The 288,358-nt window shown below is 42.9% G+C and overlaps 3 protein-coding genes across 3 annotated transcripts; all 3 read right to left on the bottom strand.

Annotated features, from left to right (window-relative positions):
- Window positions 1–2,842: 2,842 nt before the first annotated feature.
- On the bottom strand, window positions 2,843–56,149 carry LOC117356547 (cytochrome P450 2K6-like). The gene is made up of 9 exons (XM_033935896.1): window positions 55,868–56,149; window positions 49,698–49,860; window positions 42,709–42,858; window positions 32,391–32,551; window positions 24,365–24,538; window positions 20,098–20,239; window positions 17,284–17,468; window positions 10,297–10,438; window positions 2,843–4,932 (listed from the first exon to the last, which is right to left on the bottom strand). Exons 1-9 carry the CDS (start codon window positions 56,042–56,044, stop codon window positions 4,751–4,753), a joined length of 1,476 nt encoding a protein of 491 aa, XP_033791787.1. The 5' UTR covers window positions 56,045–56,149; the 3' UTR covers window positions 2,843–4,750.
- A 40,852-nt stretch (window positions 56,150–97,001) lies between these two features.
- On the bottom strand, window positions 97,002–172,885 carry LOC117356544 (cytochrome P450 2K6-like). The gene is made up of 9 exons (XM_033935893.1): window positions 172,582–172,885; window positions 157,947–158,109; window positions 143,906–144,055; window positions 138,852–139,012; window positions 134,944–135,117; window positions 128,434–128,575; window positions 113,021–113,205; window positions 105,139–105,280; window positions 97,002–98,193 (listed from the first exon to the last, which is right to left on the bottom strand). Exons 1-9 carry the CDS (start codon window positions 172,870–172,872, stop codon window positions 98,012–98,014), a joined length of 1,590 nt encoding a protein of 529 aa, XP_033791784.1. The 5' UTR covers window positions 172,873–172,885; the 3' UTR covers window positions 97,002–98,011.
- A 13,253-nt stretch (window positions 172,886–186,138) lies between these two features.
- Window positions 186,139–284,340, bottom strand: LOC117356545 (cytochrome P450 2K1-like). Its single transcript, XM_033935895.1, has 9 exons — window positions 284,072–284,340; window positions 259,901–260,063; window positions 226,990–227,139; window positions 219,838–219,998; window positions 214,720–214,893; window positions 207,151–207,292; window positions 206,039–206,223; window positions 197,947–198,088; window positions 186,139–187,101 (listed from the first exon to the last, which is right to left on the bottom strand). The coding sequence occupies exons 1-9, from the start codon at window positions 284,255–284,257 to the stop codon at window positions 186,920–186,922; spliced, it is 1,485 nt and encodes a 494-aa protein (XP_033791786.1). The 5' UTR covers window positions 284,258–284,340; the 3' UTR covers window positions 186,139–186,919.
- Between the last annotated feature and the right edge of the window lie 4,018 nt (window positions 284,341–288,358).

The following is a 288,358-nucleotide window of genomic DNA, read 5'->3' on the forward strand; positions in this document are numbered from 1 at the left end:
CTGTTTGTCTGTCCATATTAAATTGTAAACTCTTCTGAGAAGGGACTGTCTATTAGTTTCAAGTTTTATTGTTATTTGATATAAAACATTTTATAAATAATATCAACGCAATGTTAAATGTACATTGCTGTGTATGCCTTTCAGTGCTATAGAAATGACAACTAGTAGTAGTAGTAGTTGCAATGTTTGGGATCTTGAAGGAGAGGGAAAATTGATCCCATGATTTTTTTTTTTTTACTGCCCTCCCAAAAGGGATTTTCAATTATCAAGGTCACTCAGATATTAACTCTAAGGTATAATGTTGGGATGATCAAATTTTGTCTTTGAGATGGTTTAGTAATCATCTGAAGTCATTTCCATAGTATAATTTTGACCTTATTTCTACAGGTTTTTATTTCCCTTTCTCCTTCCAATACTGACATTTCCCAATCTCTTTCTACATCTCAAACCACAGAGACTGTGTCTGAATGTGGGATAGGCACATGGGATATCTTGGAGAGAGAGACATAATGGTTACTGCGGATGGGCAGACTAGATGGGCCATTTGGCCTTTATCTGCCATCATGTTTCTATGTTTCAAACATGAGGATGTTACTGGCCAGAATTTATTGGAGATATCCTGCAAACAGGATGGTTGGATAGGCTGGAATGAGCTTGGATAGCAACTTCAGCATCTGGAACTCGGACAATACCAGGTGGACATTACAATCTATGACCCAGAAATATCAAAGAAGAGACAAGTTATTTTAATCTTGTATTTTTAATTGATATAACTAATGGGCAGACTGGGTGGACCATTTAAGTCTTTATTTGCCATCATTTACTATGTTACTATATTACTTTGCGAGCCTGGAAGATTGGGCATCCAAAGGGCAGATGATGTTTTATGTTTAAGTATATTTTATTGTTGATAATTAAAATAGCATATACTCCTACAAGTAACAACAGCTTGTATATATCACGTGAAAGGCTTTTAACTGAGTTGTGATATTAATTATGAGTATTTTAGATGAGCTTGTTTTGCTTCATACTAGTTTACAGTATAGCTCTAAGATACATTTAATGTTATTCTCATTCAATAGAATTTTTGTGCTGCAGTCATTTCCTGCTATGGTGTGTGAGAGGCATTGTGTGCAATGTAGTATTGTGGATGCAGCAGCCACTCGTGCTTAACTGTCAGTGGTCTTTTAACTTAACACCTTCTTTTTCCTCTCATCTATGATTGAGTCCTTTGTTTCACTGCTGTACTTCCTGGTCACCTCTACTACCTTTACTCTGATGAATCTGCAAGGTATGACCCCTCTCTGCTACCTGTTGCCAAGCTCTGTCCCTATTTTCTCTCCCCTAGCCTTAAGTATTCACTGAGAGCCCCAGCACTGGTCGCCGTAAATGAAGAAGGACACAGTACTATCGAAAGGGTCCAGAGAAGAGCGACTAAAATGGTTACAGCGAGAGATTAGAAAAACTGGGCCTCTTCTCCCTTGAAAAGAGGAGACAGAGGGGACAAGATAATGAAGGAAATAGACTTAGTAGATAAAGACAGGTTGTTCACCCTCTCCAAGGTAGAGAGAACGAGAGGGCACTCTAAAGTTAAAAGGGGATAGATTCTGTACAAACGTAAGGAAGTTCTTTTTCACCCAGAGAGTGGTGGAAAACTGGAACGCTCTGCCGGAGGCTGTCGTAGGGGCAAACACCCTTCAGGGATTCAAGACAAAGTTAGACAAGTTCCTGCTAGACCAGAACATACGCAGGTAAGGCTAGACTCAGGGCTCGGGTCCTTGACCTAGGGGCTGCCGCGGGAGCAGACTGCTGGGCACAATGGACCACTAGTCTGACCCAGCAGTGGCAATTCTTATGTCTCAGGGGGTCAGTCACATTTCTGCTTCCATCTTATTTTATCCCCTACAAGTAAAGGAGCAGCCTTTTCACTTGAAGTTATCTGACCACACACATGAATAATTCAGCATTTCATCTCTGGAACTTGGAATACTTTACTGTCTAATTATTCTGTAACCTTTGCCACAAAGCTTCTGTTCTTCAACTCTTTACCTCCAGCTGCAATATTAAAAAATCTACCAACTGTGAGTGCATCTATTATATTTATTCAATAAAGCATATTTCAAAAAATTATAAGGACTCCCTCCATGTGCATTGGTGTCTGCAGTGGTGCCTCGGCACTCTGAGGTTGTGGGTTCAAACCCACGCTGCTCTTTGTGATCCTAGACAAGTTACTTAATCCTCCCATTGCCCCAGGTACATTTGATAGATTGTGAGTCCACTGGGATAGAGAGGTAAAAATGCTTGAGTACCTGAATAAATTCATGTAAACCATTCTGAGCTTCCCTGGGAGAATGGTATAGAAAACTGAATAAATAAAAATTAAATAAAAAATAAAAGTACAGCATAGCCTTTGTCTGCTTAGAGAGTCCTGGACTGTGGCAGCACACTATATATCCAGAATATGCATCCCTTGCTGAAACAATTAGTTAAGATTCAAAGAATTAAAAAATTTTTTGAGTGAATACTCATAGGCACTGTATTAAGAAAAGGAAGTCAATAGATGCTGGCATTGTAAGGTAGAAATTGGGACATTAGATCATTTAATCTATTTTTGTCCCTGTATAAATGCCTTTTGGAAAACAATTTGGCCCCAAATTAATATATTATTAGAAAATCATGTTGGACTTACATATGACACAATTTTATTTGGAACAGCAATGAGAACACAGAGTCCAATATCAGCAAACAATAATAAACTTTTATTGATATTAACAGGGGTCGCCATACAACAAATTACTCAAAACTGGAAAGATCATACAAAATTAAATTTCACTTTTTGGTGGAATTCTATTTGCCATATATATAAGATGGAAAAAGCAATAGCGTTACAACATGGTTATATTAAAAAATTTAATAAAATCTGGGGACCATTGGCTCTTTTTTCTAAAGATCAGATATCATAGCACAAGGATAGATCATATAATAGGGGTTAGGGTGGGTACAATATTATAATAACAGATGATTTATAATTTATTGCAAAAGGGGTCTTTATATATGTTTGTATTAAAATATATATTGATGGATATTCAAGTGTATATTGAAAATTATATGTATTATATATTTATCACTTGATGTAAGAAATTTAAAATGAATAAAGAACTTTAAAAAAAAAAAAAAAAGAAAAGGAAGTCAAGTTTATGTTTAAATCATTTTTATTGAGCAAACAACAAAGCAACAAAGAAGCAGACACAAATAGTAGAACAGATTCAAAGGAACAAACAAAGTAAACAAGGTAAGTGCATACTGTATGCTCAAAATTTTCAATAGAATCCAAACATCAAATCCACCCACCCAACCAACCCACATCCCAAGTCCGGGGATGGGGGGGGGGGAAGGGGTTGAAGTCAAGTTTATAAGAACTGTTTGCACATTTTTCAGCCTCTGCTGTTAATCTTTCCATACATAAGAGCGTGTGCATCTGGTTTCGCCACTGAAGGGTTGGAGGTGATGAAGATATCAACTGTAGCAGAATATAATGCTTTGCAATTAAGCAGGGTAGGCCAGATATCTGTGTACCCTCCATTATATCATTACAAAGAACAGTGTGGTGAGTCCTCCCAATGTTGAGAATAAATCATATTCAAGTGAGAACACAAGGTTTGTCAAAAGATAAAATAGTGGACATTCCCAAGCACAGTGATTAAAACTTGTTTCTCAGTCAAAAATAAAGAAAAGGGCAAAAAACTCATCCTAAGTAAAATGTTGAGTGACTAAAAGCAATATGCCAACTATCAGTGAATAGTCACTCTATATACCTTAACTGCAGAAATTGTTGACAAATCTTCTTTTACTGTTATTGAAACTTATGCTCAGAGACACGAAGGCGAATATGCCGCCTCACCACCCAATCATGCATTGTTCAATACAGTGTCAGAATGATAGCAATAGTCACTATTGAATTTGTAATAGCCGAACAGGCTGTAAGCTTATCATCTTGTGCAAATCACTTAAAGTGATAACACTTAGCTTCAGAATTCACTAGTTCTGATGTGCCACGTTTCGGTACTGCTTCAGGGAACCGATGTTACTCTGCTACACCCCTCAAACTTTGGGTAATGCAGTCTCATGTAACATCAAAAATTGCCTTATGACCATTAAGTAGTACTTCCTCCTGAAATTCCATGTGATAACTGCAGGGGACATCCTGGGCATGTCCCCTAAATTACCATGCAGCCTTTTCACTTACTGCATATTAATTTTTGCTGTTAAGCATGCTAAGTGCAAAACCGTAACATACTTTGATAATAGACCCATTTTATTTTTAAAGTTTGTAATCTTTATAATTGCTGAACCATATTCAAAAAGGCATTTACTCTTCTGGCTTGGCTTGTTTATGCTTATTTAAAAATTTGATATACCGATCTACCCGAAGTTCTTTCATCTCCAGTGTTTGTCCACTGCATTAAATCCCCAGAATGGATGAGGATATAAATTCTGATAAATTGGAAATTATAGACAGTTATGCAGATAAACATAACATGAATTTTCAAAGAAAAATAGAGGATCACCAATAAACCTCACATCAAAGGACTAAACATTTAATCATATCTTTAAAAATCTTGCTAGCACAATTGCTGCACTGTCTCGTGCATAGAAGCAGAAGGTATTCCAAAGAAAATACTATGCGATTGGCATCTGATATTATTTCAGTATAAACCACCTAAATATCTATATATGTAAATATGGCTGTTCAGGAACGTGGTAGGGCACAGGCTAGATATGGCATTGGAGCGACTGCAACACCAAATAAAGGGGTAAGGTCCAAGTGGGTTACACCGGGAGCAGGACGAAAAGTGAACCTTTGCAGAAGACTGGTAAAGTAAAGGAAAAGCTCCATTTTGGCAAGTGTCTCACCAGCACAGATTCTCCGACCTGCAATACAAAGCAAAACTGATTTCATACTTTTATAATTTGGACTTTAAATTGATGTCATGCGCCAGCTCACCAGAAAACAAGTCTTTACATCAAGCATAGCTACATTCAACAAAGAAAACTAATATCCCAATATATCCCTTAAATTCCATGATGAGAGAGCCCAAATTAAAAAACCCTGAAACCTAAATGGAAAAAAGAAAATTAGAATGTGAGGCAGTGAAGAATCTTATCTGTTTGGTATTCAGCTGGTAGCTGTAAGCATTTTTCAAATGCTGACTACCCTGGGCATAATAAACCTGGCTCTTCAATGCGGGCCGTATCCAAGGCCAGGCCGGGATACACTGAACACCAAATCTTAGGCTGGCCTCAGCCAAAATTCAGCCATGTAAGACATTTAGGTAATACCTACTGCAGATTGATTGGGAACCGCATAAGGGAAGCAAGTGCCCTTACCACCTACAAGTCAGTCCCCTTCCTTCACCCATGATCCTAATCACCCCTCACACCTATCCCCAGACAGAAAGACCCTGAATACTGTGAGCCTTGCTGCTACAGGTTGCAGTGGCCATTTTTGGGCAGATTCTGTAAAGGAAATCTAATTTTAGGCGTCCACAATGTGGACATCCACCAACTTAGGCGTCCAAATAAGGTGGATAATAAGCCCAATTAACGACTTTAACAAGCAATAATTGGAAGTTAGAGGTCCAAAAGTTGGACACGATTCACAAAATAGGTGTCCACAATTTCATGGACACTCATCGGAAAAAGCTGCGCCTAATGGGATAGGCATGGGTGTGGCTTCGAAATAGACATCCATTTACAGAATCTCATGTCACTCAGCATCCTAATGCATCTATCTAACGCCTAAAATGTAGCCATTGCAAAAGCAGGTCTACATTTGAGCGTGAGTTGGGTGCTAGGTAGGCATGAGTTAGGTGGACACAACATAGGCATCACTTAGGCATGCTGGAGGCGTCAGCATATAGCTGAACGGGGCTTTATTTTTTTGGGTATAGAGGACTCCTGTTTGATATTAAGGTTAAAAGAACATGTGTATATATCAAACAGGAGTCCTCTATACCCCGTTCAGCTATATGCAATATATATATATATATATTTCATATTAAACCTTCTAATTTTTTGGGGAGGGGTAAAGAGGTCTCTGATAATAATAGAAAAAGATGTTTAACAATGCATTACTCAAGCAAAGCACATGAAATATATATAGCATACTAACCTCATTCCCAAAAGGCTAAGAAAATATGAAGAGAATCCCTACTCACAACGGCTGTGGTTCAGAACAAGTGGACATGTCTGATGCACAAAATTGACATCATAGTGACATCATCAATATGCACCTAGATGGCAGATTGTCATTAAAAAATAATCGGAAGCCCTGCCTAAACAAAAACTCTGAGCGTCGTGAGCAGCGTGAAGCATTCAGCGTGGCTCCCTGCTCTAATAACCGCTATTGCCGTATAGTAAAAGGGAAGTTAGCATTCAATATATATATTTTTTTTTTTTTCATGTGCTTTGATTGAGGAACACAGAGACCAAAAGAGTTTTTGTGTAGAAAACAGCAGACGAACTGGACAAATATTGAAGGTACATGTTTGATATTTATCCTAGAGAAATGACTAATTGTGAATCAAGAGAATATAAGCTTGGCTTTGGAAATGACGTGGTTTAATGGCTGAGTGTGTGGCGCGATGGTTAGAGCTAAAGCCTTAGCACCCTGAGGTTGTTGGTTCAAATCCCTTACTGCTTCTTGTTACCCTAGTCAATCTGAAAAGAAGATAAATATAATATAGAAGCCAAATTTAAATACCACATAGGATATAAATGGTGCATAAATAATTAAGAGATAAATAAAATATAATAGTTGTGCCAGCATTTTACTGCATATAATTTTAATGTAAAAAACAGCATAAAATCGCCATTCTAATGACATCATAATGCTAACACACGATAACGTTATAGACGTTACTAGGACATCTGTGAAACACCTAAAAGACGATTCTGCAAAGGACATCTAACAATATAGATGCACTTAGATTCGCTCAGCACCACTGAGCACAATTCTCAATAGTGCATCTATGCATTATAGAATCACGCTCAGCATTGTGCTCCTGGATGTCTAAACGTCTAGCTTTTAGACGTCCTTTACAGAATCTGGCCCTTTGAGACCAAAGCTGAGACACACAGGAATAACCAAGAAAGGCCTAGAGGGTGGACTAAGGGGGTGGGAAGGATAGGGATGAAAAGCAACAGGAACCCTGATATCATTTACTGAAAATTAATCGAACACTAGCCAATATTCATACTGGTATATTGTTAGCTCAGCAACTAAACTAAAGATAAACCCTTTTGCTGCCCTTACTTTTGCCACTTAATTAACTGGTTATCAGTCTGAATATCGCTGCTAATCGGTTAAGTACCAGCTCCACCCAGGCTCTGCCTGAGTGACACCCATGGACCACCATTGATTCATTTGTGTTGGAAGGCTTGATTTTCTGTTTGTGTGCATTTTAGCACAATTATTCTATTACAAGAGCACATTTGGACTTGCTTACTGAAGTGGTTCTTTTATTTATGCATTCAAGATCATTCAAGCTATATTGAAGGGAGCCATATGTTTTTGTATGTTGCTCATTTCCGAAGATCACTTATACATGCACATGCTCTTTGATGAGAGACTCCTGATGCAGGCCTGCTGGCAGAAACCCGGGTTTGTTGAGTCTGAAGTTCTTCAATAAAGCTATTACTTCATCCAGACGTGCTATTGTCCTTTCTCTCCTCTTGAGTGACAGTCAAAAACAAGCCTTTCAATACAAATAAATGCCATTCATTTATGTTGGAAGGCTTGATTTTCCATTTGTGTTCATTTTAGCGCATTTATCCTATTAAAAGATTGTGGTTCTTTCAAGATCATTCAAGCCATATTGAAGGGAGCCATATGTTTTTGTATATTGCTCATTTCAGAAGATCATTTATATATGCATAGAAGTCAACTTTTTTAAATGATTGGGGGTGCTCAAAATCTTTGCCCCAGACCCCACTCAAGTTCTGCCCCAGACCCCACTCAAGCTCCACCCCAGATCGCGCCCCCACAATAAAATCCAGAATCGCTTGCAAAATTGTATGCATGCCATCTAATCACCTCCAAACTTGCTAGGAATCTGTTCAATTACAAACCATTTGAGATCCTCAAAATTGTGGTTGTTCTTCAAACAGTGAGGCACTATGGGGGCAGAGGCATTAGCCAAATGTCTACTTTTATGTTCTGTCAGTCTCATTTTTACCTGGCAAGAAGTCCGTCCTACAAATAATATGTTGCAAGGACAGATGATGACATATAGCACCCACTGGAATTTTCTAGAGGCCCTCAAATGGTTTGTAATTGAACAGATCCCTGCCAAGTTTGGAGGAAATTAGATGGCATGTATACAATTGCTTGAGCATTTTTGAATTTTTGAATTGGATTCTGTTAAACCCAGGGTTTGAATGATTTTATAGAGTGGAATTCCATTATTTAGTCTTCTTCCTTTTCTTCTTTCTGGAATTCTTTTAATGATTTTCTTTTTTAGTTTTTATTGAGCCTGTGTCTAGGCTCCTTATTGTTTGTCCCTTATGTATTTTTTTGACATGCTGGTTTTCAGTAGTATTGAGCCATCCTCGTCACTCTTTAATATTTATGATAAATATATGAATACAAGAACACAATAGCAAGTGGGAGTTATCTCTGGTACATAAACTGATTTCATATGCGTAGCACAACGGGATATCAGATATGACCTACGAGTAGTAGCACTCTTCGGTTTGTGTTTATGTCATTTCCTCATTCATCCCTGCGTAATGCATTTTTTTATGTTTTATATATAATGCTATTTTTTGGTGATTTTCTTATTCTTTTATATATATTTCCTCATTCATCCCTGCGTAATGCATTTTTTTTACGCAGGGATGAATGAGGAAATGACATAAACACAAACCGAAGAGTGCTACTACTCGTAGGTCATATCTGATATCCCGTTGCGCTACGCATATGAAATCAGTTTATGTACCAGAGATAACTCCCACTTGCTATTGTGGTTTTCAGTAGTAGACACTTGGAGGCTTTTTATTTCAGTGTACACATGCTACTATTTTCCTATTTCGGAGGAAATCTTGTCTGCAGTGATTACTTTTAAAACTGACTCAAGGTGAATGTCTGTAATTGTGGATCTGATAGGAAACTTATTTCCTTTCATAAGTGTAAATAACTGCTCTCACCAATAAGTACTTCCAAACATAGAAATAATTTCATATGCAAATTTTTTAATATTTTTAAACCTGGCTGGCAAATATTTGTAAAATTCAAGCAAGCCAACTTCACTGTATCAGAATCGCACTGGATCTCAATTAGGGGTCCTTTAATTAAGTGTGCTAACCGATTTAGACATCCATTATACTCCTATGGGCATATTAGCATTCAATGTGCACTAATCTTTAGTGCGCATTAAATTGTTTAGCGTTTTAATAAAAGGACCCCTTCATTTGCATATGATTAGGTACTGATTCTATATTTATTGAGAAAATCAAAGAAAACAAAGAAAACTTGTCTTCCAAAGATTTAAAATCTGCAAATCTTGTTTCAAACTCAGTTCTAAGGCTTAAAATTTTTTCTGCATATTTTTGATAAGATGCAATTTCACCTAATCTTGATTTGTTTATTTTGTATGTCGGAAAAGCGTTAAATCTTCATTTTTCAACTGCTTTTCCCAAAGAACTAGCTTATATTGGAATGCTTTAACTTGATCACACACGTTTGTAATGATCTGATCTTTTCCTTGCAGTTTTAAATTTAAATCATTTAAGTGTTTTGTTATATCAACCATGAAGGAAAAAAATATATACACTGCTGAAACCTAAGCGGTTCACGTAATATGTACATAATCTGAATCACAATAAAGAAATAAATAACATTCACCTACCTAAAAAAAAAAAAATCTTCAAATAAATATAAAATACAAAAGATTTCATTAAAAAGCTTCTGTAAATAAAGTTTTTTTTAACATTCTCTTAAATTTTTTAATATCGGAAAGTACTCTAAGCGGTCCTATCAAATTATTCCCAAAATGTACTCCTGCCTATAACATTTTAAATAGTCCAGATAAGGAAATATCTATAGAGGACATAATCGTTGGCCAAAAATGATTGCATGTGTATACATAAACAGATATCTACTGATATTCTGGTTATTTACAAATGTTTTTGGTGCCTTCTTATAGAAGTTTGCCACTAAATGGCCATAGTGTGCATGTTACACTTTAGTGTATAAGCCCAGAATATGGAAATGGCAAATACAAAAGGTCAGATTACCTGCTGAAAATGGCATGAATGCATCCTTCTTTACAAAATTTCCAGCCGAATCAAGAAAATGTTGAGGATTGAACTGTTCAGGTTTTTCAAACTGAGTCTGGTCTTTCAGGACTGAAGTCAATAATGGGACAATATAGGTTCCCTAAAACAATATTCACAATTAAATATGCAAAGTTAAACATAAATAATGTAATGTCTTGTTGCACAAGGCTGTAAACTAAAGTTTACATATGGGAAGAAGGAGCTATCCATTGTTGGGTTAAGAGATGTATCTTTAAAAACAGAAAGATACACCAATAGAAGAAGACAGTCCTTTACATGAAAAACATTATGGGGTAATTCTACATAGGTAGAAATTAGGTTCCCAGCTATAGGTGCATAAAAAGGATATAATGGTAGTGAGCGCCAAACAAGGGTAACCACACTTAAGCCCTGTTCTTTAACCTGGGTACTTAAGTGTTCTTGCATGTAACTGCAAGGAGGGTATTCCCATGGCAGTGGCAAGGGCCGGTCCTGGACCTTCCCACTCTTTTACTGCACACTTTCTGCAGCATTTAGGCACACCCATTTACAGCAGCCATAGACATGATATAAGTGGTTGTGTCTAAAGCTGGGTACCTAAATGCCAACTTACACTAGGACCAGCAAGATGGACGCTGTTAAATTTCCTGCCCCGGTGGTGTTCGCGGAAATCTTCTGTTCCTCCCAGCCTCGGGCGATCAAGACAGGCTGCTGACGTCGGGCATTCCCTCTGTGAGTCTCGCCTATGCGGAAACAGGAAGTTGAAACAAAATAGGCGGGACTCAGAGAGGGAATGCCCGACGTCGGCAGCCTGTCTTGATCGCTGCCTCTGCCAAGTCGCCGAAGAGGGTCCCGGGGTAGGTGCAGGTAGAAGGGAGATGGTCAGCATGCGCGGGTGTGTCAGCGTGTGGATTGGGGCCATCAGCAGCGTCTGTGCTGAGAGTCTGCCCACATGCAGGATACGGCGGGTAGGGGCCTCCGGTTCATCTTGGGCGGCAGGGCCTGCGGTGCAAAGCTGTTTTTGCCAGCTTGGGGGGGGGGGTCACGAATGTGCAGGGCACAGCAGGAGTAAGATCATGGGGAGCCTTCAACAGTGGCTGTCTCCTTTCCTAGCAGCTCTGTACTTACCAGGGCAGTGATTCACTTTGGCAACTTCCCCTTTCCTCAGGCTGCAACGGACCCAAGGCTCCCTAAGGAAATCACTGCTGCAGGCAAGTACTGAGAGCTGCTGGAAGGAGAGGAAGCTACTGTTGGAGGCTGGGAAGCTGCTGGATAAAGGGAGAGCTGCTACTGCACCTGGAATGAGGTAGAAAGAGAGATGCTGCTGGGAGGGGAAGAGGGAAAGGGATGGGAAGAGAGCTACTGTTGGATAGGGGGAAGGAGGAAAGGGAGAAGGAAAAAAGGAAGGAAACAGCTGGCAGGGAGATTAGAGAAGGGAAAGGGGAGAGACAGGAATGAGAAAGTAGAGAGAGATTGATGCTGGAAAGGGGGTCAGCAGAGAAATGAGAGAGGGATAAAGATGCTAGATCTGGTGTAGGAGAGATAAAAATGAAGAAAGCAGTGAAGCTGGAATGAATGATGTAAAAAGGAGAGGAGACACAGGCTGGATGGAAAGTGGAGAGGGGCATAGAAAGAAGTCAGATACATATGGAAGGGGGAGAGGCCAGACAGTGGATGGAAAGGGCAGACGCTGGAAGGAAGAGTGGAAAGAAGATGAAAGCAGAGACCACAAAAGGTAGAAAAAATCATTTTATTTCTATTTTGTCATTACAATATATCAGATTTGAAATATATATCCTGCTAGAGACATAACTGGGGACTGCAAAGCCCAACACTATTCCTATCATGTGTGACTGCAGTATTCTGTTAGCATGATATTTCTGTGTAGCATTCTGTAATAATTTGGCTTGTTCTGTTTTCTTGATAGTAGAGGGGATATATGTGAAGGGGAGGGAAGACAGGGGTTTTGTTGGTCCTTGCTCTGAATATTTATATTTATAAAATGACAATTGTACAGAATAATGTTTTTTTATACTTTAATAAAATACGTTCAATATAAAATCATAACTGAGGCTTGTGCAGATGGGATCAGATTGTTTGTGGGGACCGAGCTTGCGGAGACGGGGTGAAAATGTGTTTTTTAAATTTCGGTCTTAGTAGTTTGCCGGTCCACAAAATAATTCTTTTATTTCTGCCGGTCCACGGGTGTAAAAAGGTTGAAGAACACTGCTATAACCAATTAGGTGTAGTAATGTGCCATTATAAAATACTAACTGAGGACCGGATTCTGCAACAAATCTCGCGAGGCTGTTGCATGAAGTTTTGACAACCATGTTGAAAACTTTTCGGCAGCAGTGGCTATATTGGTAGCAGGGGCAGGAAATAATAGGGTTCTTTCCTGTCCCTGAAGAAGCCATTAGACCACCAGATCTATTAAGGTAGGGCACAGAGAGAGATTCATACTTCAGGGGAGGGTCAGGGTCTTACTATGGGGGGGGCTATATGGTAGAGCAGGAATGGAGGGATGGAACAACATGGAGGCAGGGATGGAAAGAGGGAAGTATAGATGGCAGAGAAGGGAGAGAGGGATGGATGGCAGAGCAGGGATGAAGGGAGGGAGGGGGAATGAGTGAGTGAGGGAGGGAGGGCAGAGCAGGGATGCCAGCCTGATTGCCAGTCAGTCAAATCAGAGCATGGAGGGGGAGAGGTGTCAGAGCATGGAGGGGGAGAGGAGAGAGATTCCAGGGATGAGGGAAGGGAGGGGGACAGATGACAGTGGTGGAGGGGGGGAAGGACATAGAGAGAAAGTAAAGAAGAGATTGATGCTAGAGTAAGAACATAAAATAATTTTAATACACTTTTAACTAACTTTCGGAGACCAAAACTCCCTTCCTCAGGTCAGGTCAGGACAGGATACCATAACAGCAGTATACTGTACTGACCTGATCTGAGGAAGGAGGTCTTGACCTCTGAAAGTTTATTGAAAAATATAATTAGTACAATAAAATGGCATTACCTTGTTTTCCAATTTTTGTTTTATTTCTATTTGTTAATTTGTAAAGTGGTGATTATTTGTCAGCTTTTCTACATTTAAATCTGCTATCTTTATATTTTGCACAGTATTAGGGAACATGTATCATTGTTTCTATTTCTGTGTTGTTGCATTGTATGAAGAGCTTGACTTCTTGGTGGTTCAGTTTAATTTTTGTCTACATATTTCTGTTTTTTAGTTTCTAGATACTTATTCCAGGCGTCCTATACAGAATTGCATCTGTCCTCATGGACAGACGCCTAAGCATGTCTAACATCACGATTCTCTAATTGACATCTATGTCACAGATGCTGATTAGAGAATTGGGTTGCCACTGAGCTGATCGCAGCAAGGGAATCTCCCTGCCGTGATAAGTTTATTGGCAGGGAACCCGTCCCCCATGAGAAGACTACTGGCAGGAGGGATGCCCAGTCCCTCCTGCCAAAAACCCCCGAAACCGTCCCCCCATTCCTGAATGTCCGTGGCAGGAAGAGTGCCCAATTCCTCCTGCCACCATCACAAAACATCCCCTCCTTCCAGAACCCCCCAAGACATCAAGCCCTCCCTACCCCAATGCAACCCCGACAAGAGGGATGCCCTGTATCTTATTGACTTAGCTGACTGGAGGGATGTTTATTCCTTCCAGCCTGCAGGCCCACCTCTACATAATGACAGGCCTTCCCCTTCCCGGTGCATTATGGGATAAACCGGGGAGGGTCCTAAGGTCCTGATTGGCCTAGTTGCTTAAGGTACCTACCCTGCTGGGAGATGTCACGGGGGAGGGGTTTCCGCCAGGAGTGACTGAGCATCCCTTCTGGGCATGGGGGAGTTTCCAGCAAGAAGGACTGAGCATCCCTCCTGCTAGGGGATATCTCGGGGAAGATGGGGGGTTTCCAGCAGGAGGGACAAGGCATCCCTCCTGCCGGGTGATGTCTTGGGATGGTGGTGGTAGGAGGAATTAGGCACTCCTCCTGCTGTGGACATTCGGGGGTGGAGGACTGGGCATTCCTCCTTCCAGTAGTCTTTGCGGGGAGGGGAGGGGGGCATGGGTTCCCTGCCAGGGTGATTCCCTGCTGCAATCAGATCAGCTGAAGCGTCTATCTGAAATGTAGATCAGCATTTTGCTGGCCTACTTTTCAGGTGCCTATCGCGGACCTAGGGAGACACCTAGGGATGCCTAAGCTCACCTAAGGCCACTTTCAGGAGAACCCACGTCCATGTCTAGCTTTAGGCGAGCTTAAGTAGCCCTACGCGCCTCCCCAGGCTCGTGAAAATGCCTACAAAGTAGACAACCCTCCTCAGGGCTTTTTTTTTTTTTTTAAATAAAAAAAAACATGTGTCCAGATTGGCAGGCTAGATAGCACTAGGACCTCTACCTCTACCTACAATCAGGATGCTGTTTATAGAATTTGCCCCTTACTGCCTAGTTAATAGGTAGCGGTAAGGGCTCACATGCTAAGGGCCATGTGCCAATTTGGAAATTAGCATGTTGCCATTAATTCAGAAAATGGAAAATGTGACCATTATACACTGCTCTAAAATTTACCTTAGCGGGAGGAAACCCTCATGCTAATACAGCAGGGGTGCCCATACTTTTTGGGCTTACGAGCTACTTTAAAAATGACCAAGTCAAAATGATCTACCAACAATAAAATTTTAAAAAAACACAACGCACACTGTACGCATAGAATTGTTAATTATCATTCCTATTCCAGGGTTTTTTCAAAGAGGTCAAAGCAGATGACTCTATGCACTGTCACCTCAGTAACAACCATACAAAAATAGACAAATACCCACCCCCCTCCCTTTTTACTAAACCACGATAGCAGTTTTTAGCGCAGGGAGCTGCGCTGAATGCCCAGCGCTGCTCTCGACGCTCATAGGCTCCTTGCGCTGAAAACCTCTATTGCGGTTTAGTAAAAGGGGACCATATTGTAAAATATAGAGAGCAGATATAAATTCAGACACATTTTGATCACTAAATTTAAAATAAAATCATTTTTCCTACCTTGTCTGGTGATTTCATGAGTCTCTGGTTGCACTTTCTTCTTCTGACTGTGCATCCAATCTTTCTTCCCTTCTTTTAGCCTGTATGCTTCCTCTCCTCCTGACCTCATTCCCCCCCCAACGTTTTCTTCTTCTCTTTCTTTCTCTCTTCATGTCCCCTTTCTTTTTTTCTGTTTCTCTTCTTTCCTTCTGTCTCCCTGCCTGCCCTCTTTCTCCCTCCCTGCCCTCCCCCAAGCCACTGCTACTGCCGCTGCCATCGGATAACAGGCCCCCAAAGCCGCCCGCCTCCGGCCAAGCTCTCCTTGCTTCGGGCCCACCAGCATTCCTCTCCCCAACGTCAATTTTGCTGTCGGAGAGGAAGTTCCGCTGGCCAGAACTTCCTCTCCGACGGCAGAATTGACGTCGGGGAGAGGAAGGCTGATCGGCCCAAGATCGACCTATTGGGAGAAATGCTGCCGGGTCCTGCCTTTGAGGAAACAAGAAAGTAGGCAGGACCTGGCAGCAAGAAGAGCAAATCGCAAGCTTCACTGATCTGTCTCCCGCTTTAACCCGCGAATGGGGCTCTAACATGTGCGTGCCGGCTTCCCTTCTCTCCCCCCCGGACATAACTTCCGGTTTCAGAGGGAAGAGAAGGGAAGCCGGTATAAGCACACATTAGCCCCCGGAGCATAAATTCTCCAAGCCATTTTTTTTTTTTTTAAATGTTGAGCAGCAGAGGCAGCAGCAGAATTCAGGAGCAGGCCAGTCAGGAGGGGAAAAAAGAGAAGGGAACCCGCTCTGTGATCGACTGGGGTCGCCTGAGCGAGCGACCTGTCGATCGCGATCGACGTGTTGGGCACCCCTGGTGTAAAATATAGACAGCAGATATAAATTCAGACACATTTTGATCACTAAATTTAAAATAAAATCATTTTTCCTATCTTTGTTGTCTGGTGATTTCATGAGTCTCTGGTTGCACTTTCTTCTTCTGACTGTGCATCTAATCTTTCTTCCCTTCTTTCAGCCTGTATGCTTCCTCTCCTCCAGACCTCATTCCCTTCCCCAACTTTTTCTTCCTCTCTTCCTGCCTCCCTTTCTTTTTTTTCTCTCTTCATGCCCCCTTTCTTTTTTTCTTCTTTCCTTCTGTCTCCCTGCCTGCTCTCTTTCTTTCTTTCTCCCTGCCCTCCCTCAAGCCACTGCCGCTGCCATCGGGGAACAGGCCCCTCCCTATGCTGCTGCCGCCGCCATCCAATAACAGACCCCAAAACCGCTACCGCCACCGCCCCAAGCTCTCCCTGCTTCCGTGCGTCGGTCCGACCAGCATTCCTCTCCCCGACATCAATTCTGCCATCGGAGAGGAAGTTCCGGCCCAGCCAGGCAGTGATTGGCTGGCCAGAACTTCCTTTTTGACGGCAGAATTGACTTCGGGGAGAGGAAGGCTGATCGGCCCGGTAGATTGCCAAGACAAAGTGAGTCTATCACAGAGCCTGGGATGGGCTCCGCGATAGACTCACTTTGCCTTGGCGATCTACCGGTCGATCGCGATCGACCTATTGGGCACCCTTGTAATACAGTAATATCACAGTTAATGCTGCTTAGTAAAAGGATCTTTATATGAATAATCTGATAGATCCTAGCTATTTCCAATCTATTATGATTTGCTAAAACTATCTTGAAATTTCCTATCCAAGTACTAAAAAGAAAGTTTATAAATTTGTTCTTTCAGAAACATTTCAATACCAGGCAGCTAAATGCTGGAACTTGCTATCTACATTTCAGAAAAATTTCTATTTAGAAAATATGTAGGTTTTAAAATCAATTACAGCTCTAACATCACTGACCATCAAGAGAAAAGGTAGGATTACATGAAAGTAGTAAGTTCCCAATTCTCAAAATATAAGAAACTGTTAACCTCATAAAAAAGAACAAATCAAAATGTTTAAACTTACTTTTGGTAGAAAATATCCTTTAAAATTGACATCTTTGGTAGTTTCATGAGGTATATTCATTGGCACAATATCAGCAAACCTTTGAATTTCATGGATGACTGCATCAGTGTATGGCATGTGTCTTCGATGATCAATTTGAGGTTTGGATGACCCCATCACTCTTTCTATTTCCTTTTGGACTTTTTCTATTAATTCATAAACCCAAGGAATAAGTACGAAGATCAAAATGACATGTACATCTGCTTGAAAAGTTGCATTTTCGGTTATACAATGGGGATTTTACTTTCCCCTAAAAAATAAATCTGAAAAGATATTTGACAGTTTGAACCCTAGCAGTAGTATTGTGAGACTGTTTTTGAAGGGGTTACATTGGCTGCCTATAAATGAATTTAAGGTTCTGTGTTTTATTTTTAAAGTATTGTTTGGTAAGTGTCCATCTTACATGATGTAATTGCAAATTTGGTTTTTCATCTAAATAGAAAATTCATCTAAATGGAGTGGAGGAGTGACGTTGTAATTAGAGCATCTGCTTCACCACACTGACGTTGCGAGTTCAGTTTCCACTGCAGCTCCTTGTAATTTGGGGCAAGTCACTTAACACCTCGTTACCCCAGGTACAAAATAAGTCCCTATCTAAAATTTGTAAACCACTTTGATTGTGTAAACCACACAGAAAAAAGCAGTATACAAATCCCTACCCCTTTACCTTTATTAATAAAACAAGTTTGAACTTCCATCTGTTTCTATTACTAGACTTGTTTCTACTCAAAATAATTATTTAGTTCTGCTTTTCTAGTTATGTGGAATTCTTTGCCAATAGACTTGAGATGCAAACAGAATTATTTCAGATGTAGGAAATTACATTACATTAGAGATTTCTATTCTGTCATTGCCTTGCGGTTCAAGGCAGATGACAAAAGAATTACAAAAAAAACAAACGTATTCCGAGAGGAAGATGTCTGGTAATTTCTAGAGGAGATAAAGAGTAGATGAGGTTGTTTTGGGGAATCGGGAAGGTATTGGGAAGTGGGAAGGAGCTAGTAATATTAAGTCGTTTACAGGAATTTCTTGAAAAGTAGCGTCTTTTCTTCTTTTCTGAATATTTTGTAGTCTGGGGTGATAAGTAGTAGATTGGAGATTTGGTTGTCGAGTTTTGCTGCTTGTATGGCTAGGAGGCCATCATATAGTTTTTTTCCATTTGACTTCTTTGATTAGAGGGTGCATGAATGGAGTATGGGTTTTCCTGTGTCTAGTTGATGTAGTTTGGATGAGGCGGTTGTTCAGGTAGGTTGGGCTGTCGCCGTTTATTGTTTTAAATAGTAGACTTTAAAACCACGGGCATGCACTGTAGGGAACGGCAGCAGAGAGCAGGAGAATTCGGTGAACAGGCAAGAGAGATCGGGGCAGAGGAGGGCAGGCAAGAGAGATTGGGGCCTGAGAGGTGGGGGGGGGGGGGTGTCGGGCAGGGCCAGTGTGTCAGGCCTGTGGGTGGGGCTAGTGCAGGCTCTCCTGCCTGCCCTGCTCTGCCCTGATCTCTCTTGCTTGCTTGCTGAACTTTTCTGCCGCCGTTGCAGCGCAAGCCCGTGATTTTAAAGCGGGCCTACACTGCGGAAACGGAGGAGCCTGAGACGCCTCAGCCAATCAGTGCCTTAGGCCCCTCCTCGTGCATCAGATGATGCGCCGGGGCGGGGCAAAAGGCTGGTATTGGGTGGTGGCCAGAGGAGCAGGAGCGGGAGAACTTTCTTCCTGCTCCCGAGGATTGGCCTAGGAGCAGGAGGGCACCCCTCCTGCTTCTGAAGATGGAGGGAGCCTTGTCCCAAGGAGCAGATGGGACAGTGCACCCCTCCTGCTCCCATTTTAAAGGTACAGGGAGGGAGGTGGGTGCAGACAGGCCGGCCCGACCAGGGGTGGGCCGGATGGGATGGGTCGGGGGTGGGAGGTCTAGGAGCTGGAGGGACTGAGCATCCCTCCTGTTCCCAACTTTTTGGTGCCGGGGTGTGTGGGCTGTGCCGGGAGGGGTTGAAGGCCATGCCAGGAGGAGGGGTGAGAGTCGTACCGTGCCGGTCGTGGGGATGGAGGGTGAGGGCCGTGCCGGTAGGGGATGAGGGGCGGCCGTGCTGCAGCATCATCAATGTAGCTTTTTTTAGGGTTTTTTTTTTTTAAGTGCTTATGGCAGGAGGGAGTTGGCATCCCTCCTGCTTGGGGGGTGCATTTTCTTCAGGGAGGGGCACGTTTGTGTATGTGAGGGTACTTTTTTTTGACAGGCCTGCCTGTCTTTTATTAATTTTTTTTTTAAATGGGGCAGATATTTTGCGTGTATAACACGCATAGAATATCTGTGCCATGGAAAAAAATGAATAAAAAAGACAGGCAGGCCTATCAAAAAACCTGCAGATAGGTCTGCAGCAGTCGGGTTTGCTAATAGTAAAACCCGATTCAAAATAGCCAAGCAATTGTTAGTGAATCAATCGCTTGGCTATTTTGTATGGAGTTTTGCTAATTTGCATGGGAGGGTTGGGATAGGATTGTTACAGGCGTTAGTGAATTGGGTTGGAGGGAAATTTGGTCGTAAAGGGCTTGCAAACCGATCGGTATAAGATCGGTTTGCTTAGTGAATCTAGCCCTTAGGCACCATTAGAATCAGGTCCTAAATGCTAAGAAGCTCATTTTATACTCATGAGCTTCTTAGTGTTTAGTGTGTGCTAATTTCATTAGCACATGCTAAGCTTAAGAGAGTCCCTAACTTTGTAACTTATGGTATCACTTGGCTGACATATAGTCATTAATATTATTAAACTATAATATTTTTCTTACCCTGAATTTCTGGGTACTTCATCATTAGTAGTAGACCCCAGCGGAGAGTAGAGGAAGTTGTCTCCATCCCAGCAGCAAACAGGTTTCTCACTACACATATTAAATTTTTCTCATGGAAATATGAATTTGTGTTAGCTTTTTCCTATAAATTTAAGAAAATTGAAATGTAACTTGTGACAGTAAAATTTTAAAGTAAACTTAAGGAATATTTTATATTTCCATTTCCACTTCTCTTATGAATTTTAGAGAAGCTGTCCAAAAAATCTTACAATTTAAATTATGCAATATATATCTCCACTATAACAAATCATTTCAGAATGAAAAAAAATACATTTCATTCATAAATTTTTTTAATGTCTAGTGTTAACAATATAATAAAAACAAAACTGTATACTGCAGTTGCCAGTGAAGTCTCATTTTCACTGTTCTGCATCCATTTTACATGGGTGCAGATTAGGTTGTTTATATTCTGATCCAGTTCCTGTAAATTGTAGTTCTGTTCCTGTAAATTGTAGTTCAGTTTCCTCTGAGGATATGATCCCTTTTTCAACCATCAGATAGGTATTTTCTGGTACACTTTCTGGACTCGGCATACTGGGTAATTAGGCTTTCCTCCTATTATGTAACCAGTCTGCTCTTTACTCATTGCCAACCTCTAAGGCTGCATTGTTTTTCACCAGTGCCATTTAACAATTCAGCAGCAGGCCCTCCAGTCTGAAAGTACTGGATTAAAATACAGAGTTGTTCATCTACATCAGTGTTTCTCAACACACAGTATGCATACCCTTGGGGATTTGTGGCTTGGCCACTGCAGAGAATATTCCCTGCCTACCCGTCCATCAAAGCCACGCTGCCTCCACCGGGGATTCTTCCTTGCTACCCACCCCACCCACTGTAGTCACTGCCGGGGATCCCTGCCTGCCTCCCCACTTCCTTCCCTCCCAAAGCAGACCTATAGGGTATGCCTCCGATGTCAGAGCTCAAATCAAAAGAAAGCCTTCCGGGTCAGTGGGATTGGGGGGGGGGGGGGGGCGCGCAGGTTCCCAGTTACCTCCTTGCCACACTCGCGCCTTCTGCCTTCAGCAACTTTTTGGAGGGACACGCAGCCGGAAGTTCACACGCTGCACATAGCTGACCTGGAAACCTTCTCTCTAATGTCACAGCTGACGTCAGATGGAAGGCTTGTGGGTCAGCCACATGCAGTGTGTGAATCGCTGCCTGCGCATTCCCCCAACAAGCCACTGAAGGTAAGAACATAAGCAGTGCCTCTGCTGGGTCATATCAAGGGTCCATCATGCCCAGCAGTCCGCTCATGCGCCGGCCCATCAGGTCCAGGACCTGTATCGTAATCCTCTATCTATACCCTTCTATCCCCTTTTCCTTCAGGAAATTATCTAATCCCTTCTTGAACCCCAAACCCTTACTCTGTCCTATCACACCCTCTGGGAGTGCATTCTAGATGTTCACCACCCTTTGGGTGAAGAAGAACTTCCATGTGTGGTGGACACCTGGAATGCGCTTCCAGAGGACGTAATAGGGCAGAGTACGGTATTGGGGTTTAAGAAAGGATTGGACAATTTCCTGCTGGAAAGGGGGATAGAAGGGTATAAATAGAGGATCACTGCATAGGTCCTGGATCTGTTGGGGCCGCCGCGTGAGCGGGCTGCTGGGCACAATGGACCTCAGGTCTGACTCAGCAGAGGCATTGCTTATGTTATTATGGCATTGGTTCTGAATCTGTCCCCTCTTAATTTTTCCAAATGCCCTCTCGTTCTTGTAGTTTTTGAATGTTTGAAGAATCTGTCCCTCTCCACTTTCTCCATGCCCTTCATGATCTTGTAGTTTCTATCATGTCCCCTCTAAAGTCTCCGCTTTTCTAGGGAAAAGAGCCTCAGTTTCTCTAATCTTTCAGCATATGTAAGGTTTTCCATACCTTTTATCAATTGTGTCGCTCTTTTCTGAACCCTCTTGAGTATCGCCATATCCTTCTTAAGGTACGGCAACCAGTATTGGATGCAGTACTTCAGATGCGGGCGCACCATCGCCCGATACAACAGCAGGATAACTTATTTTGTTCTGGTTGTAATACCTTTCTTGATAGTACCCAGCATTCTATTCTCCTTCTTAGAGGCTGCTGCGCACTGTGCCGATGGCTTCATTGTGTTGTCCACTATTATCTCCAAGTCCTTTTCTTGGGTACTTTCACCCATTACCAGCCCTCCCATTGTATAGCTGTACTGAGGGTTTCTGTTTCCTACATGCAAGACTTTACATTTCTTTACATTAAATTTCATCTGCCATCTCGTTGCCCACTCTCCTAGTTTGTTCAGGTCCTGTTGTAAATCCTCGCAGTTTTCTTTAGTCCTAACTCCACTAAATAGTTTGGTGTCGTCTGCGAATTTTATTACTTCACATTTCGTCTGTGTTTCTAGATCATTTATAAATACATTGAACAGCAGTTGTCCAAGTATCGACCCCTCGTGACCCTCCTCCAATCCGAGTAGTGGCCCTTCAGTCCTACCCTTTGCTTTTTACCCACCAACCAATTTTTGATCCATCTATGTACGTCTCCTTCCACCCCATGGTTCTTCAGTTTCCATAGTAGGCATTCATGGAGTACCTTATCAAAGGCGTTTTGTAGATGGAGCAAGTGTAGCTTGAACAAGTAAGGGGGGCATGATCTTTCAGGGACAAAGGGAGAAAGGAGAGGGGGAAGCAGCGTGTTGGGGCATTGGAGGGGCATGATTCTGGGACAGCGGCAGGAAGGTTAGGAGGGGGCACAAACTCAACTCAGAAGGTAGGGAGGTGGCATGGACATGGGACACAGAAGGGAGGGAGGAAGGGGGCACTAACTTGGGACATACGAAGGAGGGAATAGAAAGGGAGAATTGTTGGGGATGAGTGTGTGAGTGTGAGAGAAAGAGATTGTGGCACATGGGGGAAGGAAGAAAGAGGAAAATTAGGTATAGAGAGAGAGGAGAGAGGTAGAGATGCATGGGGAAGAGAAGGATGAGATGGAGAAATGTTGGATATGGTGGTGATGACAGAGGGACAGATTGAAGGGGATGCAAGGGGGAGGAATATTGGACATAGTGATGGAGGGAGAGATGTGGCATGGTGCTAGAGAGGGGTGATAGAAGGAGAAATGGTCCTAGGGCTGGTGGGCAGTGGTGAAAAATGCTGCACATGATTCTGGGGATGAGAGAGGGAGAAATGTTGGACTCGTGGAGGGACAAAGAGAGAGATGTTGGTTGGGGAAGGGAATGAGGCCATAGGAGAGGAAGCATGCAGGAGGCAGAAAGAAAGAAAGATTGGATGCACAGTCAGAAGGAAGTGCAACCAGAGACTCATTAAATATCCAGCAAACAAAGGTAGGAAAAATGATTTTATTTTCAATTTAGTGATCCAAATGTGTCCGTTTTGAGAATTTATATCTGGTGTCTGTTTTTCTCTAGTGGTTCCTGAAAAGACATTGTTTATTTTAAAGTCATCTGCCTTGACTTGTTTGAAAAAAATCCCCGAATATTAATGATAATTAACATTTTCTCTGCATATGGTGTACTTTGTTGTTTTTTAATTTTGTGGTTACCATTATGTATTAATAAGATTATACTGTGTGTTTATTAAAAATGGATGGAAGAAATTGCATTACAATTAGTACTATTATTATGGGGGTGGAGTCAGGGGGCAGAGCCTGGGTGAGTCTGGGACAGAGCTTGGGCAGGGGTACTCAGTTGATATTTGTTAGATTTAGGAGGTACTTGGCTTGAAGAAGTTGAGAAACACTGCTATAGAACATGGGCAGTCTGAGAGGAAGGGAATGAGAAAGTTGTTGGAGACCTGGGGGGTAGGGGTGGGGGGTGGAATGTGCAACAATACAAGCAGGGGGCGGGAGAAGGAAAGAAGAGATGCTGAAATGAAAGGGAGGAAAAGAAGTGCTGGAAACAATGGAGGAGGGAGAGAGATGCTGAAGACCATGAAGAGTTGAGTGGGAGGGAAGGAAAGAAATGTTAGACACCGTGGTGGGAGTGGGGTGGGGGGGGGGAGGAGGTTGAGAAGGAGAGAAGGAAGGCGAGATATGCCAGATGTCATAGGAGAGGACTAGGATGAGATGGGCTGGGGTGAAGCTTGGGCAACCCCTAAATACCAAAGTGTTCCACTGCCCTTGTTACATGGTCAAAGAAAGGGCTGGGGTGGGGGTGGGGCAGAGAAAGAGGAGAAAAGGAAAATAAAACAGAAATTTGTACAGATCTATCACATTATTTACCTCCTGCTGTCTGACGAGGAATACATCGATGTAGCTTCTTTGGTCATTTGCATCCAGCTTTTCAAGATGTTTTAAGAATGTTTCTTTTATAAAACTATGTAACTCATATGTATTTTTCCTTACTGTTGTGTAGCTTCCAGGAAACTTCCGAAGTATAGGGTACATGTTGTATAACTAGGAATAGAAAAACAAGAGATAAAAATGTAATGATCTACTTTATGTTAAGTTCAACTAAATCAGTAATAAAATACCTAGTTAATGCATTATCCATGATTTAAACGTGATTAGAAACATAGAAACATAGAAACATAGAAAGATGACGGCAGAAAAGGGCTACAGCCCACCAAGTCTGCCCACTCTTCTGTCCCACCCCATCGAGTCCGAGTACTAATGACCCAGTTCCTTAGCTCGACCCCCGTAGGGATCCTACGTGGATGTCCCATTTATTTTTAAAGTCGAGTACACTGGTGGCTTCGACCACTTGCACCGGAAGTTTGTTCCAGTGATCTACTACCCTTTCTGTAAAGAAATACTTCCTGGTGTCACCATTAAATTTCCCTCCTCTGAGTTTGAACGGGTGTCCCCTTGTGATCGAGGATCCCTTGGGGCAGAAAATATCGCTTTCCGCCTCGACACGACCTGTGATGTACTTAAACGTCTCAATCATGTCTCCCCTTTCTCTACGCTCCTCAAGAGTATAGAGCTGCAGTTTGTTCAGTCTTTCCTCGTATGGGAGACTCCTGAGTCCGGAGACCATTCTAGTGGCCATTCGCTGGACCGACTCAGCTCGAAGCACGTCTTTTTGGTAGTGTGGTCTCCAAAATTGCACACAGTATTCCAGGTGAGGTCTCACCATGGTTCTGTAGAGCGGCATTATGACTTCAGGTTGACGGCTGATAAAGCCTCTATTGATACATCCCAATTTGGAGTTAAGGGGCTAATTTTGAAAGACATTCTGTTTGGTAAATAGTTTTTTTATGCACAGAAATGAGTTCATAAAATTGCTCAACCTACTGCACATAGTTATTTGTCTAAGTGTTGTGTCACTGTTTGTGGTAAACATTTTCTTCTTTTTTTTTTTTTTTAATCCAAACAATTGTTAGACTTTATTGTGGCTAAAGAAGGTGGTGGAGTTATAATTGTACTTATAGCCTTTCCAATAGAGTAAAGTGAACTGGCTGATGGATTTTTGCCTCTTTGCCATCCCTATTTGATGATATTTTCTTTGATTTCTTTTACTTTTTCTTTGGCTCTAATTGATTGTGGACTAAATAATTGTTATTTTGTCTCCTGTTCAAGTATTTGTTTATGCTAATTATCAATGCTAAAAATTTATAAATAAATATATATATATATATAGATAAAAATTGCTCAAACTTCCGCATAAAAAGGAACTTGCCTAAAATCTGCAATGTATGTTTATTTGATATGAGCAAAGTATTCCCCAGGGGTAGGGAAGGGGGTTAGTGTTTTCATGAATACATATAAGATAAGAAATGTATGCCTGTTATTTCTGAATAGTAATGTTTGAAGAAGTATGCACATACATTCCTTTAGAAAAGTTTTGTAACTAGGTATATAACAGTACCTGCTATTCAAGTTAAGTGGCCTCTTGTAAAAAAAAAAAAATTCAACACACACCCTCACCACGTCAGAACTACAGATAATTGTAGTTCCTTTCTGTTTTTATTGTTTTATAAATTTTGTCCACCATTTTGATTCTTGTTTTGAAAGGTGGTATATGTCCTAATAAATACAGTACTCCCCCAAAATTCACAGGGGTTCCATTCCAGGAGCACCCGCAAATTTTGAAAAACTGCAAATGCGGTTTAGGAGCGGATCAGAGGCGTGAGAGGGCTGCAGGGGCGGGTGCGGTTGCTAAAAAACAATATTTAGGCTGGCAGGGAATTTGGCTGTGCAGAAGGCTGACTGGGGGGAGAGGAGGAGGAATCGACGGCTGTGCAGAAGGCTGATTGGCAGGTCAGTCATTCCCTATATTTTCTGATCGGAAGAGACGGTCAGAAAATACCATGCATGACTGAGTCCATGAATTGCAAACCGCGAATTCGCGGGGGTCTACTGTATAAACAAACTCCTGCACAAGCTTCCTTACTTCAGTCCTCCAACCCCCACCTTCACCCCCTTCACCCTATTACAAGAGCTCTCCTCCACAAGCTTTCCTCTCTTTCCCAAAGATCTTCCACCTATCCCCTGAAAGCTTGGTCCAGTATAAGGGTAGGAGTGATTTCTATTTTCACCTGCCCATGCTGTCTCTGGGTTCAAAATGGCTGCCATAACCTCTAGCAGCTCTGCAGGATGACGACCCCTCAATATACTATCTGGTGGAGTACAACAACTGTCATCCTGAAGAGCTGCTTTCATCTTTCATTCAATTCCAAATCAACTTGGACTTCACCTGCCTTACAAAGATCAGATAAGTGCCTTTCTTTCATATATATAAATGTTTAAGAAAGGGACAAAATAGTGCAATGATGATCCCTGAGTGATTTTCATGTGGCTCATTTGCAGGAGACGCGGGAACTGAGCACTTTCACATATAATTTTTTAAATATATTTATTCAGACTGAGTGTTAATCAGATATCCTGTATGTTAATTTTGAACTGTATTATTTTATAGCACACAACACCTTTAGGTATCAAGATATGATGCCAAAGATGTCATGGGTCCACAGAGCAGGCAGGGTCAGGACTGGCTGTGAATAACAGCTGTTAAAAGAAAGAGAACCAAGCCTCAGGGGTTACTGCAAGGATCTCCCATGCCTCTTAATAGAAAGAAAGCTAATCAATGGGTCTAAGAAGAGAAGCACCCATTCTAAGAAGCGTAATATATTCTTAAAAGCACCATGGCTTTTGTACACCATGTCTCTGAAGAATGTGTTAAATAGGAACTAGACCTGTTTGAATTAGTCCCAACCCAAACCAGTATCGAAAAAAGCATTTATGTGGAAATACCGCCATTGTCAGCTTTGTTGGAAACAGCCCCTTTGGACTTCTACATAGCTGGTCATAGTGAAGAATACATTGATTTAAATAGCACTCTTATACCTGACCTGTAAAACTGTGGAAGAAGACGGTTCAGATATTGATGCAGCAGCCAAAGTAGCACTGATGAACTATTTATTTATTTATTTAATTTTCTATACTATTTTCCCTAGGGATCTCAGAACAGTTTACATGAATTTATTCAGGTACTCAAGCATTTATCCCTGTCTGTCCCAGTGGGCTCACATTCTATCTAATATACTTGGGGCAATGTACCTGACCTGTAAAAATGTTGAAGAAGACATTGATATTGATGCAGCAGCCAAAGTAGCACTGGTAAACTACCCGATTGCATCTATTTTTAGGCAATTGGCTGTCACCCTGGGAGACCAACTGATTAGCTAGAGCAATAACAGCTACCCCTACTCAACAGCTACCCCTACCCCTACCTCATAGAGCTGCTCCTCAGTTATGGTGAAGAAGCCCTCAAATCACTGTTTATAAGTGGTCTGTTTTATAAAGATACAGCCATACATCATGAGGTGAGAGATATAGAAGCTCGCAAAATCGGATTTACTGAAAGGGCCCACTTTACAACATCTAGTCACAAGGTGGAGCTGTTGGAGCATGGAGGATTTACACAGTGATCTATATTTTCAAGATAAACTGCTAATCAACAGCGTGGATCTCAAAATTAAATTGAGCAGCTCTGCCAACCAAAATTATAAACTCCTTTTCCTAAATGCAGCCCTCTTTGTAAAGAGAGTTAAAGTGTTCCCTGGAGTGCGCTTGGGATATGCTGAAGCTCTACTGAAAGCTATCGCCAAGTATGCGACGGACCATGTAGGGCTGAAGGTGTTTAGCATACCAACTGGTGCACATGTGACTAACCAGGAAAATCTCTTTTTGGGACAGTTACCAAAGCTCATCGTTCTGGGGTTTATGGAACAATGCTTTCAGTGGTAATTATAAAAACCCATTCAGTTTTAAACATTATAATATTAATTTTGCTGCTTTGTATGGGGATGGTGAACAAGTACCCGGGAAACCTCTTCAATTCGACTTTGAAAATGGAAATTGTGTGAGAAAATATATGCAACTGGGTGCAAGCAAGAGGTAAACATCTGAAAGACAATGTGTTGCTTATTGATTGTCAGGAGTTTCCCAAAGGTTATATGTTGCTGGCCTTTGAACTATTGCCTGACGAGGATGGTGCAGTAGTGCTGTACAATTCTTGATTCGAATCAATTCATTGATTCATTTGCTGAAATTGAATCGATCCATTAAAAAAAAGGACTTACTGATTCAGGCTGCTCTGCCAGTGTGGTCAGGGCCAGCATCATCTTCCTTCCGCACCACTCTCCCACTTTCTGCCACTGCTGTGGGACGTTCCCGTATGTGCCCACAACTGTCATCCCACCCTCTCCGTCGATTTTTCTTGTGGGGCAGAGTTGGTATCCATGGATATGTATGGGAATGTCCTGTAGTTAGTCTGTTTGAGTTTTTCGCTGCTACTGCTTCTTTAGGAAAGTAGCAACAGCAGTGGTGGTAATAGTGGGTAGTCCACTGGTGGATATGAGGTGGGGGAAAGAGAGGGGCAGACACTGGATGGAGGTGGGGCAGATGATGGAGGAAGATGGGTGGAGGATGAGAGGGGGTAGATATTGGAAGTGGGGTAGGAGGAGAGAGAGAAAGAGAGGAAATAGTTTGGGTGGGAGAGAAAGAGAGGGCAGATTCTGTATAGAAGTGGGAAGATGCGGAACTGACGAAAAATATGAAAATTCTTTGACAGAGAGCAATTCCATCTCCTGGTCCAGTCCCTAGTCCTGAGACTATGGTATGTCCTTTACTTACCATGCCCTGAAGCCACGATAAAACAATTACAGACCATACAAAACATGGCCCTCAGACTGATCTACTCACTAAGCAAATATGATCACACCACTACAGCATACCTAGACACACACATCCAATGCAAGTATAAATTTTATTCAAATTCTACTGTCTTATTATTCAGAGCCCTGAATGGCGCTACCCCTACCTACCTGAATGATCACCTTATCCGAAATAACTCAACCAGGCCAAGGAGAACTCAGACTCCATTCACATCCCCTTAATCAAAGGCACACAACGCAAGAAGATATATGATGGACTACTAGCAAATCAGGCAGCAGAAATATATCACCATCTCACCAACATGGTCATTTTGGGCACCTTTTTGATCCTTATTCATTTTTAAAACAAGACTAACCCAAAACATCCAAATTGTGATCTGGACGTTATGTAAAACTGCAAAAGTCAATGCACTAAGCCCGCCCTAATCCCACCCATAATAACAGGCCTCCAACATGCTCCCTTGCGATTTAGATGCATTGCAGATCAAAAGTCTAGTAAAATGTCTAGAAAGTTGGTTTTGAAAATGGTGCTTTGGACGATTTGGTGAGAAAAAGTCCAAGTGCCACTTTATGCCATTTTTTGGATATCTTTGTGTTTTGAAAATTAGCCCCTTAGTTCCCAAGACACTACAAGAAAATTTTCTTAAAAAGCTCCCCTTGAAATTTCCCCTTAAAACTATAGAGGCTAAATGGTACTACAGTGATTCCTTAGCCTGCATATTTTGTAATTGCAAAGTGTGTAAGATAGAGATAAGGTGACCATATGTCCCGTTTTGAACGGGACCGACCCTTTTTCAGATCCCCTGTCCCGTTGTCCCCACGCACAGCCTCGGGACACCGAAATGTCCCGTTTTCAGAGACGGCGTCCCGAAGCTGTGTGTGGGGACAACATGATAGGTGATCGCGGAGAATGGGCTCCCTACTTCCCTGCCCGCCGCCGCAACCCAACCGCGGGGGGGGGGGAGGGGGGGGAGGCTGCCGACTCGTTCTGTGCATGCGGTTTTCTCCTGCGGCCGGGCTACAGAGAGACAGAAATGTCAACGTAGCTGGCCATTCGCTGCCGCTCCTGCTTGAGGGGGGAGGGTCAGTTGGAAAGGCCTGCATGTTCCTACAGCTTCCCCACTCTTACCTTAAGCTAATACAGCAGCCTGCAGGATCGCCAGTGCTGTAGTGATCCTCTAAACTTCTCTCTCTAAGTCCTTCTACTTTTCATTGTAGTTCCTTTCTATACCAACTCCTGTAAACCGTGTCGAGCTCTACTTCTGTGGAGATGATGCGGTATACAAACTTAAGGTTTAGTTTAGTTTAGTTTAGAAATGTGTATCCTTCCAGAGCTGGTGTTAGACTGTGAACGAGAGCTAGGATTTAACAGAGAGAGGAAAAGTATTTTTTGTTTGTTTATTTTGTTTACACTACATGACCAGTGTGGGTAGGAGAGGGCAAAGGTGGTGAAGAGGCTATAAAATAAACCCACCAGGATGTTTGAAAAAAAAAAAAAAAAGACCCAATTGGGCAGGAAAATTGAATCGGGCAGCACTAGTAGCCAGTCTGTGCTCCCACTAACACCCACTTGATTGGTGGGCTGTTTAAACTGCGGATGTGATATCGCTGTTAAGGTCAGTAGGCAGGAATGGGCTCTCTCCCTGCTTCCCCGTCCACTGCCGCAACCCAACTGCAGGAAAGGCATGTCCAGGCACCAGCCCAGAAGCCTTCTCCCTGACATCAATTATGATATCGGAGAAGAAGTTCCGGGCCCGGAATTTCCTCTCTGGGTAGGGGGAGCAGAGGAATCGGCAGTAGGCCATGCTTTGGAGGGAGGGAGGCAGACAGACAGGCAGGCTGACTTTGGTGTGGCAGGGAGGGAGGGAGGTAGGCTGGCTGGCTGGCTTAGGGGGAGGGGGTGGGAGAAAGGCTGGAAGGCAGTGAGGGGGACATAGGAAGGAGGAAGGAGGAAGGAAGGAGAGAAAGTAGCAGTGTTCACGTTGGAGAGAGGCTTATGGGTAAGCCACGTGCAGCATTTCGAAGCTGCTTGGGCCGGGCCGTCCAGGATTGCTGTGCCATGCAGGAGTGCTGGAGCAAGGAGCAAGGTCGGAGCAGTTCAAAGAGTCCACAAGAAGAGAGGGGATGCAAGGTGGGGGATTGGACAAGTGCTGGAGGCAAGGAGAGGGAGAAGGCTGAGATGAGTTTTCATATGGTGATGGAGAGGGAACAGAGGGGATGCAGTGTGGGGGGGATATTGGACATAGTGATGCAGGGAGTGCTTCTGGGGACATAGAATCAGTTCAACAAGGGGGACAAATGCTGGAAGGCAGTGAGGGGAAGGGGGCACAAACTCGGAATATAGAAAAGATGGAGCGAAGGAGGAAGGGAATAGAATGGGACAATTGTTGGGCCTGAATGAAAAAAGAAAGAAAGAAATATTGGATGCACAGTCAGAAGGAAGTGCAACCAGAAACTCATGAAATCACCAGACAAAGGTAGGAAAAATGATTTTATTTTCAATTTAGTGATCAAAATGTGCCAAAATGAGAATTTATATCTGTTGTCTATATTTTGTACTACAGTATATTTGTCTATTTTTCTATAGTTGTAACTGAGGTGACATTGCATATTTTAAAGTCATCTGTCTTGACCTCTTTGAAAAATAAAACAAATATAAATGATAATTAACATTTTCTCTTCATACAGTGTGCTTTCGTTTTTTAAAAAAAATTTTATGGTTACCATTATGAATTAATAAGATATTGTGTGTACATGAAAAATGAATGGAAGAAATTGGGGGAGGGGTTAGGGTGGGATTGAGGGCGGGGTTAGGATGGGCTTGGGGGTGGAGGCGGGGCTGAAAATTAGTAGATGTCCCCTTTTGAAGAAAGAAAGAAATGTACACATTAGGTAGAGACCATGTTGAAATTTCAAGATGAAATTCCAGCATTTAACAGCTGAATTTCTCAGTTTTGTCTCCAGCACTGCAATGTGTGTACTATCAGAAGTGGGCATACTTTTCACCTAAAACAGCTTATTGGTAATTTTTAAAGGGACCTTCTCTGACTGAAAAACAATAAGACCTTTTCAAATTGGCCTATAATATCTACAACAATATCTACAATAAAACTTGTACATTAAATTACCCCAACCATCAGCGGTCCTGTGAGTTTATTATTTTCATTGATGAGTCTCAAAAGTTTCAGGAACGTTGGATCCTGGTAGTCATAACGGTGTCCAAGTAAAATGGATACAATAATATTTGCAATAGAAGCATTCATGATCATTATGTTTTCAAATGGATTTCCTGAAAAAAATTAAACATCAAGAGTGGATATAGAGCAACACAAAGTGGCAGATTGTGCAGTCCACACCTATTCTCCACCCATTTCTCACCGCTTACAGATAGCACTGTACTGGCTATCATGGCCATGTACTAACAGTATGTGCTAATTTATGCATGAACTGTTTTACACACATTCGTAAAAGGAGCTCTGTATATGAATTAGGAAGATAAGGGGATGCCTTATTTTATATCATTATGCTGCTCAGTTGAATGGCAGACACAAAGATCTACAGTACGAGTTCAATCTGAACAAAACTTTATGAAAGAAAGAAGCTCATTTACATCTGAATATCAGATAGGCAGAATATAGCAAATGATGACTAATAAATCTATTATCCACACCATAAATATTTGGAACTCATTAAGCCATTGGTTATTAGATAGGAAAAAATACTTAACACACACCCCAATTCAATTATTAAAGATTTTACTCTGGGAATATTAGTGCTAGGTTCGAGAAGAAGGGCAAATAACATATTTAAGGGCATGCTTACTGAAGTGTGTTTAGTTGTTACTGTGGGTGCTAATGCAAAGCAACTCTTAGCATGGGCCCATGCTAACAATTGCCATGTGGTAAAAATGCTGCAGTAAGTATTTATTGAAGGATAGGGGTAGGATCTTTCCTATGACACAAATGGAGTTACTCTCTGTATATTGATTTTATTATTAGCCTGTGAACTGCTTAGTTCTGCTAGTCGGTTGTTGTGGTATATCAAATTGTGACAAAATACGTAATTGCATTGGTTGATGAGCAAAATCACTTACTGTGGTAGTTCAATACTGTACAGTACATAACTGCAGTGGTGAAGTGAGTGACCAGGAAGTGACTTCAAAGGGAGATCCAAGGCTGGCATCTTCAGAGGGAGATGCTGCTTGCACTGACAAAGAGTTAGAGGTATGGGGGGCTAGGGGAGGCACACGCATGGCCGGGGAACATAAGAATTGCTACTGCTGGGTCAGACCAGTGGTCCATCATGCCCAGCAGTCTGCTCACGCGGCGGCCCTTAAGTCAAAGACCAGTGTCCTAACTGAGTTTAGCCTTACCTGCATGCGTTCTGGTTCTGCAGGAACTTGTCTAACTTTGTCTTGAATTCCTGGAGGGTGTTTTCCCCTATACCAGCCTCTGGAAGAGCGTTCCAGATTTCTGCCACTCTCTGGGTGAAGAAGAACTTCCTTATGTTTGTACGGAATCTATCCCCATTTAACTTTAGAGAGTGCCCTCTCATTCTCTCTACCTTGGAGAGGGTGAACAATCTGTCTCTCTATTAAGTCTATTCCCTTCAATATCTTGAATGTTTCGATCATGTCCCCTCTCAGTCTCCTCTTTTCAAGAGAGGAGGCTGTTTCTCTAGCCTTACAATGTATGGCAACTCCTCCAGTCCCTTAACCATTTTTGTCGCTCTTCTCTGGACCCTTTCGAGTAGTACCGTGTCCTTTTTCATGTACGGTGACCAGTGTTGGACGCAGTAGTCCAGGTAGAAGCGCACCATGGCCCGATATAGAGGCATGATAACCTTCTACGATCTGTTTGTGATCCCCTTCTTAATCATTCCTAGCATTCTGTTTGCCCTTTTCGCCGCCACCGCGCATTGTGTGGACGGCTTCATTGACTTGTCTACAAGTACTCCCAAGTCTCTTTCCTGGGGGCTCTCTCTGAGTACAGCACCAGACATCCAGTATTCATGCATATGATTTTTGTTACCGACATGCATCACCTTGCACTTATCCATGTTGACCCTCTAAACTGCACCATTCCCTTATGTTTTTGCAGTCCAAATATATATACAACCCAACCTTTCTTAGCATTATATGTTAGCTGCCAAATTCTGGAAACATAGAAGAAACACAGAAACATGATGGCAGATAAAGGCCAAATGGACCATCCAGTCTGCCCATCCACAGCATCCTCTACCAAGCTTACATGAATTTAGACACAGACTATTCCAGACACAGACCATTCTTCAAATCTTGCTAGTTACCTCCTCACATTATCCACTCCTTCAGAGGTGTCTCACCTAGTAAAGATTTTGGTATTGCCCACAAAAATCAAACCTCATTAGACAGCTGTTTGTTAATATTATTTACAACAGTGGTTTCCAACACTGTCCTGGAGGACCACCAGCCAGTTGGGTTTTCAGGATAGTCTTAATGAATATGCATGAAAGAGATTTGCATGTAATGAAGATGATAGGAGTACAGATCTGCCCCATGCATATTCATTAGGGCTATCCCAAAAACCCGACTGGCTGGTGGTCTTCCAGGACAGGGTTGGGGATCATTGATTTACAAGAATGCTAAAAGGAACCAGCCAAATAACCAAACTTTGTGGCACACCACTGGTAAGATTGTTTTCCTCTGAGTTCTACTTACCACTAGCCTCTAAAACCTCCACTCCAATCAGTTTCTAACTCAGTCATTATAGGACCTATACCAAGGGCAGTCAGTTTATTTATAGCTTATTTATGTGGAACTGTGTCAAAGGCTTTGTTAAAATCTCTCTCAATCCGATTTCTTAGTTACCCAGTCACAGAAATTAATAAGGTTTAAGAACATAAGAATTGCCGCTGCTGGGTCAGACCAGTGGTCCATCATGCCCAGCAGTCCGCTCTCGTGGCGGCCCTTAGATCAAAGACCAATGCCCTGAAACCAGCCCTACCTCCGTACGTTCCAGTTCAGCAGGAACTTGTCTAACTTTGTCTTGAATCCCTGGAGGGTGTTTTCCCCTATAACTGCCTCAGGAAGAGCATTCCAGTTTTCCACCACTCTCTGGGTGAAGAAGAACTTCCTTACATTTGTAAGGAATCTATCCATTTTTAACTTTAGAGAGTGCCCTTTTGTTCTCTCTACCTTGGAGAGGGTGAACAACCTGTCTTTATCTACTAAGTCTATTCCCTTCATTATTTTGAATGTTTCGATCATGTCCCCTCTCAGTCTCCTCTTTTCAAAGGAGAAGAGGCCTAGTTTCTCTAACCTCTCACAGTACGGCAACTTCTCCAACCCCTTAACCATTTTAGTCGCTCTTCTCTGACCCCTTTCGAGTAGTACCATGTCCTTCTTCATGTACGGCGACCAGTATTCCAGGTGGGGGCGTACCATGGGTTGGTACATCAACATGATAACCTTCTCCGATCTGTTCATGATCCCCTTCTTAATCATTTCTAGCATTCTGTTTGCCCTTTTCGCCACCTCCACGCATTGCTCGGGCGGCTTCATCGACTTGTTGACCAGTACTCCCAAGTCTCTTTCCTGGGGAGTCTCTCCAAGTACTGCACCGGACATCCTGTATTCGTGTATAAGATTTTTGTTACCGACATGTGTCACCTTACACTTATCCACGTTAAACCTCATTTGCCATGTCGCAGCCCATTTCTCGAGCGTGTTTGTCACGTTGCAGGTCTTCGCAATCCTCCTGCGTCTTCACTACTATGAATAACTTCGTATCATCTGCAAATTTGAAAAGACCTGCCTTTATTGAAACCATGCTGCTTTGGGTCCTTCAATCTATTAGATTCTAGAAGCTTCACTATTGATTTAAGTCATGTTTCCATTAATTTATTTACCACAGTGATCAGATTAGCTGGCATGTAGTTCCCAACTGCCTCCATACTTCCACTTTTGTGGAGAGGGACCATGTACATCCTTCTCCAGTATGATTCTAGAGAAGCATTGAAAAGATTTTACAGTGGAGCTGCCAGAATCTCCTTAAGTTCCTTCAGTATTTTAGGTATTTATATACCGCCTATCAAAGTTATCTAAGTGGTTTAGAATCAAGTATTCAAGCATTTTCCCTATTTGTCCTGGTGGACTCACAATCTATCTAATGGAGGGGTCTCCAAAGTCCCTCTCGAGGGCCGAATCCAGTCAGGTTTTCGGGATTTCCCCAATGAATATGCATTGAAAGCAGTACATGCACATAGATCTCATGCATATTCATTGGGGAAACCCCGAAAACCTACTGGATTCAGGCCTCGAGGAAGGACTTTGGAGACCCCTAATCTAATGTATCTGGGGCAATGGAGGATTGAGTGTCTTGCCCTGGGTCACAAGAAGCAGCATGGGAATTAAATATATAACCTCAAGTTGCTGTAGCTGTAACCCTCGGATGAATGTCATTCGGTCCCATTGCTTTGACCAATTTTGGTGTAGCTAGTTCCTCATGAACACAGTCCTCTGAAAATTGTTCAGAATCTGATAGGATTTGTATGCATAAGGTCTGTCTAACTGAGGCCTATGAAACAAACTAATTGCAACATGACCATCTTGTCATACATTCCTTTATGCCCTGCAACATGGACACCAACATCATCCAAATATAAATTGATTGTGAGAAAGAAGTGTTTGCAGTTTTATCCACCTGTGAAAGTTTTGGGAAGACAGTTTTATAGAGTTACAGAGCTGAGGTAATCCTTTTTAGCCACCTCACTGCTGTATCAATTAGACAGCAATTATGATCTGGCAAGCTCAGTGGTTCTTATTAGCCAAGACCTAATGCAAGCAAGATATTATGGGGCAAATTCTATAAACGACATCCCGATTGTAGGCAGTGGTAGGTATCATACCACTGTCTAACCAGCCAATTGAGATGTATGTTTAAAAAAAAACCAAACACCCTGAGGCAGGCTGGCTACATTGTAGGTATTTTCGTGGCCTAGGGAGTCGCATAGGTCCGCTTAAGCTCGCCCAAGGCTAGGTATGGGCATAGGCATGGTTTTGCACAGAGGTGAGCTTAGACAGCCCTAGGCATCTCCCTAGGGCTGCGATAGGCACCTGAAATGTAGGCCAGCAAAATGCTGGTCTACATTTCAAATAGACCCATAGGAGGGGCCTTAGACTCCAACTGGAGTCCTAGGCCTCCTTCCCAGTGCATCCTGATATGGGGGCATTTTGAGGGGGGATTGGGGGCAAGGGGATCTTGGGTATTGGGGAGCATTTAGGGAGTGTCAGGGGGGATCTTGGGGTATCGAGGAGTGTAAGTGGTGGAGTCAGGGAGTGTTGGGGTGGAGTCGGGAAGTGTTTGGGGGGCTTCTGGGGATGTTGGAGCCAGCAGCAGTAGGGAGTAGGTATCCCTCCTGTCAGGGGATGTCTCAGGATGTTGGGGCCAGTGGCAGGAGGGAGTGGGCATCCCTCCTACCGGGTGACGGCAGGAGTTTCGGCAGGGGTGGTGGCGGGAGGAATTGGGCACTCCTCCTGCCATGGACATTTGAGGGGGGACTTTGAGGGTTCGGGCAGGAGGGAGTGGGCATCCATCCTGACAGCCAACTTCTTAGGGAGGACAGGTTCCCTGCCATGACCACGGCCGCTAAACTGATTGCCGCAGGGAGATTCCCTTGTGGCAATTAGTTAAGCGGCAGCACAACTCTCTAACTGATGGTTTCTGATTAAAGAATCAGGGTGGTTAGGTGGGGTTAGGTATTTGTCCATCAGGATTGTCCATCAGATGCCCGTGTGTGATTCTCAAAAGCCACTTAGGTGGATGCTGAGACTGGGCATCCTGTACAGAATCCAGCCCTGTGTGTTCAGCCCATGCAATCATAGAACTGTTCTACATGTGATGTGATGTCCACCATATCATGGACTCTTGCTGAGATCTAAAGTCGAAGAAACAGTGTGACGAGGCGGTAGCTGTTGCCAGAAGGATACTAGGCTGTATAGAGAGAGGCGTGACCAGTAGAAGAAAGAAGGTGTTGATGCCCCTTTTACAGGTCAATGGTGAGGCCCCACTTGGAGTATTATGTTCAATTATGGAGACCGTATCTAGTAAAGGACATAAAAAGACTTGAAGCAGTCCATAGGTAGGCGAAGAAAATGGTAGGAGATTTGCACCAGAAGATGTATTAGGATAGACTGGAAGTCCTGAATATGTATACCCTAGAGGAAAGGAGGGACTTTGGAGATATGATTTAGACGTTCAAATACTTGAAAGGTATTAATGTAGAACAAAATCTATTCCAGAGGGCACAATTTGAGGACATAATTTGAGGTTGAGGGGTGGTAGACTCTTCTTTATGAAGAGGGTGGTTCATGCGTTAAATGTGCTCCCGAGGGAGGTAGTGGAGAAGAAAATGGTGACAGAGTTCAAGAGAGCGTGGGATGAACACAGAGGATCTCTAATCAGAAAATAATGGGTATACATTGAAGGAACTAAGGCCAGTACTGTGAAGGTTTGCATGGTCTATGTCCCATGGGCTGGAGAAAGCTTTGAAGGAGACTCCAGTATATAGAACCTAAGAACACTACTGGGTAGGGATCTGGGTTTCTGTCCCAAAAATATCTAAGGACCATTTTAATTAAATGTATGGAGCATATATGGCTGGGCAGACTGGATGGACCTTTATCTGCCGTTATTTACTATATTACTTTGTTTTACATGCCAGAACCTGGGCATCCATTTCTCAGTATTTAAGATCAGGCTACATGCCAGCAGATCCTGTTCAAAAATACATGAGATAAGGAGTCCATATCTGATGTATAGACTTGGATGTCCATCATGGATCTCAAAATTTTGGACCGAGTGTTTGCTAATAAAGGACTCCTTATTCCTCCTGGAACATTTATCTGATCATTCCCACATTTGTTTGGGGTTTTTTTTTGTGGGAGTATTTGTTTTCTCTCTTTTTATGGTTTTAAGGTGGCCTAACGGGTAGAAAAAGTGACAGCAAAAGCCAGAAGGAAGAGAAGTGGCCAGTAAGCAAAAGGTGGTGATCCCTCTTTCTTAGTCTCTAGTTTGACTTTATTCAGATATAAACAGTCCACAGGGTGGCTACTAAAATGGACAGGATATGGGAACAAACTTAAAGATCTCAATAGATATATTTTGGAAGAAAGACAGGAGAGAGGAGATCCCTGGTACCATTGCTCTGCTGAAAGGATGATTTAGGATGAAAGGTGTAAAGAGCACAGAGGAGCTATGAGGGAGAAGAAGGAAAAAGAGAGAAATAGTATGGCTAGACAATACAGCTGAAGACCAGTGGCTCAGAGAGCGAGATCGGAGAATGAACAGTTTGAAGAGTGGAGAGTATAGTGCCTGAGATTTGGGAGGCTCAGAGATGATTCGAAGAGACTGCTCCCACTCAGCGTTGGCACTGCATAATGTAGTATTTGTTGATGAGAAACTGATTTACTTTTTGCTAGATCCTGCAAAATAGAAAAACAATTCAACTGACTACTAGAATTCTGTGAAAATCAAGTAAGAATAGTATGGATGGACAGACTGGATAGGCCCTATGGTATTTTATCTACTGTCAGTTTCTCTGGCTGTGTTTTTAAGTGAAAAAAAAATCTGGGACTGTGTCTGCCAAGACAACTAGCCTGTACTACAGTCTACTCTCTAATGTTCTACATCTGTTGAGGTAGTCTGAGGCTTGCACGAGGTTGCAGCTACTGCAATTAGGGCTGTAATCGGTTGTTTGCAAGGAAGATAACGCTTTTGGCTCTTATTCAGGTGCTGCTCAAGCCTAAAGATTCAGAATTTTTACTGGACCAAACACAGACTACGCAGGAGGACCGACTCAGTACAACTTTTAACTCTTCCTAAACCTGTAACAGAGTGTATTCAAGTGCTATTCAACAAAGGAAAAAAATCAGTTTGGCTCTAGAAATCAGCCCCTTTTGTGCACTCCAACTTTACCTGCCTTTCTCCACTATTCAGGATCTTGCGTGTACACTTTCCATGTCTAAATATGCAGTAGTCTGCAAATACTAGACGTTTTTCATGGCTCCATTACATCTTGCACCTGGGACAAGGTTGGGTATAAATGAGAAATAGCATTCGGCTCCTAAGGAAAGCTATTCTACAATGCTAAACTTACTCTTGCTTGTATTGCTCACAGTTCTCCCAGTGCATTACCTCGCATGGATTTCCTGCCCTGTAGTGAAGACTGTCTGAGGAGCTGGAGAGGCCTGCCTTAGCAACTGGGCTGTAAAGGAGTATTGCCAGTACTGTCTGGTTTTTCAGGGTCTATTATTTAAATCCATAAATGGTGATAGCCCAGCCTACTTGAACAACCGCCTAATCCAAACTACCACAACCAGACACAGGAGAACCCAGACACCATTCACATACCCTCCAATCAGAGACATCAAACAGAAAAAACTGTATGATGGCCTTCTAGCCACACAGGCAGCAAAACTAGACCACCAACTCTCCAATCTACTAATCGTGACCCCAGACTACAAATCTTTCAGAAAAGAAATAAAAACCCTGCTATTCAAGAAATCCATGAAGACTAACTAACACTGAATGAAACATTTCAATCCTCTGAAGCAACCCGCTCTACTCTGTAACACCTCTAGACATGTCCAGAAATCCTCTTCTGTAATCCGCCTTGAACCGCAAGTTAATAGCGGAATAAAAATCACTAATGTAATGTAATATTCTGAGTTGAATGTCCTGTCTAAAATTCTGCTCTATATGTTACAAGCTGTGTATTGTGTATTTGTGCATATTATTTATTTATTAAATTAATTCATTTTCTATCCCATCCTCCATAAAGAGCTCAGGATGGGTTACAAGTTAACATACTTAGGGGCTCATAATAAAAAACCCCACATACGTCTAAAAACCTACCTAAATCGATACTTGGATGATCTAACAGACATGTTGTCCAAGTGCTGATAATTGAAACAGGTTTTAGACATATCTAAAAACAGCTTAGGCTTTTTCAGTTCTGCTGTATGCCTAGAGCTGAAAGGGGTGTTTTAGGCGGAGTGTTGAGGGTGGGACGTGGGCCAACCTAGACTTAGACATACTGCAAGTATAACTGAAAGTTTAACGAGACTGCCTAGACGGAGTGACATAGGTGATCTAAAAACAGGTCTAACTCCCCCACGCCACCATAAAAATCAGAAGAAAAACGTACATACCTGCCTTCAGGCCATCAGCACCTGGCATAAGAAAGCCTAGTAGAACTGCACAGTGCTAACTTTAGTCTGGGGGGTGGGCTAGTGAACCAAAGAGAGGAAGATCCAGAACCATAAGCCATGCTAACCACTGCATTCATGCTAAAACATGTACACCCCCCAAAACCCTATTGTACTGCCATATAGGTGGTACCTGAAGCCATAAGGGTTATTGGGGTGGTAGACAGGTGGGTCTAATAGGTTTTGGGGGGTCACCAAGACCTATAAGGTAGTTGTGAGATATTTATGTGGTACTCTTTTTGTGAAATTCACAGCAGTGCCTTGTAAGGTGCCCCACTAATAATAGTAGAATAGGAAGAACATGATTATATAGCAATGGATCCAATGAGAATTGAGGCCCAATCATGTTAAGCTACGCGGTTGGCAGTCTGAAGACCCTAAAAATCAGCTATATTGATATATTGCTACATGATTCTAATTGGTGCTGTTGAAGTTTATATAGTATTTGGATACTGAGTATTTATTGTCCAGCAAGTGTGGACTATTCTGTTGCCATGTCTAGGTGGCCAGCCCATCACTTTGCCCATGTCCAAAAGGTCTTATTCTAGGCGTTTTTGACTTGGACAATTTTTGGGATGAAAATTGTGTATAAAGATAGATGGCTTAATAGTCTGGATGATCAAACAGCTGGACATACAAGTAGATTCTCGAAAAAAACATTTTGGGGACGTATTTTTCGAGAATGGACTTTAAATGCGGCTGACTTTGGGCAACTAGCAACTTAGGCCCAAGACAGATGTTGTTGTTTTTTTTTATTATACCCTCATAATATACAGTTAGGTTAAAATTTGTTAAAATGTTAAAAACTAAAACAAATATTATAAGATAGACTCACTATTTCTGAGTTACATGATTATTTGATATATTGGTTTTATCTATTTTTGTTTATTTCATTTATGCTTTGGAAATGTATGTTACTATTTATAACTATGTGATAGCTCTCAATGTCTTAACTCACTTTGAAATATAGATGAGAAGTAATGAGCTAAACTAAGCTTTGCCTCAGTGTTATAAGAGGGGTTAGCTAGGGTGGATCAGTGACCCATTTATTCTTATAAATTATGAGCGTCCAACTTCTGTTTTTATACTTTTAATGTTAAATAAATTATTGATTCATCAGAGATTTATTGTAATCTTCTATATCATCACTGATTATAACAGTATAGCTATGTAACTAATTATTAAGATACAGTACTTGCCATTGAATGATTCAAAATGATGGATTAGGAAACCACATTCCTCTAGAATTTTATCTTCTATGGTTCTTTTTCCCATTCCAAAATCTCGTAAGGTTGTTAAAGTAAACCTTCTCATCACTTTCCAGTTTTCTCCATGTGCAAAAGCAACACCTAAAATATATGAAGAAATTATATATACATCATAGAAAACCAAGGTTACAGTTTATAAGCATTGCAAGTGAAACTATGCTAAAGAAACTTTTATTTTACAAAAGTATGATTAAAGTGTGTTGTCTGCAACAAAGAATGGGAAGACAAAATAGAAGCTAGTCTTTACAATTAATGCCAGGTAAGAAAACACGAGGTCAATAGGTGAGCTAGCCATAAGAAACTGGCGGTGTGGCATTAAACTGCATTTCCATTCCTTCCAGATGTTCCCACCCAGACAACACTTCCTTGAAATAAACCCCCATCCGAATGAAGTTAGTTTTTTAAAAGTCTAGAACCTACCATGCAGTGATCATTGGATGCCAAATGATCACCCACTGTAACATGAGAAACACTTTCCCCGTTGTAAGCACTAAGTCCAATATGACCCCATCCCGTGTGGGTTCCATTACCAACTGCTGGAACAGTTCTCCTTGTAGAGAATCCAGGATCTCCCTACTTCTAGAAGCCCCCGCAATAGGGATACCCCAATCAACATCCGGCATGTTAAAATCACCTATTAGCAAGACTTCCCCTTTTTTTAGATATATTCTGAATGTCTACTATTAATTCTCTATCTACTTCTTTCGTCTGTGAAGGAGGCCTGTATATCACACCAATTTAAATATATTCACCATTCCCTCTTTCCAAATTGATCCACAGTGCCTCTTCCTAGCCCTGCAGATCCTGCAATTGTGTGGCTTTGATATGATCTTTAACATATTACGCTACTCCCCCTCTTTTTTCTTCCTACCCTGTAATAGAAACATAGAAAGATGATGGCATAAAAGGGCCATAGCCCTTCAAGTCTGCCCACTCGATTAACCCTCCCCAAACTATCTTCCAAGGAGTCACTCACAGGTGGCAACACCTCTACACTACCCTCGTAGAGATCCGACGTGGACATCCCATTTTTTCTTAAAATCTTGTATGCTGCTGGCCACGATCACCTGCTTCGGGAGTTCGTTCCAATGGTCTACCACTCTTTCTGTGAAGAAGTACTTCCTGGTATCCCCACGAAATTTCCCGTCCCTGATTTTTCAGCGGATGTCCTCTTGTGGCCGAGGGACCTTTGAGAAAGAAAATGTTGTCTTCCACCTCTATGCGACCAGTGATGTACTTAAATGTCTCCCTACGCTCTTCGAGAGAGTATAGCCGTAATTTGTGCAGCCTGTCCTCGTATGAGAAATCTTTGAGCCCCGAGATAATCCTGGTGGCCATGTGCTGAACCGACTCATCTCTCAGCACATCTTTACGGTAGTGTGGCCTTCATAATTACACACAGTACTCCAGATGAGGTCTCACCATGGTTCTGTATAATGGCATTATGACCTCCGGCTTCCGGCTAACAAAGCTTCTACGGATACAACCCAGCATTTGTCTAGCCTTGGATGAAGCCTTTTCCACTTGAATGGCTGTTTTCATGTCTCCACTAATGATCACCCCTAAATCCCGCTCTGCTGCAGTCCTAGCCAAGGTCTCGCCATTCAGTGTATATGTTCTGCATGGATTATTGTTGCCAAGGTGCATGATCTTGCATTATTTCGCATTGAAGCCCAGCTGCCAGATCGTGGACCAATGTTCCAGTAAAAGCAGGTCTTGCTTCATGCTGTCGGACAAATCATTTTTACTTACAGTGTTACATAATTTGTCATCGTCGGCGAATAATGCTATTTTACCTTGAAGCCCCTGGGTCAGGTCTCCTATGAATATGTTGAAAAGGATCGGACCCAGAGGGTGATGGACACCTGGAATGTGCTTCCGGAGGTTGTGATAGGACAGAGTACACTACGGGGGTTCAAAGGAGGATTGGATAAATTCCTAAACGACAGGGGGATTGAGGGATACAGATAGAGGTAGAGATAGGTTATAGAGTATAGATAGAAGGATAAAAGGGATCAAAGGGTTTAGAAAAGGATCACATTACAGGTCATGGGCCTGATGGGCCGCCGCGGGTGCGGATTGATGGGCGCGATGGACCTCTGGTCTGACCCAGCGGAGGCAACTTCTTATGTTCTTATGAAATATAAAGAAAGTAAGGCTTCCTGATCCTGAAGAAAACCAAAGGAGATTACTAAAGTTCATCTGTGAAAAACTTCCTCCTGAGAAGTCTCCGGTACTTCTGTAAGATCTAAATTGACAGGCAAAGTTTCTTGAATAGCTGGCACTGGGTCAGATGGAGGTGGGGGTTTGCACAGATGGAAGGTAATAAAGTTTCTCTAATGGCAGCAAACTGGAATCTGGATATTGAAAAATTTCCTTTCAAACTTATTGAATGTTTCTTGAGGAGTCTGACATTTTAAAACAATAAAATTCAAAACTCATAGGTTCATCAAAATTTTCAAGTTTACGAACCAAAATCCACTTTTCTTCTTTAATGTACTGCATACAGGGGTCCTTTTACTAAGATGTGCTAGCCGTTTTAGCGCACACTAAATATTAGCTAAATGCTAACGTGTCCATTATATTCTATGGTCACGTTAGCATTTAGCACACGCTAATAGTTAGCGTGCGCTAAAACTGCTAGCGTACCATAGTAAGAGGGGGATAATGCATATTTGTACTGTGGACACTGCAAATCTATGTTAGCAAATGTACTGTATACTGAGGGCTCCTTTTATGAAGGTGCGCTAGGGTTTTTAGCGCTTGCAGGAAATTACCGCACGCTATAGTGCACAGTAGCCGAAAATCTACCGCCTGCTGAAAAGGAGGCAGTGGCGGCTAGCGCGCTCGGCAATTTAACGTGCGCTATTGCACGTGTTAAGGCCCTAGTGCACCCAGGGCCAGATTAATCAATAGGCCCAATAGGCACATGCCTAGGGCCTGAAACTGTGAGGGGGCCCGCTGAAGGAGGGCAAAGAGAGAGCCCCTTTTTTTCTGTTTTCAAACAGCGATTATCGGCAACGGACCCCCCCCCGGCACTCAAGATCGGCAACGGGATATCAAACAAAGGGGGGGGGGGCAGAGCAAACCTAAGATGGCGTCTTGAAGCTGCCATGAAGACGCCGTCGCCAGGAAAAACTTTTTCTTCAATTTTACCTGATGGTAAAAAGGAAATCTAAGATCCGAGTGTTTCCGGAGGTGCCTGTTTCTCTTACCAGGCCGATGGACGCCTTCGTGGAGCACAGCTTCCGAGTTGAACAACCGGAGCGATCTTCGGCTGGAGGTGGCTCGCGTGCTGAAGCGAACGGATCCTCTTTTGAAGGCACCGGCTTACCTCCGGAAGAGCAGAGCCCACCAAGTCCCCCAGGAGCTACGGAGGAGATTTCGGAGGTTAGACTGGCCCTGGGTGTTTCCTCTCTGCCTCAGCAGATCGGGTCTCCTGACCCTGTGCAGGGGCAGGAAGATGGTTCAACAAGTCGGGTGGAGGAAATGGAACAAACCCATGAAGAGGAATTGATTCGTGTTTCTTCGATTGCTGTAGCTCAAGATACTTTGCCTATCATGGGTCCTAGAATGGAGAGTGCCCCCTTCCAAAGACCTAAGGTCATCAATATGGAGATGATTTGAGAGGCAATTTCCAGCCTACAACTTTCCCTGGGTAATCAAATTCAACAGTTATCTACTTCTTGCATGACGATGCTCTCTGAGCACACAGAAATTAAGAACAAATTATCTACTTTGGAGAACAAAACGGCAAACTGTGAGACTAGATTGAAAAATCTGGAATTGCAAGCTTCAATTTGGGTTAAAGATAGTGGGAATTTGCACTTTAAGAATGAAATGTTGGAGAATGTAACTAAAAGATGTAATCTTAGGATTATAAATTTCCCAAAAGTTTTTCCTATTTCAGCACAAGATATGTTTAAGTGATATTTGAATGAGATTTTGAAAGTACCAGAGGCTTCATATCCACCCCTCTCTAAAATTTACTACTTACCTGGGAGAATAAAATCCCAAGTTACTAATCAGCAGAATGTGTCTGCGGATAGCCTTGACTTAACTAATTTCCTAGAGAAGTCTGATAGTGAAGCCCAAGCTCCGGCTACTCTTTTGGTACAGTTTGCCATTGATTCCGATAGGGAATGGTTACTTAAACTGTTCTTTAAATATAGAGACGTTTCTTTTATGTCATATAAAGTAAGAATGCATCCTGATGTATCTAAACCTACCCAGAAAAGAAGAAAGCAATTTCTTCTTTTGAGACCCAAGGTATTGCGGTTAGGAGCAACCTTCGTTTTACGATATCCATGTAAATGTGCAATGGTATATAAAGGTAATAGATATGTATTTTATAAGCTGCAGCAATTATCTAAATTTATTTCCACACAGTCTATACCTGCTTCACGAGTGTTGTACTCCAGTTAATCTGTTCAATTGGAATCACTCGGGGACTATCATGTGCCATCTTTATTTTCCTAATGTTATTTTTGATAGTAAAGTTTAGTCAGTCATGTTATAGGTCCGTCCCTCTTATTGTGGACTAACTAACTTTGGAATGTATCATTTTACCTGTAATTATTATGCAGGAATGTTTTCATTTTTGCTAATTAGCTATATTTCTGTTTCCATGGTAATTTTCCTTTTGACTTGTTTTATTATTATATGATGAAAAAACAATAAAGAATTAAAGATTAAAAAAAGAGATCGGCAACCCCCCACCCCCGCGATGATGCTCAAGATTGGCAATGGGCCCCCCGCCATCATCAACAGCACTTCAAATCAGCAACGCGATGCTCAGCCCAAAACTCCCTCTAACACAGCTTCCTGTTTCCGCCCAGGCAGTTCCAGTCAGAGGGAAGCTTTGGACTGAGCATCGTGTTGCTGATTTGAAGTGCTGTTGATGCTGGCGGGGGCCCGTTGCCGATCTTGAGCGTTATTGCGGGGGGGGGGAGGGTGTTGCCGATCTTGAGTGTCATCATGGGGGGGGGGCGTTGCCAATCTTGTTGCCAAAATCAGAAAGCAAGGTGAGAGGAAGGGAGAGAGATGGGCCTGTGGTGGATGGAGAGAAGGGGGCAGATGATAGATGTGGGGAAAAGGGAGAGAGAGAAGAGGGCAGAAGATGGAATTGGGGGGAAAGAGAGAGAAGGGGCAGATGATGGAAGTGGGGAGAAGGGGGAGAGATAAGGGGGCAGATGATGGAAATGGGGAGAAGGAAGAGCAAATGCTGAATGGAAGTAGAGAAAGAGAACACATACTGGATGGAAGGAGGGATAAAGAAAAAGGACATATGCTGGATGGGGGAAGAAGATAGACTTAGTGAGATAGTGGAGGGGTGAAGGAAAGGGGTAGCATGCTGTGGATAGACATAGAGGAAAGACGGAAACTGAGGACTGCATAATAAGAAAGAATTTAATTTAGACGAAGGAAGACCAGAGAACAAAAGGAAAGGGAAGAGAGAGGAGAGATATGCTAGAGAACGGGGACGGAGACAGATATCTGATCTGAGCGGAGAGCAGGAAATGAGAAGAGAGAGAGATGCTAAAAACCATAGTGGGGGAGGGAAAGAGAGAAGCCAGACCTTGAGGGAACAGAGGGAAGATGATGGATGCCAGACCAAATAGGTAGGGTTCAAGAGGAGAGATGGCAGGGAGACACAGACAGTTTCTGGAAGGGGCGGACAGTGGATGGAAGAAAGAGAATGACAAGAAGATGAGGAAAGCAGAAACCACATGACAAAGATAGAAAAAAATTCTATCTTTTTGCTTTAGGATAAAGCGGTATTGTAGCTGTGTTGATAAATGTTTAGAAATTAAAAATGGAAATACGGTGATCATTTTATTGGACTAATTTTAATACATTTTTGACTAACTTTCAGAGACCAAATTCTCCTTCCTCAGGTCAGGACAGGATACTGTAACAGTAGTATACTTTACTGACCTAAGGAAAGAGGGTTTGACCTCTGAAAGATAATTAAAAAATGTATTAAAATGGTATTATCTTATTTTCCATTTTTTGTTTCATTTTTAGTTGTTAATTTGTAAAGCAATTTGTTATTTCTCTTTTTTTTCAAATTTACATCTGCTATCTTTATATATTTTGTTCAGTATTGGGGAATATGCACCATTGTTTCTTCACCCCTCTAAACTGTACCGTTCCTTCGGTTTGTAACACATGCCAGCATGCTGAATGCTCTGCATTGCTCCGATAATTGTCAGAACAGTGCAGAACATTCAGCCTGCCAGCCAGTGCTAAAAACCTCTTCCATGCTTTTGTAAAAAAAAAAAAAAAAAAATGGGGAGGGGGGGGGGGGTTGTTTGTGATTACTTATTCCATACTGTGTGAGGGTGGTTCTGTGTGTATGAAAGACATGGTTTTCTGTTAGCATTGACCTGCCTTGTTTGGCGAAATGCATCAGGCATGGTTCCTAGGAGCACCTTGAATAAACCTGATTTGAATCTCCTTATTGTCTGCCGATCTTCTTTTGTTCCACGTTGGATTCTTTGGTGGACCGCTTGCCTTGTTGTTTTGTTACAAATTAACATACATGTGGAACACACCAGAGGAGATACAGATTTGGTTTTTTATACATACATATGGTTAAAGTTGGATGACATAAAGTGAGGCAGTTGAGAGGAGTTGCAAACTTGGTTATTAATATAGACTTATGCATTTGAACACTTTTATATACGTATGAAAAGGGTTCAGAGTTAAAGTCCTGAGCAAGTAGGTGAGAAGGGAAGGAAGGGGGGTTTTGTTCAGAGATGATTGGGGCTTGCATAGAACTAAAACTGTACACTGGCACTGGTATGGTAATCTTTGTTGTTTGTTTTGAATTTTATAATAAAAGAAAAAAGAAATACAAGTGCTCTGAATAATAAAAGGAGCCCTGAATAATAACAGAAAAGAGAACATTTAGTTACCGTTTCCTTCATTCAGCTCCTCAAAGATTGCCATTCTAGCCCTTCCTGAAAACTCATCAGCATAGTTCACTAGTGCTTCCTTCACAGTGTTGTATCCTGTCAGTACAACTATCTTCTCCATTCCCAGCTGAATACTGAACACCGGTCCATATATTTTGGCCAGCTTAAAATGTAAAACAGAAAAGATATTGAAGTAAAAATGATACTTCTTCAGTTTTGGATTTCATCCTTAGTTCAAAGGCTCCTAATCTTGGTGATTGTGCAGTGGTTTAGAAGCAATACATAAGATAGGTTGGAGACAGAATAGGCAAATTTATCTCATGGATATTAATTGTGGATTATTATTAACTGGGAAAGACTTATGGATAACTTATATGTTGTAATGCTTTATATGGATATTATTTCTTTTGGAACATGACTATTTCTATAGCAAGTAGTTTTACTTGTAAAATATATTAAATTCATTAAAATAAAATAAAATATTTGATAAACATTGAAATTACATAAAGATATTCAGTGCAGTTATTCAGATAGAGATCAAGATTTCAAGATTCAAGATTTATTTAAAATTTGATTAATCGCTTAATCATACTTCAAAGTGATGAACATAATTAAAAAACTTTACAACTTTCAGGGGGAACAAACATATAAACAGTACTCAACGAACAAGACATACATTACAAAAAGGGAAAAAGGGTAAGAAATACAATATTTAAAATAAAAGAAACAAATGGATTAAACATCAGGAGGGGATAAATAAAAAGAACAGTAAATAAAAACAACCGATTTAGTGCATGCTAATGATTAGTGCGCACTAAATGATAAGATGCTCATTATGGGCTCCTTTTATCAAGCCGCAGTTGCGGTTTAATGCTCGTAATAGCGTGCATTAAACCGCCAGCCGCGGTAGCCGCTAACACCTGCCTTGAGCAGGCGGTAGTTTTTTGGCCAGCACGGGGGTTAGCACGTGATGAAATGTCACGTGCGTTAACCCCGCTAGCGCGGCTTGATAAAAGGAGCCCTATATTTCTATGGGTGTTCTAGCATTTATGGGCAAATTCTATAAATGGCGTCCCAATTGTAGGTTGCCGTAGGTGTCCTACCAATTGGGATGCACATTTTCTAAAAAAAAAACCAAACAAACCAGAAGACCACCTACACTGTAGGCGTCTCAAGGATGCAGGGAGGTGCCAAGGGATGCTTAAGCTCACCTAAGGCTGGGCGTGGGCTCGGTTTCACCTAGAAGTGGCCTTAGGCAAGCTTAATTGGCCATAGACATCTCCCTAGAGCTGAGTTAGGCACCTGAAATGTAGGCCAGCAAAATACTGGCCTACATTTCAAATAGATGCAACTGCTAAACTGATCACAGCAAGGAAATCTTCCTGCTCTAGACACCATTAAGATTATATTACCTGTCATTAATTATACACTCAGTATGTTGCTGGTTCTGTTGGACAGTTAGCTAAGTTATGATCTTGTCAGGTATTTTCACCATCACTTGGCTAGGATCACTTAGCTCTCATGGTAGGAACCCCCACAAATGAAAGGAAGCGGCTGTGGCTCACCAGGTAAAAGCCCTGTGCTCATCTTCCAGAGATCATGGGTTCAAATTTCAGCACATATTTTAATTGTGGCATTCTACCTTGCAGGTGCACCTTGATGATCTCACAATGAGGTCAGCATTGTGCAGCTGCACACCTCCATTTGCAATGAAGTAGAAGCCATGCTAAGTTCTACCGGAATATAATTTTTTTAGGAAGGACAAAGATGGTCAAAAAGGTAGAGGAGTAGCTCTCTATGTGAAGATTGATATCCAAGTGACTGAAATGCAAGGGACCTGGGGAGAGAAAGAAGCGATCACTCTGAAAAGAGAAGATGGAAATTCTATCTACATGGGTGTAGTCTACAGACCTCTGACTCAATCGCAGCAAATTGATAAAGATCTGATTGTGGATCTCCAAAAGTTTGGAAAGAAGGAGGAGGTGCTGCTGTCGGGAGACTTCAACCTGCTGGATGTGGACTGGAAAGTTTCGTCTGTGGAAACGAAAAGAAGTAGAGAGATTGTGGATGCATTTCAAGAAGCTCTGCTCAGACAAATGGTGATGGAAACCACGAGGTCAAAAGCGATATTGAATCTGGTCCTCACAAATGGGAAGAGTATCTCTAATGTTCGAGTGGGTGCTCACATGGGAAGTAGCGCTCATCAAACAGTTTGGTTTGATATAATGGCTAAAGGGGAGGGTGGCCACACAATACTTAAAGTCCTAGATTTCAAACGTACGGACTTTAATAAAATGGGAGAGTACCTGAAGAAAGAGCTGTTAGGAAGGGAGGACATAAGAGAAGTGGAAAGACTGTGGTCTAAGCTGAAAGGAGCGATAAAAATAGCTACAGACCTTTATGTGAAGAAAATAAATAAAAGCAAGAGGAAAAGGAAACCGATATGGTTCTCCAAACTAGTGGAGGAGAAAATAAAGGCAAAAGAGTTGGCATTCCTGAAATATTAAAAAAAAAACCCAAGAAGAGGAGTATAGAAAGGACTACCGGGTGAAACTGAAAGAAGCCAAGAGAGAGATCCGTCTGGCGAAAGCGCAGATGGAAGAGCATATGGCACAAAATGTAAAAAAGGGAGCCAAAAATTTTTTCAGATATATTAGTAAAAAGAGGAAGATGAAAAATGGAATTGCTAAACTAAAAGATGCTAGGAACCGATATATGGAGATTGATGAGGAAAAAGCAAATGTGCTAAACCAATACTTATATTCTGTGTTCAAGGAAGAAAATCCTGAAGAAGGACCGAGATTGCCTGGTAAGGTTACATAAGAAAATAGAGTAGATTCTGCGCCGTTCACGGAGGAACGTGGAACTTGAAAAACTGAAGGTGGACAAAGCGATGGGACCGGACAGGATACTGAAGGAGCTCAGAGAGGTTCTGGCAGGTCCTATTAAATACTTGTTCAACAAATCTCTGGAGATGGGAGTGGTTCCTGGAGATTGGAGAAGAGCAGATGTGGTCCCTATTCATAAAAGTGGTCACAGAGATGAAGCGGGAAACTACAGGCTGATAAGCCTCACTTCGGTTGTTGGAAAAATAATGGAAGTGTTGCTGAAAGAAAGGATAGTGAACTTCCTAGAATCTAATGGATTACAGGACCCGAGGTAACATGACTTTACTAAAGATAAATTGTGCCAAATGAACCTGATTGAATTTTTTGATTGGGTGACCGGAGAACTGGATCAAGGACATATGCTAGATGTCATTTACTTAGATTTCAGCAAAGCCTTTGACACAGTTCCTCCATAGGAGGCTCTTGAACAAACTTAAAGGGCTGAAGTTAGGACCCAAAGTGGTGAACTGGATTAGAAACTGGTTGTCGGACAGACGCCAGAGGGTGGTGTTTAATGGAAGTCACTTGGAGGAAGGAAAAGTGAGTAGTGGAGTACCTCAGGGTTCGGTGCTAGGGCTGATCCTGTTCAATATATTTGTGAGTGACATTGCTAAAGGGATAGAAGATAAGGTTTGCCTTTTTTGCAGATGATACCAAGATTTGTAACAGAGTAGACACCATGGAGGGAGTGGAAAACATGAAAAAGGATCTGCAAAAGTTAGAGGAATGGTCTAATATCTGGCAACTAAAATTCAATGCAAAGAAATGCAGAGTAATGCATTTGGGGATTAATAATCTGAAGGAACCGAACATGCTGAGAGGTGAGAGGCTGATATGCATGGAGGGTGAGAGGGACCTTGGGGTGATAGTGTCCAAAGATCTAAAGGTGAAAAAACAGTGCGACAAGGCAGTGGCTGCTGCCAGAAGGATGCTGGGTTGTATAAAGAGAGGCGTAACCAGTAGAAGAAAGAAGATGTTGATGCCCCCACACAGATTGTTGGTGAGGCCCCACTTGGAGTATTGTGTTGAGTTTTGGAGACCATATCTGATGAAAGACATAAGAAGACTTGAAGCGGGGCAAAGGAGGGCAATGAAAATGACTGGAGGTATGCACCAAAAGACTTTTGAGGAGAGACTGGAAGCCCTGAATATGTATACCCTAGAGGAAAGGAGGGACAGGGGAGATATGATTCAGATGTTTAAGAACAAAATCTTTTCAAGAGAAAGGAAAATGGTAAAACCAGAGGGCATAATTTGAGGCTGAGGGGTAGGAGACTCAAGAGCAAGGTAAGGAAATATTTATTTATGGAGAGGGTGGTGGATGCCTGGAATGAGCTCTCAAGAGAGGTGGTGGAGAGGAAAACGGTGACGGAGTTCAAAAAAGCATGGGATGAACACAGAGGATCTAGAATTAAAAAATAATAGTAAATATTGAAGAACTAAGGTCAGTACTGGGCAGATTTGCAGGTCTGTGTCTGTATATGGCCGTTTGATGGAGGATGGGCTGGGGAGGGCTTCAATGGCTGGGAGGGTGTAGATGGGCTGGAGTGAGCTTTGACGGAGACTTTAGTAGTTGGAACCTAAGCACAGTATCGGGCAGAGCTTTAGATTCTTGCCCAGAAATAGCTAAGAAGAAGAAAAAAAGTTAAATTGAATTGAATCTGGTTGGGCAGACTGGATGGACCATTCGGGTCTTTATCTGTCGTCATCTACTATGTTACTATGTCTATATCTGTTTTTATCTGTTTTTAAGCTTTTGCAAATGAAGTTATGTATGCAATCTACTCCTCCCTCTGAATTCGCGGTTTCAGCAATTGCAGTTTTGATTATTCGTGGTTTTTAGCTTGCTGGCTCCTCCTCCCAAATTACATCACCTTGCATAGAGAAATCACTTATTCCAAGCGTTTATAGAGAAAATTGCTGATTCCCAGCACTTTCTTCACCGTGTTTTGCCTCTCCTTCAGGAACAGGCCTGGCTTCCCACCATGTTATTCGCGGTTTCACCATATTCACGATGGTTTTTAATAGAAAACAGCAAATAACATATGAAAAAGTTATTCGCCGGTCTGTTAATCCCCTATCACAGCGAATACGGAGGGAGAAGTGTATATATTTTTTTAATGTGCTTTCTTTGCTTTCAAGAATGAGCTGATTGGAGCACTGTTTAGTCAGAAAAAAGGGTAGCTTTTTAGCAAGAAACCTATGTTTTTCATATGCTCTGCTTCAGTTAATGGATGTTTTCCTCTAATTAGCAAATAACATTGCTGTTTGTCCACAAACATAGAAGGTTTTGCATGCAGATTATCTGTTTTGATGTGCCCTGTTTATGTGGTGCATTATTAAATGTATTTTGAGCCTAATAAAGCAAAAATAAAAACCCAGAGCTATTTAGCAGATCGCAGGAAGGACGTCCAAATTGTGCCTAAGTTCCGTCCATGGAACTCAGGTCTATCTGAAGCCCAAACTATGCTGAAAAGTATATAATGCCTTTATAATGCCTATAGGACCTAGTTTTACAATTGCTATGCAACTTGCTAGCTCACTGTGTAGCACACTGGTTAAACCTACAGCCTTCTGCCCTAATCTTGCTGGTTTGAATCCCAGTCACGCTCTCTGATGAAAAATAAATAAAAGCATTAAACAGTTCCAATTCCCAGTCTCACAATTATAATGAAAACCACCATAAAACCACCATTCTAATAACATCATAGTAATAAAATATTATAACATTAAGGACATTGTTTGAATGTCTAACTCTCACCTAAAACCCGATTCTCTAAAGGACGCCTAAAAATTTAGACGTTGAAATAGCACTGAGTGCGATTCTACAAAGGACGCCTATGTTAGACGTCCAATCTGTGCCTAACTTTAGGCATGCTTCGCAGAATCAGGGCCAGAAAGTCTTTGCTGCAGGTGATGAATATTGTATCATCTGCATAGTGCAAGTTGTTTATATTTCGGCACCATGTTGGTGGCCGAACATATTGATTACTCTACCTAATATGACAATCAGCCCCTTTTCTGAAGTACATCTAAGACAAATTCACTGAAATTCATAGCTAAAAACAATTTTTAGTGTTAAAGGACTCTCTGTTTTAGTTAATCATCTAAAATTCATTTCCTGCTATCCATTAAAGTGAATTTTTAAATAACCGATAAATATCATAAAACAGGCTAAACTCAGTATTATTGGAGAAGAATGAAAAATAAAATAACTTTTATAAACTACAATAACTTAAAATAACTTTTGTAAACTACAATATACAAAAAGGACATTTTTACCTCCATAAAGGTTTTATGTGGTCTTTTCAGGTTCATAATGTGCAAACTTCCAATGATTGGCAGTGGTCTAGGTCCGGGAGGAAAGTTCTGAGGAGATTTTCTCTCTCTAGCATATTTACTTAAAATAAAAATCAGAAAAAACATTAAAAGCAATGCTATAAGGCCCAGGGAAATCATTGCCTTTGATCTTGTAATAACTTTGGGTAAGCTTAAAAACTGTAAACAAAAATGTGGTTAGCTAAAAGTGAGAACTGCTTCAGGAAAGTTGTACTAATGTCTCAGAATTTCTTCAAATATGTTATTCTCATCTTTTAGGATTTTATATCTCTATATTGGCTCATCCTTAATTCCTTCCCTGCCAAAAATAGTTGTATAAATTAACAGATACAATTATATAATGGTGTACAAAAGTAAAAGGCTTGTTAAATAATAACCAAATTGTATTTTGTAAGAGGGGATATAGTCTTTGGAGCCATGGCCTTTCCATTTTGGAATTGGGCCCAACCAGTCAGCAGAAGAGCTAAAGGGTCAGCTATATTAGTACCCATCTCCCCCCTCACACACATGCACACACAGAAAAAAAGGTCAATCCAGGCTACACTGATGCTTTGTTAGGCAGCAAGCAGAAATTCACTGAGATGAACACAGTTAAAGAGTAGCTAGCATCCACCACACAGTTCTTTGATCTTATTTTTATTCAATGACTAAGCATTTAGGATTCCATTTGTCCTTTTCAATTTGATCTTTAATAGTTTGATATGCAATCCTTCACAATAACATGACAAAGAGGTTTATAAAAATGAAAATATAAATAAAAGAAATACTGCTATGAACAATTAGCATACACTGTACTCTGTATTAAAAAAAACTATAACAGCTTGTTTTCTGCATAACTGTCAAAACTTGACCAATTTCAATAAAATGTGATTATTTATTTTAAAAATTTATACACCGCCTAAGCCTAGGTGGTTTCCAAATTACCATGGATTGTTTATTTATTTTAGTGTTTATTTTAGTACATAATCAAAATGGAAATACAGTGTTCCCCCAGTCGTTTGCGGTCGGCGGTTCGCAGTCCCGGTCATTTGTGGTATTTTCCGACCGCGAACCGCCGACAAGGAGAGGGCAGCGGGAGAGGCAGGAGAGAGCAGCCGGAGCACCAGCGAGTGCAGGAAATCACTTGCTGTATGCTCCGACCGTCTCTTCCTGCACTAAGTCGGGCCTTATCCAATCAGGAGCTGCTTTGACACGCAGCTCCTGATTGGTAAGGCCCGACATAGTGCAGGAAGAGGCGGTTGGAGCATACAGCAAGTGATTTCCTGCACTCGCTGGCGCTCCGGCTGCTCTCTCCTGCCTCTCCCGCTGCCCTCTCCAGTCTCCCCATGAAAAAAACCATATATGCGTTTTTTCAAGATTCGCGGGGGTTCCTGGAACGGAACCCCGTGAATATCGGGGGAATAATATATATCTAAAAATCTGCCTAAATCAGTACTTTGGCGACCTAAAAGACAGGTCATCCAAGTGCCGATAATTGAAATGGGTTTTAGACGTATCTAAAAACAGCTTAGGCCTTTTCAGTGCTGATGTACGCCAAGAGTGAAAAGGGGCATTTTTGAAGGAGTGATTAGGGTGGGAGAACATAAGAACATAAGAACATAAGCAGTGCCTCCGCCGGGTCAGACCATAGGTCCATCCTGCCCAGCAGTCCGCTCCCGCGGCGGCCCAAACAGGTCACGACCTGTCCAAATCACCAGAAGGGGCCCCCATGCCACCTTGGTTTCCTATTGAGTCCTATCTTCCCATCAAAGTCCTAGCCCTCCGGTCTTGCACATGCACGACCTGGTCGGGTTTCTATACTTATTTTCTGGTTAGCTTTCTCAGTATCCCACGATCCCTTTATCCCTCAGGAATCCGTCCAGTCTCTGTTTGAATCCTTGTATCGTACTCTGCCCAATCACGTCCTCCGGTAGCGCATTCCAAGTGTCCACGACCCTTTGGGTGAAAAAAAACTTCCTTGCATTCGTTTTGAACCTATCTCCCTTCAGTTTCTCCGAATGCCCCCTCGTACCTGTTGTCCCCTTCAGCCTGAAGAATCTGTCCCTATCCACCCTCTCTATGCCCCTCATGATCTTGAAGGTCTCTATCATATCACCCCTGAGCCTCCTTTTTTCCAGAGAGAAGAGCCCCAGCCTATCCAACCTCTCGGCATATGGGCAGTGTTCCAGCCCTCTTACCAGTTTCGTTGCTCTCCTTTGGACTCTCTCGAGTACCGCCATGTCCTTCTTGAGGTACGGCGACCAATATTGAACGCAATATTCCAGATGCGGACGCACCATCGCTCGATACAGTGGCAAGATGACTTCCCTCGTCCTGGTTGTTATGCCCCTTTTTATGATGCCCAGCATCCTGTTTGCTTTTTTTGAGGCCGCTGCGCACTGTGCAGATGGCTTCAGTGATGCATCCACCAGCACTCCCAAGTCTCTCTCAAGACTGCTTTCTCCCAACAATGCCCCCCCCAATTTGTAGTTGAACAACGGGTTTTTTTTCCCTATATGCATGACCTTGCATTTTTCCACGTTAAAGCGCATTTGCCATTTGTTCGCCCAGTCTTCCAGCTTGTCTAGGTCCCTTTGCAGGTCCTCACACTCCTCCCTGGAGCTAACTCTGCCGCACAGTTTGGTATCATCTGCAAATTTTATAACCTCGCACTTTGCCTCCTTTTCCAGGTCATTGATAAATATGTTGAAGAGTAACGGCCCCAGCACCGATCCCTGCGGCACACCGCTCGTGACTCCCCGCCAGTCAGAATATTGGCCCTTTACTCCGACCCTCTGCAGTCTACCCGACAACCAGTGCTCTATCCATCGGTGCACATCCCCTCCCACCCCGTGGTTCCACAGCTTCCTAAGCAGCCTTTCATGTGGCACCTTGTCGAAAGCCTTTTGAAAATCGAGGTAAATGATATCGATGGGTTCCCCATTGTCCACCCGACTGCTTATTCCCTCAAAGAAGTACAGAAGGTTCGTTAAGCATGACCTTCCCTTACAGAATCCGTGCTGGCTTGTTCTCAGTAGGCCATTTCTCTCAATGTGCTCGCAAATGCCGTCCTTTATTATAGCTTCCACCATCTTCCCTATAATTGAAGTCAGGCTCACCGGCCTGTAGTTCCCGGGGTCACCCCTCGATCCCTTTTTGAAGATAGGTGTGACATTCGCCAATTTCCAGTCCTCTGGTACCTCTCCAGTTCTCAAGGATAGGTTACAAACATGCTGGATTGTGCCCGCTATTTCTTGTCTTAGCTCCTTCAGAACCCTCGGGTGGATCCCGTCCGGACCCGGTGATTTGCCGCATTTTAACCTGTCTATCTGTTTGAGGACATCCTCCTTACTTACCTCTATGTGCTCCAATTTCTCAGCCTGTTCCCCACTCATGAGCTCCTCTGAGTCCGGTATATTAGATGTGTCTTCTCTCGTGAAAACCGACGAGAAGAACGTGTTCAGCCTCTCAGCTACCTCTTTATCCTCTTTAATCACTCCCCTCCTATCCCCATCGTCCAGCGGCCCCACCTCCTCTCTCGCTGGTCGTTTCCCCTTTACGTAACTGAAGAATGCCTTGAAGTTTTTCGCCTCCCTGGCCAGCCCCTCTTCGTATTTCCCTTTTGCTTTTCTAACCTCTCGGTGGCATTCTTTTTGGCATTTCCTGTGCGCCTGGTGATTTTCCTCCGTTGGATCCTTTTTCCATCTCCGGAAGGATACTTTTTTGTCGTTTATTGCCCTCTTTACTTCTGCTGAGATCCAAATCGGGTCCTTTGACCGCTTGTTCTTGCAGCCTTTCCTGAAACTGGGGACGTACATTTTTTTGTGCTTCCTGTAGGGTGTCCCTGAATAGGGTCCAGGCGCTTTCCACAGTCTCCATCCTAAAGATGTTTCTGAGCTTCCTCCCCACCATTTCCCTCATAGCAACATAGTTCCCCTTCTTGAAGTTGAGCGCAGTTGTTGCGGTCCTCCTTACTATGGGTGTCCCCCTTTCTAAAGTGAATCTGATCGCATTGTGGTCACTGTTGCCTAGTGGTCCTCCCACTTCTACCCCTCTTGCAGGCCCTCCTAATCCGTTCAGGATGAGGTCAAGAGTAGCACTCCCCCGCGTCGGTTCCCTGATCAGTTGCTCCATAAAGCAGTCCCTCACAGCTTCTACAAATCCTGTTTCCCTAGTGCAGTTGGAGTGACCCGTACTCCAGTCTATCCCCGGGTAGTTGAAGTCCCCCATCACTGTTACACTTCCAGTCCTGCACTCCTGTCTCAGTTCAGCTTCCAAGTCGTGTCCGACTCCTTCCGGCGCACCAGGTGGGCGATAATACAGCCCCAGTTTTATGTCTGCACCCTTGTTTCCCGGCAATTTGACCCATAGCGATTCCAGCCCTTCTGCCTTCGTTGCCATATCCATCCCGACCGAGTAGATAGAGTCTTTTATATATAGTGCTATGCCTCCCCCTTTCTTGTGGGTCCTGTCTCTCCTGTAGAGCTTGTACCCCGGTAGCGCCACATCCCATTGATTCTGCTCTGTCCACCATGTTTCTGTAATTCCAATTATATCTAGGTCTTCCCCCTTGGCCACGACCTCTAGTTCACCCATCTTGGCCATGAGGCTTCTTGCATTTGCGTATAAGCACCGCAGGTCCCGTTGTTTTTTCTCCACCTCTGCATTCACCTGGGCCGCCTCTCCTGTTCCCTGTACTTCTGCTTTGCCCTCAGCCTTTACCCTCGTTGCTTTCAGCTTCCCCACATTTCCGCCACCCCACTTCCCCGCTTTTCCTCTGGGTTTTCTTGCCCCCTCCTGGGCCCCTGCCTCTGTTCGATCCCCCTCACCTTGTGTAGCCCCTATGATACCCTCAGTTTTCGCCCTCGCGCCACCCAGTCCCCCTGTGTCTCCATGCCCTTTAGTCTCTTCCCAGCAAGCTCCCTTTACCTGTTGTTTCCCTCGCTGTCTGATCATAAGATCCACTGGTCTCTCTACTTCCTCCGTGCAGTCAGCCCGTTCAGCATCTGTTCTGGATACTGTTGTCCGAAGCGTCAACATCAGATCAGCTGTCGGCTTTCCCCCTCTCCTCAGTTTAAAGCCCTCTCGATCTCCTTCTTCACATTGGCAGCCAGTAGTCTAGTTCCCTCTGTGCTCAGGTGCAGGCCGTCCCGCCGGTAGAGCTTACTCTTTCCCCAGAAGGACGTCCAGTTCCTCACAAAGTGGAAGCCCTCCTCCTGGCACCATCTCCTCAACCATGCATTCACAGCCTGGATGTCTGCCTGCCTCTTTGCATCTGCTCTCGGTACAGGCAGGATCTCTGAGAACGCTATCCTCCGGGTACTCCGCTTCAGTTTTCGTCCCAGGACCCTGAACTGGTCAGTCAGCGTGGCCATGCTGAAGTTCCTCCGGCTCACATCATTTGTCCCAACGTGGATTATCACCACAGTCTCCTCTGCCTCTGCTCCGTCCAGGATCCTCTCGATCCTATCAGTGACGTCTCGTGTCTTGGCCCCTGGGAGACAAGTCACTAGCCGGTCCTCCCTTCCTCCAGCTATGTGACTATCTACCTCTCTCAAGATCGAGTCTCCCACCACAATAGCAGACTTCCCTTTCCTCAGCAACCTCTTCTGTCTCAGGTCCGTGTCTTCGGTGTAGTGTGGTGTCTCACCCTCGGGGTCTCGGTGAGTCACGGTCTCCTCCTCTTGCGTGGTTCCTCCGCTAGGTCCTTCCTCGGTGTCGCCTTGTGGATCCTGGGTCTCATCTGCCGACATCCGTCTGTGCAGCTGCTGGTCCTGTCCTCCCGCCTTCCTATAGGCCTCCTCGATGAATCTCTCAAGGTCCCTCACCTGGTCCACAATGAGGCCAGCTCCGTCTGTGTCCTTGGTTGACCAGCTCGTCTCCTCTGTGTCGCGCAGTCCCTCCAGACCCTCCAGTTCCTGGACCTTGACCCTCAATCTGCCGACCTCCATCCTCAGGCTTTCCAGTTCCTGACACCGACCGCATATGTATGCCCGCCTCCCGGAGGGGAGGTAGTCATACATATGACACTCGACGCAGTAAACCGGGTAGCTCTGCTGGGTTCCTGTAGCCTCCATATCCTTCTCTTTGCTCCTGCGGTCCCTCGGTGGTTGAGAGTGGCTTTCGGCGTGCAGCTAGTTGAAAGAGTAGAGAGAGAGAGAAGAGTGAGAAGCTGAAAGGGTAGAGAAGAAGAAAGTGGAGAGAAGAAAATTTTTTTTTTTTTTTTTTTTTTTTTAAATTAGGTTAAAGTTAGGTTGCTGCTGGGCTGCCTGGGCTCCTTCTCAAGGCTCCCTCGCAAAGGCGCTCTCGCTAAGGCGAGCGCCTTTGCCGCTCGCCTTCGCCGTGCGCCGAACGGCTGGGCGCCGTTGGCTCCCTTCCTCTTAAGGGGGAGCCCGGGCCGATGCGACCTGTGACGCGCGGGGGTGGGCGGAGCTAACTCTCGCCGCGACCCCGATCTGCCTGCCTCCTTAGTCCTTCCTTCAGCGTCCCCGGCTCACCTCTCCTCCCTGCCTGAAACTAAAAGAAAAGAGAAACAACAAAAAAACAATCCAGGAAGCGCCTCTGCAGCTCGCCTCGTGTCCTGGCTCCCTTCCTCTTAAGGGGGAGCCCGGGCCGATGCGACCTGTGACGCGCGGGGGTGGGCGGAGCTAACTCTCGCCGCGACCCCGATCTGCCTGCCTCCTTAGTCCTTCCTTCAGCGTCCCCGGCTCACCTCTCCTCCCTGCCTGAAACTAAAAGAAAAGAGAAACAACAAAAAAACAATCCAGGAAGCGCCTCTGCAGCTCGCCTCGTGTCCTGGCTCCCTTCCTCTTAAGGGGGAGCCCGGGCCGATGCGACCTGTGACGCGTGGGGGTGGGCGGAGCTAACTCTCGCCGCGACCCCGATCTGCCTGCCTCCTTAGTCCTTCCTTCAGCGTCCCCGGCTCACCTCTCCTCCCTGCCTGAAACTAAAAGAAAAGAGAAACAACAAAAAAACAATCCAGGAAGCGCCTCTGCAGCTCGCCTCGTGTCCTGGCTCCCTTCCTCTTAAGGGGGAGCCCGGGCCGATGCGACCTGTGACGCGCGGGGGTGGGCGGAGCTAACTCTCGCCGCGACCCCGATCTGCCTGCCTCCTTAGTCCTTCCTTCAGCGTCCCCGGCTCACCTCTCCTCCCTGCCTGAAACTAAAAGAAAAGAGAAACGGAGGTAGGCGGGATGTGGGTCGACCTAGACTTAATTGTCCTGCAGCGATAATCGAAAGTTCAACAAGACTTCCTAGACGGAACTCATACATTGTGACTTAGGTGATTTATAAACTGTTCTAAGTGCCCAGAAGGTATCAAAAATGACCAGATAACAATTGCAGGGACAAAGTAAAGCCCCTCCCTCACAGTGATAACTGACCCCCCCACCCCAACCACCCCCATAAATATCAGCTTAAAAAAGTACATACCTGCCTCCAGAACATCAGCACCTGGCATAGGAAAGCCTAGTAGAGTTGCACAGAGATGGCTTAAGTAGTCTAGGGGGTGGGCTAGTGAATCATAGAAGGACCCAGGCCCATAAGCTACTTTAACCACTGCATTCATGGTGAAACGTGTGCACCCACCAAAACCCCCCCAACCCTACTGTACTGCCATATATAGGTGGCATCTGCAACCATAAGGGCTATTGGGGTGGTAGACAGATGGATATAGTAGGTTTTGGGGTGTTTTAGGGGGCTCACATGACCTATAAGGGAGTTGTGGTGAGATGTTTATGTGGCACCCTTTTTGTGAAGTTCACAGCAGTGCCCTTTATGGTGCCCCACTACTGTGTTGCCATGTCTAGGTGCCTAGTCCAGCACTATGCTGGTCCCTCCCACATCCAAAAGGTCTTGTTCTAGGTGTTTTTGACTTGGACAATTTTTTGGATGAGAATGGGATAAAAAGATAGACGACTTAAACTAAAACTAAACTAAAACTTAATTTTATAGTCCGGGTCTTCAACCAAAAAGGTGCTCTATTCGGTTTACAATAATGTAAGTATAGTATGTAAATTTAGAAGAAGAATGTAATCTAGAATGGCTTAGTTTCCAAAGTGTTTAGTAAACAAGAAAGTTTTTAGAGCTATCAGAAATAAAATGAAGGGGCCTAGGCTTCTAAGTGAAAATGGTAACTCATTCCCGAGCTCAGTTAGTTTGAAAATAAGAGTGGCTGAATCTCTTGAAAGTTCTTTTTTTTACCCCTAAGGGAAGGAAATGTAAATTTTAACTTATTTGAACTCCTAGCGAGATGAGATCTGTATAAATTCCAATCTAAAGGAACCAAAGTAATAAAAATGCCAAAGAGAATTTTAAATGCAATGCAAACACACTTAAATTGAATTCTAAGATACACTGGAAGCCAATGTAATTCCTTGAGCAATGGGGTTATGTGATCAAATTTACTCTTACCAAAAATGAATTTGGCAGCGGTACTCTGTATCAACTGAAGTCTCTACAGACTGACCTTTGGGAGTTGCAATAATCCAGCCTTGACAAAATAATAGACTGAACCAATATAGAGAAGTTTTGGTGATGATAGAGCGCTCTCACGCTTCTCAGGATACGGAGGCTAAAGAAACACTTTTTAACAAGAAAATTTAGCTGATCCTTAAAATAAGAGATTAATCAATAACAATATCCAATATTAGCGAGAAAAACTCAATTTCAGAGATTCTCCTGAGTCTAAGGTCACAGCTGAGGGAAGATAATCTACCTTTGGACTGATCCATAAGAGTTTGGTTTTAGCAGCATTGAATTTCATCTGGACCATCATCGCCCAGAACCGAGGCTTAGCAATGCAATGGATAATATTGGGTGTTAGATTAACAAGATCTGGGTCAACCTCAAGTAATATGAAGATGACATCAGCGTATGTTAATAGAGTTTCCTGAGTATTGAAGTCATAGTATTTCAAAGTACTCATGTAGATGTTAAATAAGATTGCAAAGACAATGGAAAGCCCTGGGGAACACCACAAAGGGCTCTCCAAGATTTTGAATTAGATCCTTCCATATTAACTGAGTAAGAACGGGAGGAAAATCAAATGTTTGGATGTACAAGTAGAGGCTGTGGGTTCAAATCCCTCACTGCTCCTTCTGATCCTGGGCAAGTCACTTAATCCCTTCATTGCCCCAGGTACACTAGATAGAGTTTGATCCCACTGGGACAGATAGGAAAATATGATAAAGTATCTGAATGTAAACCACTTAGAATATAAGTGGTATATAAATAAATAAATAAAATAGACGATTCTTGTAAAAAAATATTTTGCATATATTTTTCAAGAATGGACTTTGGATGGTTCCAACTTTAGGCAACTCGCACCTTAGGCTTAAAACAGACTTAGATGTTTTTTTTAATTATTATGCCGCTCCACGTGGTTAACATTCAGATAGTCAAGTATTTCTCCCTATCTGTCCCAGTGGGCTCACAATATGACTAATGTACCTGTGGCAGTAGAGTATTAAATAACTTGCCCAGGGTCACAAGAAGCAGGATGAATCATAACATTGAACAAAACACACAAAAATTATCTCTGCAATATCCTCGTAAACAATTAAACATCATTCCATCTGCAGACTAAGGAATAGATACTACAAATAGTGTCATATGTTAGATGGTGGTAATTGCCCTACTGCTGCCTATCTTAATTGGTTTAATTGGCATACTAATTGATTGCACCGATTAAAAAAAATTAAAATGTCATTGCAAAATATAGGTGCCCACAAACAAGCTGCCATAATCACATCTATAAAGGTGCCTAGTGGCGCCTTAAGATCAAAGGCATGGTTTGGGCTGAAAATGACCTTAGGCATAGTTAGGTGTGATTCTATGTTAAAGGTAGGGGCTGGTAACGTAAACCCTGACCTACATTACCAACACCTTCCTTTAACGGGAGCTGTGATTCTGCAAATGGCACCGTAACATGATCGGCGGCATTTTCATTGGTGGCCATCCACTATGCTGCTATTTGCAGAATCTAGCTCTAAGTGAGCTAACAAAAATGCAATTGCAAAAAGTTAGGTCTTAATTTTTTACAATTCAATCAATTAGCACACAGACATAAGAGACCTAGATGACCATTCCACAATTTCACTCCCGCAATAGCAAAAGTGGAAGCTCTAGTATCAGCATAACGAATAAATACATTTTCAATAAGCCTACACTCATGCTGGCCACCTGACCTAAATGTTGTCACCACCACCTAGCATTTAACATCATGATACTCATAGATTCCATTTAGCTTTAAACTTAAACAGTTACCATTATTTTCATTAGAAGGATGTGATCCTGAGAAAGGTTATGGTTCTTATAAACTGGTGCAAGTGTTTTCAGAAAAGAGGTAGGAAAGAGTAAGCATAGAATATGTTTTGAAGAAATTGTGAGAAACCGACTCAATTGACTGCCAGTCAGGAAGCAGCAGGGCCCAATCAGTAAGCAGTAAACAGTTGACGAAGCAGATAGTGAATTGATGTCATTTAGGTGAGGTGGCCATGGTGAGTGTAGGTTTATTGCAAATTTATTCAGGATGATGTATTCCAAATTAAAATTAGTCAAGTTTTCACAGAGATATGCAAGCTTTGAACAGTTTTTTTTTTCCTGAAGCATGGTGTTTAAAAGCACTAGCCCTACACACCATACTGACATTTGTCCCCCAACCAATCCAAAAGCCTATTTATATTCAGCCGTTTTCCATCAATGGATAATGCTTCTGAATGTTTTTGTTTTTAACTCATGCCTGTTCAGTAGTAGTTACAAGCAAATTGGACATTAGATATTTTTTTTGCTCCAGAGATCTAAAAATCTAAAATTTTTCCTAAGGTAATGGAAGGTTAAGTAACTTTCCCAAGATAACAAGGAGTGTCTGTGAAATTTGAAGCCTGGCTTGACTAGTTCTAAATCTGCGGCTTTTGTCACTAGGCTTAGGGTTACCAGATTTCTTCATTAAAATAAAGAGGACATATGGCCCACCCAGTTCCGCCCCCAGCCCTGCCCCACACAAACCTTGCCTCTTCTTCCTCAAGTCTGAGCTGTGTCTGGAGGGCCTCTGAGCATGTGTGGATATGATGTGATGATGTCACAAGCATGTGCACATCATCATGTTACATACATGCATGCTTGGAGGTCCTCCAGATGCAGCCACGACAACCTAGACAAACTGCAATGTTTTAGAAATTCATCCAGGCACCTGGACAGTCCATTAAGAGGACATAGCCAGGTTTTACTGGACACTTGGTAACCCTAACTAAGCTACTCTTCTATTTCTTAATTTTAAATGGTGATCATCATGACTATAAATGAGGCCTATGGATAAAGCAGTCCAGTGATTTAAATATAGAAACAAAAGGCATGCTCTGGGAATGAGTTGTTGAGAAGAAGACTCAGAAATGAAAAAAGCAGAAAAGGAATCCCATAAAGAAGTCCAATGGCCATACTTTGAGCAAGCTGATAATGATTAATTGACAGCCATCTTAACCCTGATATTAATGAATTACAATATTCTAAGAAATGAATAACTTCCGTGTTTCCCCGATGATAAGGCAGGGCCATCAAATAAGACAGCCCCCCCTTTTTAGAAAAAAATGTAAAATAAGGCACCCCCCCGCAAATAAGCCACCCACCGATACCTGCGCTTACCCGAATCGGGTGGTACGGTGGGTGACTCCGTGTGGTCCCTCCGTCTACCGTATTTGCCTCCATGGCTGCGTGCCGCGCCTCGTCATGAAGTGAAGAGGAGGAAGTGACAGGACTGCAGCGCGCGCACGTGACTCCGCGCAAGGAAACACAGGCAGCTTCCCTCATCCCTCCCTAACGGAGACTGCAGGAGTTTGTTCACGGCCAGAACATCCAATACAGGTAATAAAATTCTGTTTTTTTTCAACAATAACTGTGTACTGTAGTCTTCTTCATGGGTAAATAAGGCATCCCTCCGAAAATAAGCCCTAGAGCATATTTTGGCCTTCCAAAAAAAATAAGACAGTGTCTTACCATCGGGGAAACACGGTATTGCATAATCAAGATCTGTAAATCCTTGATCTCTAAAAAGCCTTTCTAAAGGAAAAAATAAAAAACAGGACAATTTGTATTACAACTGAAACTTAGAACCATAAACAATGATGGCCAATAAAAATCACACAGCTTATCTAGTCCGCTCATCCATACCAACAACTAATCTCTACAATCCCTTCCTCAGCCTTAGAGATCCTCTGTGCTTGTCTCATGCTTCCTTAAATTCAAATAGTTATTTTCTCTAGCACCTCCATTTGGAAGCTGTTCCATGCATCTATCTTTCCATAAATATTTCCTTAGATCAAGCTTCCAAGCCCAGTTTTAGGGACACCCCCAGCAAGTCAAGCTTTTATGATATCCAAAATAAATATGGATGAGATAGATTTGCATACCAAGGAATCAGTGCATGAAAATATATCTCCATTATATTCATTGTGGATATCCTGAAATCCTGACTGGTTGCGTGTGCCCCAGGGACTGGGTTGAGAAGCACTGTCCGAGTCATCCTCTATCACTTTGATCTCATGCCTCTTGATTCTTGAACTTCTTTTTAATTGAAAGAGGCCTGCTTTCTGTACATTTATGCAATAGAGGTATTTACATCTCTATCATGTCTCCCTTCTCTTTTATTCTAAACCAGTGATTCCAAAAACCTGTCCTGGGGGAACCCCAGCCAATCAGGTTTTTAGGATTTCCACAATAAATATGCATGCGATAGAATTGAATGCCGAGGAGGCAGTATATCCAAATCAATTTCATAAATATTCATTGTAGTTATCCTGAAAACCTGACTGGCTGGCATTCCCCTGGGACAGGTTTGGGAATCACTATTCCAAACTATACATACTGTGATGGGCAGACATGGACTTGCTCACAAGCAGAGCCAGCAGAGCATGGTGAGCAGTGCCTGAAGCCCTTAGTGAAAACCACCTCAGACCTAGGAAAACTTCTGGGGAGCTTGTTGGTTTATCTTAGTTATCAGGGAAAACTATGGTATGAATACTTTGAGATTAGATTTATGGATGGCAATAGAAGGGTGAACTCATTAACTTCAGTGAGCCAAAGCAAAGGGAGGGGGAGAGAGGATTTACTCATATGAATGAGAAACAGACCTATAGAGGCAGCCAAAAAGGGAGAGAAAGAACTCCATCAACCACATCTAAAGGGACTACACAGGCAACTAGTTTGGTAGAGCAATGGAAAAGCAAGCTATGAGAAATCTACCTTTGTGATTAGGAAGAGAAGATGGAGTACACTGGAGAGTACAAGTTTGGGAACATTAGAGTGTTTTGTTTTACTCTTGATATGTTGAGTTCTATGGGAGCAATCCTACAAAAAGAGATTTCCATGTAGGTACCTCAAAGATGTGAGGTCAAAGCCTATTCTAAAATGGTACAAGGGTGCCTAGAATATGTTCTAAAATACTAGTGTAATTCGGTATCATTACTCCTAACATTTAGGCAGGTTTGGGGGCTTATACAGTATATTGCAGTGGTGCATATTAGAGAATGACATGGGGACAAATTTTTCCCCATCCCTGCAGGAACTCAATTTTCCTGTCCCTGTGAGTTTTGTCACTGTTCCTGCTCCTGCCCCATTCCTTAACCACACAAGCCTCAAACACTTATGATTTTAAAGTGTTTGAGGCTTGTGCAGATGAGGGCAGAGCTTTCCGGAATGAGGCAGAGAGAGGAAAAGAACTCGCAGGGATGGAACGGGGAAAATGAGTGCCTGGGGGATGGGAATATATTTGTCCCCGTGTCATTCTCTAGTGCATATACTGTAACATTTTTATACAGTTTCAGAGAGTTGCTTCCTAAGGGAGAGAGGGAAAGTCTTGGGTGTAAAGTTACTCCTTCCCAGTAAGGATATAGTGAAATCAGTTTTATGCCTTTTGTCCTCCACTGTCTTCTCAGCCCTAAAGCTTCAACACTTTCTCCCTCTCATCCAGCCATTCCCACTCTCACTGTGTGCATCTCGATCATGGTGTGGTCTCCCCATGCTTCTCCCACACTCACCCATATTCTCTTACTCTCTGCCAAGGATTTCAGTCCTAATCCTGGTCCTCCCAATCAACTCTCACCCTATTCATGCAGATCACACCGTAATGACATCCACAAACAATGCAATTCTATGTTCTTGACCCCCAAATCCGGGTGACTGCTAATATATTCAGCTAAGGATTCAATTGAAATTGTGAATAATAAAGGGGATAAGGGGCAACCCTGACGTGTCCCTCTTTCTATTTCAAAAAATTCTATAAAGAACCCTCTCAAAGTATATTTTATTGTCGATATTCAAAATAGCATATACTTCTAGAAGTAACAACAACTTGTACAGATCATGTGAAGACTTTTAACTGAGTTGTGATATTAATTATAAGTATTTTAAATGAGCTTGTTTTGCCTATCTGTATGTCTTGCTTGATATGATGATTATATTTGTATTTTGTAAACCACTTAGGTTTAAGTGGGTTAGACATTTTTTAATAAATAAATATTATTACCTCCTCCCCCTCCACACATGAACAGCAAACAATAGAACCATAATATCCATATGAGAAACTGGAAGAAACAACTTTCCATCCCAATTATCCATTAGATACATTGTTCTGCCTCCAGCAGCTTCTTGCTAGTTAATAGTATAGCTCTAAGATACATTTAGGACTCCTTTTACAAAGCCGCGCTAGGGCTTTAACACGCGGAATAGCGCGTGCTAAATTGTCACGTGCGCTAGCCGCTACTGCCTCCTTTTGAGCAGGTGGTAGATTTTCAGCTAGAGCACTATGCGTGCGCTAATCCAGTGCTTGTGTTAAAAACACTAGTGCACCTTTGTAAAAGGCAGTAGTGTACCTGGGGGGGGGGGAGGTCCGCCCTGGGTGCATGCCCCAAGGGGGTGCACAGAAGACAGATGAACGGGGACGACAGGGGACCCGCGAGATTAAATACAACTGGAGCCGCGAGGCTCGTCTTGTGTTCCTACCTGCCCTGCCGCGCACACATAGCCGCGCACACATAGCTGATCCTATTCAACATCTTTATAAGTGACTTAGCAGAAGGGCTGTGAGGTAAAATGACATTATTTGCCGATGACGCCAAACTGGGCAATGTTGTGGGCATAAACACAACGGACGAAGATTCAATGCCTGCCAACATGATGCACGACCTGCTCCTCCTGGAGCGCTGGTCTAGGAACTGGCAACTCAACTTCAATGCCAAAAAATGCAAAGTTATGCACCTGGGCGGCCATAACCCATGTAAGACTTACACCCTTAATGGCAAGATCCTAACAAGAACGGTAGCAGGACGAGACTTAGGGGTGAACGTCAGTGAGGACATGAAAGCTGCCAATCAAGTGGAGCAAGCTTCATCCAAGGCAAGACAAATCATAGGTTGCATACGGAGGGGTTTCGTCAGCCGTAAGCCGGAAGTCATTATGCCATTGTATAGATCAATGGTGAGGCCCCACCTGGAATACTGTGTGCAATTCTGGAGGCCGCATTATCGTAAGGATGTGCTGAGACTGGAATCGGTGCAGAGAATGACCACCTGGATGGTCTCGGGACTCAAGGATCTCCCGTACAAAGAACGGCTGGATAAATTATAGCTATACTCGCTCGAGGAGCGCAGAGAGGGGTGACATGATCGAGACATTCAAGTATCTCACGGGCTGCATCAAGATGGAAGCAGATATTTTCTTCTTCAAGGGTCCAGTGGCAACAAGGGACATCCATGGAAAATTAGGGGCGGAAAACTGCATGGGTACACCAGGAAATTCTTTTTCACTGAAAGGGTGGTTGATCGCTGGAATAGTCTTCCACTTCAGGTTATTGAGGCCAGCAGCGTGCTTGATTTTAAGGCCAAATGGGACAGACACGTGGGATCTATTCACAAAGAAAGGTAGGGGAGGGTCTTTGGGGTGGGCAGACTGGATGGGCCGTGGCCCTTATCTGCAGTCTATTTCTATGTTTCTATGACCGGAAGTCTTCCTGATGTCAGCGCTGACGTCGGAGGGAGGGAGGGCTTTGCTTAAGCCCTCCCTCCGACATCAGCGCTGACATCGGGGAAGGCTTCCGGTTGGCTATGTGTGCGCGGCAGGGCAGGTAGGAACACAAGACGAGCCTTGCGGCTCCAGTTGTATTTGGCTGAGAAAGTTGCTAAGATGAGGGCTAGGAGACAAACGCGGAACACAAAAGGGGAGAGGGAGTGCATTTTTGGACACAGAAGGCATGGGAGAGAGGAAGGGAGGGAAAAAGATGCTGAGGTGGGGGAGGGAATGCGTTTTTGCTGAGGTGGGGGAGGGAATGCGTTTTTGGACACAGAAGGCATGGACTTGGGAGAGAGGAAGGAAGGGAAAGAGATGGTTGTGTACACGGGGAATGGAAGAAAGGAGAATTTTTGGTCATAGGGAGGGAGTGAGGTACAGATAGTGGCATACCGGGGTGGGAGTCGCTGCCTGGCTGGCCCAGAACGTCCTCTCCGACGTTAGAATTGACGTCGGGCAGTGAGAGTTGGTCGGCCCCGCGGGGAAGAGAAGCAGGGTGAACTCGGTGCTGGCCTGTTCCCGATGGTGGCAGTGGCAACCTATTCCCCAGTGGCAGTGGCACCATTTTCCCAATGGTGGTTACATGGGGGAGGGGAGGGCAGGGTGAAAGAAAGAAAGGGGGGACAGGGAGTCAGAAAGAAAGAAAGGGGGCAGGGTGAAACAAAGAAAAATGGGGCACGGAGAGAGAGAGAGAGAGAAAGACAGACATACAGAACGAAAGAGGGCATGGAGAGAGAAAGAAGAGGGCAGGGTGAAACAAAGGAAGAAATAGGGCACGGAGAGAGAGAGAAAGATAGACATACAGAAATAAAGGAGGTATGGAGAGAGAGAAAAAGAAAGAAGGGGGCAGGGTGAAACAAAGAAAAATTTGGGGGAGGGAATGAGGTCTGGAGGAGAGGAAGCATACAGGAGGCTGAAAGAAGGGAAGAAATATTGGATGCACAGTCAGAAATATAAAGTGCAACCAGAGACTGATGAAATTACCAAAGGTAGGAAAAATGATTTTATTTTCAATTTAGTGATCAAAATGTGTCCGTTTTGAGAATTTATATATGCTGTCTATATTTTGCACTATGGCCCTCTTTTACTAAACCGCAATAGCGTTTTTTAGCGCAGGGAGCCTATGAGCATCGAGAGCAGGGCATTCAGTGCAGCTCCCTGCGCTAAAAAACACTATCGCGGTTTAGTAAAAAGGGAGGGGGTATATTTGCCTATTTTTGTATAGTTGCTACTGAGGTGACATTGCATAAAGTCATCTGCCTTGACCTCTTTGAAAACCCACGGAATATAAATGATAATTAACATTTTCTCTGCGTACAGTGTGCTTTGTGTTTTTAAAATTTTATTGTTGGTAGATCATTTTCACTTGGCCACAAAGATAAGGGTGGGAGGAGGGGAGCTGCTGAAAGATATCTAGTAATCCTTGCAGGCTTGACTGTGCAGGGAATTATTTTGTAAAATCATGTTTTGTTATGTGACTGGCATTATTTAGACTTTAATTTCTATGAATGAATAGAATGAAAATGATATAAAATTACTTGCTTGTTTTTATGTGCATGCGCTGAAGGAAAGTGGAGAGAGAGTGGACTGAGGACGCTGAAGGGAAATGGGGAAGAGAGTGTGGGGAGAAGACGCTGATTTATAAATTGGCAATTGTACAGAATATTGTTTCTTTTTATACTTTAATATAATAGGTTCAAAATAAAACAATTCAAGGCTTGTGTGGATGAAATCAGGTGGTTTGCGGGGATGGGGACCGAGCTTACGGGGATTAGTCCAATAAAATGGTATTTTTTTATTTCTCATTATTTGTTTTATTTTTATTTGTTAATTTGTAAAGTGGTGATAGTTATATATCAGTTTTTTCAAATTTACATCTACTGTCTTTATATTTTGCACTGTATTAGAGGACATGTGTTACTGTTTTTGTGGTGTTGCATTCAGTGGCGTACCAAGGGGGGGGCGGGGGGCAGTCCGCCCTGGTGCGAGTCCTGAGGGGGTGCTCCTGCGTCCGTCCCCCCCCCCGACGTCTGGTTCTTCCTCTCTGGCCTCCCCGCACCATTAAGAGTACCGAAGCAGCCTGCTGCAAGATCGCGATGTCAGCTATCTTGCGCTGCTTCATGCTGTCCTCCGCCGCGGTCCCGCCTCCTCCACTGACGTCAGAGGAGGGGGGCGGGTCCGCGGTGGAGGACAGCACAAGCAGCTCAAGATCACTGATATTGCGATCTTGCTGCAGGCTGCTTCTACTCTAAATGGTGCGGGGAGGCCAGAGGGGAAGAACCGGACGTCTGGATGGGGGGTGGGAGGGGGGGTCGAGCGGTCCTTTGGGGTGAGGCGGGCAGGCAGGCCTTCAGGGGGAGATGCAGGCCTTAAAGGTGGGGGTCAAGCCTTCATGGGGGGAGACAGGCTTTTCGGGGGGACAGGCAGGCAGGCCTTCAAGAGGGGGACAGGCAGGCAGGCCTTTAAGGGGAGGACAGGGGGGGGGGACAGGCATTCAAGGAGGTGCAGACCTTCTGGGGGGGTGCAGCCTTTGGGGGGGTGCAGGCCTTCAAGGGGAGGGACAAGCCTTCAGGGGGAGATGCAGGCTTTAAAGGGGGGACAAGCCTTCATGGGGGAGACAGGCTTTCAGGGGGGGACAGGCAGGCAGGCCTTTAAAGGGGGGGACAGGGGGGTGGGACAGGCCTTCAAGGAGGGGACAGGCCTTCAAGGGGGTGCAGGCCTTCGGGGGGGGGGGGTGCAGGCCTTCTGGGGGGGTGCAGGCCTTCTGGGGGGTGCAGCCTTTGGGGGGGTGCAGGCCTTTAAGGGGGGGACAAGCCTTCAGGGGGAGATGCAGGCCTTAAAGGGGGGGGACATGCCTTCATGGGGGGAGACAGGCTTTCAGGGGGGGACAGGCAGGCAGGCAGGCCTTTAAGGGGGGACAGGCCTACAAGGGGGTGGGACAGGCCTTCAAGGGGGTGGGACAGGCCTTCAAGGGTGGGGGACAGGCCTTCAAGGGGGTGCAGCCTTTGGGGTTGCAGGCCTTCAAGGGGGGTGCAGGCCTTCAGGGGGAGATGCAGGCCTTAAAGGGGGGGACATGCCTTCATGGGGGGAGACAGGCTTTCGGGGGGGACAGGCAGGCAGGCCTTCAAGGGGGACAGGCAGGCAGGCCTTTAAGGGGTGGGACAGGCCTACAAGGGGGTGGGACAGGCCTTCAAGGGGGGGGGGACAGGCCTTTAAGGGGGTGCAGGCCTTCGGGGGGGTGCAGGCCTTCAATGGGGGGGGGGGACTGGCCTTTGGGGGGGATCCTGGTGTAGAAGTACACAGAGGAAAGGGGGGTGTTCAAAGAGATGTGCATATGCCAGACTTTGGGGGGGAAGAAATAATGGGTCTGAAAATAGAGGAGAGGGAGAGAGATGATGGACCATGGGATTTAGGGAGGGAAGGAACAGAAAGGGAGAGAAATTGGACACAAGGGATGGTTTGGAAGAGGGATAGAGATACTGGATAGGAGGGTAATTGGGAAAAGAAAGGGAGAGATGGTGGGCCCTGGGGTGGTGGGGAAGGAGAGGGAGAGATGCCGGATGAAAGGGTAGTTAAGAAAAGGTGGATCTGTGGAGGGAGATGAAAAAAAGGAAAGATACCAGACTTCCTAGGGAGGGAAGGGAAATGGAAAGGGAGGACAGAGATGGCAGATAGATGGTTAGCATGAAGAAAGAAGGAGACCCTGGCAAGCAAGTTATCAGAAGACAATCAGAGCCTGGGACCAACAAGATTTGAAAAATAACCAGACAACAAAAGATAGAAAAATTAATTTTATTTTCTGTTTTGTGATTACAATATGTCAGATTTGAAATGTGTATCCTGCCAGAGCTGGTGTTACATAGAAACATAGAAACATAGAAATAGATGGCAGATAAGGGCCACGGCCCATCTAGTCTGCCCAACGCAATGACCCTTCCCCACCTAACTCAGTGAATAGATCCCACGTGTCTATCCCATTTGGCCTTAAAATCAGGCACGCTGGTGGCCTCAGTGACCTGAAGTGGAAGATTGTTCCAGCGGTCAACCACTCTTTCAGTGAAAAAGAATTTCCTGGTGTCACTGTGCAGTTTCCCTCCCCTGATTTTCCACGGGTGCCCTCTGGTTGCCGTGGGACCCTTGAGAAGGAAGATATCTTCTTCCACTTCGATGCGACCCATGAGATACTTGAACGTCTCGATCATGTCTCCCCTCTCTCTGCGTTCCTCGAGTGAGTAGAGCTGTAACTTATCCAGCCTTTCCTCGTACGGGAGATCCATGAGACCCGCGATCATCCGGGTGGCCATTTTCTGGACCGACTCTAGTCTCAGCACATCTTTTCGGTAATGCGGCCTCCAAAATTGCACACAGTACTCCAGGTGTGGTCTCACCATGGATCTATACAATGGCATAATGACTTCAGGCTTACGGCTGACGAAACTCCTGCGTATGCAACCTATGATTTGCCTTGCTTTGGAGGAAGCTTGCTCCACTTGATTGGCAGCTTTCATGTCCTCACTGACGATCACCCCTAAGTCACGTTCTGCTTCAGTTCTTGTTAGGATCTCGCCATTTAGAGTGTAAGTCTTGCATGGATTTTGGCTGCCCAGGTGCATGACTTTGCATTTTTTGGCATTGAAGCTGAGTTGCCAGGACCTAGACCAGCGCTCCAGTAGTAGTAGGTCGTGCATCATGTTGTCGGGCATTGAATTTTTGTCTGTTGTACTCTTGGCCACTACATTGCTTAGTTTGGCGTCATCAGCGAATAATGTTATTTTACCTCGGAGCCCTTCTGCCAAGTCTGTTATGTAGATTTTGAACAGGATCGGGCCCAGGACAGAGCCCTGTGGCACTCCACTGATCACCTCCTTCGTTTCGGAGGGGGTGCCATTCACCACTACCCTCTGAAGCCTACCCTCAAGCCAGTTCCCAATCCATTTCGTCAACGTGTCGCCCAATCCTATAGAACTCATCTTGCTCAGCAACCTGCGATGTGGTACGCTATCGAATGCTTTGCTGAAGTCCAGGTATATGATGTCCAGGGACTCCCAACATCCAGCTTTCTCGTCACCCAGTCAAAGAAGCCAATCAGGTTGGATTGGCAGGATCTCCCCTTAGTAAATCCATGTTGACGGGGATCCCGTAGATTCTCCTCGTTCATGATCGTATCCAATTGGCATTTGATTAGAGTTTCCATTAGTTTGCTCACTATTGATGTGAGACTCACCGGTCTGTAGTTTGCTGTCTCCATCTTGGAGCCTTTCTTATGAAGTGGAATGACGTTAGCCATTTTCCAGTCCAACGGGACGTTACCTGTACTAAGGGAGAGATTGAAGAGTGCGGATAGCGGTTCCGCCAAGACATCACACAACTCCCTGAGCACCCTGGGGTGTAGGTTGTCAGGCCCCATTACTACTCTTTGGGTTTTGACCAGTGTCCTGGATCGGCTACCATGAGAATGGGCTACTGGGCATGATGGACCATTGGTCTGACCCAGTTAGGCTATTCTTATGTTATGTTCTCATCTGTAGGGGCCTTTGTTTTCACTTCTTATTTTAATGTATTTTTTTTCTGGGAACTTATCAGTGTTTTTTATAATGGGAACAAAAATGGAAGAGAATTAATGTGTGTGGAATGGGGGGGTAACTAATTTCTTCAGCTAAATAATTAAATCCACCTCAACCAGACATAGGAGAAATCGCACACCATTCACACAACTTTCCACCAAAAACGTCAAAAGAAAAAAACTGTTCGACAACCTCCTCACACTCGACCCCCAACTCTACAACCTATTGACCTCAACCACAGACTACAAAACCTTCAAAAAAGAAAAAAAAAACCCTTCTATTCAAAAAACACATAAAACTGAACTAACACAATCAGAACTGTCCCAAGCATCTCCTGCAACTACTCCATACGTACTTCTGATGTCATGACAATTCAGACATAATTTATGTTATGTTATGTTTGGAATAATGGTTATGTTATGTTATTTATTTCTTATATACCGCTACATCCGTTAGGTTCTAAGCGGTTTACAGAAAATATACATTAAGATTAGAAATAAGAAAGGTACTTGAAAAATTCCCTTACTGTCCCGAAGGTTACATATATGAGGTTCAATAAAAGAATATTTTCACTCCCTGTTTCTATTCTGACAATTTATACCGTTTCATGGTTATTACAAAAAATATTTTTTACATGGAGGGTGGGTGGGGGGGGTGTCAAAAAATGATGGGCCCCGGGTGCCACATACCCTAGGTACGCCACTGGTTGCATTGTATCCAGGGTCTGGTTTCTTGGCGGTTCAGTTTAACTTTAGTCTACATATTTCTATTTTTAGTTTGAGATTATTCCATATTGGGCAAGGGTGTAACTCTGTTCTGTGTGTATGAAAAAAACATAGTTTTCAGGTGGCATTGACTGCAGGATCAATTGACTGTGCGGGATCTGGCTTGTTTAGTTTTGCAATATATGTGTTGGTGTTCTATTGCTCACTGCAGTGTTTAAGATGCTGCCTTTTCCTAGGTACACTCTTGTGCGTTATATGGATTGTTACTAAAAATCATATGTTTCATATAGATAGGGGGGATTCATAGTCAAAAGCGTGCGATGACAAAGGCGCGCCGACAACCCAGCGCAGACAACTGAGCGCAAGGCGGAAGCGCATCGAAGAAAAACAGTATTTTAAGGGGCTTCGATGGGGGGGTGTTGGTGGGGAAGCCCCCCACTTTACTTAATAGAGAACGCGCCGGCGTTGTGGGGGGTTTGGGGGGTTGTAACCCCCTCATTTACTGGAAACTTAACTTTTTCCCTCTTTTTTAGGGAAAAAGTGAAGTTTTCAGTATAATGTCGGAGCCCTTTAAAATACTGTTTTTCTTCGGCGCGCTTCTGCCTTGCGCTCAGTTGTCTGCGCTGGGTTGTGGTGCACCTTTGTCGTCACGCGCTTTTGACCTGTCACCGGGGGGGGGGTGTCAAAAAATGATGGGCCCCGGGTGTCACATATGCTAGGTACGCCACTAGTAAAAGGAGCCCTTAATGTTATTTTCATTCCATAGAACTTTAATGCTGTAGTCATTTCCTTCTAGGGTGTGTGAGCAAGTATTTTGTGCAATGTAGTCTTGTGGATGCTGCAGCCACTCTTGCTTACCTGTCTAAGCTTCACTGCCAGCGGTCTTTTCTCCTAAGACCTCCTTCCTTTTCCTCTCATTTATGATAGAGTCTTTTGTTTCACTGCTGTACTTCCTGGTCACCTCTGCTCTGATGAGTCTGCAAAGTATGACCCCTCTCTGCTACCTGTTGCCAAGCTCTGTCCCTACTGGTCTCTTCTCTTCTCTCCCCTTGCCTCCCGGGTCTGGTATCTGTCTCCTCCCCTTCTCCCTATGCTCTAGCATCTCTCTCTCCTCTCCTTTCCTCCTTTTCTTCTCTGGTCTTCCTTGTCAATTTATTTTCTGCCTCTGTCTAAATTCTTTCTTACTATTCAGTCCTCAGTTTTCCTCTTTCATTGTGTCTACCTACAGCTTGCCATCTCTTTCCCTCACCCCTTCCAGTATCTAACTCTATTCTTATCCCCCAATCCAGTATGTGCCCTTTTTTCTTTCTCCTCTCCACTTACTTCCACTGTCTGCTTCCCTCTCTTACCCACCTTCCATTCAATGTCTGTTCCATCCTCTCCCCCACACTTTTATTCAGCATTCCCCTCTCTCACCCCCACCCTTCCATTCAGCCTCCCCCTCTCTCATACCCCACACTTCCATTCTGTGTCTGTCTACCTAAACCTAAAGTGCCACTCAACCTCTTCCATGGCCATCTCCATCCCTTTTACTCACCTTTGCGGACACTTTCTAAAACCAAAGTTCTCTCTCTCAGACGGTCCCTGATGGGGTAGCCATTCTCACAAGTTGCATGTGCACGGCTCCCCTGAAGCTTTTCCTCTGATGTGACTTCCGGTTTCTGTCAGATTGCATCAGAGGAGAAGCTTTGAAAATGCTTGAAGTACCTGTATGTAAACTGCTTTGAGTGTGGTTGTAAAACTATAGAAAGGCAGTATTCAAGTCCCAGTCCCTTTCCCGTTTGCGGCAGCTGCCCACGAGCAGCTAGTGAGAATGGCTGTTGCTTCAGTGCCCCTCAGAGAGGAAAGCGCCACGAAGGTGAGGGGGAAGGGGAAGAGATGCCCAGACAGAGGGGCTCAGGCAGCTGTCCTGTTTGCCTTCCCCTAATGCTGGTGGGCCCCCCTGATGTTTTCAGGCATGAGGCATGTGTCTATTGGACCTACCCTTTAATCCAACCCTGGGCCTGAAATTTAACTGTGGGAATGGAGATAAGGATGATAATGGAGATAAGGATGATAATGGAGATAAGGATGTAGTTGTGCTTATGTACTCAATACATAACAATGCCATCACAATACACAATAAAACATTTTAAAACTCTATGTCTGATCTTCAAGGCCCTCAAAGGCTAATGAACAATTCCATATGATAACTGCAGAGGACATGCTGGGCAGGCCCTTGAAATTACCACGCAGCCTTTGCACTTACTGCACATTAATTTTTGCTGTTAAGTATGCTAAGTGCAAAACCGTAGCATACTTTAATAATACACCCATTTTATTTCTAAAGTGTGTAATCTTTATAATTTCTGAACCATACTCATAAAGGCATTTATTGTTCTGGCTTGGCTTGTTTATGCTTATTTAAAAATTTGATATACCGCTCTACCTGAAGTTCAAAACCTTCAAAAATGAAACAAAAACCCTACTACCATATTTTTACGCATATAACGCGCGCGTTATACATGATTTTACAAACTGTGCATAACCATGCGCGTTATATGCGTGAGCGCGTTTTACAACTTTTTTTTTACATAGTTCCTCCCCCTGACGTCCGATTCACCCCGCAGGACTGCTCGCACCCCCACCCCGAAGGACCGCTCGTACCCCCACAGCCTCCCGACCCCCCCATCATGTAGAAGCTCCTACCGTTGTCCTGCTGCTTCCTCTGCCGGCGGTCCCGGGCCTTCTGTGAGCCCTGCGTCTGCGTTGCTTCCTCTTCCGGCGGTCCCGCCCTTTCTCTGACGTCAGAGAAAGGGCAGGACCGCCGGAAGAGGAAGCAGCGCAGATGCAGGGCTCACAGAAGGGCTGGGACCCGCCAGCAGAGGAAGCAGCAGGACAACAGTAGGAGCTTCTACATGATGGGGGGGGGGTTGGGAGGCTGTGGGGGTGCAAGCGGTCCTTCGGGGTGGGGGTGCGGGTGCATGCGAGCGGTCCTTCGGGGTGGGGGTGCGAGCAGTCCTGCGGTGGGTGAATCGGATGTCGGGGGGGGGCATCAGGCTTTCAGGGTGGGAACAGAACTTCAAGGGGGAGAGGCGAGTCGGGGCGGGTGAAAGGAGAGTCGGGGCGGGCGAAAGGAGAGTCGGGGTGGCCAGAGGAGAGTTGGTGCGGGTGAAAGGAGAGTCGGGCGGCGACGGGAGAGTCGGGGCGGCATGCGCGGTATACGGGTGTGCGCGGTATATAAAAATTTATTTACATAAATTACAGTTTCCCACGTGCTATACCCATGTGCGCATTTTACACGGGTGCGTGGTATATGAGTGAAAATACGGTATTCCAAAAAATACATTAAACTAAACTAACACAACCAGACTTTACCCAAGCATCACCTGTAACACTCCCTGATCCTTACCATCTTAATAAAGTTCCAGACTACTTCTTATGTATCTCCAATCGACCCAATACCTGTAAACTGTAATAATATAATCCGCCTTGAAACGCAAGGTAATGGCGGAATAGAAATCACTAATGTAATGTAATGTTTATTTCCACTGCATTAAATCCCCAGAATGAATGTGAGGGTATAAACTCTGATAAATTGGAAATTATAGACAGTTATACAGATAAACTTAACAGAAACTTTTTCAAAGATAAAACAGAGGATTACCAACAAGCATCACATCAAAGGACTAAACTTTAAATCATATCTTTAAAAATTTTACTAGCACAATTGCTGCACTTTCCCACGCTTAGAAATAGAAGGTATTCCGAAGAAAATACTATGTGACTGGCATCTGATATCACTGGACTGGACAAAAAAATTTTCAAAATATTTTGCTTCCTTAAAACAAACTGATGATTTTGATAGACCTCTTCAAAATATACACAAATATAATTTCCCACTGACTGTATCACATAGGAATTTTAAGAAACATGATGGTATCCATAATTGACTATAATATGTTTTAACGCACAAAGTTTCTGATACGCTGTGATAGTTTGCCGTGACTAAAATTGTTTTCCTGCTGATTTTCATTTGTACTCAGTGTCCGGTGCATCTTGTTGCAGTATCCAACAATAGTCAGCCAGCATTGATGGATTCTAGTTACCCTGATATCTTTTTTCCATAGTGGCAATGTCCTGGTGAAACCTTTCACCATATTCATTGCTGACTGTGCCAAGATTTGCAGGGAAGAAGTCTAAGTGTGAATGGAGAAAGTGCATCTTCAGTGACATGTTGCAGTTCATGGTTTTGTATGCTCTAAGAAGTTTGTCAACCAGTTGAATATAGTTTGGTGCTCTGTAACTACCAAGAAAATTATCAATGACTGTTTTCCAGGCTTAACTAAAAGGCTCAATGAATGCTTTCCAGGCTTAACTAACAGATCTTCAAATCTCTTGTCTTGTACTTTGTGAACTGGATATGCTTTAACATCAGTTCCATGTTTTCATATGTTTATTTCATGTGTGCAGCATAGCCAATAGGTATTGACAGGTAGACATTGCCATTGTGTAGCAAAACAGCCTTGAGGCTTAACACTGAGGAATCAATAAAAAAGCCACTCCTGTGGGTCATGTGTACAACCCAAAGCATTGACAATCCTTCAATGTCAATGCAGATACAGAGGTGCAAAGAAATCTGTTAAATCGTCTTGGCGGCTTCAAAAGACAGAAATGTTTGTACCTGGCGAGAGCAAATACCATCCCTGCAGTCTTGAACCTAATAATTCTTCTTTGCTTTTGAGAAACCAAAGTCCCTGACCAGGTCATTTAATTCTGACTGTGTTATAAGATGAGGCTCACCAGACGTACATGGTTTAAAATCAGGATCAATGTCATTGTCAGTGCTTGACTGTGTAAGCTGGTTCCTATCTGAGAGACTCACTTTTAAATATAGCCAAGGGTTTCTCTCTGCAGGCAGGAAACAGATGTACATTTAAAATAAACCTTCACCAAAAAAATAACAAGTGAAAGCAAAATAAATGTTACAAGAATAGTTTATTTGTTATCAGTATTTGTCTCAAGGTAGTTTATTTATTATCAATACTTGCCCCAAAATTTTTCTCACTGATTTACGCAGACAGGATTTCTTCCCCAGCAAAACAGGTGAGTATCCAGTCCTTTTATTTCTCCATTGGGTACCTTTCTTCCTTTTCTGGCCCAGAACAGCTTCTTTCACGATACCTACTCCCTAACTACAAAAACCCAAAGGAAGCAAAACCCTATATCCCTATTTGGCAAAAAAAACACAAAACACACACAACAATAAACACTGTGACACTAGCTACTCAAATATATCAAAGAATAATTGAAATTTTCCTGTTCTATCCCACCCACAAAAGTATCTTAACCCTTAAATTTATAACCAAAGTTATAAATCAAATATTCATGAAAATCAAGATTTTACTCCAATAGTTTTCTGATTTACCATTTGTATTGCACTATCGAAGTTTGAAAATCAATAAAGATTAAAAAAAAAAAAAAAGAAAAAGATTTTACTCCAATAAACATATTCCAAAGTATAATTGATTCCCTTGAATTGCCAGAACACATCAGTAACTATCTCCTTTACACAACTTCTTACACCGCCAAAAAGATACAGTAAAACCTTGGTTTGCGAGCATAATTTATTCCAGAAGCATGCTTGTAATCCAAAGGACTCTTATATGAAAGCAAATTTTCCCATAGGAAACAATGGAAACTCAGACGATTCATTCTACAACCTGGTTCCGTAGTGGGGTAGTAAGGTTATTCCAAAGCCCTGTGATTCTGAAGGAGAGATTTTCCCAATTTTTTCCCCCATAGAGGATACCTTTTTGAGGAGAGTTTAGTTTTCCTCTCCTAGAATTCTGGACTTTGAATGTTGCCTTAAAGCATTGATTTTGATTCAAACAAATGTTTGTAAGGTTTTCCCTGCTAGCAGCCAGGCTAGGCAATCACCTTCCTCTCTCACAGCAGTGTGTAGTTGCTACAACAACGTTTCAGAAGGAAACGTGCTTAGAATCTCTGCACTTAACCATAACGTTGGCTCTGAATTAAACTTCTCTACATGCTGGGCTGTTACAAGTTTTTCCCTGACAGTGCCTGTGTTGCAGAGCACAGGTTCTGCTTATAAAGAAACAGCTTATTTCAGGAAAAGGTCATGCTAAAGTGAAGCAATGTAATATTCCTGCATGCTATACTACCCAGTTTGTTGGTAAGTTGTTTTGGTTTTTTTTTCTTTTCATTATCTAGTCAAGGACAGGCAGTGATCATTTTGAATAAACATCTGAGTGAATATTGGAAGCCTAAAGTATATAAACTAAATGCTCTGGTGAAGAGGACTGTGTTATGCTGCCCTTACTTTTGCCACTTAGTTAACTGGTTATCAGTCTGAATATTGCTGCTAATCGAAGGCTTGATTTTCTTTTTGTGTGCATTTTAGCACAATTATTCTATTACAAGAGCACGTTTGGACTTGCTTACTGAAGTGGTTCTTTTATTTATGCATTCAAGATCATTCAAGCTATATTGAAAGGAGACATATGTTTTTGTATGTTTCTCATTTCGGAAAATCACTTATACATACATACACATTCTCTTTGATGAGAGACTCCTGATGTAGGCCTGCTGGCAGAAACACGGGTTTGTTGAGTCTGAAATTCTTCATTAAAGCTATGACTTCATCCAGACGTGCTATTGTCCTTTCTGGCATCTCCACTCGTGTGACAGTCAAAAACAAGTCTCTCAACACAAATGCATGCTAGACTTTGCCCATGCTCCACCCCAGACCCCACCCCATAATAATAGTACTAATTGTAATACAATTTTTTCCATTCATTTTTCATATATAGATACACAATATAATCTATATTAACAATGCATAATGGTTAACCACAAAATTATTTATTTATTTATTTGGTTTCATATCCCGTCCTCCCAGGGGAGCTCAGAATGAGTTACAAGCTTACATATATATTAAGGTGTTTTTATACAAGGTGTTGGCAAACATGGCATGGTAAGACATTGTCTGACAGAGATGACAAAACAGTCAACATAGCATGGCAAAACACAACTTAACATGTTATGGTGAGACATAGCATAACAAGCATTTTATGACAAAACATAGCATGGCAGACATAGAATGACAAACATTATATTACAATTGTGGTTAACAGCTTGGCAAACGTAGCATTATATATACAAAACATGACATGGGAAGCATAGCATTGTAGATACAGTATACAAGTGTGGCTAACCTAGTATGATATGTTACAAGATAAAACCTAGCGTGGTAGACATGGGATGGCAAACGTGTAGTGGGCATAGCATGAGAATGTAGCACAATAGATAGTGTGACAATGATAGAATAAAAATATAATGTATAGTAGAATGAAAGAGAACATAAGAATAACCTTACTGAGTCAGACCAATGGTCCATCAAGCCCAGTAGCCCGTTCTCACGATGGCCAATCCAGATTCCTAGTAGCTGGCCAAAACGCAAGGAGTAGCAACATTCCAAGCTACCGATCCAAGCAGTGGCTTCCCCCATGTCTTTCTCAATAACAGACTATGGACTTTTCCTCCAGGAAATTGTCCAAACCTTTCTTAAAACCAGCTACGCTATCCGCTCTTATCACAACCTCTGGCAACGCATGTCAGAGCTTAACTATTCTCTGAGTGAAAAAAATATTTCCTCCTATTGGTTTTAAAACTATTTCCCTGTAACTTCATCGAGTGTCCCTTAATCTTTGTAATTTTTGACAGTATGACAAAATGTAGCATAGCACTGTCTGACAAAGAGTGGTGTGGTTGGAAATAATAAATAGTAGATAGAACGGTGGAATCTTGCACAATGGAGGTTGCATATTATACCACAGGAGGTAACTTGGTAGGGTAGAACATTATATGATGGGTAATATAAAGTGCAACAGCTCACGGTATGGTGGGTAAAGCGCATCAGTGTTTGAGACTCGTGACAGTGAAGGGCTGGTGTTCTTCTTTGTAAGGTTTGGAATTTGAGTAGGTTCATTCTCAGTGGAAGATGTGGGTTTTTATTGTCTTCCTGAAATTCAGTAAACCTTCTAATAATCTTATGTGGGTAAATAGCTTGTTCCAGAGGTGTGATAGGTAGTGCGTGTAAGATCTTCTTTGGGCAATCTCAAGGTGGAGGGCGCGTCCCAAGAGTGTGTGTAATCATTTTTCTTTTTGCGAGAGGAGTGGTTGATTCAGGGCTTACGGTAGTAGTTTGTTTGCCATATAGGCTAGTACCATGTCATGAAAGAGTTTGTAGGCCGTTACTAGGCCTTTGAATATACATCATTTGTCGATCGGCATTTGTTTGTCATTCCTATGAGAACAGCTGGCCTTGGTCACACATGCAGAACACAGATAACCCTGTTGCAAATATAGGACCACAAGCTAAAAGTACTAATATACCTAAACAAAACTCTAAGATGCCAGATTCTACACACAATACAGCACCAGAGAAATAGAAAGAAAATAATTTCTTCCTGAACAGTGCAAAATATAGACAGCAGATATAAATTCTCAAAACTGATACATTTCAATCACTAAATTGAAAATATGTATGTAACTCTGTGAACCGTTTAGTTATAAACGGTATAGAAATTTTTTTAAATAAATTTTCCCTAACCGTGTTTGGTGATTTTATTTTTCTAATCATCTTTACCTAGGCTCTGGTTGCACTTCCTTCTGTCTTCCTTCTTATCCATTTGTGGGGGGGAAGGGTTTCTCCTTCTTCACTTTCTGCCCTACATCCATGTTTCAAAATAGAACCCCCCTCTCATGAGAGGGGAGGTCTTTTGTGTTTTGTTCTATTTTGAAAGTAGTGCCTCCTCAAGTGGACTGTAATTTAAAATCCCCGGTCTGTTTGGATCAAACTTACATCCATGTTTGGCATTAACTTTTAACATTCAACTTTCTACAATTTTTCTGCTTTCTTCTCAAAAATCTATCTATTTTTCCATGTCTTCCCTTCCCATCTATTCATATGAACCATCTCCTCCCTATTTCTTTTCCACTATTCCCATTGTGAAACTTAGAGATGAAGGGGAAAAATATGTAGAAGATGATAAAGAAAAGACTGAATTGCTTAGCAAATATTTCTGTTCTGTGATCATGGCTGAAGCGCCGGGAGCAGAACCACAGAAGACAAGCATGAATAGAAATGGAGGAGTGGTAGACCCTGATCGATTTTCAGAGGGTTGTGTTCATGAGGAGCTAACTAAAATGAAAGAAGACAAAGGTTTGGGCATCTTGAGTAGAGAATTTAGAGTGGCAAAGAGACAGCGAGGGCTGGAGCCAAGAGAGTTAGTCATATGGATATATTAGTCTTAACACAGTAACACATAGGCTCATTTTCAAAGAATTGTGACACACAAAGTACCATAGTAACCTATTACATAGTAAATGAAGGCAGATAAAGACCTGCATGGTCCATCCAATCTGCCCAGCACTCACACTCATCATCAAAGCAATATTGAACCAACAATCTAATATTTATTCATTTTACTTGCTAAATTCCTCTATAAAATGTCCTCCTCTCTTCCCCACAATAGGCAAGAACTGCGGATGATATGAATGTGATATAAATTATGCATACTTGCCCCATAGAAGTCTGTCTAGTATCAGCTACATTGGCCTAGTGCTGGATTCACTGTCAAAGCTAACTCCAGCTTGTCCCAATCTGTCTTGCCATATATGGGACAAAGACTGTAGAAGTCAGTCTGGCATCAGCTTCACTTCCACACTGCTGGGGGTTACATTTAAGCATCACTCCTGTGCAATATAACTTTAGGGTTCCTTTGTGTCTACCCCATGCATTTTTAATCTCGGTCACTATTTTTGCCTCCACCACCTCTACAGGTAGGGCATTCTAGGGATCCACCACCCTCTCAATGAAAAAGTATTTCCTGGCATTATTCTTAAGTCTACCACCCCACAACTTCATATTATGCCCTCTAGTTTTACTGTTTCTCTGTCTCTGGAAAAGATTTGTTTGTAGATTGTACGTTCACAATTTCATGGACGCCCATCGTAAAAATCTGTGCCTATAAAATAGGCATGGGTGTGATGTGGGAATGGCTCCGATTTGGACGTCCATTTAGAGAATTGCATACAGCTCAGTGCCCAAATATATCTACCTAATGCCTAAAATGTAGGCGTTGCAAAACCAGGTCTACTTTTGAGCATGAGCTGGGCACTAGGTAGATGTGAGTTAGGTGGACGTGACTTAGGCGTCACTTAGGCGTGCCATAGGTGTCCATTTATAGGTGAACGTGGATTTTATTTTTGAGGTATGGAGGACTCCAGGTTGATATTAAGCTCAAAATATGTTTAATAATGCATTACTCAAGCAAAGCACATGAGAATATATATATTGTGACCAGCCAGGCCTTCTGCCAGTACAGGTCCCAGTCAGAACAGAAGGCAACAAGGTGAAACAGAAAACCCGGGGAGGAGTTGGGAAGGAACAGGTTGGGTCTGAGCTGAATAACCTTATTGACCACCGGGGGAGCTCAAGAGGCCCTTGGAACACTGCCAGGGCTGACACAGCAGGGCGGGGTCCCAAGGGATATAAACCTGTCCCAGACAGCAGGAAAGGAAGCCAACTAGGGAGGAAGTTAAAGCCTTGCCTCACTAAAAACCCTGATGAGCTGAACAGGGACAACAGACCTCAGGCCATGGAAGTAGAGGATTTTGAGCAGTCAAGAGAATGGTCTCAATTGGAAGAACCCATGGACTGTCAAGATGCCTGTGTTACTGGAGAGGATAGCTTCCCTGAACTTTGGACTTTTGGACTTTGAAACACAATCAGTGAGTGATTTTTTTCTCTTTTTGCTGTTTTTGGAAGCTGTGTTTTACTTTGAATGCTGATTGTGTTTGTATGAAAGCTGAGAGAGAGATAGAGGGAGAGGTTTTGCATTCAACTGGGTGGGAATGTGAAAGCCTGTTTTGAAGGCTGGCAATTTTTGGCAAAACCTAATTCTCTCCTGTTTCCTGGCAGTCCTAATTAAGGTCTGTCAGAGGCTTTCTTTATTTTGCCAAGGACTAACAAAATTGAATGAACTCAAATAGTGAACTGTAGTCTTATGGACTGATTGCAGTAACTGCTTTTCTGCAGTTAGCTTAAGCTCTGTTTTGAAGCTAAGGTCTCCAAGAGGAGGTGAGACTGAAGAAGCAGTAAAGCACAAAGTGTAAAGTTAATTGTATCCACTGCAGTTGACTTGTTTTTTTTTGGAAGTTTTCCTTTTTGTATTATGTTTTCTTTTGAATGCTGAATAAGGAATATGAGCTGATATTCGTGGACTGTTTAAGGCATTACTTACCTACTATGGAAACAGTGAGTAAACTGAACCATTTATATTAACTGATTGAGTGCTGTGACTTTTTGGTGTTTTGTTTTGGATTTTGAATCCAGTCCTGCAGGGTGACTCCAGGCCGGGTCACACGCAAGCATATGTTTTGGTGTAGTCATCAGGATTGCTATGAACCCCTATCCAGGGTTGTACTGATGGCCACATAATGGTGTCAGAAGTGGGATGTTAGCACCTCCTGCAAGACACTTGTGAGCACTACATTTGGAAAAAAAAAAAAAAAAAAAAACGTTTTTCTTTTTGGCTTTTTCAATTTCTGGACTTGTGCTGAAGAAGGCATACTTAGCTTTCTGTATGTTGTTTTGAATTTTGGACCACATGGATAATGAACTAATTGTTGGTGGTTAAAAGAATATTTTGTTTTTCCGAGTATTTTCTCTGGAGTTCCAGAAACCTACTTGAAGGAGGGGTTTACAGCCGGAACCCGGAAATACGTGGAACAGAACGGCCGCATATCCTAGGAAGGAAAGCTGTGGAGAGGCAGTGTGAGTTGGAGACAGTCGAAGTCGCACCCACCTTCCGGAGCTGTGAGCCAGTTCCACCCAGAACCTGTTCCAGGAGACCAGAGTTCCAGTGTCGGTTCCAGTGGTCTGGAGTGCCAGAGGGAGCAAGCCGTGCGGAGAACGACTGGGGGCCAAGGAGGCCCAAAAACCCAAGGCGCAGACTCACCAGTACTATTGGTAAGAGTACCTAGGCTGGGGGGTCTGGTAAAGGGGAGGAACATTGGTACCAAGCAGCCACACTTGGGTTCCTTTTCTTTTTGTTTGCTTTTCAGGAGGTTACCATGGAGCAAGGCCCGATTTTGGCAATACTGGCCGAGGACGACCGGAGACAAGCCGAGGAACTGAGAGGCCTGTTGGAGACCAATGAGGCACGTTGGCAAGCTCGTCTGGACGCAATGGTGCGGCAGTACGAGGAGCTAAGGAGGACTATACAAGAGCAAGCGAAAGTCTTTGCCCATATATTACAACAGACTTTAACTCCGCTGGCAAGTCAAACTCTACCCAGTATTCTGCAGCCCGCTCCGGTAGGATTTAACATTTCTACACATTTAGAGTGGTTAGAGACTGTTCCCCGAGATATCCCAGAAGTCTTGCTCACTCCTGAGACCCTACAGGGAAGTAGGGATTATATTTCTGCTAGCCCAAATCCCTCAGGAGTAGGCCCGAGTCGGAGACCGCTACTTGAACCTACTCTGTGGCAAAACTCTAGTGGGTTAGAGGTAAGGAGGGATAGGGAACCCCTCGTGAGAGTTACCTCTACCCCTTTATCATGGCCTAAGACACCGAGCAGTAAAAGGAAGTGCTATAGGTGTGGAAAAGCCGGACATACCCAGAGGTTCTGTCAGGAAGGGAGAGACTTAGTAATGTACCGGGAGTCTAACAGACCAGACATGTCAGGATGCCAGGTCCCAGTGTGGGTTGCTGGGGAAAAAGTAATGGCATTATTGGACACAGGGTCTGAACAATCCGTTATTTCACGCCAAATGTGGAAACGGATTGGAGGCCCTCCCTTAAGGAAGGGTGGGCGGAATAAAGTGGCGGTGAGATGTGTGCATGGGGATGCTAGACGATACCCACTGACTAAAATAGAGTTAGAGCACAATAAGGAGAAATATAATCTTCCTGTTGCAGTTGTGCAGTCATGCCCTTTCCCGGTGATTCTGGGCAGGGATTGGTCTGGATGGGAGAAGCTGGTTAAACCAACTAGACCCAGGGGATATAAAACTTTAGCCAATTCTCAACCTTCGCCTAAACTGGCGTTGGGAGCTCAGGCTAAGGGAAGGGGGTATACCAGTAGGGAAAATTGGAAAAGAAGACAATCTTCTTTCATAACCGGTAGGCCTGGGTGGCGGCCCACGCTTAGGTGGGTACCACTGTCGGGAGAATGCTAAGGCCCCCACTCAAGCCTACTCAAAGGCGGCAGGCATTGACGTCTATGCAGCTTATGGGCAGATAGTGCCGGCTAAAGGCAGAGCTAGAGTACAGACCGATCTGCAGGTTGCCCCTCCGCCAGGCTCCTACATAAGGATAGGTCCCCGATCTGGTTTGGCTGCGGAGCACTCATTAGACGTAGCTGCGGGGATAATTGATCCGGACTATAGGGGTAATGTTACAGTATTATTGGTAAACCATGGGGATGCAGATTACCAGGTGCAACCTGGGGATAAAATTGCGCAGTTATTATGCGAGCGAGTCTGGTTCCCTAAGGTAGAACGCTGGGTTCATCTCAGGGATACCAGAAGGGGGGAAAAAGGGTTTGGATCCTCGGATAGGAGTGCCCCTAATCATACGCAAACCTCTGTTCTTGACTCCTCTGGGGAAAACTTTCAGGAAAGCCAGGCCCAGAGCTCAGATGTTGAGAGTACAAAGCAAGTTACGGAGGATGGGGGAAATTTACAACAGGAGTTAGTCGCACTGAAAACCGAAGTACAGGATATGAACAAGGCACAAGCTGCTCGTTGGAAAGAAGAGTTAGCTGCAGTACGTTCTCAGTGGGTAGATGAGGGCCTTAAGAGAAATGCAGAACGAAAACAGGATAACAATGATCTTGTGTTAAAACTAAGAGAGACCCTAGAACAGGAAATCTCTTCACAGTCGCAGCAACATTCACACTCGGTTGAAAAACTACTTGACCAGATAAAATCCCAAGTGAAGGAATTAGAATCTAGGGTAGCTGGTAGTCACGCTCAACAACAAGAGTTGCAGGCACAACTTAAGAAAATTCAAACCGCACAGGAACTCTGGGTCACCGAAGGGTTGGAACCTGGTAGTTTAGCCAAACAAGGCCAGAATAATAAGAGCCAAATAGAACGGCAAGCGGTTCAGTTAGGCTCGGTGGAGGCCTCGGTGAAGCGGGTGGGGGGTAGTGTGACTGATTTGCAAGAACAAATACAAGAGCGGGTCGAGGAAATAGCCCAGGTTCTTACGGCCATCACGGAGAGGGTGGAAGGGTTAGAAGGTATTGAATCCTGTAAACAACAAAACACTAAGAACCCTGAACCCGCTGTGCTCCATTGGCCAGAGGATTTTGAGAATCTATGCTCGGATCCTCGGCCAGAAGAGAAAAGATACCGAAATAGGAGACACAAGTAAGACGAGTAAACATTTTTGCTTTATTTTCTCCCCTACTCCTTGGGCTTATAGGGATAAGCGCCATTTAAGGGTGGGGGTATGTGACCAGCCTGGCCTTCTGCCAGTACAGGTCCCAGTCAGAACAGAAGGCAACAAGGTGAAACAGAAAACCCGGGGAGGAGTTGGGAAGGAACAGGTTGGGTCTGAGCTGAATAACCTTATTGACCACCGGGGGAGCTCAAGAGGCCCTTGGAACACTGCCAGGGCTGACACAGCAGGGCGGGGTCCCAAGGGATATAAACCTGTCCCAGACAGCAGGAAAGGAAGCCAACTAGGGAGGAAGTTAAAGCCTTGCCTCACTAGAAAACCCTGATGAGCTGAACAGGGACAACAGACCTCAGGCCATGGAAGTAGAGGATTTTGAGCAGTCAAGAGAATGGTCTCAAGTGGAAGAACCCATGGACTGTCAAGATGCCTGTGTTACTGGAGAGGATAGCTTCCCTGAGCCATTGGACGTTATTGGACTTTGAAACACAATCAGTGAGTGATTTTTTTCTCTTTTTGCTGTTTTTGGAAGCTGTGTTTTACTTTGAATGCTGATTGTGTTTGTATGAAAGCTGAGAGAGAGATAGAGGGAGAGGTTTTGCATTCAACTGGGTGGGAATGTGAAAGCCTGTTTTGAAGGCTAGGCAATTTTTGGCAAAACCTAATTCTCTCTCCTGTTTCCTGGCAGTCCTAATTAAGGTCTGTCAGAGGCTTTCTTTATTTTGCCAAGGACTAACAAAATTGAATGAACTCAAATAGTGAACTGTAGTCTTGTGGCCTGATTGCAGTAACTGTTTTTCTGTAGTTAGCTTAAGCTCTGTTTTGAAGCTAAGGTCTCCAAGAGGAGGTGAGACTGAAGAAACAGTAAAGCACAAAGGGTAAAGTTAATTGTATCCACTGCAGTTGACTTGTTTTTTTCTTGGAAGTTTTCCTTTTTGTATTATGTTTTCTTTTGAATGCTGAATAAGGAATATGAGCTGATATTCGTGGACTGTTTAAGGCATTACTTACCTACTATGGAAACAGTGAGTAAACTGAACCATTTATATTAACTGATTGAGTGCTGTGACTTTTTGGTGTTTTGTTTTGGATTTTGAATCCAGTCCTGCAGGGTGACTCCAGGCCGGGTCACACGCAAGCATATGTTTTGGTGTAGTCATCAGGATTGCTATGAACCCCTATCCAGGGTTGTACTGATGGCCACAATATATATATATATAAATATATATATATATTGCATACTAATCCTCATTTTTAAAAGGTTAAGAACATAAAAGGAAATACACTACTCACACAATGGCTGCAATAGTTCAGAGCAAGTAGACATGTCTGATGCATAATCTTGACATCATCACTATGCACCTAGATGGCAGAATGTCACTACAAAATAATAGGAGCCTCTATTTAAATAAAAGGTCATGTAGCTCAGTGGTTAAAGGCATGTAGCTCAGTGGTTAAATGCACTGCTTCTATCTTCCAAATGTCATGTGTTCAAATCCACACACACACATCCCTCTCCAGTACCTTCACAGCTTCTTATTTGCTCTTATAAGAGAGTATGGATTGTGGACTTTGCCATTTACATTTGCATGGTCCAGAGAGAAGCTTATTTTTACCCTGAGATAGTTTATGATGTCCTATGGTATCATCTCACATGGCAGAAACCCATATCTAAAAGAAAGCACCTGTGGCTCAGTGGTTAAAAGCACTGCTTTTTATCTTCCAAAGGTCATGGGTTCAAACCCCAAGTATGATCAGGTACCTATTCCTAATTTTTAGTGGCATTCTGCCGTCTAGGTGCATATTGATGATGTTACAGTGATGTTAAGATTGTACATCAGACGTTTCCAAGTTTGTATTGTAAATTTGATTAAACGCTTATCAAAATACTAAGGGCTCCTTTTACAAAGCTGCGTTAGCAGCTTTAGCGCACGTGACTTTTAATCACGCGCTAACCCCGCGCTGGCCAAAAAACTTCCGCCTGAGGAGGCGGTACCAGCTAGCATGGCCGGCGGTTTAGCGCGTGCTATTACACAAGTTAAACTGCTAACGCGCCTTCGTAAAAGGAGCCCCTAAGCGTATTACAGCAATAAAATAGGGGTAAGAACAGAAATAAAAACAAAATTAAAAACAATAGTATTAAACAGACAAAATATACTCAGACGAACAAGACACAAAATAAATGTAATAAGAACAAAAAGGATAGGGGGGAGAACTACAATAAAAACAGAAAAGAGAACATACATGGGAAAAAAAACAAAAGGACTAAGGGGTTCAATAAGAAAAGAATAATAGCATAGTTAGCCGAAAGGATCAATGAATAAGAAGCTTTTTAAAGCTCCTTTAAATTTATCTAAGTTCTGCTCTGCCTGAAGATAAGTGGATAATGCTTTCCAGAGTGTGTGTGCGGTAACCAGAGTCGGATTTTCTTATAGGCTAACTAGGCTAACTAGGCTTCAGCCTAGGGCCTCAAGATCCGTGTCACATTTTTTTATAAAGGTTAGTACCAATAACAACATGTTTCATTTAACATATTGATATATATCAGAGTAACGATGTATTTTATTATCTCTCATGTAATTTACAAACTTAAAAATGGGAGGTGAAAGGGCCTCATAAGTGGAATAGCCTAGGGGCTCTTTTCATCTAAATCTGGCCCTGGCGGTAACTGAGAATATAGTTGTTCTACGGGTATTTATTATTTTTAAAGAAGGAACCCAGAGTAGATGCTGTCCAGTGGATCTTAAGGATCTATTAGATTCATAAGGTATAAGACTTTTATCAAGGAATGCTGGTTCTTTAATTTTGAGGGTTTTGAATATTAAAAGGGTGTTTTCTATGTGGGAAAATTAGGGAAATCTCTTTTCTTCAAAATCACTGAGCTTTGGAATAACCTTCCTGCCCTGCTGCGGACTCTGGGTTCCTTCCAGTTATTCCGAAAGCATCTGAAAACTTGGCTATTCTCAAAAATGTAAATCTCGCTACCCTCTTTATAAGCACTAATTCTTATTATGTTTTTCCTTCCTTATATTAAAGTTCCTGTAAACTGTGCCGAGCTCTATCTTTATGGAGAGGATGCGGTATATAAACTTAAGGTTTAGTTTAGTTTAGAAGATGAGTGAGATGTAAGGGTTGGCCTGAACTGTGTATTTTGGAGCTCATTTTCAAAAGAGAAAGACATCCAAAAAGTGACATAAAGGGGCAGATGGATGTTTTTCTCGCCAAACCCTTCCAATTTGCTATTTTTGAAAATTATTTTCTAGACAGACTCCCATGCTGTCTATTTGCAGTTTGTCTAAATCTCAAGGGGGAATGCTAGAGGCGTGGTTTGGGAGGGACTAGTACAGGCTTATAACTTGAACATTTTTCTGCCATAATCAAATATTTTAGAATATGTCCAGGGCACAATTTGAACGTTTGGGGCTAGACCTGTTTTAACAATGAATAAGCATCAAAAAGGTGCCTAATCTGAGCAGATGACCTCTGGAGGGATGTAAGCATGACTCCCCCTCTCACACACACATTCTAACCCCCTCCCAGCCCCCCCAAATGTAAATGAAACAGTACCTATCTACCTGTATGCCAGCTGCAGATATTATTATTGCTAATTTCTGAAGTACAATATTATACTCAACAAGTGTATTGAATACATTCCCAGCTTCCCCAATTAGAGAATGACACGGTGACAAAATTCATCACCGTTCCCATCCCCTCGGATAACCACGGGAAATAATCCCATGTCATTTTCTAGTGTCTATTTCAACCTCAGTCCTTCTACACCAGCATTCTTCAAAGCAAAGCTTGCGGGTCAGTGGTTGTGCCCAATTATACTCTGATTCTTCCCTCTCTCCTTAAAGAATGACATGAAGATGGTTTCCCATGGTTATCCGCTGGGACGGAAACGGTGATGAATTTTGTCACCGTGTCATTCTCTATCCCCAATCCCTGGGATACACTGGTAATGTGTGCATTTTGCGGGACCATGTGTCTGAGTTTATGAGGCTACTAATATGGTAACCCTACCCAGTGTGCTTGCATGCCTATGGCCTCACATGAAAATCATGATATCAGATAGCGCACACATGCTCGGGTTCTCGTAGCTTGTTTGCTGCTCCAAACAGGTCTTTGTCAGTTGTCGCCATTGTGCAAGAACTAGTATCCCGCAGTCCTTGGAGAACATCTGTTACAGTTACATTATATTCTATACACAATTCAACTGCAACCAAAAAAACAAGAAGCTCACAGAAAACAGTGAGAGGCGAGTTGTAAATATAGAAACATGGCTTCAAAATGTACTTTATTTTATTCATCCAACAGGAAAAATAAATTCATGAGACTGCAAATCACCACAGCAGTGAGTTGCTACATTAAGCCAAAATATCAGTTTTGCAGTATGTGAAAAATGCTAAAGAATGAATCACTTCAGATATTTGATCAATTGTAGAAACTCAGGAATGACTCAAAATAGACACTAAATTGAATATTTAGTGCAGATCAGAACTACAGTGTGGAAGATATACATAAGCAGTGGAATACTATTTGGTTTGGGGAGGGCCCAGGAGCTTAACTCTAGCCCCAGCAGAAACCTATGACATGCATTTGTGGCTTTAGTTGCACTAAACAGAATCTAATCCTTAATGCATGAATTACCATAGAAGTAGGATGACTGCTATCATAGAGGCATGCCAGTTAGCATGAGCAAATTTGTGCATTAACTTCATGCTGTTTTAGAGGGTGGGAACTGCATTTATGCAGTTGTTTCCTTAAGATGAGGCTCTAGGTACATTCATGCTAATTGCAACTGAGTTTAATGCATGCTAATGAACATTTCTATATGGCAGCTGTAGTTCATGCCTCTAAAGAGCACAGCCTTTCTACTTTCTATATGTTAATTTTTATTACTAAGGTATGGTGTGCCCCTCTATTTCTAGACTTTTTTAAATCTTCCCAGTCATTTTCAAAATTTCTGGCTTGCTTTGTTTCTGAAGTTCTTTCTTCTCTGGTTTTTATGGCTGTGTCATTGAATTCCCTGCGTGAATGTGGGGTTATAAAGTGTGATAACTTGCATATACAAACTATTGGAAATTATAGACAATTATGCAGATAACTTTAATAGGAATTTTCAATTTAAAAAAAACAACAAGTCAAGAAAATCACCAATACATTTTACATCAAAAGATTAAACTTTTAATAATATATTTAAAAATTTTGCTAGCACAACTATTGCACTTTCCCCTGCATGGACATATATAAACTCCCAGAATACGCAGAAATGTAAATATGTCTGTTCAGGAGCGTGGCAGAGCACAGACAAGGTGGGGCATGGGAGGAGTTGTAAACCCAACAGCAGGGGTAAGGTCCAAGTTGGTTACACCAGGAGGAGGACGGAAAGTGAACTTCTGCAGAAGACTGGTAAAGTAAAGAAAAAGCTCCATTTTGGCAAGCGTCTCACCAGCACAGATTCTCCGACCTGCAACAAAAAGCAAACTTGATAGAGGGGTATAGATAGAGGATTACTATACAGATCCTGGACCTGAAGAGCCACCGCGTGAGCGGACTGCTGGGCGTGATGGACCTCTGGTCTGACCCAGCTGAGGCACTGCTTATGTTCTTATGTTCATTCAAATTGATGTGAAGCAACACTCAACAGAAAAAGCAAAGTTTTCACATCAAGCACAGACACACTCAAAGAAGAAAACTAAAATTCTGAGGTATCCCTTAAGGTCCACAATAAGGATCCCCCCCCCTTAAAAACAATCCTGAAACCTAAATGACAAAAAAATAAAAATAGAAAGTCAGACAGTGAAGATGTATATAAATAAGTACATAGCTTGCCTTATTACATAGACAAATACCCCTCCCCCATTCAACTCCGGTTTCTATTGCTTTTATAGATTTATTATCTATAACAGTGTTTAGCCCTATCCTGGGAGACCAGACCGGTTTTCAGGATATCCTGGGGGGGAGGTGAGGTGAGGGGTTATGGGGGTCCAGGGGAATGCATGGTCGGGGGGGTTCAAGGGTTTGGGGTGCTTGCCTTCCTGCTGGAGGGCTTGGGCTCCCTTCTGCTGGGCATCGCAGGTGTTGGGGGGGGATGCTTGCCTTCTGGCAGCAGGGCTTGGGCTCACTCTTGCCGGGCATTGTGGATATTAGGGACTATTCTTTCTAGCAGGAGGACTTGGGCTCCTTCCTGCCAGGCATTGTGAGTGTTGGGGGTGTTGTTCTTCAGCAGGAAAGATTGGCCATCTCTCCTGCTGCGATGAGAGGGGTGGGCACGGTTATAGTATTCTGTAACCGGCATTGTTTTTGACAGATTCCAGTTACATAATCCTGCTTTTAGGCAAATGACTGGCCCCTCCTTTGCCTAAAAAGTCTTGTTTTAGGCATTTGGGACGTAGATGATTTTTTGGTTTGGAATGTGTCTTAAGGATAGACATAGTGGTGGTTTGGGCAATTAAACTGGTAAACATAGATGTAAGCCATTCTTTAATAAAAAAAATCTATTTGGACTTTTTTTGAGAATGGACATTTCCCTGCTGCCTACTTTCTGCGTCTAGGGACTTAGGCCAAAAGGGTACTTAGACGTTTCTTTTGATTATTCCCCTCCACGTGACATTAGTTCAGATTCATATCAGCTGCCGTGCAGTTTGGCAGGAAGTTTGTTCTGCAGGGAGTTATTTTTGCCAAACTTTACTTATGTGGAAATAACAACAGTGTTTAAGACAAGCCTTTCATAAATAATAGTTGGGAGGTTTTTTGGCCCTTGAATCCTATCTGAGACCTTTTTCTCCCATACTTTTTATTGTGGGGTTTGGGGTTCTATTACAAATCTTGTTTGCAATGAATAGGCAGGCAATATGGTATTCCCTAGACAGTAAGCAGACTCCTGCATTATAAATAAATGAGTAGTTTTAAAATTGGTATTGCAACCTTACTTGTTCTCCACCGTGATTTGGGGTAATTGAAATAATCCATTATTATACTGTTGCCCAATTTTCCAGCTTTCCTAATCTCTTAAAACATTTCTTCATCTGTCTGCTTATTTTGTCCCAGAGGACAGTAGTACAACCATGCCTATATATTCCTTCCCTTCACACATGGAATTTCAATGCATATGAATTCCACATTGCTATCTATGTCATGCAGAATATTTATTTGATTTGATTCAATTCCCTCTTTAATATATAGTGCAACCACCCCCTTCCAATTTAATCTACGCTATCCTTGCAATATAATATGTACTTAGGTAATACCGTGTCCTGTTGATTGTATTCCTTCCACCAGGTCTCTGAGATGACTATTATATCTACCTCATCATTCAGTACTATACCTGAATACTCTACCTCTCCTATTTTATTTTTTAGGCTTCTAGCATTTATATACAGACACTTCAAATTGTGTTTTTTTTCTTGTATCTACAGGCTGCTAAGAAGACAGGGAAAATCTGAATCTTTTACTTCGCCTTCCTCTTAAGCCATCCTGGCTTTCCTTCACCATTATTGAAACCTCCCTAAATATCCTGTTTCAATAGTATCCTTCAAGGATACCTCACACCGGACTGTCGGCTTTCTCCCGCATCCATATCTTCAAATTTATGCATGTTTTGCCACTTAATCTAGAAGTCTTTCCCAGCCTTATCTTACAACAGGAAGGTAGGAGTCTATACGTTTACTTCGGGTTTCTAGATATAACAGCCTGAATATTGAATGCCAGTTGACAGTCTCTCCTTCTGCCCAAGGAGACAAAGGAAGGTCTCGCAATGAGAAAATCTGTCACAAGTCATATGGCTTTAAATAGAATTGCTTTCCATTATGGTGTGGTAGATTGTATGTAGTCCCTATTGAGAGTACATTGGAGTCATTATGTTCTACACATCTCATAGTCAAGACTGAGCACCTCATTAGTGACGGTATGATTACTTCATCCTCACCTAGAAAATATTAGTACTGGCAGTTACCTCCTCCTGCAGGATGATGGATCTTCAGGTGCTGGCGATCCTCCTAATTTTTATTTCCTGTTCTTCCCAAAGTGATCCTTCGTACACATCCAAAGTTCATCCTGTAGCTAAACCAGTCTATTGGGCCACCTACATACTTCCTGAAACCACACTCCATTGACATAAGCAGAACTTGCAATCTCTGGAGTGCAGAAAGGCAATTGTTTTTCCCCTGGTTAAGTTGTGGATCCACCATAAAACAAATCAATTATTTCTCTTGTTTAACCCCAAGCTTGGGCTCTGAAGTTTCCAAGTTTACCATTTCTAACTAGCTGGAGTATCACATCATCTATTATTAAGGTTAGGCAGGGCTTCAGCTCCTGGACTAGGCAAAAGCTCACCAGATATGTGAGGTCAGGCCAGTTGAAAACCTTTTTGGTTGAAGGGGACAAGAAAAACAATCTCAGGCTTCACCCTCAAGATCTCTGGTTGGTGATGCTGAGTTGGGTAAAATATCGGTTAGGCCAAGGCCCCCTAGTCCACCCTATAGCACTGTTTATACATCCAGTGACCTCTTGGCTTAGTAGTCTTTAAGTTATGCACATGCCGGTTCTGTCTGTGCTTTGCCCAGACTCTGCCTATATGTACACCTACCTGTAAAATTTGCACAATGTAAAATACAGAATAGCACTTATTTTGATTTATTGGGCATTGGGCACACTCACATGCATGTTAATGCATGTTATATGCCTTTATTCAATTCTGAAGAAGATTTTTTAGAACAGGACAAAACCGGCGGCACAGGGCAGAACAAAACAAAAGGAAAACCAAGAGGACGAACCACGAAACAGACTACAACAAGAGCTCAGCGAGACAAGTCAAGCAGGACAAAGAACAAGTAGTGTTCAATCTTTCATCTTATGCTCTGAATCCTACTGAAATCGCAGTTTTGTCCCGGGGTCTCACTTTCGTTCCAGTCCAACCTCTACAAGATTTCAAACTACGAATAGACATTGAGAAGTTTTTTAGGAAGCTTCATTTGAAAGAATATTTCTCTGAACATTCTTTTACAAACATGGATGACTCAGTGGTTAGCAATAAATCCACTTGGTCTCCTCCCATACCTCCAAGCCCCCATCTTACGTTATACAAAGAATTAGTGGTGAGAGATGTTAAAAAATTCACTAAAAAGAGGAGAAAAAGATATCAACCTTATAACTTAACACGCGATGAATTTTTGGCTTTAAAACAACTGAGGACTAATCGTCAGATTAGGATCTGCAGGGCAGACAAAGGGGGAGGAGTTGTAGTTTTGGACATGTCTAAATACAAGGCTGAAGTTTTCAAGCTATTGAATGAACCATCTGATTATAAAGAACTCAGAGTAGATCCTACCCCGAATTTAGCCCTTGAAATACAATCCCTCACGTCTTTCGCTTTAGATAGCAGGTTTTTGACCAAAAAAGAACATGATTATTTGAATGTGATTAATCCTAGAATTCCAGTGTTTTATGCCCTACCCAAGATTCACAAGGACATAATCAACCCCCCTGGACGTCCAATAGTATCCAGTAGAGGGTCTATACTGGAGCCTCTCTCCTCTTTTGTGGACATTTTTCTCCGCCCTATAGTCATTAAGGGATTTTCATATTTACGTGACTCATCTCATTTTTTGATAAAACTATCTGAAGTTACCAACATAGATGAAATAACATTTTTCGTCACATTTGATGTTAAGTCACTTTACACTATCATTCCCCAAGATGAAGTCATCACTATTGTGGATGAATTTCTCCAAAACAACATGGACAACAACAGGATTCCTATCCACCTTCTAATACAGTTTCTGACCATAGCTATGAAAAGAAATTATTTTAGGTTTCAAGATAGAATCTTCCAACAAATCTCGGGGGTTGCTATGGGAGCCACCATGGCACCCTCCGTAGCGAATTTATTCATGCAAAAATTTGAGAATTTGTGGATCGAAAATAATCCCTTTTCAGACAAAATTCTTACGTGGCTACGATTTATAGATGACATTTTCGTTATCTGGGTGGGCTCTAGAGAAGAACTAAATCAATTCCATGTTTGGTTAAACTCTAGGCATCAGAAAGTTGAATTCAGCATGGAGTGTCATCCTGATTCCATATCTTTTTTGGATGTCAAGATAGTCCGAGGTAGAGGCTCCATTCAGACTACTGTCTATAGAAAAAACACAGACAGAAACACTTTCCTTAGTTTCTCTAGCAACCATCCAGCAGCGCTGAAACGAAGTTTGCCCACGTCTCAGTTCTTTCGTTACAGACGCTTGTGTTCTAACATGTCAGACTATAAAGTCAATAGCAAACAGCTATACACCCGGTTAACAAACAGAGGTTACCCCTCCACTGTACTGAAGAAAGCTTACAAAAGAGCAAAATTCATGAATAGAGATCTTTTATTTATTCCAAGTAACAAGGATAAGGAAGATGAAGATGATATTGTCACATGTGTTTTAGAATATTCTCCTAGTACTAACCACATCACCAGAATTCTACGTAATCATTGGGATATAATGGCATTACAACCTACATTCAGAGAAACCCATTTAAGAATGGCATATTCTCGGCAAAAAAACTTCAAGGAACTTTTGAGCCCTTCTGACGTCACAGAACCTGTTTTAGTCAGAGACCAACCCGCAGGCCACTTTAAATGTGGTAAATGCTCCACCTGTCTAATCACACGGGAACTTAAAGACAATTTTGTGCATCCAAGCTCAGGACAAATATTTGAGCTCAAACACAACACTTCATGCAATTCGACCTTTGTGGTATATGTCTTCATTTGCCCCTGTCCAAGATTATATGTGGGACAAACTATCCGTCCCTTTAGAACACGAGTGACGGAACATAAAAGCTGCATTCGAAATAATCGACTCCAAGCTCCCATGGTCACACACTGTTTGGAACACAATCATGATTTCACCGACCTACAATGTTGTGTCATTGATCACATCAGGGACAATTGTGTAGATAGACAGCAAAAACTTCTGCGGGCCGAACAAGCTTGGATTTTTAAACTGAACAGTGAAGAACCTGACGGGTTAAATCAAAAATTAGAATGGAACATTTTCTTTTGATTTCTTGTGAACTTTGGATACTTATTTTTGTCAGCTTTATATCATCCACCTCATTTAAACAAAACTTAAAACATTAATTTAAAACGTAAGAAATTTAAGTATTTAGTTAGCGGTCAACTAGCAATTTTTGACCGCGTTTTTTTTGAGTCAGCTGTTTAGTCAGCTGCTCTATTACAAAAAACCCCCCCGGGGGTCTGACGTCATTCCCCGGGAGTTCATAACCCGGCGCAGTCATGGTGTAGCCATCTTTTTCGATCTTTGGATCGCTTGAGACGTTGCGGCGTCCTACTAAAAGGTATGTCAAGGTGGCTTCTGAAAATATATGAGAAGTTTGCTTTAATTCCAGATATTGATGTATTTTCTTTTCTGGTTTCAGTTTTTTTGATCGGACTCTGATTACACCCTGAGGCAGCAAGTTAGTGAAACGCTGGCCATCGTCGGTGTACCGGTCAATTGAAAGATAAGTAGAAAAGTTTTTTCTTCTATCAAGCTTAGACAGCCCTGCCTATAGTCATTTATAACTGGGAGCTAACAGAGGTTTTTGCCAGTGAGGTTATCACCCTACCACCTTTATCCACCATTGTGGTGGTGGTAGGGCCCCTATCTGAGGCTTTTCCTCGAGTTCAGCTTGAACTTTCTCCCTATGACTAAAGCAGCACTGTCTACACGCAATACTTGACATCATTTATTGTTTTTTCTCGTGAAAGTGTTTTATATGAATATGCCTTTATTCTAACATTTACATGTGTAATTGGCATGCAACTGTTAGCATTATTTTTACTAAGATTGCCCCTTTTAATGTAATTCTGTTCAATGTACAAAGAAGGTTATTCTCAACTCTCTGGCTTAGCTTGCAGGCCTTTGTGTGATCGATACCATCAGACATGTATTCAGATTTTGAAAGGGAAATTCCAGCATTTAGGCAAGATCCCTTATATCAGCTCTATGGCTGGCCTAAGTGCACCAACTTATAGGCCGTTATATCACTTATTACCCTAATATCCTATAATGGAAAGTAGGTACCTACTGAGTAAATATTCATTAAATCATGGAGTAATACATTTTCAAGGTACATGTTGAAGATGCTATTGTTTCCAATACTTCTCAAGAAGTAGTTTGATTCTAAGTATGTAACCTTTTAAATGGATCTAATAAGGAAACATCTAAAGAATATATAATTATTGTCAAAATGATTATATAGGCACAGATATATACAGTTTTACTGATATTCTGGTTATTTACAAGTATTCTTGGTACCTAAATGTTTGTGCCCTCCTTATGGAATTACCCCCTAAGTTGTTTTAGTGCGCAAATCAAACCTTAGTGCATATGGACAAAGCAAATGCATAAAGTCAGATTACCTGCTGAAAATGGCATGAATGCATCCTTCTTTACAAAACTTCCAGCCGAATCAAGAAAATGCTGAGGGTTGAACTGCTCAGGTTTCTCAAACTGAGTCTGGTCATTCAGTACCGATGCCAATAATGGGATGATATAGGTTCCCTGAAACAACATGAACAATTAAATATGCAAAAATTAAACAATCAATGCAAAGCTGTATTGCATGAGGCTGCAAAGTAAAGTTTATGCATAACAAGAAGGAACTAATGAGGACGAATCAGAGGAGAATCGGTAGTAAGACCTGCATGAAAATTTAGGCAGGACCCGCCAGAGAGGAAGGCTTGAAGCCGGCAACAGCAGCGAATTTTAAACGCTGCTGCTGCCCGAAGAGGAGAAGCGGCGGGGTCGGAAGAGGCGGAGCTGCGGCTCCCCGAGCTACGATTTCTGCCGTTGGCTCCTTCGGTCCCGGCTGTCTCTCTAAATTCGCAGCGGCGGCTCCTCTCAAGATCCGTGACTGCATCGGACTTCCGACGCAGGTGGGGATCGCATCCCGTTTCCTCCTTCCTTCCTTCCGATGGCAAGAGCCGCCATGGCCGACAGGCTCCGCGCCACTGCACGCATGCGCACTCCTACCTGCGGGTCCCTACAGCTCACGGAAAACAGGCTCACGCAGATGGGAGTGCATATGCGCGGCTTAGGGTTTTATTATATTATATTGTGATTCAAAAAAAGCAAAGCAAGAATGCCAATAGAGAGGTACACTATAAAGGGTAAAGTACCTCTGTGCCCATAAGAAGAGAAAAACCTGTGAGTGATCATATCTGATGATCTTAAGGTAAGTCAGATTTTCAGGATATCCACAATGAGATTGATCTGCATACCAAGGAGACAGTGCATACAGATCTATCCCATGCATATACACCGTGGACATTCTGACAATCCTACTGGCTAGGTATGCCCTGAGAGCAGGGTTGAGAATACAAACAGGAAAGTGGAACCTCCAGAATAATGACACATGGCCAGGGCAGGATTAACCAATAGGACTAGTAGGCACGTGCCTAGGGCCCAAAATGGACTGGAGGGCCTGATGAAGGAGGGCATCAACATTGTTTTTTCTAAACGGTGATGGGCCCCTCCAGCATCGATTGGCAACGTGGGCCCCCACCCCGATCGGCAACGCGGGCCCCACCCTGATCGGCAATGTGGCCCCCCCCATCGACGGAATGTAAGACAAGCAAGCAACGCAGGTAAGAAAGGCAACGGGAACTGTAATTGTGCAAGTGATGCTGCTTGCCTAAAGCTTCCCTCTGACGCAGCTTCCTGTTTTCGCCTGGGCGCATGGTGGGGTGGGGTGGGGCAGGGGGGCCCAGTTTACTTGTGTGCCTAGGGGCCCTTGACCAATTAATCCTGCCCTGCTTGATATACATCTATCAGGATTATCTAAATGGTTTATAATAAAACAACAGAACAACAACAAAAGAGGTAAGGGAGGAGTCTTTCCAGCCAAAGAAGTCTTTCTAGATTTCTAGATAAGAGTTTTGCTTTCCAGTTAGGAAAAATGAATTCCTGGTTAAGTCCTCTGATTCCACAAATGCAATCATATTATGCCTTTAGAAAATTGTTGAAAACCTTCTTGTTTGATAAGTTTGTAGCATGATTATTTCTCTAACCCTGTTTACATGTACATGTATGTTTCACTGATTGTACAGTTCTTCTTGATTGCGAACCACCTGGAACTCATGGTTGGGCAGTATTCAAGAATAAAGATTATTATTATTCTTCACAATGTCCCAACAAGGATATTGGTTTCAGCATGTAAAACAGCACCTTCCTCTGAGGACACTGGTGTAAAAGCAGCAAAAGAGCCGCTTGTCGAGAAAAGCCTACGAACTCTGAGGTGAGTAGACTGAAGGTTTTTGCTTCAGACTACTCACCTCAGAGTTCGTCAGCTTTTCTCGACAAGCGGCTCTTTTACAGCTTTTACGTGTGTCCCCTAATGAAGGTTTTGTTTTACATGCCAAAGCCAGGATCCTTGTTGGGACATTGTGAAGGAAGACTTCTATGACCTTTTTTGTTGTTGTTCTAATGTTCCTTTAAGGCGAGGTGCTCTTCTTCTGTCTTACAATAAAATAACAAATAAATATATTAAAACAAAACTCTATAAGATTATAGGGATATTCCAGACAGACTGGACTAACATGATACCAAAAGGAAAGAGGAGAGGGAATGCATAATTACATCGAGATAAAAAGAAAAGAAAAAAAGAAAGGGAGAGGGAGAGCACAATTGGAGGGGATTTGCTTGTTTAGATTAATTTGTCATCCTTGCTCGAATGGATCCATGTCAAGTGTCAAGGCAGATCAGTTCATAATTTTATTTCCATATTTTATGCTCTCTTTCTTTGCTCTGATTCTGCCTTTTCTCTCTGTCCATAAATCTCTCCTCTCTATTTCATCTGTTTGTACCCATCTTTTCCTCCCTCTATTTTCTGATCGGCCTTAGCGTTCCCCCTTTCTGGCCTCCCTTCTTTGCTTTCATCTTCATCTGTCTCTATGCTGCCTGCCTGTTCTTTTCTCAGTTTTCAGTACCTTTCTCATCCGCCCTTAGGTGGGGAAGGCAATCTCCAAGCTATTCTACTTCTGAATCTTCACATTTAGCCACCAGAGCAGATGGCAAAGCTACCTATCACAGCTTTATCTCTTTCATATTCCTTTTTCACCTATTGTTTTACCAAATTGACCACAGACTTAACATCAAGTCTTTTCATATTCCTGGGCAGCCAATATCTGGACTAGGATAGAAAAGCTCCACTCTGCATATTGATTTTCACCCTCTTCCCACCCCACCCCACCTCCAAAAATATATAACTTAGAACAGGAATGACGATTGAAGTGCTGAAATTTGCTAATTATACAAAATTATTTAAAGTTGATAAATCATAAAAAGATTGTAAGAAATTGCAAGAAGGTCTTATGAAACTGGGTATCCAAATAGGCAGATTAAATTTAATATGAAGAAACTGCAAAACAATGATCCTTTTGGAGATGATTCAAACTCCCTCCCAATTGTTTCATGAATTTCTGAAATCTCCAAATGCCCCTCTAACTCTCTCCTCCCAATATGATGTGGTAGCTTGTGAATAAAAGATGAGAAAATAAGAGGTACTTCAAGAGTGGCAGCATAGAGACCCGTAAATGAGCATTCGTCTACATTCACTCCGCAAAAACTACTTCCATATCCTAAGGCCTTCCAAAGCAATCCATGTGTATGCGACAAGGTAATGAGGGAACTACAAGGAATCTGAGTTGTAAATGTATGTTCATTTTCTCTTCTACAATCACTTTTGCAGTGCTTAATAGATTGCAGCAGGCAAAGACCAAAATGACCAATTCAGTCAACCCAGTAAGGAGATTAGGATTGCAACTTTTGGTCTGTGCATATTATCCCCCATGCCTTGATAGAGAGCTCTGACTGCTATTTAATGCATGTCATGTTTATCTTTTTATGGCTGACTGGATGGAGGACAACAATTAGAGGTGTGGGTGGAAAGAGAATTCGAGGGAGCAGTAAAGGAGGACTAGAGATAGGGAAACTTTATACTGGAGGGAAGGGCAAGAGAGAGAAAGAGAATTTAGTGAAATGGATATTTGAAGGAGCTAAAGTAATTGAGGCAATGAAAACTGGGTATAAAGGCATGTTGTGAAGAGAGTTTGGAAGAGAAGAGTTGAAAATAAAAGTGGTGAAATAATGCTTTATACAACGGTTACATTATTTATTGTTTATTGCAAGCTTCTATACCACTGCTAATGACTGGGGAAGTCGATTCTGAGCGGTTTATATAAGCCTCTGTAATGACAGCAGAAGGCTCATCTCATTGACGTTGCAGCTGCCCGAAGAGTTAAAATAAGAGTGATTGGGGAGGAGGTGTGGGAAGTCATTTGCTGGAGAGATGTCATGCCACAGGGTCCCGCCTGGGGTGGGGGAGAAGACAAACATATACTACATGCCATGGGCTGGGGGTAGGTGGTTGGGAAGATAGGGAGGACAGATGCTGCAAGGGGCTGGGAGGGGAGGGGGGAAGGCAGGGAAGGATAGATGTTGAACGGGCTGGGAGAGGGTTAGAAATTACAGATGTTGCACAGGCTGGGGGGTTAGGAAGGACATATGCTGCATGGATGGGGTGCTGGGAAGAGAGAGAAAGAGAGATGCTGCTAGTGGGGGAGGGAAGAAAAAAAGAATTGTTGGACATAGGTGCATGGAGTGGGAAGGAAAGACAGATGTTATACATGGGAAAAGGAAGAAAGAGGGAGAATTGTTGAACATAATAGTGGTGGAGAGGAGGGAAGAAGAAATATTACTCTGGGAGGGAGGAGAGATGACTCAAAGAAAGGAGAGATGCCAGATTCTGGAGAAGGGTGATGGAAGGAGAGAGAGAGTTCTCAGACCACTGGAAGGGGAAGGAGAGAGAGATGCCAGACCAGGGAAGCAAAGGAGGGGAAATAGATTCCAGACTGTGGGAAGGAGAGGAAAGAGATGCAAGACCTCAGGAAGGAGGGAAGAGAAGGATAGAGATGTTAGACCATAGGAAGAGGGAGAGAAGAAGAGAGAGATGCCAGACCATGGGAAAGGAGAGAGATGCCAGACCATAGGTGGGGGAAGGGGGAAACAGAGATGTCAGACCATGGGAGAGGGAGTGAGAAGATGGCGCATAGGGACGGAGGGGAAGTGGAGAGAGAGTGAGGAGATGGTGCACAGCAATGGGTGTCAGACAGTCCAAAACAAAAAAAAAGTGTTCCACTGCCTATGTTTGTACTTGTACTCATCAGAGACAGTTGAAGTGCTCCCAATACAATTTTTTGCGATTACATACTTGTGGGTGTACATTTTCATATGTGGTTTCTCAGCACAGATTACTGGGAAACTCCATTATTCACATTTTCTTTTGAGAATATTGACCTTTGAATCCTAAGGGGCTCATAATCGAAAGAAAAATACGTCCAAAAACCAGCCTAAGTTGGCACTTGGACGAACATTTCTCAAATACGTCAAATTCTTTCTGGAAATCCAGATACAGTATATCAGTTGTCTCATCTGTATCCATATGTTTATTCACACTTTCAAAAAAAATATATAGTAGCCTGGTGAGGCTTCCCTTGGCTAAATTCATGTTGGCTTTCTCCAATAAAACTATGGGCTCCTTTTACTAAGGTGCTACAATACCGCACGCGCTAAACGCTAACGCCTCCATAGAGCTTGCGTTAGTATTTTTCATTTAGCGCGTGGTTAGCACATGCTAATCTTTAGCATGCGCTAAAAATGCTAGCGCACCTTAGTAAAAGGAGCCGTATGTCTATAGTATATCAGTGGTTCCAAAACCTGTCCTGGAGGACCCCCAGCCAGTCAGGTTTTCAAGATATCCCTAATGAATATGCATGAGAGAGATTTGCATACCTGTCACTTCCATTATATGCAAATCTCTCTCATGCATATTTATTAGGGATATCTTGAAAACCTGACTGGCTGGGGGTCCCCCAGGACAGGTTTGGGAACCACTGATGTATATGATCAATAATATTGGCCCTCTTTTACTAAGCCACGGTAGAAGTTTCTACTGCAGCCCAGAACACTAAATGCTCCATCACTGCTCCAACACTCATAGGAGTTCTATGAGCATTGGAGCATTTAGTGCTCCCGGCCACAGTAGAAACGTCTACCGCAGCTTAGTAAGAGGGGGGAGGAGGGTTTGTTTGTTTATTATTTATTTACTTATTCATTTATTTAGCCCATCCTCCCAAAGGAGCCAGAATGGGTCACAAGAGTACATTCACAGTATAAGCAGGACAAACTTTAGGGGGAAATGCAGACTTAGTGAACATAGGGGGGGTTTAAATTTCAGCTTTTACAGTATAGTCATAACATACAAACTTGAAAATACAGACTTAGTGGACATAGGGTGGTTTAAATTGCAGCATTTTCTGTATAGACATAGCCTAATATAGAGTTTTTGCAGTGCAGATGTGTGCATCATTGATGTATGGAGATTTTTGATCCGGTGGGTGTCAAAGATGAGTTTTAAAGGGAATGAGGTTGGTTTTTAGAATATGGTACAACTAGTATTTTAGCCCGTTACATTAACGGGTGCTAGAATATATGCCTATCTGTCTTTAATTCTGTCTCTCTTTCCATCCCGCTGTCTTTCTTTCTGTCTTTCTCTCTCCCTGGCCCCCTTTGTCTGTCTGTCTTTCTGTGTCTCTCCCTGCCCCTGTGTCTTTCTTCTTTTCTTTCTGTCTCCCTTCCTCCCGCTGTCTGTCTGTCTTTCTTTCTATCTGTCTGTCTCTCTCCCTGCCTCCTATGCAGCAGCATTTCTCTCCCCACACTTCCATGTGCAGCAGCCACAGCAGCATTCCCTCCCCCTCCATTTCCTTGTTCAGCAGCATTTCGATCTCCCCCACTTCCCTGTACAGCAGCCACAGCAGCAGCATTCCCTCCCCCCCCACCACTTCCCTGTGCAGCAGCACCATTTCCCCTTTCCCTTACCGCGTTCTGGCCGGCTCCCTTAGTCCCTTACCACCCCCCCTTCCCTTCCCATGGTCCTGACAAACCTGCCGATTCCAGCAGCGTCCGCAGCACTCTACACACGCTGCTTCTGGGCCTTCTACTGCCTTGATTTACTCTGGCATGTCCCTGATGACATCATCAGAGATGCGGCAGAGCAAATCAAGGCAGTAGAAGGCCCTGAAGCAGCGTGTGTAGAGTGCTGCGGACGCTGGTGGAGTCGGGACCGCGGGAAGGGAAGGAGGGGGCGGTGGCAAAGGACTAAGTGAGCCGGTCAGATGTCGGGACGGGATGGGAGGGTCAGACCACGAAGAAATTACTTACGGAGTGAGTGGGAAGCTGGCAAAGTGACTGCAGTCTTCAGCGCTTCTCTTCCCGGGCCGCTATTTAGTTCAGCTGTCAGGTCTGTTTGGATCCGCTATTCACTTTGGGTTCTGCTGCCGCAAGCGTCAGGTCGTTTTAAGTGCGCATATGCACTCTTGCCGGCCACAGACATACAGATCAGGGAACACGCGGTAAGAGTGCGCATGCGTGCTTAGCGTTTTATTATATTAGATTTGATTTTGTGTGGAGTGATTTATAAGTTTGGTAGTAGTTGAAGTTATGATTGCAGTGGTATACTAATTTTAGTGAGAGTCTGTTTGGTGTATTAGGTGGTGCTTTTGAGATCCATCTGTCAGGGATGCAGACACAGGTCGTTAAGGAGCTGGGTTTGGCCTGAACCAATGTCAAACTCACTAGTGCAGGGGTAGACAATTCCGGTCCTTGAGAGCCATAGCCAGGTCAGGTTTTCAGGATATCCATTATAAATATTCATGAGGTAGATTTGCATCTCAAGGAGGAAGTGCATACAAATCCATCTCATACATATTCATTGTGGATATCCTGAAAACCTGACCTGCCTGAGCCTCTCAAGGACTGGAATTGCCTCCCCCTACACTAGTCTTTACTTGAGTAATTGAAATAAAAATAAAACACAATGGACTTCTACTGTATATAATAAAACATAAACAAAAATCCTTCTAATCTATAGAGGAAAGCACCTTGGAGACACTTTACATCTCATTAAGAAATCTAGGATAACATCGCCATTGGTCCTGAAAAACTCCACTCAAACACAAAAATATTCACAAAAGTACTTCTCTAACAAATTTACCCCCAAATATCTCTATAGCAAATTTCTTTAACATATGACCATACAGATAATCAGCTATTGTTATAACATCACTGACTGTCCAGAGAAAAGGGAAGATTATATGACAGTAGTAAATACCCAGTTCTCCTCCAAATCTAAGAAACTGTTAAAATGTCATAAAAAATGGAACAAATCAAAACCTTTAATCTTACTTTAGGTAGAAAATATCCTTTAAAATTGATATCTGTGGTAGTTTCATGAGGGAGATTCATTGGCAGAATATCAGCAAACCTTTGAATTTCATGGATGACTGCATCAGAGTATGGCATGTGTCTCCGATGCTCAATTCGAGGTTGGGAAGACCCCATCACTCTTTCTATTTCCTCTTGAATTTTTTCTGAAGAAAAAGAAAAAAGAAAGTGTGCATTTTCACTTAACTAGTGAATATTTTCCTTCCCCTTCAAAAGAAACAAACTTGAAAGGTATTGACAGCTTGAATCTTAGACGTTTAGGGGTTAGAGTTGCTATTATGAACATGCCTTAGTACCGGGGCAGAGACATCTGGGGCTTAGCACTAACTTATCAGGGACACAATTTGAAAGGATGTATCAGCGGGGTGGGATGGTAAGATATGGTATGTATGCAGGGCCAGATTAAAAGGTAGCCCCAGGAGGCATGTGCCTAGGGCCCAAAATTGTCAGGGGGCCCCAGGGCAGGTGTTAGAGGGGAGCAAACAGGGTAGCTGCCCTGGGCCCCACAGATCCAGGGGGCCCCGCTGTCTGAACTTCTTTGTTAAACACCAGAATGTTCATTTCAGAGGGGCCCCGACATGGCAGCCATTCTCACAAGCTGCCGGCGGCTGCCCTGAAGCTTTCCCTCTGTGGTGATCTGCCCTGTCGGAAACAGGAAGTTGCGGCAGAAGGAAAACATTGGGGCAGTCACTGGCAGCTTGTGAGAATGGCTGCCATATCAGGGCCCCTATGAAAAGGAACATTTTGGCCCGGGGGGAGAAGTGGTCTGCCCCGGGTGAACTTCCTCAGGCCGGTCTCTCTTCGTTTCACCTCTTGCTGGCAAGACATGCTGCTTTCTTCAGTTTCAGTTTTGTTATCCCGATTGATCACTGAGGTTCTCATGGAGGTTACTACATAAGTAAGTAGTCTGTTTTTTGTGTGTTTTTTTTTTGGGCTCTGGTTACCTGCCCCCGATGATTTGTTCATACAGAGGGCATTGTAGCTCATCTATAGAGCAGTTCACCTCTTTCTTTTTTCTTTCTATACTTGGTGCTTTCCTTGTTCACTAATTCTGAACTTCCATAGTTCCTGAGAAAATTTTGAATTGTAAAGTGCCATCGCAGATGAAGCTTTAGAGGGCTCTAGATTAGAAAATTTAGAAAGAACTCAAAGGGAGAAGATGAGACAAGGAGTGTGTGCAGTTTATTTATAATCTGAGTGAGTGGCAGAGACTGGATTTGGGCATCACGTTTTTCAGTTTTGCTTTTTACTGCTAGGGTCAGTACCTAGGTCTGGTTATTTATGCTGGTTAGGACAAGTGACATTACATGCTTGTGAGCTGGCGCTGTTTTATCCTTTAATTGTGATATTGGTCCTAGGATATAAATGATATAGGCTGTAATGTCTATTATTGGAGCCACAGACATAAATTGTATATAAATGCTACTCTCTGTTGACTTTCCAAGCCACAAATATGAGAAAGAATCTACCAGATATTTTCTAGCAGCTTAGAATGGTCATTGTCAGAAAAAGGATGCTGGGCCCTTTGTTTCTGATCACTTTTTTGAATGTACAAAAACTGGTCATCTTCATCCTTATCAATGTACCATTTATTCTCTCTGGTTTCAGCTTGGTGGAAGAGCCATCTGTTAGGAACACAGTCAATACCTATATAAGAACTGTTATCTTGGCTCAGACCAAAGATCCATTATCCTTGTATCAGTAGAGGCCAGCCTAGGTCACAAGTGCTTGGCAGGGCCTCAAAGAGTAAATAAATGGTACTTATGTCCAGAGATAAGCAGTGGTTTTCCCTAAGTATATTGTGTAATATTTTGTGGATTTCTTTTCCTCCAGAAACTTTAAACCTCCTTTTTTAACTAGCTGTACTAAAGTACTCGTTAACATCCTCTGTCAACAAGTTCCAGAGCTTACAGTAAAAAATATTTTTTACTGTTAGATTTAAATATGCTACTTTGTAACTTTTCTAGTGTGTCCTCTAGTCCAGTGTTCTTCAACCTTTTTACACCCGTGGACCGGCAGAAATAAAAGAATTATTTTGTGGACCGGCAAACTACTAGGACTAAAATTTAAAAACCCCGTTTACGCCCCATCTCCGCGAGCTCGGTCCCCGCAAACCATCTGATCCCATCTGCACAAGCCACAATTATGATTTTATATTGAACGTATTTTATTAAAGTATAAAAAGAAACAATATTCTGAACAATTGTGATTTTATAAATACAAATATACAGAGCACGGACCAACAAAACCCCTGTCTCCCCTCCCCTTCACACATATCCCCTCTACTATCAAGAAAACTGAACAAGCCAAGTTATTATAGAATGCTACATAGAAATATCATGCTAACAGAATACTGCAGTCCCCAGTTATGTCTCTAGCAGGATATATAATTCAAATCTGATATATTCTAATGACAAAATAGAAATAAAATTATTTTTTTCTACCTTTTGTTGTCTCTGGTTTCTGCTTTCATCTTCTTTTCACTCTTTTCCTTCCAGCATCTGCCCGTTCCATCCAATGTCTGCCCTCTCCCCCTTCCATATGTATCTGACTTCTTTCTATGCCCCTCTTCCTTGTCCATCTTCCTCTCTCCTTTTTACATCATTCATTCCAGCTTCACTGCCTTCTTCATTTTTATCTCTCTTACACCAGATCTAGCATCTTTATCCCTCTCTTATTTCTCTGCTGACCCCCTTTCCAGCATCAATGTCTCTCTACTTTCTCATTTTTCTCTCTCCCCTTTCTCTCATCTCTCCATTCCACCCTGACCCCCTTCCCCTCCTGTAATCTCCCTGCCAGCTGTTTCCTTCCTTTTTTCTTTCTCCCTACCCTTCTTCCTTTTTTTCCTTATCCCTTCCCTCCTCCCTCTATCCAACATTAACTCTCTTCCCATCCCTTTCCCTCCTCCCTCCCAGCAGCATCTCTCCTTCTTCTCCCTTCCCTCCTCCCTCTATCCAACATTAACTCTCTTCCCATCCCTTTCCCTCCTCCCCTCCCAGCAGCATCTCTCCTTCTTCTCCCTTCCCTCCTCCTTCTATCCAACATTAACTCTCTTCCCATCCCTTTCCCTCCTCCCCTCCCAGCAGCATCTCTCCTTCTAACTCCCTTCAAGTCCAGTAACAGCTCTCCCTTTTCCAGACCTTCCCAGCCTCCTAAAGTGGCTTCCTCCCCTTCCAGCAGCTCTCGGTACCTGCCTGCAGGAAGTTGCCGGTAAATCACTGCGCTGGCAAATTGGAGAGCTGGTGGGAGGGGAGACAGCCACAGTGAAGGCTCCCCAGGATTTTGTTTGCACACGCTGACCATCTCCCTCCACCTGCACCTGAATCTGCAGCTCTCTCCGGTCTAATCGCAACTTCCCCGCGGCCCTCTTCAGCAACTCGGCAGGGGCGGCGATCAAGACACGCTGCCGAAGTTGGGACCTTCACTCTCTGAGTCCCACCTATTTTGTTTCAACTTCATGTTTCCGAACAGGCGAGACTCACAGAGGGAAGGCCCCGACGTTGGCAGCCTATCTTGATCGCCTGAGGCTGGGAGGAACATTAATCAGCAGGAACCGCAGTCGGGAGGAACCGCTGTCGGCAGGAAATTTAACTGCCGACTTGATCTCGCCGGCCCTGCGCGGACCGGCAGAAATTTTCTGCGGACCGACACCGGTCCGCGGACCGGCGGTTGAAGAACTGTGCTCTAGTCTACTCTTTTGAAACATACAAACAATTGGATCATTTATCCATTTCACTCTATTCATTTTATGGATCTTTCTCATGGATCCCCTCAGCCATTTCTTCTTCAAGCTAAAGAGTCCTCCCTCGGCTCTTTAGCTTTCCTCAAAGTAGAGTTGTGCAATTCCCTTAGTCATTTTGGTTGCCCTTCTCTGTACTTTTTCTAATTCCAAACAAAGAAAAAAAAGGGGGAAGAGTCTACAGTACAAAAGCTGTAGAGAAAAAGTGGGCAAAAAAAAAAAAAAGTGTACCTAGATTGATACAGGAAAAGTGATATCCAAAAAGACGTAAACAAGTATTTAGGAGAGGAACAAGTATACATGGAGTGGAACATACTAGAGGAGTTACAGATTTGGTTGTTTATACATATGTATGGGTTACAGTTGGTCGACATAGAGTAAGGCAGTTTAGAGGCGTTGTAAACTTGGTTATTAATATAGACTTATATTTTGGATATTATTACTGCTTTACAATATATTTGAACACTTTTATACATATGGAAAGTGTAAAGAGTTAAAGTTCTGGGTAAGTAAGTGGGAAGGGAAGGAAGGGAAATTTGTTCAGAGATGTTAAGGGGTTGCTTAGAAGAAAAACTGTGCTAATCTTTGTTTTGAATTTTAAAAAATGAAAGAAATACAAGTGGAAATAAAGAAGTAAATAAGAAAACAGATAAATGGGGCGGGGCAGGGCAGAGTACCAGTGTACCTGTGTGCCTAGGGGCCCTCAAAGTTTTAATCCTGCCCTGTATGTTTGTGTGTGGGGGTGGGGTTGAGGAGTTGCAAAATGAAGCTATTCTGGAAATTCAGATAGGCAGTGGCGATGCTGTTTGGTAGTTTGGTTATTCTTTTAAGCTTCAGGAATGTACATGTTTCTACTGTTGATGCACTTAACAGTACTATTTCCTACTATGCTTTTTTAAGGAGGCGGTAAGAGCTCTCCATTAACTGCAATGATGAAAGCACATGCTATCTTACCATGTGCTAAGTGTAAGAAGAGGCATGGCCCTCCCTGCTGCCTAAGATAAGTCTACTATAGGCTCTAATGAATTTCTCATAGAAATGAAATATTATGACCAATGAGGAGGCTTGCTACACAGTGGCGTACCTAGGGTATGTGGCACCCGGGGCCCATCATTTTTTGACACCCCCCCCCCCCCCATGTAAAAAAATTTTTTTTTTTTTTTTTGCAATAACCATGAAATGGAATAAATGGTCAGAATAGAAACAGGCAGTGAAAATTTTCTTTTATTGAACCTCATATATGTAACCATTATTCCAAACATAACATAACATAAATTATGTCTAAATTGTCATGACATTAGAAGTACATATGGAGTAGTTGCAGGTGATGCTTGGGACAGTTCTGATTGTGTTAGTTCGGTTTTATGTGTTTTTTGAATAGAAGGGTTTTTATTTCTTTTTGAAGGTTTTGCAGTCTGTGGTTGATATCAATTGGTTGTAGAGTTGGGGGTCGAGTGTTGCAGCTTGAATGGCTAGGAGGTTGTCGAACAGTTTTTTTCTTTTGACGTTTTTGGTTGGAGGGTGTGTGAATGGTGCACAAGTTCTCCTATGTCTGTTTGAAGTGGATTGAATTATTTAGCTGAAGAAATTAGTTACCCCCCCATTCCACACACATTAATTCTCTTCCATTTTTGTTCCCATTATAAAAAACACTGATAAGTTCCCAGAAAAAAAATACATTAAAATAAGAAGTGAAAACAAAGGCCCCTACAGATGAGAACATAACATAAGAATAGCCTAACTGGGTCAGACCAATGGTCCATCATGCCCAGTAGCCCATTCTCATGGTAGCCAATCCAGGACACTAATACCTGGTCAAAACCCAAAGAGTAGCAACATTCCATGCTACCGATCCAGGGCAAGCAGACACTTCCCCCATGTCTTAATAACAGATTATGGACTTTTCCTCCAGGAATTTGTCCAAATCTTTCTTAAAACCAGCTACACTATCTGCTTTTACCATAACTTCTGGCCACTTCATTTTTAAGTTTAGATCTTTCCTTTCAAACAGAGACCTTGCTAGATGTCAAATACAGCACAAGGTAACTTCACATGGACTTAGCTGTGCAGGAAATGTGAATCTCCTCATACACCCACCATATAGTGCAAAAATGTGCAAAGGTCTGTTTTTTTCTTTCGATCACTACATAGCCTAATGCCACACAAGCAGCGCTGTTACAAACATATTCTGTAGGTCAATGCTAAGGATAACAAAGTTTCCTTCCTTGGACCAGAAGGAGATAAACCACTGGAAGAGATCCCAAAACAACACCCAAAGACCCACTCAGTGTGTGAATCAGTTGAGTGGAGTGGACTAACTGGGGGGTGGAAATGGGCCCGGAGTTTGCTCAGCAGAATTTCCCAGACCACCTCTTCCTCTCAACACATTGACACGCTGCCACCATCACCACTAGGAACACCTCACTGGGTAGGCCAGCTATGCTATAAACTTTATAAAACACATTATTATATTTTCTTATAAAGCACATATTTTAACTGACCTCTCTGACATCCTCAGCCTTTCCATTCACAAAAATAGAAGGAAGAAAAGTTCCCATTTCCTGCTGTCTCATGTCCCCGGCCTATACAATATTTTTTTTCTGCAGACCCTTCAAAAGTCTGACCAAATCCTCGTTTCACTTGCATTATAAAGTACTGAGGATGCCATCTCTCCCCAATCCCAGGTCCTAAAGTCTAAGACAGTAGCGCAAACTAATGCTGCCAGATACAGGAAAAAAAAATTTTGATTCGATTCAGCCCTATTGAATTGGTTTTTCAATTCGATTTTCCTGCCCAGTTGGGTGATTTTTTTCAAAACTCCTGGTGGGTTTTATAGCTTTTTCACCCCCTTTGGCTTCTCCTAACCACACTGGCGCTGTGGTGTAAATAAAATAAAGAAACAAAAAGGACTTTTCCTCTTTCTGTTAAATCCTAGCTCACGTTTGCAGTCCAACACCAGCTCTGGCAGGATACACATTTCAAATCTGACATGTTATAATCACAAAACAGAAAATAAAATTAATTTTTCTACCTTTTGTTGTCTGGTTATATTTCAAATTTTGTTGGTCCAAGGCTCTGGTTTTCTTCTGATAACTTGCTTGCCAGGGTCTCCTTCTTTCTGCATGCTAACCATCCATCTGCCAACTCTGTCCTCCCTTTCCATTTCCCTTCCCTTCCCAGGAAGTCTGGTATCTTTCCTTTTTTTCATCTCCCTCCACAGATCCACCTTTTCTTAAATACCCTTTCATCCGGCATCTCTCCCTCCTTCCCCACCATCCCAGAGTCCACCATCTCTCCGTTTCTTTTCCTAATTACCCTCCTATCCAGTATCTCTATCCCTCCTCCACACCATCCCTTGTGTCCAATTTCTCTCCCTTTCTGTTCCTTCCCTCCCTAAATCCCATGGTCCATCATCTCTTTCCCTCTCCTCTATTTTCAGACCCATTATTTCTTCCCCCCCCAAAGTTTGGCATATGCATGTCTCTTTGAACACCCCCTTCCCTCTGTGTACTTCTAAATCATGGTCCCCCCCCAAAGGCCTGTCCCCCCTTAAAGGTCTGCCTGTCCCACCTTGAAGGCCTGCACCCCCCTTGAAGGCCTGTCCCTTCCCCTTGTAGGCCTGTCCCCCCCTTGAAGGCCTGCCTGCCTGTCCCCCCCTTGAAGGTCTGCACCCCCCGAAGGCCTGCACCCCCCGAAGGCCTGTCCCCCACTTGAAGGCCTGTCCCACCCCCTTGTAGCTTCTCCCCCCCCCTTGTAGGCCTGTCCCCCCTTGAAGGCCTGCCTGCCTGCCTTTCCCCCCCTTGAAGGCCTGCACCCCCTTGAAGGACTGCACCCCCCCCGAAGGCCTGCACTCCCTTGAAGGTCTGCACCCCCCCGAAGGCCTGTCCCCCCCTTGAAGGCCTGTCCCACCCCCTTGTAGGCCTGTCCCCCCCTTGTAGGCCTGTCCCCCCTTTAAGGCCTGCCTGCCTGCCTTTCCCCCCCTTGAAGGCCTGTCTCCCCCTTGAAGGCCTGCACCCCCCTTGAAGGCCTGCACCCCCCCTTGAAGGCCTGTCCCCCCCCCTTGTAGGCCTGTCCCTCCCCTTGTAGGCCTGTCCCCCCCCTTGTAGGCCTGTCCCCCCCCCCTTGTAGGCCTGTCCCCCCCTTGAAGGCCTGCCTGCCTTTCCCCCCCTTGAAGGCCTGTCTCCCCCTTGAAGGCCTGCACCCCCCTTGAAGGCCTGCACCCCCCCTTGAAGGCCTGTCCCCCCCCTTGTAGGCCTGTCCCCCCCTTGTAGGCCTGTCCCCCCCTTGAAGGCCTGCCTGCCTTTCCCCCCTTGAAGGCCTGCACCCCCCCAAAGGCCTACACCCCCCCCCCGAAGGCCTGCACCCCCCTGAAGGCCTGCCTGCCCCCCTTGAAGGCCTGCACCCCCCCCCCCCGAAGGCCTGTCCCCCCTTGAAGGCCTGCCTGCCTGCCTGTCACCCCCTCCCCCTTGAAAGCCTGGTTGCCTGCCCGCCCGCCCGACCCTGAAGGCCTGATGCCCCGACCCACCCCGAAGGACCGCTCGCCCCCCTGGCCTCCCCGCACCACCTATGAACAGCCGCAGCAGGATCGCGAAGTCAGCGTCAGCATCCCTGCGCTGCTTCCTGCGCCACGGTCCCGCCCCTCCTCTGACGTCAGAGGAGGGGCGGGATCGCGGCGCAGGAAGCAGCGCAGGGATGCTGACGCTGACTTCGCCGATCCTGCTGCGGCTGTTCATAGGTGGTGCGGGGAGGCCAGGGGGGCGAGCGGTCCTTCGGGGTGGGTCGGGGCATCAGGCCTTCAGGGTGGGGCGGGATCGCGGCGCAGGAAGCAGCGCAGGGATGCTGACGCTGACTTCGCGATTCTGCTGCGGGCTGCTTCACAGATGGTGCAGGAAGGTCAGTGGGGCGAGCGGTCCTTCGGGGGTGGCGGGGGACTGAACGGCAAGGCCGGGAACACCCCCTTAGGGCTGGTACCCGGGGCGGCCCGCCCCCCCCCCCACCCCCCCCTAGGTACGCCACTGTTGCTACATTAACTCAAACTATACATGAAATAGACAGTTTGAGTGTAGCCGCTGAGGTCACTATATACTGAGTTATCAAAATGATATATGACTATGAGTATGTTAAAGACAAATGAAGTTGCACTGAAATGCTATTGGAAGATTAATTATTTAATTATTCATATTTAAGTGAAATAATTGATTATATTAGTGTGGCCTAAATTTTGGACTGTATTGTATTTGAGCCTTGACAATGTTTTTGTACTGCCACACAATCAATACTCAATCTTCAAGGCAGCCACTACACTTCATTCAGTACATTCAATGTTGTTGTTTTTTTAAAAAATGTAAGTCTTCAGAATGCCAATCTCCAGCCAAATAGATTTAGGCTTAGTTGTTTCATTGGCATATTTGTCTTCATCAGACATGTTGTTATTTTAGTTAGTCCAGTGCTCTGTGCTTACAATGTGCATTTTGTGCTTCTTAAATATATCTTAAACTTTACTAAAAAAAGTTGTACTTATCTTCTGCAGTTTTCAAACTCTTTAAATCTAAGAGCGTTTATTCCTAATATCGGGTAAGGACCTGTCAGCTCGACATGTTTCGCCCGAAGGCTTTTTCAAGAACAAGTCCCCCCCCTTCGAGTTTCCTCCACTGCATACTTTCAGTCAGGATGCAGCAGAGGTGGGGGGACAGGTTGCCTGGGCCGCTGAGCTGGTCGCTGCAGCCCGATCCGGAACATATATCCTGTTTTAACTTGGTCTAAGTCAAAATGTGTAAGTTCCATTCAGGCAACCTGTCAAACTTTACGATTATGGCTGCCAGACAACTAAGTGTAAGTCGGCCCACATCCCGCCCATCTCCTTCCCTACCCACTCCTCCAAAAACGCTCCTTTTCACTCTGAGCGTACAGAGGCAGTGAAAAGGCCTAAGCTGGTTTTAGATACGTCTAAAACTCTGTTCGTTTATCGGTACTTGGACGACCTGTCTTTTTGATCGTCCAAATGCCGATTTAGGTTGGTTTTTAGATGTTTTTAAAAAGTTATTATTATGTACCTCTTAGTGTACAGCTTTGGCAGGCCAAATTAGTTGCGCCAAGTTGTAGAATTGCCCTGATTATTTGTGCAGAAATGTTACATAGTTCCTATTTTATAAAACGGTTGTTTAAACTCCTACTGAGCTTTTGAAAAGGGGCCTCATACATTTGCATTTCAAACACGTAACAGGTTGTTTAAGTGTTCAGATTGAAAAATACAGGAGATAGAGCCTATCCAAACAAAAAGATTGATTTATTTATTCAATTTTCAATACTATTCTCCCCTGGGAGCTCAAAACTGTTTTTACATGAATTTAATCAGGTACGCAAGCATTTTTCATTTTCTGTCCCGGTGGGCTCACAATCTTTCTAATGTACCTGGGACAATGTGGAGATTAAATGACTTGCCCACAGCCTCAGGGTGCACCACACTCACCCCACACTCTCAATGGTAAAACTGGGAACAAGTAAGTTACAGTGCTCCATGCTCTATTTGTAAGCCAAAATAATATAAAGAAATAAAACAAAAAAACAAAGGCAAGTTTCAAGTTTGTTATATTTTGATGGTACACCGTCAAAAGCGTGGAGGACAATGGCGCACCGACAATCCCGCACCAACATTTGAGCACAGGAAAAATGCGCGCCGCTGCTTCTGCTGCTTTGAGACCTTCTGTTTTACGCTGTGAGGGTTGTGTGTGTGTGGGGGGGAACCCCCCAAAAAAGAACTGCTTGTGCTTTTGTTGGGGGGGGGTGTTTGGGGGAGACCCCCCCCTCCGAGAACACTGAAAACTCCTGTTCTTCTTCCCGTTTTCGGTCTTCGGGAGTTTTCAGTGTAGTGGGAGGGTTCCTTCCCCCCACACCGCCCCCCCCCCAACGGAAACGCGAGGACTCGGAAAGGAGTGTGTGGCGCATTGGTTGGATCTACAGCCTCAGCACCCTGGGGTTGTGGGTTCAAACCCCACGCTGCTCCTTGTGACCCTGGGCAAGTCACTTAATCCTCCATAGTCCCAGGTACATTAGATAGATTGTGAGCCCACCAGGACAGAGAGGGAAAATGCTTGAGTACCTGATTGTAAAAACCGCTTAGATAACCTTGATAGGCGGTATATAAAATCCTAATAAAACTTGAAACTTGAAACTTGACTTCTAAATGTAGTGGGAAGGGGTTTCCTCTCTTTTAGAGTGCAAAAGGGAAGGCCTTAAAGTGGTGGAAGGGTTGGCATGTGTTTGTCCTGCGCGCAAATGTTGGCGCAGCATTGTCCATGGTTTTAAAATGCCACTTATTTTGATATACCATCTATTTAAATTCTAAGCTGTTCACATAACAATTTTACAAAAATATAAAATTAGGGGAGACTTACACGGATTATTAAAACCATTAACAGGCACCACTGGACACAAAAGGTAAAACGGTAAGGGGAGAAAATTCAAGATGGCGTTCTAGCAGCAGTCGCTGTGAGGAGCTCTGATCTGGTGGAACTTTTTCCTCAAACTTTTCAGTTCAAAACAACTTCGACATGATGGGTAAGTGGAAGGAGAAGGCTAGGGCTTACCCTTCTGAGTCCTCTCCGCTTCCCCTTTCCTCCATCGAGAAATTTGTGATCCAAATGGCAAGACTCCCTGGAGTGGGTGCAGGTGTAGAGGCGGCCTAACCCGAGCTTAATGTTACGCTGAGCCCAGAGGAGAGACTTCCGCCCTCCGACCCAGGCATGGAGATGCGCTCGGAGTAGTCAATGAGCCCGCAGGGAGCAAGAAGCACTGCGATATCCTCATCATCGGAAGGGAACATCTGTAGCGTGAAGGGAGACTCTAGTGTGCTGAATGCCGATATGGGAGCTGTTTCTGAGCTCATCCTGGAGTCTGAAGGTGCAGTGGGTGGTTTGCAGCCCTGGAAGAGTCCCAGGACTGTGGAAATTGGTGAGCTACAGGATATTTGTGAGCACTCTTTAACACCTCTAGTTAAACCCTCCCATGTATCTTTCGACTATATCTGGGAAGCTGTAGCTCGCTTGGAGAGGATTTTCATTGGAAATAAAACTTTGGTTGATAATTCTTTACAAGATGGAAAAACAAGAATTGTCACCCAGGAAGCAAAAAACTGTGAGTTGGAAAAAGAATGGAGGAATCTTGACAAGATCTAAAAGAAGTTAAGACCAATTCCTTGACCTATAGCCAAGGATTAGTGGAATTGAGAAATAAAGAGGAGAAAATGGAGAATTATACCCTTAGGTTGAATCTGCGTGTTGTCAACTTTCCTCGATCTAAGAATATAGCCCCCATTGAACTGCTTACGAAATATCTGATGGAAGTTCTGGGGGTTCCTAAGGAAGCTGTGCCTCCATTTTCCTGAATATATTTCCTGCCTGGAAAAAAGCGACAGACTCAGGTCCAGGAAGATCTTTCAGTGGACAGTTTGAATGTTACCCAGTTATTAGAAACATCAGTTGAAGAAGAGTGTATAAGATCCACACTCCTGGTGATATTTGTGTTTCGGTCTGATAAGGACTGGGTGATAAGGTTGTTTGTTCATAACTTTGAGAAATTGTTTTTGGGAGGAAAAGTATGGCTATTTCCTGATGTCTGTGCTGATACACAGGAAAAAAGGAAGCAGTTTTTGATGTTACGCCCCCAGGTTTTATCCCTCAGAGCTCATTTCTTTTTATATTTTCCCTGTAAATGCTTAATTCAATATAATCTAATAGGTATCTTTTCTTTGAGCACAAACAATTAAAGGCTTTTCTGGAAAATAAGCGTAAAATACAGGTTCAGATTACGAGTCCTAGGGAAGAAATTGGAAATTAGTCCAATAATATAGGAAGAATGGAAAGAAATAGCACTTGAGATGTCTTTTATATTTGTTTATTTCTTTGTTGGATTGTGCCTCTTTTTCCTTAGATTTTCTCCTCCTTTATTTGAGGGCTTATAGAGGAACTAGCAATTTATGTTTTCTAAAGCACATTTGATATAAATATAATTACTGATGAATATTTTTGTAATAACTATTTTTTGTTTCTTATGACATGTATTATGTTGTAATTTCAATTAAAATTGAATTTTAAAAAAATGATGTGGGAAAGGAACAAACCAGGAGGGAGGGAAAGAGAGAAAAGAGGAAGAAAAAAACACAAGAAAAAAGAGAAAGAAGCCTGAAGAAATTAATTCTAGGGGTAACGTGGTTATGTTTTAAAAGTATCTTTGAATAGGAAGGTTTTTGTCTGAGGTTGATGGAGAGGGAATTCCACAATGTAGGTGCTATAACTGGTGGAATTGTATACTATATTGATGAATGGATTGAAGCACTCTTGAAGTAGTATACAGTGTCTAAAATCTATAGATGAATGCTGGAGAATGATCTGATTGTACTTTGAAAGTAAGAAATAATATCTTAATTGAAATCCGGTGCGTTACTGTAGTCATCTTTTAAGAGAAGTGTAACATGATCATATTTTTTAGCTTTGTAAATCATTTTTTTTCCAATTTATTAAGATAAAAAAAATGTAGAAACTAAACTAAACTAAACCTTAAGTTTGTATACCTCAACTTGGCAGCTAGGCTTCAATACTAAGAAATGTAAGGTCATGCACCTCGGAAGCGGAAATCCATGCAGGACGTACTTCTTGAACGGAGAAACTTTAACTAGGACTTCAGCAGAACGAGATTTAGGAGTAATCATCAGTGCAGACATGAAAACTGCCAATCAAGTGGAGAAGGCTTCATCTAAGGCAAGGCAGATATTGGGTTGTATCAATAGAAGTTTCGTCAGCCGAAAGCCTGAAGTCATAATGCCGTTGTACAGGGCCATGGTGAGACTTCATCTGGAGTACTGTGTGCAATTCTGGAGGCCACATTACAGTAAAGATGTGCGCAGAATTGAATCGGTTCAGCGGATGGCCACCAGGATGATCTCGGGGCTCAAGGGTCTCTCGTACGAAGAGAGACTGAACAAATTGCAGCTCTACACTCTCGAGGAACGTAGGGAGAGGGGAGACATGATCGAAACATTTAAGTACCTCACTGGACGTGTCGAAGTGGAAGATTATATTTTCTTTATCAAGGGACCCTCGGCCACAAGAGGGCACCCGCTCAAACTCAGGGGCGGAAAATTTCATGGCAACACCAGAAAGTATTTCTTCACAGAGAGAGTGGTTGATCATTGGAACAAGCTTCCAGTGCAGGTGATCGAGGCAGACAGCTTGCCAGACTTTAAGAATAAATGGGATACCCATGTGGGATCCCTACGAGGGTCAAGATAAGGAAATTGGGTCATTAGGGCATAGACAGGGGGTGGGTAAGCAGAGTGGGCAGACTTGATGGGCTGTAGCCCTTTTCTGCCGTCATCTTCTATGTTTCTATGTTTCTATCGTCTCCATAAAGATAGAGCTCAACATGGTTTACAGGTAATTCAATAAATGAGGGCAGGATACAATAGGAAATTAATGGTTGCAAAGAGGATAGCTAGCTTTACATTTTAAACAGAAAGAGAGATATAAATAAAAAGCAACAAGTCAAACAATGAATCACATTCCACTGGGTTCTCTGCCACTACTGATTTGAACAGGTAAACTAAGGTAAAACAGGACAGGGCCTCTACTGCCCCTCACCCTGGATGTTCTACAAGGCTGCCCAAGTCCAGTTCTCCTTTATGATGGGGTCGAGCTCCATCTCAGAGGAAAGATGCCTTTACTGTGCCAACCCATGCCAGCCACAGAGTGGAGTGACATTAGGTTTTAAAAAGACTTCCCTGTAGCCTTCCTGGCCAGTGAGCATAAGGTGGTACAGGTATGATACCCAACATTCCAGAAAGTTAAACGACTTTCAGTGCAGTAGTGCCAGGTCATGGTCAGTGCTTCATACTTATTCTGTATGTGATACCTTTTTTATTGGACTAACTCAATGCATTTTATGATGAGCTTTCGAAGGTAACCCTTGATACTCAATTTTTGGAAATCTATATGGGGACAAATTAATATGATACTGGAAACATCTATTCCATTGTCCTACGATGTGGTCATATGTGGGACATTGTTGAAAGTCAAAAATTCAATGGACAGGTATGAAAGCAGACTTTTTATAATTATGATAGGAGTTGCCATGCAAATGATCACCAGGAATTGGAAAAACTGTGTCAGGCTAAATTTTTTCCTTTTGGTGTGAAAGTTTGTGTCAATGTTATAGATTTGAAAAAATGAATTCAGAAATATTGGGACATAATAAAATATTTAAATCAACATGGAGTCCATTAACGAAATTTGTTAATTCGGATTAATTGTATAAGCCTTCAATTTCTATTTGATTTGCACACACATCCAGGGAGGGTGGGAGGGAGGGGGAAGGGCAAATATATTTTGTATTATTATTTGATTGACTGTAAGTGCTGTTTAAAGTATTACTTTGTGAATTTTTTTGCTCTTTGTACTCGATTTGAAAATCAATAAAGAATTTAAAAAAAAAAAATTCTTACTGTACACCGCCTAGAGTAAATTCCTTCAAAAAGGCAGTAAATAAATCCTAATAAATACATTAGAAGCTGGTAATACACTATTTTGTAACCTACAATACCACAGAATTTGCACACTATCATGAAAACTACTAAATTTCTTACCCTGAATTTCTGGGTACTTCATCATTAATAGCAGACCCCAGCGGAGGGTAGTGGATGTTGTTTCCATCCCAGCAGAAAACAGGTTTCTCACAACGCATATTAAATTTTCCTCATGGAAATATGAATTTGTGTTGGAGTTTTCCTAAACATTTAAACAAATTTAAATGTAAATGTTTAAATAAATAAGTTAATTTATAGATTGACTTGTAACTTTAAAATTTGAGGTAAACTAAAGAAATGTTTCATATCATTTTCATTCCATTTTTGCTCTTTCATATGAATTTCAGAGAAGCTGTTCAAACAATCTTATAGTAGTATAGAGTATGCAATATTTATATAGTATTAAAACATAAATCAGAATTAATAAAATACACTTCATCTATATCAAACTGAAAATGCCGACTGCTAACACAATAACAATAATCAAAACTGTGCGTTGTTTGTTGATAGTTGAGTTTCATTTCAACTTTCACTAGAACCAGACTAGTTAGATCACATAGGGGTCCTTTTGCAAAGGCGCGATAGCGGTTTAACGCACGGAATACCATGCGTTAAACCGCCTGCCGCGCTAGTACCCAACGCCTCCATTGACGAGGCGTTAGGATTTTAGGCTGCCGCGGGGGTTAGCGCGTGATGAAATGTCCGACGCGCTAACCCCCGTAGCGTGCCTTGATAAAAGGAGCCCATAGTTTATTCTACTAATCACAAAAAAAACAATAAAAAATATCAAAATACTATATCAACTTAAACCAGACCATATACTGAAGCACTGTGGCTCTACCATAAACTCTACTTTATTCTATTCCTAAGAATATAAGAATTGCTACTGCTGAGTCAGACCAGTGGTACATCGTGCCCAGCAGTTCACTCACGTGGCGATCCTTAGGTTAAAGACCAGTGCCCTATTTGAGTCTAGCCTTACCTGCGTATGTTCTGGTTCAGCAGGAACTTATCTGACCTTTTCTTGAATCCCTGGAACGTGTTTTCCCCTATACCAGCCTCTGAAAGAGCGTTCCAGATTTCTAACATTCTCTGAGTGAAGAAGAACTTCCTTACGTTTGTACAGATTCTAATCCCTTTTAACTTTAGAGAGTGCCCTCTCGTTCTCTCCACCATCTCTCTTTCTCTACTAAGTCTCTCAATATCGATCATGTCCCCTCTTTTCAAGGGAGAAGAGGCCCAGTTTCTCTAGCCTCTCATTATATGGCAACTCCTCCAGTCCCTTAACCATTTTTGTCGCTCTTCTTTGGACCCTTTCTTATTATCCCTGGGCTGCCTTCAGATGGATAGGTCAGAAACATAAACTTTTCAAAAATCAATGGGAGGTCCAGAAGTCAGGATGAATGAATAAATAACCGTTCACAAAGCATAAGAACAAAAGAGGTGCCATGCTGAGAAAGACCAGTGGCCTATCCAGTCATTTATCCTGTCATTGAAAGTGGCCAGTTTGGATCATTTGGAAGAAGTTAGCAGATCCAAATAGGATGTGATGTCCTATTGTTCATTCCCACAAGTATAAAATGGAAATACCCAATTTTATCTGGCTTAAACTCGGCTACAATTCTAATCTTGAATTCATTCTTTATGTAGCCCCAGAGAAGCTGAAGAAGTTCAGATGAGTTTTGCCATGGCTGGGACCAGCGAGAGTGCACACGCTGCAAATTGCACTAAAGGAGCTCAAGTAGCCCAAACGGGAATACCCCCACAGGGTACACACATTACCAAGTCTCTGATAGGAGCGCACTGTAGTTATGGGGAGTCCGGGATAGGTACACGCTATAGCTCTGGGTCTAGGGAGTGTAAGAGACAAGCAAAAAATTCTAATGGTGGTCTAGTTGATATAGAGGGATTGTCCCCACTGAGATACAACAAGCACACAACATGGAGGGCTATGTACGTCAATGCCCACAGTCTGGGAAACAAGATCCTAGATTTGGAGACAGAAATGAGGAATGCCGACCTGGATGTGGTGGCGATATCTGAGACCTGGCTCACAGACTCCCACGGGTGGGACATGGTCATACCAGGTTACAACTTGCTTCGTCGGGACAGGGAGGGCAAAATGGGAGGTGGGGTAGCATTATATACTAAAGATGACATTAAGGTCACCAGAATCACAGATGTACAGTACACTGGGGAATCCCTTTGGGTAAATTTGGCCAGAGGGAAGGACAAATGCCTGTATCTTGGCGTGGTATACAGACCCCCAAAACATCAAGAAGACCTAGATTTGGAATTAATCGGAGATATAGAGAATATCACCTTGCGGGGGGACACAGTATTGGTAGGTGACTTCAACATGCCCGATGTGGATTGGGTCACGCTTTCCTCTGCTTCCGGCAGCAGCAGGAAGCTATTAAACTCTTTGAATGGAGCAGGACTCAGGCAACTGGTATTTGAGCCAACAAGGGATCAGGCAATTTTAGACCTGGTACTTACCAACGGAGAAAGTATCACAGAGGTCTCGGTGGGTGAAACTTTGGCCTCCAGTGACCACAATATGATATGGTTCAATCTCAGGAAAGGTTTCACGAAATCTACCACATTGACCAAGGTTCTCAAGTTCAAGGACACAAACTTCCAGGACATGGGAGACTTCGTTCCAGAGGTGCTACAAACCCAAGCAGATACCGACAGCGTGGAAGAAATGTGGTCAACTTTGAAAACCACCATACAGGAAGCAACAAACCGCTATGTTAAATCAGTAAGCAAACGGAGTAGGAACAACAAGCCACAGTGGTTCTCTATGGAGATCTCAGACCTCATCAAAGAGAAGAAAAAAGCATTCATCTCTTACAAACAATCAGGGACACAGGACTCCAGAGTAGATTATCTGACCAAGATTATCAAGAGCCGTCAAAGCGGCAGTTAGAGAGGCCAAATTCCGCATGGAGGAGTCTCTAGCAAAGAATATCCAGAAGGGAGATAAATCCTTCTTCAGGTATATTAGTGACAGGAAAAAGAACTCGGGTGGGATAGTACGACTCAGAAAACCAGACGGAGACCATGTGGAGACGGACTCGGAAAAGGCCCAACTGTTAAATGAATACTTCTGTTCAGTCTTCACCCGCGAGGTGCCGGGAATCGGCCCTCAACCACATACAAGGATTAAATCAGTAGACCTGTTTAGTAATTTCAAATTTACACCCATCAGTGTATACTGCGAGCTGTCAAAAATCAAGGTCAACAAGGCAATGGGGCCTGACAACCTACACCCTAGGGTTCTCAGGGAGTTGGGAGATGTCTTGGCGGAACCACTATCCGCGCTCTTTAATCTCTCCCTTAGTACAGGTAACGTCCCGATGGACTGGAAGACGGCTAACGTCATTCCACTACACAAGAAAGGCTCCAGGGTGGAGATGGCAAACTACAGACCAGTGAGTCTCACTTCAATAGTGAGCAAACTAATGGAAACCCTAATCAAACACCAAATGGATAGGATCATGGACGAGGAGAATCTGCGGGATCCCCGCCAACATGGATTTACTAAGGGGAGATCGTGCCAATCCAACCTGATCGGCTTCTTTGACTGGGTGACGAGGAAGCTGGATGTTGGTGAGTCCCTGGACATCGTCTACCTGGATTTCAGCAAAGCATTTGATAGCGTGCCACACCGCAGGTTGCTGAACAAGATGAGTTCTTTAGGTTTGGGCGACACTTTAACCAAATGGGTTGGGAACTGGCTTGGAGGTAGGCTTCAGAGGGTGATGGTGAATGGCACTCCCTCCGAGATGTCGGAGGTGTTAAGTGGAATGCCACAGGGCTCCGTCCTGGGCCCGATCTTGTTCAACATCTATATAAGAGACCTGACAGAAGGGCTTCGAGGTAAAATAACATTGTTTGCCGATGATGCCAAACTGTGCAATGTAGTGAGCAAAAGCACAACAGACAAAAAAGCAATGGCAGACGATATGGTGCATGACTTACTTCTGCTGGAGCACTGGTCTAGGTCCTGGCAACTCAGTTTCAATGCCAAAAAATGCAAAGTCATGCACCTGGGAAGCCAGAATCCATGCAAGATCTACACCCTAAATGGCGAGATCCTGACAAGAACTGTAGCAGAAAGAGACTTGGGAGTGATTGTCAGGGAAGACATGAAGTCGGCAAACCAAGTGGAGCAAGCTTCATCCAAAGCAAGGCAAATCATAGGTTGCATACGCAGGAGTTTCATCAGCCGTAAACCTGAAGTCATTATGCCACTGTATAGATCCATGGTGAGACCGCACCTGGAGTACTGTGTGCAATTCTGGAGGCCGCATTACTGCAAGGATGTGCTGAGACTGGAGTCGGTCCAGAGGATGGCCACCAGGATGGTCTCGGGACTCAGGGAGCTCCCGTACGAGGAGCGGTTGGGGAATTTGCAGCTCTACTCACTCGAGGAGCGTCGAGAGAGGGGAGATATGATCGAGACATTCAAATATCTCACGGGCCGCATCAAGGTGGAAGAAGACATCTTCTTCTTCAAGGGTCCCGCGGCAACAAGGGGGCATTCGTGGAAAATCAGGGGCGGGAAACTGCACAGTGACACTAGGAAGTTCTTCTTCACTGAAAGGGTGGTTGATCGCTGGAATAGTCTTCCACTTCGGGTTATTGAGGCCACCAGTGTGGCGGATTTTAAGGCCAGATGGGATAGGCATGTGGGATCTATCCGCAAAGATAGATAGCGAGGATCACTGGAGTGGGCAGACTTGATGGGCCGTGGCCCTTATCTGCCGTCTATTTCTATGTTTCTATGTTTCTATGTTATTGTCTGGTGCTGGTCACCTATGAGTTACTGCCAGAGCCCATAGTCCCTCGCTTATGAGTTGGGCCCATACTGATGTCCATTATAATAATTTGTCCTCATTAAGTCCAAACATTCCCCCAAAGGAAACAAGAGTGTTAGCCAATTACGAGTTGGATATTGGATTGGACGTTATTGGCAACAAGACTGTCCTTAGGGTTCCAATTTTTAAGTTGTTTTGGGGAAAATTCCTAAACAGGATTTACTCTGGCAAATTGGTGGTGTACTGGCTTATTTGAAGGTTGTAGCTAGATCTGAAAGCTGTAGACCTCTACCTAAGCTCCTGGTTTAATTGCATTAAGTTTACTTCTGTCTTGGCCTGCTATTATTAACTTGAAAACAATTTTGGGTGCTGTCTGTTTAACCCTCCCTTTTACAAAACCGCGCAAGAGGTTTTTAGCCCTGGCCGACACACTGAATGTTCTACACTGCTCCGACGCTCACAGAGTTCCTACAGTGACGTTAGCTATCATTAGGTGTCTCCATAGGTAGGATAACGGTCCATTTTTAAAAATTGAGTTTTAATTGGTTATTAATCAGCACAGCCAATTAGTGCACCAATTAAACCAATTAAATCCAATTAAGTCAGGAGGCGGTAGGGTATCTACTGCTGCCCAACTTCAGGTGCAGTTTGTAGAACTGGGCCCTCTGTAGATATCATTTTTCCAGTCTGAAGCATTACTAGAACATAAATGTAGAAACTGAAAATCTTACAGAGAAAGTACAGTGGGATTGACCAAATAGGTGGACCAGGAGTTCAAAGAGGTCATTTTTTCAGCAGTATACAGTACGCATATACTCAGGATGTCAACTGTAGTGAGACAACGGGACTCAACACAGGCTGTGTTTCGGCATCAGTGCCTTCAACAAGAGTCCTAGTTGTGATATCATATATGAGCAGGATCTACCAAATAAGTTATTGTTTCATAAACAATCTGAGCAATCATTAACAAAGAGATCTCTCATTCCTGAGCCATATGCGTCATAATTCAAGAAAAGGGACTAAGTCTTAGAAAATCAATTATTCAGCTGGCTAAATAATCAAGAAGATGCTGATTTAAATGCAACAAACTACATCTTTCAATCATTTCATTTGTCAGAGATATACCATTTCAATTAACAAATTGTTTCATCTGATAAATAGAACCCAACTGACATTGTTGCCTCGTTTCTCAAGTAAGCTTGCACTAAGACTTTATACCTTTTCTTAGATTGCAACACATATGAACATTCAGGAAAGTGACACACCATTTATTTGTTTATTTAGCAGTGGTGCACAATACACATATATTGAGTCCTGTTGTCTTGCTACAGCTAATATTGTAAGCATATGTGTATTGTGCACCACTGCTGAAAAAAGGACATCTTTGATGAACTCTCGGTCCCCTCATTTGGTCAGTCCCACAGTGCTTTCTCTGTGTTTTTGTTGTGGGGGACTACTTTATGTTTTCTTCATTCTTTGAAACTGAAAATCTTATCATCGGGTTGAACCAACTTCTTGCTTCAAGAATCGGTTTATTACAAGCTCTTGATAAACCACCATAGATGCCAAAGGATACTTGAAAACATTAGAGGCAGATTAAAGGAAGGGGCACAGAACAGGCAAGAGAGAAGAAAAGTGGGCTGCATGATTTGCCCCCATAAAAACGTTTTCACACCCCCGTTAACAAATATGAACATGACATTCAAAAGAAAAGACGTTTGTGTAGGTCATTAATAGTAAATACCTCCTCCTGTCTGACAAGGAATGCATCAATGAAGCTTCTTTGGTCATTTGCATCCAGTTGTTTAAGATGTTTTACGAATGTGCTTTTTATAAAGCTGTGTAACTCATTTGTATTTTTCTTTACTGTTTTGTGGCTTCCAGGAACCAAACCAAGTATAGGGCATATGTTGTACAACTAGGAATAGAAAAACACATGAAAACATAATGATCTAAATACAAGCAAATACTCGGTAATTATACAGTAAATCCTTGGATTGCAATATACAGTAAAACCTTGGATTGCAAATAACTTGTTTTGCAAGTATTTTGCAAGACAAGCATAACATTTTATTAAATTTTAACTTGATATAAAAGCAATGTCTTGTAATACAAGTACATACAGTATACACACATCACAACTGAGCTGATGGTTCTTCTCTATCTGACGCTGCAGGAGTGTAGTAACTGTTTTAAATGAGTGAGGTCTTGCAATGCAAGTGCGTATAGTATTTTGTATTAAAGATTTGGGTTGTGGAACGAATCATCTGAGTTTCCATTATTTCCTATGGGGAAATTCACTTTGATATACATGTTCTTTGGATTACAAGCATGCTCGTAAATCAAGATTTTACTGTATATGAAAATTCAGATAACATATTATCCATAATACCCATACCCTAAACAGGGCTTTGAATTGAGGGGCTACTTTTAAAAAATATATTTTGGTTGTTAAACAGTGTTTCATGCACAAAAATAGGCTTTATAAAGTTACCCATATTCTCTACAGGTCACCTAAAGTTAGGTGCTGGGATGATGGCACTAAGCACGAATGCTATAATAGCAATAATATGTGTAATTGCCATTATAGACTACTAGCATGTCTGCAGTTACATGCCTAGCTATAGATATAAGCACTTATGCTGGCTCAATAGCTGATGTAAATGTTCAAGCCTAACTGATGCCATTTCTGCAATCTTTGCATGTAAGTGCTAGGCCAGCGGTGGGCAACTCCAGTCGGGTTTTCGGGGCCGGAATCCAGTCAGGTTTTCAGGATTTCCCCAATGAATATGCAGAGATCTATTTGCATGCACTGCTTTCAATGCATATTCATTGGGGAAATCATGAAAACCCGACTGGATTACGGCCCTCGAGGACTGGAGTTGCCCACCCCTGTGCTAGGCACATCTCTTGACCTGCTCATGCCCCAACCAGGTCCAGGTCCCTTGCAATTGCATGCTAAAATTTTGCATACTCAGTTTGTAGAATACCAAATAAGAGCAGTTAAGTAAGTGTGCAACTGCAAATTAGTGCCAATTATAGCCAATTACTGGCTGTTAATTAATTAATTGCTATTTAGTTAGTTTTATATCCTGTCCTCCCCAACAAGCTCAGAATGGGTTATTGGTTGTTATACTTAAAATAGTCAAGATGGGTTATAGGTTGACATACAGATACTACAGTTAGTTTATACTAAAATAACATATATACAGGCAGTCCCCGGGTTAAGAATGTCTGACTTACGTCGGACTCGTATTTACAAACTGGGATCTTGCCTCTCCCTTCCTGTGCCAATGTGCCTCCTCTAACTCCCTGTCCTGTGACACTCCCCCTCCCTTCTGTGTCCCAACTTGCCACTTGTCATCCTTCCCTCCGTTCTGCATCACAAATTTGTGTCTCCCTGTGGGCGTGGTTTCTGTCACCTGGGCCAATCCGGCCCCATTCTGGACCCGGCTGGCCTGCAGGACGGGCGGGCTTGGCACCCATCCGTCTGGCCAACATGAAAGGTACGGGGAAGGGGGGTGGGGGGTCGTGGAGTCAGCCGGGGGGGTTGCGGGTCGGCGAGGGGGGCCGATCGGGGTTCTAGGGGAGCAGTCGTTGGGGGGAGGGTGTGTGTCGAGGGCAGGAGGGCCTGGGATCCCTCCTGCCCGTATTGTAGTGGGGGGTGGGGGGTAGGGGGTCGCCGGGGCCAGGAGGGCTTGGGATCCCTCCTGGCCCAATCCAGTCAGGGGGTCGCTGGGGCCAGGAGAGCTTGGGCTCTCTCCTGGCCCGTTCCTGTCCGGGGGGGGGAGTGGGTCGCTGGGCCCAGGAGGGCTTGGGCTCTCTCCTGGCCCGTTCCTGTCGGAGGGGGGGGTCACCAGTGCCAGGAGGGCTTGGGCTCCCTCCTGGCCATATCGAGTCGGGGGAGGCACGATCGCCGGGGCTAGAGGGCTTGAGCTCCCTCTTGCCCCGATGTCATCGGGGGGGGGGGGGGGGGAGTGGCGGTTCGACGGGGCAAGAGGGCTTGGGCTCCCTCTTGCCCCGATGTTGGGGGGGGTCGTGGTTCGACAGGGCAGGAGGGCTTGGGTACCCTCCTGCCTGGATCGTTGGGGAGGGGGGGATTCTGTAACCGGTGTTGTTTTTGATAGACACCGGTTACAGAATCCAGCTTTTAGGCGAAGGATTGGCTCCTCCTTTGCCTAAAGGCCCTTGTGTTGGACGTTTGGGGTTTAGGCGTTTTTTTGGTTCATTATGGGCAAAAAGTCATGGGGGTATACTTGTAGACGTAGTGGTGATCTGGGCGTTTAGTAGAGGCAGGCCATAATCAAAACAAGGACGTTTGTTTTGGTTATGGACACTTTCCCTGCTTCTGCTTTGAACATTTAAGGACTTGGGCCAAAAAGGGACTTAGACGTTTTTTTTGTTTATGCCCCTCCACTCAATGCAGTGATTACAGGAGCTTATGGGCATGGGTCCTCCTCTCCATGAGTCCCTAACCCACCCCCCAAGTCGACTTAAGCTGCATCTGGGCTGTACGACTAGGCTTTCCTATGCCTGGCGGCCAGTTGATGATGATCTGGAGGCTGAATTTTAAAGTTATGATTAAAATTTTTATGGGGTGGGAGGGTTGGTGATCACTGGGGTAGTGTGTGGGGGTCTGTTTATGTGTTTACAATGCTTATCTGGTGATTTTAGGTGGGTTTTTGTGACTTAGACCATGTTTTACATGGTCTATGTCATAACGTCCAAGTTCCGTCGATCATGGGCTGTATAACTTTCGGTTATACATGCTGTACGACTAAGTCTAAGCCGGCCCACGACCCGCCCAACTCCCGCCCTCGACACGCCTCCCGAAATACTTTGGTCGTTCAGCGGCTCTATGAAGGCCTAGGTTGTTTAGAAATACATCCAAAACCCGGTTTTATTATCGGCACTTGGACGTTTTTGAGAAATGTTCGTCCAAGTGCTGACTTAGGCCGGTTTTTGGCGTTTTTCTCTTTTGATTATGAGCCCCATAGTGTATATATATAGTATATATATATATATATATAGTACTATATATATATGGTATATTTCAGCTAACAATGGCTAACAATGGCTGTATATATATATATATATATATATATATATATATATGTGACTAGTCTGTTTTCAAACGATTGTGAATGTCTACTTGTAACCCGTTCTGAGCTTCTGGGAGAACGGGTTAGAAATCAAAATAAATAAATATAAAGAAAATATAGCTATAATTTGAAAGTATTCACAGCACTACCAAGTTAAATGTAACTTATTTTGTTTGATGCTGCTTTAAAGGAGGAGGAAAATTTTAGATCCTCTTGCTTAGATTTCATGATCACTTGGTACCCAAGATTTTGAAAGAAAAAAGTAAGATTTTTAAAGAAAAAAAATTCCTTTTAAAGTATGACAGTGTTGACTGCATATTTTGTAATTATATAAAGATTGAACATGAAATGCAGCATTCAGCTCACAGCTGACCTGCCTCAGTGCTGTCTTCAGCCCCCTATGTAAGCGTAATGTCTGAAGTGTGCCTACTTTCCACCACAGATTTGTTATGGTAATTTTTAAAGGGACATTTTCTGTTAGAAAACATCCAGCCAGTTAAACATTTCCCATAATGTCAAAAATAACATTTCTACATTAAATGAGCATTACCGCAACCATGGGTGATCCCACAAGTCTAACGTTTTCGTTGGTGAGGCTCAAAAGTCTCAAGAACATTGAATCTTGGTAATCATAACGCTTTCCAAGTAAAATGGATACAATAATATTTGCAACAGAAGCATTCATGATCATTGTGGTATCAAATGGATTTCCTGAAAAATATTAAAGAGCAAGAATAGATGTTGGAGAGTAACACAAAGTAGCAGCATGCGCTAATTGCAATGCATAGCCCCTGCCTATTTTAGAAACATAGAAATATGAGGGCAGATAAAGGCCAATGCCCCATCCAGTCTGCCCATCCATTATCCCCTCCTCTCCCTAAAAGATTCCTCATGTCTGTCCCACACTTTCTTAAATTCAGACAGTGTTTGTCTCCACCACCTCTACTGAGAGCCTTTTCCACACATCTACCACCCTCACCTTCTTAGATTACTCCTGAGCCAATCACCTTTTAAGTTTATCCTATGCCCTCTCATCCTGGAGTTTCCGTTCAAATGAAAGAGACTCGCCTCATGCACATTTATGCCATGTAGGTATTTAAACATCTCTATCATATGTTCCCTCTCCCACCTTTCCTCCGAAGAATACATATTGAGATCTTTAAGTCTATCCCCATACGCCTTATGACGAAGACCACTGACCATTTTATTAGCCTTCCTCTGGACTGATTCCATCCTTTTTATATCTTTTTGAAGGTGTGGTTCCCCATCACCTGCTGTATAACAGGCTATGCAGATAGTTCTTGAGTTAGAGTATACTGGTCACCCATGCTAATTCATAATAAAATAAACATTGTCATACTGGTTTAGACCAATTATCCATTTAACCTGGTATCATGCTCCCAATAGAGGCCAAGGCAGGCCCCAGGTAACCAAACTATAGATCAGTGATTTTCAACCTTTTTCATCTCACGGACACTGACAAAGTGCTAAAATTGTCAAGGCAGACCATCTCACAAACACTCCACACACACACACCCCATCCCCCATTCTATTTGGGAATAGGAAGTGCTGCAGAGTGAAGGCTTCCGGGGCAGGTCAACAGGAGAAGGATCACTCCGCTAACGTTGCCAGCTGCCCAAAGTTTTTAAATTGCAGAACCGGAGAAGGCACTGGAGACAGGGGGAGACTTACAAAAGCTATACTCGACTCTGGGGAGGGGGACTGGACTGGAGAGAGTAGGTCCAAAACCTGGATAAACTCCCTCCAGGAAACCGTCCGGACATCCAGACTGTCCTCTAATAAGAGGACGTGCCTGGGTAAATCTGGATGTCTGGTAACTGTACCCTCAGCATCTGTGGTGATGTCATCCTCCCCCAACAAGTCCCTGACAGCACCTATGTTAAAGTCACTCTCCCTGGAACTACCAATAGAACAAGAAACTTCAGTGCTGCTAGAAGCAGCTTGTCTACAAAATCCTCCTGCACCCTTCCCAGGAAGCGAATCGGCATTTCCCTTTGTCTCACTTGACCCCAGCTCCCCAGCGATTTGACAGCCTGCTCACCTTAACCTGAGCCTTTTCTCTGATGCTTTCCGCCTAGGCAAAAGCGGGAATCTATGTCCGAGAGAAGACTCGGGGGTTGGTATGAGCAGACTGACTGAATTGCTGTCCACTACTGCCAACTGCTAGAGAAGAAAATTGAAAAGGTACAAGGGGGAAGGGAAGGGAGTCAAGAGAGATAGATATGCTGGGTTACTGGCTGGGGAGAGAACAGGAGGGAGAGAGGGTCACAAGCATTCCGCTACAAATTATGAAATCCTGCTACTAAAATGAACTCAAACTCTCATGAGACACCTGCAGAGCAGCTGTGACACACGGGTCGAAAAACACTGCTACAGAAAAATAATACAAGCTTCCACAATGGGAGTCATTGCCCAGGAAAATAATACATTGAAATTCTCTGTTCAGTGTCCAGGAGAGCAAATAGAATGTTAGGATTTGTAGTTGCCATCTTTTAGATCAGCGTTTCTCAACTTCTTCAAGCCAAGTACCCCCTAAGTCTAACAAATATCAACCGAGTACCCCTGCCCAAGCTCTGCCCCAGACCCACCCAAGCTACGCCCCAGACCCACCAAGCTCTGTCCCTGACTCCCATTCATTTTTCATATATACACAATGTGACCTTATTAACAATACATAATAGTAATTACCAAATTAAAAAAAAACCCAAAGCACACTGGAAGCAGAGAAAATGTCAATGATCATTTATATTCATTTTTTTTCCAAAGAGGTCAAGGCAGATGACTTTAAAATATGCATTGTCACCTCAGGAACAGCTATAAAAAAAATAGACAAATATAGTGCAAAATATAGACAGCAGATATAAATTCTCAAAACTGACACATTTTGATCACTAAAATGAAAATAAAATCATTTTTCCTGTCTTTGCTGTCTGGTGATTTTGTGAGTCTCTGGTTGCGTTTCCTTCTGACTGTGCATCCTTTCATTTCTTTCTTTCTTTCTGCACTAAGGCCCAACAATTGTCCCCTTCTATTATCTCCCTCCTTCCTTCCTATGTCCTTAGTGCCCCTTCCTGTGTCCTTAGTGCCCCCAGTGCCTCCTTCTTATATCCTTAGTGCCCCTTCCTATGTGCTTAGTGCCCCAGTGCCTCCTTCCCATGGCCTTAGTGCCCCCTTCCTATGTCCTTAGTGCCCCTTCCTATATCCTTAGTGCCCTCAGTGCCTCTTTCCTATGTCCTTAGTGTCCCTTCCTGTGTCCTTAGTGCCCCCAGTGCCTCCTTCCTATGTCTTTAGTGCCCCTTCCTGTGTCCTTAGTGCCCCCAGTGCCTCCTTCCTATGTCCTTAGTGCCCTTCCTGTGTCCTTAGTGCCCCCAGTGCCTCCTTCTTATATCCTTAGTGCCCCTTCCTATGTGCTTAGTGCCCCAGTGCCTCCTTCCCATGGCCTTAGTGCCCCCTTCCAATGTCCTTAGTGCCCCTTCCTATATCCTTACTGCCCTCAGTGCCTCCTTCCTATGTCCTTAATGCCCCTTCCTATGTCCTTAGTGCCCTCAGTGCCTCCTTCCTATGTCCTTAGTGCCCCTTCCTATGTCCTTAGTGCCCCCAGTGCCTCCTTCCCATGTCCTTAGTGTCCCTAGTGCCTCCTTCCTTTGTCCTTAGTGCCCCTTCCTATGTCCTTAGTGCCCCCATATCCAGTGTCAATTCTCCTTTGAACCTTGGCCCCCTCAATGCCTTTCAGCCTTTGTCCCACCCCTCCCCTAAAACCAGCCAGCCTACCTCCCTCCCTCCCTGCTGCACTAAAGCCAGCCTGCCCCCTCCTTATCTCCAGCATTGAAACCTGCCCCCCTGACCGGACCCCGCTGCTGCTTGCTGCCCGCTGAAGCCTGGCCTACCGCCACTTCAAACGTCCTCACCTCAGTCTACCACCACTGCCGGCACCAAAGAAAAGGTCCAGGCACCAGCCCACAAACCTTCTGACCGACGTCAATTCTGACATTGGAGAGGAAGTTGCAGGCCAAGCAGCGATTGGTCTCAGAATTGATGTCGGGAAGAAGGTTTATGGGCCGGCACCTAGACTTTCTTTTAGTTGTAGTGGGTAGTGGACGGTAGCGGTAACAGAGGGGGGAGGGGGGTTGAAGTGGCGGTAGGCTTTGGCAGGTAGCAAGCAGCAGTGGAGGCCGGTCCGGGGGGGTAGGCTTTGGTGCTGGAAGGAGGAGGTGAAGTGATTGCCTGTCCTGTTCTCCCTGCGCACAGCTTTGGGATGCTGTCCATGAAACAGGACATTTTAGTGTCCCGAAGCTGTGTGTGGGGACAATGGGACAGGGGATCTAAAAACGGGATGGTCCCGTTCAAAACGGGACGTTTGGTCACCTTATCTTTCCTCCACCCCCATTGACAACATCTCCCACTCTCTCTCTCTCACTGTCCATCTGTCTTTCTCTCATTCCCTCCCTTGCAAAGGGAGTGGGGAGAAAGAAACAGAGAAATCCAGGGTGCATCTCTCCCACCCCCTCTGCTGCCACATACAACATAAAAGGGTAATACAATTAGGTGGAAGAATTAACGTCTGTGATAGAAGATGGAAACTGGTTGTCATATGTTATAAGTCAAATGCTTCTTTAAAGATAAATGTCTTTAGATTTGATTTAAATCATTCCATGTTAGATTCTTCCTGAAGGTGAGTAGGCATTGAGTTCCATAACTGAGGGGGCGGTAGTGGAGAATATAGATGAACGTATGGTGTCATGTATTATCTGCTGTGGTGACGGTATAACTAAAAGATGTTGATTTTGAGATCCGAGTACCGTATTTTCACTCATATACCGCGCACCTGTGTAAAACGCGCACACGGGTATAGCGCACGGGAAACTGTAATTTATGTAAATAAATTTTTATATACCACGCACACCCATATACCGCGCATGCCGCCCCGACTCTCCTGTCGCCGCCCGACTCTCCTTTCGCCCGCCCCGACTCTCCTCTGGCCACCCCGACTCTCCTTTCGCCCGCCCCGACTCTCCTCTCCCCCTTGAAGTCCTGTCCCCACCCTGAAAGCCTGATGCCCCCCCGATGTCCGATTCACCCCCCCCCCGCAAGACCGCTCGCACCCCCACCCCGAAGGACCGCTCGCACGCACTCGCACCCGCACCCCCACCCCGAAGGACCATTTGCACACACTCGCACCCGCACCCCCACCCCGAAGGACCGCTCGCACCCCCACAGCCTCCCGACCCCCCCCCCCATCATGTAGAAGCTCCTACCGTTGTACTGCTGCTTCCTCTGCCGGCGGTCCCGGCCCTTCTATGAGCCCTGCATCTGTGCTGCTTCCTCTTCCGGCGGTCCCACCCTTTCTCTGATGTCAGAGAAAGGGCGGGACCACCGGAAGAGGAAACCTTCTGGGTCAGCTGTGGCGGAGTGGGGCAAGGTGCTGGAGGAAGGGGGGTGGGAGACACGCCACGTACCCCCCCTCACAAGCAGCTCACATACCCTTAGGGGTACTCATACCACGTGTTGAGAAACACTGTTTAGATCACCAGTCATTGTATTACACAATAGTATAACCATGTAGCAAATGATTGAGATACTTGCCATTGAATGATTCAAAATGATTTATTAGGAAACCACATTCCTCTATAATTTTATCTTCTATGGTTCTCTTTCCCATTCCAAAATCTCGTAACGTTGTTAAAGTAAACCTTCTCATCACTTTCCAGTTGTCTCCACGTGCAAAAATAATACCTGAAATATATATTTTCATAGAAGACCAGAATAAATATTAGAAGTTAAACTTTGCAAGAAAGAATTTTATAATACAAAAGTATGATTAAAGAGTATTATCTATATCAAGACAGAATAGAAGCTATCTTTTCACAGTTAATGCAGGTGAAAATATGAGATCAATATTCAGTAGCATGACTACCATTTAACTTTAAGGGCTCCTTTTATTAAGGTGCACTAGCGTTTTTAGTGCACGCTAAAGGTTAGCGCGTGCTAACCATGCACTAAATGAAAAATGCTATCGCAAGCTCAATGGAGGCGTTAGTGTTTAGCGCGTGCTATATTGTAGTGCACGCTAAAACCACTAGCGCACCTTAGTAAAAGGATCCCTAAATGTGTAACTTATGCATCTAAAGTTGAATGTATTTTCAGTGGCTTTATGTGTATGAATGCCAGCTTTGAAAGCCTACTTATAACAATAAATGACCACTTAGGAGTGTAGTTATCAATGTGGGTTACTGTTAAAACATGTTATTTTACTACTAACTCTGATTTTAGCACAGGTCCCATTTTATGCAATAAGACATAATTATGAATATGTGGCATTAATCGTAAAATAACCCTTCTTAATGTTAACCCACATTGATAACTTTTCCCCTTAATGTTTAAAGTTTCACCTGCTATTTACACATTGTATCACAAACAGCCTAACACCTACTTATCCCCCCCCTTTTTACTTTTTTTGCGCAGGGAGCCACACTGAATGCTCCATACTAGTCACGACACTCATAGAGTTCCTATGAGCATTGGGAGCAGTGCGCAGCATTTAGTGTAGTAAAAGTGGGTATATTAGGTCATAATGCACAAATATCATTGGAAAAGGTTTGATGATACTGTTTTTGCTATGTTTGTATGTATCAAAACTGGGTATATTTTTATTGTTATCCGTTAAGTTATTAAGCGGAGAAGAAATTTTTAAAATAATTTTTAAAATATAAATTTCTTCAAATTAAGGAATTTTTCAAATTAGATGTTTTCCATTTTTTTAAATTTATTTTTAAAGATCTCGGGGGTGACTTTTTTCACTTGACAGCCTCATGGCTTGTTCAACTTCTTATCAGGCTTGTTTAAATCTTTATTAATTTTAAAACCAAACAGAAAGTGCAATAGAATATACAAACAATTGGTACAATATACAGCACTTAATATCTAACAAATAATAATATAAGTACATATCACCCCTCTTCCCTCCCTCCCACCATCCCTGGATGTGTGTGAAACTCATTCTGAAATTAAAGGCTTATAGTATTGATCAGTTTTTACAAATTTCACTAACGGGCTCCAAGTCTCATTAAATTTTTTATGATGTCCCAATTGTTCTGAGTTTATTTACTCATATCTATAAAATTGGCACAGGGTTTCCCACCAAAAGATATGATTTTTTTTTTTTTTTTTTAAATTTCCCACATTTTTAATTATGATCAAGCAGCACACAATGGCGGCTGTGTAATAGATCTGTATATTGGAAAACACGTTAGTGCATCTGGTTCTTGAACTTATTGCACACAAATGAAATCATATAGAGACCTGTGTACAACACATGCAGACTTCATGAAAAGCCAAGTGCCTTTAGATTTAGAAAATCAGCCTATGCACAATAGTTCTGATGGTGAAATACAAGTTCAACATATATTGATACTGCAATTAAAAATAAATAAACATCTTAAAATAATTTGTAAATATATTAAGGCCCTGATTCTCTAGAAGCCTGGACCAATCAGGCCTTAGGCATAGCGGGTCCACCCATCCCCACTTAATCTAAGGCCTGATTGGCCAATCAGACCTTAGACTTAGTGGGGATGGGCGGACCCGCTATGCCTAAGGCCTGTAGAAAACTTACTCAAATTTGTAAAGCTTTTGTTAAGTATGTATTTAAAAATCCAGAAATCAATTTATACCACTGGGCAGCCTGATGTCCTATTAAATCTGTTTAGTAGCAAAGGATTTGCAAGCTAAAATAAGTTTTCAAATTTTTCCATTCAGGGAACCCCATCTGAATAGCCTGCTTCAACTGCAAGCACCTATATTGTTGAGTGTTCGAAATACCAAATGAATGCTGCAGTTGTGAAAACTCAAGCAGATTACCATTAGAAATAAGATCATCTAATGTCCTAATATTTGCCTGCATCCAATTCTTCCAAGCGATCCCAGCACCGCCTATTTGAATCTTGGAGTTTAACCATAAGGACTGTAAAGTAGAGTTCATTATTGGTACCTCTGTTAATTTATCAATAAATTTAATAGTTTTCCAAGTATCCAATAAAATTATATTGTCCTTAGCATATTTATGAAATCTGATACTTAATACATGTGGAAGTCTCTTAGGGGACACCAAATTACGTTCCAGATATAACCAATCTGGTTGATGATCAATAAGCTCAGGGAGGATCCAATACATACCTTGACGCAATATTTAGGCTTGATGGTACCTATAAAAGTTTGGAAAATTTACCCCACCCTCCACAATTGGTTTTTGCAACGATACTAAAGCAATTCTTGGTTTTTTCCCAAGCCAAACAAATTTTGTCAAAATATTATTTAATTTTTTGTAGAAGGACTCTTGAAAATAAACTGGTAACATACTCATTTGGTAACAAACTATAGGCAAAATCATCATCTTTACTGTTTGAACTCTCCCCCACCAAGAAATATGCAAAGGATTCCATTGCTCACACAATTCTGTAACTTTTAGTAATAAGGATTTTTCATTTACCTTCATTGTTTCTTCCAATGTACTTTTTATCCAAATTTCTAAATATTTTATTCCATCTTTCTTCCAACTAAACTGAAACGAATCAAATAAACCTTTTATACAATGTACATTTAGTGGAAGAATTTCTGATTTATTCCAATTTATTTTATAACCTGAGAATTTTCCAAATTTATCAATCAAATCCAGTAAATGTGGAATGGTTGACTCCGGATTTCTCAAATGAATCAAAATATCATCTGCATAAGCAGAGATTTTATATTACCGACCTGCATAAGGAATACCTTCTATCTCCTTTGATTGTTGAATAGCTAAAAGTAGAGGTTCCAAAACAATATCAAATAACAAAGGAGATAATGGACAACCCTATCTAACTCCCCTTTCTAAAAAGAACCTTTCTGAAAAAGTATTATTTATATATAATCTAGCAGATGGGGAGCTATACAGGGATTGAATCATTTGTATAAATCGAGAACCAATACCAAACCAATCCATTGCTTGATACATAAAAGTCCATTCTACCCGATCAAATGCTTTCTCTGCATCTAAAGATACAGAGAAAGCCGGATCCTTCATATCCTTTGTTAAATGTAAAATATGAAAAGCTAATCTGGTATTATTTGAAGAATGTCTTTGAGCAACAAATCCTGTGTGATGCATACCAATAATATAAGGGAGAGCCTTATTCAAATGCAAAGCCAATATTTTAGCTAACAATTTCCCATCAACATTAATCAAAGAAATAGGCCTATAGTTTGAAACCAACATGGGATCTCTGTTTGGCTTAGGCAAAACTATTGTTAAAGCTTCTGCCATAGTACCTGAAATACAACCTTTATTTAGTTGAAACTGATATAATTTGAAAAGATGGGGTAACAAGATAGTTTGAAAAGAATTAAAAAATTCTACCATATATCCATCACTTCCTGGAGTGGATCCAACTCTAAGGGACTTTAAAGCCTTCTGAATTTCTTTTTGTGTTATAGGTGCTTCGAGATTTTATTTCATATGATCAGGAACTTTAGGCCCATTAAACAACTTTAAAAATTCAAAACCATCTTTCTCTTTATTAAAATAATGCTCAGAAGAATACAAGCTTTCATAAAATTTCAAAAATTGTTGTAAAATATTTTTAATTTGAGAATAAATTATTCCATTATCATCTGAAATAGCCATTATATTAGCTTTTCTTTTTTTTGCTTTTAAATAATTAGCTAGTAATCTTCCCACCTTATTTGAGGTTCCATAATACAATGCCTTATAGGACACCAACTCCTTTCTAGCCAATTGTGAAGAAATCTCATTGTATCTAAATTTTACTTTTAGCAAAGTCTGATAAATACTTTGTTCCCATTTTTCCTTTAATTTAATTTCCAATTCTCTAATATTTTGTTCTAAAATTAAAAAATCTTTATTTAGTTGTTTCCTAACATATGATGAGTATGAAATTATGTGGCCTCTCATGGTAGCTTTAAAGGCATCCCATAAAATTTCCTGAGACATTTCTTCTGATTCATTAAACTGAAAAAATTCACTTATTTTTAACTTAAATTTTTCTATAAAATTGGAATCTGCTAGCAATGTATTACTAAACCTCCAAACAGGTCTATTATTTTCTTGTTCATCTATCTCAAAATCAATCCAAATACCCCCATGATCTGAAAGTATAATTGAATCTATATTCGCCTTCTTAACCTTCTGTACTAAATTATCTGAAACAAAAATATAATCAATTCTAGAAAATGATTTGTGAACATGGGAATAAAATGAAAATTCCTGATCATTGAAATGAAAAATCCTCCAAATATCTTTTAAACCACAAGAATTTATCAAATTATCTAATCCTAAAGATTTTAAAATTTTACTAGGCTTTTTATCTAAAATAGGGTCCATTACTGCATTAAAGTCCCCTGCCAAAATTAAATTGGAGGAAGATGATGGTAAAATTATTTGTTGAAGGTTTTTAAAAAACTCAGATTGATTCAAATTAGGTGCATAGATATTGAACAGTATCAAGGTATCTTTCCTTGAGCTCATTTTTACTTGGATCCACCTTCCGAAAGGATCCATAGATAACAGTAGCCATACAGTTTTTATGTATCAAGATAGCCACACCAGCTTTTTTGCCTACAGCAGGGGCAAAAAAACACTGTTTAACCCAACCCCCTTCCAACTTACTTGATTCTAATGCAGATAAATGAGTTTCTTGCAGGAAATAAATATCTGTCCCCTGTCTTTTAAGAAAAGATAAGGTTTTCTTTTTCTTCATAGGGTGATTGAGTCCATTAACATTCAACGAATACATTTTAAAAGACATTTATATTTATATTTATTTTAAGGAGCCAAAGAAAATGATCTGAAAAGATTTTAATTCTTATATATAAATTATCCCAAATACACATCCAATTATCCTCCCTTAAAATCCCTATATACCCTCCCACACCCTTCCCCCATAACAAATATAAGTGAATGACAGCACACATAAAGACCAGGAAATCGAAAGAAATCCCCAACCAGCAAACTATAAACTCATACTATAATAAAATCTTTAAAATAATAAATTAAGTTAAAATCATTACTTAAAATTACCATAAAATGAAATCTTGAAAATAATAAATTAAGTTATATAACTGATATCATTTTACATTAGAGACACTAAAACTTATATAAAATTTCCAACTTATCCAAACAAAACAAAAATTTACAAAAATTAATAAATACCAAATATAAAAAATTAAATGAATAAATAGATTAATGATTGTGATTAATAGATACCCAATAGAATATTAAAATAATAAATATTCAAATATGAAATGTTAAAATTAATATATTAAATTATATAATTTATATCATCTAAAATTAGAGACAGTAGAAATTATTATATAAAATTATCATCTTATTCAACCAAAACATGTAACAAATTTAGAAAAATTAATAAATATTAAAAATGAAGACTAAATGATTAAATAAATTGATGATTACTAGATATCCAGTATATAAATGAATATTAAAATAATAAAAATTCCATATCAGTATTCCCAACCTTTAAGACTCATATCTATTCATTCCCTCATTATAAATTTTATAATAAAATAAAAACCTAAAATCAGCAAACAAAGAACATATAAGAATAAATATATATAAATACTTAATACTTGTCTCACTAGAAGAAAATCATATCTAAAGATAAAAGTAATCCATTTCTCAACTTATAAAAGATTTAAATCATATTTACTAAACACTAATGTTACAGCTAGAGGATAAAAAAAAAATAAAACTCATATCTCTATAATATTTATGTTATTATGGATGTATCTGCCACTATATTAAAAAAGATAAACTCTCCAATATAAATTATAATTAATTGATCAAATAAACATCTGCCATCTGTTAATCCATAACATCAGAAAAATCAGAATTAGGTTTCATAAAAATTGATGACCAGAAGAAAAATTCCAGGGCAAGCTTGTCAAATCAATATTAGGTTTCATAAGAAGTTGAAAAACCACAGAACCAGTCGACCTCAAAGACTTGTTATATCCCCAGGAAAGTCAGTCTTGTTAAATCCACAGGAAAAACAACAGAAAAAATGCTCAAGAAATTAACAGAACTTTGAAAAAAGTCTTTCTTCAGGACTCTTCCTTTGAATGTTAAAATGCTGTAATGAAAATTGAGATTCAGGAAAATTAAAAGTCTCATATTATATGTTGAAAGTTGTAATGGCAGTTAAATCATTTCTGCTACAAACTAGTTTGGATTGAACTAGTTTGGATTCAAACAAATTGAGGAACAGTTAGTAACAAATCATAGCAGTTTTTGTTTAAATCTTGGATAGTATCCTATTCCATACGATTTTCACAGCCTTCAATATATTGTTGAAGTTTAACAGGATCATCATACTTTATAGTATGATTATCATGAGTTACCCTCATGTAAGCAGGATAAAAGAGACTGTATCTTGCCCCTAATTGCTGTAATTGCGGTCTCAATAATAAAAACTTTTCTTTTTTCAGCTGTTTTTGGGGCAAAATCAGGAACAAATATAAGAGCAGAATTTTTATATTCTATTTTCTTTTTTTCTTTAGCAAGCCTCAACATTTCTATTGCATGCTGAAATCTGAGAAGTTTCAATATTATAGGTCTTGGTCTAGGCTGCCCGTTTAACTGCCTCACAGGAATTCTGTGTGCACGTTCTATTTCAAACGAAAACTTCGTTGAAATTGAAAATAAATTTGGCAGCAAATTTTCTAAAAAGGTGACACAGTCTTTTCCTTCTGATCCTTCAGCCATCCCAAGGATTCTAACATTACATCTACGAGAGTAATTCTCATAAGCTTCCATACGTTTTTGCAGGTCCTTAAGCTCAGCGTGATCTTTTTTGCACTGCCTCTGGTCCACTTCCGTTTTTTCGATGCGGGACTCTAACTGATCCACCCTTCGATTAGATATCTCCAGCTGCTTAGTAACAGTAGAAATCTCCTCTCTCATAGCTGCCATGTTTTCCGCGTTGTCTTTTAACATTGATCTAATCACCCGAAGTTCCTCCAGAATATCCACCGATACAGGATCTGCACTCTCTTTCGGTAAGGGAACTTGAGCAGCTATTACCGACTCGGGCTTCAATCTCTTTGCTCTAACTCCGGTAGAAAACGAGTTTTCTAGTTTCGTTTGTTTTAATGAAGCCATTTCAGCACTTTCCTTAATTTTTTAAAAAAATAAATTATTAAAATATTCAAAAATAACTGCTGAGTATGAGGAGCTCTTCAATCAGCCAACCATTCTATTGCGCTGACATTTGGGGTCCATTAACTAATTTTAACTAATGTCCCGGTTTTTCAATTTTTTGAAATTAGCTGCATAGCAGCTCCTGTCATAACAAGAAGTAATTTATTCTTGCTTGCATTAATTGGACTCTTAGGTTTTAATAAAGTCCAAAATAACACTATGTCATAGGACAATGGAATCGAAGCTTCCAATATCATGTTGATTTTTACCCCATATAGACTTACAAAAATTGAGTATCAAGGGACAATAGAACAACAAATGATCCAGTGTCCCTATTTCAAGATGACAGGACCAGCATCTATTAGATTTAAACTATCTAACTTTTTCAAACGAACAGGGGTCAGTCTTATGTAATTTAAAATATTCTTTTACTTATTATATTTGAAGTTTATGTGGACAGGTTTCAGCGGAGATATCAGACTAATGATGTACCACCCATCTAGGCAGCAGCAGATGGGCAGTGTTGGAGGTGGATAATCGTGTTTGATGCAACAACGGTGTCATCAAATTTATACTGCACAGAAGAAAGGTCCGGCAATCTATTTATGTTTTCTGCCAAGAAAACTTGATGATGATGATGAAACATAAAGAATCGACATATAGTGCTGGAAGATGGTCTCCTAGGTTGGAAGGCACCATGCTACTAGGGAAGAGATGATCATCACCCAGAGTATGCCCAGTATTTGTGAAACTGATAGATCAAAGCTGCTTAGAAGTCCTGATGCTGATGTTGCAGGATAGAAAAGGGAGAAAGGATGATTTGAAGCCAAACTAAATGGCCAATCAGGGACTTCCTTAGGCTCCTTCCTAAGGAAGTTCCTGATTGGCTCAGATGCCTCAGGCCATACCCACAGGAGGGACCTGAGGTGTCTGAGCCAATCAGGGCATTAGGCCCCTCTCCATGCATCACATGATGCACTGGGGAGGGGCCTAAGTTCCAGTGTTATTGCAAAGAGGAGGAGGAGCAGGAGCAAGAGGAGTTTTCAGTACCTCCTGCTCCCAACTTTAAGGTATGGAGAACGGGGCCTGGAGGGGGAGGGGGGCCTCCAGTGACAGGAGGAAGTGGGCATCCCTCCTGACTTTTTTCTTTAGTGGGGGGGGGATAGTAGGAGGGAGGTCATAGAAACATAGAAACATAGAAGATGACGGCAGAAAAGGGCTACAGCCCATCAAGTCTGCCCACTCTGCTTACCCACCCCTGTCTATGCCCTAATGATACAATTTCCTTATTTTGACCCTCGTAGGGATCCCACATGGGTATCCCATTTATTCTTAAAGTCTGGCACGCTGTCTGCCTCGATCACCTGCACTGGAAGCTTGTTCCAATGATCAACCACTCTCTCTGTGAAGAAATACTTTCTGGTGTCGCCATGAAATTTTCCGCCCCTGAGTTTGAGCGGGTGCCCTCTTGTGGCCGAGGGTCCCTTGAGAAAGAAAATATCATCTTCCACTTCGACACGTCCCGTGAGGTACTTAAATGTTTCGATCATGTCTCCCCTCTCCCTACGTTCCTCGAGAGTGTAGAGCTGCAATTTGTTCAGTCTCTCTTTGTACGAGAGACCCTTGAGCCCCGAGATCATCCTGGTGGCCGTCCGCTGAACCGATTCAATTCTGCGCACATCTTTACTGTAATGTGGCCTCCAGAATTGTACACAATACTCCAGATGAGGTCTCACCATGGCCCTGTACAACGGCATTATGACTTTAGGCTTTCGGCTGACGAAACTTCTATTTATACAACCCAATATCTGCCTTGCCTTAGATGAAGCCTTCTCCACTTGATTGGCAGTTTTCATGTCTGCACTGATGATTACTCCTAAATCTCATTCTGCTGAAGTCCTAGTTAAAGTTTCTCCGTTCAAGAAGTACGTCCTGCATGGATTTCCGCTTCCGAGGTGCATGACCTTAACATTTCTTAGCATTGAAGCCTAGCTGCCAGGTTGAGGACCAACTTTCCAATGTAAGCAGGTCCTGCGCCATATAATTTTGTATATTGCATCCATTTACTATATTACATAGTTTGGCGTCATCGGCGAATAGTGTTATTTTATCTTGAAGCCCTTGAGTCAGATCCCCTATGAATATGTTGAAAAGGAGTGGACCCAGGACCGAGCCCTGCGGCACTTCACTGGTCACCTCCGATGTTTTAGAGAGGGTACCATTAACCACCACCCTCTGAAGTCTGACACACAGCCAATCATTGACCCATGCAGTTAGTGTCTCTCCTAACCCCATCGATTCCATCTTGCTTAGCAGCCTGCGGTGTGGGACACTGTCAAAAGCTTTACTGAAGTCCAGGTACACGACGTCCAAAGACTCTCCCAAGTCCAACTTTCTTGTTACCCATTCAAAGAAGCTGATGAGAGTGGATTGGCAGGACCAATCCTTGGTGAATCCATGCTGACTGGGATCCCGAAGATTCCCTTCATTCAAGATCATGTCCAATTTGCTTTTAATTAGTGTTTCCATGACTTTGCACACTATTGATGTGAGACTCACCGGTCTATAATTCGCAGCCTCTGCCCTGCAACTCTTTTTATGCAGAGGAATGACATTAGTTAATTTCCAGTCCAGGGGAACTTTCCCCTTACTTAGGGAGAGATTGAATAGCTCAGCCAACGGTTTCGCCAGGACATCGCTCAATTCTCTGAGCACTCTTGGGTGCAAATTGTCTGGTCCCATGTCTTTGTTAACCTTAAGTCTTGCCAGTTCACTGTAAACTTCACCTGGTGTGAACTCAAAATTCTGAAACGGGTCTTCTGTGCTTGTGTTGCCTTCAACTGCGGACCGTGTCCCGGTACCTCACAGGTGAAGACTGAGCAGAAGTATTCATTCAGAAGTTCGGCTTTATCGGAATCTGCTTCCACGTAACTTCCATCTGGTCTTCTAAGGCGTACTATCCCGCCTGTGTTCCTTTTTCTGTCACTAATATATCTGAAGAAGGATATGTCCCCCTTTTTAATGTTTTTTGCCAGAATTTCTTGCACTCGAAGTTTTGCCTCCCTAACTGCCATTTTGACCGCTGTAGACCTGGTCCTATATTCTACCTTTGCCTCTCTTTTCTCTGTGCGCTTGTAGGAGAGAAACGCTTTTTTCTTCTCCTTAATGAGGTGCGAGATCTCCGCGGTGAACCATTGGGGTTTATTGTTTCTTTGTCGTTTATTTACTGATTTTATGAAGCGGCTAGTTGCTTCATGTATGGTTGATTTCAGTGTTAACCACTTAGCTTCTACATCATCGGTCTCCGCTTGGTCCTGCAGCGTCCGATGGACGAAATCTCCCATGCGTGCGAAGTCTGTGCCCCGGAAATTGAGTACCTTTGTTTTCGTGTTTGATCTAGGGAAGCCTTTCCTTAGGTTGAACCATACTATGTTGTGGTCGCTGGAGGCTAGCGTATCTCCTACTGAGACCTCTGAGACGCTTTCCCCGTTGGTGAGTACCAGGTAGAGGATCGCCTGGGCCCTATTGGGCTCCGTTACCATTTGTTTGAGACGTGCTCCCTTTATGGAGGTTAAGAGCCTCCTGCTACCGCTGGTTGTCGCTGAAAATGAGTTCCAGTCTGCATCAGGCATATTGAAGTCCCCTAGCAGTATAGCTTCTCCTCGTAGAGTGATATTCTCTATGTCTTCAATTAATTCTGCGTCCATGTCTTCCAGTTGTCTTGGGGGTCTGTATACCACACCTAGATACAGGCATTTTTCTGTGCCTCTTGCCAGGTTTACCCAGAGGGACTCCCCGGTGTACTTGACATCTGTGATCCTGGTGGTTTTGATGTCCTCTTTAATGTATAGAGCTACCCCCCCTCCTAACCTTCCCTCTCTGTCCTGACGAAGTAGATTGTAGCCCGGTATAGCCATATCCCACCCATGTGAGTCCGTGAACCAAGTTTCAGATATTGCCACCACATCTAGGTCGGCATTCCTTATTTCAGCCTCCAATTCTAGAATTTTGTTACCTAAACTGTGTGCATTGACATACATGGCCCTCCATATCTTGTGTTTGCTAAGTCCCTATGAGGCGTATCCTACCCGAGTCAGTGTGACTCCTAAAGAACTGTTTGCAATGTGGGTACTTACCTTGGACATGGAAGCGGAGTTTCGACTCACCTCATCAGGATAATTCCTTTCTGCACTAATATGTGAATGGGTACCCTCCCCCGACTTACCTAGTTTAAAGCCCTGTGAAGCAGGCGGGCTAGTCGGTGTCCGAAGACGTTCTTACCCCTACTGGTCAGATAGAGTCCGTCTGGTCCTTGAAGTCCTTGTAGCGCTTCTCCATGGTTTAGGAATCCGAAGTTCATATCCCGGCACCATCCCTGTAGCCACTCGTTCGTCCTCAGGATACATTCATCTCTGGCTCTTCCCTTGCCTCTAACTGGGAGGATCGATGAGAAAACTACCTGCGCTCCTGTCTGCTTCAGCCTCTCACCCAGTGCTCCAAAGTCTCTGGTGATGGGCTCCGGTGTGTTTCTGGCAGTGTCGTTGGTTCCTATGTAGACAAGAAGCATAGGAAAGTGGTCTCGGGGCGTGAGTAGTCTATCCAGACTGGCGGTGACATCTCGTATCCTGGCTCCAGGCAGACAGCAGACCTCCCTAGATTGCATATCCGGTCTGCAAATTGGTCCCTCGGTGCCCCTCAGCATGGAATCCCCGATGACTATTACTCTGCGCTTCTTTGGGGGGAGCCGGTCAGTTGTCCCTCTACGTGTCCAGGCGGAAACAGGAAGCTGCATCAGAGGGAAGCTTTGGGCAAGCAGCACCGATTGCAAAATTTCAGTTCCCGTTGCCTTTCTTACCTGCGTTGCTTGCTTGTCTTACTTTCCATCGATGGGGGGGGCCACGTTGCCAATCAGGGGGGGGGGGACCGTGTTGCCAATCAATGCTGGAGGGGCCCATCGCTGTTTGGAAAAACAATGTTGATGCCCTCCTTCATCGGGCCCCCCCTGACCATTTTGGGCCCTAGGCACATGCCTACTGGGCCTATTGGTTAATCCGGCCCTTCTCCACTACTTCCAACTCCAGACTCTGTCCCTTTTATCTTGCTGCACAGACTGCCTGAGTCGGTACATCAAACTCCATTTCCAGCAGTATTCAAATCTAGGCTAAAAGCCTACTTTTTCGATGCAACTTTTAACTCCTAACTCCCACTCACTTGTAACATACCCATGTCTGTTTTTTCATTCCTTCTTTGAGAAATTCCCTATCCCCTATTTGTCCTGTTTGTCTGTTTTAATTAGGTTGTAAACTCTATTGAGTAGGGATTATCTCTTACATGTTTAATGTACAGCGCTGCGTATGTCTAGAAGTTCTATAGTGGCCCCCAGTTTCAATTCAGGCTCATCCAGCAGCAGTGCACATTGCTTCTGTAGCTGGCGGGGATTCTCACGCCCCACCAGCTAAAGAGTTCTAGGTTGATCTAAACCTCAAGGCAGTCGATGGCATGCTTCTAGCTGCCAACACTGAGAACTCTTCAAACATGCTCAGCATCAGCAGCTAGAAGTATGCCATCAGTTGCACCAAGGATTAGACAACTCAAGGAAGCTTCAGGTATTCATTCTTACCATTTCAGGGAAGGGAGGGGAAGGCAGAAAAGAAATGTGTGGGCTTTACCCACCAAGTCCATCCCCAAGCTTATCCAGAAACAGAGGGTTGGCTATGCTCCTGGTGCATAGTTTAATTTTTAAAAAGTCCATATTTAAGCTACAGCATCAGCATTATTCTGTTGTGGAATCATTCTCAGGGTATGACCTCTGACATCTGCACAGTCAGTACGGCATGGTTGGTACAAAAGCAGGGGGCAAAAATCTCTTGAGGTGGTTTGCTAGATGTCATACATAACCTAAAGGAGGCACTGGAAGAGGATACTTTTCAAAAGCATTCGTGTAGGTAAAACTTTGTAACATTACCCACTGATCCTGTGAACCTACAGCCTGTAGAAGGAGGCAATCCCAGAGGTGGGGTTAATAAAAGGATCACATGTACACATATACTTCAGAAATTTCAATGGTATGAATGTAAATTGACACTGAAAATTTATATTTGTGAAATAGCTATAGTAAATATATATGGGCATACATTACCTTGGGTAATTTTCTAAATAAATGTATGCTTACTTTTGCTTTAAAAATGCTCCAAAGCCTACCCAGAGAAAAGCATGAATCTACTTTTCATGAGTGTGTGCATTTAGAAAATAAACCCTATAAATAAACCAGAAATTGTTCAGAAATGCTGCCATGCTCAATATTAGATGTTCCTATTTTATGTGCTGCAGGTAAATGCATGTTTGTAGTATAGCCACTGTAAATCAATTTTAGCAAATGTATACTGAATAATAACGGAAAAGAGGGCATTTAGTTACCATGTCCTTTGTTCATCTCATCAAAAATTGGAACATTGGCCCGTCCTCCAAACTCATCAGCATGGGTCACAAGAGCTTCCTTAACAGTCTCATACCCTGCCAGTACAACCATCTTCTTCATTCCCATCTGAATGCAGAACACTGGCCCATATATTTTAGACAGCTAAAAATGTAAAACAGAAAATATATTAAGTAAAAATGATCTTTCTCCTCAATTTTGTTAAGGCTTATGGATAACTTTGTGGATATTTTGATTATCATGACAAACAGAAGCCAAAAGAGAAAACCAAAAATATTACCATCGGTATTTAAACTCTATGGTTGGAATTTCTTTTAAATGCAGACTGTAGCTTTGAAATTATTTGTGGATGCCGTTAATCAAATAGAAAAACAAATCCACCCTTTGTAAGTGACCTTGCGCTATTCAATTACAGTATTTTATATTTGTAAATTCACTGAGACATCAACAGAATTCACACATAGAAGTGAACACAATTAATAAATCTTCACCCTCTAATACAATAACAAAACTGGGTAAAATTTTAAGTTAATTACCCAGAGAATCAATATATTCCACGATATAAGTAAAGATGTAAAACATAAGAATTTTCCTCAGAGGTTCAAAGAAATCCATCTAATACTTCATTGTGCCAATGACATTTAACATTTCATATAAAACTTAATTGTATCCCTACTGGCCAGTTTTGATATTATAATCTAATATGTAGAAGGGGTGCTGAAAAGTTCTCAGCCCAACCAAGAAGAGAATGACGTGGACATGGTTCTATTAATGATCTGAAACAATGTCAAAACATAGCATTTTGTTTCTGCAAATTGGCACGTAATGAAATAAGATAACACTCTTTTCAGCTTCAGTGGCAAAATTACACTCAGAATTTAGGAAGTTGGCTGGTTGGGCTGAGAACTTTTCAGCATTCCCTATATAGACTTGTGCAAAAACTCAGAATAAAGCTAATTTTTCCAAATAGTAATAACTTCTGGGTAAATATAGTTCTTATATTTATAAACCAGCAAACTGTTTGCAGTCAAGAACAAGCTCTCAATATTATGACTCTACCTTCCCTTTAACTAAAGAACCTGTTTGTAACACAGGAAGTGGAGGAGATGGGAGCATCCCTGGAAGAGGAAGGACCAAAGCTCAAAATCCCCAAAGTTGCTGGATCCGTGACTAGGAGGTATAAGGAAGTAGTGGTTGGTGATTCCCTTCTGAGGGGTACAGACACATCCATCTGTAGACCAGGCATGATGTCCCGGGAGATATGCTGTCTGCCTAGTGCCAAAATTCAAGATGTTATGGAGAGATTGCCAAGATTCATCAAGCCTAATGACGATTATCCAATGCTACTTATTCATGTTTGCACTAATAATACTGTGAGGTATCCCTCCAAATGTATCAAGAGAAGGGAGAGAAGGTAAAAGAGCAATCAGGTGCTCAGGTGGTATTCTTGTTGAACCTCCCTGTTGAGGGTAAAGGCCTGGGCAGAGAAGTTCACATCCTGGAAATGAATGCTTGCTTGTGTGAGTGGTATCATCAAGACCACTTCCTGGACCATGGGATGATTTTCCAAGGGCTGCTGAGCAGGGATGGTGTGCATCTATCAAAGAAGCGAAGAAGTATCTTCAGCAGTAGACTGGCTAACCTACTGATGAAGGCTTTACTTTGGAATCATTGGGGCAGGGTGATCAAAGGCCCAGGTGAGTATAAGCCTCAGGTAAGTGAATCACTAAATACCTCTACACAAATGGGAAAAGGGGGCAATGTCTGGAAAGCAGTATATATTAATGCTCAAAGTATGGAAAACAAGATTCTGGATCTAGAGGCTGTGATGGAAAAGGCTGATTTGGATTGAGTGGCAATTACAGAGATGTGGTTCACAGAGGCTATAATCTGTATAGCCTGGTAGGAAAAAAAAACTGAGGGGGAATGGCATTTTATGTTAAAAATCATATTAAAACCACACAATTGCAGGATCTACAGGGTAATGAAGAGGCACTGTGGGTCAATCTGGAAAGAGAGAATGGAAAACGTATTTACAGAGGACACACAACCACATAGCGCAAAGGAGAGCAGAAGGAGACTACAGCAGGTGCAGAGGACACACAACCAGGCAGACACAGAGGACGCAGCAGGCAGATGCAGCAGGTACAGAGAACACACAACCACACACCGCTAAAGGAGAGCAAAAGGAGACCACAGCAGGCGCTGAGGACACACAACCAGGCAGACAGCAGGTACAGAGGACACACAACCACACACCGCTAAAGGAGAGCAAAAGGAGACCACAGCAGGCGCAGAGGATACACAACCAGGCAGACATAGAGGACAGCAGGTGCTGAGAACACACAACAGGCGTGCAGGACACACAGCCATGCAGACACAGAGGGACACAGCAGGCATGGAGGACAGCCACAGCAGACACAGAAGACATCCTCAGCAGACTGGCAAGCAGGCAGCAATGGAAGCAGCAAACAGAAGCAAGATGTTGCGCTACCCAGTTTTCTGCACCGTCTGCCATATGTATGACTACCTTCCCTCCTGGAGGCGGTCTTACGTATGTGCTCGATGAGGAGAACTGGAGAGCCTGAAGAAACAAGTCAGACTCCTGGAGGATAGAATACTGGAACTGGAGGTACTTCAAGCAGAGAACAAGACAGAAGTCCGAGAGCTGGAGAAGTTCATAGAGGAGGCATACAGGGAGGCCATGGAAAATCATCAGAAAAAGTGGAACTGCTGAAATACACCTACAGAGAGTGTGGACCACCCGACGGACAACCACCATGAAGAAATGGGTGACAGAGCAGCGAAAACGAAGGATACAGACCTGCGGCTGGAGAGATGGACATACACCAGGGACACGGACCTGCAGCAAGAGAATCAAGAGAAGAAAGAGAGGACAGCAATTGTTGTAGGGGACTCCATCATCAGACAAGTCGACAGCCACATAGTGGGAGGAAGACTGGATCAGCTGGTGACCTGCCTACCGGGAGCCAAGGTAGAAGACATAGTGAGCCGCTTAGACAGGATCATCGACAGTATGGAAGAAGAAGATATGGTGGTGGTGATCCTTGTGGGGATGAACAATGTGAGCAACAGGACCTACAACAGGGAAGTATTGAAGGACCAATTCCATATGATAGTAAGGAAGATGAAGACCAGAACGCAGAGGATAGCATTCTCGGAGATCCTGCTGGTACCCAGGGCTGATGAGAAGAGGCAGATGGAGCTGCAAGCAGTCAACGCATGGATGCGGCGCTGGTGTGAGGAAGAGGATTCCACTTCATTCGCAACTGGATGATGTTCTGGGGGAAGAGCAAGCTATACAGGAAGGATGGACTCCACCTCAGCAGAGACGGAATGAGGCTACTTGCAAGCAACATCAAGAGAGAAGTTGAGAAGTTTTTAAACTAGGAAAAAGGGGAAAGCTGACAGTCGACCGAGAGAGTAAATGGTTCGGGAACCAGTATTCCTGGAGGATACAATGCAAGAAGATAGAGGAAAGACTCACCAGATCACAGGCAAGACAGATCGAAAAGGAAACAAGAGGGAAGGAAATGCAAGAAAGGAACAGGCCGCAAACTCAAATGTATGTACACGAACGCAAGGAGCCTTAGGAATAAGATGGGTGAATTAGAAGCTATGGCACAAAAAGATAACGTTGACATCATAGGCATCACAGAAACATGGTGGACTGAGGAAAACTACGGGGACACTGTGCTACTGGGACAAACTATACCGCAGAGACAGAGAGGCTCAAAAAGGTGGGAGCATTGCCATATACTTCAAAGAGGGAATTGAACACACCACAACTGATGGACAAGTTAGAGTCTCTATGGGTCAAAATTCCGGGAACAAATGGCCTGGAAACGAAGATTGGCATCTACTATTGAACCCCAGGGCAGTCCAAAGAAATGGACAGAGAAATGATGGATGAGATTAAACTCAACTGCAAGGGAGGCAACGCAGTTATCGTGGGTAACTTCAACTATCCGGGAATAGACTGGAACCTAGGCACCTCCGGCTGTGTTAGGGAGACCAAGTTCTTGGATGCTGTAGGCAATTGCTTCCTAGAACAACTTGTCAAGGAAAATACTAGAGGAAATGCAATTCTGAACTTAATTCTAAATGGCCTGCAAGGACCGGCACAAGATTTAGAAGTAGAAGGGAGGCTGGGAAACAGCGATCACAATATGTTCTGCTTTGATCTGGACGCAGGGGAAAAACATTGGTCCAAAATGACAGCCACGGCACTGAACTTCCAGAAAGAGAATTACGAAGGGATGAGACTCATGGTGGGGAAGAAGATTAAGAAGAGGAAAAGCACTGTAAAAATGCTAGAGCAAGCTTGGTCCCTTTTTAAGGACACAGTCACCGAGGCACAAAATCTATATATACCGTGTATCAACAAGGGATCCAAGAGGAAAAAGAACAAAGAACTGGTGTGGCTCACTGTAGAGGTGAAGGAAGTGATCAGAAACAAGAAAACTTTGTTTAAGGAATGGAAAAGGTCAAAAACGGACGAAAACTGGAACAGGCACAAACAACATCAACACAGGTGCCATAAGGCGGTAAAAGGAGCCAAAAGAAACTACGAGGAAAAAATAGCCAAGTAGGCAAAGCATTTCAAGCCATTCTTTCAATATATTAAGGGGAAACGACCAGCGAAGGAAGCGGTGGGACCATTGGATGACTATGGAATAAAGGGAGCGCTAAAGGAGGACAAAGCAATCACCGACAAATTGAACACATTTCTTGCATCTGTATTTACTGAAGAAGATTTACGCAGCATACAGGAACCCAACAGGCTATATGCTGGAAATGAAGATGGAAAGCTGACAGGATTGACGGTCAGTCTAGAAGAGGTGTCATCAAGGAACTGAAAGGGACCATAGCTGAACCGATTCAACTAATAGCCAATCTGTCACTCAAATCGGGAAAGATTCCAGAAGAGACTGGAAGGTGGTGAATGTTAAACCAATCTTCAAGAAAGGTTCTAGGGGAGATCCGGAAAACTACAGACTGGTGAGTCTGACCTCGGTACCAGGAAAGATGGTAGAGTTGCTGATAAAGGACCGCATCATTGATCATCTTGATGGACACGGGCTGATGAGGACCAGTCAGCACGGTTTCAGCAAAGGCAGATCGTGTTTGATGAACTTGCTGCACTTCTTTGAGGGAGTAAACAGACAGATAGACAAGGGTGACCCAGTTGACATTGTATATCTGGATTTTCAGAAGGCGTTTGACAAGGTTCCACATGAATGACTACTTCAGAAAATTGTGAGCCATGGAATAGAGGGTGAAATACTCACATGGATTAAAAACTGGCTGGAACATAGGAAACAGAGAGTGGGGGTAAATGGACAATACTCAGACTGGAAGAGCGTCACTAATGGGGTGCTGCAGGACTCAGTGCTTGGACCCGTGCTCTTCAACATCTTTATGAACGATCTGGACATTGGTACGATGAATGAGGTGATTAAATTTACGGACGATACGAAGGGAAGGGCGGCAGATAGCAGGAGAGTTGGGGCGGCAAGAGCAGGGTAAGGGCTAGTCTCCGGTGCTGTTCTAGGAAGGAGAGGTGGCAGAAGGCAGAGAGCAGGGCGCTTTTGATGGGGCAGAGAGCAGTTTTTTACACAAGCGACTGGTCCTCACCAGTCACTTGTTTTTTGATTGGCCAGCCAGTTGGTGTGTCAGGAAAAAGTGTATTGAATCGCATCCTTCCTGCTATGCAGGCCATTTCCCCTCATTTGCATGCATGGATCGAGATCGGATCAGTACACAGGTTAGTGAATCGGGTACACAGGTCGGAGGGAAATCGGGTTGCAAAGGGCTCGCAAACCGATTGGCACATGATCGGTTTGCTTAGTGAATCTAGCCCTTACTACTTACAAACGGAGAAAGTGTTTATAAAAGTGTTACTTTTGAAATAGAGGGAAGGTGTGGCTCACTGGTAGAGCTGCTGCCTCTGTATCCAGAGGTTGTGAGATCAAATTCCATTGCTGCTCCTTGTGCCCACTGCTTTGAATGTCAGCTTCAAAATGCCAAAAGCCACAAAAAGGCAGTATACAAATCCCAATTCCTTTCCCTTTCCAAATTTTTGTGCAATCCCTAATCCTATCTCATCATCGGTCCAAAATATCTCTATTGAGGGCTATTTAGTTTTTGTAAAAAAATTTTTAACTTTATATATTTAGCTGGTTGAGAAGCTGGGTATACAACTACACCCGAGCTAAGTATTATGGTCCTAATAATGACTCACAGTTGAGAAATTACAATACAAGTAATAAAATATATAAATTAAAAATTTTTTTTACAAAAACTAAATATCCCTCAATAGAGATATTTTGGACCAATGATAGCTCACATTTGTGCTAGTAAGTCCTTGACTTAGTTCAAGCGGCTGCTAACTGTGAGCACTTGAGATCCATAGTCTCTTTGAGATAGCTATTGTGATATATCAATTTTGGCACTAGCCTTTATTTAGGTTTTTTTTGGCGTGTTTCACATTAAATAGACAGGGTTCAAGCTAAATAGAAGAAGGCCTTAGTGTGGGTTGCTTCCCATTTTGTTTCATTTAATGTCAGAAGAACAAGCCCATTGTCCTGTACTGATTTCAATACACGTCCTAGAGAATAGGGAATTGTTAGAGAGCTAAGATAATCAAGAATTAAAGAATGAAATGACTTATGAGTATTAGTATTTTAAATTGGATGCAATATATACCGTATTTTCACGCAGATAACGCGCACACGGGTATAGCGCGCAGAAACCACGATTTTATGTACAAAAACTTTTGTATACCGCGCTCACGGGTATACCGCGCATGCTGCCCGACTGTCCTTTCGCCCGCCCCGACTCTCCTCTGGCCACCCCGACTCTCCTTTCGCCCTCCCCGACTCTCCGTGCGCTGTTCCGACTCTCCGTTTACCCGCCCTGCCCTGCCCCCCCCGGCAGGACCACTCGCACCCCCACCCCGAAGGACCGCCGACTCCCCGACAATATCGGGCCAGAAGGGAGCCCAAACCCTCCTGGCCACGGCGACCCCCTACCCCCACCCCGCACTACATTACGGGCAGGAGGGATCCCAGGCCCTCCTGCCCTCGACGCAAACCCCCCTCCCTCCAACGACCGCCCCCCCCCCCAGAACCTCCGACCGCCCCCTCATAAATGCTTTTATTAGAAGCTTATGGCTTGCCCACTAAATATCCTCCCTTCTGGAAGACACAGCAGAGAGTCTAATAAGAGCCCACGAGAAGAGACTGTGCAGCGAACTCAAATGAGTTACTGTGTTCAGGTTTCAGCTGTGTCAGCGGCACGGAAAGTTACTGCCATCACTTATCTGTATTGATTGCTGCAGGGAAGGGCTGAATCGGGCTGTTGTGATGACAATATCTCATTCCGGCGCGTGTACACACACGCACGCAAAAATGGACACACGGGTAACCCTGAGTTAGGCATGAGCACTATAAAGACAATGAGTTAAGCATGAGCACTATAAAGACCCGCGACCCCCCTGGCCGACCCCCACGACACCCCCACCCGCCTTCCCCGTACCTTTGTGTAGTTGGGACAGACGGGAGCCAAACCCGCCTGTCCGGCAGGCAGACAACGACGGAATGAGGCCGGATTGGCCCATCCGTCCCAAAGCTCCGCCTACTGGTGGGGCCTAAGGCGCGTGGGCCAATCAGAATAGGCCCTGGAGCCTTAGGTCCCACCTGGGGGCGCGGGCTGAGGCACATGGTCGGGTTGGGCCCATGTGCCTCAGGCCGCGCCCCCAGGTGGGACCTAAGGCTCCAGGGCCTATTCTGATTGGCCCACGCGCCTTAGGCCCCACCAGTAGGCGGAGCTTTGGGACGGATGGGCCAATCCGGCCTCATTCCGTCGTTGGCTGCCTGCCGGACAGGCGGGTTTGGCTCCCGTCTGTCCGGCCAACTACCAAAGGTACGGGGAAGGGGGGTGGGGGTGTCGTGGGGGTCGGCCAGGGGGGTCGCGGGTCAGCTGGGGGGCGGTCGGAGGTTCTTGGAGGGGGGCGGTCGTTGGAGGGAGGGGGGTTTGCGTCGAGGGCAGGAGGGCCTGGGATCCCTCCTGCCCGTAATGTAGTGCGGGGTGGGGGTAGGGGGTCGCCGTGGCCAGGAGGGTTTGGGCTCCCTCCTGGCCCGATATTGTCGGGGAGTTGGGGAGTCGGCCGGGCAAGAGGGCTTGGGCTCCCTCTTGCTCCGATCGTGGATGCGGGTGCGGGTGGGAGCGCGTACGAGCGGTCGTTCGGGGTGGGGGTGCGAGCGGTCCTGCTGGGGGGGGTGAATCGGGCGTCGGGCGGGGTGGGAACTATGTAAAAAATCTTTTGTATACCGCGCTCACGCGTATAACATGCGAGGGGTATGAGCGGTAGGTAAAAACGCGTATAACGCGCGCGTTATATGCGTGAAAATACGGTAATTGGAAGCCAATGAAGGTGTTTACACAGTAGGAATGGAGGTGAGGTAGACCCTAATCAATTTTCAGGGGATTGTGTTTGTGAGGAGCTAGGTAAACTAAAGGTGAACAAAGTGACGGGGCCGTATGGTGTACATCTGAGATTACTTAAGGAACTTAGGAAAGTTCTGCTCGCTCAACTGGCTGACCTTTTCAATGCATCTCTAAAATTGGGAGTGGTACCGGATGACTGAAGAAGAGTGGATGAAGTTCCTCTCCATAAAAGTGGAAGTAAGGAGAAGTAGGGAACTACAGACCAGTAAGTCTGACTTCTGTGATAAGTAAATTAATGAACATGCTTTTAAACAGTGAATTGTGATGTTTCTGGAACCTGTGGATTTCAGGACCCGAGACATCATGTATTCACTTGAGGCAAGTTTTGTCAGACAAATCTGTTCAATTTCTTTGACTGGGTGACCAGAGAATTGGATAGAGAGGGTATGCTAGATGTGGTATATTTAGATTTTAGCAAAGCCTTGGCAGTGTTCCACACGGGGGGGGGTCTAATAAATAAACTGGGTAACCTCAGGATGGGCCCTGAAGTGACAAACTGGATCAGGAACTGGTTGAGTGGAAGATGACAGAGGGTAAAGGTCAATGGAGATCTCTCTGAGGAAAGGGATGTTACCAGTAGTGTGCCTCAAGGTTTGGTTCTTTGGCCTGTTATTTTTAACATTTTTAAAAGTGATATTGCTGAAGGGCTGTGAGGTTAGATTTGTCTCTTTGTGGATGATACCAAAATCTGCAATAGAGTAGACACCCCTGATTGTATCAAAAACATGACGATGGATCTAGTGAAGTTTGAAGATGGTCTGAAATTTCACAGCTAAGATTTATTGATCCAGAAATTCCCATCAGACTCAGAGAGTCTAAATGTAGGTCACAATCAACCAGGTTAAATGCTGATGACAAATCCAGCTGCATTAAGATAGCAGATTGACCCCAGTTGATCAATAATCCTAATTCACTTAACAAAGAACCTAAACAGGTTTTCATACTAAAAAAAAATTACCAAAACCAGATTGCACATCAACTTACAAATTAAGGGGTCCTTTTTCTAAGCAGAAGTAAGCACTGATGTGTTTTGATCTGGATGTGCTGCCATTTGTTACGTTACTATATTATAATGATCGTTCAGGAATCACTGGCATATTAATATTATCATTTAATGACCACGTTAAATGGTGGTATTACTGTGCTTTCATGAGTATACCTTGTTCTAAAATTATATTGTTAACACTTGTAATTCCAAAACAAATACACCTGGGTTTATTTCTTCTCTACAAATTTGTTTTGTTCCCGCATGGCATAATAGTAGGGCTATGGGGGAGTGGTTATAGTTCTCTCTCACCCCTTATGTGGATTCTTTGGGAATCCAAGCTGAATTAATTCCTTTCTATTGTAACTCCTGCTTTACCTTTTCCGTGACACTATGACCAATGGAAGTACCATGGGATCCTGCTTACAGGAATCTTACACAACCCTAAACTTTCATCTAACCGATGAAATTTCTGCAGGTGTTGGCATCATGCACTACCAGAAGCACAAACAATGAGAAACTGGCTGATCAGGCTTTTTCACTTTTGTTCTCACGCCAGATAATTTCTTAATCTTTTTGTTTTTTTCGTACTTTAGGAACCATGAACTTTTAGATCTGCAAGCATTTTTTTTTCAATCACATTTATGTGACTTTAATTTTAGTATGTTTCTGTTGAATGTCTGCAAGAGAATTTTCTTTCAGAAAATATAATCACTCCAGTGCTCAATAGTTTATCTGAGTACATTCAATTAAGAAATTAGTCAATAATAAATTTGAGATTGTGCAAAAGATGGAGGAGCCATTTTAGATCGGATGCATCACTTTATCAATGTGTTCTGGATTAAACTCTTTTGTAAAATCTGAGATTTTAATTCACAGCCTTTTTCTACAAGCTGGATTAAAAACTGATCAAGGTAGACTGGTGAACTGAACATCTATATAGAAGTTTACTCCCGACGTGAAACTGCCAGTGCCATAAGCTTCTTGGAAAGGACCATCCCTGTCACTTGGCAGCATGAAGGTAGTAGCAGAGGGAGTGAACAGAAGGCAAGGTTAATTCAGGTTAATTACTAAGAGTTATGAAGTACACTAAACATAAGAGCATTACATTTTATTACTGCTGTATGATTTAATTGTGCTGTATAATTATATTATGGGGTAATTCTCTAAATATGTGCTTATATGGCACCTTTCTATATAATAAAATAGTAACATAGGGGTCCTTTTACTAAGGCACGCTAGCCGTTTTAACACACACTAAATGCTAACGCGTCCATAAACTATAATTACCACCTGAACCACTACCGGCCCGGGGAGCCATCGGATGCCAATGGAGAGATGCAGGAGAGTGCGCACAGCAAGTTCTGCAGGTTACCACCGCCTACGAGATCCTGAAGGAAAAAATTGATACCTTCACATCCTGAGGCAGCTGTAATTTAGCAAAACGCTGGCTATCGTCGGTGTGTGGTGGATTCATTCTAAGATAACTTCCTGGAGTGAATTGTTCAGTACCAAAAGCTCTGCATTGCATAAGGCCTTTTGAATACGCACTAGAGGAGGTTTTTTTATGCCAATGAGGTTATCTACCCTTGTGCATTTTACCACCTTTAAAGTCCAATTGTTCGCTTGTGTGTGAGGGGTCCTGAGATTTTTTCCTATCTCATGGGACTTTTGTTTTGATAGTTGGCCTAGGTGCTGGAGCTTTGGTTCTAGAACATTGTTACTGCAAACTTCTTTGGGAATCTCAGTGTGCTCATCATGGGTTCATGTATGCTGTTGTTTTTTTGAGGGAGTGGTATTATTTATCTATAATTTGATACTGCCATAATTGAGTCTTTAGAGCTCTTGACAATAGATTTTATTACTACAGTATTTCATTTTAGCTCAACTGGGAATCTACCTTCTTTTAACGTCACATAACCATTCATATAAGCAGTGACATAGTAAGGGGAGATGGACAGCTCCAAGCGCCATCTTGGTGGGGGTGTTGGCATTTCTCTGCCCCCCTTCACCACGCTCGTACCCTCCCTTCCCCTATACATCTTTAAATCTTTCACCGGCACAAGCAGCTTCTTCAACCTGTTGCTCACGCCGGCCTGGCTCCCCTTTGAAATCATTTCCTGGTCATGGGGCCAAGAAGTGTCATCAGAGGGAAAGCTAATGCTGGTGTGAATAGTAGGCCAGAGAAGCTGCTTGCACTGGCAAAGATTTAAAGAGGTATGGCGGGGGGAAGGGAGAGCACAATTGTGGCAATGGGGGCAGGGAAGGAGCAGGGGATAGAGAGGAGGGTGTGGGTGTGCCACCACCCCGGGGGCCTCCTATCCTCATTACGCCACTGGATATAAGCCTTGTTTCATGGAAATTGGAGACTTGATATATTGTGAACCAAATGTCAACTAGGCAGTAAGATATTAAGGTATTGGGGACCTGGATTGGCCACCTGAGAATGGGCTACTGGGCTTGATGGACCATTGGTCTGACCTAGTAAAGCTTTTCTTAAGATTTCTTATAGAATTTGTTGAATTGTAACCAAATTGGTCTTTCAAAAGATGTCTATATCATATCTCCTGAATATTCATTATTCTATATAATCTCCCTCAAATTCTCACCCTGATGTACTGAAGTTAGAAAAATGATGAAATATTGGAAATGTTGTCTCTGAAGTAATCTGCCATTTGGTCTGCAGTTGATGGAGCTTCTCCTGGACAATTAACTATTTCACTCATATCAGTTATCTTAGACATCATTAAAAAGAGCATTCTCATATTAGTTGGGGACATCCTTATCTGATTAGAATAATAATCTCTTCTCTTTTTTTCTCAGAACCACTTTATAGTTATGGATGGCTGTATGGCAAAGTGACCTGGCTAAGGAAGAGAAATCCTTTCTCCAGATACGTTCTAACTTTCTCCAATGCTGTTTCAGTTGAAGAAGCTGTTGATCAAACCACTTATTGACTTTTTGTATATGCTTTTCCTCAATTTGAATGGTGCCATGTCATCTAATACTGATTTACTTAATGACAGCCAATGATTGAGAAACTGAGTTTCCTCATCAGTGCTTCTCTTTCCTTAAAACCTTCCCAAAACTTCATTAGATTGGAGAGGGTGGGAGCTAGCAGGCCTTAAGCATCTGCAGATACTCAAGACCCTGCATTGACCCAATACAGAGGATCATTGGCAACGTATTTAGAAGGAGAACAACAACAGCAACAACGACAACAATTTATTATTTCTATTATTTCTTTAATGAAGATTTAATGGAGAAGATTTAAAGATAAATCATCAATAAAATAATTAAAAATTACTATAAGTATAAAAAAAAAACAAAAAAAGAAGGAAGAGGTTTTTCAGGATCAATGAAAGGAACATGGAACCTTGTCAGACTTGGCTGAGGTTTATTCCCTGTCACCAAGCAGGTTTCTGAGATCTTTTTCCTCCCCCTGTTTATACCTTATGCTTTAAAGAACGGGATTTTTTTTGTCAGTTTGGAGTTTTTCTGGTTGGTCTCACTCACCATCTTCAGTGCATATCAGTATGTTACTCCCATATTTGGACCACTTTTTTGGTCAAAAAATCTCAGTTTATATTTGAGTATATACGGTACCGCCACTCCTCCCTCTCTTTTCACTGCTCTACATAAAATTATAATATATCCTTAATATGTGGATCCTCCTCAGATCTCAAACCTGGGTGTGTCTCTTCTAGCCAAATCAAAAATCAAACTAGTTTTGTTTCTAATTGATCAAATATTAAGATACACACAAGGTATCAGTATGGAATCATATTTAGGAAACTCATTAGTTGATATGGGATCATACTGGATAAAGAGGAAAGAAAGAACCAAGGCTCAAACTACAATCGGACACACAACAAAAAGAGGCACTGGAGATATCAAAATCAACTGGTGGTCGCATGTCCTTTAATAAAATTAAAACATCTAAAAAATATATCCTAGTCGGGACTTTATCTGATATATTTTTTAGATGTTTTAATTTCATTAAAGGACATGTGACCACCAGTTGATTTTGATATCTCCATTGCCTCTTTTCATTGTATGTTGAAATGGGATCAAACGTATAAAAAGAGAAAAAAACCTAAAAATAAATATAGACTAAAATGATTTATCATGAGATTTCATAAGATTTCTAGCCTATCAGTCTTAAAATTCTCAGCAGGTTACAATATCAGATAGATAGCATTGACACTAGAATGTCATCACTAATCCTACACTTTTACTATTAGACAAATACATCACGGCAATCTATTACTTTGATTATTCAAAGTCTTGAGCAAACATAAAACTTAAAAGGATATTTTTCAGATGTAACTCCTATTCTGATCATTATCAACTCCCTTTCAATTCTAGCAGAGAAAGAAATCCAGTGCTGAAAAACAGTGGATGCATGTATAAATAATATGTAGTATTCGGTGCTAATGGTTAGGTTTCAATTTAAATATATAGCCATCTAAAATTGACAGAGATATTAAGGGGCCGATTCTATAAGTGGCGCCTGAAACTCAGAGAATCGCAGCTACCGACAAACGTAGGCACTGATAATGTAAGACAGGGTTTTGAAGGCCTACATTTCTGGCACCTAGGTTGGTCATGCCTAGTAGCGCTTAGTGATGCCTAAGGCTAACTGTGTCTCTAAACACACCTTCTTAAGCGTATGGCATAACTAAATGCCGCTAGGAGCCTGGGTGTTAGTTTCCAGTCCGGAAGTTGTGTAGCAGTGCCTAGGTTTTTTTTTAATTGTTTGAATTGGCTTTTAATGGTACAATCAAATATTGCACCACTTAAAGCAGATTAAAATAAATCTCCCCCCCCCCCCCTTTTACAAAACCATAGCGTGGAATTCTATGAGCGTCAGAGGTGTTATCACCATGGCCGGCACTAAAAACTGTGATACTTTTTGTAAAAGGGGAAGTAAGTTAGGTACTGACAGGTGTGATCTAGGCACCTGCTGGCACATAACTTTAGGTGGCCCTCTAAACATTTACTGGCCATTGGTGACCATCTAACTTCCTATGAAAATTTACCCCAATAATATTTCAATTTTTGAGATTAGATTGCATGCAAACAAAGAATAGATTTACCTCCAGCAAGGTCTTGTAGGGTCTCTTTAGATTCATGATGAGGAGGTTTCCAATGACTGGCAATGGTTTGGGTCCTGGTGGAAAATTCTGCTGGATATTTTTCTTCCAGACATTTATGTCATAAATATAACATAAAAGAGTGAGAACAACTACCAAAGATATTGCAACAAGAACTGACAAAAACATTTCTCTTAACTGTTGCTCCCACTGGATGTAAAAGTTTTGAAGTGATTTAGAAAATGTCCTGTAAGTTTTAGATGTGGTGGGTATTTGGTGTGGAAATGATAGCATTTGTGTCACCTGTTATGCTTTTGTTCCCGCCCTTGAGCTTGCTTAGGTATGCATGATGCAGAAATAGAAGATTAGATTAGATATTAAATTACAAGATTTAAATCTTCTAAAACATTCAACCCCTTGTTGTCCTGATTTAATCTTTCCTTTTATGTGTTAGACTAGAGCATTAACAGGCTCATGGCCTCTGCTTCATGGTTGCAAGGTTTTTGCAAGAACATTTGATTAAATTTTAACTTGATACACAAACAAAGTCTTGCAATATTGCTACACCATGGGTTTTGGCCAGGTACTATGACCTGGATTGGCCACTGTGAGAACGGGCTACTGGGCTTGATGGACCTTTGGTCTGACTCAACAAGGCTATTCTTATGTTCTTATGTTGTAATACAAGTACATACAGTATACATACATCACAACCGAGTCGATGGTTCTTCTCTCTCTGACACTGCAAGAATGTAGTGACTGTTCTAAACATGCAAAGTCTTGCAATATGAGTACAGAGACTGTGTCTGAATTCAAAAGGGCCTGGGATAGGCACGTGGGATCTCTTGGAGGAAAAAAAAGATAATGGCTACTGCGGATGGACAGACATTTGGCCTTTATTTGCCATCATGTTTCTATGTTTCATACAGTATACACGCGTCACATCATCACAACTGACCTGATGGTTCTTCTTTCACTGATGCTGCAGAAGTGTAGTGACTGTTCTAAATAAGCGAGATCTTGCAATACAAGTACGTATTGTATTTTGTATTAAAGTTTTGGGTTGTGGAACAAATCGTCTGAGTTTCCATTATTTCCTATGGGGAAATTTGCTTTGCTATACGAGTGCTTTAGATTACAAGCGTGCTTCTGGAACGAATTATGCTCGCAAACCAAGGTTTTACTTAGGTACCAAATACCCTAGTTTATGAAATAGGGTGACAGTACTAATTTCTCTCCATAGATCTGTAGCTCAACATATCCATTTCTACTACTACTACTATTTATTAGGGTTGAACATTTAACATGTTAATAACGCGATTAATGCGTTAATCAGGTAATGTTGTTAACAGTTTCTTTTTAGCGTAATTAATGTGTGCCTTGGTGCTTGAAGCTCCTATAACACAGGGTGGGGCTGGGGCAGAATAAAGTATGGACATGTGTCCAGGGTCTCCTGGAGAAAAATATGGTAACCCTAAGTTTATATATTTCCTGGACCATGCCTTGCTGGTTTCACCCCTCACATGTCACTTCCCCTATGGGCAGGACTATGGGTGTTAAGGTGGTTCTAACACTGTGAGGGTTTTGCTTTTAAGGTAGAGGGGGCAATATCCTATAAACTCCCTCATAGGACCCTAAATCCTTTCATGTAACTTTCTGACAGTGAAACAGAAATCATCCTCTTGTCCTTAAATCAACCAAGAAATGGAGACCTACAGAAATGGAGACCTATTTTTTATTACAAGAAAAAACTCGGAATTGTGAAATTCAATACTATTGTAAACAAACACTTTCACTGAAATGAAAAGATGTCACAAACAAAAAGAAAGCAGCACTGCTGTAGTTCCAAAATGGGGAGTTACAGTTAACTGGAGGAAAAAAACCTCAGATAGGAGCCCTTCCACCACCACAATGGTGGTCCAAGGTGGTTGGACGTAACACCTCACTGGCAAAAAACCTCCAGACCGGCTCCCCGTAGTAGAGAACTTAAAGCAGGGCGGCGGTGCAAAAGATAGAGGATAAACAATCCACTTATCTAGATTAGTAGATCGGTACACCGACGATGGCCAGCGTTTCACTCGTCTGCTGCCTCAGGGTGTAAAGAAATCCGATCAAAACTAAGAACCAGAATCAGAACAAAAATTCAATCAGTAAACTGGTAAAAATGCACTGCTTCCAAAGAAACTAAAAGAAGCCTTAATGACATACCTTAAGATAGGACGCAACAGCATCTCAGGATCATAAGATGGCCGTGCCATGACAGAGCTGGGATTTATATAGCACTACCGGGTAGTGAACCCGGAAGTGACAGTAGACAAAAGGTTATTACTGTTAGAGAACCAGAACTTACAGAACAATTTATATTATAATAAAGAAATTTTTCAATTTTTCTTTCTTTGATTTGAATATGTGTGTGTGTGTGTAAATGAAGAAAATCTTTGTATTAAACTTGCATGTTTAAATGTTTTAAAGTTATGTATCAAGGGGTACAGAAAAATAAACGTATGTACTTGAAAAGATAGTAATCAGTAGAACGCACTCCATTCCAGTCTCGAATTCAATCCATCTGGGTCTTCACTCTTCAATCTATGGATCCACTGTTGTTCTGCTCTTAGTAAGCGCTAAGAGCAGAACAACAGTGGATCCATAGATTGAAGAGTGAAGACCCAGATGGATTGAATTCGAGACTGGAATGGAGTGCGTTCTACTGATTACTATCTTTTCAAGTACATACGTTTATTTTTCTGTACCCCTTGATACATAACTTTAAAACATTTAAACATGCAAGTTTAATACAAAGATTTTCTTCATTTACACACACACACACATATTCAAATCAAAGAAAGAAAAATTGAAAAATTTCTTTATTATAATATAAATTGTTCTGTAAGTTCTGGTTCTCTAACAGTAATAACCTTTTGTCTACTGTCACTTCCGGGTTCACTACCCGGTAGTGCTATATAAATCCCAGCTCTGTCATGGCACGGCCATCTTATGATCCTGAGATGCTGTTGCGTCCTATCTTAAGGTATGTCATTAAGGCTTCTTTTAGTTTCTTTGGAAGCAGTGCATTTTTACCAGTTTACTGATTGAATTTTTGTTCTGATTCTGGTTCTTAGTTTTGATCGGATTTCTTTACACCCTGAGGCAGCAGACGAGTGAAACGCTGGCCATCGTCGGTGTACCGATCTACTAATCTAGATAAGTGGATTGTTTATCCTCTATCTTTTGCACCGCCGCCCTGCTTTAAGTTCTCTACTACGGGGAGCCGGTCTGGAGGTTTTTTGCCAGTGAGGTGTTACGTCCAACCACCTTGGACCACCATTGTGGTGGTGGAAGGGCTCCTATCTGAGGTTTTTTTCCTCCAGTTAACTGTAACTCCCCATTTTGGAACTACAGCAGTGCTGCTTTCTTTTTGTTTGTGACATCTTTTCATTTCAGACCTATTTTTTATTAACATAAGAACATAAGCCGTGCCTCAGCTGGGTCAGACCTGAGGTCCATCATGCCCAGCAGTCCGCTCACATGGTGGCCCATCAGGTCCAGGACCTGTATACTAGCCCTCTATCTACACCCTTCTATCCCCTTTTCCTTCAGAAAATTGTCCAATCCCTTCTTGAACTCCAATACCGTCTGCTCACGCGGCGACCCATCAGGTCCAGGACCTGTATACTAGCCCTCTATCTATATACCCTTCTATCCCCTTTTCCTTCAGAAAATTGTCCAATCCATTTTTGAACTCCAATACCGTACCCTGTCCTATCACTCCCTCTGGAAGCGCGTTCCAGGTGTCCACCACCCATTGGGTGAAGAAGAACTTCCTAGCATTGGTTCTGAATCTGGCCCCTTTTAATTTTTCGGAATGACCTCTCGTTCTTGTAGTTGTCAAAAGTTTGAAGAATCTGTCCCTCTCCACTTTCTCTATGCCCTTCATGATCTTATAAGTCTCTATCATATCCCCTCTAAGTCTCCGCTTCTCCAGCAAAAAAAGCCCCAGTCTCTCTAATCTTTCAGCGTATGAAAGGTTTTCCATACCTTTTATCAAACACGTCGCTCTCTTCTGAACCCTCTCGAGTATCGCCATATCCTTCTTTAGGTACGGCGACCAATATTGGATGCAGTTCTCCAGATGCGGGCGCACCATCGCCCGATACAACGGCAGGATAACTTCTTTTGTTCTGCTTGTAATACCCTTCTTGATTATTCCTAGCATTCTATTTGCTTTCTTAGCAGCTGCTGCGCATTGTGCCGATGGCTTCATTGTCATGTCCACTATTATCCCCAAGTCCCTTTCTTGGGAAGTCTCACTCAATAACAGCTCTCCCATTGTGTAGCTGTACCTCGGGTTTCTGTTTCCTACGTGTAAGACTTTGCATTTCTCTATATTGAACTTCATCTGCCATCTCATCGCCCACTCCCTAGTTTGTTTAGGTCCCTTTGTAAATCTTCGTAGTCCTCTTTAGTCCTAGCCCCATTGAATAGCTTGGTGTCATCTGTGAATTTTATTACTTCGCTCTTCGTCCCTGTTTCTAGATCATTTATAAATACATTGAATAGCAGTGGTCCAAGCACCAACCCCTGCGGAACACCACTCGTGACCTTCCTCCAGTCCGAGTAGTGGCCCTTCACTCCTACCCTCTGCTTTCTGCCTACCAACCAATTCCTGATCCATCTGTGTACATCTCCTTCCACCTCATGGTTCTTTAGTTTCCGAAGTAGGCATTATATCCTGCACATCCAGAAATCTGTGCAGGTTACAAAAAATGTACATCATATATACAGTAGACATACTCACTGAAGCTACAGTCCTCACAACAATGTCATCACATCACACTCTATACAAGGCCTCCTGAAAATAGTGTTCCTTTAGGCCACAGGTGTCAAACTCAGCAAATGCTGAAAACTCAATTATTTGCCAATGCCTTCTTATGCTATGATATATTTCAGTTGATAATCACCTTTTAGTATTTCTTTTGACAGCAATGTATGATTTAATGCCTGCTTATATTTTGGAATTGATTGAATTTGTGCTTTATCCCTGTTTATAACAGGGACGATCAATGATGTTGTTTAGACATGTCTATGTTATATGTGAAAATCGTAGGGAAACAATATTTTATGTATGTGATATGGAAACTGCACAGTTGTATGCGGTATATAAATTTTTAAATAAAGAAATAATAAATTAGATTTTATTTTTTAGCACTGAGGATGTGTTTAGGGCTGGAGAGTAGGAGTGTTCACGTGCCAAACGATTACTATGTGGTTAGCAGGAGCCCTTAGGAGGAAATTCTAGAAATGGTGCCTAAGCCTTACCGCCGCCTAGGTTAATTAACAAACACTGCTTAAAATAGCAAAAAAAGCCCCATACCATTAGAGTGCCTACTGGCACCTAAATAATACATACAGAATCATGCCTACAGAGGTGCTTTAGGCTGCCTTACACCACTATGGACATGGCTAATGATGGAAGTGGCGTTAAGCAGCCTAAAGCGCTTACAAAGCCATGATTCATGGCAGAGATAAGCACCAGAAATATAGACCCGGGATAGTAAGGGGGGAGAGGTGGCCCACATTTCCGGCACCTTTCACATTGACACAATTCTCTATAGGGCACTGTTATGTGACTTACATGCAATCAGTGGCCGCTTTTTAGGCAGTTGTCAATATCGGCACCCTATAGAGAATCCAGGCCTTATAGATACTGGTAAGTGTTCCGGTGCACAAAGGAAAATGCATCCATTTTACAACCATGCTAAAAGTAGCCTCAGTGTGCAGGAAAGCCCTGCGCAGCTTAATAAAAGGGCAGCTTAATAATGTGTTATCCAGTTAGCGAGCACTAGCTAGATAATGCTTCCTTGCCCATTTCATGTCCCCGCCCAAAAATATAAAAACAAACAAACCCCAAAACACAACACATGATTTCTCTCATGCTAACTTTGTTAAAAGGCCTCTTAATTCTTAGATTGCCATTTACAGTAAAGAACCAGCAGAATCTTTAAAATAAAAGTTAATTTGGTTTGGGAGTTTTTAAGGATGCCTCAAGGACAAGTTATACTTAAGTAATGACCTGATATCAGTGCTAAAAGTAGCAAATGGACTTTGGTAAAATTTTGTATTTGATAATTATGCATCCATAAGGGTCAAAAGTGATACTTTCCACCAAACTTATATTACTATGGAATGTCATTCGCATGTCTGTGTACAAGCAGCAAGCATACACCTTGCCTATTTAATTTCAACAATATATCCTAGTACTGGAGAAGTAAAAGGAGTTTTTCTGCAGTTTCTAAGGAAGCAGATCAAGTTCACGTCTAAGATATTAATTACAGTTCAAGGAACTTGGAATATAGTCTTTGTTGAGGGTATTTTACAGAAGCATTGTAGGTTTTCTCATTTGGTTTACAACACCAATCAGCAAATGAGTCTCATGCAGGAGTTAATCCTTTTGCTGTTCTGGCTAAACTTGATAGCTCATTGTTTTATAAAGAGAGGCATTAAAAAATGTTCATATTGATTCTACTACATTAATCCTTAGCTCAGCTGTGTTGACACAATATACGTCTGTGAACATAAGAATTGCCATTCTGGGACAGACTAAAGGTCCATCAAGCCCAGCATCCTGTTTCCAACAGTGGCCAACCCAGGTCCCAAGTACCTAGCTAGATCCCAAGTAGTAAAACAGATTCTATGCTGCTTATCTTAGGAATAAGTAGTGGATTTTCTCAAGCTATCTCAATAATGGCCTATGGATTTCTCTTTTAGGAACTTATCTACACCTTTTTTAAACCCCGCTAAGCTAACTGATTTCACCACATTTTCCAGCAACAAATTCCAGTTTAATTACATGTTGTGTGAAGAAATATTTTCTCCGGTTTGTTTTAAATCTACTACTTAGTAGCTTCATTGCATTCCCCCTAGTCCTAGTATTATTGGAAACAGTAAACAAGCAATGGGGGGGATGGTACTGGGGGAAGGCAACCTAGAAAAGGACTTGGGGGTTTTGGTAGATAGAACAATGAAGCCGGCGGCACAGTGCGCAGCGGCCTCAAAAAAGGCAAACAGAATGTTGGGCATTATCAAAAAAGGTATCACTACCAGAACCAAGGAAGTTATCCTCCCACTGTATAGGGCGATGGTGCGACCGCATCTGGAGTACTGCGTTCAGTACTGGTCGCCGTACCTTAAGAAGGATATGGTGATTCTCGAGAGGGTCCAGAGGAGAGCGACAAAAATGATAAAGGGCATGGAAAACCTCTCATATGCTGAGAGGCTGGAGAAGCTGGGGCTCTTTTCCCTGGAAAAGCGGAGACTTAGAGGGGATATGATAGAAACTCATAAGATCATGAAGGGTATAGTGAAGGTAGAGAGGGACAGATTCTTCAGACTAGCAGGGGCAGCAAAAACTAGAGGGCACTCAAAAAAATTGAAGGGAGATAGGTTCAGAACAAATGCTAGGAAGTTCTTCTTCACACAGAGGGTGATGAACATCTGGAATACGCTTCCAGAGGAGGTAGTAGAGCAGAGTACGACTTTGGGGTTCAAAAGGGGATTGGACGAGTTCATGAAGGAAAAGGGGATCCATGGGTACAATTAGAGGGTTACTATACAGTACAGAAGGCTGTAAAGTAATAGAGTTGTAGAGTAATAGATCACTACAGGTCATTGACCTGGGGGGCCACCGCGGGAGCGGACTGCTGGGCATGATGGACCTATGGTCTGACTCAGCAGAGGCAATGCTTATGTGCTTATCCTTTTCACTACTCAGTATTTTATAGATCTCTAACATATCACCACTGAGCCATCTCTTCTCCAAGCTGAAGAGCCCTTGCTGCTTTAGCCTTTCCTCATAGGAAAGTCATCCCATTCCTTTTATCATGTTCGTCACCCTTCTTTGTACCTTTTCTAATTCTGCTATATCTTTTTTTGAGATACAGCAACCTGAACTGCACATAGGTGCAGCCATACCATATGTTATTTTAATTGTAAATCACATAGATGCAGTGATGTAATGAGGGTGAGAGGTGCCTGGGGCGATGGTGCCCCTTCCCACCCTCTTCTCTGCCCCACCCCTACATGCTCCTTATCTGTCTTCCCACTGTTGTGTGCATGCACTGCTTCCCTTCTCCTGTACTTCTGTAATGATCCTGAAATGAACAGCAACCCCCAACCTGCTGTCGTGTCTGTGTGGGCTCTCCATCTGATGCCACTTCCTAGGTGTGGGTCCGGATTTTGAAAAGTTTCCAGCTAGCAGTAATGGGACGGTTTCTGTGCCCACGTGTGACATTATCGCATCACACCAGCGCATGCACAGATGTTGTCCCGTTAAGGGGTGGGGATAGGGGGTAGGGCTGAGGCGGAACAGGGTGTGACTCGGGCAGAATGGGGCAGGCCTGGGGATGAGGCCATTGGCCTAGATTTTCATTCCCAAAAATCTGGTAAACCTAGATGAGCCTAGCATGCAGGGGAAGGGTATTAACTAAGTTAGAGTAAGAGGAAACATCATGGGAGAAGAATTAGTAGAGGACAAAGCAAGTCAGGTCAGGAGGAAGTAGAGAACAGAGAAGTATAGAATGAGGGAGTAGAGTAGGTATGGGAGGGGTATGGATATTTAGCATGCAACTTCAAAACAAAAATCAAACTGAAATGGGAGAAAAACGTGAAGGAAAAACAGAATAAGATGAGAGAAGGAAGAAAACATTAAAGCGGGGAGGAGTTAAGAAAGAAGTGGGGATGATTTGAGAGAAAAAAATGTGTACTGTATGGTGTGCACAGATTAGGTAGAGAAGTGGGACTGATGAGAACTGGCTGGGAGGAGGAGATATGGCTTGTATAGATGGACTAGGATGGACTGGAAGGCATAGCATATGTGTGGTTGGCTTCGCGTCCTAACATACAGGGTATTTCATGCTAATAACTCAAACACAGACATGCAATTTAATCAAAATAATATTTATTCAATTTATATCCAATTCAACTTGAGGTTAAAATCAAAATTAAGGTTCAATTGCCAATTAATTATATGTTTTACACAAATTGCCAACTCCGTAAAACATTTTGTGTGTGAGGGGGAGTTGGTCTCACCCAAGGACTAACTGGCCCATGTGGAGAGAGAGGTCTCTCCCCCAAAGCTGGTGCCTTGCAATGACCAGTAACATGTCATTTCAATCTTCCAATGTTCAGTTAATATGTCACTGTAAAAGATTGGACCTATCTGAACAAAGGCCTTCCTTTTGGCTTTTATAGATAACAGCTTAAAGAAAAGTTTTACAAGATTATATATTTGTTTACAGCAATTTCTGAATATGCATAACACATTGTAATAGCCAGAAACTCCTTAGCTCAAGCTGATAATTTACAGAAATGCAACCCTTAGAGAAAGGATGCATTTTCTAACCAGCACCCTTCTTATAGCCTTAAAGAATGAATCATTGGCTCTTTTCTGACCAAAATTACCTCTGGAAAAAGCAGCTGACAGGTTTCACACAGACACAAAAACCCCACACACCAAGCCCCCCTTCTTGTCTTGCTGTGTTTACATTAAATGATTTCAAATACTTTACAGAAATTTCTTGCATCCCTTCTTTATTTTACTAGAATAACTACCTATGCTTAAATATTGTGAGGAAGAAAACCCCAAAATCATTCTTCCTAAAACCTAATACAGGATTATATTAAAATCAAAGAATTGCAATGCTCAAACTTGTGGGCATGTAGACCTTTCACATTCCACAGCTAGTTTCCATGGTACCCCTAAAGGTCAAATATGTCAAACTCCATGTCTGGAAAATCCAGTTCCTCAGGATTTCCCAAGTTTAAAATATAAAGTTTGCAAAATAGTTTTACTGTATGTTTAAACATACGTATACAAGCACACTGGAATCCCAACATTCACTCACACACCATACGTAATATCTATCACATATATGATAATTATTATCCAAGCTCCCTTTTTCTACCCAGTAATGATATGCTAGATCAGACATGGGCAACTCTAGTCCTCGAGGGCCAGAATCCAATTGGGTTTTCAGGATTTTCCCAAAGAATATGCATAAGATCTATTTGCATGCACTGCTTTCAATGCATATTCATTGGGGAAATCCTGAAAACCCGATTGGATTCTGGCCCTCGAGGACCGGAGTTGCCCATGTCTGTGCTAGATCATATTTCTTCTGCGTCATTCAGCTGGATGTAGGATGATAGACTAGTGATGAGTTGGGGTTGGGGAAGAAGAGAGATTAGTGGGACTTGCAGTGCTACCCCAAGCATTTCTTTTAGCCACAAGTCCTACCTTTGTGGCATCACCTGCTGTGCTCTTCATTTTAAAGACAGCCTGACCAGTTGTGTTGATAATCCACCTTGCTTTAATTTCCTTTATGTGGATTTGGTAATTAGTGGTGAGTTAAGCAGCCCCAATCATTTTGAAAAGTTGGCTCATATGCTTGTGGTGGAGTATATGAGCTACCAAAACCCACCCAAAACCTACTGGAGCATCAAGAGGAGAAGGTGTGGCTCACTGTTAGAACTGATGCCTTTGCACTCAGAGCTTACAAGATCAAAGCCCAGTGCTGCTCCTTGTGACCCTGGGCAAATCACTTAATCAACCAATGCCAACCACCTTGAATACCAAAGCCACAAAAAGGCAGTATACAAGTCCCCATTCCCAAAATAGGTGATACCTGCAGGCATAAGGGCTATTGTTATGGTCTATAGTTGGGTCCAGTAGGTTTTGGGTGGGTTTTAGAGGGCTCACCACACAATTTAAGGGGTTAGAGATGTGTACCTGGGACCTTTTATGTGAAGTTCACTGCAGTGCCCCATCAGCTGCCCCACTGTTATGTTGGGATGTGTTTGTTGCCAGTCTACTATAAATGCTGGCCCCTCCTACATCCCAATAACTTGTTATGTCTGTTTTTCTTTTGAATGTGTGGTTTTTTGGGGGGGTTATTTAATGGTTCAAAAGATCTGAAAAACGGCTATTTTCTAAAAAAAACAAGATAGTCATTTTGCAGTTTTGAAATGGACATGTTTGTACTGAATTTTTTTGCGTCTTCCACAAAGGCCCAGATTCTCTAAAAGTGCGTCCCGATTTTAAGCAGCTGTAGGCGTCCTACAGCTGTCTAATCAGCCAATCGGGATGCACGTTTTTTTTAAAAAAATGCTCTCCAGGCAGGCCTGAAGGCGCCTCCGGGAGCCTAGGGAGACCCGCAAGATGCCTAAGCTCATCTAAGGGCCTTAGGCGGGCCTTAGGCTGAACCTAGGCGGCCCTACGCGTCTCCCTAGTAGATGAGAAGCTTAAAAATGTAGGCCAGCAAAATGCTGGTCTACATTGTAAGTAAACGCGGCCGCTATACTTATCGCGGCAAGGGGTCTCTCTGCCGCTATAAGTATAGCGGGCTGTGGCCCCTGACCGATCACTGGCAGGAGGGTGCCCAAACCCTCCTGCCCGAAGACGCCCCCCTCCGACACTACCGACCGCCCCCCCCCCGACATTACCGATCCCCCCCCCGACAATATCGGTCGCTGGCAGGAGGGTGCCCAATCCCTCCTGCCCGAAGACGCACCCCCCCCGGCGCTAACAACCCCCGCTCCACCAAACCTGTTCTTACAGATGGGTCTTGCACGTCGAGCAAGCAGGCACGCCTCGTCGAAATGAGGCGGGCCCGCACCTTCCCGGCCCATCCCGCCGAAGCCTAAGGTCTGATTGGCCCAGGCTCTAGAAGCCTGGACCAATCAGGCCTTAGGAATAGCGGGTCCGCCCATCCCTACTAAGTCTAAGGTCTGATTGGCCAATCAGACCTTAGACTTAGTAGGGATGGGCAGACCCGCTATTCCTAAGGCCTGATTGGTCCAGGCTTCTAGAGCCTGGGCCAATCAGACCTAAGACTTAGTAGGGATGGGCGGACCCGCTATTCCTAAGGCCTGATTGGTCCAGGCTTCTAGAGCCTGGGCCAATCAGACCTTAGGCTTCGGCGGGATGGGCCGGGAAGAGGCGGGCCCGCCTCATTTCGACGAGGCGTGCCTGCTTGCTCGACGTGCAAGACCCATCTGTAAGAACAGGTTTGGTGGAGTGGGGGTTGTTAGCGCCGGGGGGGGGTGCGTCTTCGGGCAGGAGGGATTGGGCACCCTCCTGACAGCGACCGATATTGTCGGGGGGGGATCGGTAATGTCGGGGGGGGGCGGTCGGTAGTGTCGGGGGGGGTGCGTCTTCGGGCAGGAGGGTTTGGGCACCCTCCTGCCAGTGATCGGTCAGGGGCCACGGCCCGCTATACTTATAGCGGCAGAGAGATCCCTTGCCACGATAAGTGTAGCGGGCCGTGTCTAATCTAACCCGATTCTCTAACCCGCGTCTGTAACATGGACGCCGGTTACAGAATCGGGGTTTAGTTTAGGCCGATTCTGAATAGGACGCCTCTCCCGGGCGTCCTATACAGAATCAGGGCCTAGGTGTCTTGCGGGCCTCGCCTTCAATATAGGTGGCCTGCCTGGGGAGCATTTTTTAAAAAAAAACATGCATCCCGATTGGCTGATTAGACAGCTGTAGGACGCCTACAGCTGCCTAAAATCGGGACGCACTTTTAGAGAATCTGGGCCAAAATGTCCAAACTCGAATTTGGATGGCCCTCTTTGTGTGTTAATTTTATGCCTTCTTTGCTTTGTAATCCATTGTGAATTATTCTGAGATAAAGTGGAATAAAATGTGAAGTTAAATTAAACTAAGGGCTCCTCTGATGAAGGCGCGTTAGGGCCTTAACACGCGGAATAGTGCACGCTAAAATGCCGTGCGTGCTAGCCGCTACCGCCTCCTCTTGAGCAGGCGGTAGTTTTTCAGCTAGTGCGCACTATAGCGCGCTCCAATCTGGTATGTGCACTAAAAAAGCTAGCGCACCTTCGTAAAAGGAGCCCTAGATTGGATGATAAAGTTATATATTATTTTTCTGTATTGCATTCTATTCTTTGGATACATGTAATTTATATAATTTGTAATTGTGTAGATTCATTGTAAGTATATTTATTCTAACTCCTGGGCTGATTAGTGAGAATGTAAAACTACTACTACTAAAACTAATCATTTCTATAGCGTTACAGAGGGAATGATAAGACAGATATTGGCGCTTAGACATGGGTTGGAATCTGCAATTGAAAGCATCTTCAAAGAAGTGGGCTTTGAGTCTGGATTTGAATACTGCCAGAGATGGAGCTTGACATACCGAGCCAGGCAGTTTGTTCCAGGCATATGGTGCTTTTTTTTAAAAAAACAACTACTAGTCCCTTTTGAAATAATCGAGATAGGATGGCATCAAATCAGGAAATATTATATTATAATAAGTGTACCCTCAGTGTGATTATGAAAGTTAATGGGTCACAGGAAAAATAACCAGACTTCCAGACTCTTTTTCAAGCCGTGCTACACACCAACATAGGCGTACACTCTGTGTGATTTAAATTATATCAGTGCATAACACACAAAAAATGACTAAGTTCTGTGTAAACCATCTAATTATGTTGTGTTATTTTCTTTGTTGCCAACTTATCAAGACTAAATGCTCAAATCTGGTGCAGATTACGGTACTTATCTCAGGCGTTTCCCTGCTCACAGTTCACAAGGTTCCATTGATCGGCACATACATGTATTCATATTTTGGATGCTGGTGTCTTTTTACCCAGGTTACCAGGCTCTACCATACTCAGTTTCAGGTAAAATACCCTGCCTCAGGAGCCACATATGAAATTCCAGTGCCACAGTCTAATGAAAGTTCCAAAGGAGCATGCAGCCAAGAAGACAGTGCCACCAGTGAGTGCAGTGGTGCAGCAAAGTAGAAGGGACAGAGTCTGGAGTTGGCCATAGAGGGGAAGGGTACAGATAAGAGAGACATATCCGATGAGTGACGTGCCTGGGGGGAGGGGGGTAGTGTGGGAGAGACGAGAGAGAAGAGATATTGAGGAGCTGCGGAGTGAATACACTTGTAGGTCAGTAAGAGAAGTTTGAACTGTATACAGAAATGGATAGGAAGCCAAAAAAGTGGCTTGAGGAGAGGGGTAATGTGAAATAAATATGAACTAAGATAAAAATTTTATATTGGAGCAGCACATTAACTCATAAATTTAGTAAATTTTCATCCATAACAGACTGTGTGGAAAGGGGACCATCTTATCAATTTTCTACAAACTGTTCCTATGTGCAAAAATAAGCATAACCCAAAGCATTGGCAGATACAGGGTCCCTTTTACAAGCCACAGTATCAAGTCTGCTGTGGCAAATACACTGAAGCCCATTCAATTCAGTAGGTCCCCTTCTGTGAAAAAATTCACAGTGTAGTACATTGGATCCTATGTTTGTTCAGGAACGTGGTAAAGCACAGATCAGGTGGGGCACTGGAGGGTTTGTTATCCCAATGTCAGGCGTAAGGTCCACGTGGGTTACACCTGGGGGAAGCCGGATGGTGAACTTCTGCAGAAGACTGGTAAAGAACAGGAAAAGCTCCATTTTGGCAAGAGTCTCACCCAAACAGCTTCTCCGACCTGGAATAATATGTAACAAAAATGTTATGAATCAAATTACTACTGAAATATGATTGAAATATCTCAACTGGTTTATGAATTTTGTTCTATATGTAATGGAGCAGTATCTTGGGACTAACCTATGTTATATTTAACTTTCCAGTGCAATAGGTATGTCATTGTGGACAAGCGGGTAATTTCCTCATTCCCGCTAGCTCTACATAAGGAATCTACTCTGGATTGTTTCTGTAACCCTCTTACTTCACTGAGAAGTCTATTGCCACTTACAGTTCTTTTCCTTCTGTATGCTAGCCTGAAGAAGTGTTTCTGTTATGCTCTCCCTTTTTCTTTATTTTACTCTGTTTTTCAGTTAATTTTCAACAGTTTCAGTGCTCAGAGCTTAACAATTTTGAGGTCAGCTCTGCCTGCATGGCGAAGAAGCAGACTGAGGTCTGCAGCTGACAGGCCAGTCCCATGTGGTACCTGTTAGCCAACCTGCAGAAGTATTTTTGGAGTTTGGGGCGTCCCTGATTTCACTTCCTCACCTACTGCTTAGCAGAGGTTTGAGCGCTGTAGATACTCAATATACTTTATTGTACCAAAGAAAGGCTCCGACGATTGGAGACCTATTTTGTACCTTACTCAATGCAGCGCTCAGAGTTCTGCGCTTTCACACAGAGACAGTTTGTTCTATCATAGCAGTGTTGTCTCCGGGGGAGTTCCTGGCCTTTCTGGATCTGATGGAGGCCTACTTGCATATTCTCATTTCCCAAGTCCACAGGGAGTTTCTCAGGTTTCATGTCCTGGAAATTCATTATCAGTTCTCTGCTCTGTCTTTCAGCTTAGCTTCAGCTACTTGAACCTTCACCAAGTCATGGTGGTGGTGGCAGCCCACCTGCACAGGATGTAGCTGCAAGTTCATCTCTACCTGGACAACTGGCTGATCAGGGCCCCCTCGTTAGCTGAAGGTTGGTGTATAGTAGATCAAGTGATCAGAGTCCTGGAGGACCTGGGTTGGATGATGAATTATCACAAGAACCATTTAACACCAACTCAATCCCTGGAGTACCTTGTTTGACATGGTGGCCAGACGTGTCTATCTTCCAGTGGCATACAGACAGAAGCTTTGCTCACAGATAACATGTCTTCTAGCCAAATCAGCTCCATTGGCGTGAGACTATCTTCAAGTCCTGGGTTCTATGGTGGCTACAATAGATGTGGTTCCTTGGGTGAGGGCCCACATTTATTTATTTTGATTTTTATCCCTTTCTCCCAGAAGCTCGGAACGGGTTACAATTTGACATTCACAATCAATTTAAGAACAGATTAGTCATGACAACAATTAGGTTACATTTAGACAATTACAGATCTATTCTAGAACCCAGCCTGGTCATAGCAAAGAGTAATTGGAGAGTAAATTGAGAAAACTGGTCATGTGTCCTCGCCAATATGCTTTACTCTTGTGTTGGTCCCTACAAATGGACTCATTGCAGAAGTCTCTTCCCTGGATGCTAGAAGTTTGGACTAGTATGGATTGGTGGTTCCATTCTCAGTCCCTTGCTAAGGGTATGCCCCTTCAGATAACTTCATGGGTAGTTGTAATGACAGATGCCATTTTCTTTGGTTAGGGAGCACATTGCAATCATCAACCACTTCAAGGACATTGGTTGCCATCTCAGAGGAAGTAGTTAATCAGCAGGCTGTTACTGTGAGCCATTCGGCTGGCTCTGGTGAAATTGAGAAATTGTGAAATGGTGAACTAGTGAAATTGTGAGCCATTCAGTGGCTCTGGAGGGCCAAGCAGTCAGAGTCTTCTCCAACAATGCTTCAGTGGTGGCATATGTCAATCACCAGGATGGCACCAAGAGCCTTTATCTGGAAGCCCGCCTCCTTTTCCACTAGTGAAGCATCATTTGCAGGCACTATCGGCAGCATACATGGTGGGAGTGGACAATGTCCAAGTTGACTTCTTAGAACTTAGACCTGGGTGAGTAGACACTGTCAGTGACAGCATTTCAATCCATTGTTCGGCGCTGAGGTCAGCCTCATTTTGACCTCATGGCAATAGTAAAGAACAAAAAGATGGACAGGTTCTTCAGTCGAAAATACAATCATTGGTGTGTCCAAGAGCATGTGGAGAAGTTTTCAGCTCCAGTTTCTGTGGTGTTGGCTTTTCTCCATGCCAACCTTGACAAGGGACTAACCTTGGCTTCCCTTCTGGTCCATGTTGCTGGTTCTTGTTTCAGGGCTCAAGACCACAGACCTACACTGGTGTCTCATCCAGATATTTCCAGATCCACATCAGACCACCAATCAAACCACAGTTCCCTTCATGGGACCTTAACGTGATTCTATGGGTCTTACCAAAGCTTTGTTTGAGCTGCTGGAAGAGGAATCTTTACTGGATTTGATGCTAAAGCCAGTCTTTCTGGTAGCTATGACCTCAGCGAGATGAGTTTAGGAGCTCCAGGCTCTTTCTTGTAGAGAGCCTTTCATTAAAATCTACCAGGCTACAGATTCTAAGAAACAGGATCGTATGAGAAGAGTGCTTCTTTGATATCTAGAGGTCACCAATGAGTTTAGACTCTCTGACCATCTGTTTGTACTGACTCATTTGACTAAGCAAGGTGCACCCGCTTCCAATGCCATGATTTCCAGATGGATCCATAATTCATCAGCTTACACTGTCTGTGGGAAACAGTCACCTGTTTCTGTTAAGGTGCATTCAACCAGAAGTGTAGTTTCATCATGGGCAGAAACTAGGGCAGTCTCTCCAGCGGAGATTTGTAGAACTGCCACTTGGTCCACTTTATATACATTTAAAAAGTTGTACAGGGTGGACATGGCAGCAAAAGAAGACTCTGCCTTTGGCTCCTCAATATTAAGGGCCAGCGCAGTCAGCCCACCCCAGATGTCTGAGACTGCTTTTGTATGTCCCACTTGTCCAGAATAACACACCTATTGCACTAGAAAAAGAGATTATGTTCTTACTTGGATAATATCTTTTCCAGTAGATAGGTGTGTCATTCTGAACCCCTGCCCTGTCCTTCCTGCACCTACTTACTGTCTCTATTTGTTCTTCTTCAAGTATGCATCTTGGGTGCCAGTCAGCCCTTTGGGCCATGAAGTGTTGTATACAGTATAGGCTATTTACGGCATCTACAAGGGCTCCTTTGATGCTTCTGTTGGATTTGGTTAATCGCCACTTGTTCATTTGTTATTTGTTAGAGTAGAACATTTATATGCTTGGGAAGTATTCCCATTTTCATTACTTCACCTGTTCTTAGAAGAGCTCTTGAATGCTTTGAAACTAACTGTAGGTGGCAATAGACCTCTCAGAGAAAACAAAGGATTACATAAAAAATCCAGGTGGATTCCTTCTGCAGAGCTAGCAGGAATGGGGAAATTACCCGCTTGCTAACAAGATAAAGACAAGAGAGATGTCGTAATCAACCAATGAATAAACTTTATTGTAAAATAGTTCCAAGGATCCAGGTTTTGGCATCAACAGATGCCTTCATCAGGGGACACTAAAACATAAATATAAATACGTATGTATACATCAAACATTAATAATACAAATGCTTAAAAACAAAATTAAAACAAATCATTTTTGTTGCCCTTCTCTGTACCTTTTCTAATTCTGCTATATCTTTTTGAAGATATGGCGACCAGAACTGTACATAGCATTCAAAGTGTGGCCGTACCATAGAGCGATACAAGGGCATTATAACATTTTCATCTTTGTTTTCCATTCCTTTCCTGTTTATTCCTAGCATTCTATTTGCTAGATCCTTTTCCTGAGCAGTGACTCCTAACACAGAACCTAGCATTACATAGCTATAGTTTGGGTTTCTCTTTCCCAATTTGTATTATCATAATAGGTCAGCATTATTTCTTGGTCAGAAACTGTGGATATTTCCTGATTTTTATAAATCTACACATGATAGAATAAATACATTTTTACTCACAGCCCAGGAAGCTCACTCTCTGAGAATGCAAATATTTGTAAAATTTATCTGTAAATGTATAGTGACTTGCGAGTCTCTTAAGTACATATTTTTGAACCTTCACAATTTCAAAGTTTTCTGGAAATTATAAAGAGATCTACCTTAACTGGGGGAGGGGGAGGGTATGGAGGTGTCTTGAGATATATAATTGAATTGATTGCAGATGCAATAGGGCTCTTATGTAGTAAGTGAAGGTATAGACTTCTTTCTTAAATGGTGTATTGAAAGTTTGTGTGGGTTGTTTGGGTTGTTTTTTTGTTTTTTTTTAAATAAATACCGGTACCTTCTCAATTTCCTTTCCTGGATTCCTCCTAATATTGTTCTATAAAGAGTAGTGAGGAAAGATAAGAATTGTTTAGTTTTTCCTTTTAAAAAAAAAAAAAAAATTTTCATTGTAATTGTATTGGATAGATTCATTATCTCGGTTTCTACTTAAATTATTTTGAGCTGATGTATTACATATAAATATTAAATAAATATTAAATGTAAAAAATAACAATAAAAGAAAATATTTTGAAGAAATTGCAAGAAATTTCTCCACAAGAAGCGGTAGGGCCTGACCAGTACACACAGAAGAAACCATCTTCACTATTGAAGAACTTGTACCAAGTCAAGAGGATGAACTTAAAACTCACAAGTCCATTCATCAAATTAGTCGAACTGACATTTCTTAGTCAATGATATTTTGAATTATCCATAGCATTCTTGACCTACAGTGTCTTAAGTGGAGGCAAGTCCAACAGCTGAGAACAATTGCACTGCTCGTATGACACAGTCCAAGCAATTTCTTTGTAAGTCTCCCCCACATGCTTTTGATTTCATTTGGTTTACAGATGAGAAAATTTTCATGGTTGAGCCAACTATGAACATCCAAAATGACCAACTTTACGTACAGCCTACAGTGAAAAAGTGTGATATCGCAGCCAATCATCTTCTGCTTATTCACTCAACATTCAGCAAGTTGGTTATGGTCTCTGTTGGAGTAACTAAAATAAGATACTCAGAACTATTTTTCACCGACTCCAGTGCAAACATTAATGGGGAATACTACCATGAAGTTTCACTATCATAGCTATTACTACTGGCCATTTGGAGTAGCGCTGACAAAGTTTAGGTATTTCAGCAAAACAATGCTCATCGTGCTTGTGAAACCATTAAGCTGCTACAGAGAATGACTGCATTTTATTGCAGTATTTGTGGCCTCCTAAGAGTTCAGATCTGAACCCTGCTGATTACAGGATTTGGGATCTTATGCAGCAGCATCTTTATGAAAGGTTGATTCTTGACCCTGACAACCTCAAGCAGAACCTGACTGAGGTTTGAGCCAACTTGAGTCAGAGTGTTATTGATGCTGCGGTTGATCAGTGGATAAAATGACTCTATGCATGTGTGCCAATGGAGGCTATGATGATACAATCCGAATTCTATTGAAATTGGTCAAGTTTTGTCAGCTATTCAAAAAACAAGTCTTGTATTGTTTTTGTTTTTGGAACATAGTAGAGAAGTGCCCCCTTGATGTGCGGTGAGATTTGCCTCTCCAAATAATGTAGAACTAAATAATACTAAATCCCACTCCTAAATTGAGGGGGGTCTCTTAATTTATAACATCAGACATAGTAATTTACTATCTCACTTGAGGAGCAGAATTGATACAATATGCTAAAACTATGCTTTGGAGAATTTACTGTGCGTATGGCTTCAGTTTCTGGGGCTTTTACCCCTATATCTACATGAGTGAGACAGTAAATTACTGTGCCTGATATTACAAATTAAGGGACCCTCAATTTAGGAGTGGAATTTAATATTATTTAGTTCTATAAACCTTTGCATATGCCATATTTACAGTTTTATGTTAAATCTGTTAAAATGAAGAAATAAGAAGTAATTATGTATTAAAATGAACAGAACAATTCACTAATATTAAACCTTGGCACAAGCCTCTCTCTGTATAAACATGTGCAATAAATCAGATTGCAAAATCATATTGCTAATGCTATTGCTATACGAGGTAACCTGTAAATGAACTACTTGCAAGCAATTGCTGATAAATATTATCATCAATTTGAATCCAATGCTTCCTAGTAAAAATAGAAAAAAAAGCAGGCTCTATTCTGTAGGTCAAACTATAGTAATGAATTGTGCTGGTCAGGCTAAAGCAGAACATTAAGGATATGCTCAGGCCCAGTAAGAGAAAGTACTGATTTTACTGTGGTGGCTGTTGCTACCTAATGGATGGTGCTTGGGTATATCTTAAAAAAGGTATCTCCTATAGCCCTCAGGTCAGAAAGGGCCCAGCAGCTTCTTGGCCACACATTTTGGCTAAAGGGGAACAGTAGAAATGAAATGGAGAAAAATAAGGGTAAACAGTGAATAAATTAAAAAGTGCATGTGAAGTCCAATTTTAAATGGAAATCAGAATTGAGATGTATATAATTAGTTCAATTTTTTTCAAGCAAAAAAATGTTCCAGTAAATACCAGTATAACTCAAATGGTAGCATAACTTCACCACCATTAGAATACCCTTATGCATTCAACACTTTTAGCCAGGTTTCAAGGATCCTCAGCGGCACCACTTGGAGCTCAATAACTGAGTGGTCTTATGAGCTGGCGGTTTACTATGGGGGGGGGGGGGGGGTATTCCTTGATAAAGCTATTTACAGCGAAACATGTCGGTATGACATTCCCCTTGCCAGAGACAACACGAAAAAGCTAAGTCACAGCTTTTAAATACTGATTAAAAATACAAAAATTCTAAAAAATGCAAGAGTGAAGAATAGTACTTGAGTATTAAATATAATAACAGGACCCGATGACGAGTAGACACATAAAGCTTGGAGCAATGAAATGTTATTGAGCTCCAAGTGGTGCCGCTGAGGATCCTTGAAACCTGGCTAAAAGTGTTGAATGCATAAGGGTATTCTAATGGTGGTGAAGTTATGCTACCATTTGAGTTATAGTGTTGATTGAGGACCCTTGTGGAACATATAGATTGTGTTATTGCAAAATTTACCAGTAAATACCAGGCCATTCTTCAGGTGTGTGGTGATCACTGAGGGACCCACCCCACAGTAGCCAGACCCCTGCAACTAGCCAAAGAATCCATGAAAAGGCATCTCTGAGAGTGCTGAACCTGACCTTTTTTTTATATTAATACCTGGGAACTACGGGCCATTTTTATCAAGCAATAGAAAAGGTGCCTGTATTCAGTAAATCACTACCAGAATAAAGAAGATGGTGAAGTGAGATTAAATGGAACCTTCCACAAATATAGATCAATCCACTTATGAGTGGACTCTATAGGAAAGGAAGCAGCACATACATATATGATGTTAAAATTAAAAAGGTTAATATCTTGATTCTTAACCCTTATTGACACCTCTGGCTAGTAATTCTGCATAATAAAGATAAATGACAAAACTTAGGGCCTATTCTACTAAACTGCGCTAGGGGTTTTAACGCGGGGAGCCGCGCTGCTCCCGATGCTCATAAGAATTCTATGAGCATTGGGAACAGCGTGGGCCATTCAGTGCGGCTCCCTGCGCTATAACGGCTAACGTGGTTTAGTAGAAGTGGGGTTACTGTGACAATGCTTTATTAAAATTCAACTACTGTATAAAGTAAATTAGCAACAGTAAGATTTTTGCACAACATCAAGGAGGAGGTGGCAATAAGGATTAAGGATCAAGATATTAACCCTTTAAATTTTAATATATATGTATGTGCTACCCCCCTTGCCTATATCAATACCCACTCAAAAAAAGGACCGGTGTATATAATTCTGGTAGAGGTATAGAAAACGATTTGTCCTTGTAGAGCCTTTTGGAAAGTATCTACAGGAGTACCAATGTATTTGTGCACATGTACAGCAGGAGTAGCTACTTTTCAAAGATAAATATTGAAAAATTGAACCATCAATTTACATGTGTAAGTTACATAAACACAGTGTCGCTTCACAACTTACCGTATTTTCACGTAGATAATGCGCACCCGTGTAAAACGCGCACACAGGTATAGCACGCGAAAAACACAAATTTATGTACAGAAATTTTTATATACCGCGCACACTTGTATACCGCGCATGCTGCCCGACTCTCCTTTCGCCCGCCCCGACTCTCCTCTGGCCAACCCGACTCTCCTTTCGCCCGCCCCGACTCTCCTCTGGCCAACCCGACTCTCCTTTCGCCCGCCCCGACTCTCCTCTCCCCCTTGAAGTCCTGTCCCCACCCTGAAAGCCTGATGCCACCCCGAACGTCAGATTCACCCCCCCCGCAGGACCGCTCGCACCCCCACCCCGAAGGACCGCTTGCACGCACCCGCACCCCCATCCCGAAGGACCGCTCGCACGCACTCCCACCCGCACCTCCACCCTGAAGGACCGATCGCACCCCCACAGCCTCCCGACCCCCCCATCATGTAGAAGCTCCTACCGGTGTCCTGCTGCTTCCTCTTGGCGGTCCCGACTCCCCGACACGATCGGGGCAAGAGGGAGCTCAAGCCCTCTTGCCCCAGCCAACCACGGCACCCCCGACACGATCGGGGCAAGAGGGAGCTCAAGCCCTCTTGCCCCAGCCAACCGCGGCACCCCCGACACGATCGGGGCAAGAGGGAGCTCAAGCCCTCTTGCCCCCCCGACTCCCCAACTCCCCGACAATATCGGGCCAGGAGGGAGCCCAAGTCCTCCTGGCCCTGGCGACCCCCCTCCGCTAGTTGTTCGGGTCAGGAGGGAGCCCAAACCCTCCTGGCCACGGCGACCCCTACCCCCACCCCGCACTACATTACGGGCAGGAGGGATCCCAGGCCCTCCTGCCCTCGACGCAAAACCCCCTCCCCCCAATGACCGCTCCTCCAAGAACCTCCGACCACCCCCCCCAGCTGAACCGCGACCCCCCTGGCTGACTCCCACGACACCCCCACTCCCTTCCCCGTACCTTTGTGTAGTTGGCCGGACAGACGGGAGCCAAACCCACCTGTCCGGCAGGCAGCCAACGACGGAATGAGGCCGGATTGGCCCATCCGTCCCAAAGCTCCGCCTACTGGTGGGGCCTAAGGCGCCTGGGCCAATCAGAATAGGTCTGGGAGCCTTAGGTCCCTCATGGGGGCAAGGCCTTGGGCACATGGTCGGGTTGGGCCCATGTGCCTCAGGCCCCGCCCCCAGGTGGGCCCAACCTGACCATGTGCCCAAGGCCCCGCCCCCAGGAGGGACCTAAGGCTCCCGGGCCTATTCTGAAAAGCCCAGGCGCCTTAGACCCCACCAGTAGGCGGAGCTTTGGGACGGATGGGCCAATCCGGCCTCATTCCGTCGTTGGCTGCCTGCCGGACAGGCGGGTTTGGCTCCCGTCTGTCCGGCCAACTAAACAAAGGTATGGGGAAGGGGGTGGGGGTGTCGTGGGAGTCGGCCAGGGGGGGTCACTGGTCAGCTGGGGGAGGCGGTCGGAGGTTCTTGGGGGGGCGGTCATTGGGGGAGGGGGGTTTGCGTCGAGGGCAGGAGGGCTGGGATCCCTCCTGCCCGTAATGTAGTGCGGGGTGGGGGTAGGGGGTCGCCATGGCCAGGAGGGTTTGGGCTCTCTCCTGGCCTGAACAACTAGCGGGGGAGGGATCGCAAGGGCCAGGAGGACTTGGGCTCCCTCCTGGCCCGATATTGTCGGGGAGTTGGGGAGTCGGCGGGGCAAGAGGGCTTGGGCTCCCTTTTGCCCCGATTGTGTCGGGGAGTTGGGGGGGCAAGAGGGCTTGAGCTCCCTCTTGCCTCGATCATGTCGGGGGTGCCGCGGTTGGCTGGGGCAAGAGGGCTTGAGCTCCCTCTTGCCCCGATCGTGTCGGGTGTCGGGACCGCCAAGAGGAAGCAGCAGGACACCGGTAGGAGCTTCTACATGATGGGGGGGGGTCGTTAGGCTGTGGGGGTGCGAGCGGTCCTTCAGGATGGGGGTGCGGGTGTGGGTGGGAGTGCGTGCGAGCGGTCCTTTGGGGTGGGGGTGCGGGTGCGTGGGAGCGGTCCTTCGTTGTGTGGTGGTGCGAGCGGTCCTGCGGGGGGGTGTATCGGACGTCGGGGGGGGGGGGAACTATGCAAAAAAATTTTGTACAACGCGCTCACGCGTATAACGTGCAAGGGTATGCGCGGTACCTAAAAACCACGTATAACGCGCGCGTTATATGCGAGAAAATACGGTATATGTGTAGGTTACATGTTTAGACCTGCCATTTTGCAAACTAAATACATAAATCCTACTAATTAACAACAAAGCTCACAATACGTATTAATTTTCATTTTGGAAGAAGAAATAAGCTATAGGGAACTAAGAGCATAAAAACATAAGAATAGCCTTATTGGGTCAGACCAAAAGTCCATCAAGCCCAGAAGCCCGTTCTCATGGCCAATCCAGGTCACTAGTACCTGGCCAATACCCAACGAGTAGCAACATTCCATGCTACCGATCCAGGGCAAGCAGTGGCTTTCTCAATAACAGACTATGGACTTTTCCTCCAGTAAATTGTCCAAACCCTTCTTAAAAGCAGCTTCTATAAAGGGCTGACCCAAGCAAGCACGTCTTTAAAAATACAGCAGGTATGTGAAAGAGCAGCTGTAAATACCAATACTGAAATATTAGGACATGCATATGACTTCCCTTTCTGAAATGAGGAATACACATACAGATTTTGGTTCTGCCCATTCCTCTCCAAAACTACAGCCCCTTGTAATTTACACATAGTGCAGATTTATATGCATAGATATCAGTATCTGAAACTAGTTTCACACATGAATGTGTCACATATGTACAAATACTGTTATTTAAACATATAAATTGTGAATGGGTTATCTTAAACAGTGATTACAATATACCAGAAAGAAATGCAAATTACCAGCTGAAAAAGGCATGAATGCATCATTTTTTGCAAACTTTCCACCCGCATCCAGAAAATGCTGAGGGTTGAACTCTTTTGGATTTTTAAAATATGTCTTGTCTCTCAGTACAGATGTTAAAAATGGAATGATATAGGTTCCCTATATGAGAAAATAAATAAATAAATAATTAATTAAAAGTAAAAGTGGTAAAGGGTAATCACATTGTGTTGCTAAGTGAAAGCTGACACTGAGGAGAAAGAACTGACTTAGGGTGTACAGGACAAGTTTCCTATGTCATTTATGGAGTTTCCTGTTTCAAGTTCAACTATTTTTTTTTTGTTTGTTTGGGGGGTTGGGGGTTGGGGACATTGTTGACAACAGTGTGATTTTGCTCAGTACTGCTTTTTATTACTCAAACAGTAGGCGCTATGGTGCAGCTGTGTTCCTATTCATAAACTACATTGATATCTCTACTCTAAAATACCGTATTTTCACGCATATAACGCGCGCGTTATACGCGTTTTTACCTACCGCGCATACCCCTCGCGCGTTATATGCGTGAGCGCGGTATACCAAAGTTTTAAAACATAGTTCCCACCCCGCCCGACGCCCGATTCACCCCCCCAGCAGGACCGCTCGCACCCCCACCCCGAACGACCCGCTCGCACGCGCTCCCATCCGCACCCGCATCCACGATCGGAGCAAGAGGGAGCCCAAGCCCTCTTGCCCGGCCGACTCCCCGACGTCCGATACATCCCCCCCCCCCGGCAGGACCGCTCGCACCCCCACCCCGAACGACCGCTCGCACGCGCTCACACCCGCATCCACGATCGGAGCAAGAGGGAGCCCAAGCCCTCTTGCCCGGCCGACTCCCCAACGTCCGATACATCCCCCCCCCCCGGCAGGACCACTCGCACCCCCACCCCGAACGACCGCCGACTTCCCGACAATATCGGGCCAGAAGGGAGCCCAAACCCTCCTGGCCACGGCGACCCCCTAACCCCACCCCGCACTACATTACGGGCAGGAGGGATCCCAGGCCCTCCTGCCCTCGACGCAAACCCCCCCCCCCCCAAGAACCTCCGACCGCCCCCCAGCCGACCCGCGATCCCCCTGGCGACCCCCACGACCCCCCCACCCCCCTTCCCCGTACCTTTAGTAGTTGGCCGGACAGACGGGAGCCAAACCCGCCTGTCCGGCAGGCAGCCAACGAAGGAATGAGGCCGGATTGGCCCATCCATCCTAAAGCTCCGCCTACTGGTGGGGCCTAAGGCGCGTGGGCCAATCAGAATAGGCCCTGGAGCCTTAGGTCCCACCTGGGGGCGCGGCCTGAGGCACATGGGCCCAACCCGACCATGTGTCTCAGGCCGCGCCCCCAGGTGGGACCTAAGGCTCCAGGGCCTATTCTGATTGGCCCACGCGCCTTAGGCCCCACCAGTAGGCGGAGCTTTAGGATGGATGGGCCAATCCGGCCTCATTCCTTCGTTGGCTGCCTGCCGGACAGGCGGGTTTGGCTCCCGTCTGTCCGGCCAACTACTAAAGGTACGGGGAAGGGGGGTGGGGGGGTCGTGGGGGTCGCCAGGGGGATCGCGGGTCGGCTGGGGGGCGGTCGGAGGTTCTTGGGGGGGAGGGGGGTTTGCGTCGAGGGCAGGAGGGCCTGGGATCCCTCCTGCCCGTAATGTAGTGCGGGGTGGGGTTAGGGGGTCGCCGTGGCCAGGAGGGTTTGGGCTCCCTTCTGGCCCAACTACCAAAGGTACGGGGAAGGGGGGTGGGGGGGTCGTGGGGGTCGCCAGGGGGATCGCGGGTCGGCTGGGGGGCGGTCGGAGGTTCTTGGGGGGGAGGGGGGTTTGCGTCGAGGGCAGGAGGGCCTGGGATCCCTCCTGCCCGTAATGTAGTGCGGGGTGGGGTTAGGGGGTCGCCGTGGCCAGGAGGATTTGGGCTCCCTCCTGGCCCGATATTGTTGGGGAGTCGGCGGTCCTTCGGGGGGGGGGGGGATGTATCGGACGTCGGGGGGGGCATCAGGCTTTCAGGATGGGGACAGACCTTCAAGGGGGGACAGTGCACGGAAGTCAGGGGGGGTGAACGGAGAGTCGGGACAGCGCACGGAAAGTCAGGGCGGGCGAAAGGAGCGTCGGGCAGCATGCGCGGTATACCCGTGAGCGCGGTATATCAAAGTTTTTGTGCAAATCATCGTGATTTCTGCGCGCTATATCCGTGTGCGCGTTTTATACGGGTGCGTGTTATTTGCGTGAAAATACGGTACATTATATAAAACCAACCTCACATATGTTCTCAGTGGTGACTTGTTTCACATGAGCATACTCTCAATAGCTCATGACTAACATAGTAACACAGTAAATGATGGCAGATAAAGACCTAAATGGTCCATCCAGTCTGCCCATTAGTTGTACCCATTAAAAATATATGATTAAATGAATTTGTCTCTTCTTTGATATTTCTGTAAAGTCCACCAGGCTTTGTCCTAGGTTCCAAATGCTGAATATGCGCAACATCCAAGCTCACTCCAGCCTATCCAACCATCCTACTAATCATTCACCTCACTCTTCATCGGGCTACTGTACTGTACTTTATTTTGCAAGCATTGAGTCAAGAATGGCAGCAGCAAGCCAATTGACAGTTGACAAGAAGAATATAAGATAAGCTATATTTCTTATGATATATTATGAAAAAGCACACAAGTAAATATAAGTATGAAACGAATAATGATATTTTATCTCATAGAGTTATGAATAGTAAAAGTACATTATCCTGATGAAGAGTGAGGTGATTTATGAGCTATTGACAGTATGCTCATGAGAAATGAGTCACCACCGAGGATATAAATATAAGGTTAAAAACAACAGAAAATGACATAACCCATGTCATTTGAAACAAATGTGGTCAGTGTTTCTAAAACCTACAGATATGCTGATATAGAGTTCCCCAAATTATGGTCTGAAGATTTCATTTTGGGGCCATCTTTCTTTCCCCTCTATTAACTGAAGCTGGCCTGGGAAGGACATTGTACTGTTTGGCTCTCTTTTTCTGTGACTGGTGTATTTCTTACAACCTCCAATAAATTGTATTTTCTTACAACCTCCAATAAATTGTATTTTCTTACAACCTCCAATAAATTGTATTTTCTTATAACCTCCAATAAATTGGCTTTAAGTGCAGCTGCGCTAGTGGCAGCCTAATACCATGCCACCGCCCAGCTCAACAACTAGGGTGATCGTCTGTCAGCCGTGAATTTATGGGAGATTTAGTTGCATCACTCCAGCAAATATTCATGGAATGGATAATATTAAACAAAACGATTAATTGAAATTGTATAAAATATACAGGTCAAAATATTGTAGAATAAAAATTTACAAATTTGCATGTTTGTTAGTCCTAAGCTATATGTATTTGTCCACTGATGCTGCAGAGCTAAGCCCTCTAATAAGGGAGTTCCCAGGAAATAAGGGAGAGTTGGTCACCCTATTAATAACTGAGTAAACTTTAGTGGCTTATTCATTCCAACTTTTCCCCCTAATCCAATCTCCCCCAGAATGTTCTCTCCAAAAGTACCTCCCTGTACTCCGAAACCCACAGAACATATCCAAGGGTCTCCCAGATAGTCTAATGGTCCATTCTAGCACTACTCTGGATTTAAAATGGCACCAAAGACCCCTAGTGGAGGTCAATACCATAGCTTAACAGGATTTTTACTGCAAAATATGTTAAATACTAATAAACTGCAAAATATGCAAATGCATGCAAAGCAGCTTATTACTACACAAGGACAGTTAATAATAGCTCAATGTATGTTATTAACTTTTTCTGAGGAACTGGAGCCCACTAACATGCAGGTTTAAACTCCAGGAGAGCCCCAGAAAGAGGCCAGAGTACTTAAAGAAATATAACTAGTCCATTAGAAATTACTTATCCCCTCTCCCTCACCAGACTCTATGGGGCTCATAATTGAAACAAAAATACGTCTAAAAACCTGATCAAATCGGCACTTGGATGACCTAATAAACAGGTCGTCCAAGTGCCAATAATCAAAATAAGTTTTTAGATGTAACCAGAGTCTTTTTAGGCCTCTGAATCCCACTGTGTGCCCAGAGCTGAGAGTGGCGTTTTTGAAGGAGTGGTTTGAGCAGGATGTGGGCCGACCTAGACTTACCGTATTTTCACACATATAACGCGCGCGTTATACACGGATTTTACAAACCGTACATAGCCTTGTGCGTTATACGCGTGAGCGCGTTGTACAAAATTTTTTTTACATAGTTCCCCTTCCCCCGATGTCCGATTCACCCCCCCCCCCGCAGGACTGCTCGCACCCCCACCCCAAAGGACCGCTCGCACGCACTCGCACCCCCACCCCGAATGGCCGCTCGCACGCACTCCCACCCGCACCCACACCCTGAAGGACCGCTCGCACTCCCACAGCCTCCCGACCCCCCCCATCATGTAGAAGCTCCTACCGGTATCCTGCTGCTTCCTCTTGGCGGTCCCGGCCCTTCTGTGAGCCCTGCACCTGCACTGCTTCTTCCGGCGGTCCTGCCCTTTCTCTGACGTCAAGTCCTCTTGCCCTGCCGACTCCCCGACTCCCCCGACACGATCGGGGCAAGAGGGAGCTCAAGCCCTCTTGCCCCAGCCAACCGCGGCACCCCCGACACGATCGGGGCAAGAGGGAGCTCAAGCCCTCATTCCGTCGTTGGCTGCCTGCCGGACAGGCAGGTTTGGCTCCCGTCTGTCCGGTCAACTAAACAAAGGTACCGGGAAGGGAGGTGGGGGTGTCGTGGGGGTCAGCCAGGGGGGTTGCGGGTCGGCTGGGGGGGCGGTTGGAGGTTCTTGGGGGGGCGGTCTTTGGGGGGAGAGGGGTTTGCATTGAGGGCAGGATGGCCTGGGTTCCCTCCTGCCCGTAATGTAGTGCGGGGTGGGGGTAGGGGGTCACCGTGGCCAGGAGGGTTTGGGCTCCCTCCTGGCCCGAACAACTAGCGGGGGGGGGTCGCCAGGGCCAGGAGGACGGGTTCCCTCCTGGCCCGAACAACTAGCGGGGGGGGGGTCGCCAGAGCCAGGAGGGCTTGGGCTCCCTCCTGGCCCGATATTGTCAGGGAGTTGGGGAGTCGGCGGGGCAAGAGGGCTTGGGCTCCCTTTTGCCCCGATCGTGTTGGGGAGTCGGGGGGGGGGGCAAGAGGGCTTGAGCTCCCTCTTGCCCCGATCATGTCAGGGAGTCGGGGAGTCGGCAGGGCAAGAGGGCTTGACATCAGAGAAAGGGCAGGACTGCCGGAAGAAGCAGTGCAGGTGCAGGGCTCACAGTAGGGCTGGGACCGCCAAGAGGAAGCAGCAGGACACCGGTAGGAGCTTCTACATGATGGGGGGGGTCGGGAGGCTGTGAGGGTGCGAGCGGTCCTTCAGGGTGGGGGTGCGGGTGGGAGTGCGTGTGAGCGGTCCTTCGGGGTGGGTGTGCGGGTGCGTGCGAGCGGTCCTTCAGGGTGGGGGTGCGAGCGGTCCTGCGGGGGGGTGAATCGGACGTCAGGGGGGTCATCAGGCTTTCAGGGTGGGGACAGGACTTCAAGGGGGAGAAGGGAGTCGGGGTGGGCGAAAGGAGAGTCGGGGTGGCCAGAGGAGAGTCGGGGCGGGCGAAAGGAGAGTCGCGGTGGCCAGAGGAGAGTCGGGCGGGCGAAAGGAGAGTTGGGCGGCGACTGGAGAGTCGGGCAGCATGCGCGGTATACGGGTGTGTGCGGTATACAAAATTTTTTAAACATATATTTCGGTTTCTCGCGTGCTATACCCGTGTGCGCATTTTACACGGGTGCGCGTTATCTACGTGAAAATACGGTAGTCGTACTGCAGAGATAATCGAAAGTTTAGGAGGCTGCCTGGATGGAATTTCTATATTGTGATTTAGGCGATCTAAAAACAGGTCTAAATGCCCAGAATATATCCAAAGTGACCAGATAACCACTGCAGACACAAAGTACAGACCCCCACATACGCCCCCTAAAACTTGGAATATAAACATATATACCTACCTCCAAAACATTAGCACTTGGCATAGGAAAGCCTAGTAGAGCAGCACAGAGTTGGTTTAAATAGTCTGGTGGATAGGCTAATGAACTATAGAGAGGAGGACCCAGGCCTCATAAACCACTCTAACCAATGCATTCATGGTGGAAAATTTGAGTCCACCAACCCATATCCAGATTTGAAAAACTAGACCACAAAAACTTATCTGCTTTGTTTAGTAGTCTTCACTGGCGGAGTCTTTATAATAAAACCTCGATACATGTCCATTTGCCAACGCGGCCAGCGTTTTGCGGGAATTACATACATCCGCTGCATCAGGGCCACCGGGACATTAACACACACACACTACTAAACAAAGCAGATAAGTTTTTGTGGTCTAGTTTTTCAAATCTGGATAATACACACAGTATCTGAAGAAGATTTTTTGAAAAAGTATCACAGTTATAGTATCATTTCTTCAGTATTGAGTGGTTAAGGGCTTATATCAGTCTTAAATTAAACACTAAATCTATCAAAAAAAGCTAAAAATTAGCACTTTAAATAAGTATGTAGTGGCCAATGATTGGAGCAGGAGTATTTTAACTACGCGGATTGTCTCAGCTTGTGATTACATTGCTGTGCGTAGGCTCCATTTCTGAGGCCGTATAGTATGTCCTAAATGATAAGGACTTAACAATACTGATGTGTATTGCTCCACATAAGTGGTATTTTACACTATTTTTGTGATTGCTTCCATTACAGAAACCATGCTGGCTTGCTCTCATCAGCTTATTTCTTTCTATATTGATACTGTCCTTGATTAATGATTCGGCCATCTTCCCCGGAACTGAGGTTAAGCTGACCGGTCTATAATTTCCTGGGTCACCTCTGGATCCTTTCTTGAAGATAGGTGTAACATTCGCTATCCTCCAGTCTTCCGGGATTACCCCTGTTTTCAAGGATAGGTTGCAAATCTGCTGTAGTAACTCCGCTATTTCTTCTCTAAGCTCCTTTAGTATTCTCGGGTGGATTCCGTCTGGGCCCGGAGATTTGTCAATTTTTAGTCTATCTATCTGTTTGAGTACGTCTTCGAGGCTTACTTCCATGCACGATAATTTTTCCTCTTGATCCCCCTTGAAGAATTTTTCCGGTTCCGGCACGTTGGATGTGTCCTCTTTTGTGAAGACCAACGAAAAGAACTTATTTAATCTGTCCGCCACCTCCTTTTCCTCCGATACCACTCCCTTCCTGTCTCCCTCATCCAGGGGTCCCACCTCCTCCCTCGCCGGTTGTTTTCCTTTCACATATCGAAAGAATGGTTTAAAATTCCATGCCTCCTTGGCAAGTCTCTCTTCATACTCTTTCTTTGCTGTTCTGACCATCATGGCCTGGCACTGAATATCCAGGAATAACACTGGCAGCAGTTAAAAAACACTCACCACCACCCTGTAATTTTTAATGGATCAGGGGTTATGTGGTATCTTTCTTCAAAAGAACTGATTTTTTTTTTCTGTTGCTTCCTGAAAGCATGGGTCAATTCATAAGGTGAGAACAGTTTTCATAGTAATTTTTGGGGATATAATGGAAGCCTGAAAGTAGTATTTATTCAGTCTGGCTAAAAATATACAGGGGGTATCATGCTGAGAGAAAGCAGCCCTAAAAGATGTTTTAGTTAAGACTAAAAATTTTATGTGTATATTGCATCTTCAGATGCTAGCCAATTGCACCTTAAAGTAATAATTTTATCAAAAAGAAGCAGACTTAAAACTTACTTTTGGTTCCTATGTTTTTTCAAATAAGCATAAAATGTTGGTTTTTTCCAGCAGTAACGTTCATATTTAGCAGTTGTGTTCAACCAAGTGATATATTCCACTGTATGAGTATCCTTCCAATGTTGCAATATAGTTTTAATTGCTAAAGTTAGCAATATGCGAAGTAATTATGACATTATGTCATTTTATTAATTTCATTTACCTTAGTTATTTTATCATGCATATGATTTGTATCTGCTCTTCTGGTAACCTAGCCAAATTGTAATATGTATGATACCTGTTGTTATAACTGAATACCGGTAAATATTATTGAACTTAAAAAAAACCCAAAACTTACTTTTGGTAGAAAATATCCTTTGAAGTTGATATCTCTGCTTGTTTCATGAGGTAAATTCAGTGGCACAATATTAGCAAACCTTTGAACTTCATGGATAACTGCATCAGTATATGGCATGTGTTTCCGGTGCTCAGTTCGAGGTTGGGAAGATCCTATGACTCTATCTATCTCTTCTTGGACTTTTTCTAGCAATTCATAAACAAGGAAATATGTGTAAAGAATAAAATGTCATGTACAGTGTTGATTTATCTGGCAATGTAATATATGAACTAAATTTTTCTCCTCTAAATTTAACCCTTTAATTGGCAGATGGTGAATCTGGCTTTGTTATGTAACTTGATGTTGAACAACAGCAACAGTGCCAAGTACAGTGGTACCTCGGTTTACGAGTGCACCGGTTTGAGAGTGTTTTGCAAGATGAGCAAAACATTTGCAAAATCGGCGCCTCGGAAACCGAGCGCGCCTCGATTTGCGAGCGCCCCCCCCCCCCGTGAACCGGCACCCTCCCACCCACGATCCGACACCCCCCACCGCCAAAGGGCACCCCCCCCCGCCACGACCTGAGGTCCCCCCAACCCATCCGAACCCTCTTCTTACTTTAGTGTAGCCTCCGCACCGGCACCAGCATGTCCTGTGCGTTGGTGCCGGTGCCCGAAGATCTGCCTCCTGTGCTGGGCCTTGAGCATGTGCCCTCCCTGAGGGCCGCAATCCAGTTGGATTTTCAGGATTTCCCCAATGAATATGCATTGAAAGCAGTGTATGTACATAGATCTCATGCATATTCATTGGGGAAATCCTGAAAATCCGACTGGATTGCGGCCCTCAAAGAGGGACTTTGAGACCCCTGATTTAGAGGGATACATGCCATATTAATGTTACCACTAATCCTCATGAAGTGTAATACTTCTATGAAATGTCCCACAATGTGTTTCATTACTAAAGTGTGGTAGTGTGTTAGCATGTGTTAATGTTATTAATGTGCATTATTAATAAGCAGATCCCATTGCATTGTGTGAGACAGACCTGTGGTAAATCATATGATTTAATGAGTGTTAGTTCAACTAATGCAATACGAACTAATCTGCTGTAATAAATCTATCCCAATGTCTTACCCTGAATCTCTGGATATTTCATCATTAACAGGAGACTCCATCGAAGAGTTATAGCAGTAGTACCCATTCCAGCAGCAAAGAGGTTTTGCACAACATTCACTAAATTTTCTTCACTATAATATGTATTAGGATTATCCTTTTCCTATAAATATGAAAAACAATTTTTAAAGGAATAATTATAAGAATAAAAAATACTTTGATCTCACAGAATAATACAATCAGACAAGCAATCATTTTGTTTAATATTGGGAACATTTCTCCCCTGAAGATTTTTCTCCTTTTGTCAAACCAAGAACACAATCAAGGCAGTCCAAATAGTCCCTCTTGTCAAAGAAAATTATATTGTCATTATTCAATGTGGTATCAACTTTTTTTAAATAAGTATTTGGAATGATTAAAAAATATTTAGATTGTACGATAGGTAGGGCTGCCCCTGTTGCTGTCTTTCATAAAATTCACCTGTACATTTGCAACCCCTGTTTTGATATACTAAAACTGGTGAGATCCCTTTAAGAACTCAAGCCTTTGCATCAGTCTCTGGAGGCCTTTTGCCCTCCTGCTCATTAAGAAGCCACATCTGAGGCATCCAATCTCAGGTGTAAAATAGTCCCAAGAAATTCTAAAGAAGCAATATTAATCTTTCTTTTTTAAATTTATTTATTTATCAATTTTCAATTACAATCAAGTTAACATTTGTACAGAAAGATAAAGATAAGCAACAAATAAAGTATAATATAAATTATATCCTACTAACCTATTAGTCCGAGATAACTTAATATAGCTTAACTTTAACTCAAGTCCTCAATAATAGAACCAAAATGTAGAAATCAGCGAGTAGATAACAAAGAATTAGAAATGAAGATAAAATAACGGTTGTTGGCTCAGACAGGAAATCAAAATCTATGAGTGTTTCAAATATCCACTCCTTTTTTCAGGAGAGCAGCTGACAGGAAGGTTGTCAGTTGACTAGGATCAAAGAAAACATATTTTTGCGATTGATACACTATCACATATTTATATGGGTGACGAAGAAAATAGGTCGCCCCAAGAGCAATAACTCCCGGCTTTAACAACAACAATTCACATCGACGTTTTTGTGTAATTCATGACAGATCTGGATATATTTGTATTTTATACCCTAGAAAGTCTTTCTGTTTATTTTTGAAGAAAAGTCTTAATAGCCAATTCTTGTCTGGTGTTAAAGCAACTGTAAGAAGAAGTGTTGCCGACTTTGCAAGTTCGCTATCTGAAAGTTCCAAAACTGTAGAAATATTAAGTACTCATTGACCATCTTCTTCCTTTAACTTTTCTTCCCTTTTTATTGGTAAATAATACACTTGGGTAATTGGCGGTAGCAATTCCTCAGAAATTTCCAATATCTCCTTCATATAGCATTTCAACATATCTCTAGAAGTTACTGCTGCTATGCTAGGGAAATTAATTAGTATTAAATTATTATTATGAGATAAATTTTCTAAAGACTCCAATTTTCTCCTTAAATTAATGTTATCTCTCACAAGTGTTTCTGTAATTTGTTTAGAAAGTTTCACTTCTTGGAAGAATTCAAAGTTTAATTTTTTAAATTTTGTAAGTCAACTTTAATATCCTTAATTTCCTTTTCTTGAGTTTATCAATTTTAAGTTTTATTAGGATTTTATATACCGCCTATCAAGGTTATCTAAGTGGTTTTACAATCAGGTACTCAAGCATTTTCTCTATCTGTCCCGGTGGGCTCACAATCTATCTAACATACCTGGGGCTATGGAGGATTAAGTGACTTGCCCAGGATCACAAGGAGCAGCGCAGTTTCCTTGCTTTGATCTTGTCTACAAATTTTACTTTCATGTTTAAATCTTTTGCTCACTTTTTACTTTTATCACAGCTCTATTTCTACTATATGATTTAAATATAATAATAATTACTATAATTATAAAGTGTTCAGACCAATACCCATGAATTCAACGATCTCGCCGAACTGGAGTATATTTGGGACCATCATAACGCTTCTTTTGTCCCTTTGCCAGCCTCTTTCATAATTCAATACAATAGATTTTATTGTGTATGCTTATAATGAGATAGATTTCACTTATCTTGAAAGAAACTTCAGTAGGCTTGGCCTCTATCTCCTTTATCTCCAGCTGCGGTGAGGTTAAAGTGCTAAAACCTTAAAGTGCTTTGTGCTGCTTGTGCTTGCCATTATAATCGTGCTTGCTAAAATTGGTTGATATTAAGCCCGGCCCCCCCGACTCGAGTTTCGGGTCCTTCGTCAGGAGGGGTCCCTGTAAGGCTTACTGCTACTGGGTTACCGTCGTGCTCTTCTTTCGACGGTAACCCAGTAGCAGTAAGCCTTACAGGGACCCCTCCTGACGAAGGATCCGAAACTCGAGTCGGGGGGCCGGGCTTAATATCAACCAATTTTAGCAAGCACGATTATAATGGCAAGCACAAGCAGCACAAAGCACTTGGGCTTGTTTGGATGAAATAAGCATTTTGAATCTTGGTTTCAATGTACTGATTCCTACAATCAGGACACTTTCTGGACACAAACGGTTTCTTATTATAGATTTGAGAGCTGTTAAATGAGAGAAGCTGGTTTCACATAAGTATGTAGAAGCACAAGGGAGAAGTTCTGTAAGAGCCATTTTTCTTAGCTGTGGATATTCCCTTTTCTGCATCTGCCACAATGCTGCAATATTTCTCAGGCCCTCATTTTGCACTGTTTTCAGTGTACTGTCAAAAGAAAGTTCAATGTTTCTTTTGCTTCATCTGGAATCTCTGCTGCTTCAATAGCATGGCTATCAAAAAGATTCAGAATCCAAAGTTCCTGCATATCTTCTCTTTCATCAGTACTTGGAAAATAATGTTCAAAATTTAACTCCAGATTTGTCAAGTGCTCACTAATTCTGTTTTTAACACTATCAGTCAAAGAGAGGTTGTTTTTTTCACAGAATTCTGTGAGCTGTGGAAAAGAATTGAAGTTTCCAAATAAAGCCCTGGTTTTCCAAAACTTCACTTTTTTCTTGAAAGCTGTTACCTTATCTTGCAATATGAAAATATTTGTGCAAAACTCCTGCGGTTGTAGGTTCAGATCATTGATTTTGTCAAACATGTCACTAAGATAAGCAAGTATGCAAATCTACTGTTCATCTGCAAAATTACTTAACAGTTCACTTTTCACATCACTTAGGAAAGCCATCACTTCATTCCTGAACTCAAAGAGACGATTCAGAAGCCATCCACCTGATAACCAGCGAACTTCTGTGTGAAGCAGAACTGTGATATGATCAGCTCCAATGTCACGGCATAGTGCCCGGAAAAGATGTGAATTTAAAGCTCTTGCCTTTATAAAGTTGACAGTTTTCACAGCAACATCAAGAATATCATTTAAATCTCTGCTGAGTCATTTTGATGCAAGTGCTAGACGATGAATAATACAGTTATTCCACTTAATGGAAGGATGTAAGGCCCTAAGTCATGCAATAAGGCTGCTCTTTCGGCCCACCATTGACGCTGCTCCATCTGTGCACACAGACACACACCATAACCAGGAAAATCCATTTTCTAAAATGTGTAAAGATGTCATTACCTATTGTTGTATCCAGTTCTTTACAACCACATATTTCTTCAGTAGTCCCTTCCTCACCTTCATCATTAATGTACTAGACAAATATAATTAACTGGGCACAATTTGAGATATCTGTAGATTCATCTATCTGTAGAGCAAACTATATTTTTTTCTCATGTCATCAACTCTTCTGCTGATGGTATCATCAGAGTGTGGAATTTTTTTTAATTTTGTGAGCTTCTGGTTTTCCAAACATCATTTCTGCTATTCTAATTGCAGCTGGAATGATGAGACTTTCAGTGATGGTGTGATGCTTCTTTACTTTTGCCGTTATTACGAAGAAGAATTGTTTATTTATTGTATGATATTTGATTCTAAATTTTGAGTGTTAGTAACAAGTGATTGAGTTAAATTATTAGAGTAGATAACATGTGTTTTTAAGACTTAAGATTTAATAGTAATTTAAGATTCTGTAATGCTTTTATGCTCCTAGTACCCTTCCTGACGAAGACAATCTCGAAACTCGAGTCGGGGGTAGATGAAATCTTAAGGAGTCATGTTTACAGCACTATAGCACTTTTGGCACAAGTTCACCTTCACAATTTATCCTGTGGTTATGACCGAAATCCAACCTAAGGAGAGACTACAGATAAGTTGTTTATATACATCTTTTATTATCTGGTAGGAGGTTGGTAAAGGGGCAGTAAAGTCTTTGATGGCCCCAGATTAACAACTGTAGCATGTTATCATTGCACTACTGGTTATATGGACTGAACACTTTACTAATTTATAAATATTTAATTTTTGCATAGTTTTTAACAAAGAAAACTAATAAAGCTGAGATTTTAGATAATATCTGAATATATTATCCAGCAATACAAGTAATAACTCCCAATTTTTGTGATACATGAGATATCTTTACTTTTGCCACCATGTGTACAATTTCAAAGGATGCTTGGAAAGCCTGGCTAGATGTTGTGGAATAAGACTTCATAGCAGTACTTGCCTTTGTCATGCTTTCCCATTTTCTCTTAAAGAAATGGACTGATTTGTTCTGTACTTCAGGATGTTTAGTGGAGAGGTGTCCAGTGTTCCCGCTAAGCTGCGCTGGCGTGCGCTGGCGCACAAAATATTACATCGCTGCGCACAAGTTTCTCGTCACAGCGCACGGCGTACGGCAGATGGCAGGGCGGCTAGAGGAGAATCGGGCGAGTTGGCTCATAACTTGCTGGCTTTTAGCGCACAGCGAAAAAAGTTTGCTCACAACACCCGCCCGCTTAGAGGGAGCACTGGAGGTGTCTCTTCAATAAAGAAGGCTTCATTGAATGGTTTGATAATGTTTCACCACAGAGGTAATGGAGAAATGCTCTGGTTTGAGGCAAATCCATATGATAAATACATTTCATCATATTTTCTCATTTTTGGTGGCAGTGACACATTTAAATGCTCATGATCCCAGCTTTTTGTTGCTCTGGATGAAGATAGCTCATCTGACCCTTCAAGTTGCTCATTGCTCTGAGAGCCTTCTCAGGCAGCAGAGGAACTTTCTCATAGCACAAAATGATCCATTGAAACTCCTTATTAAAAAAGGGGGGCTAATTAGACATACAGGATGCATCTCTTCCACCCCCTCTACTGCCACATCCAACATTTCTCCCTCTCTCATCCCCCAAATCATGTGCAGCATTTTTCACCACTGCCCACCAGCCCCATACCCATTCCTATCACCCCACTCAAGCACCATGCCACTTTTCTCCCTCCATCACTATGTCCGATATACCCCCACCTTGCATCCCCTCTGTTCCCTCTCCAACACCATACCAAAACTCAATAAACAATCTCATCCTTCTCCCCCTCCCTGCCTTCCAGCATTTGTCCCCCTTACTTGTTGAACTGCTCCTCTTTGAACTGCTCCTTAGTCCCCAGCACTGCAGCACTCCCCGCAATGGACTGGATGGTACGGCACGGCACAAGCAGCTACCCAAATGCTGCACATGGATGGCCCACAAGCCTCCCTCCGACGTCAACTCTGACGTACAGAGAAAAAACTTATGGGCCAGCCACTTACATAGAAGAGTGCGTCCAAGGGGCAGGGCGGCACAGCAAATCAGAGCATGCCAGTGTAGAAACAGTAAACAGGTGCAGGAACAGGAACGCAAGGTCAGATATCAGGGCAGGATCGCAAGTGGTGGTGGCGGCGGTGGCAGCAGTCGCTGCGGCAGTGGACGCCACCTCTATGGTCAGTCGGGAATTGGCAGCCAGGCTGTGTACCTCAAATGAGCGGCCCACATACCCCATAGGGTACGCATACCATAAGTTAAGAAAACCTGTTCTACACTTTCTTTTCCGATGCATTCCTCTACAGCCCCCACATTATTTCCATGCCCCCCTCCCCAATGTTCTCCCAAGAAGCCACAGTGCATGACTGGAGAAAGAAAAAAAGTGATGCACATTCCCTTGTATTGTGCAAAATATTAAGATTGCAGAAGTAAATTTCCAAAAATATATATTGCAATTATTATACTATAGGTTAACAAAATTTGGGTAATATGCCGGGGATGTTAGTGAGGGTTGGTGGCAGGAGGAATTGGGCATCCCTCCTGCTGGGGATGTTAAGGGGGAGTGCCAGCAGGAGGGTGCCCGATCCCTCCTGATGACTGACTTGCAGTGGGGTCTGGGGATTCCTGTCGCAGCCGCTCTCAGCTGATCATGGCAGCGGAATTCCCCCATCAGCTGAGCAACAGAGACTCACAAAGCTGCAATTCTATAACCGATGCCAAAACCTGGGTGCAGAATCACAGCTTTAGGGAGTACCTGCCGCTTAGCTGATGGGGGGGGGGGGGGAAATCCCCCTGCCATGATCGGCTGCTGTGATCTAGCAGCCAAGGTAAGCGGCTGAAATGTAGGCCTGGGTTTTTTGGTCCTACATTTCGGCTGCCTATCTTGGCGCGATTCTGTAACTGGTGCCCTGGAATGATTATTCAGGAATAATTAATTGCCCCAAGTGCACTAAACTGCAAACAGATATGAACTAATGTTCACACAGGTGATTGTAACACACACCTTCTAACACTTCTCAGTGCTCAGCTTATAAGAACGCTGGGTGAAGCAAAATTTTAGCCCACTACTGATACGGCTCAATTCTCAATCATTGCACTGGTCCCTGTAGTATGTTTAAGTATGATACTCTCTCACTTTTTTTGCTTTTTAAAATCTTTTTAAAATACTGTACTTTTTTGTCTTTTTAAATGCTCAACTTCAAACCAGACTTAGCTTTTAATGCAGGGGTTCAACGGGTTCTGATGCGCCCTGGAATGATTGACAGGTGATTGGTTGCCACCAACTTGGGCGTCGTTTACATAATCCGGCTTTTAATCCCCCCCATTGCTCCAGGTACATTAGATAGATGTGAGTCCACTGGGTCAGACAGGGAAACATGCTTGATTATCTGAATACATTTTCATGTAAACCATTCTGAGTTCCCTGGGGAGAACGGTATAGAAAATCAAATGAATTTCTAACATTTTATTTGCTTTCTAAGCTGCTGCCACCGCACACTGAGCAGAGGCTTTTAATGTATCCACAACAATGACACCTAGATCCTTTGGTAGGTCACTCCAAAGTGGAACCTTGCATAATGTGGCTATAGTTCAGGTTCCTCTTTCCCAAATGCATCACCTTGTACTTGCTCGCATTAAACGTCATCTGCCATTTTGATGTCTAGTTTCCCAGTTGTATAAGGTCCTCTTGTGATTTAACAACTATGTTAAAAAGCAGCAGCCCCAGCACAGACTCCTAAGAAACCCCAAAATATACTCTTCTCCATTGAGAATATTGACCATTTAACCCTAACCTCAGTTTTCTCTCTTTCAACCCTACTCTCTGTTTTCTATCTTTCTTCTTGAAGGACCTATCTAAATATAATGAAGGATGTAAAGCAAACACATTTCAACAATTTATTATACATATTATATGTAAAGTTGAAAAATAGTTAATTGCTTTACCTCTTTTTGCCTGGAAAGAAAGGCATCAATGAAGCATCTCTGATCATTTATATCCAGTTGTTTATGACACTCCAGTAATGTGAATTTTATATAATCATTCACTTCTGTTACAATGTTCCGTATGGCTTTGAGACTTCCATTAAGGAATCCAAGTATTGGGAATATGTTGAACAGCTATGCCAATCAAAGCAGAAGAAAAAATTGATATTGCATAATAAGCAGAAGTAGGTGGAAGGCCATTTTCTATAGCAGTGTTTTTCACTTTTTTCAAGCCAAATACCTCCTAAGTCTAACAAATATCATCCGAGTACCCTGCCCAAGCTCCGCCCCAGACCCACCCAGGCCCCACCCCAGACCTGACCAGGCCCCACCTCAGACCTGTCCTGGCTATGACCAAGACCCACCCAGGCTCTGCCTCAAACACCACACCCATAATAATACTGTGTTTCCCCAAAAATAAGACACAGTCATATTATTTTTGGGCCCCAAAAACACACTAGGTCTTATTTTCGGGGAAACTGCCCAATCACAAACCCACAGCATCTCTCTGTCCTCCTTCTGCGCAACTGAACCCCCGTCGACCCTTCCAGCTCTTCCTCCTCACGCTGACTGTGAGACCGACATACAGTGTTGCTGCAGCAATCTAAACGGGCTGCTTCAGGCCTTCCCACATTGGGGTGCTCCTCTGCCACATTGCTGATGACATCATCAGTGATGCGGCAGAGGAACACCCCGATGTGAGAAGGCCCAAAGCAGCCCATTTAGATTGCTACCGCAACGCTGCCTTTTGGAAGTATGTAATGGTATGTTGGTCTTGCGGTTGGTGTGGGGAGGGAGAGATGGAAGGATCTGCTGCGGCATTTAGGAAGATCCCGGTACCAGCAGTGGACTTTTATTTTGCTTTCCCCTACCCCCAAAATAAGCGCTTCAACTAGGGCTTATTTTTGGGGTAGGACTTATATGAAGACCTACCCCCAAAAATCATTCTAGGGCGTATTTTTGGGGTATGTTATTTTCAGGAAACACAGTAGTACTAATTGTAATGCAATTTCTTCCAACCATTTTTCATACATACAATATAATCTTAAACCATAATGGTAACCACAAAATTTAAAAAAACACACTGTATGCAGAGAAAATGTTAATTATCATTTATATTCAATTTTTTTTCAAAGAGGTCAAGGCAGATGACTAAAATATGTAATGCCACCTCAAATATAAACAGCAGATATAAATTCTCAAACCTGACACATTTCAATCACTAAATTGAAAATAAAATCATTTTTCCTACCTTTGCTGTCTGGTGATTCCATGAGTCTCTGAGTGCACTTCCTTCTGACTGTGCATCCAATATTTCTTTCTTTCTGCCTCCTGCATGCTTCCTCTCCTCCGGACCTCATTCCCTTCTCCAACCATGAGTCCAACTTTTCTTTCTCTCTCCTCTATCCCCATTGGTAACATGTCTCCCTCTCTCTCTCTCACTGTCATCTGTCTTTCTCTCATTCCCTCCCTTGCTGCAAAGGGAGTGGGGAAAGAGAGAGAGAGAGAGAGAGAGAGAGACATCCGTGGTGCATCTCTCCCACTCCCTCTACTACCACATACATTTCTCCCTCCTTTTCACCAGTCCATCTCTTTCTCTCTGACTCCTGCAAGTTTCATCTCCTCCAGTCCTCATTCCCTCCCACAACCAACATCTCTCACTCTCCCTCCTTGAGTTCAACTTTTTACACTCTGCCCTCTCCCCCCTGAATGTAACATTTTACCTTCCTTCCTTTCTTCCCTCATCATCCATCTCTCACGCTCTCTTTTTCTCCATGAGCCCAATACTTTCTGTCTCCTGAACATTTCCTCTCCTCCAGGCCTCATTACCTTTCCCAACCATCTCTCTCTGTCCCTCCATTAGTCCAACTTTTCTTCCTATCTCTTTCACTCCTATTGGCAACAAGTCTCCCTTTCTCTCTCTCACTGTCCATCTGTCTTTAGAGATCCAGGCATCTCTCCAACCTCCTCTACTCTTGAACTGAAAGGTATGACGGGATATAAATAAAGCTATTATTATTATTATTATATATATAGCCCTGCACATGGAATGATGATTCTTTGAAAGTGTAGTTAGGAGTTATTGGTATAGAGAGGAGAGTTCGTGGTGTAGTGAGAGGAGTTAGTGGAAAAAAGAGTGAGAGAGAGTGACAGTGACAGTAAGAGAGACTGGGAGAGTACTAGTGTGAGAGAGCCAATGAGAGAGTGAGAGTGACAACTAGAGAGAGAGAGATTGAGAGAGTGAGAGACGTGCAGTGAGAAAGGGTATAAGACAGATAGCAACCCCCAGAGAATATGAGAGAGTGTGTAAGTGAAAGAAGGTGTGATGGGGAAAAGCGGGAGCCAAATTACTCCCCAGGGGAGATGGGGGCTCTTATGAAGCTGTGCTCCTTTCAAAGGAGACATCTCTTTGAGTCTCACAACTGATGCCCCCCGCAGCGTTTCCCTGAGGGCCTGGAGATTTATCCGGAGCATCCTCCAGAAATGAGTATTATCTAATAGCCTCCATTATCTAAGTCCTAGACACAGGCTTCATAAAAGGGGGTTTAATTAATATATTTTTTTCCATAAAAGATCATTATACTAATACACTAGGACAATACAAGGAATGTTACCCCTGCATGTATTGGTAGTGGGAATAAGTTTTAAAAAATCTATTCTTAGGTGTTATTAATTGTCAATACTAATGTTATTTTTATCAGCTATCTATTCTTTGAAGACAAATATATATATTTTTAAAATTTGTGATTTATCACACCAGATTCATCTGGTGTGATATAACATTAGCTGAGCTGAGGTCACCCTGTTTGTTATACTAAGTCCCTCTAAACTTTCTCTATACTGTCCTGTAACCCTCATTGGAGTTCCTTCTCTATATCATTTCCTGTAAACCGTGCCGAGCTCTACGACTGTGGAGATGATGCGGTATACAAACTTAAGGTTTAGTTTAGTTTAGTTCAGATTAATTAGATGGTGGGGTGGATGTAAGGGGGGGGTGCAGATGGTGAGGGGAATATATGAGGTGATGTCAAGGAAGCATAGGAAACAGAGAGTGGGGGTAAATGGACAATACTCGGACTGGAAGAGCATCACCAGTGGGGTGCCGCAGGGCTCGGTGCTTGGACCTATGCTCTTCAACATCTTTCTAAACTATCTGGACATTGGTACGACGAGTGAGGTGATTAAATTTTCGGACGATACAAAGTTATTCAGAGTAGTGAAGACACATGGGGATTGCGAAGATCTGAAATGTGACATAATCAAGCTCGAGAAATGGGCATCGACATGGCAAATGAGGTTCAACATGAATAAGTGTAAACTGATGTATGTCGGTAACACAAATCTCATGCACAAATACAGGATATCTGGGGCGGTACTTGGAGAGACCTCCCAGGAAAGAGACTTGGGAGTTCTGATTGACAAGTCGATGAAGCTGTCCGCACAATGCGTAATGGCGGCAAAAAGGACGAACAGAATGCTAGGAATGATAAAAAAGGGGATCACAAACAGATCGGAGAAGGTTATCATGCCGCTGTACTGGGCCATGGTGTGCCCTCACCTGAAGTACTGCATCCAGCACTGGTCGCCGTACATGAAGAAGGACACGGTACTACTTGAAAGGGTCCAGAGAAGAGCAACTAAAATGGTTAAAAGGCTGGAGGAGTTGCCGTACAGTGAGAGATTGGAAAAACTGGGCCTCTTCTCCCTCCAACAGAGGAGACTGAGAGGGGACATGATCGAAACATTCAACATACTGAAGGGAATAGACTTAGTAGATAAAGACAGAATGTTCACCCTCTCCAAGGTAGGGAGAACGAGAGGGCACTCCCTAAAGCTTAAAGGAGATAGATTCCGTACAAACATAAGGAAGTTCTTCTTCACCCAGTGAGTGGTAGACAACTGGAACGCTCTTCCGGAATCTGTTATAGGGGAAAACACCCTCCAGGGATTTAAGACAAAGTTGGACAAGTTTCTGCTAAACTGGAACATATGCAGGTGAGCCTGGACTCATTCAGAGCACTGGTCTTTGACCTAAGGGCTGATACGTGAGTGGACTGCTGGGCAAGATGGACCACTGGTCTGACCCAGCAGCGGCAATTCTTGTGTTCTTGTGTGTAGAATAAAGATTGACAAGTTTATAAGAGGGGGTATGAAAGGGTTAATAGACAGAGCTTGTAAGAAAGAAAAGGATTGGGAAGGTTTTTAAGGTGATGGGGGTGGAACAGTCACGTGATTGGTTGAATGTTTGTGGCGGGTTGGAGGGAGTTCTGTAAGGAAAAGGGAAAAGTAGAGTAGTCTCTTCAGGAAAAAAATATCACTCCCTCCTTCTTGTGTGTGCTGGTGATATGTTTTGTGTCAGTGTTGGGGTGGGGATTTCAGGTTTTATGTGGACTTGGGTGGGTTTGGTTGAGCTTTTGGAGTTGGGGGATGCGGTCACAGCTTTGGGTGGGGTGGAAAATGGGATTTGGCCCAGAGATTAGCAGTTAATAAATAAATAGACGTAACACTCGTAGGCAACACCGCTGAGAGGGGAAGCATGGCCTGCTGTCACCGTTGGTCATGTTTGGGGAGGATGCTATAAGTTTAGACTTAACGGGAGCTAGTTTCAACACAGAATAGCTCCCTGGGGTATGTGAAATATACATTGGGGGTTTGTTGGTTTTGGACACGGATTGTATGGTAAGTAGAGATAATATTAAGCGATAATAAATCTGTGACCAAATATTTATTCCAATAAAATAGAGTTGTATGATTACTGATTGATGGTGTTTAGCTTTCAGTTGCAGGTGATGGAGTGTGAATGCTAATGTTATGCCCTTTGCCCTATGATACTTTGCTATGTATCTTTTCAATAAAAATCAAACATGTACATATGTGTCATTTAGGAGTGCACAAAAGAAACAGCAGAAAAAACTGAGTGCAGAATATAAGAAAAGCCAGAGGAGAGGTGCTTTCCAGCCACATGTCCAATAAATATCTATTAAAATGTTTTTATATCAGGAGTGTTTTATTGGTGCTTATCAGTTTGTTTTATGTACTTGCTGCTTTCAGTAAATGTATCTGAAAATGAAATGTTACCGAAATCTTTGGAGATCCCAAGAGCCTGTCACCTTTATCAAGTATAAGTATAAGCCTCTTTAATACTGGATCATTATAGTCAAAACGGTGTCCTTGTACAAGGGATACAATTATATTGGCAACAGGAAGAGCCATGTTCAACATGGTATCAAATGGAGCCCCTGAAAAACATTAAAGAACAATTGCAAGTTCTGAAGAATAGACACAAAATCTCGCAATAGCACAATTCATTATCCTAGTGTGAGAATCAGTTTTATGCTGATTTATTTCTTCCATTAAAGATATTTGCTTAGAAATACAGTGGAACCTTGGTTTACGAGCATAATTCGTTCCAAAAGCAAAGCAAATTACTCATATATCAAATCGAGTTTCCCCATAGAAAGTAAGGGAAACTTGCTTGATTCATGCCCCCCCCCCCCCGAGGCCAGCGGCACTGCTATATCCCCCCCGAGAACCGGCATTGCTCCCCCCGCTCACGAAGGCCCCCCCGTGATCCACCCCCCCCCCCCGCGATCCGGCATCCCCCCGCTCGTGTCGCCCCTCCCGCCACATTGTGCCATCCCCCCTGCACCCATTCACCCACCCAAACACATCGCTTACCCCCCCATCTGGCACCCGGCACCGGCACCAACGCACAGGACATGCCGGTGCCGGTGATCGAAGATCTGCCGTCCTTCTTGCTGGGCCTTGAGCATCTGCGCATGCTCAAGGCCTTCGAGTTCCCGCTCTCTCTGAGATTCTGTGTTACTAAGGTGCGCTAGCGGTTTTAGTGCGTACAATACTGCACGCACTAAACGCTAATGCCTCCATAGAGCTTGGGTTAGTATTATTCATTTAGCACATTAGTTCAAGCTAATCTTTAGCACGTGTTAAAAACGCTAGCACACATTAGTAAAATGAGCCCTAAGTTTCTTTCTTTCATTTTTTTTTTTTTTTAATTGTTTATTGTTTTCTAATTCTGTCATTTCTTCCTGGAATCCCTTCCACTTATCCACCAACCTTCTGTGAATAAATATTTTTGGATGTTTTTCATGAATCTGTGGAGTCTCATATTGTGACCACTTGTTCTAGAGCAGTGTTCTTCAACCACCGGTCCATGGACCAGTGCCGGTCCACAGAAATTTCCTGCCGGTCCACAGGGCCAGCACATGCATTAGGCCCAAAACAGTGTTCTTCAACTGCCGGTCCAAGATGCGATTGATGCGGCATTATCTTTGAGCCAGCTCCCTCTTCCTAACTGATTCAGTGCACAAAGCCATGGGCAGTGACTCCTACGGGCATCCTGCGCCTGAACTGGAAGCCTTCTCTCTGATGTTGCAATGTCAGAGGGAAGGCTTCCAGATGAGGCAAAGGACGTGCAAGGTGCAATTAGTACTATTATGGGGGTGGGGTCTGGGGTGGACTGGGTAGAGATGGGTGGGGTCTGGCCCACGACTTAACCCAGTGTTCTTCAACCGCCGGTCTACGGACCGATGCCGGTCCACAGAATAATTATTTTATTTCTGCCGGTCAATAGGTGTAAAAAGTTGAAAAACACTGTTCTAGAGCATATTTTCAATTGAAAAAGAGTTTTTTTCCTATGTTTGAGAAATTTTTATGTTTCTTTCATATCAACCTTGCCTCTCCTTTGTTCTAGGCTTGTGTATGTTTAGGTTCCTATATCTCATGTCATTTGATGTACATTGTAGATACTGTACCTGTTTGGTGTACTTGCTCTTGATTGCCTCAAACTTCTCTATATGTATTCACAAGAAAGTCCTTTAGAAGAGGAAATGGTGCAAAGACATAATCTCCTACTGATTATGCAGTGCAATTCCCTACAGTTCGATTGATGTTTGGTTTGAAAAAATGGGAGCATATTACGCCATATTATCAGAAACTTCATTGGTTGCCGATTGAGGCCAGAGTTTTCATTTAAGTTTTCATGTATTTTTTATAAATCAATCTTGGCTTGTCACCTGGCTGCCTTCTTTCCCGTTTTTCTTTGAACCACTCAAATAAGTCCACACGTAGAGTTTGTTTACATTTCCTTTTATTAAACTGTGTTTTTATAAAAGATTTCTTGAGAATTCTCTCTTTTCAGGCTGCTAAATTGAATGGTAGGTTTGGAAAAATTATGCTAGGAGCTTCCTCCTATCTTGATTTTAGAAAATTATTGAAGACCCAATTATTTGATAAATTTGTATCCTAATTGTATTCTGTCGTCTTTTTAAAATTTTATGCATTTGTTATGTTTTATTATCTGATGTATTTCCATTTTAAATTGTATCCTTCGCTGTATGATCAATTTTTATTGTTGTGAACCGCCTAGAACCATTTCCGGTTAGGCGGTATATAAAAAAATAAAATTATTTTTATTATTATTACTACAGGGCCCCTTTACTAAACCGTGCTAGAAAATGGACTTTCAAGGCATAATTCCTTTTAAGTCTCCTGCCAGCTTTCTAGACCATCTTTGTGCTATTTACAATGGTCTAGAAAGTTTGCGGGAGACTTAAAAGGGATTATGCCTTGAGAAAGCTCTGGCGAAACCTGTCGGCAAGATAATCCCTACCTGTATGACCACATAATCAAAATCTAAGTGCACTTGAAAATTTAATTTATAAGCTATTAGAAGTAAATAAAAGAAAGATATTTAAATCGATTTCAACTTATTTATGTCTATTTAAGTGAAATATAAATTAAGAAACACACTTTAAGGAAAAGAATCCGTGAAGAAAGGATACATCAAGATTAAGGCTATGAACTTTGTGAGCCTGGAATGGTGTCGCTGAGGATCCTGGTGGAAACTAAAGAGGCTTGTGATGTGTGTATGTTCTAACTGGATATACATATAGGAGTGATAATTTAGAAAATAATAATAATAATTTTATTTCTTATATACCGCTATACCATAAGTTCAAAGCGGTTTACAACAAGTTACATACAATGAGAGTAAGAGATGTTTACAACAAGAAGTAAGAGATACATACAATGAGTGTATGAGATGTAAGGAGAACAGAAAAAGTACTTTCTGGGATACAAATTGCAAATGGAAGAGAACCAAGATGGTTTGAATCAAAAGGAAGTATCTAGTCAGAGATTGGGGTGCAGGGGAAAACAAGCTATAGATAATCTCAAGCTATAGAGGATATGCTGCATGGAATGCAATTCACTATTTTATTTGGCCACATTAAGGGCACCTTTTACGAAGGTGCGTTAGTGTTTTTAGCGCACGCACCGGATTAGCGCGTGCTATAGTGCACGCTGGTTGAAAAACTACTGCCTGCTCAAGAGGAGGCGGTAGCGGCTATCGTGCACGGCATTTTAGCGCGTGCTATTCCGCGCGTTAAGGCCCTAACGCGCCTTCATAAAAGGAGCCCTAAGTTTCATCTGTCATTTGTTTGCCGAGCCTTTTGATTTCCTAAGTTCTTCCTGCATTTTTGTTTTACAATACACATGCATTTTAACAACTCTGTATAGTTTTGTGTCTTCTGTAAATTTAATCACCTAATTGTTCTCATTTCCAGATCATATATAAGTATGTTAAATAGCATCAGTACCAGTACAGATCCCTGATGTACTCTCCACTATTCATTTTTCTCCATTGAGAGAAATGGCCATTTAATCCTCTCCTCTGTTTTTATCTAATAGCCAGTTTCTAATCCACAACAAAGTCTTGCCTCCTTATCCTATGGCTTTTTTTTTTTTTAATTTTTCAGGAGTCTTTTAGGTTATTGTGTTGAAATTTGCATCTTATTTTTTAAGTTTAACCAGTTGTAGAGTAAGTTTTTCTCTAGATGCATCTGCCTTCTTTTTTAGCAGTCTCTGCTAAGAGGATCATCAGATCTAAGGAGCATTTGTGCAAGATCTGACACCATTTCTTAAAAACTCCTGGTAAATCCAAATACACATTGAAGGTCCTTTTTGAATTTTGAGACCTCTAGGGATCCTCTTATGATGGCAATACTCTAACAATATACAGTATAGTATAGCTCCTTGCGAACAATGTCATTCCTAAGATGCACAATATCCCTCAATTTCTGTTGCTGCTACCTCTTCCTCTAGGGGGGGGGGGGGGGGTTGGTTCTGTAATAATGCTTATAATCTATCCTCTGGAAAACTCAGGACATTGTCCCAAGAAGGAAAGGACATCTTCAAATAACCCCCTCCCCCCTAAAAAAAAAAATCACTATCACAACAAAGGGGTAAAATGACCACAGGAGAAAATGATCCAAAAAGTAGAAGAAGCCGCACATTATAAGGATGATACAGGAGTATACATAAAAATCTATTAACAATGTTTATTAAAATTAGGTAGTAACCCATAATTGTGGTAGCCAATTACATTAAGGAATGATCTATTGTAGGACCTGACATGGTCCGTTTTTTTAGCAGATCCCGCCTGCCTCAGAAGTCCATAACTTATTTTTCACGAGAAGCGCTTAAAATGAAGCGACCCCCGCTTACCTTGCTGTTTTTTCCTTCCCTTTGTACCTCCTTTTACTTTTATTTATACAATGTAATTATCAACCCCCCCAATCCAAATCCTCGCATATCTAGTCAGGTCAATGCCTACATCTCTATTTGCTTTTACCCCCTTCCCATTTATTTTTAAATTTTATATTTTTAGATTTGTAAACTGAACAGATACATGCTGATGGTCGCTATATCATACGATAAATAAACTTGGAAACAACTGAAATTGTACAGACTAAACAAATTCACTCCCCCTTTTATGAAGCCGTGTTAGGCTTTTTTTAATCACTGGCCATGGCAGTAAAAGCTCTGATGCTCATAGAATTCCTATGAGCTAATACCTTAAGAATGTTCGAACCATTTGGTGCCAAATAAATTTGCATGGTGCAAATTACATAAAATGAATGACTATCTAAGTGCTTGGAAGTGCTAAACAAAGTGAAATAATGGATCAGTTGGAGGAAGAGACCCTGGTAAATATAGATGAGGTGCCAATATGATCCATTAAATAAGGAAGTGGTGTGAATAACGGAATGTGAAAAGTGTCCAAGGCCATTTTAAATAAGGTTCGACTTGAAATAATGGTGGCTATATACTAATGTGAAAAATTTTATTGCTATTTAAACTGGGCGAATAAATACAGCCATGAGAGAGATGTAATGGAGAGATAAAAGCAAATGACATATCGATATCACTGCTACACCACTCAAAAAGAACATTGAAGACTACAAATCATCGAAAATACCACAGTCAAACAAATATACAAAGCTAAAAAGTTTGATCATGTTACACCCCTCTTAATAAAATCACACTGGTTAGCAATCTCCCACAGAATCACCTATAAAATCCCAATGCTTACATTCAAAACAAAAATCTCACACACCCCAGGATTCATCAACAGATTACTCATCTCCTTCTGTTCTTTAAGAACACTGTGCCCCAGTAACCAATTTCTCTTAAACGTCCCTTCCTTAAGACATATTTTCTATGATAGTACTTGAAAACTGATATTTTCAGTTACCACCCTACCCTTTGAAACTCACTTCCACTACATCTACGAGAAGAGACACATCTTGACAAATTTAAAACACGACCTTCGACTTCCTTACTCCTCCTGATTCCAACTAAGGAAGAGCAAAGCCTCCCCTTCCTAATATTTTATCCATTATTATCTTTCTGTCCTATTACGATTGTAGTTCAGCCCTCCTCTCCATCTGTTGCAGTATGTCATGTCATGTAATGTTACATTACATTAGTGACTTTTATTCCGCCATGACCTTGCGGTTCAAGGCGGATCACATAAGAGGTTATCTGGACATTTCCAGAAGAGTTACAGAGTTGAACGGGTTACTTTGGGGGACTGAAGTGCTTCCTGCAGTGTTAGTTTGTTTTGATGGATTTCTTGAATAGCAGGGTTTTTATTTCTTTTCTGAAAGTTTTGTAATCTGGTGTTGTGGTCAGTAGATTGGATAGTTGGTGGTCTAGTTTCGCTACCTGCGTGGCCAGTAGGCCATCGTACATTTTTTTGCATTTGACGCCTCTGATTGGGGGGTGCACGAATGGCATCTGGGTTCTCCTTTGCCTGGCTGTGGTAGTTTGGATAAGGCGGTTGTTCATATAAGCTGGGCTGTCTCCTTTCATGGCTTTAAATAGTAGACAGTAAAATTTGAATAGTATTCTTGCTTGTATTGGGAGCCAGTGTGAGTCGAGGTATGTGGCGGTGATATATTTGTATTTCTTCAGCAAATAGATCAGTCTCAGGGCTGTGTTTTGTACTGTTTGTAGTTGTTTTATCATGACTGCGGGGCAGGGGAGATAGAGGATGTCTTATGTCTTTGTTCTATCTCTCCCCTAAAATTTTTTAAACTTTTTATACTGTTATTCTGTACACCGCTTAGACAGTTTTTAAGCGGTATATCAAATTTTAATATACTTGGAAACTTGAATTGAATCCTGCCAAGTGCAACTGGCAACAGTATGAGGGAATGCACTCAACATACCTTATGTCTACTGGGGAAATTTACAAACTCTGCAGGTAGATGCAAAGTCTATGAATACTTTCCCCAGTATCCTTTACACCAGTTTTCATAGTAAAAACGTGAGTGTAAGTACTTTTCCATTGAAGATTGCTCTTGGGAAAAAAAGAATACCTGAAGAGATTTGCACTGGCTTTTCCTGTAGATTCTTTTCCCCAACAAACAACTGAACAGGTTTGAAAATGCAACATTAAAAATGTTCTCTCCTCTGACCTAACCTTACGTCTGATCATAGCTATTGATCCCAATTTGTGCTCCTTTTACCTGCTCACAGGGTGAGCAGTTTTCAGAGAGTTTATTTTCTGGGTAACCATTAATCCAGCAAATGGCTTGTGACAAGGGAAGTATGTGGTGCAGTGGTTAGAGCTACAGCCTCAGCACCCTGCGGTTGTGGGTTCAAATCCCACACTGTTCCTTGTGATTCTAGGCAAGTCACTTAATCCCCATTGCCCCAGGTACATTAGATAGAGTGGGAGCCTGCCAGGACAGTTAGGGAATAATGCTTGAGTACCTGAATAATTCATAATCCACACTGAATTGTAGGATATGGAGAATATTAAATTAAAAAAAATTTCACTATGACTAAATCTATAACAAACAGCTTAATTCTTATAAGGGTCTAGGTAATTAGGACCTAAGAAAACACTGAGACACTTACCATGGTATGATTCAAAATTATTTATTAAGAAACCACATTCTTCTACAATTTTATCTTCTGTGGTTCTCTTTCCCATGCCAAAATCTCGTAAGGTTGCTATGGTAAACCTCCTCATCACTCTCCAGTTCTCACCATGAGAAAAAAGTACACCTAGGAAATATTTTTTTTAAAAAAAATTAAGTACAATCTTTGTGTCATATTTCAAGATTTTGTTACCAAGCATTTCAGATAGAAACATACATCTCAGAGACCAAGGAGAGAGAAGATAATCAATAGAACCTTGTGATACAAGAGTAAAAATGTATATGCCTTGACATTTTGATATAAACTGATGGAGGGGGTGGCCCCTATTTACTAATGTGGAACACACAAAGGCATTACTCATATTATCTGCCTCAGAGTCCATTTTACATACGTGCACCGAACCAAGCCTCCCTAGCTTTATTTGTTTATGTAAGAAAAATTAAGATCTGATACTTTTTGAATGGACCTCGTATGTAATGAGTTTGGTTTGGTTTATTTAATCATACCCCACCCTTACCCAGGGAGGGTTACAAAATTACTTACAAAATCAACAATAAACAAACAAACAATACAAAACACTATTAACACAATTCCTTTCTCATCTTCTCATAATTATTCATTTAGCCTTGCAACTCACTCAATACTAGAGCCATCAGAAGCGGCACTCTAAATGAATAGTTTATAGAGTTTCTTTGCCGCTGGGCTTCCTCATCGGCTCATGTATTTAAACTGAATGGAAACATTTTAAAGTGCTTTAGTGTATATATAACTTATATCTTTATATGCTTTATATATTTAATATGCTTTAGCACTTATCTGAGCAACATGGCATAGTAAAAACTGGGGGCGGTGCATTTTTAATATTGCAGGTGGCTAAGAAAATGTTTTACTCTGCCGTGTTGCTCAGATAAGTGCTAAAGCATATTAAATATATAAAGCTCTAGTATTGAGTGAGTTACAAGGATAAATGACTAATTATGAGAAGATGAGAAAGGAATTGTTGTTATTCCCTATATTGGCAAATATGAGATTGATTGTTTGGGTCTGTAATTTTTGGATGGTTCTCATGCACGTAGCATTAGTAAATAGGAACCTGCCAGGACAGAGAAGGAAAATGCTTCAGCACCTGGATGTAAACCACATGGAGGGGAATAATCAAAAGAAACGTCTAAGTCCGTTTTGGCCTAACTCACAAGTCGTCCAAAGTCAGACATGGGAAAAGATTCATTTTCAAAAAATATGTCCAACATATTGTGACCAGCCAGGTATTCTCCCTGCTCAGGTCCCAGGTAGGACAAAGGAAAAAGCTGAAAGAAAGAAATCCCAGGAAGGAATCTGGAAGGGACAGGGACTTCCTGAGAATGATAATAATTCTGTCCACCGGGGGAGCCCAAGAGGTCCTTGGAACACTGCCAGGATTGACTCAGCTGGGCGTTGCCCCAAGGTATTTAAACCCGTAACTGAGAATAGGAAAGGAAGCCAACTAGGGAGGAGATTGAAGCCCTTTCTCCCTAGAGAGTCTCTGGAGCCAAACGGGTGCAACAAGCCTATTCCAATGGAGCTGGTTGAGGCTGGTCAGGCGGAGGAGCCACAGTTGCCAGAAGATCAGTCCATGGAAGTTGAGGAAAGCCTGGCAGCATATGACCCTGAGTTTGTGGAAACTATGCAGGTAGATTTGGCTACCACCCACAAACAGTGAGTGAAGTTTGTTTGTTTTGGACTGTTTGAGGAAGTATTTTTGAGTGCAAGCTAGAGAGTGATTTTGAAGGGGAGAGGTTTTGTGTACACCCTGGGAGGGAATTGGCAAGTCAAGTTAAAGGCTTCATTTTTGCAAAACCTATCACTCTCCTGACCTGGCAGTGAGTGGAACTGGCCAGAGGCTTGTGTGGACTTTGGACTCCAGTGTGTAGTGAGTACCATGAACTGTATTATGTTGGTATTTCAAAACTGTCTGGTGGGAGCAGACAGGGCTGCGACTGAGGGGAATTAAACTCTCTGCCACAGCTGAAGTTGAAGCACTGCTGAGAGCAAGATAAGGACTTTATTTTTGTGCTGTTATTTGCTTTCCCTGTTTGCTACTTTTTGTGTTGCTTTGCCTAAGAACATTCTGACAAGTTTGGGCTATTATTCTTGCAAGACTACTTACCTTGAGACAATAAGGAAATAAACCTAATATTACTTTTCTACGAAAGGAATATTGTAGTGACTTTTGTTGATGGATTTTCTTTTCCTTTTTTTTTATTCCTGAGTAGAGTTCGGTCCTGCAGGGTGGCTCCAGTCCGGGCCACACGTCTGGGTGTTATGTTGGTGGCTTATCACTGAGAGCACTATTGGAGACCTGTCCTGGGCTACAGTGGGCCACATAGTTTTGGTATCAGGAGTGGGATACAGCACCTCCTGCAGGACACACCAAGGTACTGCAATTAAAAAAAAAAAAAAAAAAATTTTCTTTTGCGGTGCCAGTTTGAACTTGTGCTAAGGATTGGCATAGGTACTTACCTTTTATTTTTTTTTTGATTATTGGATTGCTGACCAATTGTTGTTTGGAAGAATTGTATTGAGGTTTCCCAGAAATTCGGTGACCAATTCGGAGGGAAGAACTGCCAACCGGAAACCGGAAATCAAGATCGAGAGAACTGCATATCCTGTGGAGAACGGCGAGGAGCTCAGTGGGAGTTCGGAGGTAGAGAGAGCCAGAGCTGAGTCCCGGAGTTCCAGAGCCGAGTTCCAAGAGGATCCGAAGGACCAGTGGACCGAGCAGGCGGCCCCGTTCCAGACCGGACACAGCACGGGCGGTGCACCCAATCAGCACGAATGCGAAGACTCACCAGTACCTCCGGTAAGGGTATCTAGGGGTAGCTGGTGAGGATAAAGTGGTGCTGGTTGGGGGAGGACTGGAAGCTGGGGAGGCTAGTAAGGGGAGGACACTCTTACCAAGCAGCCACACTTGGGTTCCTGTTCTTGTTTATTTTGTTTTCTAGGGGTACAATGGAGCAGGCCCAGATTTTGGCAGCACTGGCTGGAGAGCGGCAAAGACAAGCTGAGGAGCTGAAAGGCCTCTTGAGATCCAGTGAAGAGCGTTGGCAAGCCAGTCAGGACACCATGTTACGTCAACACGGGGAGTTGATGATAACGATGCAGGAACAGTCTAAGATATTTGCTCAGATACTGCAACAGACAACGGCCCAACCAGTCCGCCCCGAGATATCGGGTATTGTATCTCCAACTCCGGTAGGAGTAAATACTTTGATGAATGTGAACTTGTGCAAGATTGCGCCCGGGGATGCGCCGGACGATTTTCTATATTCTTTTGAGCGAGTTGCAGTAGCGGCAGGATGGCCCCAGGAACAATGGGTTTTTAGGTTGTTGCCCTGTTTGGCTGGGGAATCGCTAGCGGCATTCCAGACCCTAGGACCCGAGCAGGCGAACAACTACCCCGCGGTAAAAGCCCGCATTCTAGATTATTTGGGGTTTACCAGCGAGTATTATAGACAAAGGTTTAGGGCGACTCAGATGCTCCATTCAGAAAGGCCGAAAGCCTTACTCCAGCGTATCACCAAGCTGGCGGAAAAGTGGCCTCAGCCTTTTCTGAATGATGCGAGGGCCCTCTTTACAGAAATAGTGAAAGAACAATTGTTAGAGGCTGTCCCTAAAAATATTAGATCCTGGGTAAAGAAACAAAACTGTAAAACGCTGGGGCAGGTTTTGGAAGTGGCAGAGGCATACTTGGACTCCCAAGAACTCGTAGGAGAAGGTTCACACTTAGCACAGGTACACTCACTTAGGCAGAGTCCAGCAGAAACGAATAAAGGCTGGAATAAGAAAAACCCGTTTAAGGAGTCATCCTCTCCTACACCTAAGCCTAACACGCAGGGAAATGAGCGGAAATGTTACAGGTGTGGCAAGACAGGACATATGCAGAAGTCCTGCCGTGAGAGGAGAGATTTTGTTATTTTACAGGAGTCTAAAGGTCCGGACACATCTGGGTGCCGGGTTCCGGTATGGGTGGACGGGAAAAGGATAGAGGCCCTGATTGACACCGGAGCGGAACAATCTGTGATCTCCAGACTACTGTGGAGGCAGTTTGAGACCTTCCCCTTTAGGAAGGGGAAAATAAGTACAGTAGCCATAAGATGTGTACATGGGGATTTGAAAAGGTACCCTTTGGCTAAAATAGCGGTTGGATATGATAAAAAAAAGTATGACCTATCTGTAGCTATTTTAGAGGCCTGTCCCGCTCCCTTAATTCTAGGTAGGGATTGGCCGGGATGGAAGGAAGCGGTGAAACAAACCAAAACGGTATGGAATAAAGCCCAAGTGAAGACACAACGTCATCCTAAATTGGTGTTAGGGGCACAGGTTAACGGTGGGTATGCTAATAAGAAAAATAGGGTAAAAAGACGATTATCTTCGTCTATAGGTGGACCGGGATGGCGACCCACACTTAGATGGGTCCCACTCTCCGACAGTGCTAAGGCACCCACCCAGGCATATTCCAAGGCAGCAGGCTTTGATATTTATGCCGCCCACGAGCAGGTCATACCCGCTAAGGCCGGTCTTTGGTTAAAACGGACTTACAAGTTTCACCTCCCCCCAGGCTCATATATCAGGATCGGAGCCCGATCGGGTTTGGCCGCAGAACATTGCCTTGATGTGGCAGCAGGGATTATCGATCCCGATTATAGGGGTAATGTCTCAGTACTCCTAGTAAATCAGGGAGATACTGAGTATAGGGTGAAGACGGGAGATAAGATAGCTCAAATGGTGTGTGAAAGAATCTGGCATGCAAGGTTAGAACGTTGGGTACATTTAAGGGAAACCCGTAGAGGTACAAAGGGGTTCGGTTCTACAAGGGTAGACGGTCCTGAAGAAAGGCCAAAGCCTGCGATGAACTCATCCCAGGACAATAAGGGGGGTGACGTTACAGAAAGAGTGATACACCTCCAACAGGAAATGGCTTCACTACATAACAAGATCCAAGAATTCACAAATACACAGATGGCCCAGTGGAAAGGGGAAATGCAAGGTCTACGGCAGGAATGCTTGGAGACAGTCTCTAAATCCAGCTCTGAGGTTAGACCCCCAGCCAATAATGGTATGGGGGAATTAAGAGAAACTTTGAGACAGGAAATGGTAGCGCAAGGACAGCAACAACTGGACACTGTCAGAAAACTAGTAGAACAAACGAAATCTCAGATACAGGAAATAGAGACAAAAGTAACAGATAATCAGTCCTGCCAGAAGGAAATATTACAACAACTAAAGAAAATACAGGCTAAGCAGGAGCTCTGGGCTAGCCAGGGAGTTGAACCAACTACTCTGGTTAAACAGAGCCAGAATAATCAATCCCAGCTAGAACAGCAGGCTGTTCAATTAGGTAACATTAAGGATACAGTAAAACACGTAGGAGGTAGCGTCACGCATTTTCAAGATCAGGTCCAGGAGCTCTTCGAAGAAATAGCACAAGTTATGACAGCTATAACTAGTAGAATCGAAGAATTGGAAGAGACAGAGGCTCCTGCCGAGAGAACAGAAGCTAAAGCTCCGGACCCTCAGGTTTTGCATTGGCCTGAGGATTTTGAGAATTTGTGCCCTAATCCAAAGATAGAGGAAAAGAAATTTAGGCATAGACGACATAAGTACCGTATTTGCCGGCGTATAAGACGACTGGGCGTATAAGACGACCCCCCAACTTTTACAGTTAAAATATAGAGTTTGTTATATACTCGCCGTATAAGACTACCCCTTCTTCCGCACACCTTCTGCACAACCTTCTGCCGGTCTGCACCCCCCCGAAGGCCTGCACCCCCCCGAAGGCCTGTCCCCCCCTTATAGGCCTGTCTCCCCCTTGAAGGCTTGTCTGCCTGCCTTTCCCCCCTTGAAGGCCTGTCCCCCCTTGAAGGCCTGCCTGCCTGCCTGTCACCCCCTCCCCCTTGAAAGCCTGCCTGCCTACCCGCCCGCCCCACCCTGAAGGCCTGATGCCCCGACCCACCCCGAAGGACCGCTCGCCCCCCTGGCCTCCCCGCACCACCTATGAAGCAGCCGCAGCAGCATCGCGAAGTCAGCGTCAGCGATCCCTGCGCTGCTTCCTGCACCACGGTCCTGCCCCTCCTCTGACATCAGAGAAGGGGCGGGATCGCGGCGCAGGAAGCAGCGCAGGGATCGCTGACGCTGACTTCGCGATCCTGCTGCGGGCTGCTTCACAGGTGGTGCAGGAAGGTCAGTGGGGCGAGCGGTCCTTCTGGGGTGGCGGGGGACTGAACGGCAAGGCCGGGAACACCCCCTTAGGGCTGGCACCCGGGGCGCACCGCCCCCTCCGCCCCCCCCTTGGTACGCCACTGCATGTAAACAGTACCCGGCGTATAAGATGACCCCCGACTTTGGGGAGGATTTTAAGGTACTGAAAAGTCATCTTATACGCCGGCAAATACGGTAATCGGTTAGGTAGAAACGTATACCTGGAAATACCGGGACTACTGACGCTTATAGGGATAAGCACTATTTAAGGGTGGGGGTATGTGACCAGCCAGGTATTCTCCCTGCTCAGGTCCCAGGTAGGACAAAGGAAAAAGCTGAAAGAAAGAAATCCCGGGAAGGAATCTGGAAGGGACAGGGACTTCCTGAGAATGATAATAATTCTGTCCACCGGGGGAGCCCAAGAGGTCCTTGGAACACTGCCAGGACTGACTCAGCTGGGCGTTGCCCCAAGGTATTTAAACCCGTAACTGAGAATAGGAAAGGAAGCCAACTAGGGAGGAGATTGAAGCCCTTTCTCCCTAGAGAGTCTCTGGAGCCAAACAGGTGCAACAAGCCTATTCCAATGGAGCTGGTTGAGGCTGGTCAGGCGGAGGAGCCACAGTTGCCAGAAGATCAGTCCATGGAAGTTGAGGAAAGCCTGGCAGCATATGACCCTGAGTTTGTGGAAACTATGCAGGTAGATTTGGCTACCACCCACAAACAGTGAGTGAAGTTTGTTTGTTTTGGACTGTTTGAGGAAGTATTTTTGAGTGCAAGCTAGAGAGTGATTTTGAAGGGGAGAGGTTTTGTGTACACCCTGGGAGGGAATTGGCAAGTCAAGTTAAAGGCTTCATTTTTGCAAAACCTATCACTCTCCTGACCTGACAGTGAGTGGAACTGGCCAGAGGCTTGTGTGGACTTTGGACTCCAGTGTGTAGTGAGTACCATGAACTGTATTATGTTGGTATTTCAAAACTGTCTGGTGGGAGCAGACAGGGCTGCGACTGAGGGGAATTAAACTCTCTGCCACAGCTGAAGTTGAAGCACTGCTGAGAGCAAGATAAGGACTTTATTTTTGTGCTGTTATTTGCTTTCCCTGTTTGCTACTTTTTGTGTTGCTTTGCCTAAGAACATTCTGACAAGTTTGGGCTATTATTCTTGCAAGACTACTTACCTTGAGACAATAAGGAAATAAACCTAATATTACTTTTCTACGAAAGGAATATTGTAGTGACTTTTGTTGATGGATTTTCTTTTCCTTTTTTTTTATTCCTGAGTAGAGTTCGGTCCTGCAGGGTGGCTCCAGTCCGGGCCACACGTCTGGGTGTTATGTTGGTGGCTTATCACTGAGAGCACTATTGGAGCCCTGTCCTGGGCTACAGTGGGCCACAATATATATATATATATATATAAATCATCCAACTGTCTGACCACCCAGCTGTCTGATCACCCAGACCGCTAAGTCGTCCTTCTTTATACCTCATTTTCGTCCAAAATTTCATCCAAGTCACAAATGCCTAAAAAAAGACCTTTTGGGCACGGGAGGGGCCAGAAAAGTGATAGACTGGACACCCAGACATGGCACTAGAGTAGTGGGGTACCTTACAGGGCACTGTTGTGAACTTGTCAAAACGGGTCCCACACAAACATCTCACTACAGCTCCCTTATAGGTCATGGTGAGTCTCCCAAAACACCCCAAGCATCTACTAGACCCACCTATCTACCACTCCAATAGCCCCTATGGCTGCAGGAGCCACTTATATGGCAGTACAAAAGGGTTTTGGGGGGGGGGGGGATGCACATTTTTCACCATGAATGCAGTGATTAGAGTGGATTATGGGCCTGTGTCCTCCTCTCCATGGTTCACTAACCCAGCCCCAAGACCACTTAAGCCACCTCTGTGCAGCTCTACTAGGCTTTCTTATGCCAGGCTGCTAGGTGCTGATGTTCTGGAGGCAGATATGAAAAGTTGTTATTACGATGGGGTGGGGGGTGGAGGTGGGGGTCAGTGATACCTGGAGAAGTGTGTGGGGGTCTGTACTTTGTGTCTGCAGTGCTTATCTGGTCACTTTGGATACCTTCTTGTGACTTAGACCTGGTTTTAGATGGCCTAAGTCATAATATCCAGGTTCCGTCTAAGCAGTGTTGTAAAACTTTCGGTTATACATGCAGTATGACTAAGTCTAGGACAGCCCACATCCTGCCCAAATCCTACCCTAAACATTCCTCCTGACATGTCCCTTTTAACTCTGGTCGTTCAGCAGCACTGTGAAGGCCTAGGTCATTTTTAAATACGTCTAAAACCCAGTTCGATTATCGGCACTTGGACGACTTGTCTTTTAGATCGTCCAAGTGCCGATTTAGGCTGGTTTTTATACATTTTTATGTTTCAATTATGAGCCCCTTAGACTATAAGTGGTATATAAATACTACAAATAAATTAATAATGATAATATACAGTCAAGTATACAGATAGAAATTAGATGTGACGTGAAGAGTCCTAGGGCTATGTAACCCTTTATCAAGTCAGGCTAATAAAATAGAGAGGAACCTGTTAACAGAAATTAAAAAGGCAAATAAAATTGGCAATATAACAACAATGGGAGATTTCATTTACCTCAGTATTGACTGGGTAAATGTCATGGCATATGTAAGTATAGTGCAAGGTCTAGATGCAATATATGTATAACTACTTCGTAGAGTAGCTGGTCCTAAAACTGACAAAGCACAGCTTCAGAAGAACACAGAAACATTTAAAAATACTGGTGGCGGGGTACAGGGCAATAGAAATCAAAACTAAGACTTCTTAAGTATTTATGCAATGCAAATTTTAAGTGTTTATTTTTCAGATAATTAGGGATCCTGTGGGGGTATAAAAGATTGGTTTAGCAGTATTTTCACGCCGCAGGTACTATTGCTGGGCGCCTTTTCTGGGGAATGAAATAGGAATGCTAGTATCATTTAGAAGCTGTGTGTGTAGAAAAGGCACAAAAACTGAGTTTAGGATGCAAGGCAAACTAGGGGAAGGGTAATGGAGCACTAGGAAAATTTGTTTTTTTCTTGTGCTTATCCAGTAATCATCTATTTCAGTTTTTGCCCTGGGGTATTTTATCAGGTAAAACCTAAAATCAGAAGCCCTAATCATAACAAAACCAAATTTAACTTAACCATTGGAGACAGAAAATTAACTAAAACTATTTACAATTCCATTTAACATTTTGAAAGGGATATCAATAAAATAAAAAAAAAGAAAACCTAGAAAGAGCATTTGCAAGTTTAAAAGTTTGCATGAATCGTGGACATAGTAAAAAAATACATGGTGGGCCTCGGAAAAGTAGCCCGCCTCTAATATCAGTGCCAGAAAGATGGTGTTCTCCCTGGAACAGTGAAGAGTGATTGTGGAAGGCTATGTGCAAAGTGGATCGATTAAGGAAACACAAGAGGCCTTTGCTGACAAGTACCCAGGAACAAAACCACCAGCTAAAACGCATTCAAAGTCTGGTTCAGAAATGGTGTCAAACCGGCTCTGTTGCAAGCATGAAGAAATCGAGGCCTCCATCAGTCCAGATGCCCAAAGTCGTCCATGACATTCAGCAGTGGATTGCAATTAGCCTTTGGAAAATCAATTTGAAGACTCTCTCAGCAAGTTGGTGTATCACAAACGACGTGTCGGTGAGTGCTGAAATCTCTGAACCTCAAATATGTATGCAGGAACTGAAAGAGCCGAACAAAGCTAAACTCGTAAATTACTGTAAATGGTTGCTGACGGACATTTGGACCCATTGCTGTATTTCTTGACAGACGAAGCTTGGTTTCATTTATCAAGTCATGTAAACTCCCAGAATATGAGGTACTGGCCACTGAAAAGCCCCACTTAACTCAAGAAACATCACTTCACGACCAGAAAATTGGATTTGGTGCATGGTGTCAGGCCCAATTTTCTTTGAATCAACTGTGAATACCATAGTTTACCTGGATACCTTTGAATAATTTTACCACCAACTAACACCAGAATGCACTGCTTTTTCCAACAAGATGGGGCAACATGCCATACCTCAAGTGACTCACTGGCACAGGTTCTTGAACTTTTTACAGAGGAGTGAACTGTGAGCAAGGGTTTATGACCATCATGTTGCCCAGTCTTGTCCAGATGTGATTTTTATCTGAGGGAAAATTTAAAACAGAAAGTGTATTCCAACAATCCACATACCCTGAATAAACTCAAGGAAAACATCACAAACACTATCCGCAGCATCACTGTTGAAGAGGTGCAAGCAGTATCAGCCAACATGATCTGACATTCCCAAAGGTGCATAGACATGAATGGAGACCACTTTCACCATCTGTTGTAATTTGTGGGTAAGTGAATGAAAATAATCCACTTGCTCGTTCATCTTGTCATTCTATCGCCAGAGGCAGGCTACAACTCTTCCCTTTGACAAAACAATGGCCAATCAGGGACTTCCTTAGACTCCTCCCTAAGGAAGTCCCTGATTGGCTGAGGTGCCTTGGCCCCTCCAAAGGGAGGAGCCTGAGGCACCTCAGCCAATCAGTGCCTTAGGCCTCTCTCTGTGCATCAGATGATGCACTGGGGTGGGGCCTAAGGATGCTATTGGGCGGCGGCGGGGCAGCAGAGTAGGAGCAGGAGGAGTTTGCTCCTGCTCCTGAAGATTTTGGCGGTGCGTAGGAGCAGGAGGCGGGTCCGGGCACTAGTGCTGCCCGATTCAGGAAAAAAAAATTTTGATTCGATTCAGCCTATTGAATTGGTTTTTCATTTCGATTCGATTTTCCTGCCCAATTGGGTGTTTTTTTTGTTGTTGTTTTTTTTCAAACATCCTGGTGGGTTTATTTTATAGCCTCTTCACCCCCTTTGCCTTCTCCTAAACACACTGGCTCTGTGGTGTAAACAAAATAAACAAACAAAAAATAATTTTCCTCTCTCTGTTAAATCCTAGCTCATGTTTGCGGTCTAACACCAGCTCTGGCAGGATATACATTTCAAATCTGACATATTGTAATCACAAAACAGAAAATAAAATTAGTTTTTCTACCTTTTGTTGTCTGGTCATTACTCAAATCTTGTTGGTCCCAGGCTCTGGTTGTCTTCTGATAACTTGCTTGCCAGGGTCTCCTTCTTTTTCCTTTCTCCGTGCTAACCATCCATCTGCCATCTCTTCCTCCCCTTCCGTTGCCCTTCCCTCGACAGGAGGTCAGGCATCTTTCCTTTTTTTTGTCTCCCTCCACAGATCCAACTACCCTTTTATCCAGCATCTCTACTTCCTTCCCGATCACCCCAGGGTCCACCATCTCTCCCTTTCTTTTCCCAATTACCCTCCTATCCAGTATCTCTAGCCCCCCTCCACACCATCCCTTATGTCCAACTTCTCTCCCTTTTTGTTCCTTCCCTCCCTAAATCCCATTGTCCATCATCTCTCTCCCTCTCCTCAATTTTTAGACCCATTATTTCTCCTCCCCAAAATCCTGCTTCATCTCTCTTTGAACCCCACTTCCCTCCCTCCATGTACTTCTACACCAGGGCCGCCCTCCCCTGAAGGTCTGTCCCCCCTGAAGGCCTGTGCCACCATCTTTGAAGGCCTGTCTCTCCCCCTTGAAGGCTTGTCCCCCCCTTAAAGGTCTGCATACCACCCCTGAAGGCCTGCATACCACCCCTGAAGGCCTGCCTGTCACCCCTGAAGGCCTGCCTGTCACCCCTGAAGGCCTGCCTGTCACCCCTGAAGGCCTGCCTGTCACCCCTGAAGGCCTGCCTGTCACCCCTGAAGGCCTGCCTGTCACCCCTGAAGGCCTGCCTGTCACCCCTGAAGGCCTGCCTGTCACCCCTGAAGGCCTGCCTGTCACCCCTGAAGGCCTGCCTGTCACCCTTGAAGGCCTGCCTGTCACCCTTGAAGGCCTGTCACCCTTGAAGGCCTGTCTCCCCCTTGAAGGCCTGTCCCTCCCCTTGAAGGCTTGTCCCCACCCTTAAAGGCCTGCATCCCACACCTAAAGGCCTGCCTGCCTGTCCCCCCTGAAGGCCTGTCCTACCCCCTACCTTGAAGGACTGCTCACCCTCCCCCAAGAAGGCATGTGTATTCCCCCTGGCCTCCCACTGGTGACCGGCTTCCCCCCTGGCCTCCCCACACCGCTTACCTTATAGGAGCAGCCTGTAGAAAAGATCACAGTGCTAGTGATCTTTGCACTGCTTTGGAGCTGTTTCCCCTGCCGCGGTCCCACCCCTTCTCCGACGTCGAAGGCAGGATCATGGCGGAGGAAACAGCTCTGAAGCAGTGCAAAGATCGCTAGCACCATGATCTTGTCTGCAGGCTGCTCCTGAAAGGTAAATGGTGCGGGGAAGCCTGGGGGGGAAGCGGGAGGCTGGGAGGGGGAGCCGACGCCAGAGAGGGAAAACCGGACGCCCGGGGGGAAGCCAGACAGCAGCACTTCCCGACTGACCCTCCCCCCTCACCCTCTAAAGGAGGTGAGGCAGCAGCCGGCCATCAAGAGCAGCACTGCTGCTCCTGCTTTAGAGGGCGAGGAGGGAGGGTCAGCCGAATTGGGAAGCCGATTTTTTTTGTTGTTTTAAATCAATTTAAATTGATTCACCCAAATCGTGAATCGGGCAGCACTACCAGGCACCCCTCCTGCTCCTGAAGATGTTGGGGAGCCATGCCCAAGGAGCCGGAGGGACCGGGCACTCCTCCTGCTCCCAACTATTTTACAGGTACTGGGGTGGGTGGGTCGGGCCCGACCTGGACTGGCCAGGAGATGGGAGGCCTAGGAGCAGGAGCGACCGGGCACCCCTCCTGATCCCAACTATTTTACAGGTATTGGGGTGGGTGGGCCGGACCCGACCACCTGGCCCGACCAGGACCAGGCGGGGGGGTTGGTAAGCCTAAGGAGCAGGAGGGACTGAGCCCCCCTCCTGCTCTCATCTTTCGGTCCATTGGACTCGCAATCTTTTTTTTTTAACTTTTTACTTTATTTTTTTAGTAGTGTTGAACCCTGTGAGCTTGTGGTTTTAACCCGCTTTAAACTTGAGGGGTTAAAACAACGGGCTCTCAGGGCGGGGAAGGGCAGTGCAGGGTGGCAGGACTTCTGGGAGATTCGAGGCAGTGCAGGGCGACAGGACTTCGGGGCAGTGCATGGCGGCAGGACTTCGGGGCAGGAGATTTGTGCTTGAGTTGGGGCAGAGAGCAGGATATGCAGGTTGAAATCACTGAACGACTGGTCCCCAACAGTCGCTTCTTCTGTTGATTGGCCAGCCCTGTCCGATGTGATATTTTGTGTAGTGAATCAGGTCGCTGTCCAATTTGCATGCATTTCTCCTAATTTGCATGCACGGATTAGAAGTGGATTGCAGGAGAGGTATGTGAATCAGGCCGGAGGGAAATTTGCTTGTTAAAGGGTCGCAAACCGATCAGTACACGATCGGTTTGCTTAGTGAATCTAGCCCAAGGACTTAGCTTCAAGTCCCGGGCAGAGTGTGTTGAAAGTTTTGCAGTGAAAATCGTTATCACTCAGTCATTTCTGCTTCATGAAACAGTATTACCTTCACCTTCACCTGGTTGATTACGATTGTTATACAGACAACAAGCCTTGCGAGTGCAGTTTTTGCAGGGCTTGAGAAAGAGGCTCGGTCAGCTGTGAATGACATCGGAGGCTATAAAACAAAGGCAGTTCGCTCTGAAGCCATCTCTGCCGTGGTGAGCGTGTAAAATACAACGCCGCAGTAAGTTTAAATGTTTAGAAAAGTGTTAAGTTTGCTGTGCACAGCTTCTCCTGCTAAAACTCTTTTCCTTTCAGACACTGGTCCACAACCCTGACGCAGCCTGAGGGCGAAACGACAGCTAGCTTAATGTTGGCAAGAGGACTAGCAGAGACAGCAGGAAAGATTGAGTGATAACGATTTCTACAGCTTACTTTCAGCACACCCTGCCTGGGATTTAAAGTTAAGTCCTTGTTTTCCTAAGAACTGTGAGCAATTTTGGTTTAATAACAGGGTAGGAGGGGAACATGAGCCAGAGAGGTTAATTCCCTTTCTAGTGTGATTGTTAAGATTTTACAGCACACGAGAATCTGAGGCTCTGCCCCCTTTGATAACAACTGAAAGCGATTAAGGTGTTTATGAGCTTTTCACAGTAATACTTCTGAATAATTTAGAAGATTTTTGAAATTGTTTTTGAGAAGGGTATTTTTCAAAGAAGTATATGTTCTTTCTCATCCTGTATATAATTTTGGTTAAATAGTGGGGTTCTCCAGGGGTCTGTGCTGGGACCACTTCTTTTTAACATATTTATCAATGATCTAGAGTTGGGAATAACTAATGAGATAATGAAATTTGCTGATGATACAAAGTTGTTCTAAGTTGTTAAGTCTCAAGAGGATTGTGAAAAATTTCAGAAGGACCTTGTGAGTCAGGGCTCTCCTGCCCTCAAATCACCTGCCACTGCCTAAGTGGGGATATTCAGCAACACTTAACCAGAGAGTGGCACTGAATATCCCCTCAGACCACCCAAGTAAAGCATGGGTTGATCAGAGGTGGTGTTGTGGTCGGCACTGTGGAGAAGCCCCAGGTTATGCGGGTGTTAGCATATTCAGTGTCAACAACCACATAACGAAGCAGCCAGATTTAGGACACCACTAAAACAATCTGCTATACCTGGAACATGAACTCTCTATCTCTCCATTCTGTCACCACAGGGCACTGCCTGATGCAGGGGAAGCCTTGAGGTTGATGAAATTCCCTGGAGTTCCTGTCTTCAGGTGAGCTACCACTCCTGATCAGACTGGTTCCTCTATACTTGGAAAGAGCTGGTCCAGCTCTGTGCTAACAAGTTGACTATTGGAGGACCTGGCTGCTGGACAGGAGAAGCTATAGCCACTAGCCACCAGAGACACAAGGGTTGCTCTGGATTAGTGTCTCTCAAACATGTTTTAGCTAGAGTACACTAAACAGTGCAAATGTTTTTCACAGTACATTATAATTTAAATTATAAAATTGCAAAACTAACAAAAAATGAATCCCCTCTTTTACGAAGCTGCGCTAGGCTTTTTTTATCGCTGGCTGCAGCGGTATTAGCTCCAACACTCATAGGAATTCTATCACTGTGGCTGGCAATAAAAAAGCCTAATGTGGCTTCGTAAAAGGGGGGGGGGTGGGGTTAAATTTGAGAGTTATTTATTTAAAGCTATTTAAGTTATGTATGGGTAATTGTAACAACAGTGAAACTAAAGTAGATAGAATAGAATTGCTAATCAATGCGATGGATGTACTTATTTTGAGTGCAAATTAACTCAAAACGTGGCTCGATAGTCGACAAGCAAATATGCATTTCATCATCCACCATCTGTAGTCGTTCTCTTTTTTAAAATTTAATTTCTGTCAGAGCTGAAAATCCAAGTTTGCAAAGATAAGAAGATCCAAGTGGAAACAAAGCCTTCATTACTTTGTTGCTCAATAAAACTGGAACTACAATTACTTGCTGTTAGTTTTCAAAGACCAATCATGTCAAAGTATGATGCTTGTTTGGGCAGTTGTATTCTTTCGTACATAGATGCTCATAACATTGACAGACTCTTGCGTACGTGACGTACATGTCATCTGTTCTACTGTATACTTATGAAGGGAATTTTTTTAAAATGAAGTAAAATTCTGGCATCTCTTCAGGGCACATCTGGAATCTCTTTGAGGCACACCACTGTACCCTGGCACACAGTTTGACAGACACTGCTCTGGAGATTGAAACCTGTGCCTCTTCCCTGTACTTCCTCCCTTTCTCCTTTGTCTGTCTTGTGCCCCTTATGCTCACCAGAGCCAGAGCAGGGGTCCTCTTCCTCAATCCAAGGGCCATCCCCACAGAATAAGAAGGGGTGTGGGCTGCTGCACTTCCAGCTGACACAGCTTCCTCTTATTGTCCTTGATATCCCAGCTGTCATGAGTGAGGTGCTCACAGATGAAGTTACAGGGAAATACTTTTTTTATTTTTTTATTAATTCTTTATGGATTTTCAAATTTTTACAGTGCAATACAAATATATTAAACATGAGCATTATACATAACGTACTTAAAATGCACAAAATGAATACATTACCAATCCTTTTCTCCCTCCCTTCCTCACATAACTATTACACTGCATATGCATATATTATTGCAATATTATGAATAAATCCCTTTAGCAAACCCAAATACCTTCCCCTGGAAATACTTTTAAAACTAATAGGAGTAAATTTTTTTTCACTCAGCAAATAGTTAAGCGCTGGAATGCATTGCCAGAGGATGTGATAAGAGCGGATAGTATAGCTGGTTTTAAGAAATGTTTGGACAATTTCCTGGAGGAAAAGTCCATAGTCTGTTATTGAGAAAGACATGGGGGAAGCCACTGCTTGCCCTGGAGCTGTAGCATGGAATGCTGCTACTCTTTGGGTTTTGGTCAGATACTAGTGACCTAGGTTGGCCACCGTGAGAAAGGGCTACTGGGCTTGATGGACCATTGGTGTGACCCAGTAAGGCTATTCTTATGTTCATACAGCCACCCATTCTTTACATATGCTGCAGAGCCAACCTGGCTGCTGCCCACTCTTTCCCCCTGTGCTCTTGCCCCATGAACAGAGTACCTGCTAGTCTCTCCAAAGAGTAGGCACACCTATTGGCCCATGCCTGATGGGTTGCTATGGTGGGATAACAGACAAATATACAGTTTATGTATTTACAAAAAAATTCTGACCCACTTAAACCTAAGCGGTTTACAAAATACAAACATAATCATAAAACATACAAATAAAGCCCCTCTTCTAAAATAATCATAATCAATATCACAGCTTACTCAGTTAAAAGCCTCCATAAACAGAGTTGTTTCCCATGTCCCCCTTCATCAGCCTGTGTGTATTCTTTCAGGGTTCTAACTTTTAGCATAATCTGCTACACATGAGGTTGCATTGTTCAAATATATATATTTACTGATTGAAATCAGTACAGTGGTGCCTCACACAACGAACTTAATTGGTTCCAGGAGCAAGTTTGTTATGTGAAACGTTCGTTATGTGAAACGCGTTTTCCCATAGGAATACATGTAAAAAAAAATAATTCGTTCTGCAGCATAAAATATGCTAAGATGACATAAAAAAGATAAATTTTTTGTTATTTTTATTTAGATACATCTAAAAACATACATCTCCCTGTCCTTTTACTTCCACTATCTTCCTATCCCATCTCTATTCCCTTTTGTCCCTCTCCCCATGATCAATCATCTCACCACCTCTCTCTGCCCTCACCCTCAGGGTTCAAGATTGCTTCCACTCTTTTTCCTGTTGTTCTCTCTGCCTGTCACCCTATGATTTAGCATCCCTTCTGCCCTTGTCCAATATTTCCCCTTCTCTCCCTCCCTCTCATCCCCTGCTCCAACATGTGCTTTCAGCGGCCTTCTCCCCCCTTAAGCGTCTTTTCTTCTCCACTCCACCTTTCCTCCCTCCCTGCCTCCACCTTTGTGGCGCTTTTGCACCCGACCGACAACAGAACAGGCCCGGTCGGACAAATCTCCCTGTCCTGTAGCCGCGAATCTAAATTACCTTCTTACAGCAGCTGGATTATTGAAGCTGCTGTAAGAGGTAATTTAGATTCGCGGCTACAGGGCAGGGAGGTTTGTCGGCCGGGCCTGTTGTCGGTCGATCGGGGGACCTGACCAGCTGTGCACATTCTTCGGGGCGGACCGCCCCCTCCCCCCTCTTTCGTTCGCCATTGCCTTCTTCCTACCTGCCCTGCCGCAGCCGCACACAGCCGAACGGAAGTCTTCCTGATGTCAGCGCTGACGTCGGAGGAAGGGAGGGCTTTGCTTAAGCCCTCCCTCCGACGTCAGCGCTGACATCGGGAAGATTTCCGTTCGGCTGTGTGCTGCGACAGGGCAGGTAAGGAGAAGGAGACTACCCTCGCGGCTCGACCAACCCCGCTGCGATCCAACACCGCAGGAACCCCGGACTTCGTTGTGTGAAACGAAGTCCGTTGTACGAATCAAGACATAAAGTTCGTTGTGCGCAGCGTTCGCTGTGCGAGGCGTTCGCTGTGCGAGGCACCACTGTATTTGTTAGCATCACCTTTGACAGATGAAGTTGTTAAGGTTAGTCTTGGGGTAGTTTTGGGCCTATAGGCTATAGGGAAGTTAGGTTAAACTTGGGCTTTGTTACAAAGCTGTCCAGACCATACCTGAACTGAACTATATATATATTTTAAAAAGAATTAACTGTCAGCATTATTGATCCAAGCTGGTATACTGACAAATATTGCAACGTGGAGCTGGATTGTTTATTTTAGTTGAGATCATGGGACAGAAGAATCGTGGTGGAAGGCCATTTAGGTCATGATGATCTGGGACAATCCTGCACACCCAAGAAAGTGGTCAGAGGGCAGGTCTGCTGAGACTCTCCTTTAATGAGCATATCAGAGAATGGGTTGTGTATGCTTAAGCTGACCTGGCCTTTGCATTATAGAACCAATTCCCATAACTTAATCCTTATCAAGCTGGACCAATCATGAATTGCCAAGCTCCATTACTTCCATGTTAGCCTATTAACAACCTATGACAGGACTTACTATTAATGGCTATGAAGGCAAATGCTATATAACAATGGATTTCCTGGACATTAGGAAGAAGAAGGAGAAGGAGACTGTGAGAGAGAACCGGTGATTTCCAGCCCTGCAGAGGGACTGAAAAGATGTCATGGAGAAGGATGCCTTGCCAGGATGGGTGGGGGGGCGACAACAATCTCTTCCTGGACAGAGGTGAGAAATGCTGCTACAGTGAAATTCTGTTTTAAATCAGACTCTTTTAAGAGCAGTTCTAATCTGATAGCAACTAGCAAAGTTCAGGTTCATTCACTAAACAAGGGGTAGGCTAGAATAAATACATGGATGGGCATTTTCGATAGGACATCTAAGTCAAATTTAGATGTTTCAGAAAAAAACATCCAAAAATCCAATACAGAAAAGACCAGATTCTGTATAGGATGCCCGGTCTCAGAAGCCGCCTAAGCGGCTTTTGAGAATCGCACATGGGCATCCTATATAAAATTGTGTCTGTCCGTGACAGACACTTAGCCCACCTAACACCATTATTCTCTAACCGGCGTCTATGTCACAGGCGCTGGTTAGAGAGGCCTAAGGGATCTGGCCAGTCGGAATCTTAGGCCACTCCTAGCCAGAATGCAGAATGCACGGTTTATTCCTTCCTGAGGGGAGATGTGGTTTTTGAGCCTAAGCTGCAGTTGCTGTATGATTAACAAAGGTGATTACAAAGAGAAAAATACAGTGAAAACCTGAAGCGGCTTCAGCTCCTGAGGATGCCTGTGTGGCAAAACGCAAGATTGTTGGGCTGGCTTGAACATTTTGTCAGTTGTTATTCAAGAGAGAACAAGATCTTATCATGAAAGCAGGGAGTTTAATCCATGAAGCACCAGTTTGGCAAGGACATTTTAAATAAAACACTGGACAATGTGGAACTGATTATCCAGGTTTTTGGGGCTACAAGTGCATTTGCCTGGGTTGTCTGTTGAAATAGCTGTTTGTTATAAGTCAGAGGGTGGTATATTTAATATATTTATAATATTTGTGAAAAAAGTACGGTTGATTAATAAATTATTAATGTGTGCATATATGTATTAGTTTTTCTCTTCTTCTAAATTTATGTTATGTGGTTATACATACATATAAAGTATAGCACTTAAAAGGTATAAACAATTGGTGGAACAATGCGGGCAATGAAAGGGTTAATTTTGAGAGTATCTGTTCTGTAAAGACCTGTGCAGTGTTTACAAAGTTTTGATTTCTATCTTGGATTGGGATGCAGGATACGAAACAGAAAAGACAAAACTGAACACGAGGTAGAGAATACAATGTGGTGGTTCAAATTAAAACACAAAAATTCTCAAAATCAGGAAGGAGATTTTGAGAAGGAGGGAAAAAGAGCACATTAAGGCAACCAAAACCCCATCACCTGAGCCAGTTTCGGGGATTCCTGCCAGGATCACTGAGGGAGCAAGGGGGGGGGGGGGTTGTCATTATCAATATGTATATATTATTGTGTTTTATAATTATCATCTCAGTTGCTTCATTTTTACCCCTTTGGTTATTTTTTATTGGATTGCCACAGATCTCCATCATTTTTTCTAGTGTGTCCCAATTTTGATGATATCATCATTGTGTCATTATAATACACAAAATAGCCACTGGAACACGTAACTTTTTTAAGCATTTTTTTAGCATGAATTTTAGAAAATCTTGACTTAGTACAGGAGGGCATGCCTTTCTCTTTCAAAATCAGCCTTCTTTAAAGAGAGGAGTGAGAACACTTTTTCACCAACATCACTTCTCTGTATTGGTTCAATCAATCATTTTGTTAAGGTTGGATTACTGAAATTCAGTGTATTTGGGCCTTTCAAAGTTCAGTCTGCAGAAACTTCAATTAATACAGAACACTGCAGCTAAACTTATTTTCGGTAAGAGTGTATCTCAGAATTCAATTTAAGTGCATTTGTATTGCATTTAAGATCCTATTTGGCATTTTTGCCACTTTGATTCCTTTAGACTGGAATGTTCACAGATCTCATCTTGCCAGATCTCATCTTGCCAGAAGTTCTCAAAAATTAAAACTTACATTTCCCTCTCTCAGTGGTAAAAACAGAACATTTAAGAGATTTAGTCATTCTTTTGCTTTTAAATTAACTGAATTCTGGAATGCTTTACTGCTTACATTAAGAAGTTTAGGTTCTTTTGCTTTATTCTGGAAAGTTCTGAAAACTTTTTCTTTGCTAAACATTTTGGAAATTATTTCAGTCTACTTTTCCTTGTCAAGTTTATATATTATGTATTACATTATTGTTAACCGAGTCGAGCTCCAGATACATGTTAATGGTCGGTATATTGAAAACAATAAAATTTGAAACTTGATGACTCGGTCTATAAAACTAAGTTTTAGTTGTTTTTTTAAATAGTGTTATCATACAGTTTCTGGCTTTTATAAAGCCATTTTAGAGGTTTCTACCTCAGGTCAGTGAGGTAAATGCTCTGACACTCATAGAATTCCTGTGAGCGTCAGAGCATTTATCTCACTGGCCCGTGATAGAAACCTCTACTGCAGCTTTGTAAAAGGAGCCCAATATTTTTTAAGTCTCTTGGGACTTTTAAACATGTATCATTTTTACTTTTCAGTTTAATTTGGTACATGGTGACCTGTTTTTAGGTTACAATACATTTGGAATTAAGAAGAGTTCTTAAAGTAGTTTTGCTGGTGACCCTTGACCCTAGCACAGCTTTCTGTACTTACTGCTGCAGAGTTTTGCTGCAGTTTAAGAAAGAGGTTATTGGGAGCATTTCAAAAAATACTTTGACTATGAGTAATTTGATTTTCCCTGCTATACTGCTTTTTTTTTATTATTATTTTTTAAATGTCAAACTTTTTTGTGCCACTAGCCCCCTCTTCTATTAAACTGCACTAGCAGTTTTTAGCGCAGAGAGCCGCGCTGAATGGTCCACGTTGCTCCCGATGCTCATAGGAACTCTATGAGCGTTGGGAGCAGCGCGGGCCATTCAGTGTGGTTCCCCGTGCTAGAAACTGCTAGTGCAGTTTAATAGAAAAGGCCCTATGTCTTCTAAGCTTGTAATCCATTTTAATATTATGAAACTTTTTTTTAGATTTTGTCACCATTGTTAGTTCTAGAGGGAAGTGAGTGCCTCAATTTCCCTCTAGGTAAGTCATATCTGGATATCTCAGTTTCAAATTTTCTCTTTTTTCTCAACACAATTTAGGGCTCCTTTTATCAAGGACATTTCATCACGCGCTAACCCCCGCGGCACACCAAAAAACTAACGCCTCGTCAATGGAGGCGTTAGTGACTAGCACGGCATGCGGTTGAACGCGCGGTATTCTGCACATTAACTGCCTACCGCAGCTTGATAAAAGGAGCTCTTAGGGCTCCTTTTACAAAGGTGCGCTAACGTTTTTAGTGCACGCACCGGATTAGCGCGCGCTACCCGAAAAACTACTGCCTGCTCAAGAGGAGGCAGTAGCGGCTAGCGCACGTGGCATTTTAGCGTGTGCTATTCCGCACGTTAAGCCTCTAACGCACCTTTGTAAAATGAGCCCTTGGGTTCTACATCATGAATAATTTGTTATATATAGTAACACTAATTAACCCACAATATTATTGTTCATTATACTGTACATATCTGAGGACATTTCTGTTTGCTTCTGTTAGGATACACAGGTGCATGTACATTTTAATTTGCTCTGCATGTTTTCCGTATGTGAATCTATTTCACTTTTTGGTTGTTAAGATAGCTTTTAACATGATTTAAATGTTTAGGATTTGGTAGTTAGTATCAATTATATTTATTTCATTATTTTTATTATGTTATGTATTTGGTTATTCATTTCACTTTTGTTTGTTTAAAAGTTGTCTGCCCCGACACAGCCTAACAAAGATGAAATGTGGCCAAGTTAGGCAATCACTTAATCCTCCATTGCCCTCAGGTACAAAAATACCCCCCCTTTACAAAAGTGTAGCATGGTTTTTGGTGACGGGACAATTGCGCGCCAGACACCAGCGCGCTGACAATCGAGCGCTGACAATGTGGTGCAAGACACAAGCGCGCCACGGGAAAACTTAGTTTTAAAGAGCTTCGACGGGGGGTGTGGGAGGGTTTACTGCGTATTGTTTGCGCTGCCGTTAGGGGTGGGTGGGGGGGTGCAACCCCCCACATTATAGAGAAAATGGAACTTTCTCCCCCAAATCAGAGAAAGTTCATTTTTTTCTATAATGGAGGGTTCCAACCCCCCAAACTCCCCCTCCAACGGCAGCGTGAACACTATGCAGTAAAGTGGGGGGGGGGGGTCCCCACTCACACCCCACTTTGGAGCTCTTTAAAACTAAGTTTTCCTGCAGCGCGCTGAAGTCTTGCGCTGAATTGTCTGCCCTCCATTGTCGGCGCACTGGTGTCTTGTGCGCGACTGACTATGAACCTGGTTTTTAGTGCTAGCCACGGCGGTAACAGCTCTGATGCTAATAAAATTCCTATGAGCGTAGTAGCTGTTACCACCATGGTTTTCACTAAAAAAAGGGGGGGGAGTAAGTACCTGTACTGTATATATGTAAACTGCTTTGAATGTGTAACCACAAAAAGGCAGTATACAAGTGCCATTTCCTTTTTCTAACCTTTTCCTTTTTATCTTTTCTGATCTACATTACATTAGAGATTTCTATTCTGCCAATGCCTTGGGTTCAAGGCGGATTACAAAAGAATTGCTAAAAAGGTATTACATGAAGAAGACGCACACAGAAGGACACCACTCCTAAGGACACCACACACAAGCAAAAGACAGCAGGGTAAGGAAGAGGCAGGCACAGACGAGAACACACACAAGAAAAAAGGTACCAGTACAATAATAGAGAGTACTCCAAAAAGGTGGACAGCAATGGAAGCAGAGGGAATCCAGAGGATGAGCTTCCCAGTGTACTGCACGGACTACCATATGTACAATTACCTCCCCTCGTGGAGGCAGTTGTATATATGCAGTCGGTGTCAGGAGCTGAAAAGCTTGAAGAAGGAAGTTAGTCGAATGAAGTACAGGATTCAGGAATTGGAGGGACTTTACATCACAGAAGACCCATTCAAGACAATTGAAGATCCTTTGAGGGAGAGGCACATCGAGGAACAAGTCAGGGATCTTGAGGAGTTCATTGAGAAGGCCTACAGGAGTGTGGAAGAACAAGAACACGAACATCGTAGGAAGGATGAAGGTATACCCCCATGGAATGGAGGACAAGAGCAAACTGACTCCGAGGAAGAAGAAGCCCATAGAGGAATCCCGCAGGAAGGGGAGGCAAGGTCTTACCGGTGCCTAGAAGAGGGAGCAGTAAAGCACCAAGGACACAGACCTGCGACTGGAGTGAAAACTGAAAAAGGGAAAGTCTGCAATCCTAGTGGGAGACTCAATTCTAAAACAAGTAGATAGCTACATAGCAGGAAGGAGAGAGGATTGGCTAAGAACATAAGAACATAAGAACTGCCATCTCCGGATCAGACCTTCGGTCCATCAAGTCCGGCGATCCGCACACGCGGAGGCCCTGCCAGGTGTACACCTGGCTTAATTTATAGTCCACCATATCCTTATATGCCTCTCTTAAGGAGATATGCATCTAGTTTGCTCTTGAAGCCTAGGACGGTCGATTCCGCAATAATCTCCTCTGGGAGGGCATTCCAGGTGTCAACCACTCTCTGAGTGAAACAGAACTTCCTGACATTAATCCTGAACCTGTCCCCCCTTAGCTTCATTACATGTCCTCTAGTCCGTGTCAAATTGGACAATGTAAATAATCTTCTCTGCTCTATTTTGTCGATTCCTTTCAGTATTTTGAAGGTCTCAATCATATCCCCACACAGTCTCCTTTTCTCAAGGGAGAACAATCCTAGTGTTATAAGTCTGTCCTCGTATTCCAGTTTCTCCATACTCTTCACCAGTTTTGTTGCTCGTCTCTGCACCCTCTCCAGCAGTTTTATATCCTTCTTTAGGTAGGGAGACCAATGTTGGACGCAGTATTCCAAGTGTGGTCTGACCATTGCCCTATAAAGCGGCATTATAACTTTCTCCGATCTACTCGAGATTCCTTTCTTTATCATGCCCAACATTCTATTTGCCTTCTTTGCCGCTGCCGCGCATTGTGCCGACGGCTTCAGGCTCCTATCTATCAGTACACCCAGGTCCTTTTCTTGTTCACTCTTCCCCAGAGTTGCACCTGACATTGTATACTCGTATTCCTTATTCTTATTGCCTAAATGCATTACCTTGCATTTCTCCACATTGAACTTCATCTGCCATTTCTCCGCCCATGTTTCTAACCGACACAAGTCGCTCTGGAGTTTCTCTCTATCCTCCTGCGATCTGATTGCCCGGCATAGTTTTGTATCGTCTGCAAACTTGATGATCTCACTGGATGTTCCTTCCTCCAGGTCATTGATATAAATATTAAAAAGGATCGGCCCAAGTACCGAGCCCTGGGGTACACCACTAGTCACTTTCTCCCAGTCGGAGAACTTCCCATTTATGCCCACTCTCTGCTTTCGGTTTTCCAGCCATTTGCCTATCCATCTTTGTATATCCCCCTCTATGCCATGGCTTTGTAGTTTCCTGAGAAGTCTTTCGTGTGGAACTTTGTCGAACGCTTTCTGGAAGTCCAAGTATATTATGTCCACCGGCTTCCCACTATCAATTTGCTCGTTCACGGTCTCAAAAAATTAGAGTAAATTCGTCAAACATGATTTCCCTTTCCTGAATCCATGTTGACTGGGTTTCATCAAGTCGTGTGCGTCCAAGTGCCGGACTATGCTATCCTTATCAGTGCTTCAACCATCTTGCCGGGGACAGACGTAAGACTCAAAGGTCTATAGTTGCCTGGTTCCCCTCTCGATCCTTTTTTGAAAATTGGGGTGACGTTCGCTATCCTCCAGTCGTCCGGTATCTGTCCAGTTCTGATTGTCAGGTTTGCAAGTTTTTGCAATAACTCTCCGATTTCAGCCTTCAATTCCTTTAAGACTCTCGGGTGAATTCCATCCGGTCCAGGGGATTTGTCACTTTTAAGTTTGTCGATCTGATAGTATATCTGGTCTAAGTCCACTTCAACTGTGGTGAGGCTGTCCTCTATTTCTCCTGTAAACAGTTTCTCCGCTTCAGGTATTGTTGAGGTGTCCTCCTTCGTAAAGACGGACACAAAGAAGGAATTTAGTTTGTCTGCGATTTGTTTATCTTCCTTGATGTACCCTTTTCTTCCCTGGTCGTCCAGGGGTCCCAATGCCTCTTTTGCAGGTTTTTTCCCTTTCACGTATCTAAAGAAGGGCTTGAAGTTTTTGGCCTCCTGGGCTATTTTTTCCTCATATTCCTGTTTTGCATCCCTCACCGCCTTGTGACATTTCTTCTGATCATCTTTATGTTTGTTCCAGGCTTCGGTTGTCTTTATGCATTTCCATTTTTTGAAAGAGTCCTTCTTTTCTTTTATGGCTTCCTTCACCTGTATGGTAAGCCATGCTGGTTCTCTTTTGCTCTTTGTTCTCCGATCTTTGGAAATCCTCGGAATGCAGAGATCTTGTGCTTCTGTGATAGTATTTTTCAGTAGGGACCATTCCTGATCTACTGTTTCAAGTTTGTCCACCATCTTCTCGAGTCGTTTTTCTACCATGGCTCTCATGCGATCGTATTTACCCTTTTTAAAGTTCAAGGTGGTGGTTAAGGTTTTGGCATGTTTCCCTTTCCCGATGTCAAGTTTAAAGTTGATTACATTGTGATCACTCGTTCCCAGTGGAACCATGACTTCCACTTCTGCTATCGGTCCCGTGAGGCCATTTAGGACCAAGTCCAGGGTGGCGTTGCCTCTTGTCGGCTCTTTTACCATTTGTTCCAGGAAGCAATCCCCTAGCACCTCCAGGAACTTGGCCTCCTTGCCGCAGTTGGAGGTTGCTAGTTTCCAGTCTATCCCTGGGAAATTGAAGTCTCCCAATATAATTATATTGCCTGTCTTGCATTCTTGTTTGATTTCCTCCATCATTTCTGAGTCAGTTTCCTCCGCCTGTCCTGGGGGACGATAGTAAAGGCCAATTTTCATATCTGCGCCATATTGACCAGGAATTTTGATCCAGAGTGACTCAAGCTTCTCTTTCATTTCTGTTGTAACCATTTCAACAGAATCTATTTCCTCCTTAACATATAGAGCAATACCTCCACCTTTCTGCCCTACTCGATCTCTTCTATACAGTTTGTATCCCTGTAGTACTGTGTCCCATTTGTTTTCTTCATTCCACCATGTTTCTGTTATGCCAATGATATCCAATATGTCATGTCTTGCTATTGTCTCTAGTTCCCCCATTTTGTTACCTAGACTTCTAGCATTCGTATACATACATCTAAGTTCCCTTCGTGTTACCTTTTTGGACCTTCTACTCTTGGCTGTCCCTGTAGTTTCAATTACGGTATCCTTTACTGCTCCTGTGTTATCACCCTTGTTTGCTGTGTGGTCGTCCCCTCCTGTGTCTGAGTTGTCCCTTCCTGCTTTTTCTCCCTTATTGGCTGTGAGGTCGTCTTCTCTTGTGTAGGAGTAGTTGTCCTTGGCTTCTTCGTCGGGGCATCCTGCTATCCGTGCCATCGACCGGTGGTCGACTGTCGGCTTTCCCCTATCTTTCAGTTTAAAGCCTTCTCGATTGCCTTCTTCATGTTGCCTGCCAAAACTCTTGCTCCTTCCTTGTTGAGGTGTAGTCCGTCCCTTCTGTAGTACTTGCTTTTTCCCCAGAACGCCGTCCAGTTGCGCACGAAGTCGAAGCCTTCTTCTTCGCACCATCGTCTCATCCAGGCGTTGATTACTTGCAATTCCCCTTGTCTCTTTCCATCCGCTCTTGGTACTGGGAAGATTTCAGAGAAGGCCACCTTCACCTCCCTGATCTTCAGTTGTCTTCCGGGTGAACAGAGCTGGCCCTTCAGCTTTTCCCTGTCATACTTCCGCCCACTCACATCATTTGTTCCCACGTGGATAAGCACAACGGTGTCCTCTCCCCCTGCGCCATCTGTGATCCTGGAAATCCTGTTGGTCACATCCTTCACTCTTGCTCCAGACAGACAGGTGATGACTCTGTCCTCTCTTCCTCCTGCAGTGTGGCTGTCCACATGTCGTATAATGGAGTCGCCTATGATGATCCCCATCTTCTTTATTCAGGAGTTCCTTGGGGGGCGTAGGTCCACGTCCTTGGAGTAGGGCCAGTCTTCTTCCTCCAATGATACTCTTGAAATTGTTTCCTGTTCTTTGGGTGGGGCGATGTCTTCCTGTGCTCTCACTATTCCTCCTGGTGTGCGGTTGTCTCCTACCTCGTCTTCGGTTTCTTCTGTGTTTGCATGGGTGTCTTCTCTCCTCACATCGGTTTCCTGAGTACAGTTTTCCAGCCCTGGGATCTCTACGTGGTGCTGATGAGCTTCCTCTATGAACATTTCTAGTTCCTTGACCTCGTCGTTTGGGCTGTACTCCACTAGAATCTTCTCCTGTGCTCGGATTCTGTCTTCGAGTTCCATCACTGTTCCTTCCAATAGTCTTACCTGACATTTCAAGCTATCCATCTCCATGCATCGATTGCAAATATATGCCTGGATCCCCGAAGAGAGGTAGTCATACATATTGCAGCCAATATAGAAGACTGGAAAGCTCACCTTCTGACTTCCTTGGGCTTCCATTTCTTGCTTCCCTTGTGTGTGCTTGTGTCCCTTGCTTGCTGCTTCCTTAGGTTGCTTGCCTTGCTGTCTCTTTTTTGTGTGCTGTCTCCGCTCTACCTCACCTTGATTGTATGTGTGGGTTTGTTCCCTTGGCGTCTGTCTCTTCCTTACCTTCTGTGTTTGTCGCTTCCTTACCGTTCAGTCCTCCTCAGTGTTCTTGATAGTAGATACTCATCCCTTGCAAGGCCCTTCGCAAAGGCGCTCTCGCTAAGGCGAGCGCCTTTACCGCTCGCCTTCGCCGCGCGCCGAACGGCTGGGCGCTGTTGGCTCCACCCCTTTTAAGGGGGAGTTTGGGCTCTGACCTCGCCGACGCGGTGGGGGTGGGCGGAGCTAACTCTCGCCGCTACCCCTAGCTCTGTCTCCTTCCTGCTCTTGCCTTCTGCCTCCTGCCTCGCTTCTGCAAGTCTCCCCTCCTCCTTCTGCCTGCTCCACTGGTTTCAGCTGCTGCTGCTGGTGCTCTCTGATCAGCTAGTGACCTGCCTCCCAGGAGCAAGAACAAAAGACGTCGTTGACAAAATTGAAAGAATCCTAGAAGGAGCAGAGACGGAAGAGACTGCAGTGATGATCCATACTGGGACAAATGATGTCAGCAGGAGAGACTAAAGCAGGAACGCACTGATCGAACAGTTCAAGATTCTGGGAAGGAAGTTGAAGATGAGGACTCAGAAGATAGCGTTTTCAGAGATCCTACCAGTACCGAGGGCAGATGTGAAGAGGCGGACGGAACTACAATCAATAAATGCATGGATGAGGAGATGGTGTGAGGAAGAAGGGTTCCACTTTGTGAGAAACTGGACAACGTTTGGGGCAAGAACAAGCTCTTCAGGAGAGATGGACTACACCTGAGCGCAGCAGGAACTAGACTTCTAGCAAACAATGTCAAGAGAGGAATAGAGCAGGCTTTAAACTAAGAAGAAGGGGAAAGCCGACAGTTAACCAGGTGTCGATGATTCGGAAGAAGGTAGCCCGAGAAGATACCGAGTGGGAAAAATGCTGGGAAGACACAAGGGGCAAGCAACAAGAGTTGACGTAACAAGAGCATGATAAGAAAACCGTAGCACAGGGGGAAGACAAAATGGGCATAAAACAAGAGTTGATAGGACAAGAAGAGGATGATAAGAAGAAAGTAGTACAGGAAAAGAAAATGAAGACAAGAAAATACCAGGACTTAAATTGCATGTATACTAATGCAAGGAGCCTAAGGAACAAAATGGGAGAATTAGAGGTCATGGCCAAAAAAGAGAACCTAGACATCATTGGGATCTCAGAAACATGGTGGAATGAAGAAAACAAGTGGGACATAGTACTGCCGGGGTACAAACTCTATCGCAAGGAAAGGTCAGATCAGAAAAGAGGAGGAATAGCTCTATACATAAAGGATAACATACACTCAACCAGAGTGGACACAGCGGCTGACCAACAAATTGGAATCACCATGGGTAAAAATACCAGGAAGGGAAGGGAATCACAGCGACAACTTTTAATTTCAAGAAAGGAAACTACGAAGCACTGAGAGTAATGGTAAGAAAGAAACTAAGGAACAGCTCAAAGAAATCACAGACTGTGGAGCAAGCCTAGTCTTTATTCAAGGACATGGTGAACGAAGCGCAAAACCTGTATATCCCCAGATTTAGAAAAGGATGCAAAAAGAACCGAACAAAAGACCCAGCATGGATAACTAAAGAAGTGAAGAAAGCGATAGGAGATAAGAAAAAAATCATTCGGGATGTGGAAAAAGGTCAAAACTGGGGAAAACTGAAAAGAGCACAGGAAGCATCAAAAAGAATGTCACTGCGTGGTTAGAAGAGCGAAAGAATACGAAGAGAGGCTAGCCAGGGAAGCACAAAATTTCACACCGTTCTTCAGATATGTAAAGCAGCCGGTAAGGGAGGAGGTAGGACTGCTGGATGAAGGAGATAGGAAGGGAGTGGTAAAGGAAGAAAAAGATAGATTAAACATGTTCTTTTTGTCAGAATTTACAAGAGAGGACACATCCAATGTGCCGGAACCTAAAAAAATTTTCAAAGGAGATCAGGTAGAAAAATTAACATCCATGGAGGTAAGCCTCGAAGATGTACTCAAGCAGATAGATAGATTAAAAACTGACAAATCACCAGGCCCGGATGGAATCCACCCTAGGGTATTGAAAGAACAAAAGGAGGAAATAGCGGAATTACTACAGCAGGTTTGTAATCTATCTCTGAAAACAGGTGTGATCCCGGAGGATTGGAAGATAGAAAATGTTATGCCCATCTTTAAAAAAGGATCAAGAGGTGGCCCGGGGAACTACAGACCAGTAAGTCTGACTTCGGTCCCAGGGAAGATGGCGGAAGCGCTGATAAAAGACAGCATCGATGAGCATCTAGAAAGAAATAAACTGATGAAAACAAGCCAACATGGCTTTTGCAAGGGAAGATCTTGCCTAATGAACTTATTGCACTTCTTCGAAGGAATTAACAAACAAATGGACAAAGGGGACCCCATAGACATAGTATACTTGAATTTCCAAAAAGCCTTAGACAAGGTACCCCATGAATGCCTACTACAGAAACTGAAGAACCATGGGATGGAAGGAGATGTACATAGATGGATCAAAAATTGGTTGGTGGGTAGGAAACAAAGGGTAGGATTTGAGGGCCACTACTCGGACTGGAGAAAGGTCACGACTGGTGTTCTGCGGGGGTCGGTGCTCGGTCCACTTTTGTTTAATGTATTTATTAATGACCTAGAAATAGGGACGAAGTGCGAAGTTATAAAATTCGCAATTGACACAAAACTTTTTAGTGGGGTTAGGACTAAAGAGGACTGTGAAGATTTAGAAAGGGACCTGAACAAACTGGGAGAGTGGGCGAATAAATGGCAGATGAACTTTAATGTAGAGAAATGTAAAGTCTTGCATGTAGGAAACAGAAACCTGATGTACAGCTATACGATGGGAGGGCTGGTAATGGGTGAAAGTAGTCTAGAGAAAGATTTAGGGGTGCTGGTGGACAAAACAATGAAGCCGTCGGCACAGTGCGCAACAGCCTTTAAGAAGGCGAACAGGATGCTAGGTATTATCAAGAAAGGTATTACAACCAGAGCGAAAGAAGTTATCCTTCCGCTGTATTGGGCGATGGTGCACCCGCATCTGGAGTACTGTGTCCAGTATTGGTCGCCGTACCTTAAGAAGGATATGGCGATACTCGAGAGGGTCAAAAAAAGAGCGACAAAATTGATAAAAGGTATGGAAAACCTTTCATACACTGAAAGATTGGAGAAACTGGGGCTCTTTTCCCTGGAGAAGCGAAGACTTAGAGGGGACATGATAGAGACTTACAAGATCATGAAAGGCATAGAGAAAGTGGAGAGGGACAGGTTCTTCAAACTTTCGAAAACTACAAGAACGAGAGGGCATTTGGAAAAATTAAAAGGGGACAGATTCAGAACCGATGCTAGGAAGTTCTTCTTCACCCAACGGGTGGTGGACACCTGGAACGCGCTTCCAGAGGGAGTGATAGGACAGGGTACGGTATTGGAGTTCAAGAAAGGATTAGATGTTTTCCAGAAGGAAAAGGGGATTGAAGGGTATAGATAGAGGATTACTATACTGGTCCTGGACCTGATGGGCTGCTGCGTGGGTGGACTGCTGGGTGTGATGGACCTCTGGTCTGATCCGGCAGATGCACTACTTATGTTCTTATCTAATCTAATCTTGGGTTTATATACCGCATCATCTCCGCAGATGGAGCTCGACACGGTTTACATGGTTAGGGAAGGAACGGAACTCCAGTGGAATTATATAAGTATGAGAGAAGAGAGGTTGGTGTGAGAGTGCCAGGAGCGGGACGGGGTTACGTTCTGGAGAAGAGCCAGGTCTTCAGATGCTTACGGAATGGTAGAAGGGGGCTCAAATTGCGGAGAGGGGAAGGGAGACTGTTCCAGAGCTGAGTGATTCTGAAAGGGAGGGAAGAGCCAAGTTTACCAACAAGGGAGATGCCTTTTAAGATATAAGATATAAGATATCTGGTAATTTCTTGAGGAGATGAGGAGTAGATGAGGTTGCTTTGGGTAATCCGGAAGGTATTGGAGAGTGATATTGTGATTTGGTAAGGAGCTAGTGGTATTAAGTCGTTTGCAGGAATGTCTTGAAGAGTAGAGGCTTTATTTCTTTTCTAATAAATTATTTGCAGCTTCTTTCTTCTGTATCATGGTATGCTGTTTTTCTGCATTGCTTCAGCTTTTGTCATTCCTGCTAAAATGGCTCTATTCACATACTTTCTTGTGATCTAAAACGAAAGCTGCTTGGTCTGTACTAAAAATGTCTACCGCACTTAATAAAAAGGAGGGGGGGATTAATTAAATAATATTTAAAAAAATGAATTACCATATCCTTTTGACGTATCTTCAAATGATGGAACTCTGGCTCTTTCTTCAAATTCTTCAGCATGGTTCACAAGAGCTTCCTTCACCGTTTCATATCCTGACAGTACGACCATCTTCTTCATACCCAGTTGAATGCTGAACACAGAGCCATATTTCTCAGACAACTTAAATGCAGAATACAGCAAAGATTAATTTTGAAAGGGCAACCTTTCGCTCAGTGGTATCAAAACATTAATAATTTCAAATTATAAACCATAAATTTGAAAACTTTTACATGAAATTTAAATTTTTTTTTTTTGCAGTATACACACTACTGTTTTTTTTTTTTTTTTTTTTTTTACTAAACTGCGGTAAGCGGTAGCATGTGATTATCACAGGTTAAAACCACTACGGGATGTGCTTTGTTCTGCTGCAGTAAATGGACACTTTTGCACGTGTACAAAATAGAGAAAAAAATTGTATTTTTCTGCAGCAACGGGATGTGCCTGGGAGGTGGAAACTGGGCATGACAGCGCTAATCAATTAGGGCATTAGGCATTGCCGCACACAAATTGATTAGCTTGGTTAGTATGGGGGCCTTTACCACTTACAAAATAGTCGTGCTAAGTTTTTTTAATAGACGTGGTAATGGCAAAATTGGTGTAATTGTGAGTATGTGAAATTAGCAGTTGGCCATTAATTTGGAATATGGCAAAACTAGCCATTTTCCGTCCTTGGAAAAAGTGGCCTTAGTGTGCAGGGAAGACCCACAACAGGGGCACACTAAAGGCTCCTTTTACAAAGGTGCGCTAGCGGTTTTAGCGCATGCATCGTATTAGCTAGCCGAAAATCTACCACCTGCTCAAATGTAGGTGGTGCAACAAACAAATCACTCTAGATAATATTTATAAATGAGCTGTATAGATGGTGTAAGTAGATATGCAAACAAGATTTGATATGCTCAGAATCATGGAGGTGGTAGCTGGGGAAACCCCAACATTGCCACCTCACCGCCCAATCATCGCATATGAAACGATAAACAACAACTTTATATTGTAATTTTATAAAAGATGCCAAAAAGGCTAAAGATCTTAAATGGTGTACGTCAAATCGTTTAAAAGAATTTGTTTGATGCAACATATTCTTTTTATCACTCTTCTGTTGATTTGTTGCAAGTTTACTCATTCCTATACAAAAGTAGGTGGTAGCAGCTAGCGCAAGGGGCAATTTAGCAGCGCTATTCCGTGTGTTAAGGCCCTAGTGAACCTTCGTAAAAGGAGCCCTAAGGCCACTGTTTCCTGCAGTTTAGTGTAAGGACCCCATTATGTCTTAAGGGAGCAAAGTAAAATTAGAGATTCCAAATATCCTTATACAACCGGCGGAAGATAAACTGAAGTAAATTCTGATCCAAGGTAAGTAAAAAAGAAAAAGAAACGAAGAAAATGGAGGACTTGCATAAGCCAACATCTTCACACTACCCAAACCTATCGAGAATTAATTCTGAGATGGATTTTTAATTGAAAAACTTTTCATCAGAACACAGGAATGCAACTACAGTTCTATAAAATTTACAGTAACGTTCATTTATAATGACTAAGGTACTCCTAGGTAGCCTTACTGAAAAGAGAAGCAGCTGGTAATTTAGCAGTAGGTGTGTTTGCTTAGAATCCCATTAAAAAAGGCAAACCAGAACAAATTACTTCTCATTATGACAGGAGTTGCTATGCAACTTATTACGAAAAATTGAAAATCTTGGGATAACTTAAATTACAGTTTGTGGTGGGAAACCTTATGCCAAATATATAAATTCCCACACTAAATATAGGCTGTTGTCTTAAATCTTGGAACTAAACCAATAGCTTCTGTAACTTTTCCAAGAATATAATTCTTCCAATGTACATACTTAAGTTTAGAAAAAATTAAAAAAGTTTCAAAAAAAGGTTTATATTGACAAAACCAGTAAGGACCAGTGAGGAGAAATACACCTGTGAAGCTCCCCGTTTCAAAAAATGAAAATAACGGTTGGAAGAGGGTGTTTCTGAGGTCCAAAAGAAGGAAAAAAGTGTATTAATATATGAATGTCTGAAATGAAATATTAGTAATTGGAAGAATTATATTCTTGGAAAAGTTACAGAAAATATATAAATTCAGCATATGAATTTGTTACAATTGGGACATCATAGTAAATTTTAGGAGATTTGGGGACCATTAACAAATTTTTGTAAGAATTAATTATTAGGTTTCATTATTATATAGTTTCATTGATTCATATTAAGTATTATTATTATTTCCCTTTGATTCATGAAAAGAATGCTGTGCACATCCAGGTGGGAAGGCTGGGGTGGTGGTGTTAAGTACAGTAGTACCTTGGTTTGTGAGCATAATTCATTCCAGAAACATGCTCGTAATCCAAAGCGCTCATATATCAAAGCAACTTTCCCCATAGGAGATAATGGAAACTCAGTTGATTTGTTCCACTTTGTTTCTCACTCTTGCTTTAATGACGTATCCTGGGTACATCCAATTTTACCCCCCAGCTTAGAATTATACTCAGTTCCAGTAAAACGAAACAGGGAGCATCCCTGTTGGGACTTTTTTAATATGACTGTTACTTTGTTGAACTAAGACAGGACAATAAAGCGGCGTGAGAGCAGCGCAGATCACGTCGTTTACGTACTTTATTAGCCATTCTCTCGCGCACTGTTTCAGTCCTGCATTCCCTCTCCTTCAGAGCAGGATCCATCCCCTACCAGCAGCTGGGGAACAACAAGCCGGCCACAGTCAGTCTTCTTCCCGGCTCGAAGGTACAGTAGGTCGGTCCGGCACCCCCTTCCCCGATCCCTGAGCTGATTTGAGAGCCACTTTCAACCCGCGTTGGGTGAGACGCTTGGGATTGGCTTTCCTCGCTGCTGGCTTCTCTTGGGTTGGGCGCGTGCGGGGCTTGGTTCAATGGGATTGGCTGTTGCTCGCTGCTGGCTTTTCTTGCGTTGGGCAAGCACGGGCTTGGTTCAATGGGATTGGCTGTTGCTCGCTGCTGGCTTCTCTTGGGTTGGGTGCACACGGGGCTTTGTTTAATGGTGTGGTGGAAGAGCAGAAAAGGCCTCACTTCAGCTCTGAGCACGTCGCCGAGATCATGGGGCGGCAGGGTTGGAAAATCAACTTAAGCTGCAGGTAAATTTTGCTCGTTTTGCAAGACAGTACTCGGTTTGCGAGTTACAAATTGCTGGAGTGTTTTGCTTCTCTTGCAAAACATTCGCAAACCGAGGTGTGACTGTACTTATATATCATTTGATTGTTTGGAGTGCTATCTATTATATTATTTGCTTGATAACCTGATGCACTATTTATTGGATTTAAAAATGAACAAAGAATTAAAAAAAAAAAAAAAAATCCTATTGTCACTACCTAATAGGATTTTACCTCTTGTCTGACCTCTGTGATAGGCAGACTAAGATTTGACCAGCTGCACTTGTGAGAATGGCATCAGACTGTGTTTTAGGAGGAAACTATTCACTATAAAACCATGCCTCACTGTTGAAACTCATTCTTGGGTTGTTTTTTTGTTTCTCCCCATTTTCTGACCTTAGTCACAAGAGAAGATCCTTTATGCCTAAGCTTTAACTTTATTATCCAGATATTATAAAGACTAGTGCTGTGCTCCCCGAGCCAATATAGAAAAGGAGAAGACATGAGTATCCACGTGATCTAGGGGCAACACTGAAGCACTTGCCCTAGTGGATGGCAGAGGAAATGAAGACCATTACCCTCTTAGAGATTGGTCTGTTACAGCAACATGACCTGGGTTTCAACCTAGCTACTAGTGATCGAGGAACAACTTAAGGTTTAAGGAAATACATCACTTACAACATCTATAGGTTTCCTAAGGATCAAAAAAGTAAGTACCAGACCCAAAGTACATAGAACCTTACCCTGAGCTTTATGGCAGCCAGTTTCTGAACTATAAGTGGAACCTCTAATGAACAGTCCTGCACTGCTACCCTCAGTAGCGGGCATCGAAGCTTAAAGGAACTGTGCAACACTATCCATGGTAGTTGACATTTGGCTTAAAGGAACTATGTTGGCCACCTGCTAACTTAATAGTGGCAACTGAAAGTTAAAGAAAAAGTTCTTTGTCAAAGAACGAAGTGGGAGTTAACAGCTTTGGAGATTTTGGCCTAGATTCTATAAATGGCGTCCTGATTGTAGGCGGTGGTAGGCATCCTACTGCTGTCTCACCAGCCAATCGGGACGTACATTTTTTTTAAAAAAAGCTCCCGAGGCAGGCCGCCTTCATTGGAGGTGCCTCCGGGAGCCTAGGGAGGCACACAAGCCCACCTAAGCTTGCCTAAGGCTAGGTGTGAGCATGGTTTTGCCTGGAAGTAGACTCCTGTTGGAACCTCCCTGTAGATCATGGCAGAAGGGATGCCCAATCCCTCCTGCTGGAACCCCCCACCTCCTACCAGCGATTATTCCAGGGTTTTTTTTTTTTTATAAAAGCAGCCCTCTCTTGTGGATTACAAAAAAGTGAGCCAACATATTATAATATGTGCCAAATCTAAAAGGTAAGTAGCAATTAAAGCTGCATGATGACACATCTTATCATAGCTAAAAGAACATTATGAAACTACCAGAGAAAATAAAGTAATTAACCAAATATCAGAGCTAAAAGTTAAAAAGCTGAAACACCGGTTAAATAACTTTCTATAATGGACAGTATCTGAATTGAAAAAGGGTGGATAGCAATAAAAAATACATTATAATACATCGTTGCAACACGGTAAAAACCAGAACATGCCCAACAAAATGCAAGACAATAAGCAAAATGGTGGGGCTAACATCTGTGGATAAAGAGTTGTTCTAACACGAAAGGGGTTTGTCTTGTTGCACCTGCAAAAAAGGCACGGGAGCAGAGGTTAAAACTGTTAACTAAAAAACAGCTAAAGCAATATATATATATATATATATATTTTTTTTTTTTAAACAACCTTTCTCTAGTGAAATGCAGAAAAACATTTTTAAAAATGACATTATAATATGTGCCTAAATAGGAATGGTTAGAGGCAATAATCTAATCTAATCTGAATATCTGTATCGCACTTATCACATGGAACACAATTGTGCGATGATGGTTCCCTTCAAATCAATTCATGGCCCTTGCTTTTAGCGTATGACCTGAATGAAGGTGTACTAAGCACATTGCACAAAGCACTATTTAATGCAACATGTGTTTTAAGTAAATATTTTATTTTGTTTCTGGGTATATACAATAGTTCTAGCATTGATATAGAATATAAATATAACTTCACATGCTGACATGCTTATTGAACCCCTGATAGCCAAATTTTGTGGAAGTAACCCCTACTCACTAAACATCAATACTCAAATGCTTCATCCTCATTGCCTTGGGGATTTTTATCCAATTTTGGTATGGCTTTAGCCCTCTCTTATTGGCCCTCGCTGAAAAGATTCATAGTAGAGGAAATGCTACTGCAAATCCAGCACTAATAAAACAACACAGCATGATCAAAGTAATAGACATGGTCAGAGTAATAATCATGTAAATTCATGCTGTGTTAAAATTGTACAGTAACTCCAAAAATGGTACTGCCAAGGATACTAAATAGAAACCACAAAACGCAGTAAAAGGTCTAATGAATTCACAGAACGACCTGCACCATCCTTCTTGCCTTCCAACTTTCTGGGCCACGCCTGCAAGCTAAGTTACTTTTTTCTATCTAGGAATTGGCTGGGGAACTCCCAGAGCGTCCTGCTCTGTCTTTTTGAGCACAATTTTGCCGTGATTTTTGTCACATAATTAGTTGTTTACTGTTTGTGATTATTTTGGGCACACCGGAGGGGTCCAGTGATGGTGTGCAGGTGGAGGTTATTGTACCTTCACTAGTGTGTGTAAAGCGCTGGAGAAATTCTCCTTTTGCTTATTCTTCACACTGAGGATCCTCTCCTTCACTTGTTATTATAATACTTAATATATATTATATTGACTTTTGAATTATATTTGGTGCTTTAGACGGTGCAGGTTGTTCTGTGAGTTCATTAGACCTTTTATTGCGTTATGTGGTTTCTATTTAGTGTTAAAATTGTGGCAGTAATTTGCGGCTCATTATGTTGAAATAATTTTCCTCAAAAACAAACAACAAAGGAGACCAGATAGTGCTCAATCCTATTTATTAAACAGATTCGACACAATCGTGTTTCGGCCCAAGAGGGCCTGCCTCAGGAGTATAAGAAATAAGTTATGTAATACAATTAAAGAAATGAAAAAAATAAAAATATGTATACAATTATGTCAAGAAACCTCCACTTAAACATCACACATATGTGGATGAATACATGGCATGCAAAGGTGCATGAATACATGGCATGCAAAGGTGCATAAATACATAAATTCAAAATTACATGAATATTTTGAAAAAAACTGTATGTTAAAATTGTGTCAATTTATCAAAAACATACATAAATTTCATTGAGAAATTCTTAGCACACAAATAAACAGATACATACATAACATCTATATACTTTAATAAAAATAACATATTAAAGACAAGAAAACCATTAAATTATACTTTTGTTTCAAAAACTTTTCAAAAGCATTAAAACAGAAAAGAAAAATACCTTGGTGTCGAATAATAAAACCTATGGCGTATCAATCCAAAATATCCAAGTATCGCCAATAAGAACATTGAAAAAACTTAAAAAGAGAAAAACAAGAAAAAGAAAAGAAGGAATTTGTGTTTACAATGCAACTGAAACTAAGGGCTCCTTTTATCGAGCCGCGCTAGCGGTTTAACGCACGTAATAGCGCGCATTATACCACTGGCCGCGCTAGCCGCTAACGCCTGCCTTGAGCAGGCAGTAGTTTTTTGGCCAGCACGGGGGTTAGCGCATGATTAAAAGTCACGCGTGCTAACCCCGCTAGCGCGGCTTGATAAAAGGAGCCCTAAAATCATCATCATGTAGTATAAAGTGCATTCTGTCTAAGTTCATGAAAAAAGTATTTAAATTAAATGATTAAGAGATGACATACGCTGAACCACAATTCCTACAACAAAAAAAAAATTATAATAGTCATTAGTATAGGTCAATAGAATAAACATTAATATGGGGAAATGATCATCAAATGAACTAAGGGCTCATTTTACTAAGTTGTGCTAGCAGTTTTGCATTGAGCTGGCGTTAGTTCTTGGTGCACAGTGTGTGGGTTAGAACGCGCTAATCAGTAGCGTGCGCTAAAAACGCTAGCGTACCTTAGTAAAAGGAGCCCTAAGTGAATCACACCTTGAGAAATGGTATTATATGAATTGCATGAATGAATTTCATATTAAAGTATGCAAGTCGACTGCTGTGATCTCACATGTAAAAATAATTAGTGAGAATTGAGAAACATAAAATATAAATGCATTTCAATCCTTTAAAAAAAAAACGATTAAAATACAAAATTAGGCATTGTTAAGTATGATCTGCAGATGCCAAAAGATAAAACCATATTTATCTATAGTGTGTATTATATATAAACTTCTATTTAAACATGCAGATTAATATGAAGTTAATAGCAAGCTGAACATACCGTAGCATGACAAAATGCAAATGATAGGAAGAATGCAAAAAAAAAAGGATATTGATTACAAGAGAACTTATTACATCTAAATAAAATACTGACATGTGCAGAAGTCAAAATATATGCTGTCTGGGTAATGCCGATAGACTGCAAAATGATGAATGTCAAAACTTAAATGTAATAACACTGGAATTTGCACTACACTCAGATTGTTCACAATAAAATACATTAACTCAGACATAGTGGCAAAAATGGGCTGCAGCTTTATTGTCATTAAGAACAAACCTTCATAAAATCAACTTATTCACATTTTCAAAAAACAGTGTAGCTTATTCTCAAAATTCTGGAGCTACTTGGTGTCAAACTAGCTCCTCTTCCAAAATTCTCCCCCATTCCCCACTTCCCTTACAGCAAGACTCGCGGTGCCGCAGAGTCCAGCCGCCACCCATGGCGGTATCGCACATTAGCTGTTACAAAGTTTAGTCACCAAATCTGTTGCAAAGCCACACTGATCCAAAATTATTTCCCCAACATATAATTTTTTCTGCAACAAAACTGTGACCAACCCCACCCCCACCCCACCCCCAAAACAAAAACCTTCCAAATAGAGAACCCACAAAATAGGGAAGGGAAGGGCGGGACAATTTTCTCACCAACCCTAACCTTCCTTCACTCCCTCCAAACCCCTAATTCTCCCCTGCCCACCAATTCTCCTCAGAAAAATCCTCCAATCCCAGAGCCCCATTCCCTAGCCAATCCTCACTCACTCTCCTTCCTACCCTTCCCTTTTTTTTCCACTCCTCCCCTCCCCTAACTTGCCTAACAACCCACTACCCATTCTCCTATCTACCTGCTAATATCTAATTAACCCTTTCCCCCAACCCAATCTTCGCAGGCTCATCCAGCGTTATAAGCCCGCAGATTAATCTGCAAGCCACTTAACACTGGAATTCACACCACGCTCAGAATGTTCACAATAAAATACACTAACTCAGACATAGTGGCAAAAATGGGCCGCAGCTTTATTGTCATTAAGAACAAACCTTCATAAAATCAACTTATTCACATTTTCAAAAAACAGTGTAGCTTATTCTCAAAATTCTGGAGCTACTCTGTGTCGAACTAGCTCCTCTTCCAAAATTCTCCCCCATTCCACACTTCCCTTACAGCAAGACTCGCGGTGCCGCAGAGTCCAGCCGCCACCCATGGCGGTATTGCACATGAACTGTTACAAAATTTAGTCACCAAATCTGTTGCATAGCCTCACTGATCCAAAATTGTTTCCCCAACGTATAATTTTTCCGCCACGTGCGGAGACAACTTAGCTAGTCACCGCACCCCCCTCCAAAAGCTGCGGCCCTGGGGGCCCGCATAACAGGCCTCCAACAAATCCTGCACTGAACTCAAAAAAATATCAAGCCCAATATCAGACAAATGTACCTCATCTGCCCTATATAACCCAGGGCAGTCAACAGTGAACAAATCATGGCATAAAACTAAACCTCCCATCATGCCCAGAAACCTAGAAACTTCAGAATTAACACGTTTGCGTAGATGCTCAATACCTTCAACCTTACAAGCATCTCGCCAGACCAACCGGGGAATGATGCAAGACCATACAAAATGAGTGCCTGGAAAATAAAACGAGACAGACAACAAATCTTGCTTCATTCTCCGAATAAGGTCCACTCCTTTAGTATAACATAAATCATTACCCCCAACATGGAAAACAATCACTTGAGGTGAAGAAAAATGTCAAGCTTGCAGTAAAGTTGAAAGAAACTGTTCCCACAGCATGCCTCTCAAGCCCAGCCATCTGATGCGGACTCCTAAATGCACCAATCCAAGGTTCGGTCCCCAACGAGACTCCCGTAACTTTTTACTAACTGACTTCCGACCTGAAACCATCTGCCCAGCCCCAGAATATATTGTTCATTATCATTAAAAGTTCACCTCTGGCTATGTTGCTAATGCCAGAAAAGAACTTCAATTGATGGACGTTCCTGAGGCTCTTTGTGCAGTAAGTTTTCCCATGCTCTTCTGCTGTTATAGGATGCAAACACTGCTGAATGACTTAGGCTCTAACTTCACCTCATCTACCCAGAGGCATTAGTCCCAAAAGCTGGTACAAGCATTCTTAGCTTCACTCTAAGCAGTTGTACCACCTCTTTGCATGGGTACAAGAAGCTAACTGGCGGAGGAAAGCAAAAAGGGGCAGTGCCAGGAACCAATAGTACTCTTGTGCTAAGTTCAAGGAAGGGACAGAGGAAGAAGGACAGAAAAGACAAAAGAAAGAAAAATATTAGAGGAAGAAAGAAAGGAAGATCTTTGGCCAACTTGGGAATTCCATATAGCTCATTTTGTTCTTGTCTTGAGGAAGGAAAGAGAGGAAGCTTTGCTAAAAACTGAGGTTTATGTCAGTAAGAGAGTGCCAGAAAAAAGAGCAACGCATCAAGTGTGAGAAACACTTTCGCTGGAAAATAAGACTCCTGTAGCTTAGTTGCAAAGCAGAGCTTGGTCCCAAATCTATAGAAGAGCGATTCTAGACATATGTGAAATCAGTATCAAGGATCGTTTTGAAAATAACACTGGCCAATACTCATTTTGGTGCCTCAAATGTTAGACCTGTTTCTGGGTATATTTGGCCTGCTGATTCCAAAAATAGCACCAGTTTTCTCCTATCAGCTCTAGATTTTGAGATACAGAACATGGGCCACATACCACTCTTCACTCTGCTCGTCCATTAAAAAAATCAAGATATTTTAATGTAGTGTTTAAATTAATATCTTTTAAGCATGAAGGAAACATATTAAAAATTAAAAGAAAAGTGTACAACATGAAAATCTACTTGTTTCATATCAAAAGCACAAGTTTATGATACAAACTTTCGAGTCATTCGACACACAAGAAGCTCCTTTTGTAAGACTTCTGATAGTGGGATCTGCCATGGCAATCCCACATAAAATTCCAACAATAGTCTTCCTTGGTATCTGGCTTCCATTGTTTTTATGTCTTGGTGAAATCTTATTAATTCTTATTATTCTTTAATTTATCCAATCATTAAATATTAATTTATCCATTTAAGTTTGGCAGCATATATGTATGAATGAAAGTTTTCTTTATAATTAATATATTTATTGATCTTTATTACTATTTATTAATTTAGGATGATAAAGACTAGATTTCAAGTTGGATTGAGTATATTAGCTAATATTGCTTAGTATGCAAGTGATTTATTTTGGATTTATTTTGGATAATGGTATTTTATTGGATAAAAGGTAAAGAATGATATTTATTAATAGTCATACTAATCAATTTGTTATTTGAGGTTTGGGTAATATAAGTAATTCAATGCTGATATATTAATTAATATAATGGGGTGTATTAAAAAGAGATAATGATAGGAAGAAAGGGGGTTTCTGTGGCTATGTATAAGGATTGTTATTATTCATAAAGAGATAATATTTTAAGTTTTTAAGAATAATAATTTATGTTATAAAATTGATTAATTGTGAAGATTATCTAGACTATACTATCAATTATTAACTTGTGTTTAATACGGATAGTGGATTCATTTTTTAATCAGGATGGAATACAAGGTTGAATTTTAGAATAGATATTAGGGATTGCCTGAAGAGGGTCTTTGAGTTACTGATCTAAATGGGTGCTTTCAGGCATTCGTATTATGTATGGGGTAGGGAGGGAGGGATTATTTATAAGGATGTGTATTGTTTATATAATGCTAATAAGGATTAAGTATGTTGGATTATATTTTGGGTTCCCATTTTTGTTAGAATAGGAATGATTCTGAAATCGTTCTCACTAAGGGCTCCTTTTACGAAGCCGCGTTAGCAGTTTAACACACATGATAGCGTGCGCTAATTTTTCGGCTGCGCTAGCTGCTACTGCCTCCTCTTGAGCAGGCGGTAGTTTTTGGCTAGCACGGGGGTTAGTGCGTGCTAAAAATGTGCTTGCGATAAAGCCGCTAATGCAGCTTCATAAAAGGAGCCCTAAATGTCAATGGCCTTAATCATCCAGTTAAGAGGAAAAAACCTCTTAATTTCTTGAAACAACAAAATGCAGATATATTACATTCAGGAAACACATTTAAATGCCTTAGAATCGAGTAAGTTGGAAAAGAGGTGGGTTAAACATTGTTTTGGCTATTTTAATTAATAAAAAATGTTCATCTTGATGTCACAAATGTGGGAGGGAGAGTCATACATTAGGTCATGCATTTTGGTTTTTCCCCATAATTCAACACTTTTGGAAGTGAATAATAAATTATATGTCAAAAATAATTGGAAGATCTTTGCACTGTTCTTCTTCTTTCTTTATTTTGGATTTGCCAGAAGCTTTTGGCCATTTACCTAAAGGAAATAGGGCGCTATGTAGGAAAATGAGTCTCTTGACTAGAAAATGTATACTTCAATATTGGACGATCTCTGATCCTCCAAGATTTTGGCATTGGCGGAATCAATTATATCAGTTGGCCATTTGGAAAGCTAGAGATGCTGGAATTAAAAGAAAGTGAAAGATGTTATTTATACAAATCTGGGATTCATATTTGCAAGATTTACATCCTAAGGGCCGTAGTGCCATTTTAAGTTGGATCTCTTAATTGGGGTTTATATTTAGTTAAATGATGAGAGTATCACTGGGTAGAAGGTACTATTGGGTGGGGAGGGGTGGGTGTGAAAAGGGTTCAAACACATATAGATAAAATGGGGGTTTATTGAAATTGGAATTAGTCTTTTATTATGTATATTATATTAGAAAATTGATGCATAATTGATGTGCTTTGATGCTGTATTTGTTGTATTTGATGATGTTTGCATCAATAAAACTGAATCTATAAAAATGTTTGGCTACATTTAAATTCTTTTCTGCTGATCCTTTAGGTAGATGGGTTCAAATAAACATGAGCATGGGGAAACATACACTGAAGCTCATTAACATATATGCTCCTAATTCAAATCAAATTGAATTTTCCAAGGCTCTGCAACAGTTGATTCTACCACTGACTGCCTCTGATTTAGTGGTGGGGGGAACTTCAATGCTGTAATGGATCCATTGCTGGATAAAAAACCTAGTAGGATGTTAAAAATCATTAGGATTGGACAATTTGGTTCAATATTGTGGATTGAAGGATATATGGTGGAGTTTTCCTTTTACTTCCATGTTCATAAATCATTTTCATGTATAGATTATGTATTTGTATCAGGCACATTTGTACAACAGATCACAAAAGCCACTATTGATCCAATCATTTTGTCAGATCATGGTGGAGTTTGGATTGAATTTAAAGTTGAGGAGCAAGAATATAATAGACCTGTTTGGAGATTTAATGCATGCAGACACAAAATTTATTGAGGAATTCCAAATAAAAATGAAGGAATATTTTCAACTTAATGCCTCAGAGGAGATCTCTTTAGAAATACTTTGGGATGCTTTTAAAGCTACCATGAGAGGGCAAATTATCTCATATTCGTCTCATGTCAGGAAACAACTTAAGCTAGAATTCTCTAATTTGAACAAAATATTAAGGACTTAGAGTCACAGTTGGCTTTGAAATGGGAACAAAATACTTTACCGGCCCTCTTAAAAGCTAAATACAAATATAATGAGATTTCCTCTAAAATGGCTAGGAAAGAGTTGTTTGCTCAGCAGGCTCTGTTTTATGGAAACTCGAATAAAGCGGGAAGAGTATTAGCTAACTATCTTAAAGCTAAAAAAGGAAAATAAAAATTGTGGCTATCAAAGATGAGAATGGGGGAACTCACTCTAAAATTAGAAGTATTTTAAAATAATTTTTGAAGTATTATAAAGCTTTATATTCTTCTGAGCTCTATTCAAATAAATAACTTGATGGATTAGAGTTTTAAAAATTAATTAAGGGACCTAAAATTCCCGAGCATATAAAGGGATCTCTTGAATTGCCTATTTCACTGAAAGAACTACAAACAGCGTTGAAGTCCCTTAGAGTTGGATCTGCTCCAGGTGGTGATAGGTTCACTGTAGAGTTTTATAAATCATTTCAAATTACCCTCTTACTTTATCTATTAAATTTATATCAGGCTCAACTGACTAGAGGTTGCATTACAGGTACTATGGCAGAATCTTTAACTATAGTTTTGCCGAAGCCAAATAAAGATCCTACATTGGTTTCAAATTGCAGGCCTATTTCTTTGATAAATGTAGATGGCAAACTTTTGGCTAAGTTATTGGCTTTACGCTTGGCTAAGGCTCTCCCTTGTATCATTGGTATGCACCAAACGGGTTTTGTTGCTCAAAGACATTCTTCAAATAACACCAGATTGGCTTTTCACTTGTTAAATTTAACAAAAGCCATGGATGATCTGGCCTTCTCTGTATCCTTGGATGCAGAGAAGGTCTTTGATCGTGTAGAGTGGACCTTCATGAATCAAGCAATGGATTGGTTTGGTATTGGTTCCGGATTTGTACAAATGATTTAAACCTTGTATAGTTCCCCTTCTGCCAGTTTATATATAAATAATACTTTTTCGGAGTGTTTCTGTCTGGAGAGGGGAGTTAGACAAGGGTGTCCGTTATCTCCTTTGCTTTTTGACACTGTATTGGAACCCTTATTATTGGCTATTCAGCAAGCAGAGGAGATACAAATATTCCTTATGCAGGTCGGGAATATAAAGTCTCTGCTTATGCAGATGATATTTTGCTTCATTTGCGGAATCTTGAAACTACCATTCCACATTTACTAGATTTGATTGATAGATTTGGTAAATTTTCTGGATATAAATAAATTGGAGTAAAACAGAGGTTCTTCCACTGAATGTACATTGTCCAAAAGGTTTATTTGATTCATTCCCCTTTCTTTGGAAGGAAGAGGGTATAAAATACTTAGGTATTTGGATAAAAAGTACACTGGATGAAACAATGAAAGTAAATGAAAAATCATTATTGCTGAAGGTTACAGAAATGTATGAGCAATGGAACCCTTTACATTTGTCTTGGTGGGGAAGAGTTCATACGGTTAAGATGATGATTTTGCCTGTGGTTTGCTACCAAATGGGTATGTTACCAGGATTTTTTTAGGGTTTTTTAAAATAAGAAATTAAATAGTATTCTTACTAAATTTATTTGGCTGGGGAAAGCTGCGAGAATTGCTTTAATATCTTTACAAAAACAATTGTGGAAGGAGGGGTAAATTTCCCAAACTTTTATAGGTAGCATCAAGCCTATATAATGCGTCCAGGTATGTATTGGATCCTCCCCGAGGTCATGGAAAATCTTCCTAATTGGTTATGGTTGGAATGGCAGCTCCTGTCTCCACTGAGATTAAGTCATATTTTGAGTATCAAGTTTCTGAGGTTATATAAGGAAAATAGAATTTTGCTGGACACATGGTAGACATTAAAATGTATTAATAATTTGACACCTATTCCAATTCATAAATCCACCTGTCAGTCCCTTTGGCTGAACTCCAAGATTCAAATAGTCGGGTTTAAGGTCATCTGGAAACATTGGATAAAGGCAGGTATACGCACTTTGAATAATGTAATGTCAGATAGTAAACTGCTTGACTTTTCACGATTGCAATGTACATTTGGTCTTGGTAATTCTCAAAGTTATAGATGGTTGCAGTTGAAGCAGGCTATTCAGGGAGGGTTCCCTGAGTGGAAAAATCTTAAAAATCAATATAGCCTGCCGATTTTGTGTTTTCAAGTGGACTTCCTGGGGCACCAGGCTGCTCAGTGGTATAAATTAATATCTGGAATATTGAATAAGAAACCAAAGATTAGTCTTCGTGACATTTGGAGCATTGAGATAAAGCATCAGATTACTGCATCTCAATGGCCACAAATTTAGACTTGGAGGATGAAATGTACGGTGTCTGCATGTATGAGACAAACATGCTTTTTTTTAATTACAGAGATCATTTTGGACCCCATTTCGTTTACAGAAATTAGATAGTTCAAAATCTAATAGATGCTGGCACTGTCATCTCGAAGCTGGGACTATGGATCTTTTATTATACTATTGTCCCTTCATATTTAAATTTTGGGATCAAGTGAACAATATACTGGAAAATCCAGTGGCTTTGATGTATAATACCATCCTATTTGGTACGTTAATGAGCACTAAAAGTCAAATATCTGCTAGGAATAACAGACTTCTCTTTGTAATGACAGGGGTTGCCATACAACTTATTTTGAAGAATTGGAAAAACTGGGATAGGTTAAATTATACTTTCTGGTTGAAATCCCTTTGTTATACTTTTAAAATGGAGAGTCTGATGGCTATACAGCAGGGAAGGTACAGGAAATTTATGGATGTTTGGGAGCCGTTGACTAAATTTCGTAAGGAATGATAACTGACTTTATTTTACTGATCTTTAAACATACATCCTGGGTGGGAGGGAGGGGGAAGGGGTTTGTACTGGAATTGTTTTGAGGAATTTTTAGATAGTTTCTTGTGGGTATTTATTTTCTTGATTAATAGGTGGGAGGATGGGGGAAAATGATTGCTTATTACTATATGTAAGTTTATTGTGCTTTTCTTGTAATATTATATGTATATGAATTATTTGTAGGCACAATTGTAGTTGGAAAATTTAATAAAGATTATTTTAAAAAAAGTGGAGGTTTCTTGACATAATTGTATACATATTTTTATTTTTTAATTTCTTTAATTGTATTACATAACTTATTTCTTATACTCTTGAGGCAGGCCCTCTTGGGCTGAAACACAATCGTGTTGAGTCTGTTTAATAAATAGGATTGAGCACCATTTGGTCTCCTTCGTTGTTTGTTTTTGTGCCCCCTTCTGGTATAAAGGCTGTTTTTCCTGTTTGTCTTTTGAAATAATTTTGCTGTCAGTGCCTGAGTGCTAATTGATTCAGGCACTGACAGGAAAGTCAAGTCAAAAACAACAACAAAAAACCATGCCAACCCCTTTCCTGAGACCCAGTTCAAGCAGACCCATCCGAGCCAGGCCCAACCCCTTAACAACCACTGGCACTTGTGGTCTAGTAGACCCCACACACACACACACCTATCCCAGGCCAGACTAAGCCCAACGCCCTAACTACTATTGGTCCTGGTGATCTAATGGACTATCAAAACTTCCTTACCCTAATCCTGACTCCCTCAGACTGGACCAAGGTGGGCCCAACCCAATAACTACCACTGACTCTGGTGATCTAGTAGAATCCTCCTGCCTCTGGGCTATCCTGTTCAAAATGGCAGCACCCTACCCTTTCCCAGTGCATTCTGGCATGCACTGGTGGGGCCTAAGCATCATAAAAGGAAAAAAAAAAACATTCTTATGTGGTACTTAGGCCATGCCCGGTGCATCCCAGGAAGTACTTGGCAGGTGCAAGGGGGCCACTATTTTGAAGAGGGTGGCCTAAAGGCAGGAAGGATGCCAACTCCCTCCTGTCTCCTATGAGTAAAGAACATGAAGGGGTGGGGATTCAACCAGACCACTTGGCCTGTGGTAGTAGTTAAGAAGTGGGCCTAGGGATTGGGTTGAGAGGTTTGGGAGTCCAATAGATCACCAGGGACAGTTGTAGTTAGGGGGTTGTGACTGGCCCAGCTGAGGGGGCTGAGTTCAGGCTAAAGCCAGCCTCTATGGCCAACATTAGGTTTTGAGCATAGGTCTATTAGTGCTTTTGGGTCACCTCATCATTGATTCTTTATTGATTTCATATTTTACAGTCCTATCATCTCAAAGGCTGTGACTGGACTGGCTAATAGTAGTTTCTTTGTGACAGCCCATAGAACAGTACAGATCACAGATGAACCCAACCACACCTTATTTCGGAAGAAATTGAAAAACCTTTTATTTGATAACTGAATTCTCATCAACAAATTAACTCTACATGAACACTCAGTATTCCCTTGATATTGACCAAGCTTCACTCTCTCTCTATTTCCTATCTTCTTTCCTCTTCTTCCCCTATTCCCCCTTATCATATGTAACCTTTTTCTCATTACACTGTAAGTTGCCTTGAGCCTGTACAGGTGTGCGTGACGCACAAATACTAGATTAGATAAGAATATTTAGGTTCTATTCCAATTGCCTTTCAAAGAAGGCAATTGGAATAGAACCTAAATCATTTCATGTGGTCATGTGAGTATGTGGTCATGTGATCATGTGATCATTTCATGTGCTCTTTCTGATAGTATGACAGAAAGCAAACTCTTACTGTTAAATTCTCCCTGGCAAACCTGTCTATGGAGACATTTCCTCAATTGATCTAATTTTCCTACACAACTCCAACCCTGACCTAACCTTTCTTTACCCTAAGTTCAGAGAATGTGGGGTCTTCCTGCCAATACTGCTACTACTATTTATTATTGCTATAATGCTACCAGGCGTACACAGCACTGTACTTTAAGAGATGGTCCCTGCTCGAATTATGACAGACACACTGGACAAAAATGGTGAATAAATATATGCAGTTCATGTAGGGAAATACAAAGGGATGAAGAGGTAGAGATGGTCAGGGACTACAAAAGGGATGATAGACAAACATGGTGCTTTATAAGTTGGTATGGTTAAGATTTAAAAACATCTTCAATAAAGTGGGATTTTAGCCTGGATTTGAACAGTGCCAGAGACGGAGCCCAACATACCAAGTCAAGCAGCTTGTTCCAGGCATACAGCGCAGCAAGGCAGGAGTCGGAAGTTGGCAATAGAGAAGAAAGGAACAGACAGTGGTGTAGCAAGGGTGAGAGGTACCTAGGGTGGTGGTGCCCCTCTCCTGCCCTCTTCTCCACCCTCCACCTCCACATGCTCCTTCCTTGCCCCCTCCTGCCGTGCATGCGCCACTTCCCTTTCCCTGTACTTCTGTAGCGTTCCTGGTGCGAGCAGCAACCCCCAACCTACTGTCGCACCAGTGTTGGCTCTTCCTCTTACATCACTTCCTAGGTGTGGGTCCAGGAAGTGATGTCAGAGGAAGAGCCGACATTGGCATGACAGCAGATTGGGGTTTGCTGCTCATGCCAGGAATGTTGCAGAGGCAGTAGCGTACCAAGGGGGGGAGGCGGGGGGAATATCCTCCCCGGGTGCAGCCTTAGGGGGGGTGCACAGCTGGCCTGGTTCCTATCGCGCTTCCACCCTCCCAGCGAAAGTAGCATCGGCGCCATTACCGAAAAAGGTAATGGCGCCAGGCCTTGGAGCACCGAGGCAGACCGCTTTCCCCCCTCCCAGCCGAACCCCCGCTGACCCTCCTATCTCTCCCCCCCCATGTGAACCTTTCCGACCCTCCCAGCAAAAGCAGGAAACCTCCATCCAGTAGCGTCGGCTGCTTCTCGGCTTTCTCCTCCCTCTGCCGCATCACTGATGATGTCATAAGTGACGCGGCAGATGGAGGAGAAAGCTGAGAATCAGCCGACGCTACTGAAAGGAGGTTTGCTGCTCTCGCTGGGACGATCGTAAAGGTTCACTGGGGGGGGAGATAGGAGGGTCAGCGGGGGTTCGGCTGGGAGGGGGGAGAAGCAGTCTGCCTCGGTGCTCCATTACCTTCTTCGGGCAGCAGCAGCTTTTACAATTCGCTGCTGTTGCTGGCTTCAGGCCTTCCTCTCTGCCAGGTCCTGCCTACTTCCTGTTTTCATGAAGACAGGACCCGACAGAGAGGAAGGCCTGAAGCGGGCAACAGCAGTGAATTGTGAATGCTGCTGCTGCCCAATGAAGTTCAGGACATCAGGACATCAGGGAAGGAGCAGGGAGAAATCGGCTGCTGGCTTGGGGGTGAGAGTAGGGAAAGAATCGTGGAAGTGGAGAAATTGGCAACATGGCTTTTTGGGGGCTAGGGGAGAGAGAGAAAGAAAGGCAAAAATAAAGAGGGAGGCCAGGGGGAGAGAGAAAGAAAGACAGAAATAAAGAGGGGGGCCAGGGGGAGAGAGAAAGAAAGGCAGAAATAAAGAGGGGGTCAGGGGGAGAGAGAAAGAAAGGCAGAAAGAAAGAGGGGGACCAGAGAGAGAGAGAAAGAAAGGCAGAAATAAAGAGGGGGTCAAGGGGAAGAGAAAGAAAGGCAGAAAGAAAGAGGAGAGCCAGGGGGAGAGAGAGAAATAAAGAGGGGGCCAGGGGAGAGAGAAAGAAAGGCAGAAATAAAGAGGGTGGCCAGGGGAAGAGAGAAAGAAAGGCAGAAATAAAGAGGGGAGCCAGGGGGAGAGAGAAAGAAAGAGGGGGGGGCCAGGAGAAGAAAGAAGAAGGATCAGAAGGACCAGAGACTCATGAAATCACCAGACAAAAAGGTAGGAAAAATGATTTTATTTTCAACTTAGTGATCAAAATGTGTCCGTTTTGAGAATTTATATCTGCTGTCTATATTTTGCACTATGGCCCCCTTTTACTAAACCGCAATAGCATTTTTTAGTGCAGGGAGCCTATGAGCACCGAGAACAGCGTGGGGCATTTAGCGCAGCTCCCTGCGCTAAAAACCGCTATCACGGTTTAGTAAAAAGGGAGGGGGAATAATTTGTCTATTTTTATATAGTTGTTACTGAGGTGACATTGCATAAAGTCATCTGCCTTGACCTCTTTGAAAACCCGCGGAATATAAATTATAATTAACATTTTCTCTGCGTACAGCGTGCTTTGTGTTTTTAAAATTTTATTGTTGGTAGATCATTTTGACTTGGCCACAAAGGTAAGGGGGAGGGAGGGAGGGGAGCTGCTGAAAGACATCTAGTAATCCTTGCAGGCTTGATTGTGCAGGGAATTATTTTTGTAAAATCGTGTTTTGTTATGTGACTGGCATTATCTAGACTTTAATTTCTATGAATGAATAGAATGAAAATGATATAAAATTACTTGCTTGTTTTTATGTGCGTGCGCTGAAGGAAAGTGGAGAGAGAGTGGGCTGAGGATGCTGAAGGGAAATGGGGAAGAGAGTGGGGAGAAGACGCTGATTTATAAATTGACAATTGTACAGAATATTGTTTCTTTTTATACTTTAATATAAACAATTCAAGGCTTGTGTGGATGGAATCAGGTGGTTTGCAGGGATGGGGACCGAGCTTACAGGGATTAGTCCAATAAAATGGTATTTTTTTATTTCTCATTATTTGTTTTATTTTTATTTGTTAATTTGTAAAATGGTGATTGTTATGTATCAGTTTTTTCAAATTTACATCTACTGTCTTTATATTTTGCACTGTATTAGAGGACATGTGTTACTGTTTTTGTGGTGTTGCATTGTATCTAGGATCTGGTTTCTTGGCGGTTCAGTTTAACTTTTGTCTACATATTTCTATTTTTAGTTTGTGATTATTCCATATTGGGCGAGGGTGTATCTCTGTTCTGTTTGTATGAAAAGAACATAGTTTTCAGTTGGCATTGACTACAGGATCAATTGACTGTGCGGGACCTGGCTTGTTTAGTTTTACAATGTATGTGTTGGTGTTCTAGTGCTCACTGCAGTGTTTAAGATGCTGCCTTTTCCTAGGTACACTCTTGTTGTGCGATATGTGGATTGTTACTAAAAATCATATTTTTCATATACATGGGGGGGGTGTCAAAAAATGATGGGCCCCGGGTGCCACATACCCTAGGTACGCCACTGTGCAGAGGTATGGGGGAAGGGAAGCAGCGCGCACAAGTGGCAGTGGAGGGGGTGGGGCAGGAGCAGGGGCAAAGAGGAGGATGGGTGCCTGCGCTCTCAGCAAGATGGCGCCCAGGGCAAAGATGATGAGGAAGAATTCAGAATAAGGAAGCTGGCTGTGAGTGCAGTTATATTCAGAGTGGAGAATAAAAAGATGAACACAGGATCAAGTGACAGGCAAAGTAATAAAAACAAAGATAGCTAGACCAGTTTTAATACATAATAATTTTATAGAATAGTATTGTTCATGATGAATCACTTGTTCACTCTTTCCAAAAATACTAGGTCTAGGGGATATGTGATGAAGTTACTAAGTAGTAGATTTAAAATAAACTAGAGAAAATATTTCTTCACAAAATGTATAATTAAACTCTGGAATTCATTGCCAGAGAATGTGGTAAAATCAGTTAGCTTAGTGGGGTTTAAAAAAGGCTTGGATAATTTCCTAAAGGAGAAATCCACAGGCCATTATTGAGATGGCTTGGGGAAATCCGCTGCTTATTCCTAGGATAAGCAGTATAAAATCTGTTTTACTAGTTGGGATCTAGTTAGGAAACTTTAGACCTGGGTTGACCACTGTTGGAAACAGGATGCTGGGCTTGATGGACCTTCGGTCTGTCCCAGTATGGCAGTTCTTATGTTCTTATGTAAGACGCCACTGAGAACAGACAAGGAATATAGAGAGAGATAATGAAGAGTTGCAAAGTGAATACACATGTAGGTCAGTAAGAGGAGTTTGAACTGTGTGCGGAAGCAGACAGGGAGCCAATAAAGTGACTTGAGGGTAGGGGTAGGGGTATAACGACAATGGCAGAAGATGAGGCGCACAGCAGAATTCTCCCCATGCCTAAGAATTATACTGTTCTCTATTCCCACCAGAGTTGGAATGGTTCAAATTGAATGAATCAAAATAAATATAGTATTCTCTTTTATCTTTTTTCCTTACTTTTCCATTAACTGTTCACAGTACAGACCCAAAGCTAAATCGTTCAGGAGGCAACTTTCAGATAGCCTGTTTAGCTGCAAAGTTCATGAGTACATTGGACCAGGAAAGCTTATAACTAATTTACAAAGGATAAACTGTACAGCTAGTCCCCTTTGAAAAATATGCAGGCCTAAAGTTCCTGCAAATATTACACCTGCAATTTATGTGACCAAAAATTTGCAAAGGAAATAATGCATATAAGAATTGAAAATCAAATATATGTATGTTCCCTGTCTTATCACAAAATCAAAAAGAGGAGAGGGGGTGAAAAATCAATGCTACTAATCCAAAAAACTCCCCAAAACTGTTCAAAAAGATCACTAAACACTTAAGCAGTGCAAATCAGATCAAACGAAAGAAAAAGCCTCAGTCATACGGTGGGGGAAACCCACTGCACCAACCACATATCACAGGTATAAAAAACTTTTGTTGCTGAAACTATGACAAAACTTAGGGCTCCTTTTACTAAGCTGCGGTAGCATTTTTAGCACGCGCTGCAGATTAGCGTGCGCTGCCCCACGCACTATGCGGAAAAACTAGCGCCAGCTCAATGGAGGCTTTAGCATCTAGCGCGCAAGGCATTGCAGCACGCGCTAAGCACGTGCTAAAACCACTAGCGCAACTTAGTAGAAGGAGCCCTTAATTACTCAATACAGTGATGAAAAATACAAAGCTGCATAGCAGTTCAAAATTTGCTCAAAAATACTAGCAACTATGTGTAGCCAGCCGAGGATCGTTTCACAGCCACACTGCTATTTTGTCAGGGCTGCAATGGCTCACATAGACCAGAAAAGAGAATCTGTCGAGACACACTGCTAATCCTCATTATTCAGTCACTAGCAGTGTGAGCCATTTCAGCTCTGACAAAATGGCAGTGTGGCTGTGAAATGATCCTGGCTGGCTGCACATAGTTGCTAGGAGTATTTTTGAGCAAATTTTGAACTGCTATGTTGCTTTGTATTTTTCATCACTGTATTGAGTAATTAAGTTTTGCTATAGTTTCAGCAACAAAAGTTTTTTACGCCTGTGATGGGTGGTTGGTGGAGTGGGTTTCCCCCACTATATGACTGGGGCTTTTTATTTTGTTTGCTTTGACTTGCACTGCTTAAGTGTTTAGAATTCTTTTTGAACAGTTTTGGGGAGTTTTTTTGATTAGTAGCATTGTTCACTGACTCATCTTCTGCTCATATCTGTCAACACCTCCCCTCAAGTTAGATACAAATGTGAATACTCTGGACATTTGCATTCAATTTTAGTTGGGCATATAAGGACTATTTTCAGTTAATCCAATTTAATTTCCCTAGGTATACTACTATTTATTTGGGTATGTTTCTTTGATAATTGTTCTTCTTTTGGCTCTGAAAAATATAATATATGGAAAGATTATGCACAAAATGTGACCTGCAAAATTATCTGAATGCAAGATCTTATATTTACAAGACGTTTCACTCAGGATTAATAGGACCTATTTTCCAGGCACTGTTCTCTCTAAGCTACTACCTATTAATCATTTCTATAGTGCTACCAGATGTACCCAGTGCAGTACAGAGTCACAAAGAGTAAGAAAACAGTCCCTGCTCAAAAGAGCTTACAATCTAATTAGACAAGACAGACAAACAAGATATGGATATAGTTAAGAGGAACAGTTAGTCAGCTGGCTGGGTTGGAGGGCAGAGGAGCAGGGTTAAGGATTGAAAGCTATACCAAAAAGGTAGGTTTTCAGTCTGCTTTTAAACAAGGGAAGGGAAGGGGCTGATTGGTGATTCAGTATTGTGTTTTTAATTGCTAGGGACAGGCAGATTCTCTGGAGCCCTCCATGCACCCACACCTGTCAGAATCCTCATTCACTCCTCTCCCAAGTTACTAGATACATACATATTCTGATTTGGTAAGTTTTTCTTTACATTCCGAAAGCAGACCAAAATGCCATTTAGAAATAAACCTATCTTTGTCTGAAATTCTAGAAAAATCAAATTTAGGTAAGCTGCTTTTTTAACACCGGGATTCTGCTTGAGAGATTCATTCCTGCAATCAATCTTACCTCACACAACGTGTTGTAGGGTCTCTTTAGATCCATGATGTTCAGGTTTCCAATGAGAGGCAGTGGTCTTGGTCCTGGTGGAAAATTCAGTTGGGTATTTTTTCCCCAGACATTTACTCCACTAATGTAGCAAATCAGAGTGATGACCCCCACCAAAAATATGACAGTTAGAACAGAAAAGCACATTGTTTTTTTTAATGCGTGCTTTCTGAAGCTGTGGCAACGTGTAAGACTGAATTGCAGAAAGTTTTGGTATCAAATAACGAAGCTCAGCTTCGCTTTTAGCCTTATCTCCACCCACTCCATTATTCTTAGAATGCAACAGAGTGCTGAAAGGTTCTCAGTCCAGCCCAGAACATAATGACTTGGATATGGTTCAATCAATGATCTGAAACAATTCCAAAACATAGAATTTTGTTTCTGTAAATTGGCACATAACAAAATATGATAACACTCTTTTCAGCTGCAGTGGCAAAATAACGCTTAGAGGCTCATTTTCAAAGCACTTAGACACACAAAGTGCCTTTAGAAACCAATGGTACTTTGTGTGTCTAAGTGCTTTGGAAATAAGCCCCTTAGAATTTAGGAAGTTGGTTGGGCTGAGAACTTTCAGCACCCCCTCATAATATTTCAAACACAGCTGGTAATAGAAATTGTGCCTTAAAAAAGGACCTGCTTTAATTGATTCAGTTTAATTAAAGTATTGGTGCTTTTTCTAACTTTAACTTTGGGACATTGCTGTGAACAAGGCTGCCCTGTAAATATCTAAAAGCTAAGTTACTCAGCATTTCATATTCTGCTCTTTTGACTGGTTTTCAGCATTATATCTGCTTAATTTCTCTTCTCCTCCCTGTTTCTTACTATAAAAAAGCACAAAAAAATCCTTCTCTTTCCTCTGTTAAATCTTATTTCCTCTTCCTGCATTTTTGTTTAAAATACTGTGTTTTAGGTGGTATAGAGCCTATATTTCTGGTGCCTGTGGCTCAAGGTGACTAAAGTAGGGAAAATCCTGTTATAAATCCTGTGTTTTAGGGTAGCACTGATAGAACCTGCAGTTTTGTTTAAAATACTGTGTTTTAGGTAGTATAGAGCCTATATTTCTGCCTTACTAGTAGTCTTACTTATAGTCCCACCAACCCCAGGGACCACTATTTATATATAGAGACCCATATAATCAGGACTACTCAAATCAAGTCACTTCACAACCAATCAAGATGACTTTTATTCTATGCAATCACTGTGGTGCTTTAATTCCAAGACATACTATTTGGAGGCTTAAGGCTTGCCCCATCTGTCTTCAACTTGCCAGTATTAAGGAGGAGCTCTGCAAACTTAAACAGGAATTGAATACAATTAAAGCAGCTTCCATCACTCCACAAAATCATACCAACTTACCACCTCTACCTCAAAGAATAAAACAGCCCAGGAATAAATGGGTCACAGTAGGCTCAGGAAGACTGCGACATGTAACACAGAAACATCCACCTTCACTAATATTACCTCTACAGAATTCCTTCGCTCCACTAGTGCACTGCGATACTCAGGAAAACAGAAGGGAGGCGGGACTGGAACCAATGAAGGTAACTCAAGAGAACAAGCGCACCCTAAGTACAAATAAAAAAGCCAAAAACAGAAAACTATTACTGTTGGGGGATTCCATCATCAGAGGCATTAACCTTGGAACACAGGGCGAGGAGACCAAAATAGTGAAATGTCTTCCAGGATCCTCAGCTATCAGGAGTTCCAGGCAAATACTGACTATAATTAAGGAAGAAACTAAGGATTTTAACACAGATGTTGTTATCCATCTGGGAACAAATGACCTGGCCAACAACTCCACACTTGCAGCACAGAAAGCTTTTCAGGAGCTTGGTGAGGGCGTGAAACCTTTTGTAAAGACTTTAGCTTTTTCTGAGATACTGCCTGCATATGGAAAAGGAGAGCAAAGAGTGAAAAACACAGAGGACTTTAATAGATGGCTCAGAGCCTGGTGTCATCAAGAAGGCTTCAGGTACATAGGAGGATGGGGAAATACATGGAAGGACAAGAAGCTATATTGCACTGATGGGCTACATATTACTACAGCAGGAAAAAGAAACCTTGCAGAGAAATTTAGACAATATTTTTCTAGGCATTTAAACTAGAAGGTGGGGGTGGTGTATGTACGAAGGACAATTATAGAGACCACCCCCGGCAAAAGAAAAGATGTGATAGTAGTAAAGGCTGCAACATAAGCAATATCAGCAACTCATTTCTTAGTATTGCAACGGAAAGTGAAACGACACAAAAATCCATACAAAAAAGGAGATTATCGCTGAAAAATAGCTGGAAAGCGATGACCACAAATGCTCGCAGTCTAAGCAACAAAGTTCATGATCTGCAAGTCCTGATATTAGAGGCAGATCTAGATATTGTTGCTAACACAGAGACATGGTTCAGTGAATCACATGGATGGGATGCAAACATACCGGGATATAATCTTTTTAGGAAGGACAGAGATGGTCATAAAGGTGGAGGAGTAGCTCTCTATGTAAATATCAATATCCAAGCGACCGAAATGCAAGGGACCTGGGGAGAGGAAGAAGCGATATGGATTGCTCTGAAAAGAGAAGATGGAACTTCTATCTACGTGGGTGTAGTCTACAGACCTCCGACTCAATCGCAGCAAATTGATAAGGATCTGATTGTGGATATCCAAACGTTTGGAAGGAAAGAGGAGGTTCTGCTGTTGGGAGATTTCAACCTGCCGGATGCGGACTGGAATGTTCCGTCTGCGGAATCGGAAAGAAGTAGGGAGATTGTGGATGCCTTTCAAGAGGCTCTGCTCAGACAAATGGTGATGGAACCCACAAGGGAAAAAGTGATATTGGATCTGGTCCTCACAAATGGAGAGAGTATCTCTAATGTTCGAGTGGGTGCTCACCTGGGTAGTAGCGATCATCAAATGGTTTGGTTTGATATAACGGCTAAAGTGGAGAGCGGCCGCATGATACTTAAAGTCCTAGATTTCAAACGTACGGACTTTAATGCAATGGGAAAGTACCTGAAGAAAGAGCTGATAGGATGGGAGGACATAAGAGAAGTGGAAAGACAGTGGTCTAAGCTGAAAGGAGCGATAAAAATGGCTACGGACCTTTATGTGAAGAAAATCAATAAAAACAAGAGAAAAAGGAAGCCGATATGGTTCTCCAACCTAGTGGCTGAGAAAATAAAGGCGAAAGAGTTGGCGTTCATGAAATATAAAAAAAACCAAGAAGAGGAGAGCAGAAAGGACTACAGGGTGAAACTGAAAGAAGCCAAGAGAGAGATACGTTTGGCGAAGGCACAGGCGGAAGAACAAATGGCTAAAAATGTAAAAAAGGGAGATAAAATTTTTTTTAGATATATTAGTGAAAGGAGGAAGATAAAAAATGGAATTGCTAGGCTAAAAGATGCTGGGAACAAATATGTGGAGAGTGATGAGGAGAAAGCAAATGTGCTAAACAAATATTTCTGTTCTGTGTTCACAGAAGAAAATCCTGGAGAAGGACCGAGATTGTCTGGCAAAGTTACACGAGAAAATGGAGTAGATTCTGCGCCGTTCACGGAGGAGGGTGTTTATGAGCAACTTGAAAAACTGAAGGTGGACAAAGCGATGGGACCAGACGGGATCCATCCCAGGATATTAAGGGAGCTCAGAGAGGTTCTGGCGAGTCCTATTAAAGACTTGTTCAACAAATCTCTGGAGACGGGAGTGATTCCTGGGGATTGGAGGAGAGCGGATGTGGTCCCTATTCATAAAAGTGGTCACAGGGATGAAGCAGGAAACTACAGGCCGGTGAGCCTCACTTCAGTTGTTGGAAAAATAATGGAAGTGTTGCTGAAAGAAAGGATAGTGTATTTCCTTGAATCTAATGGGTTACAGGATCCGAGGCAACATGGCTTTACAAAAGGTAAATCGTGCCAAACGAACCTGATTGAATTTTTTGATTGGGTAACCAGAGAGCTGGATCGAGGACATATGCTAGATGTAATTTACTTGGATTTCAGCAAAGCCTTTGATACAGTTCCTCATAGGAGGCTGTTGAACAAACTTGAAGGGCTGAAGTTAGGACCCAAAGTGGTGAACTGGGTCAGAAACTGGCTGTCGGACAGACGCCAGAGGGTGGTGGTTAATGGAAGTCGCTCGAAGGAAGGAAAGGTGACTAGTGGAGTCCCTCACGGTTCGGTGCTGGGGCCAATCCTGTTCAATATGTATGTAAGTGACATTGCTGAAGGGTTAGAAGGAAAAGTGTGCCTTTTTGCAGA

Source organism: Geotrypetes seraphini, chromosome 3 (genome assembly GCF_902459505.1).
Source record: "Geotrypetes seraphini chromosome 3, aGeoSer1.1, whole genome shotgun sequence".
Lineage (NCBI taxonomy): Eukaryota > Metazoa > Chordata > Amphibia > Gymnophiona > Dermophiidae > Geotrypetes > Geotrypetes seraphini.

Coding starts and splice junctions, on each gene's coding strand:
- LOC117356547 (XM_033935896.1), bottom strand. CDS start 56,044: ATGATTTCCCTGGGCCTTATAGCATTGCTTTTAATGTTTTTTCTGATT. Junction 20,240..24,364: donor TCCTCGTCAGACAGCAGGAG/GTAAATAATGTG, acceptor TTAAATTTATAG/GAAAAAGCTAACACAAATTC. Junction 10,439..17,283: donor AAGGATATTTTCTACCAAAA/GTAAGTTTAAAC, acceptor ATATTGTTTTAG/GGAACCTATATTGTCCCATT.
- LOC117356545 (XM_033935895.1), bottom strand. CDS start 284,257: ATGTGCTTTTCTGTTCTAACTGTCATATTTTTGGTGGGGGTCATCACT. Junction 206,224..207,150: donor GAAATATCCAGAGATTCAGG/GTAAGACATTGG, acceptor ATGAATTGCTAG/AAAAAGTCCAAGAAGAGATA. Junction 187,102..197,946: donor ATTCATGCCTTTTTCAGCTG/GTAATTTGCATT, acceptor ATATTATTCCAG/GTCGGAGAAGCTGTTTGGGT.
- LOC117356544 (XM_033935893.1), bottom strand. CDS start 172,872: ATGCTATCATTTCCACACCAAATACCCACCACATCTAAAACTTACAGG. Junction 144,056..157,946: donor TGAGATGAACAAAGGACATG/GTAACTAAATGC, acceptor TATATATTTCAG/GTATTATTTTTGCACGTGGA. Junction 128,576..134,943: donor TCCTTGTCAGACAGGAGGAG/GTATTTACTATT, acceptor TTAAATGTTTAG/GAAAACTCCAACACAAATTC.